Source organism: Erigeron canadensis, chromosome 1, assembly GCF_010389155.1.
Source record: "Erigeron canadensis isolate Cc75 chromosome 1, C_canadensis_v1, whole genome shotgun sequence".
In the NCBI taxonomy this organism is placed as follows: Eukaryota; Viridiplantae; Streptophyta; class Magnoliopsida; order Asterales; family Asteraceae; genus Erigeron; species Erigeron canadensis.
In genome coordinates, this window is record NC_057761.1 from 45,323,166 (window position 1) to 45,611,523 (window position 288,358).

Here is a 288,358-nt window from a genome sequence, read left to right on the forward strand (position 1 = left end):
TGTGTTAACAAAGTATAAAAAGACATTTCATAATATTTTATAGAAAAAATTAAAATTTATTTGTTTCATATGAAAGATTAGAAATTTTAAATAAGCATTAAGTGAGATTTTTTTTTTGTTGTTGTCAAATATGACATCATAAATGAAAGAAAAAACCTTTTAAAAAATGTGTGATCTTGACACATAATAATCTTTCTAAAAATACTTATAAAAAACAATCCTTCTTTATTATATATAATAATAAAATAATATAAAGAAAAGATTTTACTTGCTAAAATAATTATCAAAGTTCATACTAAAAAGTGTGAAATTTTAGTTCTACACACTTTTTTGTGTGGAGAAATTTATACACTTTTATATCTATATATTTTTACACATAAAAAAACGTGACAAAATTTTTAATTTGTTCACACTCATTAAAAGTGTGAACAAATGTAGTATTGTTTATAGTGCTTATTGCATTAACAAAACATAAAAAGACATTTCATGATATTATATTAAAAAGAATTTACTTTGTTTCTAATAAAAAAATAAATTTGTAGATATCATAATAAAATAAAACATTTTGAAAATATTTAATGGGCTATTTACTTTTTTGTGTGAAAAAATTTAGACACTTTTATTTCTATATATTTTTACACACAAAAAAGTGTGACAAAATTTATAATTTGGTCACACTCATTAAAAATGTGAACAAATGCAGTATTGTTTGTAGTGCATATTGCATTAACAAAACATAAAAAGACATTTCATGATATTATATTAAAAATATTTACTTTGTTTCTAATAAAAGAATAAATTTGTAGACATCATAAATAAAATAAAACATTTTGAAGATATTTAATGGACTATTTATCTTTAAAAAGATTATTAACTAAATATGACATAATAAATAGAATAAAAACATTTTAAAAAAGTTTGTTGACATGACACATCATAATTGTTTCTAAAAATAGTTTAAAAAATAATTAAGATATAATCTTTGTTTTCATGCAAACGCGGCTGGCATATAATTCCAAAATATAGATACAAATGCATAAAACCAAGACGAGTGATAGTGAAGTTTTCTGGCCAGAGTGCCAGACCATTCAATGCTCGAAAATTATTTGCCAAACACACCTGTGAAGAACAGAACTCTATGTTGCGAGTATCATCAACAAAATGACGGAATGTCCTGAGATGGATTATTGAACATGTTAAGAGAAGAATATCAAAGCCAGTTAGGAATTAAGGTGGAGACTAAGATTGTCGACATCTTAATGCGGAGTAGACTAAGGTAGTGTTTTTTTTCATTAAAAAATCGTAACTTAACCAAAAAGACTTAATCTATTAAGTCATCAATAATGTTTTTTTTTTTTTACTTAATAACCAAAAAATAATTGTAGTGACTTAATATGTACCGACATCATTTATTATTTCAGTCATTTTATCAATTCAGTTACTTAAATGATTATAAAAACAAATAGTCCTTAAAACTTAGATGGGAAGACAAACAATACTGAGCCCAGAGCCAGGAAGGCTTTACTTGACTGGGGACATAGATCAGGTCATCAGAATATATGGACATAAAGGACGTGAAGCCTTTTACTTTTAGGGTAAGACTTCCATGTACATTCTTTCTCCCTCTCATCGTCATACAATATTTGTTTTTCTCATATCTACACACACAATCACGCATATACACAAACACTAACACTTGCATACGACTTATTTTCTGACACACACTGTTACCGGAGGTCGCTCTAGAAGCACTCTCTATACCCCTCGGTAAACGTGGGCAAAAATGTCCGAACCCGAATCGAACCTGGTGAAACCCAGGTTTGACCGAAACCGGTTCGATTTTTGGAAAACCTAGCGGTTTGAAACTGGTTTGGGTTTTTGGATTTTTGGGTTTCCAGACAGGGTAAGAGACCGGGTTCAAACCGGTTCAGGTTGAGCAAAAGACTATAGCACTTCATTATAGTGATTAATCAAAAGACTCATGTCAAGAGTCTTGTAACTTAATATCACTTGTACCAAATCAACAACAGTATACGTCATGATGCATAGATAGGCTAGAACATATGTAGGGGTGCTACTAACAAATTACTAATTTTTCACACCTAATCCAAATGTGATTGGCACTTGATCACCTGTACCTCCTAGCTGCGTGCTTCTTGTTGGTATATTGCATATGTAGAAGTATATATATATTTTTTTCTACATTCCACATATACACACTAATAATTATCTAGGTAACTAGTGTCATTGTAGAAGTATACACAATAATGGACATCATGATTATGTACCAGTTGGCACATGTTTACTTACAATGAGGTTCGGTTCAACCATAATGGAAGGCTAACTTACAGCAAGCCTATCTTCAAGTTCTTTTCTGTACACCTGAATCAAACCACTTCCATCTGCCCCTTGAAGCTTCTCATTTAACAAGCTTTTGTATTCATCATCTCTATCTTCTAAGCCTCGCATCAGTTCAACCTGACCAATATAAGCATGATTTCAATTATCACAAAGATTGCGTGTTGCTTATAGAGCTGTTGCCCCATTTACTTATGAATAGGTCGCTTTGGATTGTATCTGATCTTAAACACATCAAATGTGTTCAGAGTTGCTCAAAGTGTATCTAATGCATACGACCTCCTCATTTTTTTGTCACAAACTAGAACATTAAATTTTATAAAAACTAGTATAACTAATGGAAGAATTTTTTTTTTGCAGATAACCCATACGGTCATACTAAAAATTGAGCAGTTTTTTCCAATTACCCAATCCACCCATTTTACCACCTTTATCTGTTAATTATGTAGAGATGAGTTCAATGCCACCAGTAGAACTTTTGTTCCATTCATACATAATGATTTTTGGAGACTGGTGAATGTAATTACCTGCTTTTGGAACTTGTCAAACTCATCAGAGCTCAAGGAACCATCACTGTTGGCATCAAGGAGCTGCATCATCTCCCGAGCATCATCACCTTGTGCACCAAGCTCTATCATCACTTCCGTTAGCTCCTCGATGCTAATCTTACCATCTCCATTTTTGTCTAGGAGACGGAATATACGATTTCTGCTGTCACTCCCATCACCTTTTGAATTTCTGGAAGTAAAATCTTTTAACCGCAATGCAGCATACTCAGCAGCAGCTATCATAATGGTCTTGAGCCGTTTTGCCTGTTCAACAGATATCAGGACATAATGGGTAAATAGGGGAAACAACTGACAACTTTGACTCATATACTTGGGTACCCAACCCAACCCGCAACAAGAGTTACTTGTTTTGACCCATTTTTCCGACTCTATATGTTCTCCTATGATGATAACCTATTAACCTTACATGTAAAATGCATTTAATGTGAGATAAGGAAACTTGCCTCTTCTGGATTAGTAAGACCACCTTTGTAAAATGCGTGTGAAGCTGTTCCATCAGACGCTTGAATATTCATCTCTGATGTCCTTATTTGTATCTCCATTAGAGGTCTAGTCCTGCCACTACCACTCACATCAACCGCCATGTGCAGACTCTTGTAACCATTAGCTTTAGGCCTTGCAATATAATCTTTAGATCTGCTGGGGACCTCTTTCCATAAAGATTGGATTACTGACCGTGCCCTATAACATGCTTTCTCCCCTTCATCTGATGTCTTTAATATCACTCGCAAACCTAAAATGTCATAGACCTCCTCCGGTTTACGCCCATCTCTCAGTAACTTCTTCATCGTGCTATAATGACTTTTATAACGGCCTTCAACTGAAATCTCATCCACCATATCTGCTAAAACGGGATCCGAATTTAACAATTGTAGCAGTTGTTCCTTGAGAACATCTATTATCGGCTTACTTCCTGTCTCGTGGCTCCTTAACCAGGTATTTACATAAAGATAAGAGTAAGGAAACAAGTACTGAAAAGAGAGATCTTCAAGTTCAAGGGATAATGAATTTGTCCCAACAGCATGTGCTAAAGGAGCATGGATTTTCATAACCTCGAGAGATACCATTTGCTGTTGGCTTCTTGGCAGGTACTCCAAATGTCTCATCATATCAAGCTTCAGAGCAAGATGAAGAATCAATGCCCTAACATCATAATACGTCAGACAGAATTTCCTAAGCGCAGAAGCAGTTTCCTCATCATAAGTGTCGACTTTGGATGCAATGTTGTTGACACGAAAACTCTCGTGCAATAAATGAGCCGTGCTAATACCTATACGATCCTTGACTTGGTACATGCTTATGCCGCCCGCGTCCACAACTTCTCTTAGTATCCCAGCAGAAATAACTTCAGCATCCATCTACACCAATAGGTCAACTTAAATAGTCTATAAATAGGTTACTCTAAGATCCAGCTCATCTATTAGATTATTAAACAGTTTGACAAAACCTGATGTTCCCCTAAATAAAAACTATAATCTTATCCGAACAAAATACCAAATTAATGAACTTAAACCCTTACTACTTCTAACAAATTAGTATTGAAAAAACTATATCAGGAAACAAATACATATATACATATGTGTATAATATATAACGAGAATTGAATTAATAACCTGGAGATCGGCGAGGAGGAGAGCAACGGAAAGGGCACGAGAGAGACGGGAGCGGCCATCGGGAGCAAGAGACAAAGTTTGCAAAATTGGAAGACAAAGTTTAAGGGTTTTAAAAAGCAGCCGAGAAGAAGTGGTGGAAAGTAAATGATGATTGTTGTTGTTGTTATTGTTCATTCGTTCGGTTAGTTCGTTAAATGTGCCAACTAACTCAACCACCATCTTCCCGCCACCACCAGCAGCTGCAGCCATTTGAAGTGAACAAGGAGTCTGAGGAACAGAAGCAGCAGAGAGACACATTTTGACTTTGAAAGTCAAACATTTTGATGATGTTCGGTTAGGAACAGAGAAGAAGGTGGAGAATGTTTTGAGGTGTGTTTTGGGAGAAGAAATGATGGTTGTTGGAGAAGGGGGTTGACACAAGACTTCCATTGAAGTCGGAAGTTGTGTGTGACTGTGTGTGTGTTTTTGGTCGGCCTTGATAATGGCGAAGACGAGGAGTTGGTTGGTTGATAAGGAAGCCACGTCAGCTAGTTTTATTTACCTATTTTTACTAACTAGAAAATTTTGGACCCCGCGTTGCTGGGTCTCAATTCCCTTGTTGAAACGGTTCGTTATTTTAGTATATATGCTGTGAATTTTTGACCGCTTAATTAGAAATAATTTTGTCATTAATATGTTTGTTTAAAAGTATACAAGAAACCAAAACGTAACCCGTAGTAGAAACCTGAACGGGATGTGATATGACAAAAATATCAATATATTAATTCAGAATTTAAGCGGATGCGATATAGCAAAATGCAAGTAGTGGTACGGGGTGTATCACAACAAGGTTGAATAACAAATAAAAAGTGTGAAAAAAACAAAAGAAGTAACCCGTAATAAAAAGATCCGAAAAGAAAAAACAAAACTAAAAAAATATATAAAAAAAGACGTAACAAATCCAAACAGGATGCAATGTGGCAAAATCCAAACTATAAGAAACGTATGATGTGTTACTTTATAACCGATGCCACATGTCAAGTTTTAATAAGCATGATTACTAATGATAACCATGCAAAAAAAAATTGAAAGAAAAAACTCCAAATGGGATCCGTAATGTCAGAATCTAAATAGTGATGTGGGGTATATGATGAACCAATAAAAGAGATCATATAAGGGGAAAAAAAGATATCAAAAAACCAAGAAAAACCGAAAGATAAATAACTTTAACGAAAATAGAAATAACAAAGGGGGAAAAATATTGAGTAAAAGTTTCCAATATATTAATTCATAACACAAAAGCCAAAAAACTATGATGAACACCAAGAAAAAACCCCAAACGGGATCAAAAATGGCAAAATCTAAATAGTGATGTGGGGTATACAATGAACCAATAGAAAGAAAACACAAAAGCAAAAAAAACTATGTAATAAACCAACAAAAACCGAAAGAAAAGTAACCTTAACGAGATCCGATATGGCAAAATCCGAAAAAACGCAGGGTATAGGTAGACCAATAGAAAGAAAACACAAAAGCAAAAAAAACTATGTAGGAAATCAAGAAAAACGGAAGGAAAAATAACCTTAACGGAATCCGATATGGCAAAATCTAGGAAAAAACGCGAGGTACAGGTGGACCAACAGAACAGCGTCACGTTGCACGTTACTGTTCATAAACATTGTCATTAATGAGATTACAATAACATGCCATAGGCCGTACCAGTTCTTACCCGACCCGGACCGACCAACTATGAACACTGCACCAATCAAATCACAACAACAACAACAACAACAACAACAGGACTCAATCCCTGCGCGGGGTATGGGGAGGTAAGCTGTAGACAGTCTTATCTCTACACAAAGGTAGAGAGACTGCTTCCATAGGGACCTCCGGCCACAAACGAGTGCAAGACGAAAAATGAGAAATGTTTAGAAAATCATACCTGTCTGCCGAGAATCTGAAAAAAAATTGCTTATAAAATTGTTAAAAAATATAATAATATTTTTACTTAGCACCATTTAAAATGGTTAATTATATTTGTACCACAAATTTTGATAAATCTACCATACAGTAAAACTTTCTAAACACATGTATAAGTTACTAATACAAATGTGTGGTAGATTTATGGTATGAATATCACTTCTCATTTTAAAATACTTTCACATAAACTACCCTTTTAATATTAATGATTAAATTAAAATATCAATCTTTTATCTTTTAAAATATCTCTATCAACCTTTTACATCAATTACTTTTACATGAATTATCTACACAAATCGAAGTCGCCTCTACCACCAATAGTCCACAAATCGACGTCGCCTCTACCACCAATAGTCATCCGTCGTTGTCACAACCGTCGCCGCATTGCATGGTACCGTGCTAGTAACATAAATATAGATATGATACTTACGATTATGGATTTGTGTACAATTGCACAAAGGTAATTCGCTAGAATTTTAATCCTTATAATAACTACCCCTTTAAACAGTCCCCGGTTCCAATTTTCACCAGATTTTGAGTGACCGACCCTTTCATTTTTCATTAGTTCTCAAACAAGCGAATATGGTCGGTCCCATTGAACCATCATAGTAGTCCATTTTATGATTTAAAACATCGATATAACATTGGAGATATGTTTCAAGTTCCTTATGTACCCGATGCCAAGACTCGAGCTTGTTAACCACAACTTAAGAAGGATGAGTATAAAACAAGTAATGTTGACTAACAGGCACTTTTTGTCCACAAAATTTTATGTTTTCATAAGTACTTGACACGTTAAATATGCTTACAAAACATTTATTCACTTCAAATATAATATGTTTTTCGATATTAAATTAAAAAGAATAGAAGGTAATAGGAAACCAAAATTACATTTCAGGCAACTTTCTACATGTTTGACCGGCAACCAATTTCCTCTTTTATCTTATTTCCTTATATATTTGTTTTAGGCTGTTTGAGGTAATACATAATATGAATAGAGCTCCACAAGTAAATGGGCTGAAATTGACACGTCTAAAGAATCATGGTTATGACTTATGAGCTTTTGGTACACTAGCCTAAAAATGACGACCCATCAAGCACAACTGTTTATATTCACCAGCAGAAACATCTCACAAATGTGCGATTTATTAGTTTTTAAAGTGGTGTTTAAGGGGGCTTAGAGGTGCCTTAATCTCCCTAGCCTCTTGTTTCTCATTAATACAGGTTTACAGAAATGAAAAAACATCAGGTAATTACCATTAGCTATCTTTCAAATATGTGAGCTGTCTTCAATGGCAGTTGATCGATCTTCAGGCAGAGGTTCAACTAGACATTTTGTGGGCTGATTTACAGTCTCCATCATTGAACAGTAGCAACCAACTATTTCTTGATCCAGCTTATAGTAGTACGGCATTTTCTCAAGAGGCTTCATATCCAGATCAATAAAAGATGCCTGATAAATATACTCGTATAAGATAAAAAGATCCATAAAAAAAGGGATAAGTACCTGGGAATGTAATGAACTATGCAGGAATGTTGTGTAATGAACTACTTGAATGTCTATTGTATATAATGAACTTTCAAATCTGGGTTATTGGATGAACCCGGTATATGTGGCAACCATATAAGCCGCCACTTGTAAGTTTTTGATTGGTCAGATACATCCAATAACCTGGATTTGAAAGTTCAACACATACACTAAACATCCAAGTAGTTCATTACACAACATAAACATTCGTACATAGTTCATTACATTCCAAGGTACTTATCCCAAAAAAAATCCTACTGAGAACATAAGATTGCAAATATAGCTCTAAAAAACCAATTCAAATATCAGATATTTTGCGACTACAACATATACCCGATCTGCAGAACTTTTTTTTTTTCTACACAACTAAGGTAAGTGCATAAGTTTTAGTGATCTTGTTCACACAGATATATGTGTAAAATGTAAATAATGTTTTACATCCATAGTGCATGAAAATAGATAGGCATGCCATGCTTTATAATCATAGAGAGAAACTATAATAACTTTGTCGCCCATTAGATGTAGAAATCATATTTCCCAATTTCCTCTCATTTTCTTCAGAGAGGAGGCTGATAAGTGATATCTACACTTGAAACTGCGAGTGTCAGAATTTAGATTTTTGCCTGTTTACAAAATACAGACATTTATTTCTACAATTATAAGCACGACATGACTTTTGAGATTTCTTTGTGCTTAAATTTGACTACAAACTTTAGACGTTTATGAGTGTGATCAACTACAAGAACATGCACATTTCTACAATAACTAATATGAACCCTGGCGCTTTAATCAACCGAACAAAAGTGAACTTGTAGGGCAAAAGGAACTTACCTTATAATCAAAACATTGGTTAGTTGATTCAAGGTATACGACCCCAAAAGGAGAATCTGGATCTCTTTTTCGTCTTGGACAAAAACTGATCATCAGACTCAAATCCTTGGCGGTTGAAGATATAAAAAAATCTCTCACAATCTGCAAGCTTTGATCAATAGGAATTGAATGTAGAGACTCATAACTACCAAAATCTTTGTCTTCACCTAATTCCTTACACACTACACATGGTTGAGACACTGCATCGTAATATGCATGAATAGCACCTTCTATATCATATACATCAAGCTTCTGAACTTTGAGAAGGCGGTCCATTATTCCAGATTCAGAAACAGCCTCAGCAACAAGCTGAAGAAAGTTACGAGTACGCATGCCATCATCAGCGTCAATGAAATCTTTGAGTGTATTTTCAAATGCTTGTGCAATTTGAATATCAGTATCATCAGCCTCACCACCCAAACTCCCTAATATAAGTGAACCATTTAAGAATACCCGGAAATTGTTCTGAGGGGTAAGAAAGAGGTCCTTGACTGATTTTAACACTCTTCCTTTCGACCCAGAAAACATATCCAAGGGGTCATATTCACTTATTTGAGGTACCTAATGTAATAGTCACCAATGAGATATATAAAACCAAAACAGAAACAGATATCAGCTACAGATAGTCAGATACATATCTAATTGAATTAATATCTTATATTCCAACCATCCCAAATGTATGATAACCAAATGCAAAATGAAGACACCTCCAGATAAATGTCATATAATAACTATTGAGATGTCAAAACAGGGAATTTGTAGCACGCGGTCATGTCTGGCTGACTCGCATTGGTGGAACTTTAATGCTTTAAATATGACTATTTTAAGGTTATCTTTTAAAAAAAAAAAAGAAAAACTATATACTTTTTTATTTATTTTATAAATTTCTTTAAATTATTAACATATTAATAAAAAAATTTAGGAGATTTGATGCATTATGAATACACTTAAGAGTGACCTGTTCAGCCCATAATATGTTTAATTAAATTAATGGGTATGCCTAATTAACCAGGTAGATGCAGAATTAAATAACGGCTTGTTTATCCATAAACAGATCTAATGCCACATCTAACTATGACTAATAACTTTCTTTCAATTATGTATCTTTATATTAGCATATGTCTGCATAAAAAGTTTACTTGTATTATGTTTCATCAATTAACTCATAAGACTTAGGGGCCATTTAGTTCCCAGAATGTATGAGAATTTGGTGAAATGGAATTTGAATTTTCTTCCTTTTCATGTTAGGTTAACATTACCAACAAGGAGTTGGCCTAATGGTAAGAGAAGCACTTGGCGACCTTAAGGTCCCAAGTTCGATCCCTACTTGGCACAAAAAAAACAACTCATTTAAAGTACCAGTTACCAATGAAGCCAAGACTCAAATGTGAAGTTCTAAAGAAGCGGGTTTGATCATTCGGGGTGCCCAGATCACGTGGGGATTAAGATGGAGGTATTGTACTGGCACCATATGGATCATACGGGGTGAGTTTGGGTATCCAATAGTGGTACCGGGGCTAGAATTCCACCCTATTACCCTTTTTTTAGGTTAAAATTAGAAATTCTAAATTCCATTCCACCATATTCCCAAACATTCTGGGAACCAAACAGCCCATTAGAGAATTGAGTTTATCTTTTGATTTTAGTCTCTTTTTTCTTCTTATTCTGTACTCCCATGAATTCATTGTCAGTAAGGTATATAGTCAACATAATCGGCAAAATATTACAACCTTTCTTTGATGAAATTTGAGGATCTGGTGCAGCTTGAAGCGGGATATTCTTTTCTTGGCTGAGTTTTCCTCCCTGATATATCTTGAAATTGGAAGAAATCCACACTTTGGCTGGCTTAGGTAGAACAGAATCAACAGATAGAAAGGGAATAATTAGTAGCAAGTCAATGAGAAGATATGTAACAAAGAGCTTAAAGAAGAGCACCATTACCTTTATCTCAACCGATATGCAAATTTCTTTTTCATGGACAGCTTTGACGGGGGAGTGGAAAAGCAGACATTAGTTTACAGAAGAATCAAATCAATATGTTTGTCATATCACAGATATGTGGTGCAATAACTAGCCAGGGCAAATGTGCAGCGTAGGCTGTTAGGTCAAACCTGGATCGGATAGCCATTGTTTGTGCCGGTCGAAACAGATTGGGTCAGATAATTTACTTCTTTTGTATAAACGGATTGTGTTAGATGTGATTGCAGAATGTAATTTATTAAAGGAATAATCAAACTTGGTAAATAAAGCTGATATAGTAATTAGTAAATGTATGCATTATAATAATACATTTTGGGTGACATACGACATTTGATGGGTTTCCCTTTTTAAGTGACATCTTTGGTCCATTATATATAAACCATAGCGTGAATCGAACAGTTCAGAAAGAAATTGGTCACATTTACGGCTTCTAGCAAAAACCAAAGCAAACTTCTAGTGTAAACCAAGCCAAACAACTATGTTTAGTTTTATAAATAATAGAGAATCTCAAGCTTTTAACACTGCCATCGATCTCCCTACCCTACTAAATGGGAGGCATATTTTTAGGTTGACTTTTCACAAGTTCGAATCGAAACTAAATGACTAAGGGCAGGTATTTACCATGGGGAAAAATTGAATGGTCAGACATGAGAATTGCTGAGTCACGCAGGTAATCAATCCTACCACTGTCCACTCGCCAAGAAGGTCGCTCAAGTAAAACATCATTATGTAGCGACTCTAGAAATTCCTTGCTCACCATAACACGAACCTGCCATGTTTGGGAAGGTTAAAAGAATGAGGTACTGTGTAATGGTCACACAGTTATTACAGATGATTATGATATAGAGCGAAAATTATCTGCAGAAGATGCATGACAACTTCTTATAATATCCACAAGAAAATCACTAGGGCTATCACATACACAGATCAAGAAAAATTTTAAAATTAATCAGAAGGTATAAGACATTATCTCAAAAAGATACCCCAGCATCAACATGTTGAGAGCCTAATAATGGACACATTACAAGCTGCGCATACATATGATTTGCGACATCCTTTGTTGGAGCAGATAAAAGCTCTCCTACATCTTTCCATATAAGGCACTCATGCTTGGATAACACTGAAGGAGCTTTCTCATATTCAGATGCATTCCGCTTAAGCTTTCGCACCCGTAACACTTTGCCAATCTACATACAATTATAAATCAAGTATGTGAACTAATAATAAATGGCCTAATATTTGCCAATTACACAATTAGAGGTGGCAAAATGGGTCACTCTGGTACAGGTTGAAAGTTGAAACAAGTCGGGTTAGGTACAAAGTAGTAACCTTTTTAAGATAACTATTGTATGGATATCCCCTCAACTTATATACAAACCCATAAACTTTTATTGATCTAAAATAAACCTGATTACACTCGCAAAATGTAGATAACCAGAAACGTTGACCAGTCAACAAAAGGCAATGCTGGAGCCTGGAGGCGATGTCCAGCTGCCTTAGCAGCCTGATAAGCAGAGTGTCCACCTATAGTCCTATACCAGAAAATGTGGCCCATATTCACAAAGTCCCCCACTTTAGTCTTTAGAAACCAACTAAACTAAACGCCTATGGGTTGGCCCCAAAGTTACAGCCAACTGGGAATAAATCGAATCTACTATATTCAATAAGCAATTACTCCGAACACTACATACAAAGAGCTAAAGTTTGCGACTATTCTACACAAGTATAATTAGTTTGAGATCCTTTTATCTTCTATTATGTATATACAATCATAAAATACAAATAAGCAAATGATAAGTAAAAGAAGGAAGGAAAGAAAGAAAGAATACAAAGTTGGGTGAGGATCCTTTGTAAGCAAGAACAATATTAAGACCTCCTTCTCCTCTATAAACCCAATCTCCTGCATCTTTTGCCTCTAAAACCATCCCCACCATCTTCCTGCACCAACACATACATATACATATATAGATATAAAACCCTTAAAAACAGAAAATACTCCATAGAGACAGTTGCTTACCTTTGAGAATGCAATCAAGGAAGTAAGAGCAAGAAAACACAGAAGAAGAAGAAGGGTTGAGTAAAGGTTTGAGACTTTTTTGAGTTGAATGAGGGACAGCAAGTGGGCGGTTGATTGAAAAAACAAGAACATGTTCGTCTTGTAAGAGATGGACAGAAACTTATTTTTGATTTTTTCATGCCACCTGGATTTTGCTTCCAACACCCTCCAAAAATAATACGAGTACTAACATTTGTCACAAATAAATTTTTACACTTTATTTACATTAAATCTTTTCCATATAAATTTTCACAAACACAATTTATATCAATTAAACCACTTTTATGCATTTTTTTTTCTCATGTTTAATTAAACCACCTCACATGATACTCACTTAGGTCTAGTTTGTTTAAAAGCTAATGGATTTAATAAAAAAAAAAATACTTAATCTGGTAAATTAATCAAAAAATTGTTTGTTTTTAACTTAATAAATAAAAAACAATTATGTTTCTTAATACATACAGATATTATTTAAATATTTGGTCACTTAATAGTTAAAAAAATAAAAATACATTTATATTTATAAAAACTATTTTGAATAAGTATGATTTGCAACTTAAGGTAAAAAAATTTAAGGTTAGATTAAAACACAGAATAATTTAGTAAAACATTTGGTGTATAGTAATGCTTAAAAAAAAGGGAAAAAAGATTGGTGTATATTAGATTAAGTTTTACTTAAAAGAAAAAAACTAATTGTTATCTATGTTTAGTATTAATATGAAAATAAAGATTAAAAAAAGTCATGTGATATACTTTATTGAAAACTTTGTGTATTAAAAAATATACTACTTTTAGAAGTTAATTTAAAATTACACTTTGTAAAGTACATCAAAATGTGAGGTCCCTTTTATTCACAAATTTCTTAGGATTGGAATCTTTATCTTCATCTCATTCATATTCTATTTATATAAAAGAATCAAATTTAAATTCAAATTCAAATTCTGTTTTGTAAATTGTTTGGTTAGAAATTCATAACAGTCCAAGGAATTTTTATTTGTGCCTCTTAACAGAATATATACTATTAGTTTGCTGTCTTGATAGAGGTATGCTATGATAGACTTTTGACTTAATTGCTTGTTAAAACTTAAATAGATAATTAAATATATTTTTGTACCAACATAACATATTACAATATTTTTTTATTTTTTAGGTGTGAATCATTTGCTCGCAACAATGGATCTAGCTTACATTGTCTTAACCGGGTTCGCGTTAGAAAGTCCTCTCACCCTCAATACATAATAGGAGGAAAAACCCTCAACTAAACTACCCGAAATCAAGACATTTAATAAGGATAAAACTACGTCTCATATGCGGGGCTCACAACTGCTTCACTGCAGGACTTTATTTGTGAAATTCTTTGAAATGTCTTTCTTACGTCTCAAACTCTAGCATGTAAAGTTGGTACTCAACAATTTAGCTATAATAAAAAGTATCATATTACAATTATTCATAATAATAATAATAAAAATATTAAAGTACAGATAAATAAAAAAAAATGTAATAAAATAGAATGAAGAAAGAAAAAAAAACCGGAAATTAACTTTCCAATATTATCCCTGTATAACTGAAATTAAATGACCAAAAAATAATATGAAGAAAAAAACCATAAGAAATGGCTAGATTTAACAAACGGATAACAACCTCATCCTAAACCCATACAATATTATTTTTGCAGAGCTTATATATGTTTCTCTGTTTTATGGATTGCTTCTGCTTCTTCATGGTACACACTTATTTTTTGTACCTTATGCATCAATATTTGTTATACTTCTGTTATGTACTTTATCTTTATTGTTGGTAGTAGCCAACAAATATTGTTCATAAGAAATTTGAGGTAGAATGTTTTGCAAGATTTTAATGTATGTGTTGTATTGGTTTTATGCAGTGAGTGAGGAAAGGAATTCATCTTCTTCAGGGGTGTATATACATTTGAATCATGCCAATTACTGGGTTGTGTATCTCTTGTGAACCATCTAAGCTACCTTTATTTCCATATGGTGCTGCTGGTTCCAACAACAAGTCTCCGAAATTTCGAGACCCCAAAAGCAACAAAAGGCAAGCTCCTTTATCGGTTTTACAATTTGATTCAATCTCTTATGTTTTGTACATGTTACAAGTTTATTCACCTCTAATAGTTTATCTGATTTCGTAATTATGTGGTTTGTGTAATGTAGGTTTGAAATACCAAACCCAAAACTAGATCCCCAACATTCAAAAACAGGTCTTCATCTACTTAAGGTGCTCCTTTTTCCGGTTATGATACACTTTTTATCGTAATTTAGATCACTGTATTGATGGTACTATAAATTGGAAACGATGTTACATAAGAAAGTAAGAAACCAACCAATACGGTTGTTATAGACGGTCCGTCTATAGTCAATTTGGTCTATTATAGACCTATTGGTCTATAATGTTAAAGGACATATAATGATTTATTACAATTATTTGGTCTTTTATAGACGGACCTTATCAGTCTATATAAGGATCAAGCCCCATACAATAGTCTGATACAATTATTATATCTAACAGTCTTTTGATATGTAAATTGTTTTCTGTTGACTCAGTCCAGCTCCAACAAGGCCTAGAGTCATGCTCAAATATAGATGAACTGAGGCAATATCATTCCCAGATTATAAGACTTGGCCTTTCGGAAGATAATGATGCCATGGGCCGGGTTATCAAGTTCTGTGCAATCTCAAGAAATGGTGATTTGAGTTATGCATTGAAGGTATTTGACAAAATGCCTCATCCGGACACCTTTATTTATAATACAATATTTAGGGGTTATGTGCAGTTTCAGCTCGCCAAAGAGTGCATAGATTTGTATTTACAAATGCTGCAAAGTTGTGTTTCGCCTAACAAGTTTAGTTTCCCTCCGGTCATAAGAGCTTGTACTTTTGACAATGCTATTCATGAAGGCAAGCAAGTACATGCTCAGATTTTGAAATTTGGTTATAGTTCAGATGGGTTTTCTCAAAACAATTTGATTTATATGTATGTGAGCTTTAAGAGTTTAGATGAAGCAAGAAAGGTCTTTGACAAGATGCCACACCCAGATGTTGTCTCGTGGACAACGTTAATTAGTGGTTATTCTCAGTTGGGATACATTGATGATGCTCGTAAAGTTTTTGATTTGATGCCAGAGAAAAACCCTGCTACCTGCAATGCAATGATAGCAGCGTATGTCCAAAGCAACCATTTCCATGAAGCGTTTATGTTGTTTGATGAAATGCGATCCAATCATATCAAATTAGACAAATTTGTGGCGGCTAGTATGTTATCAGCTTGTACAGGGCTAGGAGCATTGAAACAAGGGGAGTGGATACATGATAATATCAAGAAAAGTGGAATAGAAATCGACCCAAAACTTGCAACAACAATCATTGATATGTACTGCAAATGCGGTTCTCTTGAAAAGGCATTTGAAACATTCAATGGGTTACCGAGCAAAGGAGTTTCCTCATGGAATAGTATGATTGGGGGATTTGCAATGCACGGAAAAGGTGAGGCAGCCATTGATCTTTTCAAGAAAATGGAAAATGAGTCGGTACCTCCAGACTACATTACATTTGTCAACTTGCTAAGTGCATGTGCTCATTCAGGGTTAGTCAAAGAAGGTCAATACTATTTCCTATACATGGTCAAGGTTCATGGTATTTCGCCAGGAATGGAGCATTATGGATGCATGGTTGACTTACTTGGGCGGGCAGGAATGTTAGACGAAGCAATGAAGCTAATAAAAGATATGCCCATGAATCCGGATGTGGGTGTGATGGGTGCACTTCTCGGAGCATGTAAAATACATGGAAACATCGAGTTGGGAGAAAAAATAGGGAAAAAGGTCATTGAACTAGAACCTCATAATAGCGGGCGATATATATTACTAGCAAATATATATGCAGCCGCTGCTAAATGGGAAGAAGTAGCCAATGTTAGGAAGTTGATGAATGACCGGGGAGTGAAAAAAGCACCGGGCTTTTCACTAATTGAAATGGGAGGCAGTGTTAACGAGTTCATTGCAGGTGGGAGAGATCATCCAGAATCCAAAGACATATATGCAAAGGTTAACCAAATGTTGGAGAGTATCAAATTTATCGGTTATAAGCCAGATTCCGACAGTTTGTTGCAAGAAATTACCGAAGAGGAGATGGAAAACCCGTTGTTTTACCACAGTGAGAAACTAGCAATTGCATTTGGTTTGTTAAAAGCAAAACCAGGTGAAATTCTAAGAATCACCAAGAATTTGCGGGTGTGTAAAGACTGTCACGAGGCGAGTAAACTGATTTCAAAATTCTTCAGACAGGAAATTATCGTGAGAGACAGAAGTCGATTTCATCATTTTAAAGAAGGGGTTTGTTCTTGTAACGATTACTGGTGATTCTAGCTGGGACTAAATAGTTGTCAACTGTTCTGTACTAATAAATGTATAAATTAAACCAAAATTTTGAAAATATTAGGAGTCATGCGATTCATTTTTTCTATCACATTATCAGAGCTGGCGCCATGATTTTTGTTTGATGTATGTCTCCAGACTTTGCTACGATTCAATTATATCGAGCTGATGTTAATAACAAATTGTTTATCTAAAATGTCTAGAATATACTTTAGTACAAAAAATTGCCAGATATCAGCAAGTGTTGAGAGCTGCATAGTTCATCGAGGGCTGACTACTTCATCGAGGGCTACTCGGGGGCTGCATACTTCCTCGCAATCAGGGTCTGCCTTTGTTCCCTTTTAATTGATATATGCTAATGCTAAGTGTACATGCCATAATATCAGTTGAGAAAAACATACCATGCTCATACTACATTGATATATAACTTGAACAAAGTGTTGTAACCACTGAAAACTGAAGCTCCATTGATCTTTATCATCTGAAATGAGCTTGTGACAACTCTTAGAGCTTTAAATCTGAGTCGTACTTGAGCCTTGACTTAAAAAACACCTCCTGTGTCGTGGAAAATAGTAGCTCTTCGACTATAATCCCTCCTCAATCTTAAATCGGGTAAGAGATCATCATTTGGCCTCTCCAAGAACCAGAACGAGTACAAACTAATTTTTTTCCATGTAACCAAGAAACTTAGATGGAAAATGAAGGTTGCTTGATAGAACCATCAATCAATTATCATTGATAATGAGAATGCCTTTACAACTCATACAAATCGATTGACAAGATTGCGTGAGGATCAGATTTGATTATTAAAGCAAGAAACATGTTTGAACGAGATGCATCTCAATATTTGAAAAGGGAAGAAATTGACTACTAATATCTTGCACCTGCATTCAAACCTTTTACATCTTTAAGCTCTATTATCATGGCAATGGTTCTTGTGAATCTCCTAAACGAGACAGATGAAGATATGCATCCGTTCCTGCAAATACACAATAAATAATACACTTCAGTCTACCGGAAAAAGAAACCGTGGTGATTCATTACTGTTTATTGTAAACACTGTACATAAATGAAGTAAATAAACAAACAGAACATTCTGCATAACATGTACATGGCCCTATCCCCTTTTTGAAAGTTCGAAAGATAAGTGGTAGAAAAGTAGCAATAATGTTTATCTGGGCTTTGCCTAGAATCTTGATAACCATGCCAAATCATTCCACAATACATATTTCGCTCTTATGGGTTACTCAAGTTCAATCCAGACTTCTGGTGGCAAATCCAGCAAGGACATGACATCTCATCACATGATCATTGCAAATTACAACTAAAGGCTGTGAGTTTATCAATGGGTTGATTCAGGTTATGTTTTATCTCTAACGGGTCAAAGGGGTAAAACACAAAAAAGTTAGTGTTTAAATGGAAACAGGCCAACGGGGATATAGTCGCCAAAGTGTCATCTCAATACATAAAACCTCATAAACCCAGTACGTACTTACCTGTACCGAACACAGTTTGACCCAGCCAGAATGTAAGACCAAAGTCCTCAACCTGTTAATACAAGTCCTTTAGTAGTGGACTCATGATACCTCTTGATCATGGTTTTAAAATATTATTAGGTTATTAGGACAGTGACTTATAGGTTGGTGGAACTAATGCATCTCCTTTAGATATCATTATGTACTATAATATAATGGGGGAGTTATACATTTTCATAACAGTATTAAGTTATTTTTGCGAGTCCTCTGAGAGTCCTCAAGTCTGGGTTATGATATCTTAACAGGGTTTGTAAATGTTTTGGAGATCATTGGGTCTATCTGTTATTCATGATTCATGACTAAAATCCGTTAACTCTACTGACAAAATCAAGGGTCATATAGTTCCCGAGACATACCATTCTCATATAGTAGCAGTACATACTGTACATATGATATATCATTTAATCTAGAAACATGTTTATGCGAAGTTGACTATATATTTAATTGTTGACTTAAACTTCATGGGCAAATAATCAGGACAAGCAACATACAAATTTGGGCTGTTCTAAAAGTGGATAAAAATGAGGATCCATTACTTGCAACACCACAAAACAAAAGCTAGAATAGAAAACAGAGTTAATCATATGATAAGAGTTCGATTTTGTTTAAAATGATACATATTATTAATGTATAAATCCTGAAATATATTATTTCTTTTACTTGTTTGGTGCACACTAAAAGAATTGCGAGAGACATCCTAGTTGGCATGCCTATATAATCATCCACCAGCATATTGAATACAAACAGCCAAAAGTAAGCAAGTATATATACACACTCTGGTATTTCAGAATCTAAAATCCTAATATCCACCTGCGACCTGATAGCTATCCATATCCCTGTAACGTGTAACCATGACCCTCCAACGTCAAAACGGAAGTTTCAGAAGAGTTTTTTTTTAGACAAATGATCAGATTTTGATTGTAAGATAGGCACGATATTGGGATGTCTATGCTAAATGGTTCACACACAGCAAATAAGATACGACTTTTAAATGGGTCAATTCAGGTTAGATTTTATCTCTGAAGGGTAAAAAGAATTGACTTGGAAGAAAACCGGTCAAATGGATCGAAAGTCTCCTAAAGTGTAGTTGTAATGTACAAACGCTCCTAAATCCTTTTACTATTATTGAAATAATATAACTTTGGAAAAATATGTTTGACAAGCTAATTACTTATCTAAAATGTAGAAATTTGGCCAAAAAGTGAATCAACTCAACCCGATCCAACTCAACCTGTGTAAAACCTTACCAAAAACTTATTTGCCTTGACAAGCTACCCAAACCCTCACAATTTTTCAATCTTGCCACTTCTAATCATACATAATTACATATAGAATATGGTGAAAGTAGTCAATATGGAGTTCAACATACCATAGCCTTCCATGGAGATGATCTGCAGATCCCCTCCAAAATACCGAGCATACAATCGGCTTATAGGGAGCCCAAAACCATACCCTGCCATTGTTGCTATATCAGCAGTTCCAAGATCCGCACGCTCAACAATTGGATTTTTAGCAGTACTGTAGAGATATGTAAAAATTTTAGGGAGACCACTTCTTGCAATTCCACCCCCCTCATCAGAAACCTACACTACCACACACCCATTCTTCTTATTAGACGGCAGAAAGAATTGAATATAGATATAAAATACAAGATTAACTTGTAAAATCAAATCCAACATGCCTTGATTGTGACATCTTCCAGCCCGTCTGCAACTATTATTCGTATAGGAGGTGCAATTTTGTCTGAGTCCATAAACCGCTCCTCAACAGCACGTAATGAATTTTTAACTAACTCGAAGACCATCAGATGCAGGTGATTAGGGACATAACTGCCACAAGCATAAATGATCCAAAACATGTCTATGTAAATTTGATGAACACCAACCATGAAAATAGAGATTAAACTGCAGAGGTGGCAAGATGGATGGGTTGGCTGATGGGTCATTTTCTTTTTTTAGTAAGATAGATGATGGGTCATTATTAATATGGGTTGAAACAGACTGGATCAGGATGTATTGCAAAGTGTATACACTTCAGATCTGTTTTTAAGAAGCTATTCTAAATAACTAATTCATTACTTACAAGTACACAAAAGATATTGTTACACTTATAGTCGAAATAGTCGAATAAAAATGATTTAAGAGGTTGATGCATAAACAAATAGACTTGGGGCTACTTTCAACCTGTTCAGCCTGTAAAACCCATTTGATCCATTCCCTTGTTAGTTAAATATACCTTGTGACCCACTTGACCTATCTGGGACAAAAACACAGCCCAATTTGACCCATTCATAAGTTAATGGAACGAAACTGCCACCTCTAGTAAAGTATTAAGAGTTCTTGAGATAAATGCATAATAACTTACGGAAATGTAAAATCAGGATCACCATAGACATTTACTTCTGGTGCACTGCCATACTCACGTAAACATAGAGAGCGTGCATCCTCACTAGCATTTCTTGCCACCACTAACGGGGACATCTTTGTGTGTATATAACCAACTTGATCTGGTGGGGGATTTGGATCATGCATCGCCACATGCTGCCCTGAGAATTGAACAAGTTTGAACCATAAAAACCATTTTATCAACTATTATATGTACAGGTACGAGATACTGATTACAAGAGCACAATAAGGGTAACATTTAAACCATTTGCCCCAAAATGGGATGGTCTGTTTATGTATTATCCCCAAATGAGTAAGATAAGAAGTTTAGCTAAAAAGATGCTAAAAGTATACATAAAGCTTTTAACTTATTCTACTTATAAAGAAAATGATCTGTATTCTTATAATGTTCTCTGTAGTTTTTTGTAATCATATTGAATTAGTTGATTATTTATAAAATGAACAAAATGTGTTGCAGGCCAGCCAAACCCATCTGGTCCCAATGGACTTAACTATTACCTAATGTTGATCAAAACCCAATTTGACCCGTTAACCAACCCAACAAAGCTGCCCAATTTGCTACCTTTCTTGGTAAAACATATGGGGAAAAAAAAAGATTAGAGATGGATATACTGGCTATAAACGATGGCACTAACCAATTAGCATACGAATCCCAATTCTTGACATATAAAAACGATCTAAAAACTGGTGTATATCATCCAAGTCTTTGTAATCAAGTTTTGGGTCAAGATCTTTCTTCAACTGTTGCACTCCTAAAGCCATGGTAGGGACAACATTATTGTGTCTGACCTTGATTAGATTAATCATTTTTGTGAAGTCTTGCTCGTCATTCTTGTCCTTGATATCTGGAAAGGTTCTAAGGTCACGAAACGAGTCTAGGTACCAATCTCGCACCTTGTAAGTAACAAAAATATGGGATCAAGCATCCAAAAATCAGAGGTACCAACTGCTTTATAAGTAAAAATGAAAATATCACATCACAAAAAGACTAACCAAAATTCCTAAAAACCATCATTTGATTCACAATAAGCTAATGACCCAAACTATCAATACAGATACAAAACTACTGGTTATGTTTCTTTATACCAAAATCCTTGTATATTCTCATCAAACCATAATATCCTTACGGATTTATCTATATATATTTCCAAAAACACAAGCAGAATAAGAATACAAATGAGAGAAAAAGTATTATCCCAACATTCTTCCAAAAGTTAAGAGCATAAATTTTCAATTTGTCATATACCTACAAACATTCAATGCACTCATCCAAAAGGTTGGTTTTCTTGCAACCTCAACCGTGTCTCAAACCTAATCAAGCTCACACGATGGACAATTAACTGGTGTTTAACCAACTGACCAGCATCACTTAGAAACTTTTCTAATAAATCAAGTTCCTCCTTGATTCAACATAGCAATATCTCCCAAATGCCCCCTTCCCAAAATGAACTAACTTAAATTCAATTTTTTTAGAAAGACAAGTATCCACAATCCCACATACATCCACACACGTCTTAACGACATCTCCACCGTAACACTGAAATCCACAACCTCTTGGTTGACAGGTTACCTCAAATAATGTTAGTACCAAGTCATTTCGATAACACCCTTAAAGTAACCCAAAACAATGGATAACCCACCGATTATTGGTCTTCACCCGACCAGTCCCATAACCAACATAAGAAAGATAAATCACAAGACACAAGACCAGAATTTGAACATTCATGGCCTCCGAGTTTATACTGCATGTCACCTGGCTCACGAACAACTAACCCAAATCAAAAGCTAGTCCCCAAAAAATAAAAAATTAATTAAAATAAAATAAAATCCAGACATAACCCACTTCACAGATCAAGTAACTAAACAAACCCATTTCAAAAAAACAGCAAAAAAATCAATTAATAAAAAAAAGAAGCTTACTTTGAGAATAGCTGGTTTTTCAGACAAACCATAAGGAAGTGACTCAAGTTCAATGGCACGCCTAGCAATTCTAATGGGTAATTCTTTATGAAGAAATTGAGCAGCTAAAATAAGATTTCTGTCAGTAAATCTTGAACCAAATTCCAACATATAACGCAAACTAACACCTGTTTGTTTCATTGAACCCCATTTATGCACCTCATCTATCAGCCTTTTTGGGAATGAATCATATAGTTTCTTGGCAGCCATTATTTTTGTTGTTATTGTTCTGATTCTCAGCCACAAATGAGATATAAATACATTACATATATAATAATAATATGTATTCAGTTATTTTATTGTTTTTATCAGTGTAATAAAGGTGGGTTGTTTCATTGTCTGTGATGGGATATTGAGATAGATAGATTCACTACAGTCCACAGAAATGTGTAATGGAGTTTTCTGCTTTTCTTATTTTCCTAGGAGGAATATTCACTTAATTACTTATTTTCTTTTCTTTTTTTAATTCCCTCCTTTAGATTTAAAGAATGTGCAATTAGACCTTGTTAAATTACTAATTTAGGTTTTAGGACCACAGTGTCAACTAATTTATTCTTACCTTTTTTTTAAAAAGTGTCTACAAGTTCATTCTTACCTAAAAATTTGTCAAAATAAACTCGCAACTTTTATATGGAAAGAATAACATGTGAAGGATATAATTTTTGTAAAGATTGTTTATACTAGTATTCATATAGGATGTGTTTGGTATTGCGTTTTCAAAACAGATTTTACTTTTTGAAAATAGATTCTACGTTATCAAAACTGCGCTTTTATAATAGATAATCATTTTTCACTCAAACACATTTTTAGATTATTTGTGTTTTATAGACGTAATAGTCAAATAATCACTTCTAACCGTATCCCAAACATCCTGATAGATTAATATGATTTTAGATAGAATCGGTGTGTATACTAAGCTAGAGGAATGTCCAAGTTACTGTGATTGATGTATAGTAATTTGCAATTGATTAATATAAAAGAGAGGTGATATCCTCTTTCCGAAATGAAAAAAACCTCACAACTTTTCAATGGTATTACTATAAAGTTTAAACAAAAAAATTTGCATATCCAAGGATGGCAATGTGACAGGTCGGTGGGTAGCATCATATCCCCAACTAAAGCTGATTACGAAAATGTTACTCAAACCCTACTTTGTAGCCATTAGATATTTTATGAGGTAACAACGAAGAAATTTATTCAAAACTGTCGTAATACTCGATCCCTATTATTAAACCTAAAACCCATTAAGCTCATTCAAACCCAAACCTAATATAAAGTACACGTTAACTACTAGACCTCTTCACGATTAAGCTCGTCCAAACCCGATCCAAAAATTTTGGGTATTGGATTTCCCAGTCAAATATGTTTTTTTTTTTTTTTTTCTCTAGCTTATCAAACCCATTCTAACTTACTAGCCCGTTTTAACTACTAGTAAAAGTCCAATATAACTATATAACTACCAATGCCGGACATTTATAATCACAACTGGGTTGGAATTATTATTGGGCTTATTATAATAACTATTTACTTAAAAAATTGTAAATCAAGTTTCAGGCCCACTTTATTGGTGTTTTTTTTTCCCCCGTGAGCAAATGCAAATTGGTAAATTAGCTTTGAGGTGTCAAGTGTCGTAAAGTTTTAGCCTTAAGGTAGTCATTTCTATGGTAAGCAAGTCCAAGGAAGTATTCAAGTTCAAGAAAATTTCATTGCTGGTTTTGTGATTTCAATCATTTAAGTCAATTGTTATGTATGAAAAAAAAAAACTGACTATTTTAAAAAAAAAAAATTCCCGGAAAGGAACAAAAGCTATGAAGTTAAAGATAATACAGTAATGATATCCTACCATATATTGTCATGCTTTCAAATAGTAGTAAAAAACTTGGATAATACGTATGAACTACGTATTTTAATATTAAGCTAAAAAAAGTAGCCAGCCAATGAGAAATGGACGTACAGATGGATATCTAGTTTAGACTTTGGTTTTAAGCTAACGTAATCTTAAAACATCTGGTATGAATTATGGGAATTCTTAAGACTACCTGTAGCGATCACTAGTGACATTTGATCCAACGTCTTTTAATATTATATCATTAGTAATTACTATTATCATAAGTTTAACACATTACACATCTAATCTAATTAATCCATATTCCAACCATCTAGAAGAGTAGAAGAAAAAGAAAAATGAGATACCAACGGTTTTGGGCCAGTAATTTAAATCAGTGACGAAACTAGAACACTTGCAGGATGTGAAACTTACTCAGACATAAAATCTAACTTTGTTATATGCAATATATATGTGAGTAATTATAGGGGCCACGCGCGACGCCCTTTGATCATTTTAAAGATCATTCTTGATTGGAACTTATTGTAGTCATAGTTTTAATTATGATGTTATTAGTGTAATACAATCATTTTAAAGAACTAAGCCCAAATTTTATAATATAATACTTTGCGGGAAGTTGGAAAAGAATAGTTGTTAAGAGAATTTAAATATTAATGCTTGTGTTTCACAATACCTTTCTGGATATCTCCCCCACAACTCACATATCAAATGATTTCCATGTGATATCATTCCTTTCAACTTCGAAAAAGGCTCTTTTTTTCCTTCTCATTTTCAGCTCCTATATCTCTTGTAATTCAAGTTATTTCCTGGCTTCTTTCACATTTATAGATACCCTTTTCTGAGTTATTTAAAACCCATGAACAGAGTTTTGTAATTCTTGTATATTTCATATTGGTTAAAAGCACTCAAAAAAGATTTTCTTTGCATATTCAGGTAATTGTTTATACTAATGTGCTTTCTTTTATGTTACTATCATTGTTCATTACTATATCTCATATGTTCCATATATTTAGACCCATATATACATATATCAATTTTCATATTTGTTATATCACAACTCACAAATATTACGTGTGTTGATGATCTGTGTATGTAGCTTCCAAAGAGTTGACAATGGTTTTGTTTCAAGAATATTTCTAATTGCATGTTCTTTGATTTATTATTTGCAGGCTATCAAAGAATTGACTAACATTATTTCAAGTGTAATATCTTGTAGCATTTTCTGTTGTTCTCATAATGTTTTCATGTTATGGTTTCTGGAAGAAGAAATCCAAGAAAGAAAACAAGAGAATTACACTTAGCCAAAAAGTGAGTGTTTTATCAACTGAGATCAAAGACATAAGAGTTGATCATAATTCAGCTAATACTCTTAAAGGCCAAGATGATAAGTCCAATACTTTATGGGACAAATTCAGTGAAAAAGATAAGGATTCATACAAGATTTCAGAAAGAACGAGCGTTGAAAAGAATAATTTTGTTGATAATAGTAGTCGGTTAGAATCATTTAATCAAGAAGAGATGGATAATCTTTATAGATCATCTTCACACCCTATGAGTGGGACGTCTCCTTTATCTGGTTTGCCTGAGTTTTCTCATCTTGGTTGGGGTCATTGGTTTACGTTAAGGGATCTTGAAGTAGCCACAAACAAATTTTCCAAGGACAACATTATTGGTGAAGGTGGTTATGGAATAGTATATCGTGGTCATCTTGTTAATGGCTCTCAAGTGGCAGTCAAAAAAATACTCAACAATGTGTAAGTATGTCAATTTTGATTAGGCCTTTTCAATTTAGATAAGCTGAGTGGTTGATCATATTACTTTATTATGATTGAAATACAGAGGACAAGCAGAGAAGGAATTCAGGGTAGAAGTTGAAGCAATTGGTCATGTTCGGCACAAAAACTTAGTTAGGCTTCTTGGTTATTGTATCGAAGGAACACATAGGTAATCATCTTCTGTATTCTTTTTTAAAATACTATTGCGAAAGCTACATTATAACAAGGGTAGGTAATTTTCCTTGATAAAGACAATTTAATGCATTTTGATTAAACTTTGGTTGACTTCTCAAACTGTTTGATATGTTCAAGCTATTCCACCAGTTTTCTTTATATAAGCATTTGAGCTTGACCCGTCTTGGACAGAGTAGACAAAAAAATAGGTCAAGATGTTCTTCAATAGTTTCTATCTTTGAAACTAGATATATGTTTTGTTTCTAGGATGTTGGTTTATGAGTATGTGAACAATGGTAACTTAGAGCAATGGTTACATGGAGCTATGCGAGAGCATGGTTATCTTACTTGGGAAGCTCGCATGAAAGTTATCATGGGTACTGCTAAGGCGTAAGCAATCTATGTTATTTCTTGGGTCATATCTTCTATTTCTTATGTGTTAATTTCATCAATAGTCTTATGATACAATTGTTTGCAGGCTTTCATACTTGCACGAGGCTATTGAGCCAAAAGTGGTGCACCGAGATATCAAAGCTAGTAATATACTGATAGATGGTGAATTTAATGCTAAGCTATCTGACTTTGGACTGGCTAAGTTATTAGGTGCTGGGAAGAGTCATATTACAACCAGAGTAATGGGCACGTTTGGATACGTAGCTCCAGAATATGCAAACACAGGGCTTTTGAATGAAAAGAGCGATGTTTATAGTTTTGGAGTTTTGCTCTTGGAAGCAATCACGGGAAGGGATCCTGTAGATTATGGTCGTCCAGCAGAAGAGGTACATACGCATCGAACTTGGCAATTTTGATCCATTTTCTTATAAATGGTTGATTCAAGTTTATGTTTTTATATGTGACAAGTAGAAATCATAAAACAAAAGAGGGAGAAAAAAAGCTAAATGGAAATGAGTCAATCATGTCAATCCTTAGTTAAGAGTTACCTCGAGACGATGATCCATTTTTGGCTCATTGTAGCGGTCTAACTTAGCTTTGTCTATGGCCGGTTTTAGTCATTTCCCTGGCCACCCCTAAATTTTCCTAAGATAGGATTAGAACCTAAGACCTTTTGTGAGGAAACATGACTCGTTGCCACTAGCCCAACTTGGTGATGGTTGGTCTCTAAAACAAGTGTTGTTGATTGGAATTGCAGGTAAACCTGGTTGATTGGTTGAAAACTATGGTTGGAAATAGGCAGTCAGAAGAGGTTGTGGACCCTGACATTACTACGAAGCCATCTAGAAGTGCACTTAAACGGGCTCTTTTAACAGCTTTGAGGTGTGTGGATCCTCATTCAAACAAGAGACCAACCATGGGAGAAGTTGTTCGCATGCTTGAATCCGACGAGTACCAGTTAACTAGAGAGGTGACCTGTAAATTACATTATTATTAGTAAGCATATTTGATCCACTAGTTGTTTATGCAAAAATGACCCTTTTAGACCCTTAAAAGTTAAAACTAGGCCATTTTCTCTAGCTCATAACTTGTTGGCAAGCAGGTTAATTGGATATGTAAGTGTTTCTTGGTACTGACAATTAATTGGGAACAGGGGAAAAGACGGCTCAGGAGTCAAAGTAGTGTCGCCGAACCTGTGAACTCTGATGCCAAAAAGGTTATTGAATGAAAACTATCATTGGCGGGCTCTTGGACATAGACATACATGGACTCGTGTTATTCTATGAATGCAGTGGCTTTTCGTGTGCCATTGTGAGTTGAAGCTAGCAGAGGATGAACTACCATACGAAACAAAAGTAATTTTCATTGATTGTTTGTGATTTTAATTTTAGTGTAGATTTTGATGTACATACATACATATATATGGCCGGTGTGAATGTGATCAATAAATCAATACTACCTTTACCACAAATCTACCGTTGGGGTGTTGAAATGAGGATGTATAAAACTATCAATGTAGAGGTCATAAAGTTGATAGTTGGGTAATGTGTTAAGAGTATTTGTAACGGACTCGATGTGGACGACTGGACGGTGTGGAAGGCCACGAAGCCGGTGTCGATTCGGCAAGACACAATACCTTGGTGTGGTGGTGTATGCTGACATGCTCTAAAACATGTTATGCTTTTAGAGAAAGCCCTTGTGTCACACACTACTCGTCAATATACACGAAACCACAATTCAAAGTAGCTGACACAATTTTTTAGTTTAATAAAAAAAAAAAAAAATTGTAAAATTGTAAAATATGATTTGACTAAAAAAAAAATGTGAAAGAAAACCAATAAAATAAAATAAGGCTTATATATTACTCTATATCTAGAGGAGAAAATTCCGGTTGATAAATCTAGTAACACCAACAAAGAACTACACTTCATAAATAGCCTCATCGCCTCGGCTACTCTTGTTATATCATTCATTTCGGATCCGGAAACTAGATGAACTACTTTTTTACACAAGTAATAATGAATTAACTAACACATCAAAACTAATATGTCACACTTGTAAACTATTGCGACGTAATGTAATAAAATGGCACGTTTAACATATATATGTTTCTAGGGATTGATAAAGGGGGCTGTTGCTTGTAAGTTCCGTGCGTTTTTAATAATGTGTTAATAGTATTAAAAGCTAAGCAAGTATTGTTTATCTGAAATGAATGTTATGATGGCTACTCGCACTCTTGCATTTTTATTCGGTAGTTGGGCTAAGGTCCACTACGGCACTACAGTTTATTATAGTAGTTTATAGCCATACTTTATATTTACACGTTCCCCATTTATGTTACATGACAAATATTTCGTGCAAGTTATACGATAGTTGTTCTATCTTTATTGAAAGATTTGCAACCTGACATTTTCAATATAAGATGTTGTTTTACTTTCAATATAAACCAAAAAAGAAACAAAAGAAAGAAAAAAAAAATTCTTAAAAAAAAAAAAAAAAATCCTAAATAACAAAAGTGTGCCTGATATATAAGAATAACAAAACTACAAGGGTTACTTTTAGAACTAAGAAAATTGTTATTATCCTTATCTAAAAAAAACCCAGATATTTGCACACTAGTCTAAAAACCATCGCCGGTGGGCAAGAAGATGTCGTTATCAGCAGCAGCGCCGCCGTCATCGTCTCTGTCATTCTCATCTTCACTACTCTCATCCAACAACCACCGTCCTCTCCGACGCGACAACCACCGCCGCATAATAATAATAAATACACCAATAAGATGTGCAATGAGGTCAGTAGCAGAACCAAAAAAGAAGAAATTATGGAAACAAGGGGAGTACCCTGGTGACGTGTCAGTAAATGAAAGGAACAATAATAAAAGAAGAAGTCCGATTAAAAATATTAAAAAGAAAATGGACCGTAGAGATAATTTGAATCCGTGGGTTAGTACTGTTACTGAAGCTTTGTCTGACTCCATTGAAACCAAAAACTGGTTACGTGCCTTACAGGTAATTATATATATATATACATTTGTATTTGTATATATAGTTTAATAATGTTAGTTAATAAGTATTGACTACTTAAGTATGTAACATATAAGATTATTAGTATGAATATTGACAATGTGGATTAATGTTTTTGGATTTTTATTTTCTAAATAAGAAGTTTAGGGTTAGGGTGAAATTGATTCTACTTCTGAGTATAAGCATTGCCATAAGTGGCTAAAAATACCCCTGTACATTTTCGATAAGGTAACCTTTTTAGGTGAAAAGTTCAATTCTTTATGGTTGGTTTGATTGAAAGCAAAAGATGCATACATGTACAACTGTACGTACTCGTGCTTAAAACAAAAGTTAAAAGAAATTATTAAGCAATGTGAATGAAAAATTCTAAAAATCTGGAGTTGATAGAGTGCCCTATATACGAGTCTACTTGGTAGAACGGTTTTGATTTGCATATTAAGGGAGGTAGGTTTATAGGTTATTATTGTCATTTACCCGAAATGTGTCATTATTCTGTGTTTTCTTTTGGTATCATTTCGGACCAATTTGATACTTTTCCATTTAACTAAGCTTTGCTCAAGTTCTATACTGGCATTCCTGCAATTTCACCGTTGTTGCCTTCTTTAACTATGGAAGAGTTGTTTTGATGTTGAATCACTCCAAGTTGATATAATACCTGAATCAGATCTTCTGGTTTAGTACCTTGATCAATGTCTTTTTGCTCAAAATGAGATAATAGTACTAATACATGAACTTTTATTCTTCTATGAGTTCCTTGCACTTTCTGATCTGTTAGTGTTTGTTATTCTACTAATATTTCTCTTGTGCAACACAAGCCATCCAACCACTAGGTTATGCAGATAAATATATTTGACGTAGATCTCTGTTCAGAATCCGAATTTTTTTCCCTCTATGATAAAGGGTAATGGAGGGAACCCTAGCCCCGGTACCACAATTGGATACCCATCGACTCACCCCGTATGAGTCATATGATGCCGGTACAATACCTCCATCCTAATCCCCACATGATCTGGGCACCCCGAAGGATCAAACCCGCGTATTTAACTTCACATGTGGGTCTAGGCTTCATTGGTAACGGGTACCTTAAAGGAATTATTTTTTGTGCCAAGCGGGGATCAAACCTGGGACCTTAAGGTCATCAAGTGATTGCCTTACCACTAGGTTTCCCTCTATGATATGTTATTGAATTTTTGCATCTGAAGTGACTTCTAATATCTATGTCGTTATATAACTTCCATCAAACTATTCATCCTCAAAAGAATTTAACAGAGTATATGATTGTGTGAAAAGGGTATAGATTTATGTTTTTGGAACCTGTAGCCTGTAGGAATTAACAATGGTCAACTGGAACCAGAGGTGGCAAAGTAGGTGGGTTGGGTAATGGGTCAAATGAGTACCATCTGGCATCATTAGTGTGAGCTTTCGTTTAACCGAAACATTCTTTGTCCCAAGTCTATGAATTTTTCATGAATAATTGTTGTGTCAATTATGATTTACAAAGGTTATATTATGTTAACAAGCTTAAGCTCTCAGATAAAATGTTATTGGGGGAGTTTTTTTATGCATTAGAATATGCTCCGGGCATATTTTGACCCGCTTAACCGGCTCAACCCGTTTGACCCGTTTCTTAGTAAGCCATATCTTTTTTTATCTTACCCTTTTAATCCATTAGAGAAACAATATAATTCGTATTGACCATTGACGAGTTAATGGATCCAAATTGCCACATCTAATTGGAACAATTGAATATCATATATAGGTTTTTGAGATGCTGAAGGAACAGCCATTTTACCAACCAAAGCCAGGAACGTATATGAAACTCATTGTTCTACTCGGGAGGTCTGGACAACCCCAGCATGCTCGAAACCTTTTTAATATGATGATTGAAGAGGGACTGGAACCCACTGCCGAACTATATACTGCATTGCTGGCTGCGTACTGCAGAAGTAATATCATTGATGAGGCATTTAAAATACTTGACCAGATGAAGAGCATCCCTTTATGCCAACCAGATGTATATACGTATAGTATTCTGATCAAAGCTTGTGTAGATGCTGCTCGATTTGATCTGGTTGAAAACCTATATGAACAAATGGCTGAAAGGTCAATAACTCCAAATACAGTCACCCAAAATACAGTACTTGCTGGATATGGGAAGGCTGGGAAGTTTGATCTAATGGAAAAAGTGCTTCTTGGAATGCTTGATAGCAGTTCTTCCAAACCAGACGTATGGACGATGAACACGATTCTTGGCTTATTTGGCAACATGGGTCAGGTTGAAACTATGGAACGTTGGTATGAAAAGTTTAGAAATTTTGGAATTGAGCCGGAAACGAGAACATTCAACATTTTAATTGGTGCATATGGAAAGAAAAAGCTGTATGATAAAATGTCAACAGTTATGGAGTACATGAGAAAGCTCTCATTTCCATGGACGACATCCACCTACAATAATGTAATTGAGGCATTTTCGGATGTGGGGGATACAAAAAACATGGAGTACACCTTTGATCAAATGAGAGCAGAGGGTATGAGAGCGGATACCAAGACGTTTTGTTGCTTGATAAGAGGGTATGCAAATGGAGGTCTTTTTCATAAGGTAATAAGTATGGTGGAATTAGCAGGGAAACTGGAGATCCCGGAGAACACGTCCTTTCATAATGCAGTACTTTATGCTTGCGCAAAGGCAGATGATTTGTTGGAAATGGAGAGAGTTTACAAGAGAATGAAGGATAAGCAATGTAAGCCTGATGAAACAACCTTTTTCATTATGGTGGAAGCTTATAAAAAGGAAGACATGAACGACAAGGTCTACGATTTGGAACAAGAAAAAGAAATGGTGTTAAATCCCAATCGAGGGTTGGTTGTTTAGTCCAAGTTTAATCAGCAACCGAGAGTTTGTCTAAATGATTTTGGTAGGAGAAAAACTATTCTGAGAAATGAAATGAAGGGCCAAGACAGGTTAAAAAGATGAACAGGTATCTATGGCGGTACTTAAAACCCATGGGCAATTGGTATGATTCGAAGCACCAAAAGATGAGTATTTATCTGTAACTTTCAGGTAGACTACATGTTCGATAGTAGAGCTATGTGTTTTTTTATGTAAATAGTACGAGTTTTTTTTTTTTCTCTTATCAGAGCTATTTATCTTTTTTATAACATGTGAGCCTGTTTACATCTTAATCTAGTGATTAAGACGAGTCTTTGTTGTCGGATCAGATGTTTTAGCTGAATGACTGCCTACGATTAACCTTTTTCTTTATAATAGTTTGAAGATAGAATCTGAGTATTATCTTAATCTTTTGGAAGCCATCATCTTGCAATTAGTGTAGTTTTTATTCTGGTTACGTCATTTCCATATCTATCTCGTGGAGGATTTTGAACATCTCTAAGGGAATGTAGAAAAATATTTTCGTCTTTTCAATGGACCATATCGGTGTTTTGGTTGCGAGAGCTATTATATCAGTTCTGTTGCTGCAATTTGATGTTATTTGGTAGTAGTTATTTTATTTGATGTTTGATTTGACATGTTAAATGATAAAAAAAAAAATGTGAAAACTATCAAGGAGTATCAATCTTCCACGCATGAGACTCAGAAGTAATATATAGATAGAATGTGAAAGTCCCAACACCTAAGGTGGAATATTGATGTATATTGAACATGTATGTATGTAGCTTGGTCATCACTCAAAATATATACACTGACAATAACTCACACATGCCAGCATAGATAGTAGCTCGCATTTTATATGAACTCCCATGCCATGAAAGAACTTAGTCATCACTCAAAGTTGACACATGACATCTATAGCTAAAGTGATAATATATTATAAGATCATACACAATAGAAAATAAATTTATACTTTCAAAGTTTCAATACACCATTCCACATTACATAACATAATCATAGATGATTTTTTGGATGCTTGATGATGTAAAAAGCACAAGATTAGGTTTATAGCATCACAACTTTATTAGGGAATCCAATTCTAGATGTTGGATATAGTGGCAGTGAAAGATAAAATCTGGAATATAGCTTTTAATCTTTTCACATGAAAGTAATATTCCTAAAAGTTTAGATCAACGTAGTTCACTTAACTGCTTGCTGACTTGAAGCTTCATTCATAGAAGGAACATGGAAATAGAACACAGTAAAACATGTATGCATATATTGTTATATATCTAGAAAGCAAATGAAAACAAGATGAGCATATGTTTTATTATGATCTAATTAATCTTGATGAGGATTAACCCATTTGAGGTCCTTAACCACTTCCCATGTGAAATCAGGGTCCTCCCTACCAAAATGCCCATAAGCAGCAGTCTTCAAGAACCTACCATTACCACCCCTTTTCAAATCCAAGTCAATCGATATCATTCCAGGCCTAAAATCAAAGTTTTCCTTAACAATCGCCAAAATCTCCTTATCGTGTATCTTCCCTGTTCCATAAGTGTCCACAAAAACCGACAACGGGTCAGGGACACCAATAGCATAAGATACTTGAACAATAGCCCTCCTAGCCAGCCCACAAGCCACAATACTCTTAGCCGCTTGCCTTACAATGTAAGCCCCACTACGGTCCACCTTAGTTGGATCCTTTCCAGAAAAAGCCCCACCACCATGAGCACCCCATCCCCCATATGTATCCACAATGATCTTACGGCCAGTAAGCCCTGCATCACCATGAGGCCCACCTATCACAAAACGGCCCGATGGGTTCAAATGGAAAATAGTCTTCTCATCAAGGTAATTACCAGGAACCACAGGCTTAATCACATGTTCTTTAAGATCAGCTGCAATCTCATCATTTGTAACAGTCTCATCATGCTGAGTCGAAATGAGAATAGTATGGACCCGTAGTGGAACCATGGCTCCTTTATCGTTATGGTACTCGACCGTCACTTGGGTCTTGCCATCGGGCCTAAGCCACGTACAAGTCCCATCTTTACGAACTTGGGTCAAACGGGCTCCAAGTTTAGTAGCAAGGACATGACTAAGTGGCATAAGTTCAGGAGTCTCATCAGTAGCATAACCAAACATATGACCTTGGTCACCAGCCCCAATTTCTTCGGGCTTTTTAGTCAAATGACCATGCACACCTTGGGCAATATCAGGGCTTTGTTGCTCGATATTGACCAAAACCTTGCAGTTATCAGCATCTAGTCCCACATCATCAGAAACAAACCCGATCTTACGACAAGTGTCACGAACAATGGTTTCGTAATCGATATTAGCTTTGGTGGTGATTTCACCAAAAACCATAACCATGTTGGTTTTGGTGCAAGTTTCACAAGCAACTTTGCTTTCAGGGTCCTGTTCTAGACAGGCATCTAGAACCGCATCGGATATCTGGTCACAGAGCTTGTCTGGGTGTCCTTCGTTAACAGACTCTGATGTGAACAAAAATGTCTCCATTCTTAGCAAATTAACCTGCATATATGCCAATTAATTAAATAAGCACACTATTCAAAAGACAAAAGTATATTACTATATTAGCTATTACTAGATTTTATTTTATTTTTTTTCGAAAATAACATATTGATGATTTCACAAAATCACATTTTTAGAAGGAAGTTAAAGATGTAATCTAGCTATTATTATATTAGATGGTATGATACAATAATTGTTGCTAGAAAAACACATGCTCTAAACTTAGGTGTACGGAAACATCAATAGTTCATGGTTTTAACGTGCATAAAACAACTTGTACCTTTCATGTTAAAAGTCCATCCTTGATTTTCATGGTAAATGTACAAATAATTTATGCACTTTAAACACAGTCCTAAGGGTTAGGGTTGTATTTAGCAAACCACATAAAGTATTAACATCAACCAGCAAAATCTATACGTATCTAAAATAACTTTTAACTACATAAAATATCAAATCAAACATATAATACGAGTATATAGTTGTGGAATATAATACCTGATGACAAATTAAGGAGAGGAGGATGAAAATCTGTTTTGATGATTCACCCTCTTTCTTTTTAGGAAGTTATAACAGGAAACAAGTTTAAAAAATAGAGATGGAAGGGTTATATAGATATATAGATAGAATATTAATTAATGGAATCCCAATATCCTAGGATGGATGCTAGTCGTTGATTTACTTGTAGTTAGGGCGGTGTAGGAATATGAATATTTTTAGTTTATTTATTTGATCGTAAACAAAATGAAATATGGCTAACTTTTGCGTTTGATACTTTTCTTTTTGACACAAAATTAGAGAGAAGAAATGTACGCAAATTTACAAAAGTGAAATGTTGTGTCATAAAAACCATCTTTGAAGGTGTGTAATGTAATAGTACATGTCTTGAAGATAAACCCAAAAACTATAGAAATTTTTAGTGAGATATAATTTATGAGATAAGAATTGTAGTCTTTTATGAAGTGAACAATTAATAATATAGAGTGGTGATATTAGTACCATCAAAATTGATAAATTTACTATAGGGTATAAATTATATAGTATATTATATAAATATTTAATGCATAACTATGGTAAGTTTATTAATTTTTGTGGAACGAACATCAGTGTCTATAATATATGGGCCTATGGCAGCCTCCTGCAGCCTGCAAGAGTATACACCCAAATATAAAATTCCAGCCACTAATATTTTGTCGAATGATTGGCGCAACTATTTTGATTAGCAAAAGTAGTAATATTAAGAAGGGATTGATTATACAATTATGATGAAGTTCAAAAAGTTTGTGAACAAACAACTTTTCTTCTTTCTTCTTGATATTAGTTATAGATTATAGATTCGGTTAACAAGTGTGACCAACTAGGCACTCAGTTGTATATAAGTTTACCTTTTACTTGCATGGTATCATTTTTCTATAACTTTCTTTTCGATGGGGACAAGAATACAGAGTTAGCTGACGCATTCATGGATTGAGAGAAACGTGGAAATGACAAGAAAACTAGTAGGAATGAAAATCAGATGACATATCATTCCGGAAAACGTCAATTGATTTTCGGTTTGTAAATTGAATACAATTTGCATGGTTGGTGCATAACAGGTTAACGGTCAATATTTCTAACTTCGATAGATAGTCTTGCAATTTTTGGTCCACAAACGTTAAGACTCGAGATTAGAATTTTGACATATAATCTACATTTGGAGCCTGATTGTTAATTGTACGCAAAATAGGATTAGTACCTGATTTTGGGATTTGTAAAACGAATACAAATTTCATTACCCACGGTTCCTTGCTTGAACCACTAAATTTGAAATGCTTTCTTTTGCCTTAAATTTGGGATTTGAAATGGCAAGTTAGAATATATGCTTTGTAGTAAACAAAACTAAAAATCTTAAAGCATATACGTATATATAGTCGTCCAAAAACCTATGATTTTAACACAAGATTTCTGTGGTTCATATTCCCTTCTCATTTGAATTTTCACTTGCGTATTACATTCACATGGCTATTGATGAATCATGTTCACAGGCAAGTCTTGCCCAAGGTAAACTCTCTACCATCATTTTCTCTAATATGTAACATTTGGAACCTTAATATCCCAACAACTATACAATTTCGTATTTTTTCACATGAACTAAACAAAGTTTATCTGATAATATAATCGGTGTTTCCCATTTAAGTTGTCAATTATAAATGGTATTGAAATACTAAACCAGCTTACAAGTCTTACCCATCAAACAAACTCTTCAGAGTGCATCTTTCAATGCATGAACTTTTCAAAACTTGGTCTATGTTCTACTTCTAAAGTCAAATACCATACCTGTCGTAGTCGATTCTCTCCTGATGCTGATCATCGACAACTATGTTTAACATTTTTTCAAGTTGAATCCCAACCTCGCTATATGTTTCAGGGGTTTCCGTATCAACATCTGAGGCACCACCAGCTCACTACATCCTCTACGTTAAACAGTTTTCTTTACTCACAAAACAAAATGTCGAAAGATACGAATCAGGCGAATTTGAAGCTGGAGGCTACAAATGGTACCTTTTTTCCTGCTATATACCAAGATAGGGATTTGGGCATAGGATTAAGGTTATAACAGTTGTAACTTGCAGGAAGTTGGTGATTCACCCAAATGGCAACAAGAATAAGAATGCTGCAGATTTCTTGTCTGTATACTTGGCAATGGCAAGCCCAACTTCACTCCCACCTGGTTGGGAGGTTTATGCCACATTCAGAGTATTTCTACTTGACCAGAACAATGATAATTACTTGAAACTTGAAGGTAAGTACTATCTTTGTATATGTAAGCTTTAGAGTGTAGGAGGCAAGGTGAAGAGCTCAAGTGGATTTTGCAACAGTTTCAGTAAAATGGTGTTTTTTGTATGGGTCACATCAAGTTGGGACTTGGACATAATCCCAAACAATTCTTTTTCTAATATAGATATTTAATGTGTGAAAAACGACGACAATACTAAATAAACCCTTTTTCTAATAAAGGGATTTAATGTGTCTTATACATCTTGGATCATGACAACTCTGATTATAAGATATTCTGTTGCACGCAAATTAAGATCAAAATCTGTTCAATTTCTCACCCAGATACAATGAGTAACGGAAGACGTTTTCATCGGTTGAGAACTGAGTGGGGCTTTGACAAATTCATTAGCCTTAAAGAATTTAATGATCCTAGCAACGGATATCTTGTTGGAGATAACTGTGTGTTTGGAGCAGAGGTGTTTGTCTGTAAAGAGACAAGTAAAGGCAAAACAGAAAGTTTGTCAATGGTAAAAGATGCAGTTCCTTACAAACACATGTGGAAAATCAGCAACTACACAAAAGTAAACGCAGACTGTGAAAATTCCGACATATTTAATATCGGTGATCACAAATGGTAACAATGTGTTTGCATCAAAATTTCAGTAATATGCATCACTCCTTTATTTGTGCAAATTATCAGACAAATAACAAATTGATAAACTAAAAGCAAACAATCATGTAAATATGACCGTCTATAATCTATCCATCACTTAGGGTAACTAGCAAGAGCATTAGCATAACTGGATCTTATCTATTTAGGGATATACAAAATACTTGACATCACCAGATACTTGCATATGTGCAGGAAGATACAGCTATATCCTAATGGAAAAGGGGTTAGTGGTCACATATCTTTAAAACTGGCATTGGCTGATCCTGAAAATCTTCCCTATGGAACCAAGATACTTGCCGAATTTACACTTCGAATATTGGATCAGTTGAATAACAAGCCTTACTACGGGAAAGGTATATTTTGTGTATCCCATCAAGCACATTGATATTCAATACTAACACCTTGGATTTTAACAGTCACTATTATTTATATCACAAGCTCAATATCGGTCATAAATTTGCAGCTAGTTACTGGTTCAGTGCTTCAAAAGCAGAATGGGGATGGCATAGATTCGTTACACATGGCATATTCTTTCAGACCAACAGGGGGCTGTTGTACAAAGATGTTTGTTGTATAGAGGCAGAGGTAGCCATTCATGGAGAGACAACCATCTTTGGATAAGTGTGTTTATCTAAATCATTTCATTTGTAATCGTCCATTGTGAAAATAACTGAGTATATAACCAGAGTTCAAATGTTTATTCAAATCTATGAAACTCCAATTAAGTTACTTAGTGATTCTATAGCTCCATTCGATAATTTTCTCATTGTTTATATGTAACATCAATGACATGGGAATTATAATAAAATTGCATAACTGGAAGGCGGTATTGATGATCATCACTGAAGCATCTGTGTGTATGTGTATATGCATGCACAAATAGGTCTTACCTTTAGCTATTAAGATGCTTCTTGATGTATTGACTTTGTGTAACCAAGAGTTTTTAGCTTTTGGACCAGCTTCTTTTCAGCTTCTGCCTGGAAGTGCAAACAGACAATATTCATGATCCCAGGGAGCATTTAAACTGGGGTAGAACAACCCTTACCAAAAAAGGATCGCAGGGAGAAAAAAAGAGGGGGGGGGGGGGAGAGAACCTCAAGGATGGGGCTATCTTTCGGGATATTGCATGCCAACATTATAGGAACTCCAGTCTTCATAACTATCAAAAAGATTGCATGTCACTGATGTCAGGCCTTCGACCAAAACAAACTTATTTAATGATGGCTCTAATCTCATGGTAGACATAATAGGCGAGGAATCTGTGTGGAATTGTTTCTTTGAAAAAAAGAAGTTACGAATACCTAACAGGTGAATTCTTTTTGTCATTGTTTGGGATGGGTTGAATTGGAACAATAGTTAAAATTTTGAGCTTTTTAACATGGTGCAGTGTAGACTATAATCACAGAAATTTCATTATTTAAAAAAAAATCTGATTATTAATAAACTGATTTAGGAGGTCTTTTACATTAAAACTACACTTTGGGTAGCTCTCGACCCATTTGATCCGTCTCTTTTAAGCTGTTTATTCATTGACCTGTTAGGGATAAAACCCCTATCAACCCAATTATGAGCTAATAACTTTACATTTCCACCCCTATCATAGAGGCTTACCTATTCGACGCGCAATACCAGATCCCGTGTTATCACTGGTGTGACCAAGAAGAGAGCTTACACTGACTACATCGTTCTGGAAATAACCACCAATAGTCAAGGACTCGAAGTAACACAAAGATCACATAAATTAAAGATGCATAAGAAAATGGATAGATAAGCGAAAACTTACAGGTCTGGTGGGTGCAGCAGCATACAAATGTCCAAGTTTAGTAGAGTTACAACCAATCCATGCATATATCTACATTAAGTAAAGCACACGAATACGTCAGTTGTGATCCATAAGCAAAGAAATCAATTGTGTATTCTCCAGAGAAAAAACTTGAGGCGTCACAGTAGTCTCTTATTTGTTCCTATTGTCAGTTCCTATTGTTCTTCACAGCAACATATCTTTCAAAAGCTCTTCTTTTTAGTTATTGGCCGTAGCAATGTGAGCAGGCCGGCCCGGTATATTGTCCTAGATTTCATAATTTTTAAGGCTCTACAAAATATAAGATATTCAAGTTTCTATATATATCACTCATATAGTATGACACAGCCACTACCGGGCTTTTCAAATAAATATATAAGGTAATTAAAAAAAAAAAGGTAAGAGTGACCTGTTTGGGAAAACGAATGATCTGAAAATGAAGGGAAATATCATTGAAGACATGTGAGAAACAAGTGATGTGTAGATCACTTGAAAGGTCTAAATTGTTTAGATCATTCGTCATGATATCTGCAGCTGGTTGTTGCCCGGACATAATATATATCTATCGGTGTGGAATGGGGGGTTAGGGTTTATTTCTTCTCAACTTCAAACTCACCAGACGACCTTTTTGGAGTTGAGTTTCGGGGGGGTGTTGTATTGTTTTCTTATCTTACTACTGTAGTATTTTACACGGGCTTTATCACCCAATCAAAATAAATTCTATTTTCATTTTTTTTTTATTAGCTAATTAGTCTCAGGCAGATACAAAAAAAAAAAAAAATTAACATGTTTAACTTTTTATTATGTTAAACACTTTTATATTTATATTTTAAATAAATGATGTTAAGATTATAATTTGTTTAATAATTATAACGTATACATCACATGATCTATGTTAAAAATCTAATGAAAAGGTTATCCACGCAATACGACGGCAATGACGAGTGGCGTCGGTATTGATAACCTAACGATGTATTTATTAATTTAAAAACAGTTGATTTAATGGGGTAATGTAAAAGTAGTTAATTTCATATTCTAAACACAAAAGCCAAAAAACTATGATGAACACCAAGAAAAAACCCAAAACGGGATCCAAAATGGCAAAATCTAAATAGTGATGAGGGGTATACGATGAACCAATAGAAAGAAAACACAAAAGCAAAAAAACTATGTAATAAACCAACAAAAACCGAAAGAAAAATAACCTTAACGGGATCCGATATAGCAAAATCCGAAAAAACGCGGGGTATAGGTGGACTAATAGAAAGAAAACACAAAAGCAAAAAAAATTACGTAGGAAACCAAGAAAAACCGAACAAAAAATAACTTTAACGGAATCCGATATGGCAAAATCTGGGAAAAAACGCGTAATACAAGTGGACCAATAGAACAACGCCACGTGGCATGTGACACTGTTCATTGGTCTTGCCTTTAATGAGATTACAATATGATAAGTATATATATTAGGTGAAGATATTTAAATATTATCTTATATCTTAATATATTATAAGACAGTTGAACTAATGACTTATTAACCAATCAAATCGTTCGATTTTGTTAAATTGAATCTCGCTTATGTCATCGTGTAGATAAACTATAAATTAAAAATCCTAATAATCATTATCTAAATATATCATTATATTAGTATTTATATTAATTTGTAAAAAAAGTCTCATTAATTTACACTTTTTTGTTTTTCATTAATAATTTACACTTTTTAACCCTGAATACTTAATTTATATTTATTTTTAGCCATCAACTTGAGAGAATTTAATAAAATTTACAATCATTTAACTAATTAAAAAATTTCAACATATAAAATATTATATTCAAAAAATTATTTCAAAACCTAAGTACTTATTAACAAATATAAGATTACATTTTTATAAATTAAAAATAAAAATATTTAGTTTAATATTTAATATAAACACAATTTGAACTCTAGATACATATTCCAAACATAATAATAGATGACAATATACAATATCATTATCCTAAACACAATAGGATCCACAGAACATGAGACAATCACATAACAAAATACGATTTACAACAGATTGTTACTTGAATACTAAATCCAAATCAATATGAACTCCATTAAAGATTCATTATATCTTTCGGTCAAAAAAGTACATAGTTTTTTTCCTTTTATATATATATTTGCTTTGCGTATTAATGTTTAAAGTTACAGTTGTCACTCAAATCAAGAGTCTTAATTGTTATCAAAGAATATAAAAACAATTCTAACTATTATCTGATTATCATAAGACATGTGATTGAAAATAAGCCTATGCGTGGTATGGGCAGAATGACTACAACAAACAATTCCATCAATATGTCTCGGCTAATGATGACAGTGACGAACCTATGATTATTGTACTACAAGTTGCAAAATATAACACTTAGAACCATATATAATTCAAAATTACAAGCTTTTATGACTTAAATGTATGAAGATCTAATATTGATAATATCGTAAATCATGTGTCCAATGTTGGACACGGGTCTAAAATCTAGTTAGTTAATAAAAGAGAGAGGTAATATAAGTATTTCAAAAGCTAAAAGTTAAAAAATGAGAAAATGATGATTTGCTTTATAAAGGAGTATATATATATATATATATATATATATATATATATATAGGTTTTAAGTAAAACAAAACAAGTATTAAAGTAAAACAAATAAAACAATAGGTTTCTTTTCACTGAAAATCACTATGCATCATGAAAATCATCGTGTATCAATTGTTTGGTGAATCTTCGTACATCAATTTAACTATGATCTAAGGGTCAAGATCTTGTTCTATTTATTTTACTTTAATACTTATTTTGCAATACTCAACCCCTAAATATATAATTGAAAAATGTTAAACTTGCAAACTAATTACAGATAAAAAGTTACAAACACGTGTTATATTACATGTCACACGTGTTGTAAACTCTTATTTGTATAATGTTAGTAAACAAACCAATAATTACAACCGGAATACATTCGTTAAAAGTTAAATTGGTATATACCTAGCTAGCTAGCAATGTGTCAAAACAATGTTGGGGTAGGCATATAGTTAGTTTTCTATATGTGGTTTGAAATGGGCATACACCTGTTGTCAGATAAGTTCGTACGTTATCGGATTTAATATACAACCTAACACGTAATTAAGTCAAAATAGTAATCTTAATCTATTTCAGATAAAATATATCCTTCAATTCCCGCTACTCGATCTTAGCAAATTTGATTTCAATGTAATTTTTATACAGTAATTTTTAATGTAAGTTGATGTAAATAATTACATGTAAACTGAATTTCAACCTTTTAGTTTTTATCCAATATACTTTGGTAACTTTGGTTATGAAACAACTCATCAGAGAAGTATTCTGGAACTGTTCATCACCATGAGCATGCTCTACTAGTTCGATCTATGATCTTAACTTTTCTCCAACTTGATAAGGGTCTTGTCGACACAATAATACCAAACCAATCAAGCTTCGGTGATCTTTAGACTATGAATTCTAGCTAGTCATTTTTTAAATGAAAAGTAATGCCTCCGGGATTAAAACTAATTAATCTAGGACCGATAATCACTATTAAGACCCTTAGTGCGATTGTCCAATCTTAATCAAAAATCCAAAATAAAAGTTAGGTTCCAATATGTATATAGTGTGTCCTTAAAATCTTCCTTCCATTACTTTTTAATTATCATATTTCATTGTCTATGAGATCCTATTTCCCAACCTCACAAATATCCCCACCATAACCTCAGGACCCATAACCACTTGCAAATATAAATTAACATTATAGGTCACTCTTTGTTACGAGTATTTATAATTAAATGGTCATATTCTTTAAAGATATAAAGGCACGTCTATCTATCTTCCTTGATGTTTGGTTTCTATTGAAGAAGCTAGCTAGCTATATACAAGTATATATAATTTGATCAAGACTTAATTGTTTTTTTGATATATATAGTGAAAAATGAGTGTTCCTCAAACTCCAAGTATCAACTATCATCCATACTCCCATGCACTTCAAATTAGGGTATATCAAGCTTTCATATTCTCTATTCCAATCCTCTTCTCCATCATACTATTCCTTTTGTTCTACTTGTTCTACCTCAAAAGAAGAGCCTATGCTCTCTCTTCTGCTCCGCCGCTGCATCCGCCATCTACTTACCGTTATGCTACTTCTTTTCTCCCCATGGTAATTAACTAACTATTATCCATATATTTTTCTTATGGGTGTTGCTGAAAATAATCATCGAGCTTGAAGAGTTAATACAACAATATGCAATGTTTGGCCGGATAGTCATTTTGTTATAGCTCTATATATCTTATTTGTGACAAGGCTAAAAGAAAATCTGAAGTTTAATTGTAAATATATTCTTTGTTTTTGAAAGGAGAAATATAACAAGCTTGATGCATGTTTGAAAATACAAGTAACAAGAAATGAAATCATTGAAAGTTCAATTCATTTCCTTTATTCATTTGCTTGTAATATATCAATGTGATCATATTCCAAATTTAAATTATTTGCAGCCTCATGTAATGGGAGTGAAAGGAGGTCTTAAGGATAAGCTACCAAAGGTTGTGTTTGATGAAGTCTTAAAAGCGAAGGATTCAGTGTAAGCCAACTAATTACAAGTTTTTAATAACATACCTTCTCAATTTGCTAGATTTACAAGAAATTACTTAGTAACGTATATAGTTCATATGTCATATATGTGGTTAAACCAACTGGATTATTTCTCACCTTTGGTAGAAATTATAAGCAGTATCTCACTCTCTTGCTATCTATATTTCAATCTCCCACATACACTATGAAAGATGACATTGGGGGTCACTTTATTTTTTATGTCATATATGTAAATATTAAGTATATAAAATATATAGATCCTACAATACAACAATGCCCAATTTTATTACAAATGAAATATGGGCACTATATTTATTAGTACAAAATATGAGTAGTTATCAAATGACAAACATATATTGTTATTGTGGGTTTTTTGCGCATATGTAACTTATTCTTTTGGAACATGACATCTAAATATTGGCCTTTCCTTTTCTCAAAAGTGACCACGGAATTATGATCATAAAGATAGCAGAATCTAACATGACTATATGAGTGCCATTTATCTTTAGAGACATGCATTTATGCTCTCAATCACCATCATTATATCATTATATGAAGAAGAAAAAAAAAGCAACAAGAAATATATAAAATTAAAACCAATAGTGCACTTTTTAGACCATTCTATTCTATTTACACATATTTGATTACTTTGTTATTTTGTGTATCCCAATCTTTGAAAATTGAAATTAGTGGAACTTTGCAGGTATTTTCTTAGTGGGTGTATAGTTCATGATTATGTTTTTTATTACGGACTATTAAATTTTTGTTATTACTTTTTATTTTTTTAAAAGTTGCTTAGTTTTATTGTTTTATCATATCTACATACAAAGGGCCGGGTAAAATAAATGAATCCATATAAAAAGAGAATCCGGATCAACTGGTTACAACTTACAAGTCACACATATTGCATTTTAATTCATATATATGCGTGATCTCCAAAATCGTTATATCTAACTAAACACTACAACAACTTAACATCTTACTTTAATAAAATATATTTTACCGAAACATAATATTGTCTATTTATACACTAATTATGTTAACGTAAATTAAATGATTTATATATTTATAAGTGCAAAGAAATTAAAATCTTTAGACGCACCTAAAAATATAACTTTCTATATGTCTAGAATCGTAGAGATATATAAAACCTAAAAAATGTAAATAACATGTTATGTATGTATATATGTCCTTTGATCAGATGTTGTGTATGTCTTGGGGAATTTGAATTGAATGAAGAGTTGATACAAGTACCATCATGCAAACATGTTTTTCACAAGGAGTGTATTCACCATTGGCTTCAATCCAACTCCACTTGCCCACTTTGTAGATGCTGTGTCTTTTTAGCTGTTGGGCCCCTCTCAGGCCCACCATCAGCTCAGCCCACCACCATTCATTTCACTAGTGACCATGGCCCAGCAGCAACCCAAGATATAACATCTACAACAGACAGCACCACTAGCCCAACAACAACTACTATTGATTCTACAAATAGTAACAACAACTGTTCAAGAGTCTCCTCGACAAATACTACGGCCTCCCATGAAGATGACAACCACAACCACCACCACCATGTTGTATCTGATGGAATTTCTGTCGTTATACATGTTCAATCTCAATGACACCGGCCCACTATATCTATATATATCATCAAACTCATGATTAATTATTTTACTTTTGGAAGATCGAATTGAAATATGTATTGGATAAGTTACACCTTTTTTTTTTTTGTACTAATGAGTTTGATGATATATACCGTATCATGGGTTAACGCGGTTTATCTAGTGTGACGGACAAACTAAGTTTGAAAAAGATATATATTGGAGAATTAATTAGTAGACAAACTGTATTATCTTAGGTTATCATATCATGTGTCCAAATTCAATATTTCTGAGTCGAATAATGAAGAGATATCGAGCTGATTGTAGCTCTCTTAGATGATCTAAGTTCTTTGTAAGCTTGCAACCAAATAAGAACTTAGAGAAAGTGTACGAATTGTATCAATTAAGTTTTTGTAATGTTTGTCTTTGATTAATAGCGTCGTGATTTTTTTTGTAAAATAGCTTCATCATTCTGTAATGTAACAACTACTTTTGGATTTTCAATTATGTTTTAAGATGAAGTTATTTATTTAGTTATATAATTATACTATATATGTAACATTAATTTATATTAGGAAATGATCATGTTGTCGGTGTAAATTTGAAGTTAAAATTGTTTGATGGGATCAATTAAATTTTTTTGACTAAATATATAAAGAAACTATCGGTTAAATTTACGATGTAACAATATGTTAGTAATCATCGATAGAGAAAATGATCGATACAACTACAATTATACTGTATTTTATTTTTTAGAAAACTATTACTTGTCTAGTTGTCTTTTAAAATAAAGTCTCTTAAAATTTATTAAACATGAAAACAATGCTTTTGCAAGAATGATTTATTGTTATAATATTAAAACACTAAAAATTCAGACAAAGTGTAAAAGTTTAGTAAACATGAGTATAAAAAAAATACCAAATGTTAAGAATGTATTTAATATGAATAAACCACTTGGTTAAACCCCAGTGGCCAGAGGTGTTTCACTAAACCTATTATGCGGGGCTCCAGAGGAGTTTACTCAAAGGTCTTGAGTTCGAGCCTTGGTAGGTTCTCCTCGACGGTATTTTCCAATTAAAGAGATGGTATGGTGAGAAAGACTATTTAAGATCCGCTTAATGCGGGACCCTTTTGTTGTGCGATTAGCACACATCATATGTATCTGAGGTAAAATTTACTTGTAAAAAAAAATTTAATATGAATAAAAAAGTTATATATTTTATAATAAAAAATACGTTTTATGATAAGTGCAAAAAAAAAAAAAAAAAAAGTGTTGAACAAAGAAATTTTTTTTTAATTTATATTTTTATAACTCATTTGATTACTACTCTTCCCCTTACATGTCAGTATATCACCAAGTAAGTTTAAGAATTAAATAAGACGATGGATATTGACACAAAATTAACAAAACACGGAAGTAGGAAAAAGTAGGGTGTGTGTGGGTCCTACTTGCCATTCTTAGAAACATCGAACTAAAATTCCGGTGAACGGAATAAATCAACGACGAGACGACGGAAAGAGAGATGACACAAGCATACGGAGAAGCATGGTATTGGGACAAACGTTATGCAAAGGAATCAACAACCACTTTTGATTGGTATCAAAAATATGAATCTTTATCCCCTCTTTTACATCTTTACATCCCCACCTCCACCTCCACTCGCCGCCGTGTCCTTGTTGTTGGCTGCGGCAATTCCGGTACTATTTCTTGCAAAATATATATACTGTCTTTTTGTAATGTTTGTGTGATTGGATCAAGAATATATATTTTCTGGGTTTGTAATAAGTTGTGTAGAATTTGGACCCATTAAAAAATAAATATAAAGATTGAAATTGAAAGGACTTTATAGGTGCGTTTTAGCTACTGAAAACATCTTCAAATTTCCCATTATTTTATTCTTAGAAAGTTTTGAACTTTTAGTTGCAAATTTGGAAAATACAAGGAGTTTCCATTTCTGAGCTGAAAAATATTGAGAAAACTATAGGAATGAGTTTTTCAAGGGGTAATTATAAGTTGGAAAATAGAGCTTTCTGTTTTCAATGATTTACTTCTCATAGCTTTCTATAACCAAAAGCACCTATGCAATTCTAATGTTTTTGTGCCATTTCAATTGAAGAATTAGTTTGAGGTATTGACATATTGTTGGTTGAATGATTGTTCATTGAAATTTAGAAATTAGTATAAGGACGTTTGGGCTCCCCAATAGTTTCAAGATCATAAGTGACAAGGATTGCTACTAGTTGATTTGTGGTTATTGGAGGACTTTAGCCTTTAGATAAAAGTTTTTGTGCAGTTAAAAAGCATTTCGGCTCGTTTGATTCTACTCGGTTAGGAAAGCCTCTTGTACATAATCTTTGAAGATGAGATACATAATCTAACATTCGTCGAACGAGGTGGCAATATATGTGATCATAGTGAAGCTATTTGGGCAGTAGGGTATCTCACAACTGTTATTGTCGATGGACTAATTGGTGTTGTAGATAGTGTTTGAGTGGAGGCCATATTCATGTCAAGTTGTCAACGGATATGCTAGTTATCAATCTATAAAAGAAGAATAGAAAAGGAAGTTCATACTGTACTTTTACAAGAAAACTTGTTCTACTGTACGTAAAAGAGTATCACCCAAATAAGGAATTCAAAGGGTTAAGTAGATGCTGCTTGATAGTTAGTTCTCGTGTGTTGACATGGTAATCAACTAATTATCATGTATTTGCTCCAAATTTAGCACATACGTATAATGGTTGAAACTTGCTAGTTGTTTTATATTGTTTATTATTTCAAACTTCCCGTTTCTTCATAGTTTATGCTTCTTTCTTTCTTTCTTTTTTTTACACTTTACCCTTGTGTGTTGTTCTCACTATTAATGCACCATTTTTTATTATTTAATAATACATATATGTGTAGCATTTAGTGAAGGCATGAGCAAGGATGGTTATACAGATATCGTGAACATTGATATATCATCCGTTGTTATTGAAGCAATGCAAAAGAAATACTCGGATTCCCCTCATCTGAAATGTACCTTCTTCTTATAGTTGTCTTAATTGTGACCTACACTTTATTTATCTCGTCATTTAGCTTTGTTGTGGTGTCCTTGAATTTGGGCAGATATCGAAATGGATGTTAGGGATATGAAAGCTTTTGAAAACAATTCTTTTGATGCAGTTATTGACAAAGGTATCTTTCGAACTAGAGATTATGTGAATATTTGAGTGAAAGTATGGCAAGTTCTTTTCAAGTTTTAAAGTAATCATTATTAGAATATGTAATTATATAACATTCATATTTCATACATTTGCTTCTTTAATCAAAGGATCACAGTTTAATAAAGGATGATTTCTTGTTGTTCATTTTTTCCCCACAGACTTACTTTAACAACCAGATGATTGTCTTTTATCCTCCAATTTAACATCTTTCCATTCCTTTTGTTTCCCAGGAACCTTGGACTCTCTTTTGGTGAGTTTTCTTCTTTGTGCTAAACAAAAGTGCATCCAAAGTGATAGGCTGGGTCAGATGGCTTGGATGGGTTGGGTAACACATCAAAATGGCTTTAAGTCAACGAGGTTGTAGTGTGGGTCAAAAAGGTTTATCCGCCTTTCAGTTTAAGTTTATGAATAGTTAACGTATAAAATTTTATCATCAAGAACTGTATTTTATTCAATGGTAATCTTTTTTTATTATAATAATAAAAAATTCTTAAATTATATATATAGGAGGGGTCAGCACTTGAATGCACTTTGCGCAAGTTTCTTTTCATTCTAAGCAATTGCTTTAAAATTACCCATCTGGCTGTTAGACAAAAAGTATTACTCAAATCAACACATTTACCCATAGTCACATGGAACGCGGAACGAAAACGGGTACGCCGTTCGTAGGCCTCGAAAATCCGGTACGAGGGGGGGTAGGTTCATTCGGAACGCGAATTGGGTACGTGAAACGACGTACCCTTTTTGGTACGTAAATTTGGTACAAAACATATAAATAACTAACATATATAATATAGACTTATTCATACTAAAATCCAATAGTTGTTCATAATCAAATTTATAAAAAAAAATAAACCATAACTAATAGACCCTTGGTCTTTTTCTTTTTCCAGCAGGGTCATATGAAAACTGTATTACATAAACCATATAAGCCCACTTCTTTATCAACCAGCCTATTTGAAAATTGTATTTTATGGCCCAATATAAGCCCACTTATCAACCCTAATATATCTTTTCCCACTTTAAGTAAAAAGAAAGTACAGTACAGCCCGCTACTTTTCTGTTTTCTACTTCTGTCACTTTTCTCCCCCACCGGAAAAAAAAACGATTTCTCTTTGCCAGAACGTCGATTTCTATTAAAAGGTACGGCGAACCGAAGCTAAAAGGAACGCAAATTTCAACCTTGATACGTCAAATCAGGTACGCTTATTTTACCGTTTCGGATCGCGTTTCGCCTTCGTCCGGGACGATTTCGTACCGCGTTTCGGTGCGAGGTGTACAGTACGAGTACGAGAAACCCTGCTTCGTACCCGTTTCCTGTGACTATGCATTTACCCTTAAGTGGGCCGTAAATGTCAACACAAAGGCACGTGTTAAGGATCAATGACTAATGACAAGTCTTTTCTTCCAGTGTGGTCTCAATTCGAAACAAAATGCTGCCAAGATGCTTGAGGAGGTCGATAGGTAAAACAACTGTTATTTCTAATTGTTTAACACTTGAAGTTCCATTTTACACTTTATCCCCTTTCCTTTTTGATTTTTTGATATATTGAAGCAGTTGATAACAAACTATAGGGTCCTGAAGAAGGAGGGAGTGTATATTCTGGTAAGCTCATTACCAACGTAATGTTGCGATCATTAAAGCTTTCAGTCGATGCTCGGGGTGATGACCGTGATAATGTTGCAGATAACATATGGTATTCCAGCTTATCGAATATGTTTGCTAAAAGAATCTCACTCGTGGGCCATCAAGCTTCATGTGATAGGTGATCTAAATTTTCTTCTCTTCATATATCAATAGAGAGAGAGGGGGAGAGAGAGAGAGAGAGAGAGAGAGAGTTTTTTTTTGTCATTAAAAAAAAGATCCTCTCTAAGTTTAAATTTTGTTATTTCGTTTTGGACCATATAATGTGTATGGACGCAGATAAGTATCTGCCAGGAGAGAGTTCAAAAGGAGAGACATGGGAGCTGACTCGGCCCGTTCCATTGAATAGTGACGGAAGCCTGAAGGATGGTAGTCCTTTAGAGAACATGGATGTTCATTACATCTATGTCTGTACTAAGGTCAGTTGTTACCTTCTTACATCACCTTTACTTCATTCTGTAAGTAATTAGGTACTTTTAAACAAGGGGTGAACATTGAAAAATCAACACGGACAAACATTGTTCATGCCCATTTGAAACATATTTAAAGGTAGCGAGATGGAGGGTTGTGTGACAATTCAAATTGGAGTCGGGTTGAACCAGTCATTTTTAGTATGTCAAAACAAACTAGACTGGTTATGGGGACTAGGGCTGACATGCGAGTTAATTTTTCAACTTTTAAATTTTTTATTCATGATTAATGTGTTACTGGTAGTATAAAATAGAGTAGTTTTACACTTTTACGCATTAGAAGTGGAGTTTGGGTGTCTTTTAGCCAATTGACAAATCAACCCATTTAGAAATACATAACGGTCTAAGAAGTCACCTCTAACAGTAACGTTAATGGTTATGAATTCAGAGTGTTTTAATGGGAATGCAGGTGTGAAGAAAGAGACTGAGCTCAAGTATTTCTTGGTTTAGAAAGAGATCGTGTCTTTTGTCTGTAATAATGTTCGCTTAATAAGTTACACAACACTAGCTATATATGTAATTGTATACATGTAAGTTACACAATACTTAACTATATATGTAATGGTGTACATGTAAGTTACACAATACTCTTTCAAAAAAACTATACATGTAATTGTAATGATGGCCTTGGTGAATTGAAATGATTTGCTTTGATCCATGTTTGTTAGTGTGTGCGCGCGCGCGCGTATTCACGTATGTTTTATTTGTATGTAATATATATCTTCTGTAACCATCATTCTTAAATATTATGTGAGAAAGATTTTTCAAAACTGTCATTTGAGTGGTAATAAAGGTTCTTGAAAGAAAGAAGGAAAAAAGGGGCAAAAATAAATACATATCATATCATAGATTGAGAGAGGGGGGGGGGGGGGGGGGGGGGGGGGGGGAGAAAGTGTTTTAATGTGTTGTTGAAAGAGTATTGTAGATGATCCAGGATGGAGAAAGTGTTAGTGTTCTTGTTATTATCATTCTGATCAGTTACAAATCATATATAAATCAGATTTTGTTAAGTGGGAAACACCTGTTAACATTAGAAAGTTAACAACACATTAAAACAGATGTCACTTGCTGAACTAATGCAAGTGTTGTTCCAGGTGTTAAACCAGGAACAAAGGATCCCACTTAAGCCACAACCACTAACACTTGAGCCATCTCACATAGCCACAATTGAGCCATGTAAGCCATAACCGAGCCATACCGAACTAGTCAAAAATAAAGACGGCTCAATAGCGGCTCGCGGCGATGCGAGCGTGCTAAGTGCGCCACTAAAACGCCACATTACGCCTCATCGCCCCCAGTCCCGGTCTCGGGCACGTCGGGTGCTTCGCACCCTCCTAGCTCACTTGGGGTGTAGCCCCTTTATAAGGAATTATAATTCCTCCAACACTCCTCCTTATAAACATACTTAATGTTTATTCTTCTACCAATGTGGGACACACTCACATTAGTTAATTATTCTTTCAACTCTTTTTAACATATCTATTAACTTGGATATTCTATGTTATTACATAAAATTTCCAACAATCCCCCACATTAATAGATATGGTTATTAAAGATAAATTCCGACAGTCAAGTATTGCAGGATAAGTAGGTGTTACCCTTTGAACTTTCCTTTGTGAGTGCACTTAGTCTCCTAGCAGTTAGTAGAACTTGATGTCTTTGAACTAACTCCTTTTTACGTAGACGTTATTGCACATCACACAATACTTTCCCTAGTCTGGTTAATCCCTCACTTTCGTGTCCGTTATGGTCATGGAACACTATCCTGGTTCTGCGAGAGCTCTAGGAATTGCGCCCCCCACAATTCCATTCGAAGCGACCACACTTCTCTCTAACATAGGTGATTGCTCACAATCATTAAAATCTATAAGCTTAACCTCTATGATATCATTGATTTGATATAGGAATGGACTAGGAAAATTTGCAACTCACTTTATTGTGGTGGGTTCTCCCCCCACAGTGACTGTAAACTCCCTTTGATGTTTGGGATACTCCCCACAATGACCTCCTCTATTCGTACAATTAGGTTGTCCTATTGAACCTAGATCATGGGATCTCCATTTACATCTAGGTTAGGTTTTCCTTCGTACAAATTTACTCAATGGGCTTTAGTCCCATTCCTCTTGATGACTTATAAACTGCCTCACTACTTAAACCTTTAGTTAGCGGATCCGCAATGTTATCCTTTGACCTAACATAGTCAACAGTGATAACCCCTGTTGTGAGCAGTTGTCGTATACTATTATGCCTACGACGAATATGTCTTGACTTGCCATTATACATTGTATTTTGAGCTCTACCAATAGCCGATTGGCAATCACAATGTATACAAATAGCCGTTAATGGCTTTGGCCATCTTGGAACATATTCCAAGAAATGTCGTAGCCATTCTGCTTCTTCTCCAGCTTTATCTAATGCTATAAATTCAGATTCCATCGTAGATCTAGCAATTAGCGTTTGCTTGGACGATTTCCAAGTTATAGCTGCTCCTCCAAGAGTAAATACATATCCACTTGTGGATTTGGAATCTTTTATATCGGATATCCAATTAGCATCACTATATCCTTCCAATACAGCTGAATCTCGACCAAAATGCAGCCCATAATTCTTTGTATATCTCAAGTATCTTAGTAACCTAGTCATAGCCTTCCAATGTTCCAAACTAGGATTACTAGTATATCTACTTAGCCTACTAACAGCATAGGCTAAGTCAGGCCTAGTACTTGTCATGAGATACATTAAGCTGCCAATTACCCTTGAGTACTCCAATTGAGCAACACCTTCACCTCTATTTTTCGAGCGACTCTTGAGTCCTCGGGACTGAATTTCTCAAGGATCTTGTCCACATAGTGAGATTGACTTAACACTAGACCATCTTGGGTTCGAGTAATTTTCATTCCAAGAATGACATCTGCTAAACCCATATCCTTCATGTCAAATCTCGCCTTCAACATGTCTTTGGTAGATTTGATCATACTATCATCTCTACCCACAATGAGTATGTCATCGACATATAGACAAAGTATAACATATCCCTTAGATATGTCTTTGACATAAACACATTTATCACACTCATTAATCCTGAAACCATTGTCGAGCATGACGTGATCAAACTTTTGGTGCCATTGCTTTGGAGCTTGTTTCAATCCGTACAAAGACTTGACAAGTTTACAAACTTTGTCCTCCTGGCCAGGAGCGGAAAAACCCTCAGGTTGTTCCATATATATTTCTTCATCAAGCTCTCCATTGAGAAATGCGGTTTTTACATCCATTTGATGTATTTCCAAATTTCTCAATGCTGCAATCGCAAGCACCAATCTGATCGAAGTTACTCGAGTTACAGGCGCATATGTGTCAAAGTAATCAAGATCTTTCTTTTGTCTATATCCTTTGACCACAAGTCTTGCCTTGTACTTATCAATAGAGCCATCAGATTTCATCTTTTTCTTGAATATCCAACGATGTTCAAGTGGTTTACAACCATGTGGAAGACGAACTAATTCCCAAGTATGATTCTGCAAAATAGAATCAATTTCACTCTTAATAGCTTCTTTCCATTGAGGCGCTTCTTGTGAAGTAACCGCTTCATGATATGTTTGAGGTTCACTCATAACCATATAAGAAACAAAATCAGGCCCGAAAGATTTTTCAATCTTTTGCCTTTTGCTTCTTCGCGGTTCTACTTCTTCTTCCTTTGATTGTTCTTGATGATCATCTGGAACAATCTTATCAACCGGAGTTGATGTAGAAGCTTTTCCTCGATCCAAACGAGGAAACACATTTTCAAAAAACGAAGCATTTCTTGACTCAAGTATACTGTTTTTGTGTATTTCCGGGTTCTTAGACTCATGTACTAGAAACCGATATGCACTACTATGTTCAGCAAGATTTGAGGATTCACAATCGCTACCATGCTTAGCATATTCTATGAATACACAATCAACAGTTTTTGGTCCTATCTTTTGAACTTTAGGTGGTGGAACCACCACCTTTGCTAAACACCCCCACACTTTCAAGAACTTATAGGATGGTTTTCTATTAAACCATAACTCATAAGGTGTGACATCCTTTTTCTTGAAAGGTATCTTGTTCAAAAGATAGTTTGCCGATAAAACTGCATCTCCCCACATATCTTGTCCTAAGCCCGAGCTTATTAACATGGCATTCATCATCTCTTTAAGAGTTCGATTTTTCCTTTCAGCAATGCCATTTTGTTGTGGGGTATAAGGAGCTGTTTGCTCATGGATAATACCATTTTGAGCACAAATTTCAGCAAATGGAGAAACATATTCACCTCCTCTATCGCTCCTTAATCTTTTAATCTTTTTGTTGAGTTGATTCTCAACTTCATTTTTGTACAAGATAAACTTATCTATTGCTTCATTTTTGCTTTTTAGTAAGTATACATAGCAATATCTTGTACAATCATCAATAAATGTAATGAAATATTTGTTACCACCTCGAGTGGGAATCGATCTAAAATCACATACATCGGTATGGATTAAATCAAGTGGCTCGGTGTTTCGTTCAATAGATTTGAAAGATTTCGTGGTTTGTTTAGCTTCAACACAAGTTGGACATTTAGAATTAGAATCAATGTTAAAAGATGGTATACAATTTAACTTAATTAAACGACGCATTGAATTAAAATTCACATGTCCAAGACGATTATGCCAAATATTAGAAGACTCAATCAAATAAGCGGAAGTAGAAGCATTTCCATTCATTTGCTTAATAGGTACAACATTGAGCTTAAACATCCCATTAAGGGCATAACCTTGACCAACATACAAACCACGTTTAGTTAACACAAACTTATCACTTTCAAACACTAAACGAAACCCATTCTTGTTAAGCAACCAACCCGACACAAGACTCTTGCGCAATTCGGGAACATACAACACATTGGTTAACTTGAGCTCTCTCCCCGAAGTCCACTTGAGGATCACATCGCCTTCACCCTTGATATCGGCGGTGGCGGCATTTCCCATATACAACTTGTCTTCACCGGATATTTCTTTCAAGTTATGGAACATGGTCTTATCCGGACACACATGACGGGTTGCACCCGTATCAACCCACCATCCTTTGATTCCATCGGTGATAAGATTGACCTCTTCCAACTTAGCCGTGAGGTCAGAAATCATAGCAACAAGAGCCATGTTATCTTCGATCATATTTGCCCTTTCCTTCCTTGGATTCTTGCATTGATCAGCTCGGTGACCAGATTCACCACAATTGTAACACTTCCCTTTGAACAAACTAACCTTCTTCTTCACACCACCATTCTTTGGACTCAAATCCATCCTTTTTCCTTTGTTCTTCTTAATAGAACATTTCCCTTTACCCTTGAAATTACCTTTTCCTTTGGAACTTTGTCCATGTTCAACAAAGTTGGCCTTAGCAAGACCTTCAATATGACCACCATTTTGAGCACCTCTATTGTCTTCCTCAATTCGAAGACGAACAACAAGCTCTTCAATGGTCATTTGCTTTCGCTTATGCTTAAGGTAATTTTTAAAATCCAACCAACTTGGGGGCAACTTTTCAATCATGGAAGCAACTTGAAATGTTTCACCAAGAACCATTCCTTCTGATAAGATTTCACTGATTATGATTTGCAATTCTTCAACCTGTGCCATAACAGTTTTAGAGTCAACCATTTTAAACTCTAAAAACCTTGCAACTATGAACTTTTTAGTTCCGACATCTTCGGTTTTGTATTTCTTTTGCAAAGATTCCCATAAATCTTTTGCAGTCGTTATTTTGCAAAATACATTATACAGTGAATCAACTAGACCATTTAACACATAGTTTCGGCATAGATATTCAGAATGCTTCCAAGCATCAACAGCACTTACTGATTGAGCATCAATAGAACCTTCAGGAATTTGAGGTGCTGTTTCAGTTAGGAATCTCGCAAGATTCAAAGTGGTCAAATAGAACAACATCTTTTGTTGCCACATCTTGAAGTTGTTTCCAGAAAACTTTTCTGGTTTTTCACAGTGGTTGGCCATAGTTTGGGCAGCTTGGGTACCTACTAAAGGTCCCATGCTTGTAGAGACAGTAAGTCCTACAGATTGAGAAACATTTGCACCAACGGTGTTGGTGGTGGTAGAAGAAGTAGTTCCATTAGTAGAGGAGTTCATTTCAGTAGCCATTTCTGAAATAGAACAATCAAAGTTTTACTAAAAAACTTGCAGAAAGTAAGACTAATTTAAATGAATAACTTTACAGAAAAGTACATAATAAAGTTTTGGAAAAACATAATTCTGTAATTCGAATTAACAGAATGGTGAAGAAAAGAAAATCAGTTTTAAGATTGATAGAACACCATTCAAGAAAACAACAATATTATTGAAGATACATTCGAATTACAACAACAAAACTACAAGTAAAGAAAGTAGTACAAAACATTACAAGAAAACAAAATAAAGAATAAAACAGAAACAGAAAGAAAGGTAAAAACGGGCTGAGGATATGGTTAAACCAAGGTCCCTTAAAACTGATTTCGGGCCACCCAAGTGAACCCGACAGTTTCCCAGGGTACAACAGCCAAAGCAGTTAGTACTGCCAGAGTCAACCACAACCCAGAATTTACCTTCAAGGACTTCATGAAGAGGAGTGAAAGAGAAAGAGTATTGTAGATGATCAAGGATGGAGAAAGTGTTAGTGTTCTTGTTATTATCATTCTGATCAGTTACAAATCATATATAAATCAGATTTTGTTAAGTGGGAAACACCTGTTAACATTAGAAGGTTAACAACACATTAAAACAGATGTCACTTGCTGAACTAATGCAAGTGTTGTTCCAGGTGTTAAACCAGGAACAAAGGATCCCACTTATGCCACAACCACTAACACTTGAGCCATCTCACTTAGCCACAATTGAGCCATGTAAGCCATAACCGAGCCATACCGAACTAGTCAAAAATAAAGACGGCTCAATAGCGGCTCGCGGCGATGCGAGCGTGCTAAGTGCGCCACTAAAACGCCACATTACGCCTCATCGCCCACGGGCGCGGGCGCGTCGGGTGCTTCGCACCCTCCTAGCTCACTTGGGGTGTAGCCCCTTATAAGGAATTATAATTCCTCCAACACTCCTCTTTATAAACATACTTAATGTTTATTCTTCTACCAATGTAGGACACACTCACGTTAGTTAATTATTCTTTCAACTCTTTTTAACATATCTATTAACTTGGATATTTTATGTTATTACATAAAATTTCCAACAACTTTCCCTTCAAAAGCCGCTTTTGTCCATGCACTTCTGTAATTAATACCAAGAACATTTTAGCCTTTGTATGACAACAATTGATAGATGGATAAAAAAAAACCAATTAACTCTTAGATAATCAAAGTAGTAGTGCAGAAAAAGAGACATTGGTTATGGTTACCATTAAGATTTGTTATGTCGTCTTCCAGTGTGCTTCCAAATCTTTGTTTGACGCCGTTTTGTGAAGTTGTCTTGCATTTTACCATAGTCGAAGTGCACTCCTCGGCCGTCGGTCCCTTGCTTGCTACCAATGTTTTTGATATTATGCTTCCAGTAGGGTTCTCAACATCAACAACACGTACTTCATCGCCAAGTTTAGAACCAAAAGAAACGTGAAACTCGGCAAACACTGCTTTAGTGTTAATAACACTGATTCCAACAAGATAAGATAGTTACGTCTTTGGGGCCATAGAAATTCAAACGCATAATCAACAGAATCTCCGGTGTGGGTGCTCCTCAAGCATATAGTTAGGCAGCCACATTTATTACTGGCAGGGAGTAATGACAATGGCCCGCTCCAGCCATCGATACTACTCATGAGTTCATGATTAATATTTCGGTAGAAGACTGGTTCATGATCTTGAAGCGTTCTCCCGGAAAGTCCCTGTCCGATTTTCAAAGGATGCGTGTTGCAAGTATTAATTGTTTTAGATTGGAGTTAAAGTGTAAATTGGTGATGGAAAACCAAAAAGTGTAAATTAATTTAGATTAATATTAAAAAAATTAAACGATTAATAAGGAAAAAGGATTAGACTCAAGGAGGTGGATTAGGGGTGCCAAATGTACCCCCAACCTCCTCTTTTAGTTATTTATAGATAACGTCCAAAATATCCTCTGGTTTTTTTTCGGTAAAAGACTGTCACCCCTAGTTAGAATTTGTATTAATCACAAGAAAGCACAGGCAACATAGCTGAATGTCAGTTGACTTAAACATTTACATAGTAAATGCCCTCACGGGCCCCCACAAATATCTTTTTGCTTTGAGTTAATAATTGTTTTGTTTAACTCTTCTCCTTGTAAGACCATATAGGTATGAGTGATTATCCTAAATAAAAAAAAATGTAGAAAAAACAAAAACCAAAAAGAAAAACTGAAACCCAACTTCTTTTTAATAATAAAAAAAAACAAGTAAGAAAAGATTCTTTAAAAAGTTTCCCGGTTTGTATATAGTATCATATAAAAATAACTTTTCCTTATTGAAAAATGTCGGAGTGAGGCGTCACCCTCCGCTTTTCACTCGTCAGAACGCCTTGCACACTGGCCTCGGGGTCGTTTGGTTGGTTGGGAATGAGACGCGGTAATTTTCCATAAAAATCCAAACGTTACCTTGTGTCCCACTCCCCAATCATCACCATTTAATTACCAAAACATTTACGAGTACTTTTTGTTTAACTCTTATCCTCAAATTTCCTTTTTCTTCTTCTACAGTCTCCATTTGTTTAACTCTTATCCTCAAATTTCCTTTTTCTTCTTCTACAGTCTCCATTCTTCTTTCTTTTACATCTTCTTCTCCTCCGTTTGTTTTTATTACATCTTCTTCTACTTTACATCTTCTTCTTATCTATAGCAAATATGCATCCTTATTACAACCTAAACATTCATAATCCTTGCCCAAACACCACAAATCAACAGGATATCATCACCCAAACCTCCACCAAAATCAAAACTTTATCAACTATATCGGGAACACGCAAGTGTCGCCACCGGATTCATGCCATAGGCGACAACACCAATAATTTACTTTTTTTTCAGATACATAAAATATATACAGGCTTAATGTGAGATTCAAAATAAGGGTGAGAATTGTGAACACCACTATTTTCCCTTCTTTTTTTTGGGGGGGTGGTTTTTTAAAACCTATCCAAAAACAGAACTTCAAAAATTATTTTTTTTTTTAATAAAAAGTTATATGGATTATGTGTTGAAAACTAATGGGCGTTGTCCTCTGATCTGAAAGGGTTGTCACCGGGCGCATCTAGTTATGGTATGAATCTGATGGGCGTAACCCTTAGTCGTACAGGCTCCGCCCTTAAAGATGGTTTTTTTGTGGTTTTCACAATCCTCACCCTTGTTTTGGATACGATATACGAGTTTTTTAAGGCCTCATCCCAACCAAAAAATAGGAAAAGCCCCTTGATGACTAGATTACCGTATAATAAAATAAATGCCCCTATGAGGGGCTTTCTTTTAAGGCCCCATTCCTTATAGTCTCATAGTCTAGAGCATGTGAAATCTTTCTGCAAGCCGAACACTAGATGCTGACTTCTCAATCCCTTTGATTATGTCAGCTGTAGATCCCTACAAAACACCAACATTTATGTCTATCAATAGAAGGAAACTATGATATTTAAACAAAGAGAAGATATTTCAATATCGTACCTGACAAATGGAATTTACAGCTTGTCTCTGGGCTTTTGATTTTTCTTCGTATATCCAAACTTGATTTTTGCCAAAAATCGCTTCCTTTCCATTAAAGTTTCTACATAACTAATCAACAACAAAAATAGATGCTGATAAGTCCTTGGTACAGATATTGGTAAGGAATCAGACCATCCCTTTTGATAGAGGTGGCACTGTGGCAGTTTAAACCTACTCACTAAAGAATTATAAATGTGTTGCCTTGGGTTATATTTTACCTAAACGGGTCAAACAGGTAAATATAACAAGCAGAAAAAGTCAGACACATGTATTGTTAAAAATTAGTCTCCCAAATCATACTATTAAACAAAATCACTTATTTAATTGATATAATAGAAATGTTACAATCCAATTTGATGCGGTAATTATTCATAAGTTTTTCAAGAATTGGACGATAAGTGTTCCCGGTCAATTTCACCCATTTTGATGTGTTACCCAACCCATAGATTTTGCCACCTCTCGTCAAAACATTCCTTGTGCTTGCTCTAAACTCTATCCGAAACCATAGACAGTATATTATCTCACCCATTTTTACAGCACACTGCCACGGCTTTCTTAAGCCACAAAGAAACGCCAGGAAATGACCTTTTAAAGCTCTGAATATTTACACTAGCATCATCTGTACAACATTCCAGCTGGCCTGCAAGGAAACTTGCACCCATAGCATATAGAATGCCATAAACCAGTCTTTTTGTTTGATCTCGTTCTTTAGGGTACACTGAAGACTCTGTTTCCCCAGTCCATTTTGCAGTAATCATATTGAAGACATCACCGAGGGGATTTGTGAGGAGCTCAATTTGAGACAGGTCTTTAGACAAATGAGCCATTAATCTCAGTTCTATCGGAGAATAATCTGCAGTTAGGTGTGCCTTTCGACCCATCTACTTAAGAGCAGGCCATTCGGGCTATATTTTATCTCTAACAGTCAAACATGTAGAATAAATTAGAAAATATCTTAACAAACAGATGAAATCAGTCAAACATGTTTTAATGCATAAAGTGATAAAACCTTCTTAAATTATTTCATTCATAAATCAGAGCATCATTTCAATGATTAATATCTCTATTAGAAGGAAGAATGATTGATAAAAAAGAAAATATCTCTATTTCAATGATTAATACGATCACTCAAAAAAGAATAGGGATAATATCTCTATTAGAAGAAAGAATGATTGATAAAAAAGAAAAATAAATGATTAATAAAACTAACTAATAGTTTGATGAATAAGTTTCCTCGTCAATGTTTTTTGTCTTGAAACAGGGAATAAATTTCAATGAGTCTTGGTTTTTGCGTAGGTATGTAATTTTAAAAGTTCCCATATCTTTGTAATTTGCAGGATAAAATTCAAAGCTTGGAAATAAGGTACGATATTCTAAGATAAAAACTATTTCGATTCATTAGTGGTAGATTTAAAAAAAACTATATGTACATACTGCTACTAGATTAGAACTAACTAGACCATGACCATTACATATTCCCTACCTAACCCTAAAAGACCTTAGAAATACGAGCCTTCCTCGAGGATTTCATCGGCGAGACTGGCATTGACTTCAGGGAACTCCTTCTTCAAGGAAATCACCACAGATGTCAGGTAGGTAATCTTTTCCTTGGCCTTTATCAGTTCTTCATGAGCACTGTTGATTTCGGCATAGGTCTGAATGATTTCGCCTCTGAGAGTTTGAAGATCATCTCCCCATTTGCTGAGAAAAATATATTAGAAGGATAATCGCATAAATGTGGCGACGGTGATAGCGACGGTGATAGCGACAGGTGATGTTTGCGGCCACTATTGGTATTGATGACGCATCGAATGGTATAAACATAATTGAAGTAAAGATGATAGTAAAAGTATCTTATAAGATAAACGTTTAGTTATTTTCAGTGGCGGTACCACGTCCGATGCAATCCTACAAGTAATGTAAAGTTTTTAATTGACATATAAACTTTGTTAATGCCAACTTAAATAATTCCTTACTGTAAGTTTAAAATTCAGTTCTATAGTAGGACATTTATAATCTAATAAATAATTGGAAGATAAATAGCTCATTACCTTAAAATATGACATATATATGTTATCATCAACTATTTGAGGCGGTATATGCTGGAAAGTCGAATCCTTTGGCTTTATAACAGCACGTGCTAGACCATTGAAACATTTTCCTCTAGCTATTATCGCCTCTAAAACCTCATGAAATGCTCTGCTAATAGTCTCCCCCGACCTTTGAAAACGCTCACCAGTATCCCTATTCGATTTACCTAACGCAAGTGTATATAAGAATACCCCTAACTTTTCAACAGCTGACATTTTATCACTTGACTTCAATCCATATTTTGATACTAGTTCATCGCATAATTTCATAAATATATCTGGATGCATTCTAAATGCATTAACAGATCGAATAGGGTGACCGCTCAAAATTTCCTTTATCCAAAGTTCACTTGTTTGTAAAGATGTCATGCATGGCTCCTTATGCATATAATTATAAAAGTACCAAGCTGCTATCATTCTTTTAGTTCATGAAACCGTTAGCAAATATAAACAACAAAGTCTTTTTCTTTTCCTTCTTCTTTCAATATCCATGGTATCATATGCACCTATAACATTTTACAATTTATTAAAACACCAAAGAATTAAATCATATCCCATAATTTAATTAAACGCAAGGACAAGAAAAATAAAAGAGAAAACACAATCGATTTAGTACAAAGTCACTGGAATCAAAATAAAACACTAAAGTCAAAATACATCAAAGATTCAAATGAAGTTCACGTAACTGAAGACATAAACCATACTCTAATTTTGCTAAATGACAAAAGGCATAAAAAAAGATACTTCGATCAGTTTTCATATATATATATATATATATATATATATATATTGCAACCATTGCAGCCTACTAGCATCATTGGAAAGACTCGTGAAATTTTCTCTTTTTACCGCATCTTCAAATAAGCTAATTGCAAAGCACCATAACTCGTCTTTTGCCATTAACCCGTTGTTTACCATGCTCTCATTGACACTTATAGCTGCACCAACAGTAAAACTACTAGCTTGATTCACATGAGCAGCTTCATTATTGACACTAGGAGTTTGATTAACATTACGAATATCTGACGTAAGTATCTCTAGAATTTTTTCTTCAGTTGTTTCTTGTTTAGTCATATATTCTTTAAACTTGACAGCTCCCGATGACTCTCTCGATTTGCGTTTCATCTTAGCATGTTTGGATTTCCCATTCACTTTGCTAGACTTGTGAGGCTCTTTAGAACCCCCTGCATGATTTGGGTTACTTATAGGATTGTTTTCCGTCTCACTTAATAAAATTCGGAAGAATTCTTCTTGATGTTTTTCTAGATAATCTAAACGAGAGGCATAATTATCGTGTACTCCATCAATAATTTCATCTATATCGGTCGCTATATCCTCATCATTGTTTGGGTCCATCTATAAAGATCATATCAATTAAACAAAGCAAAAACGAAAATATGAGCCAAACAAATGATGGACATCTTTATAATGCGTTATTTAGTATAAACACTACTTTCGTCAGCCATACAGAAGAAGTGCTACATAACCTAAACAAGTTACTATTTCAACTAATATTCACAATGAATTAAAAAAATTCAAAAAGCATATCTCTACATCTAATTAAATGGAGCCATACTTAATACATAACCATGTAAAAAGCATCATAATATACATATATAACATGCCAATGAAATCGTTTTTTAATCTCAAGCACATTGCGCTACAACTTAGCATACCAATCAAGGCTATTTTTTATTATTAACAACAAAAAGCCATTAAACCCATAATAAAACATACATACTGCTACTATACGAGAATTCGATATATTACATATGAAATAATAAATATAAGGTTCACATTAATAGCATGCAACTCAGATATGAGAAGGGTGTACATACCGACTAGAATACACCAACGCAACTTCGGATTAATTTTTTAGGAAGAAAGATGTATGGAATAGTTTTGTTTATCATGCATAAAAACTGGGTATTGGGAGAAGAACGTGGGAAGTGGTTGAGGCTATTTGGGTAATTTAATTGATCAGGGGGTGGGGTTTTTTTTTTAACGCTCCTTACATAAGGATTTTTTTTTCCAAACGGGTTGGGGATTTTTGTTTAAAATAAAAAGCCCAAACCCTTTGCATCCAAACAAGGTTTTCTTTTATTGTTAGGAGTTTTTTTTTTCAAGGCTCAATCTCCTAACCCTTAAAAAACCTTTAAAATCCCTTTACCAAACATACCCTACGTCTTATAATATTTTCATGGTTATTACATGACTGTAAGATAAAGGACCAGATTTGCGACAAATATTTTAACGCCTGTCAAAAAAAATTATAAAAATAAATTGCAGCAGATTTCGTTAATTGCTTTCTGGCGGCCACTCACGCCCAACTTTGAAGACAATTGAACGCAATTATGGTGGACCTCACATTCCAATATGTCTCCATGGAATTAATTTGTTCAACCAATCATATAGTGACACATGGCCACATATCACAATATTGAATTGTTTTTAGTCACCTGCATTTTGAACCTTCGGCTTTCATTGACGACTTTGACCGAATTACTTTTGAGCAAGCCGTGATCCAACATATCCCACAGGAGCCCAGTTTCATTTATCTTTCTAATACTTTTGTTATGGGCCGAAGGAGAGGGGAGTCCATCTCACTAGGTTGGGAGACATTGAGACGAAAAAACCCTATATTCTTGAGGTGTTTGGTAGGAGGAGATCATAGAGGATGGAAATGTAATAGAGAATGGAAATAGTGAGAAAAAGAATGAGTATTTGGAAAGAGAATGAATTCCGTTGTTTGGTACACACAGAGAATGAATATACATAAAAAAAATTAAATAATAATGCATTTATTACATATAACATCTTGAAAAAAAAAATTTCCATTCTCATTCATTCTTTACAATTTGTAGAGAATTGGGAGAATGGAATTGATTCTCCCTTCTCCTTCTCATTCCCTTTTTTCAATGCAAACAAACAAGGGAAGTCTTTTCCATTCCCTTTCTCCCATTTCCATTCCATCATACCAAACACCCCCTTACCCTTTATTGAGAAGAATGGGGGCTGCAAAAAAAAAAAAAAGAAACAAATACGAATATGAATACGAGTAGCAGCAGTTTTAGTTTTAGACAACACTTTATAATTTTTATATTTTATCTCAAAATATCTTATCATCACACACCCATCATCTCTATCAAAAATCCATTTTAATCCATTATAATCAATATATCCACCTTATTATCTTCATCATCTAAATAAACCCCAAAACATAACTTTTCATCTTTCAAGATTTAATCATTGGAGTTGAAGATTTAGAGCCAAGGATTTGTGAAGATTGAAAAAGAAGATTCCACTTTCATCCACCATTTTTGATAAAGATTGGGTTGTAAACTTAACTCTTTTCATATTTATCTTAGTTTGTCATACATTAAATAATTATGTTATTTAATAACATGATTTGTGTTTATTTGGCTATCATGATTATGATTATGTAGGTTGTTTCGATGTTTGTCTAGGCTAGTATGAATCTTATTCGATAATGACTTGTTTAATAGATGGTTGATTGTTGGTTAATTGGTTTGGGAATTATTGATTTTTAGAGTCAAACTTTGATTAGTTAATGGTTAGGATTAGCATTGTGGGTGAATGTCATTTACAATTGACCGGTTGATTTGAATATATAATTGTTCTAGCAATTGTTTATTGCGGAATGCTTGTTTTGACTATGATTTCTCAAAGTTGTCCTTTTCAACTAATAGGATAACTAATAGGATGTGATACTATTATAAATGCAACCATTAAGTGTGTACACATACTAACACATACTATTGCGGTTGATTTGATTAAGAAAAGAGGACACTCACCTCGTGATTGAGTCAACCAAACATGATTCGTTTTTAAAAGATTATTTAGTAAAGTTGGGAATACTTGTGACCAGAAGACTTAATTTTGTTAAATCAAGTGAGTCCACATTTATTGTTTGTTGTCGAAAGATGACCGTCTATGTAGCAATGTAGATTTTGGCTTACGTCGCGCTCACGAGAAGTCAAGTAAATAATGAAAATGGGGAATACTTGTGACCGCAATATTTGTTTCCATTATTTGGTGATTTAGGTGTCTAAGTCCTTGCCGTAGATGACCGTCTAGGCAAGTGGGTTGGGTAACATCACACAATTTCTTAAGTAATGATCAATATCCCTGAGTTAAAATTGATCAACCGTTTTATATTTCTATATCTAAATCAACCATGGTTATTGTTGATTGAGTGGATTTCATCTAGACAAGCATTTGTGTTTGATATTGATATTGTTATTTTATTTACTTGCTTTTTATGTTTATTTCTTATTTGCATTTTAAAGTTTTTATTAGTTTAAAACCAACTAGGGGTGTTCACGGTCCAAGAACCGGACCGAACCGGGTGTTTATAGGACCGAATCGAAAACTGGGAATGCAAAAAACTAGAACCGAGGACCGGACCGATGTTCTCGGTCCGGTTCATGTTCGGTTTATAGTCGGGTTTGTCGGGTTGATAGGTTGGACCGAACCGAGTCATTTAGTATGAAAATCATAAGCTCAAGATGATGGACGACACCTAAAACATGTAACTTAGATGTATATTAAACTATTTGGACGTGAATGACTGAGTTCTCAACTATCGAACATGACATATTACATATACATTTACATAATGACATGAGTAGATTCATAAAGATAAACACATTCACAATTTACATTACATATTAGTCTTTCAAATCAAATTACACGAGTAGGTATATATAATATATATACACACATCTATACATGATGACATAATATTGACACACATGAATATTGAAGAATCGCTAATCGCATATTCACATACTACGTTAATAATGATAAAACGAAGGCTTACTGTTAGTCACTTAGTTGATCTTTCCTTTCGATGGCAATATTAAAGATTGTTTAGGGTTACTGGAAGTTTGAAACTTGGAGAAAAAGGCTATCAAAAAGTTTACGTATACAATGCTATGTGATAGCTAATAAAAAATAATTATATGTATGTTTCCTAAATAAGTGGAAGACATTTATACATGCTTTATTGTATTTATACTCGGTTCGGTCTAATTCTCAGTTTGTATACGGAACCGAACCGAGACCCGAAAAGGTAAAATATACGAAACCGTGGACCGGACCGTTACCTTCAGTTTGGTTCGGTTTTGGTTCAATATCGGTCCGGTTCTTCGGTTTTCTCGGTTTGGACCGCAATATGAACCCCCCTAAAACCAACTATTCAAACCTTCTTTCAGTTAACAAAATTCACGTTTCAAAATTAAAATTATTCACTTAAGTTTTCAATTCACCACCTCCTTATTTGACATCCGAGTTATACTTGCCATATATACTTGTGTATTTGGTCAAGTTTTAACTTTCCATTCATTCTATTTCATTTTCCACTCCCTTTTTATTGACCGTGACCCGTTGACTTTTCAACAACGTTTTCGGGCCTCGTCGACCATTAAAAATGCTAATGGGCCGGTAATATCTTTTGTTGGCTCATAATCCTTGTATTGTTTTGTCGAATACAATACGTATTCGCACCAATCCATTTCTTTGCTCTGAAAATCTGGTTCAAGTTTATATAGGATTTCCCGGTTGACACTGTTATTTAACATGGATGAAACGAGAGTCATCGCAATCAAAAGAAGAACATCCACTCAGAACATGAGATCGACATTAGTGAACGTTTCAGTTCTCTGTACAATATCGGAAACTTTCATCAACTTTTCACTATATTCTTTTCATTTTAGAGCAAGGTCACTTGTGTATTTTGCACCCTTATTACGTTGAATCTTTCTATTCCCCATGGGGAAGCTGAGCACTTCATGGACCGTCATTTTGTTAATCGGGAGGCTCCCGTGAGGTGTGTCATAGACCATTTTGTCGGTGTTCAGAAGTCTAACAATGCACATGGCAAAATCTCCGAGTATTGAGGTGATAGAGACATTTAAAAGACTACTAAACCCATATAAGAAACAATAGATTCCGTTTCTTCGGTCATCTTAGCCATTGCGCTAGATAACAAGCTTGGTGAGTTCCTTGAAGAAAAGTTAGCATGTACCATGTTTTTTCTGAAAATTGAGGACTTATAAATTTGTTCAACATAATTAATTTACTGTAAGACACTAATAAAAAATACCTCAGTTTTCATAAAAACATGACGATGCTGGCTTTTCTTGAAGGAGCTTACCTAGCATGTTATCTAACGCAATGGCTAAGATGACCAATGAACAGGAATCTATTCTATTGTTGACGATCTAAGGTTTAATAGTTTTTTAAACATTTCTATCACCTTAATACTCGAAGATTTTGCCATGTACATTGTTAGACTTCTAAATATTAACAAAATGGTCCTTGATACACCTAATGGGAGCATCCCAATTAACAAAATGGCGGTCAATGAAGTGCCCAGCTTCCCCATGGGGAATAGAAAGATTCAACGTAAGTCGGGTGCAAAATACACAAGTGACCTTGCTCTAAAATGTAATGAATGTAGTGAAAAGTCGTTGAAAGTTTCTGATATTGAACAAAGATTTGAAACGTTAATGTTGATCTCATGTTCCGAGTGGATGTTCTTGGTTTGATTGCGACACTCTAGTTTCATCATGTTAAGTAACACCATCAACCGGGAAATTCTTTATAAACTTGAACCACATTTTCAGAGCAAAGAAATGGATGGATTGGTGCGAATACATATCGTATTCGGTAAAACAACGCAAGGATTATGAGCCAACAAAATGTTTTACCAGCCCACTAACATTTTTAATGGTAATTAAGTTACGTTCTAACGGTGTATTTTTCTTTAATGAAGCTTTTGTATATTGATCGTGTTTCCCTTATCCTTGATCCTTTAATTTCAAGAAAGAGGCCAGTTCCGTATCAAGAAAAAGGTCGTGGATGTCATGGAGTTGAACAGAATGATATAATCAATGATGTGAATCATGTGACTCCACATCATTTGCAGTTTTATAAGGATGGAGGGGAGGAAAATCTCCGTTCTATGCCACCAATCAATGGTAATATTTCTAAATTTGTTTACTTTTTCTCTCGTATTTGGTAGTTAAACAGTCAGTTTGTTGGTTCAACAGTTGGTGGGCAAAAAACAATTTGACTTGGTCAAAATCCTTTTGTGGTTGAAGATGAGGCGAAGGAGACAAGTGATTTAGAAAAGGAGGAGGCAAAGGAGACAAGTGATTCGGAAGATTATCAATACTTCAATTCATGACACAAGCAATGTGAAACTTGTCTAATCTATGGCAGAACTTCATGGTAATATTTTTAAATTTTCTACAGTTGGTGTGCAAACAAAAAGGGGACCTAACATGGGACTTACTCTTCGCAAAGAAAGGGTCAATATTCTAAAATTTGTATTAATTTTATTAGTAAAATTATATTTGGTTTTTCTCACAGGTAGGGATGGCAAAAATACTCGTACCCGATGGGGAACCCGATACCCGCACCCGATTTGACTGGGGAATCTCCGAGTTGACCGGGGATGGGGACGGGTATGGGGATGTAAATCTAATCCCTGATGGAATTGGGGACGGGGATGGGAAACCGTAAATCCTCGATCCCCATACCCGAACCCGAAAATACTATATATATATTTATTAGAATCACTTTAAGTCCTTATCTATATTCTAGAAAGAAAATGTCAAAATACATTAGTTTATACATAGAAAGAAAATGTCAAAATACACATTCTCCTACGTATTTTTTATCAAGATAAATTCATGTTCATTCAAAAAAGGAATCCCCGATACCTGACGGGGATCCCCGATACCTGATGGGGACGAGTATGGGGATGTAATTTAATTCCCCGACGGGGATCGGGATTACAAGTGAAAATCGGGTACGGGGATGGGGATTAAGATCCCTGACAATCCCCGCCCATTGTCATCCCTACTCACAGGTCTTGGGTTCGACTTTTAAGAGTGACAAGTTTGTGGGTTTTTTCCCTGAATCACCTGTAACGGCTTATGGTCTACATCTCGTAGTCTATAGTACGTGCATGGCTTCACCATTATACGGTGAGGTGTTCCTGATGTTGAATACCGACTAACCGTTCAAAAAAAATATATTATATTTGGTTGTTGGTTAAGTAGTTGAAGATGATGAAGTTGGATCAAGTGGAGTTGCTTAACCACGAGCTATTGCAATAGCTATGCCCACCAGGAGGGGTGTTGGAGTCAGGAAACCGGTAGTTAGGTACAGTCTTTCAGGTAAACAGAACACTCCTAATCACCAATAGGGATGGCAACGGCCGGGTTTAGGTAATCCCGGACCTGGACCCGATTAAAAAAACATGTCCCATACCTGCCCTCATACCCAACTGATATCTGTTTACTTACTAACTGTTGGGTAACGGGTTTCTCCACGGGTAATCGGGGATGCATTAGAAATCAACAATTACATCTAAGCTTTCTCTAACTAGTCACTAGCGTACGTATTTGATAGTCTCACTGGACTTAACATTTTGATTTGTTAAGGATACTAAACAATATAGTCACTGAACTCTAATCTACCAGGTAACTCTAATCTACCAGGTATCTCTATGCAGCAAATTAAGTAGACAAAGCACTAATCAGTGCTTATGTAAAACAAAAGAAAAAAAGGAACTAAGATTATCATTATGAAAACTATTCTTATGCATTAATAGGTTGATACTATCTGTAATTGAAAATATAAATTTTATTTTACGGAATCTAATTTATACGGGTTTGGGGCGGAAGTTTCGGGTATACGAGACGGGTATGCGGGTTTACATCTAAAACCGTCCCTGGACCCATACCCGCATTAAAAAATTAAATCATTCCTATACCCGGTCCTAAACCCCGCCCCGAACACAGACCAAAAATATCGGGTTTCGGGTTTTTTGCTATCCCTAGTCACCAAGAGCCAAAACGGCATGCGAAAGGGCATGATGCTCGTCATAGCTAGTCTATGGTGTTGATATTGGAGATTTTGAAGATTGTACTCCGTAGTAGGTTTATGTAATCAGGCAATTTGCCTTAATATAATTTCTTTTGCTCTCATCATGTTGGTGGTGACCTGTGTACCTTGGAATAATTATGTATGCTATTTGAAAAACAGTTAATATTTTCATGATAGCTATTTATTCCTGGATATAAATCTGCTTAATGAGTATTTACACTTTCAAACTTTTTTGTTTAACGTGGGTATTGTTAGTTTTTATAATTACAATCACATACTAAGAAACTCTATGATATGTTTTAAAAATAAGTATATTTAGTACAGATAAAAAAATTTAAGTTGTTGTCAATTAGGATTTCATAAATGATCGTGGTTTGAACATGGTTACGATAATAAAGTTAGGTAACTAAAGTCTGTTGCATGTCATTGACCATTTGGCAACATAGATATTCAAACTATCAAAGACGTGGTGATGCCAGTTAAATAAGTGGCATCATATCAAGCAGCCACGTTTACCATCACATGACACGTGTCTCCAACTCCTCACTACATATTCCCCACTTCATATATACTCCCACATTCCTCAATCCAAACATTCAACATCCATCCATCAAGAAAATATATAATCAAACAAACAAAAATGCCTGGGCTTACAATAGGTGACTCACTTCCAAACCTGAAAGTCGACACAACTCATGGCCAAATAAAGCTTCATGACTATGTTGGTGATAACTTCACCATCATATTCTCGCACCCTGGTGACTTCACACCGGTTTGCACCACTGAGCTTGGTGCCATGGCTGCCTATGCTGACAAGTTTGCTCAAAGGGGTGTCAAGTTGTTGGGCTTGTCTTGTGATGATGTTCAGTCTCACAAGGAATGGATCAAAGATATTGAAGCCTATAACGTATGTCTATATTAACTTAATAGTAATATTTAATTAACTTAAAATGTACTAGAAAATGATGCATGATGAATTTTGTGGGTGTTGGTGTGTAGAATGGAAAAAAGGTAACATACCCAATTGCTGCTGATCCAGACAGAGAGATTATCAAACAGCTGAATATGGTTGATCCAGATGAGAAGGATTCTTGGGGAAATATTGTTCCATCTCGTGCTCTCCACATTGTCGGTCCTGACAAGAAGGTAATTTAATTAAATTAATTTTGGTGTATTTTTCTTTGTACCTTAATGAATTAAAAATGAGTTTGGTTTTGTATATATGTATAGATAAAGTTGAGCTTTTTATATCCGGCAAGCACGGGGAGGAACATGGATGAAGTGGTGAGGGCTTTGGACTCGTTGATCAAGGCTTCCAAGCACAAAATCGCGACACCCGCAAACTGGAAGGAAGGGGAAGCAGTCGTGATAGCTCCAAGTGTGTCGAATGAGGAAGCTAAGAAAATGTTCCCCAAAGGTTTTAAGACGGCCGATCTTCCATCTAACAAGGATTACCTGCGTTTCACTCATGTTTAATTAATTAACCCATCAGTTACTACTAGTACTTTACTTTGTCAAGATTAGATCTAGACGGTTACTAAGTTTAATTAAAACTCTACTACTTTCTATGTAGCGTTACTTTTGTGGTGTCCAGTACATTTGCTCTCTAATTAATATATATAATCCTTGAACTTTAATGTAGCTACTAGTGAATAAAATCGTAGACCAATATATACCGAAGTTGTGCCTTCTGATTTTTTGTGTAAATTATTTCTTAAAAGAACAAGTTAATAGTTGCACTACAAAGAAGCCTCATTGGCTATAGTGCCATACCAAACTCAATTTACCCACCGCAGGAAAGTCCTAGCTAGGTAAAATGTGATTAAATCAAAATGAGCGCAAGGTTGCGATGACAATTTTCGGTAAGTTTTGGCAAACTCAACAATCAATAAGAAAGTGGTTGAGTTTCATGTCAAAACTCACCAAAAATGAAGGTGTACCTGCCAAGCTACGTCATGGATCATTCGATTCTTAACTTTGCGAACATTTTTTTTTTATTATCATCGAATGTAAACCGGCAACTGTTCAACGATATTGTCACCGACACGAAAGAAAATTTTCGCCAATGCTACCGCTAAGTTAACACTACCGAGCTAATCACATACATGCAATTAACGACAATATTAAAAATATATATACTTTTAGATTCTAATTCCTTTAAATTCCAGTTTCTTTCACGAAATCCAATTCCCTCAAAAATTTCGGCTATACAAGTTATAAAACGACAATATTTCTCAAAATCGAAAACCTCCGATTAAAAAAAATTAGGTTTACGGAGAAATGACAATAATTGGCACTACTAAAAAAGAAAAGGTCACGTAACACTCTCCCAACGTTCACCAGAGACGACAATATTTTGCCAATATATATAACCGATGCAAGTTATCGATTAGAGCCAAAGGAGGAGGTGCAATGGAACCGAAGCCGATATTTACCAACGAAAAGAGCTGATACAAATTATCGATTGTTCTCTTGCCCATTGTAGCCAGAACACTCATTTTCTTGATCCATATTACAATATGGGATGCACATTACTTACTCTGAGGACATGATGTTTAAAGAAGTAATTTAATGTACGTGGCAAAATAAGAGGACACGGATCATGTATTAGAAAATGGTACCTGTTATTTTTTATATATATATATATTTTTAATTCTTATAACGTCACCATCTTCAATCTATGATTCAGGGTCAATATATCTTTGACTAATCTCCAGTAACGCTATTCATCATAGGTTTTTAAAGTAACAAAAATAAACCAAAGAGAGTTCTACAAGGAAATCAAATGACATACTATCTAGTAGCATGATATTAGACTATTATTAGTCATCAACCATTATATAGGGTTGAGGGTTTATATAGTATTCCCCATTATATATGTTGTTTCCCTTTATTATGTCTAAAGCTAATTCGGAAACTTTGGAATGGGAGTAAGCGTTTGGACATTTAAAAAAAAAAAGAGTGTCCGCGCGTTGTGACAGTGAGATGATGTGAGTGATAGGTCAAGTCATAGAGTATGATAGCCAAATGTCTTAGTTGTACGGGTTTCGTCTTCGGATTTAAAAATTGGTTGAAAATATATCGAATGAAAGAGCATAAAATTTTAAGAACAATCATACAATTTTTTATAATTTATCGATATATAATTTTTGAGATAAAAGATTTTGAATGAATTAAAGAAATAAAATGATTTATGAATAAGAGAGAAAAATTGAGTGATTGAGATTTGAGGAAGGAAAAAAAAATGAGTGGTTGAGATTTAAGGATATTATAAGTATATTAGGTAGAGATGTTTAAATTAGTGAATAAAAAGAGCAGTATATCAAATTATTAATTAAGATTTAAAAAAAGATCAAAATGATAAATACATAAAATAAAAATAAAAAATGGGTTTCGTTTGTTATATGTGACACATGATTGGAGTGAAGATGCACCAACAGTTATGATTAAAGATCGCGAAAAAAAGGCAATCAGTTGGCTAAAGTTATGAATCCCGTTCCCAAGATGATAGAATTTGCAAAAGAAGAAAACCATGAGCTTTTAGAGAATTACCATCAATGGTGTAGTGGTAAGGAATTTCAGGTTGAGTCCTATTGCTAAACATATTTTGAGGGATATTGCCTCAATTCCCATAGTCTATGCATTCGAAGTAAACTTTGAGCGACTTCCAACCCCTTTGGCCGATTTGGCTAATATTTCAGTTGACCCTTTTGACCTGTTACGTAACCTGAATCAATCCAATTCTAAATTGTCAACACTCATCCTTCAAACTTTGACCTTTTGTCTCTTTATATGAGTTTTTCATATACTATAATAATATTCTGTAACACAGTGACATTACAGCCCTTTTTATGTCAAATTTTTATTACTTACAGGCGTTTGATCATTTTGTTATTGGTTTTCCTTTATATAGGCAGGAATACTCTTGAGATTCATAGACTCGATTGGTTGGCACACTTATTAGTGATTATATGCATTTAATCCTTTCCAGGGTCAATTTTTTACTTAAGCAATTATTATCAACTCATTAAAAAAAAAACCGAAAAAGAAGCTGCTTCAAATTGTTCGAGGTACTTAACATATTTGCGTTTTACTTTCAGGATTAACAAGGTTCAATAGTTCTGGAACATTATGTAGCGCATTAGGACAATTATCAACAGATATGTTGCTTTACTGTACAAAAATATAAATGAAAAATTTTCAAGTGTTACTCATAACTATTACCTACCAATCCATGGGTATGAGGTTACCGCGTCAAGTATAAATTTCTAAAAGTTTTAATGATAGTATTTTCTGCTTAATTCTTGAGCAATGGGTTTCTTTCAAAGAAGTTAATAGGCCGCAGCTCGAATCCACTGGTGAGTGTTGCCATCACTGGAAAATCTTCCTGGCAGGGGCTGTGATGAAAGCCCACAGTGTACCACAAAACTATATCTTTGTTCATAATTGATCTGTTCCTGCAGTCACCGAAATTATACAAATATTAACTAAAGAAACTTGAGTTTAATTTAAGTATGAAATATTTATTAGAAAAAGAATAATAACCTATTGCTCCAAATGGCCAAGCCATCTTTTCCTGTACTCATGTCAGCATAAAATCCTGCAGCCCATCTCTCGGACTTGTTATAAGCAGTCACCCACACTTGATACTTGGTGTAGGAAGCACGCATCTGCGGGTAATCATCGTCCAATAGTAGAGAAACAGCTGGTTGTCCCGCCATCAACCGATAACCAACATCATTTCCCAACTTAGTCTTCTTATTTGGGTTCACGAGTAATAGCTCTGACGCTTCCAACCCAAGCTTCAGTCGTGCGTCATCTTCTGTTTTTGCAGTCTCTTTAACGACTCTCCAGTAGCTTTTCCTTGGAGAAGCTTTTGCTTTTTTGAGTTTTAGTTTTGCTTTGACAAAAGAATTGTTTTCGCCGTCAATATCAACATCAAGGTAGTATGTTATGAAATGATCATGGTTGTTCCCTATTCTGTTGCTTGCCACCAGAGGCCCATAAACTTCCTCTTTGATCTGGTCGGTTTTTGTGTATGTCGTAGTCTTCATTTCTAGAACACCGCTAAGTCCCACCTGCAAGATAAAGATGGTCTTATTCATCATGGTTAAATAGGAAAATGTAACATCCAAATCTTATAGATTTTTAGATTTCTCACCCCAACTTTTATAGATCCACTTTGTTTGAGTTCCCAGTCAAGAATGTAATCATAGTTTCCTACTGTTGCTACCATTCTGACTACCAGATTAACTTCTGGCTCGCCACTTGTTATCTATACAGACAAATATCGTGTTAATAGACTACTATGACTAAAGTAGAGGTGGAAATTTTGACCCATTTGGATTGATCTTAATGGGTCTCACGGGTCAGTTTTGAATAACTAGAAGGTAAATGGGTCACATGGGTCGGAAGTTGCTCAGATTGTGTATAATTAGTGCATAAACCCCATAAGTTTTCTTAATTGTTTTGACCCATTAGTTTTTCACATTAAAATTCAGAATTCTGTACAAAGATTTGCCCAGCACATCTAACCGGAACTTGTTTTTTGACATTTTACCCAACATGTCCAACCCTCCTAAAGCTTAGAAAGGTGGTGAACTTTACCACTTTTCCTGGAATACCAACTTCTGTATGTCTCCAAGCAATATCCCCAGCATACCTCTCGAAAATGCAGATTGCCCTGGGTACCTCTTGAGGTAGGCCATCTTCCCCAGCCATATATCCGTCAATATAAGCTGCATTACTTGGACAATCGGTCAAAGGCACAAGTGTTACAGCAGATCTACCAAAACCAAATTCACCAACATCTAAGAAAGTCCTATAGTACCATTCACTACTAGGATCCATATAGGGAACAAATGTTTCTGATACATGCCCTCTATACAGCACCCTGCGCCATTCACTTTTTTCAGCATCGAAGATTGATGCTGTTGATATGATTATTCCAGCCCGAGCATTAAATCCCAAATGAAATTTCCAGTTCTTCCACTTGATATTGTGGCCGTTTATGATAAATGATCTATTTGAATTGTTACAAGGGATAGGACTCGGCCTTTCACCAGAATGTTTGAAATCAGTACCCTCAGCTCCAGGTAAAGGAGCTTTTCCCCTATTTACGATTTTGCGAATTTTCATTGAATCAATGTCTACAAGAATGATTAAACCTTCAATAGGCCTTGAAAATACATTAGTTGTACCTTCACGATAGAAGCACGATAATTTTACAGCTCTTCTAGTGATGGCTTCTCCAAACCATCCTATAGTGAATGGAAAACATGTGATCTCTGACACGTTTAAGCCCCTTTGTGAAACCAAGTCTTTGAATTGAGAATTGTTAAAAGGCAATCTTGCTGCTTGAAGTAGCTCGTTGAATGTATATGGAGGGTAACCATCACCTTTATAAACATGATCTGATATAATGGAACTATTGGTCAACTCTACAATGATTTCATGGGTTTGACCGCCACCACGAATCACTACCTTTGCTCGACGATATGGAAAAGATTGGTTTTGTTTGTGGGACAATAACCATTGGAGAACGTCTCTTTTTTCAGGTTCATCAAGATCAACAAAATGAAAGTTGAGATTTGGAAGAGAGCCAAGGTGAGAAGTTGTAACAATATGTTGAATCTTGGATATTTCATTAGGATTCAGGGGATCCAAAGGGTGATGTTGGCTATTGAGAAATACAAACTGCAATGTAATTACTAGAATCATTATAAGACTATCCATGAATCTTTTCAAATGGGAAAGAGATGTTTTCAGTTTTTGGTTAACTGCAGCTGATAACTATAAAGGTGCTTCTGAATGGGTCAACTATGTGACAAGTTGTAGTTTACATCTTTTTTGTTGTTTGCTTTCTTTGTGAGCAAAGGTGAGTTGATATTGAGTTGTTTTTGCTTTCTCTGCATATTATAAGTTACAATCATTCTGGTTTAGCTTAAGGTATAAGCATATGCAGAAACAAATTGTGGGATATCATGATGAAGAAGATATACTATATAAATATAATCACTCAAATGTAACATTGCCAATTGTGACATCTGGGTGCCGTAACATGCTACAGACAACACTATAAAATAGTTGATTTCGATCTCTGACTTGTAACTTGCTAACGAGGCGCGAGATGTAAAGAAGACGAGATGGTTAAGCTTCTGATTACGGATTTGGTGAATCAAGAAACATGACCATGACCTTGTGGTCCAGTTGTTGGTTGGTTTGTTTAAGACCCATGCATTACCATGTGATGTTCATTTTAAGTGTTCCATCCTAATAAACTATTCTTCATAACAGGTGGGTATTGACAAGGGTGAGATTTAAAGATGAGTTTACATCCATGTTAAATATATTTTCAAAATAAATAATCAATTAGTGTTATACCGAGATAATAAACATCCTTTACTAATTAAAAAAGCCCTTACAAATTAAACATAATCCTCACAGCCTCTAGATCACATATTATTCAATGCAATACCTTTTCATTACATGTCACATATGTTAGATATAAATATATGTCGTTGAATTGTTATGTAGCAAATGTGGAAGGAGTATTAGTGAAAATAGGAATGAATGTATAAATACCCTAAGACCCTTTTATATGATAAAATCTAATTTGCAAAAATTAAAAATATAAAATAAATAATAATAATTAAAGAAGGAAAAATAGTATAGTGTTTGATGATAAGACAGGTTGAGATTAAATGAAGATTGTTCGATGATAACAAGTTTGTTTAATGTTTTAATGAGATTCAAACAACTAGTCAATGTTGAAGAGATTGTTTAATCAAGGAGGGGCAAGGGAGAACACGTGAATTGTGTAACTGATAAAAGGCGCCGAAATAATTAATTGATTGAGGGGGAGCAAGAATTAAAGAAGATTTCGTTCAAATGACAAGTTGCACTGAGATAGTTGTTTGTTTGAGGGAGAGCAAGAACTAGGTCAAAAGATAAAATGCTCCAAGATGATTGTTGATTCAAATAAAAGGTTGATCAAGAAATGAAGTTTCAAAGTCAAACCAAACGTACTTCAAAACCAAGCTTCCGCAATTTCAAAATACTTCATTCATTCGTTGAACCTTGGGGATAACCATTAGCATTGAGGTCAATCACCATCAATGAACCCCCAAAACCAACTTTCTTTTTTGACAAAATCAACCAAGCCTAACTGGTCACCTTCCATATAAATTCAAAGAATTTGAAGTCAAACCAAGCTTTCGCATTTTAAAAGAATCCCCGCAATTTCAAAAAAAATACAAAGAATTTAAAGATAACCAAGCTTCTGCATTTCGAATTCAAAGAAATTCAAGATTCTTCAAGCAACATCAAGTTGAAATCGACATTCAAAGTTCAAGATGTCGAAGCTCAAAAGGTAAAAGGATTTCAAAGATGCATTCAAATAATTCATGTTGCAAGAGAAGATCAAGTTTAAGAGATTCGTTTTCTACAAAGTTGTTGAGAATTCAAGAAAAGGTTGGTCGAAGACATTGAAGACAAAGCAAAAGTTTCAAAGTCAATTTAACATCATAAATTATTTTCTTAACAAAATGGACTCATCATGTTTAAATATTAAAGACGATTCATTATTTACAATTCAACACCAAGAGAGAAACTATTAAATATAAATATATATTATTGAATTGTAATTTAGTAAGTGTGGTCCCTTTCATATGTTAAAATCTAATTTGCAATATTCTCTTTCAACCTCCATCGTACACACACAAACCCACTTTACACACATCTAAATTCATCATTATATCCATTATCAAGCTCAAATCTATTGATTACCACATATATAGTTACTCTAGTTTTTTTTTTTTCCAAGAAGAAACTATAAAAAAAATGCATGATAAAAAATTACAAAAGTTAAAAATCAAACGACCCATCTATATAAATAGGGAAAAATACATAAAAAGGTAACCTATTTACATAAAATTCCTAAAAATGGGAACTATTTAGTTTTCGTCTATTTAAAGGATCCAGTTTTTATAAATTTTCTAATAAAGGGAATATCGTTAGTTTTTGACGTCAGGCCTCCGTTAAGTGCCACATCACCCTTCTTTTTGAACCCCCTGAACTTCTGAACCCCTTCCTGTTCCTCTGAAAATACAACAACCACGCCGGAAAAACTTTGACCTCCGATTACTCCCTCGTTCTTACGAATCAGGACCTGAAATCGGTTGCAACATGTTCAGAAATTAATTCCGTACAAAACCTGACCAAAAGTAAGTTCGATCTCCGTCGTTGGAAAACAAGACAACTCGCCGGAAAATTTCAAATCGCGATTACTCTTTTTCAAATTAGAACATGAAACCTGTTGCAATCTACTCTAAATTCAATCTCGAACAAATCCTAACTAATTTTACAGTCCAAAAACGTTGCCTGAAATTTCGACAGCTCGCCAGAAGAACGAAGAACACACTAATACTTGATTTCGAGGTCTGAAAATCAAAGTAATACTTTATGATCACAAAACCACAACGAATTCATATTCAATTTATCGATTTATGCACTTAATCACTCGAAACACAGAGGTGATAGAGTGGAATAAGGTGGAGATAGTGATGTAGTGGTGCCTGCCGGCAATTTTCCGGCAATTCCTCGGCGGCGGCCGGTGGTGGTGTGGCACTTAACAAGGGCTTGGTGTCAAAAACTAACGATGTTCCCTTTATTAGGAAATTTATGAAAACTAGATCATTTAAATAGAGGAAAATTAAATAGGTTACCCTTTTTAGGAATTTTAGGTAAATAGGTTATATTTTGATGTATTTTTCTCATATAAATACTACATGTCTTAATTTACTATCATTTAACAATGTTTAGTAGCGCTATGTAGCACCAGCTTACTTTACCGATTCATTGTTAAGTGAAAAAAACCCCTAAACAGATGGCTATGCAACAACTTACATGTAACTAATTTACTGCTTAAAATAAAAAGAGTAAATTAAATACACACCCTGACATAAGTTATTAATTAATAACAATTTAAAGTATACAATTTGAATGAAAATATATTTCGATAAAGCTCTTAGAAAGAAAAGACTTAAAATAGTTAGAATAAATAAATAGTAAGCATCCAATCCTATGCAGTGTTTTACAAGTTTTCAGTCTTAATATAAATCTTAAAAACCATTTAGATTCTATTAAGTATTAACTCTTCTTTAAATCTCCTTTTTTTTTATTTTGCTAAATGTCATAGAAGATTCTAAATAAATTCATGAATTAAACCCACGTCTAAATAAAACTAGTAAGTGGTTAAAATCTTTTTAATCATATGCGATTAAGTCAAAAGGTTCCCGCCATTATATACACATTTTGGCGCCACCATTTCCCCCAATTTTCACACAACAGTCAAAAACATAAACCCTGAAATAGCTAGGGTTCCAATTGATTCAATCACAATTATGGAATCAGCTGCGCAAGTTGCTCAGCTTCTCAATAACACTCTCAGCCCCGACGCCGATGTTCGTGGTCCCGCCACCGATGCTCTCGATCGCCTCTCTCTAACTCCTAATTTCCCGTTTGCCCTAATCTCTATCGCCATCGGTAATTATAACTCCTTATCTTGTATTTTTTTTAATTGAGTAGCTAAATTTTAACTTGAGCTATACATATATGATCTGTATGTAATATACATGTGGAAAAGTTTATTTATTCATGATATATTTTCTTAAGTAGTCGATAAAGTTAACCTGTAATTAACCGTTATTCAAAATCGTTTCCGGAGATTGATAGTAGCAGTTTTAATAGAATTTACAGAGCTGTTTAGTTGTAAGAATTTTGGAGCTCTTTTTAAGAAATATCAGAGAAATTTAATGTAACTGAAAGCTAGTATAATAATAGTGAATAAAAGAGTTCATTTAATGTGTTCTTCCATGAGATTTATGTAATTTATTACGAGAACGGTACCCGCGCGTTGCGGAGGCCTTCGAGTTAGTGGCGGTGAGATGGTGAGGTGATAGGTCATAGAGTGTGATTGGTCATAGGAGGTGATAGGTCATAGAGTGTGATAGCCAAATGCCTTAGCCGTTCGCCCTCGGATTTAAAAATTCGTCGAAAGTATATCGAATGACATCTCTATGAAAGAGCATGAAATTTTAAGAACACCCATATAATTTTTATAATTTATCGATGTATGGTTTTTGAGATAAAAGATTTTGAATGAATGGGAGGAATAAATGATTTATAGATGAGAGAGAAATAAAATAATTGGTTGAGATTTGAGGAGAGAGAAAAGGTGTTAGGTAAGTATAGAATTGATATATGGGCATTTTGGGAAAGTAAATGTTGAAACTTAAAATGTAAACAAGAGAGATCTGCTTTATAATATAGTATAGATAATTGACCAAATTTTTTGTTCTTAAATTGACTAGCATATGTTATTAAGTTGGAGTTATTACTTTAACGGTAACTGAGGATGAGAAAATGGTAGATATTTGATTGAATTAGTAACTAGACAGATACGTGGGTGATGCTGCGATGGTGGTAGCGGTCAGCGTCATGGTGGCGGTGGCGACGGCGAGTAATATGCTTTTTAAGGGTTATAGATAAATGGGTAAATAAGTTGGGACAGGTAATTGAATTTTATAATAATTGCAGGCGGGGGAAACCAAGGTCAAAGTATTGCTGCTGCAACGTATCTAAAGAACTTAACAAGGCGGAATACGATTGAAGAAGGGGGAGCCTCAAGATTCAGCAAGGAGTTTAAAGACGTGCTTGTCCGTTCTTTGCTTCAAGCAGAACCTGCAATCTTAAAAGTTTTGATTGAAGCGGTATGTGTACTTTTTGTTATAATTATCTTCTCACTTGGTCAGTTGTTGACACATTGTTGGTGCAGTTTCGTCCAGTTGTTGATGCAGAATTTGTGAAGAACAATTTATGGCCTGAACTGGTACCCGAGCTGAGATCAGTAATTCAAGACAGTGATCTGGTTAATACAAGTGGGAACTCTAGATGGAAGGCCGTCAATGCCCTTACAGTTCTCCAGGCTGTAATCAGACCATTCCAGGTGATTTGAAAAAATGTTAACAGTGTCTGTTTGTAATTTAATTTTTTGATGGATGTATTTGCCGTCTCCATTATCATATTTGGTAAAACTGACGTTGGAAAAGTAGTAGCCATGAAAGAGTTTCTTAATCATTGTGGACCTGAAAGCGGTGTGATATATTCTCCATTATATCAGATGTGGGGCCTACTTACACCCTATCTAGCTCTAATGATCCAATGCATTTCTGGCAGTACTTTTTGAATCCCAAATTAGCAAAGGAGCCGGTTCCTCCGCAGCTGCAGATAATTGCACAAGAAATCCTTGTACCTCTGGTTTCTGTATTTCATCAATTTGTGGAAGACCTGTGTATTCAAAATAAAGCTGGAAGGGATATCGAGAAGAACCTTCTTATATTGAGCAAGTGCCTTTATTATGCTGTAAGTGAAAAGTGATAGTGGAGATTACTATGACTAAGAGTTTTTGATATCTTCAAATGCTATATTCCTACATGTTACCAAGACCTTCGTATTCAAAATAGAAGCAAGCTGATACTTGTTATCATATGCAAGTGCATACATGTTCTCATGATAAAGTTTTTGTAGATGATCTTTATGTTTCATTTTCATATAACTTGTAAAAAGCATGTTATATCAAGATAAGTACACATTTGCTGATCTGGTATGAGACACAACTACCCCTCATGTTTAACGACACATGTTTAATATAATATTCAGCTTGAAATGCCTTGCAGTTCCAATTTTATATCATGCCTCTTTTACTATTGGAATTGCTTCTGGGTGTATTACTAATACCCAATTTTTGTAGGTGAGATCACATATGCCATCTGTCTTGGTCCCTCTACTTTCTTCTCTTTGCCAAGATTTGATTCGCATCCTTCACTCAATAAGATTTGAAGATTGTGGTTCTTCTGAAGATGGACACACACTGAGGTTGAAGACCGGGAAGAGAAGTTTGCTTATTTTCTGTGCCCTTATTACCCGACATAGGAAGTTCTCTGATAAGTAATGCACTAACATTGATCAAGTCTAATAAGTTGTATTTAAAGTTTCCATCACTATTCATATTTTTTCCATTTCTTTTCACAGACTCATGCCAGACATTATTAATGCAGTTGTGAAACTAGTCAAGCTTAAAACTGACTTCAGTGTAAGTTCTTATCTTTTAGCCACATTTTGTACAATGTTGAATGTGTTATATCTGAGTTATGATGTCTTTATGTACAGTCATATCTTTTTTTATTACCATGCTGTGTTACATGTGATCCTTTTTTTAGTTATTTGATCTTCTAATGCTATCTGTACTTTAACTCTATATCAGTCTTTATTATCGTAGCATATTGATTGATGTGTGATGTACAGACGCTGGATAGTTTAGCAGAGAGGATTGTGTATTTAGCTTTTGATGTTATATCACGACTCCTAGAAACAGGCCCTGTAAGTTTGACTCAGTGCATTAGCCAGTTAGACCATTAGTTATGTTGCTCGTCTTCATCTGACATCTGATATCACTATCTGGAAACAGGGATGGAGACTTGTTTCACCACACTTTTCATCTTTATTGGAGTCTGCAATTTTCCCAGCAATTATAATGAATGAAAAGGTTTGATATGTCACTTTTATGTTCATAACCTAGATGTAGATTGGAGTTTGCAAGTAAGCGTGGTGTCTACAGATAAATGATGTTTTTTCTTCTATTGGGAATATTTGGTTATAGGATATCACAGAGTGGGAAGAAGATTCAGATGAGTACATAAGAAAGAATCTCCCATCTGAATTGGTATACATTTGTTCTATTCAGATGAGTACATTTGTTCTATATCTGTAGATGATTCAATATCTTTGATTGTGTTGCTTTCTTCTGGCAGGAAGAAATTTCAGGATGGAGAGAGGATCTATTCACTCCAAGAAAAAGTGCATTAAACTTACTTGGTGTTATTTCAATATCAAAGGTCAGTTGTATCAGTATTTCCCCATCTTCATATTGTTAAATGTTTTAAATGAACGAAATCATGTCTGCAGGGCCCACGAGTTGTGGCTTCAGTGACATCCAAACGTAAAAAGGGTGAAAAGAACAACCTTAAAGGTCGGAGCTCTATGGGAGAGTTGTTGGTGCTCCCGTTTTTGTCCAAGTTTCCTATTCCATCTGATGTAAATACATCTTCAATGAAGACTACAATTGAGTAAGCTCACCAGTCCATTACTGATTCTTCCCATTAGTTAGGATCGGATTTAGGAAGATTGGATGTGAATCCAAACACTTGACAATGCTCATAAAAAAGTATTAAATATATGCAAAAGTAGATATGAAGATATACTGATAGAGTATGATTTCTTCCCAATTGTGATGTGTACAAAATAAAACTTAGCCATTCACATGTACAAATAGTGTCCTAAGTGTACAACTTTTATCAGGTAAACTAACTTTTATCTTTTTCCTTATCTGCATTTGTAATTACAGTACCCAATCCCGTCAAAAGGAGGGGTTTGGGGAGTTGCCTCTACCCGACGGTAAAGAGACTGCTTCCAGCTTCCCTGCATTTGCAACATCCTTTATTATACAAAAGTTGAATTTACATTGAATAGGGCAATTGGTTAATATTACATCATTTAGATTTTACTGTCACATGGGTTGGGGCTTAGTTCGGTATTATATATATGAAGAAGTTAGAAGTATCCAAATCACTTTATGTTGGTAGTACAAACACATCTTGCTAAAGTTAAAATCTGGAACACGTTTGAAAGATATCATGATAGGTATAATGTACATCTACTTCGACAACGTTTACATAAGAAGTAATTCTAAACTTTCATTCACTTTTTCTGTATCGCCCTTAACTTTATAGTTATTTCACTTGTGACAGTTATTATGGTGTTTTGATGGCATATGGAAGCCTCGTAGATGTAAGGTTCTCTGTCAAAACTGTTTTGTATCTACTTCAAAAGTTGGTAGTCATTACAAAGGCATCAATTTTGTGACACTGAAACATTTTGATGTACACCATCTAATTTCATATCTAAAATGTGTACTCAGTTTTTGAGGGAGCAGAAACCTGCATATACAACTACCCTTATTCGATCCCGGGTGCTACCATTGTACAATGCATCTTGTCATCCTTATTTGGTTGCTTCTGCTAACTGGATACTTGGAGAGCTTGTTTCCTGCATTCCTGAAGTGAGTTATATATAGCTTCTTTGTAGTTCTATATTCATTATTATGGTGTCAATTTGGGTTTTTTCTTTTCTTTTTCTTTTTTATCGCTGATGGTTCAAACAGGTAAAACGACCAGTCAAATAAGTTAACTGATTTGGAATGTGCTGATAGTGTATCCTTAATGCATAAAAACTTCTAGTTATTAAAATATAGTAATGGATTATTATTGTAGTAAATTGTAATAGCAATACACTTATATCTATCATATGTGGCACTAATTATTTAAAAAAACAATTATAGATTAAAAAAAAAGGTATTTTGGTCAATTCAACCCATACATATAATTAACTGTTTTTATCTATCACCAAACCTTCCCGCCCTCTCCATATTTACCACATCTATGCAGTATCTGTAGAAATTTCTTGAGGTTCTTCTCTATGATATATTCAGGAGATGAGCTCTGATGTCTATTCCTCCTTGCTAAAAGCCTTGATGATGGTTGACACTGAGGATATTTCATGCTATCCTGTACGAGTATCTGCTGCTGGTGCAATTGCTCAACTTGTTGAGGTATGTAGCTTGTGCAATATCTATTTCTGATTTTGTGATTGTGGGATTGTGTGTCCCTCCATATTATAATTCTTGTGTTGCCTTTGCTTTCTGCAGAATGACTTCTTCCCACCCGAGTGGTTACCAGTTCTTCAAATTGTAGTTGGTAAAATCAAAGAAAATAATGAAGAGACCTCTGTTATGTTTGAGCTTCTTAAAACATTGGTGGAGGCTGGAGGTGATAATGTTGCTTCTCATATCCCACATATTACTTCACTGCTAGCTGAAGATATTCTGAAGCATATCCCTTCTAGTCCTGAGCCATGGCCCCAAGTAAGGATACTGCTCTTAGTCCTTGATTGCATCATACTGGAGGAAATGTGTTTTGCATCCTTTGATACTAGTTGTATGTGTTACATGTTCCATTAACATAAACACAAGTATCTACTCCTCATTTTCACCAGTTCACAGGCATAACGTGTAGTAGAGGTGGCAATTCCTTTTTCTTTTTCTTTTTTTTCTTTTTTATCTTGGGTGGGTGACTGCGTGGTTGATTGCACGTCATTTCTTTTATAAACAGTTAGTGTGCTGAATTTGATGGCAATCAACAATATCTGCTCCTTAATAAATGTTTGATGAGATTTTAAGCGTGGAAAATTCACTTTAGTTAACTTATAGCCAGTTCAACCTGTAGCAAAGTTTTACTTTTACCTGCTTGACCCTTCAAAAATAACAATGTAACCTGAACCTGGCCTTTTATAATCAAATAGGTTGAAGTTGCCACCTTTAATTTATACTATATATGATAGTTTGGTTCAAGCTGATTTTGATGGCTGTAGTTAATGACTGCTTTAGCATGTAAACCCTCGACCCTTATTTGTTCTATACAGAATAGTTTAAGTAAGATGAAATGCTATTCCCTTATTCTATCTCGTTTAATTAGTGTGGCATCTTTTATATTCACTTGCAAGCAGATGATGAGAATTAGAAACTGTGAAGTTATCGATTCTGGTTCCATTGTAGGTGGTTGAGCGAGGTTTTGCAGCATTATCAGTTATGTCTCAGTGTTGGGAAGAATCTTTGGCCGAGGAGGCAGAAAATGATGTAACAAATACTGTTGTGGTTGCTGGGCGAGCCACCATTGCGAAAGCTTTTACAGATCTCCTGCAAGAGGCTTGGCTGAGACCTTCCGAAATGGTTGGTTCTAACAATTTCATGTAGTTTCTATTAATTCTATTAGAGGAAAATGGGTGACAGAATGGATAACAGGCCATAATGGATTTGGATCAAAGCTGGTAACCTTCTGATATGGGTCAAGTGGTTAGTGCCCGACAGATATATACCTAAAACACTGTATGTCAAACTTGTTATACTATTCTATAATTAGTCTGGTAAATTTGATTAGGGAAATTATTTTTAATGTTTTACTTTTGATCTTTTTGAATATAATGATTTAGGAGGTTTTCATAATAATAGAAATATAATTTTGGTGATTTACGACATTTAAGCCGTTTTTACCTATTTAATTCTGTTTCTCTAAACTACTGCTATACGCTTTTGACCTGTTTGCAACGTGAATTGTCAGAAAGGTGAAGATTCAGAATTGCCCCCTTCATGCTGCGTAGATGATTCATCAACATTACTGTCATTCATCATATCTGATGTTAATGAAAATGATGTGGTTAAAAAGCAAAAAGTCTCAAAACTCCTGCTAGTTTGGGCTGATCTGATATCAGATTGGCATGATTGGGAGGAAGAGGAGGATTCATCTATCTTCAATTGCATCAAAGAAGCCGTTTATCTCCACAAGAGGGTCAATTTGATGAACTTTGTTATCGGATCTGTAGGTCAACGTTCCATTATTGAAGGAATCTGTGGGTTTGTCAGCAATGCATTTTCACAGAGTCCATCTGCCATTTATAGAGCCTCTTCTTCTGTCCACTTAATCATACATCATTTGACTTGTTCACCCGAAGAACAACGTAGAATGCATGCAGTGACCACAGCTTTCAGCCAGTCAGCATTTTCTTGTTTCATGCAAAAACAGTCAAAACCTTCTCCTCTTTGGAAGCCACTGCTGCTTGCAATATCCTCATGTTATTTATGTTATCCTGAAATTGTTGAGAATGCATTGGAGGCGGATCAACATGAAGGCTTCAGACTCTGGGCCTTGGCACTATTCTCTATCTCTACAAGCAAGTTTGAACATGGTCTTTCAACAGAGTCTGAAATTAAGTTAACTGGTAACTAGAGTCTGAAATTAACTATATATGTTATTTTATTTCCTCCTAAAATTTTGCGTGTTTGTCTTTTATCTTTAAAGGTCACAATATCAAGACATACAATTGGCAATCCTAAGGCATACAATTTTTTGTGACTTGCCAGGCTGCCTGGCCATTTCATGGCATACAAAATTTTTTGTTTTAAACTGCCAGGCCAACATCACTTTCATTTTACCACCTTAATTGTTATTCGACCTTTGGCTATTGTCATTTGAAACTCCTCACTAACACTATGACAATGTTACAGTAATGACATTAGCAAAAGCAATGACTCGGCTGCTTATGGGGAATCAGAGTAGTGGGTTGTTGTGGGAGTGCTTTGCTGCATTAATGGAAGCATCTGTGCGGTTGAGAGAAGTTCAAGAGGAGGATGAAGATAATGATGAAAATGAAGAAGAGAACACTGATGATGATGACAATAATGACGAAGATGATGATGATGATGATGATGATGATGATGATGAGGTCTGTCTTCTTGGTTCATTTATATAACTTCCTTTTAAAACCTAACAGCTCACCTGTTGTTCTGAGATTGTATATATTTGCTTAATGTTTGGTAATTGCTAAACAACTATCGTTAGAGGTGGCAAGATGGGCAGGGTTGGGTTGGATAATAGGTCAAAACGGATCAGGTTGAAACTGGTTATTTTAAATTGGACCAACTTGTGCTGATTTTACCTGATGACACTTTTATGTTCGTTTTTAATTTGTTTCTTCTTTTTATAGTAAATAAACAATGTGTTAAATGTGGTTCCACAGATAATGTACTCTAATAACCTATATCATTGAATAAAACAGTATATGAGGCTGTCTGCATAAAGCTAACTTTTTCCTAATTGACTAGTTTGAGAAAAAACATCCCAAATCAACCAATGAAGTTATATGAAATTGCCACCTCTAGCTATATCATCCATCCTCAGGAAATAAATTGGCATCAACAGCATTCATAAGTTGTCTATAACTTGGTAGACCGGGTGAGAGAAGGGTGTAAGCTCTAAGAAATATAAAACTGTTCATGTCTTTGATTTCAAGTCATATTGTGTCTTGTCAAAAAAGGCTTCTTACTTCATTCATTATCTTTTTTAGGATTCAGATGATGATGTACATGAAGAAACTGAAGAAGAATTTTTAGAGAGATGTGCACAAGCGGCAATTGAGCTGGAAAATGGGACTGGTGTGGAAGAACTGGCCGAGGAAGATGAAGAGCAAGAAATTGAATTGGGTAACTATACTTTGATCATTTTAACTACTGAAACAACATTATTTATAATTTCTGAATAGACCTCAAAACCTCAAAGAGCCATTTTCACTCTCACAAACAAGATCTCAGTCCACAACCTGTGTTTTATAGGGGTGGCAATGGTACGGGTTACGGTTAGTGTGTTGCCGGGGCCATATATCTCAATTCAAACCCAAAATAATAATGTCGAAAGTAGAACCCAACCCACTTAATAAACAGGTTAGTTGTGTCAACCCGTTCAACCCATATTAAATCAAGACATACTTGATAGAAGTTTTAAGTTGAGATTTTTGGCATTTTGAATTCACAGCTTCACACAATAAGTAAATGACCCAATGGTAAACGGAAATGAAATATTTTGAAGATGCACAGTAAATGTTAAGATATAGATATAAGAAAACATAAAATAGTTATAATATTTGGAACTGAACTTTTAAAGTTTTAATGCATAATTATTTTATCTATAGATTTTGACAGGTTGGTGGGTTTTAGACGGATTACAAAGGTCAACCCAAACACAAGCCATATATCAAACATGTTATACGTGTTGACCAGTTTATGACCCAAGCCTCTATAGTTCCAACCCAATCCCACTTATTTCATGTCGTGTGTCGTTCCGGAAATTGCCACCCTCTAGTGTTTTATGAAGAATAGTGCTACATTCTTCTAAACTTCCTTCTAAAACTCTCCTTTGGCATTAGTCTAGCCACTTAAAAAAGGCTCACCTTCTATTTCCCTTGTATGGTCATGCAAAGTGTTCCTTGGGAGGTTTTACAAAGTGTACAGGCAATGTGGCAATCAAATGAATCTATATTGTCATGGAATGTACCTTTACATCAGCTCTAATAACTTAAAATGAGTAGTGCTTTGACAATGTTTTTATCATTTGATTTCATTACATTTTTGTGCTTCATCACAAGAATTTAACCATTTTTGATTTTTTTATATTTATTTGAATTTTGCCAATTTGTTGCACTATATCATGAGAATTCACCGATCTTGCCATTTATTAAAAGGACATTTGATTTATGTTTACTTATATGGAAATTCAAAATGTTATATATGAGGGTGGGGCTTATGTTAAAGTTCAGTTTAAAATTTCTTCATGAGGTCTAATTCTAGTGCTGAGGTGGGGCCTGAAATAAAACATACCGGCACCGAGTCTGTTGTCTCCAAGCTAGTTTACTTAATGAAATTTTTGTTTCATCCGAACTTAGATTATATCAGGCCACTTGGGTTCCGGATTGACCAAAATTACACAACCTACTCCTAAATGGGTTTTCAATATTTTTTTGTAAAAACAAATTGAATAAGTCTGACTTGACTTAAAATGGGAGTTCATCCTCGCTGAATGCCCGGGTTATATAAATCTTGTTATAATATTAAATGGGCACCACTTTATTGGCTTTCTATCAGATTTCCTGCTTATTTGATATATTGTCTATGCAGGTGAGCTGGATGAAGTTGATATCTTATGCATTGTGCAGTCATTGATAGAAAAGAATCACCATGTACTCTTGCAAGGACCCGAGTTGCCACAACAACTAGTTTCAAGCTTTATCGACGCCTTCCCTGAAAGTGCTTCATTCTTTAAGCAGTATCAGAGATAGGGTAATCTACAATGACGGATGATCATCTTTCCTCACCTTTTTTGTTATTTACCAGTTTTTTTATTTAAAAGAGGAAAGATTGTATGAGTGCTGTTAGTTTGAGATATCTGGTGATGATATTCTTAAAGTGTGATTTATTTTTGGGTATATGAGAGAGCCGTGTTTGTAATTTCTGTCTCTCATTCTGAACACATATTTGGGTTGAATGAACATATAGATTGGCCAAGAGCTCGTTTACATGGAGAGCCTGGTTTGCGGTCAATCTTAAGTTAGGATTGCACATCTTTGCAGATATTCTCATTTGTGTGCACAAATAAAGCATGAATAAGATGTCAAAGAGCCAGATTGTTTTGTTTCTTGTGTCACACTGACCACTTATATGTAAGTGGAAACCTTCCTTAAGCTAGTTGAAGTGCTTAAAATCCGTATATGGGCCTGGTCGAGAAACAAAGACGTAAAAGCGAAATTACAAAGAGTAAGATTGTCATTGTTGACAAAAGGATCTTGTATATGCTAATTTATATTTTGAGTCTTGCCACTTATTTTTGTAGTTTGTACTAAGAATTTGATCATTGGACAGTTGGACACTTTGTTGTGAAATGGTACCATATGTCTATATGAATCTCGGATCACCTTATTCACCATCTCTTCATCAGGTCCATCTAATGCTTTCATGTTGTTTGAGGTTATAGTATCGTTTCTGTTTACCCGTTTAATGCTAATTAAATAAAAATCAAACTTGTTTTAAGATCAAACTTTACATAAGTTACGTTGTTTTTAGTTAATGAGAAGCCAATTTACAAATATGCGTTTCAATTGACTGAAGCTTTAAGTAATAATTAGATGGTCATTATCTATTAACTTAATCTTGATATCAGACTTGTATCTTATAGTACAATATATGAGTCGTGTTTAGAACATCATAAGATAAATCAAGTAATTTTTTAAGACCTAACAATCTGTGCTAGGACACTAGGTATAACAAGAAGTTAGGTATAATAATATTAAACATCTTACCACCCAATGATTTTGATAATTCTTTGTTTGTTACATAATTATATAGACCTATCATGCTATGTCACTTTCGGTTTCATACTATTGTAGCAATACCCCAGACACAATGTAGTTATATAGGTAATTCATTGATGAATAATTTAAAGATTTCAAGTCTTTAAATAACTCTTTATGTGTATAAACTAGCTTGTATATATAGTGTGTACAATATAATTAAACTGGTTCACACAGAGAAGGTCTTAATTGGACGACTTTGCAGATAATCTTTTTTCTTTACATAATATTTTTAAAGACTTTTGACAGTTATATATAGGTTGTGGTTCTTCTATAATTATGTCAATCAGAGCTAGTTTCATAAATAAAGATGGCAGATTTCAGGCATTTTAGCCACGAACACAAGCTTACTTACTACAAAAACTTGCAAGGCAAAGAATACCACTGCGACGGATGTAAAATGCCTTGTAAGACGTCGCTATACTCGTGTGATGAAAAAGATTGTAAACATGTCCTTCACTTCCAATGCTACCACGCCACTCAATCTCTTTCCCATCCGTCTCACCGTGCCCATCTTCTGGTTTTATTACCTTACCCAACCTACTCCACTCATTCTTTCAAATGCGACTCTTGTGGTGAAAATGGTAAGGGTTTTAGTTTCAGCTGCTCCAACTGCAAATTCGATCTCCACGTACACTGTGCTTATAAAGGCCTCACGTCATCCTAATTAAACGTAATAATTGAATTTCGATTGAATATGGATGTTGATTGAATATCTGTGTTCTGTTCTGTATTACATTAGCTTGTTTTGAATGAGCCGTGTGACAATTTGTGTGTTTGTTATCTTTCTTTTCATTCCTTGTAAACTTAAAGTACATTCATTTTGGTTTTGTTGGGATAAGATTGTAATAAATAATATGTGCTGTATTTTCACCAATTATCTCGAATGAAATACTTTAACCAGTTTGATTACACTGGATTTTCGCACCCATTGTAAATAGAAATCGCTGTACAAGCTTGCAGCTTCAATCACCGGATTTGACTCACTATAACTACAAACCCATTGAAATCATTCTCTGGTCCAGAAAGAAAAAGAAAAATGATTTATCATGTTTACATGGGAGTTTTACAAAAAACTCCATTATGTAAAATATCTGCAATATACCACTTTAACACATGAAAAATATGGCACTATTCGTTAATCTGAAACATATATATGGAGACCAACATATTTTTACCCTAATTTTTTTTTTTTTTTTTTGAAAGGTGAATTTCACTTGAGAACTTCGTGTCGTGATTCGACAGTGGGAGGTTTAACATATGTTGTCTTAATCAGGTCCGCGTTAGAGAGCTCCCTCGAAGTAGAAATGTCTATTTCAAGTACCCGATGGGAAAAAACCCCCTACTAACCCGCCCGAAGGCACGACGATCAATAAGGGTAAACCTTGTCTCTTCAGACTTGAACCTGGATATACCCAAGCCAAGCCTTCATAGAAAGACTTCCAAATCTTGAACCTAAAACTTCTTGCTTGTAAGGCAAATGCTCAACCACTTAAGCTAACTAGGAAGTTTTTACCCTAATTAACTCTATACAATCGAGGAAAATAGTTAGGGAGACATATTAAATGACATGCCTAAAAACTTGGAAAGATATAACACAAACACATGGGGTTTTAGAATTTAGAGTGGATGGTATGACAAAAGGCAAGAAGTTGGGACCTAATGGCAGCTGCACGAATACCGCCCCGCGCCCCGCCCGTCTATTAGACACTTGTGGGTGGGGAGTGAATTAGGGACCATGGATGGTGCCTATTTTATCACCGTTCTTTTAATTTATTATCTTTTATTGTTTTTGGTTTTTTTAAATGGGAAAGTGATGAGATGAATAGACATACATTTTTTACGAGCATGGTATCCGTGCAATGCGGCGACGGTGGTGGGCAAGGCGGTCTAGTGGTGTCGGTGATTGTACTATTGGTGATGGTGGTGGTGTCAAGTTGTGTAGGTTGATGTAATTGTGATAGTTGAAATTTTTTTAGAGATAAAAGCTTAAAGTGTTAAATATTAAAATAAAAGTTTATAGTGTAAATTAATTGATTAATGGAAAGTTTGGTATTTTATAAACACTCTTTTCATAGTGAGTGTTTATTAAGAATAATTTAGTAATTCAGTATGTAACTATTTTGTAACTATTTCTAAAAATAGGGGGTGTGATAATTTTAATACAGAAATACAAGCATGGTACCCGCGCAATGCGGCGACGGTGGTGGGGAGGCGGTCTAGTGGTGTCGGTGATGGTACTATTGGTGGTGGTGGTGGTCTTAAGTGGTGTATATGTTGATGTAATTGTAATAGTGAAAACTTTTAGAAGATAAAGACTTAAAGTGTTAATTATTAAAATAAAAGTTTAGAGTGTACATTATAATTCATTATGGGCAAAACATAAAAAGTCAGGGACACTTATAATAATTCAAAGGTAAAATATTGTCTAAAATAAAAAAAAGGTATTTGCGGGAGTAATAAAGAAAAGATAGATAAGTGGGAAGGAATGCGCGTGTGAAGAGGAATAAGTGAATAACCCAATACTCCATCTACCTTATGGAGGTCAAAAGGGAAAACGATTTCATTCAAAGTAACATAAAATAAATGATGATGATGATGATAACCTAAAAAAAAAATGTCGGGATCGATCATCACAATGAAAAATCAACACAAAAGTTAATCACACGTGGCACGTTGGATTTAAGGACCCAAAAGAGAGAGATAATTTCTACCAAAGTAACATGACGGGAACTATAATAAAATGACACAAATTATATGATAAAAGATAATTTCTACGTCTAATTCTAGTTCTAATTAAACAAATCAGTCGTTCGTCTTAAAACTTAAATTTTAGATATACCAAGTTTACCTATGTAATCCTAATAATATTTTTTTAATACATTACTTACTCAAAACTATTAATTTCAAATGAATAAAATATCATTTAGATAATTCACAACATTCATATTCATATTCATATTTTAACTAAATATCATTCAAACATTAGCATCCACACTTAAATCTAGACGCAAGGGAATAGAAAAAAAAAAAGAGACTACAACAAAATCGTTTTGACCAAGTCATTAGCTGACTGCTGACATAATACAATCGTTTTCTTGGTTGCCTTGCATATTTACAATTTTATTTTTTTAACTTAGGAAATTTGATATTATTTATATTAGACTCAATCATCATTGAATTGCAGAAAGAAAGAAAGATCTTCAAAGGCATCATCTTCATCGTTGATGCCTATGGAAGGTAAAAAAGAATAAGATTTTTAATCATATTCTTTTATGTAAGGATAAGGTCTTTCTTGATATCAAAGCAATTGGATTCTTATGGTATAAAAGTAGATTAAAACAAAGAACTATTAGTTGGGAGGATTGGAATTGTTTTAATGTAACTTTTTTTTTTTGAACAACGAGTTAGTAGTTAGTAATTAGCGGTTAGCATTCGAGACACCACAGTTACATCCAATTGGGCAGTATGCGATGCACGAACCACGCATGCCTGGGATAAAACCCAGGACTCTCGAAATCCCTCCATAATAATCCACTCCTACAAATGTAGGAAGTGAGATTTGAACCCTGGTAGCTTTCCTCAAGGTCAAAGACTTTACCAATAGGCCACCAACCCATTCGTTTGTTTTAATGTAACTAGTCCTCTTTTGTAATTGTATCTTGCCACTTTGCAATCGAAGAGTAATGTTGTATTAATGTGAATGATTTATGCTTTTAAAAAAAATCATTGAATTGAAGAATGTAAGTCTTATTTGGAACGTAATCATTAATTCATTATTAATCAACATTTGATGTTCATGAAGTCTTGACAAAAGAGTTCTATATGACCTTGCACTTCATGTTAGGTATAACAAGAAATATAACATCGTTTTGATTGTTTTGATAGTTATTTATGTTGAGATTTTGACTTGGTGGTATCTTTAACATGAAAGTGTGAACTAGTACTGCTTTGGTTTTTTACCTTGAAGTATTTTATTAAAATCCGAGCCCTATTTCTTATATGGATGAATTATTATGGGGTTTTCAAAAGTCTTAAAATTAAAAAACAATCAAATTAAAGATACTAAAATTCATTTTGGCCTTCATTTAAATATTTGATAGAAACTTTATGTGTACCAAACTACCAACTTATGCACGTAGTGTGTACATTATAACATAAATACATAATCTTAGACGACTTTGTTTACTTAATATTATTGTGGGACTTTAAGAGTTATATATATAGCTTGTGTTTATATGCTATATCATCAATGTGACAAATAAGAGCTAGCTTCACAAATTAATTAAAGATGACTATGCACTTTAGCCATAAACACAAGCTTTATTACCACAAAATCTTGAAAGGTAAGAGCCTCACTTGTTACTGCTGTAATTATCCTATCTTAAACAACACTGAGGGCTACTCGTGCGATGAAGATGGTTGCAGTGTTTACCTTCACTTTCAGTGCTTCACCGCAGCACGGTCTCTTTCCCATCCGTCTCACCCTACTCACCTTCTAAACTTATTACCTTATCCGACCTACCCAAGCGCTCTCTTCAGGTGCGACTCTTGTAATGAAAATGGAACCGGTCTATGTTACTCCTGCCCCAACTGCAAATTTGATCTCCACGTCCACTGTGCTTATCGTGACCTCAAGCCTGACCTCAAATCTAAACCGGAAAGCAGCACACTCAAGTCTAAACCGCCTAACACCACTCCACAGGAACAGCTCCATCACACCAAAACAAAAGGGTAAATCACCTTGGGTACTCATGTGATTAAGGCCGCACACCATTCGCTATGCATGGATTCATGTTCTCTTTTTGATTTACTCGTGTGACGTTTGTTTTAGTTATCCATCGTATTTGTTTCTAGTAAATTTAAGCTGGTTTTGTTGGAATAAAGTCTATATATCGTAAACAATGTATTCGTTTAAGCTTAACATGCTACTTATATATATGCATCCACAGATAAAATGTATATATAGTTTAAGCTTATTAACTTAAACATGCTAATCATATATATGAACCAAAAAATATTAACATCAATACAGAAATTAAGCCCTGATACGACCGTTAACTACTACTTCAACAAAAGTAATACACTAATTCAATCAGTAAGCAGCTTTTTCACAAGATGAAAGAAATGTAAATTAAAACAACATGAACCCTCAGATTATTATCATTTACATATAAAATGTATATATATGTATAGTCAAAAAATAAACGTCGACTTTCATATATATAAATCTATATAGAACAGACTTGGGTCTAATGTTTCTTACTAGCAATATTGTTGGAAAGCCAATCCAGACCTTCATACAGACCTTCCCCGGTAGTTGCACATGTGCTCTGTATATACCTGATTCACATCAATAGTAATACCTTTATTATTTTAGCAATAACTTAGTTTTGAGTAACACGATTTAAGAGATTATATGTGTTACCCGTCCATCTCCTCTTATGCTAGTTAATTTCTATTTAACGCATTCAAATTAAGTATTAAAAATTAAACGTTATGACAAGGTACTTCTCAACACGGTATGTTAATTAGTCTTATGTGCATTCTTTTAACTAAGAAGATCCTTTATTTAAGTTCGCTATAGGCCCCCCCAAAAAAATTAGCCCTGCGCATCCTAATTCAACGTATTCATAAGTAACTTGATCAAATATGCTATAATTACTTGGTTTATAAAACTGGATCAGATCAATCCATCCATTAACAGTCCTGTTTAGAACTACAGAACCACATCTCCTTCACCTTAGGACAATATATGACTTTATTTCCAGGGCACCCTATCTATTTCTGAACAAAATAAGTAGCAATCTGCTTTTATTTTGATTTTTTTGATAAGTAAAAATGGCTAGCATTTGCCAGTGTGTTAGATAATTACCAGTGTCGTTGTCGAAGAGAATGCAAGCCAAGCTTATCCGTGATCTCAGCAGCGTTCATTGCATTTGGAAGATCTTGTTTATTTGCAAATACAAGCAATACTGCATCTTTCAATTCATCCTATATAACATCATAACAGAACCATTGTTTACATTTACATTTGGTCACCAAAAGCTACAAAATTAACAGTAGTCACTAGACTCACAATAATAAGTAAAAAAAAGAAAAAACGAAAAGAAACATAGAATACACCTCACTAAGCATCCGGTGTAGCTCATCTTTAGCCTCTAACACACGATCCCGATCGTTGCTATCCACCACAAATATAAGACCTTGTGTGTTCTGAAAGTAGTGCCTCCACAAAGGTCGAATCTGTAATTAAACAGCTAAAACCAATCAGCATATATCGATATGCAACAAATCCAGTAGTTTTCGACATATTATATCAGAGTACTTGTATGATTTGAATTTGATCTCAAAAATGTCTCTTTGAAGTTAAGTGATGCTCATATGGATATAAATGTGTATGTCTGCGCACTAGGCTGGAACAGGTTAAGAGGGATTTGGGTCAAAACATGTCACTTTCTATGATGGGTGGATATTGGTCGGATCACATTGACCACCAAACACTACTTTGTCCATCTCTTTATATGCTTAAAGAAAACTAACTAGTTGAACAACAACATGAGTATTACCGCTGCAATATCATGATGTTTATATGATGCCTTATGTCCATACAGGTATATTAATGTTGCCATTTTTATGCCAATCAACTATTGTAAATGGATTTCTAAGGTGCTAATCAAAGAATCAATATATTAATTTCTTGTTTATTATAATACCTGTCACACCCCACCTTAGGCGGAATCGTAAGATATGACGAAAAAACATAACATAGCACATGGGATTTATAATAGAGTTTTACTAAATGAAATCCAAAGAAATGTAATTCCCACAGCGGGATAAGTCTTAGGCAAAATGCCCAAATACATAGCAATGATGTAGCAATTAGCAAATAGATATCAATGTTTAGATGCAAACTAGAAACCCATGAGGGATCTCGCTATTGGTCTCACTAAGTCCTTATTCTCTAGCTCCTCAAACGTTGTTATTACCTGAAAATGAATGCTCGAGAATGTCAACATAATGTTGGTGAGTTCGTAGGTTTAAAGTAATACAAATGAATTTGCTGTGCATGATATAGGAAGTTTGGACAATAGTGTAAATATAAACATGTAGTAGCATGTATGCATACCAAATACCGATCAATGTCATCATAGTTTTCCAACAACACAATCACATCACTACTTGCCAACATCTCAATCACACACTGTAATACCAACAACTACCAGCTGGAGTATATAGTTGGTCGATAGATTTCAAATAGTCTTCAATAGATATCAACAGACATCTATTGCGTCATAGAATCAACACAAACAAGCTAGCATACACATTTCATAATTACACGTATTTGTCCAAGAAAACAAACAAGTTTTGGCACAATTAGTACAGAAATGAAAAGTGTTTTGAGCATCATTTTCCCCCAAATAAATAAAATAAAAAGGGGCCACGAAACTCACCTCAATCAGCAAGCAGTTGTGTAAAGTCCAAAAGATCACTAGAATCTACACAACATATACATGTACAAGTTACAATTATGGACATGGTCAATGACCGTCCATTGTAACCCGCATTTGATGATATACATATATGGCTACTTTCAAAATATTCACAACTGATTTGTCATGTATTATTAAGTTACAAGTCACATAACTTAATATAGTGCATTTGTTTTAATGATATACCATTGGTTTCTACAAGTTCATATTCACTGAAATTTTTGGTAACTTTATCTATTTTTTATTAGGATGAAACGAACAATTCAAGCTTTCAAATCTTAAACACTGTAACCTTAGAGTGTTATATACTTACATAAATTTTTTCTTAATTTATTTCACACGTTAACTATTTTTTTAAAATTCCATAATCACAGACTAGTCTGAAAATTCACTATTTGCGCGCAGAAAAGTTTTATAAATGTTAAGGGCCTTCGAAGCTTAAAAAAAAACCCAAATTTTTACCGTACACTCTTAACATCTTAAAAATGTTTCTGGAAAAAAAATAATCTTCCAGTTCATAAAATCGACCAAGATATGACTATTTGAAGTCGACCTAAATCTGTTCGGAAAACTTAGCTTTGCGCAGTTTTGTTATAAAATTCGTTTGACAACCTTAAACTTCATATTTTGACACGAAACCACTTCTACCAGAAAGTAGACTTCCTGAACATAATTTTAGACACCAAAAACGTGACTTAACCATCTTTCATGACCAAGATACGACCTTTTCAAGTTGGCAAACCAAATCTGTCCAGATTCTGAAATAACTCAAACTTATTGTTTTAAAGACTACTACAAATAAATATTTATATATATACTTTCAAATCTTCCAACACCTATATACATATGTTATTATGATTTCCATGTCTTCATAATTAGAGTTCTTATATTATATAAATTGTTACACCACAAATAATACGTAAACTTTTAATATTAATATGATTTATACTTCAAACTCTTGATTTAACCTTAAAAAAAACCTTTCATTCATTATTATAAATTTTGCCATAATATAGATTCATCAAATAGGTTACTTAAAATAAAAGATCGATATTAAGATAAATTTATATATATGAAAAGAAAAGATAAGTAATTTACCCCAAGATTTGACGATCACTCCTTAGACACCTTGACAAAATAACATAAAATATAATCTATAAGGATTTTATTATTAATTGTAATTTAAATCAAAATTTCATAAGAATTATAAATAATCTTACCAAATATTTGCTTACAATAATGATTAAAATATTTGATCTTGTGATGGAGCTTTGTTTGTTGCTCCACGGCAAAAAAAATAAAATCAAAGGGTTTTGGTTTCATTTAGGGTATTTGATTTATATTTGATATAGAGATAAGTGTTTGAGTTTGAATATAATTAGACTATATTATTATTATAAATTGAGTTAATATGGGATTCTAAATCCCTTGCTTCTGGCCGACCTTTTAGTTGTATTCCCACTTGTTATATAGTTTAATTTGTATTTCATAAGAAGACTCGATTGTTCCATAGATTTGTTTAATGTAGTTATTCTTATTATTATTGTAACATAGTTCATCACTTATATTCAAGGCTATTTAATGACGTTACTACTACCATTATCTTAGATTATTTAGGATTGTGATGATGGGATGGTCATCCCTCTTGACCGAACTGATAACTAACAAGTAGATTGTTATAGGCTTTCATTACAACTTAACTAACTCATAAATTGTCATGGTTCAACTTGTCAGCTTATAACTCCGAATAGCCAATGAGTAGTGTTACTGCTAAAAAAATGAATATAACAACTACGCGTCTAAATATTACGGGATTAGTTATAGTCATCTATGTTTAGGAAGATCAAATGTCTAAATCCTAAACTATCGAAATCCAAGTGATAAAAGTCACATATTGGAATAATCACAACATCTCCACGCTTGTTATACTATGTACGCACATTAACTAGTCAAGAAATTAGGCATACAAGTTAGAAACTATTATAAAATAATTGATTTTGGTGACGGATGTCACAATTACAAATTTACCTTATCCTGACCACCGACATCCCATACAGTGAAGCTGATGTTCTTGTACTCGACAGTCTCCACATTGAATCCTGCCACAGTATATATGATTCTGTTTAATTCCATTCACCCATTCGGTCCCAATTAACTTTTCAAGTTAAAAACACAACACACGCTAAAACGATTGTGTGATGAAAGACCTGTTATACTCATATGCTAAGAATGTCAATAAAAGAATATGTAATCGAAGTTCAAGAAAGTGATTTGCTTAAACAAGACATTACAAACTAACTAATTTATCTGCTTATGGTAGTTAAGAACCTATATAGTTAATCAGATTACTAGTTACATGATGCATCACATTATTTCTTCCACTTTGTTTCAAGATGTTATAATTTGCAATCAATACCTCACATATGTAATTGCAGGGAAAAGGAAACTAGCAATATGATTTTATAGCTAAAAGGAAATAATGTATACCAATAGTAGGAATAGTAGTGACAACTTCCCCCAATTTGAGCTTGTACAAAATTGTGGTTTTACCAGCCGCATCTAGACCAACCATCAGAATGCGCATCTCCTTCTTGGTAAACAAGCGCTTAAATAGCTTGGTGAACGACAGACCCATCTTAAGATCTAGTAACCAAATAAAATTCATAGGCAGGCATTCGTTAGCAATCTATCTATGCAAGTGACTTGAAATTAAGCACGGCGTACGTTGATGAAACTAAAAGTGCCTCTGAATCATTCATAATTTGATAAACTAAAGGTGGAAATTCTCATTCATAGACTGAATAATCAAAAATAGTAGTAGATCATACAAAGGTATAACAATAGAAACCCAATTAGGCCTAATCTTGTTAAGAGGCTTAAACCAGCTAGTATGACCTATAAGGCCCTTACATACTAATCTAAGAGACGTTACCTACTATAAGTCTATAATTAGTTTTTTTTTTTTTTTTTTTAAACGAGTTAGTAGTTAGTAGTTTGTTTTACTACATTGATAACCGAAGGTAATATATATTTATAAGGCAAAAGTAATTATAGTTCGTTACAATTTTATTCGAGTACACTACGAGACTTATATATATATTTGTATCCATGCAACGATGCAAACACGTACGAGATAGCTTATATATCGTCTTAATTAACACCAAAAACACAAAAAACTTTATCTGGAAAGAAAGATATCGACGTGACATGACAAATGCCTATATAACAAAGATATATGTGACAAATTCATCAAATAATAATCATTTAACAAACAAAAGTATGCATGATTTATCAAACAATGCAAATTAAACAAATGCGCCCATATATTATTGATCCAAAATGAAGGATGATAAATTTTGGCATTAATAAAAAAATATAACAATGCTAAATATATGTATAAATGGTATAGGACTCACGATCTGCCGAAGATTTGAAAATTTGACGAAGAATGGTTGCGAATTTTGAATTACCCTCACGATTTTTTGTTGGAGAACTTTGGAAATTTTACAAGAGAGAAGATGAAACCAGCCTGATGAAAAATAAAAATAAAAGTCAGGATTATAGAAAATAAACGTATAATTAGTTAGACGTTAACTTTTGGGCAGTTTTAATTAATTTAATTACTCAATTTAACTTGTATCTTACAATAACTAAATGATGTCCGCCAATATGCGAGGATGAGAATAGACAACATGCGACAACGTCGTGACGAATAAATAAATTTATCATCAATATTATATACTATAAATAACACTTTATTTTTAGAAATATTAAAAAAATGTAATATTTTTACTTAACATTCTTTAAAATATTTTTATCTACATTACCCTTTAATTTGAATAATTTATATGGAAAATGATTAATCCTCATAACCAAATAACTTAATAATCTTTCTAATCATGAGATGGGGACACATGAAAACATCAGGGGACAAGATTTAGAAAGAGAATTAATGGATACCACATGTCAACTTCTTAATGTATTAGAAGGATTATTAGGCTATTTGGTTAGGAGGATGTGTCATTTTTCTAATTATATTATACTATCAATCATTTATCTTTAAAAATATATTCATTAACTTTTAATAATAATACGAGTAATAAATTAAATAATTAAAAGAAAATTAAAGTCTAAAACAGTGAGGGAGGATTTTTTGTGTTTGATTAGAGATCCATGTGGACACGGGTCGGTAATATTTGGGGGCAGTAAAAGACCTACCGGCCCAAAAACATCATCCCCAATAATAGTTACTGTCGACCAGGGCGGGATTGGTATATAGCTCCTGACCGATCTCTTTGATTTTTTCTGGTACGTTTTCTTAGTCGCCAACATTTTTGTGTCTATCTTCATTCTTTATTATTATTATTATTATTATTATTATTATTATTATTATTGCTTATAATAATAACCTGTAATTTTGTATCTGTTAAATTCCATTCATGATAAATACAGACACACAGATGTAACCTAATTATAGTTTTTTCAATACTTGACTGTAGCTCATCACATCATATTTTGTTATCTGGGAAGTGATTTGACAACAACTAATACTAGAATACTCTACAATAGTTATTGTTGTTGTGTACTGCAACAAGTTGTTTTGTTAAGTTAACTATATTATACGCCAATGTGGGGGTAGAGGCTCTTACCTCTTGGGGTCTAACACCAGAGGCGTATTTAGGAGCAATGTAGTTTTAAGAGATTTGCCGTTCAAAAAAAAAAGGTACACTAGTGTTGGTGTTTGTGAGTGTGTAATTTTCAAGTGATTGAAAATTATTGATTTTTTCCCTGCAAAATAAAGCTAAAATGCACCTGATAGCTTTATGCAGACCTACGAGTTCATAACACACGTTTTTTATTTTTTCCAGTCAGCATCATACACAAGGTTAAAATGGCAACTATGTATCATTCAGTCTGTACATTCATAACAGTTATCGGTCTGCTTTCTTTCAGAAGTAGGTTCATACAAAGCCTTTGAATCTTTCGCGTCTTTGAATTATTCAGCGCTAAATCATTCTGTCTTATCAAACAGCCCTTAACGCCACACACAAACTCACAAGTATCATGCTGTTCCGGCGTGCAATTCCGCCACTCCTTTCTCATGCCGCCACTCGCCATCATTTCTCCACCGCTATGAGCCTTAAATCTCTCTCAAAAATACCTCATAGATCCAGAGCCAAAGCCATCCAACAAGCTCAGGAAGCCCTAACAGACTACCTTCATGCCGTCAGAACTATACCATACACATTTGCTGAGAATATCAGCAAATACTCAGTCGTCTCTCTGTCTGCCACTATTTCTAAAGTAAAGTTCTCCACATCGGAATTTCCAAAATCTTTGCAGAGGCTCTTTAGGTACCACCCGGTAAATGAATTTGAGTTATTTTTTGAAAGCATTGGCATTGATGTTGATGAACTTGATGGGGTTTTGCCTGCGCATAAATTCTTTTTATCACAAGATTTAGATACGTTTAATGCTGCTTGCACCCTTTATGGTTTTGGGTTTCCTTGGAATAAGTTGGGAATTTTGTACAAAGAAGAAAAGACGATTTTTGATAAGGGCCCAAGTGAACTAAAGGAAATATGGAGCAAGTATAAAGATTGTGGGTTAACTAGTTCATCTTTAGTTGGAATATGCCTGGTTTTTCCTCATGTATTATTAAATGGGGATAGCGCATTGGTTAATGATTTGAAACGGGTTATTTTAGATTTCGATTTGAGTAAGGACATGGTAGGTGACGTAGATTCATGGATTGATATTTGCAAAAAGATTCGGTTGTTTTACAATTTGGGTTGCGAGAAAGATGACATATTTGACATGATTGGTAGAAATAAAACTATTTTGGCTTGTTATTCAGAAGAATTTTTATCCGAGAAAGTCGAGTATTTTTGTGGATTTGATGTTACAAAAGAAGAAGTTGTGTCATTACTTCTTTTGGAAAATGAGATTTTTGAATATGATTTAAAGACTCCGGTGTTTTGTGTCATGAGATTGCTAAGACACTTTGGGATGGATGAAAACCATTTGGTTTTAATTACTAAGAAGTACCCCTATGTTTTTGGTAAAAACAGATTGGCTAATCTGCCTCATGTGATGAGAGCATTAAATGTTAATCGATGGTTCTTTGATAAGCTAAAATACGGGGGGTTTCAGCTGTTTAAAAGTTATCAAATCATTAATTCTGATCAAGGTATTGATAAAGACTTTGCTGACAGCATACTGAGAATCCAATCTTCTAGATTGTCTGTTCACACTTTCGGGAAATTGCAGTTCCTGCACAGTATTGGGTACGGAGAGAATGGCTTGACTATAAAAGTGTTGAAACTTGTTCACGGGACGAGTAGTCAGTTAAAGGAGCGTTTTCTTTGCTTACTTCATAATGGAGTTGAATTTTCAAAGCTCTGTAAAATGATTAGTATTTCACCAAAAATATTAAATCAACAATCAGAAAGTCTTGAAAGGAAAGTGAGGTTTCTTTGCGAAGATATTGATCCCTCTTTGAATTATCTTGACGGGTTTCCAGCTTATTTGTGCTTTGACTTGGAGAAAAGAATAAGGCCCAGATACAGATTTCATACATGGCTTATGGAAATGGGTTTGTGTGAAAGAAAATATTCACTGTCTAGTATGATTTCGACTAGTGAGGGAACCTTTATAGATCGCGTTTATAGAATTCATCCCGCTGCTCCAAAAATATATCTTGAAATATTTTTGAAAAGATTATGATAGATTTCAAGAAACTTAATAATGTGGCGATATGGTTTTGTAAGCAGAGAGTTCTTCTCATAATGGCGGATTCAAGTTTTCAGACCAAGGTATGCGCTAGTTGAAAAGCATTTCTCTTTCCAGGCATATGGCCATGATAATTAACTTTTGGTCTATAGATATTTTATTTATATTGCAATATATTTGTTTTAGTTAATGTTGGCTTCCATGTAGGTCTGACCCTGGACTTCCATGACTTCGGATTGGAGCAACAGTAGTCAACTGCTTAGGGTGGAGACCCGTGGAAGTGGTCTTTTTGTGAATACTATTTGCTACAGCTACACTCAGTATGGCAAGTACACAATTTTAGTTTATTTGCACCAGTATGACAGTAGTTGTAGGTAATCCTTTTTGGTGGTCTTTTTTTTGCCCCCTGAAGATTTTCAATTTCCAATCCTTGTATTAGATGAACATTGAACCAAGCTTACGTTGTAATTTTCTATCCTCGTTAGCTCTTTTAACAGTATACTCCTTCGATTTGTACTTTTCTATCTGATTTTTACATTATTCTTGAATTTGAAAGTATGGTCAATTACTCAATTGTCCTGGCAATTGAATTTTGGATATGTATATATCTACCAAAACGAGTTAAAACAAGCAACCGAAGTGCAAACCAAAAACATGTTTTAAAAATTGTGACCAGCCTATTTTTTGGTTATATAGTTGTAGGTCAATACTACTGAAGAGTCATTTTTGTCATGATATTACTGAAGAATCATTTTTGTATGGAAGCTTGTTTATATTTTAAGTGTCCTTTGCCTTTTCAGTTTTCAGGTCTGCATTGTGCAAAGTTAGTCATTGCTGAGAAACATCAGGGGAGTTCTTCTGGTTTTTTGCATTTAGATTACTGAAGTCCATGTGAAATTGGACCGGCCTGGCTTATTTGATGCAGTTAAAGGTCCATCTTGTGACAGGGTTTCCGGGAGCTTTTTGGGGTTTTTGGTGTTTAATGTTCAGTATAGAACTTTGTTTGAATGTAAATTTTGAAAGAAAACTTCATCCTCAAAACGCTCTTAAATAAAAAGCTAGTGAAATGTTTTAGCAACATATCAAGATTCCTTTGATATATAACATATATGTGTGTGTTGTTCAGAAATTGCTAGTGATTTGATATATTGGGAATTCAAGTTTGTTTGTTTGGCCCTTTCAGAAATTACTTGGATCTTCCAGCATGACTGGGATTTTAAGTTGCTATTCAAATAGCCTGCAATCTATCTATCACTACACTAGACGGTGTCAAAATATGAAGCAATCGTGATGTCACCTAAATGATAATAATTGTCTAAGAGGAAGGGTTGAGCTACCTATATTTTGTGATCAAATTAGAAACTTAGCTTTTCACGTTGCCATAGATTTTCCGGAAATCGGCTTTGCCCAAGTTGTAATGACATTTCATCCCTGTCGATGAAGAATGTTTTGAAAGCAGCCTAAAAGCCTTGGTGGGTTAGCTTCTCTTTCCTTGACTTTAGAGAGGAATGGTTTCCAATGAACTACACTCTTTACCTGTTCTTGGGGCTCAAACAAAGCAACATGTTTCTGTTTTTGATCAAAGTTCTTTTGATCAAAATAATACTACTATTCCAAAATTAGTACGAGTAATTCTTAGCAGATACATCAAACTTTCTGTAGTATCCGAATGATATGTTTTTTATTCCAGAAACCAAGTTGTTATAAGTTCGTACAACACACTATCATTTTAACTTCTAAGAGAAAATACCCAATCTACGAAATATCTTTTTATTTTGATGGTCATCCATACGAGACTTACATAATGCTACAAATAGCAAATGTATAGCTCATGAATAACATGATGAATCATATATGTCCTTTAAGGTGTTACAGTGAAGTTGAAGCCACTGCAGGAGGTTCCTCGAGGTATGAGTGAAGAGCTGAACCCCAACTTCTGATTCACCAAATCGAAAAACAAGAAATTATTTTCCATCTGAAACGTCCCAATAACGACTGCATCTTTGACACTAGAACCACCATCGACAAATGCAAGACATGATGCGCCATTCCCAGAATTCTTCATCAAGTTGTCTTTCGATATTGTCCATATCTTGCCACTTTCTGTTTCAAAATCAATACTCGGAACAGATCCAACCGCGGAAGCTTTTAGACATAGACTAAAAGGTTTAACAGCAGTAACACTAGGAATGTTTTTAACAGCCTTTGAAAAACTAGAAGTAAGAGACTTATAAATATCACTTCTAAGTATGGTATAAGGCACAACCGTACTAAGCTTCACTGAAATACTTTTTGTGATAATTGATGTCCCTTTGATTAAGATTCGGTTTACTTTGATATAATATCCAAGGGACTTAGAATTCTTTCTAATCATAGGAGTATAAGAAAGAATGCTTCTAAGATCCACATTTGGCAAAGATGTAAAATGGAAAGGCCCGTCGCCTAAAAATGTAACCCCTGTGGATGATGAGGAGCCGGGCAGACAAAGTGCGAATTTAGCAGCTTGGTTGCGATTATAAACTTGACGCGGAAAACCCAACGAAGACCATGAAAAGGATGCAATTCCACTAACATTTTGAGGAAAAGACTTTAACAATGAGTTGGGTGCACATGACAACACAAACTCGGTCCCAAATGGATATCTTGGAAACTCACTAGGATTTCGGCCATTGGTTGTGTATATTGTGACCAAATCAGTGGTTAGTTGTGATATTTTGCAAGTTTTTGAGATGGGATTGAAAGGAGTGGCTGCACAAATTCGGCAACTATATTTGGATGTGATATTCTTAGTAGAAGGGCATGTAGGATTTAGATAAGATTGTGCTTCTTTGCACAAAATGTTGTCACATGGTAAAGGAAATCTGCATCCTTCTTCTAAGCCACAAACAACCGGAATGTGACGAATAACGCAGTTTTTCCAAGTGAAAGGAGCATCAAGGTCAATGAGGTAAAACAGACTGCCATCCCATTGTGGAAACCGAAATGACCAAGAAATCTTGGGAAGAGATGTTGTGGCATCCTTCAATATCGGTATCACTGAGGTATTGAAATCGGTTGATTGAGATTTTATGACATGATCATGAGAAAAACACACCGCTAGAAAGACAAGTACTTTTATTACGGGGAGATGCATGTTGTTTTTCTTCTGTTAGATAGAATTATAGAAAAGACAAAGTTTAATTTGTATGTTGATGTGTTGGCTTAATTTTATTTTCGAGAAATAGATGTATTTATTTATAGACATAAAAAGTGTATCAAACCATGTGCAATACAATGTCGATAATGGTCAAGAAAGATGGCTAGCTAGACATAATGAGTGGAAGAAGAAGTGCCCACATGGTATTCTATATTACTCATTAAATTTAATGTGTTTCAGTCGATAACAGTTTACACTTTACACCATGTATTATGATCAGCGGTCCATTTGTATTGGTATATGGGCAATTGAGCATTCAAGAGTCATCTGCTCTATATTTAATTATTTATCGCATCTAGATATATACTAGAAAAATAATGATACATTATATTTGACCAGTACATGGTAAAGAATGATATATACTCCAATGTATTTGATGTATAGTTTGACTTTGTCAAGATCCTTATTTGACTGAATATGCCCTCGGAATGTGAGCCAAAGACCATAAGCAGTTGGGATACATGCGTAAAATATAAACGAAGTATAGATTGGAATAGCTGGGTATCCTTTTGATTTTGATCGTTTATATGTAAAGTTCTGTTTGCTTTTGACCACCTTAAATTTGAGGTTGGTCTCTTAATGAAAGTTGATGTAAAAAGAGCTAATTCACTCATCCCACATATTTGTCAAACATAAGGCTCTAGACATGTATCAATATATAACATTTTGACATACTTGATTGCTGGGCTTTTTAATACGTGCCTTTTGACCTAGGTGGGCTACTGCATACTGGTCAGTGGTGTCACCTTTTTCCTTTTATACTCATATTATAAATTCAACATCTTAAATGTGGCAACAAAATCCTCATAAAAAATCACGGGATATCTTAGTTACGTCAAGCATAATATAGTCAAAAATACTTTGTATAAGTATTTACCCGACATTGCACCCTTCCAAACAGCACAAAGGCTTAGTTTTAGCTGGCTAGCACACCAACATTGAGGATCCTTCCCAATTAATGATAACTTCATCTAATCTATAGTGTTCAATTATATAATATTCAAACTAAGCAACTTTTTAATCTACTAATATTAATCTTTTTTTATTAGAACTATTATTCAGGAATATTAATTCTTAGCAATATTCAATCGTTTTATTCTATACGAGAGTAAGTATTCACGTGTTGCGGCGATGAGATGGTGTGGCGATAGCTAGGTCATAGAATGTGATATGTCATAAAGTGCGATAGCTCATAGGAGTTGATATGTCATAGAGTATGATAGTCAAATGTCTTAGCCATACTGGCTCCGTCCTCAGATTTAAAAATTCGTTGAAAGTCTATCGAATGATCTCTCTAATGAAAGAGCATGAAGTTTTAAGAACAACCATATAACTTTTATAATTTATGATTTTTGAGATAAAGGTTTTTGAATGCATTTAGATGAATAAAATGATTTATGGAAAAGAGTGAAAAGAATGAGTGGTTGAAATTTGAGAAAAGATATAAAAATTAGTGGTTGAAAGTTGAAAAAATTTAGAGGAAATAAATGTTTTATAAATGTAGTAGAGATAAAGATATAGGGAAATGCTAAATACAGCCCTTTTAACGTGCATAAAAAAAACTTGTACCTTCCATATTAAAAGTCCGCCCCATGATTTTCAGGTAAATATACAAATAATTTATGCACCTTAAACACAGCCCTAAGGGTTGTATTTAGCAAACCCCAAAGATATAAATAACTTATTATATACAATAAACTTTACAATAACAAAAGTGAACGACCGATTAACCAATCTTGATAAATGTATTAATCGAGAATATCACTAACACAAAATTAGTAGGAAAGTATTCACATTGTTACCCCAACATCTAAATACAAATGACAAAAACCTAGCATAGCGTTCCACATATTAAGGAGTTAAGGACATCTGTCTCGTCTTAAAGGACCAGAACCCTCAACAAGACCATGCTTAAAATCGATACATTTTTAACCCCTTTTTGAGCAATATGTTGCTCTTTGTAGTAGAAAAATTCCTTCTAAATCCAAGCATTTGGATTTTTCAACCGATTACTTCCATTTTTCATGATGCTCAAAAGTTGCATATTTGTATGATGCAAAGCGGCACGAAACACGTATACAAGGAACACAAGAACAAAATGACAATACAATTACACAGCCAGCCTTAAGGGCAATTTCAATTACAGAATCCCAAAGAACATTCAATCATTCATTGTACACTGTCGAATACTAAACAGAAGTCAACATATATTCATTCCCAACATAACATAGGAAAAAAAAAAGTCTCAACTCGAAACAAACTAACAGTAGGGATGATCCAACTCCTGCTTATGCCTGATTCATAGAAAAAAAGCTACATCAGATAATGATCATGATTTATATTTCCTTCTGCTAAGCATACAAAAACAATTGGGACAGCACATAATATGAGAGCACAAAGTGCATACAGATTCAATATGTAAATCAAAACATAAAGTATCATAATTTATTATATTAACAAGTTACCTTGTTTGCGATATTGTTGGAAAGCCAATCCAGTCCCTCGTATAGACCTTCCCCAGAGGTGGCACATGTGCTCTGGATGTACCTGTCAAATAGAACTTTTATTATAACAGATATTCATGGGCCTTGTGTAGGTTCATGTACGTAGGTTTTTAATATGTAAATTACCAGTGTCGTTGTCGGAGAGAATGAAGGCCAAGCTTATCGGTGATTTCAGCAGCATTCATCGCATTCGGAAGATCTTGCTTGTTGGCAAACACAAGTAGCACTGCATCTCTTAGTTCATCCTATAACACCCATAAACTAATTAGAAACGACGAGGTCCAACTAAAACTTTATCTCCGTCTACAAATATAGATATCATTAAGACGCTGATAGAAACAATACCTCATTAAGCATCCGGTGCAGCTCGTCTCTAGCCTCCACCACACGATCACGATCGTTGCTATCAACCACAAAGATAAGCCCTTGTGTGTTTTGAAAGTAGTGTCTCCACAATGGTCGGATCTGAAAACCATAAAAACTAATCAATTTCAGATTTATATGATAATTTTCTGAATAAGTGGTAATGTTGGTAGATAATATTCCATCATTCACAGAACATACAAGCGCTGTAAATACAGCATTTTGCCAAGACCTTGTTTCGACATAATATAATATAAAAACAGGGTTTATGAGATGTGTAATGACTCGCATGATTGAAATATAAAGATGCTTTTCCGTTACTGGATGCGAGTATAATTGTCCTTATAAATGATGATCTTACCTTGTCTTGACCCCCAACATCCCAAACAGTAAAGCTGATGTTCTTGTACTCAACAGTCTCGACATTAAAGCCTGCCATTCATTAATACTCAAATTATTATAAAAAGAAGAAATTAAACAGGCATTATTAAAAAGAAACATAATGTTATATTATAGTGTTTGAGATGCAAAATTGTTAGACTTTATAAATCTGCTACACACAATGCTGTTACCACCTAAAACAATTCTAAGATTCCATGCTGATGGAATATAAAATTTTTGAGTGTAAATTATCTCGCACTGGAGATCTTTAGATTGCATACAATTATAATAAGTACGACATCATCATCAATATTATTTCAAAGAGAGAAGCCCTAGATAAAGTACCAGAAGCATGTTCCGTTTAGTAAACTGGCACATCGATGGTTTTACAGTACAAGACAAGAAAGCTGGGGGCCTGGGGCTCTGCAAGTCAATAGTTTATGGGTACGAAATAAGAAAACATGACAAGTCCTTAGTCTAAGGGGCAGTTTGATTCGCAGAATGTTTTTGAAGGAATTGGAATTTGCTAAAGGAATTGGAATTTGAAGGAATTGGAATCTGAAAGTTTTAATATTTGTGTAGTGTTTGGTTGACAGAATTCAATGGAATTCTGTTAAAGAAATTCGAATATAAATTATATCAAATGACAAAATTGCCCTTTTGTTACATTTTTATGTTTTTTATTCAATAAGATGTTAACTCTTCATCTAAATAATAATAATAAATAATAATTTTAATAGTAATAATAATAATAAATATATATACACATAGATGATAGATAACGAAGCATAACCACACACAGCAGGACAACACCATGTTCTGTGTTCACCAAAAAATAATTATCTTCTCCGACCCTTTATTCAGCACCACACAACTCCATGTTCGATACCCCTTATCAATTTCTCAAGCGACTTTATTCATCACGATCTAACATACTCAAACAATAAACAGTCTGCGTCGGCGGTAGTTGTTCTCTGGTGAGCATCAACAGTGGTGGTTGTTACTCCGGTAACCAACGGGCGGTGGTGGCTACTGTTTCTCCGGTAAGCAGCGACGGTGGCTACTGTTCCTCCGGTAAGCGACAACGGTGGTGGCTATTATTAAAGCAGCGATAGTGGTGGCTACTGTTATTCCGGTAAGCTATTGTTACTTCCTTTCATTAATATGGAGAAAAAAAGAAGGAATCAGGCTAGAAAATTGTTGTAATGTTTCATTATAGAGAAGGGCTTTTTGGTCAAATAGTTGAATTCCATGGGACTTAAAGACATTCCATCACTGTATTGAAGGAATTACAAATTCTTTGTTTTAAGGAATTTGATGGAATGTTGTAAATTCCAATTCCATCATTTTTCTCAACCAAACGGGATCAAGGATGGAATTCACATTCCAATTCCTATGAATTCCAATGAATTCCACGAACCAAACACCCCCTAAAGATATTTGATCAAGCAAGATTTACAGGCTTTACTACTTCTTTTCCATTGTGTGTATAAAGAGTGACATTTCCATGACAGGAAAAACATCATGCAAAGAAAGTTAAAAGTTCAGAAATTAGGATAGACTATGGATTCGAACCATAGGACATGGTTTCATAAAACCACACGATTTTCCCGATCTAAATCAAGCAGGTTTTACATGAAAGTTTATTTACAGTTTAATTATAGAAGCATTGACATACCAATAGTTGGAATTGTGGTTACAATCTCTCCCAACTTGAGCTTGTACAAGATTGTTGTTTTACCAGCTGCATCGAGACCAACCATCAAAATACGCATCTCTCTCTTAGCAAACAAACGGCTAAAAAGCTTGGTAAACGACAAACCCATCTTAATACCTGGCAAATAAACAAACAATATATTATAAAGATGGAGTCATTTAACCAGTCAGATGATTCATTTCAAAATGAAAAAAAACAAGAAAATATCCAAAAGCTCTAACTCCAAGAACGTGAGAGTCTGATTACACTATATACAATATAAATGGACAGCTTTGGTTGATCTGTATATATTGTGTGTGTATATATATAACTTATCTATATATGTTCTCAAAACTAAAACTGTAAAAATGACCTATATGGCTATATGGTATGCTCATCAATCAACATCAAACTACTTGCTATAAAAAAAACTAAGCAGATTACAATACTTAGCATACAAGTAGTAAACACAAAAAATAAAGATCCACTTTTTTAAACTTTGAAAAGTTGATATTTTTTAGCACCACGGCCCTCATTTGAACATCAAAAACTGATGAAATACAAAACAAGTCGATTGAATCATGTAACTTGAGCAGCTCTATTGAATCAAACACCACAAATACGAATCAATAACAATCATTATTATTTACATACACACACGTATATATATAGATCATATACATACAATAAAGATATTAGCAGCGAAAATTAAATAATTCAATAATTAACAGATCCGATCTCATATATATACAATGATTTGAAATTAGGTTTTCACTATTCAACAAACGCTTATGAAGACATAGTTAATATATCATATAGGGAGAAAGAAAGAAGACTAACGATCGGTTGACGGTTGAAGAGAGCGACGGAGATCGGTTGTAAATGAAGAAACCTATCGACCACCGACCAAATCAGTTAGCAAACGAGAGAAAGAGCGCGTCAGATATTTATATATCGGGAGTGTGTGTGTGTGTGTGATGCAGGGAGAGCGTTGATTGTATTTATGAGATTTGAGATCCCGGTGACTGACGGACGTTTATGCACCGTCTAATTTCTTTTCTATTTCGAATATTTGCTCTCAAGTTAATTGCAGATCTGGTCCTTCATTTTTTTTGTTTTTTTTTCCAACTAACTAGTTGATAAACTCAAAAAGTCTCTCCTTTTTATTTACGAAGTATTATTTTAGGCATCTCCAACTAAAATACCTATAATATATACTTAAAATACTTATAATACTTTTAATGAAATTAATTTACAACATATACACTTAAAAACTACGAGTAATATAACTACATTACTCTTTTTACATCAATAACCTACAAGCCACCAACACCAATTGTCACAACACGCAAATACTTTTTTAGTGATCATATTAAACGGGATTTGTAAATTGATTTGTGAACAAGTCCGAAAGGATGTATCTATACTATATTATAAAGCAGATTTTCCTTAGATTTTTAACATTGAACTTGAAATTTTCAATATTGATTTTAAGTACTTCCCCAAAATGCCCCTCTTATTTATTCTATATTTATCTAAAATAACTATAATATTCTTTCTCTCTTTTCAAATCTTAACCAATCATCTTTTTTCTCTCTCATCCATAAATCATTTATTCCTCCAATTCATTCAAAATCTTTTACCTTAAAAACCGTACATCGATAAATTATAAAAATTGTATGGGTGTTCTTAAAATTTCATGCTCTTTCATTAGAGATGTCATTCGATATACTTTCGACAAATTTTTAAATCCGATGGCGGAGCCCGTACGGCTAAGACATTTGACTATCATACTCTATGACATATCAACTCTTATAACCTATCATACTCTATGACCTAGGTATCACCCCACCATCTCACCGTCACAACGCACGGGTACTTGCTCTCGTAGTATATAAAACAGGGAAAAATCATACCTTTGTTGTAAGGTAGATAACAAAAGGACTAAAGATAGAAGATTCTACAATTGTTAAGGTTTAAAAGTAAACTGTTGTCTAGGCAGGCAGTCATCCACTTTGAAAAATAGACGATTCGACATTAAATAACTACGCGTAGATGCAAAGCATATAGGAAGTTACGAAGTGGTGGTGACCGACTTGTATGTGCATGATTCTCTTCTAGAGGCTAAACATTTTTTAATGGAAACAAATTTTATTAAGTAGTAATCTGTCGATTATTGGGGTTCGATTATTGCCGATCCTCCATGTTAAGACTCTCAAAAATTAAAAAAAAACGCCGCTGCCGGGGATCGAACCCGGGTCACCCGCGTGACAGGCGGGAATACTTACCACTATACTACAACGACATTTTGTTAGTAAGAGACCAATGGTAAAATATAATCTATTATACTTAAAATTTTTGACATCTTTTTCTAAATCAATTGATTTTTACTACATTCAAATGGGTGTAAAGCTATTAATCTCTAATCTTCATCATTATCAAGGATATGGATAGGAGTAGATGATATTAGTGGTCATGGTTTTAATAGGAAATTCTGTAATTATATATTTGTTTGAAATCAAATTATTGGTATTATATTTGTATATAAATAAAATTGAAAAGATTATAAGAGTTTCTTTTAACTATTTTGTAATGAAAACTGATCAAGTCTATCATGTAAATTTCTATTACATGAGAATGATGAACGTTTACATAATATGTAACAATTTTATTTTCTTACTAACATCTTTTTTTTTTAATTCGTTGTTGATGAAGATAAATAGCTAAAACAATTATAAGAGAAAAAAATAAAGCTATATTTGTAGTTTTGCACCATTTGTTATTCCTTCTGATTTCTTAGAACTAAAAGAATTCCATTTAAACATCTCATTGCTTTAGTTGAAAGATTTTGTTGGAATTTGTTGGTAGTGCTAAAAAATGGTCTTGATCCTGTTTTGAAGAATATATTTGTCTAAGGTTCGTATTGTAATTATTAGATAAATTATGGAGTTAATTAAGTTGTAGACTTGTAGTTAGTTAGATAAGTTAATTAGAGGCGTATATAGTATATATACAACGGGATTGAGTATTGTAAAACAAGTATTTAAGTAAAACAAATAAAATAAGATCTTGACCCTTAGATCATGATTAAATTGATGCACGAAGATTCACGGAACAATTGATGCACGATGATTTTCATGATACACGGTGATTTTCAGTGGAAAAAAATATATTGTTTTACGTATTTTACTTTAATACTTGTTTTATTTTACCAAAAACATATATACAACATATGTAGTAAGCACATGTAGTAGTTCATTCTATACTCATTTTCCATATCAATTAGAAATATATTTTCTCCAAATTTATATCTTCATCATGTTTTGGTTACGACCTAAGAAGTTAACAAATCAACCGTATGCTATGATCTATATGCATGATAACATAGTACATTATATATCGTTCTTAAAACCTAAACAAAGAAACTCATAAACCTCCTTGAGAAGACCAACTTTGGCCGTTGTAATTTAGGAGAGTGAGCTTAACTTTGTTTCAATTCATTCAACTTCATCCGCCCATTTCCTCATCAATTTTGTTTGTGTAGTTGTAGATTATATAATTTGCAATTAATTGTTTCCATCAATTAAATTGACTTGACTTTTCTTACACCTTTGTTTGCTTCCAATAAAAAGTAACGGTGTAAGTACTTTTGTTTGGTCTCAAGAAACGGTCAAAAATTTTTTTTTTAAAAAAAACAACAATTTACAAATAATGTATCGTTCAATAAACTTAATTAGAAACTTAGTTCGTTAGTTAATTACATACAAACATCTACATATAATTCAGTGAACACGGACGATCACCCCACTTTGCCCATGCCTAGACGGGTCCCGCATAAGCTAGAGAAAAATGCTCTGAATATGAAATATGAGTAAGCTCCTTAACATAAACTATGGCTCACAATGACGCCATAACACTTTTATATAAAAGTAAGATAGCAAACACAAATTAACATACTGAATCGTCAATTAAACTTTGATAATCAAGATTTTAATTACATGAAGCTTTGATTTTATTTTCATTCGCACGTACATATAGGCCGCTAACGTTGCATTAGCCATAATTATTTGAAATTAGATAAAGTAGGTTCAACAATTAATCAATCACGAGACTTAACGATGAAATTCTGACGAGTGATAGGGTTTAAAACGACTGGAGGTCCAGCCACCCGAGGCCATGCATTTTTCATCCTCTCTGTTTCCTCTGCCCATTCCTTGCTCATTGTTTTTGGAGTTGTACCTATACATATATTCAGAATATATATTCAGAATATGCAGATTTTTGCTATTCAATTCATATTTTTGCTATCCAGTTATATATGCAATTATACATATATAACTGGAACAAACGACATGCTGAAATCACATCGCACTAACATGACAATGCCGATCAAAACTAATTATAAATTTACAGTAATAACAATCGACCCTAGAACAATATTAGACCAAAGATGAATTGAATCTTAGAAGATTACAATATGATGAGTGTTTTGCCTTACTAAACTCATAACCATTGTTATGATTTAATTTATCGATAATCTATAAATAGAAACTTAAACAAGTAGAAACATAAAACTTTCCAAAATATTACGAACAAGTGTTGAATCTATATGATCCATTTTCTGTCATTCCATATATAAAATGAAATTTACATGTATTATTAAATTAAATGATGCAATGTATATAAGTAGAATTTACAATATGGATCACATACCTCCAAATAGCTTATTACTTGAAATGATATGGTCCATTGTGAACCCAAATGCAGTAGCTGCTATGGATGCAACAATTATCTTGGACATCTTCGTTCCAGGTTAACTGAAAAATCACATTAACCACAAATAATCTTGGTATCAATATCATATCGCTTATATGTCGTATCAGTTATTTTAAATGAAAACGATATAAAGCTTATGATCTCACACCTATTGTAAGAAATGTTACTATTTAGATGCAAAAAACAGATCGAATAGTAATTATTATAAATCAGAAATCGAACTCACCAAATGGTTGTAGAAAGGAAATTAAAAGAAAGTTTCTTTTGATCGTGTTCAGGTGAACTGATCTAAATTTAGACAAAAATATAATAATTTGTATTTGTGTAAATATAGAAGTTACGCTAAATGTATTTGTACATTTGTTGTTCCGAACATAAACTATGACTACGAAATTGTCAAAATTCGCCACAACAAACTTCCTTATTACTCTCCCTAATCTACCTAAGGTGACAGTTTGGTTTTTAGTTTTTTTTGTGAACCAAATTTTTACTAATGATTTTAAAGTTTTTTTCTATATATATATCTAAATTTTGCCCTCTTTAAATTTGTTTTCTAGGAATTTTTTTAATTTTGCATCCTCTTAATATTTTTTTTAGTATTGTCCCTGTTTTAAAATGTTTATCTTTCATAATAAACCCCCTTACGGAAAGACATTTAAAGTGGGTATTTATTTTTATCTTTTATTCTTGTATATATATATATATATATATATTTTCAATGTATAATAAATAGTTATGTGTTATGGGATAAATAATTGGAGAAAGCATAAATAAAACATGCAATACCTATCTTAAGTAAAATATGTGTATTTCAGGTTGAGATTATGTAAAATTCAGAAAGGGTTATGTATGTTTATCAAGTTCAAATGTTTCATTTGTAACTTTTTTTAACATGACAAATATTTAAGATAGGTAAAATCATGTAGTATAGATCATTTTCCCTAAATTATTAATTATACACTGATTACTCTGTATTATATTATAAAAAAAAAAATTCAAAAAGAAGTACAAATAAAAGACCCAAAAATAAACCTTTTATAGATTTGGCAAGAAAAGTAGAGACAAAGGATAGATGTATAAGACTATATGACCCTGTTCAAACACAAACAAAAGAGAGACAGTTGAACACTTGAAGTAGAAGCAAGTAGTAGCAACACGAAGCTGACATCTACTTTCTAAATTATCCAAAGATTCATTTGAAGCTACTCACTTTCACCCTCAAACCCCAGATCCAAGGTTACCATTTTTTATTTTCCTTCACAAATTTCACTTATTCCCTTTTCATTTTAGAAAGCCCCTTTTCAAGTTTCCTTTATATAAGAATCTTGAACACCATAAAGTTTGCATCTTGATCACTTCTTGTATGTTTTTGTGTCTCTTTTTGATAACCCTTTTGGATCCTATATCATATAAATGCTGTGTAAAATGGGCTTCTTTTTCTTTAATTTGTACCTTTTTTGGAATATTTAGAATTGAGTTATCAACCATTGAAGATGATACTTCTTCTTCCCACTTATGATTCTCCTTAACTAGTATACCTTTGTAGTGTATTTTTGTTATTTTAGGCATTTAAGTTATATTCATATGCAAGTTAGGTCTACGAAAATCATAATCTTTCGTTTTAGTTTGTGAGAATTTTAGGCATTTCACTAATAATCAAAATACTTGCATTGAGTTGGAGTTTTTTTTTGTCATAGTTGAATCACCACCAATGTGGTCTAGTGATTAGGCGTCCTAATGTCCTCGCAGAGGTCACCTCCCTAGAAAACACCTTGGGGATGGCAGACATAAGGTTAGGAAACGGTCAAGGGGATATTCCAGATAGGCCGTGTACATCCGAGTAAAAAAAAAAAAATCACCCTTCCTGAGTAACATGAATAGAGATAACCTCCTCCGTTTACCCGTTTTCTGTCAATACCTATAGTTTTACCTTCGCCAAGTACAAATTCTCTGAATTTCATTTTTAACATCACATATTTGAACTATATTATATATGATCTTTTGTTTTGAACTTCAAGCAATCTTTTTGTTACAGGAACCTTACATTTCAAGTGATTCAAGATAGTGAGATACATTCAGCCATATTAGTATGTTACATTTTTAGAAATCTGATTTATGAAACTTCGAAGCAAATAGGGAATTAATGAACTATGAAGAAGTGGACCGGGGGTGTATTAATCATAGGACTTGCTTGTATATTACTTGTTAGTTATAGCTTTATTCAAAAGCAACCACAAAAGCAATCTACATATGAATTCTTTCACCCAAATGAAAAAATCACCAATCTTAACAGCTCCATACAAACAAGAGATGAAAAGTTACAAACTTCTTTTAGAAGACCGCACCTAGTTAATGTTGACGGACTTAATTATTTATTTAACTCGACTCACTTGCCTAAAGAAGAGGAAGGAAAGCCGTTTTTGGCATGGGGGCAAATGCGGCTTCTACTCTCTAGATCAGATTCTTTACCGGAAACAGCTCAAGGAATTAAAGAAGCAGCTGTTGCATGGAAAGAATTAAAGTCCGAAATTGATGAAAAACGAGCCTCTAAGTTTGTTCATAAAGATGAAAGAAATTGTAGTTATTCGGTTAGTGCAGTTAATAGTAGTACTTTGTTTTCTACCAATGGCTCAGTTATTCTTGAGATACCTTGTGGCCTAGTTGGAGATTCTTCCATTACGATCATTGCTATTCCTGATGGGAATCAAGATGGGTTTGGGATCGAATTTGTGGGGTCAGAAGGGAAAGATGATCCTGACCCACCCGTGATTTTGCAGTACAATGTGGTTTTACCAAGAGATAACTTCACAAAAGAGCCAGTTATTGTTCAAAATGCATGGACCGATGGATCTGGATGGGGTAAAGAGGAAAGATGTCCCAATCATGGGTCTCCAAACAACGCACTAGGTATTCGATATCATGAAATGTGGTTAGAGGGTTTATGTTCTTTCTTACTGTCCCTTCCCCTACAGCATTACTTCTTTTTCAACATCTTATCGAGTTAAATTATGTTGCTCGTTCTCCTAACTACTACTTATTGATGCTACCAGTTCTGGTTACATGTGGCAAAACGGTTGGGACAGACAAACTGGGTAAGGGTAATTTATTTACTGACCAGAATTTCCTAATGGGTCAGGTTGACCCAAAAACTCCAAACTTCTTAACCTCTTATAAGAAATGTATTGAATGTAATTATAGATGTTTTATTATATCAATAGTGTCTAATTTGTTAAAGGGATTCACACATTAAAAATAAGACTTCGGCCGCATCTTATTAGCTATTTTTGTTTCACCTGCTAGTAGTAACATCACACGAATCAACCCATTAATAAGTTTTGCCACCACTACTTCTTGTATACCTCGTGAAATTTTGTGTGACGTCACTTTCTTTGTTCCTTACTTCTTTTGGGAATGTTTGATACTTTATCTGCTACCTTCTACTTGAACTTGCTTCAATATGGTTTTTTGGTTAGTTAAAATTTTATTCATACACTTGTAGTAAACTCCATTCTTGTATTTCAGTTGATGGGCTTGTAAAGTGTAACGTGGAACTTACCAGAAGTTCAATGGAAGAAAGCTCAAAATCTAAACATCTTAGTGCTAACAAATCAACCAATGGTTCAGATTTAAATGACCATAATCATGTGAGTTCCAACTTCCCTTTTTTGGATGGCAGTTTGTTTGCTGCCACGATTTGGGTAGGTGAAGAGGGCTTTCACGCCACTATAAATGGAAGGCATGAAACTTCTTTCACGTATAGAGAGGTAAGGTATGATGACTTTCAAACTGTAACTAATTTTCTTATTTTCAGATTGTTTTTAGATTAGATTTACTGTTTTGTTATATGATTGGTGTTACATACGTGATAGATCTCTGAAAAGGTTCGCTGCATGTAGCACGGGAATCGGACCATATAGTAACTTATGTGACACTCCTGCTAACACAAATTAAATTTCTATATTCATTCCATAATCTGCATCAGTAACCACAGGTTGCAAATTTTGTCAAATGGTGTTTTATTCAGATTTGTGTATGAAGATGGGTTTTGAATCTTTTTTGATGTTGTAGAAATAGGTAAACCACATTCCTAAAATGAACATTCATCTAAATCAGTTCTGCATTTCTAAATTGCGGATTGAGTTTTCCAAATTCATTCCCACTAAGCAATAAGCTTGTCAGGTAAATGGGAGTTTTGTGGAAAACTGCATTTGTAGAATGCGTATTAGGAGTCATCACATCCCATTTTCACATGTCCCAATGCTGGTTATTCAAAAATCAAAATTAAGTAACCATTTTCATCATTCACATACAAACACCTTGTGAGAGTGTTATATCTAATTTCAACCCCTTTTCTACTTATGCAGAAACTTGAACCATGGTTGGTAAGCAGGATTAGAATGAAAGGTGGTTTGCATATCATATCTGCATTGGCTAAAGGCTTACCTGTGTCTGAAGATCTTGACATGACTATGGATCTTGATGACCTTAAAGCTCCAGTGATACCTAACAAAAGCAAGAGGCTTGTACTATTGATTGGGGTTTTCTCTTCGGGAAATAATTTTGAGCGCCGTATGGCGTTGAGGAGATCTTGGATGAAATATGAGGCTGTTCGTGCTGGGGTGGTTGCTGTTCGTTTTTTCATCGGTCTTGTAAGTGATACAATTTCATGTCTACTGGTCGTAATCATATATTACAACATACTTATGTACATTTTCTTTCTAAATGTCGAAACCATTTGAGCCGTTTCCTTACAAGCTAATGTGTGTCTTATTTTACATTCTAACCTATCTACACGTCAGAGATAAAAGAGAATCCCCTCTTTAATAAGTGTGTGTAGAAATTGTTAAAAAACTTATAAATGCCGGCATTAAAGAAGAATCGTATCTTCCTTCAGTGTAGTTAGTTCAGTTTTCTTTGCTTTTCTTAAATGTACATTTTATTTTTTTACAAAGTTACAATTATTATGATCCCTTACCAAAATCATGTAAGCATTACTTTACTAATGGATCAAAAGCTTATCAAGAAGGAAATTTGGATAGTTTAATGGATAGTGATGCCTTTTTCTGGAAATGAAAGAAGTGTATCTTTACATCTCGACACCTGTTCTTTTCTCTATTTATACTATCTGTACTTACTAATATGGTTGTTGAATATTCCTGAAAATAAATATAAAATTAATATCAACTTTAATCTGCAATCGGATTGATACGAACCCATCCCATAATAGGCTCGCATCATGCCATAAGCTAAGTGTAGAACTCACTCCCAAAAGCTAGCTCAAAGGAGGAGGGGACACCTAGGCTTATAAACCACCAACCAATCCCATACTTGGCCGGTTTGGGATCATATCACAGATCGACTAGCATTTGAGCTTTCTTCACCTTGGAGTTAAAGATAATTGTCGAAAATACTTCCATTTTATTTATCAAGTGTATACCAAAGAATCCAATGGATAATCTTTAACTTCTGATCCTTTCCCGTGTGAAATTTTCTATTGCAGCACAAGAACAAGCAAGTCAATTTTGAGTTGTGGAGAGAAGCTCAAGCTTATCAAGATGTTCAGTTGATGCCCTTTGTTGATTATTACAGTCTGCTGACTTTAAAAACAATAGCAATTTGCATTATGGGGGTATGTAATTTTGTACACCAAAAGTGGAACCAGAAGAAAAAAAAGTGAAATGGGGGGGGGGGGGGGGGGGGGGGATTTATGAATTAATTTTCTGCAGATAGCAGTTATTTTTCAGTTTCTTACTACAACCTTAAAATATCTCTATTGGCTACCAAGAGGAAAGTCGGGTTTGCATGACTTTGGGGGGAGGGGGTCCTTTCCTTGCCGTTGATAAAATGGCTTCTTTCGTGACTCAAACCTGTAGGATGGACCTATGTGGTCCACTGGATATGCATAGAAAAAAAATTATGTTTTTTTTGGACATTCCTTGAATCATTTTCTCACTCCCTTATTCTGGTAATGTTGCAGACGAAAATCTTGCCGGCAAAATACATAATGAAGACGGACGATGATGCTTTTGTGAGAGTGGATGAAATTCTTGCTAGTCTCAAGACAAAGAATCCCGACGGGCTTTTGTATGGTATGGTATCCCTTGATTCTAAACCACAAAGGGACAAAGATAACAAATGGTATATTAGTACTGAGGTATTATTCCTATGTTGTATGGATGTCCTTACGAGTACATTTTTTCATATATATATTTTATAGATGTGTTGTTTGGGCAGGAATGGCCACATGATTCATACCCACCATGGGCACACGGTCCAGGCTACGTGATTTCCAGAGATATAGCTAAGTTTATCGTCCGAGGCCACCATGAAAGAAACCTGAAGGTGAGATTTTCTGATTTCTATAGCTTTGAACAATTTGGTAATATGAAATATATCTATAATATGAAAGTGTCAAACATACATAGTGCCATAGTGGACTCTTGTAATTAGTGAAAGTGATACGCATTGCATGGATCAAGGTGTGATATTGACTAAACTACCCCTCTCGTCTTCAGCTTTTCAAACTAGAGGATGTCGCTATGGGTATTTGGATCGAACAGTTCAAGAAACATGTTCGTGAAGTCCAGTACCATAATGATGAACGGTTTCACAACGCAGGGTGTGAGCCGAATTACATACTTGCCCATTACCAGAATCCGAGAATGGTTTTGTGTTTGTGGGAGAAGTTACAGAACGAACACAAGCCTGACTGCTGTGATTGACTTATGTAAACACACATTGTGTACAATTTTGTTGTAGCATTTCAATATGACAATTTCATTATGTCATTGCTGTTAAATAACGTGTTGTTGTATTCATTTTTATGTTGTGCATTACGCATGAGCGGTAGTACATCTAACAATCATGTTGACTCGTGTCAGTTTTCATGTTTCATATCACCTTTGTTGTTAATAGCCACAAATTCTAACTGCTCGAGCTTGGCTCAACTCCCTTGGTTTCATCATAGGTGATCTTTACGTTTTGCTTCGTTTGCGCAACTTTTATTTGATCACTAGAGGTGAAAAAGTGGCCTAGTCCCTAAACCATTGTGAGCTTGTCCCAGAAATGAGTGGTTCTTCAAGGCGTCGGTTTTAAGCTACAGTGATCCTTAGCAGGTGTTATAGTTTCGCATTAGAACATAGGTGGTCCCAACCACTAAAGACCAGTTGACTCCTGATTCAGACATGGTCCAAGCTTTATAGATATAAAGCATCCCCCCAAATTTATACACAACATATTTCTAGTTTCTTATCAAATTGAGTATTATTATAAGGTCTAAATGGAACTTCAATCTGAGATGAAGACTGACGCAGATGGTTAACAAAGCTTAGTCGTGTTAGATTTGTATTCACTTAACTTAAGCTTATGATATATATGTGGGTTGTCAACTTTTTGTGGTCTCTAAATCCTAACCTCCAATTATACCTTTATTTCTCAATCAAATTCTCAAAACATTTCAGCCATTTATTTTCTGTTACTATTTTACTAATTGTAATATTGTAATGCAATTCTAAGCTCTAAAATTGTTTTCAATATTAAGAACCTTTTCAATGTACCATTTTGTTAATTATATACCTTTTCAGAAATATTTGGCAGAAAAATATATCATTAATATTTTTAAAATCGTAATTTAACTTGCATATAGAAAGTATATCATTTTTCTTATATTTATATGGGTAGTTGACTTTGGCAACAAATATTATAGTGTTCACTTGAACTACTGTAAAGGCGTAAAGCAAATACATAAAAATGTATTGGCCGACAATCAAAAGTCAAGTACTTTTATCATTATTATCGTTTGAGTGTATCTACCATCCATTCGAATCTTCCAACACAAAGTTAGTTGATCTTTTATTTCTTTATTTAACAATTGATTTATATACCACATATTTATATCTAGCCTATACTAGTACTAAAAAAATTGTAAAAGATTATTATCATATTGTACTTGTCATTCAACTAGTTTAAATAGAGTATTTCAGTACTTCTTATTCTACATCTAGTTTGTAATTCTCTGATTCGAATCAATAAATAATTAAACATTTTGTCATTTCATTCCACTTTTAAAAAAATTACATAGGAATAGAAGGCAAACATGCATATAAGCTACGTCGCTAACCCCTTTTTGTATGGAAAAACCAAGATGTTTAAAAACTACATTCATGTATCTTGGCATCATAACGTTAGTGTGCATGACCCGTTGGACCCTACTAAGTAGTTCAACCGCTTCAGGTGCGAGAAACCCAAATGTATCAAATGCAAATGGTCTACATACGTGTTGATTATCAAGACACGCTTTCTCATATTTGGCTACTTTGCATGAAACAACTTTTAAAACAGTATGACCCTCCGTGAATATACCACAACTTAAGCACGAATGCATGTTTTCCTCTCATCCATCCAACAACCAAAATGTCAGTTGGTCTGAAGGTTACATATTGATTAGGGGATGAACTACATTGGAATTAGGTTTAACTGGGGCTACGGGTTCGCTAAATTCATATAACTCAAGTTTTTCGAAAAATGATGTATTTTTTGTTCGTGCTACGGTTTAGTTAAACATGGGATACCGGTAAATGTAACCCACTTTAAACTTTTGAAACAATTTTCTATCAATAAAACTTAGAAAGATGTATCTATACAACTAAATGATAAAGAAAAACTAGTAGAATTGAAATTCATTAGAAATAGCTAAAAATTCTTTAAAATAAATGCTAAAATTCGTAACAATTTAGTCGTTATTGTTGTTAGCGTTACTTTATGTCGATACAAGGCTAGTGGAAAAAAATTGTGGTACGAGTCATTTTCGATTCTGGTTCCGCCACTGATATTGATCCGAGTGTGTTGTGCTTAAATCGTTATATATCATCATTCATATATCTTGACTGTGTTTGTAAAACAGTTTAAACTAGTTTTTTTTAAAATTGAAAATCGGATTAATAGTTATATTCTTGTAAAAACATTCTTGTCTTCTGGTAAACGTATATTTGTTTATATCTTTAAGGACCAACAATACAAATGTTAGAATAATTTAACTAAGGACTTAGCGTGGATACAGTTAATTGCATCATTTTTTGATGCAGTCATCAAAAAAATTAAAAGGGCTATTTTTATAATATATCAATTATTTAAATGATATGTGTGCAACTACATCCAAGTCAACTACATATTCGATTTTCACTTTTTAATTAATTATAAGCTATCATTTTATTTTTGTGGCAGATTGCGCCTCTCCTGAACTATGTTTTTTTTTTTTTTTTTTTATCGAATCACTCAAAGTCTTGGATAATTAGTTGAAGATTCTTATCAATGATTTGTCATAATAATTGTTAAACTGGTAGCTTCCTGAAAGGAGTAGAACTTTTTTGAAGATGCATTGAAATAACTTTGTTAGAATAATAATGGGGCTTTTGTCATCATCCAACTATGGTTGATGATGAGGCAAAGTACCAATTGACATCGTGAAACTATTATTAATTCTTAAATAAAAATAGCTAAATATAAATATTATCTACAAGTATATATGTGTCGCACTCGCGCATGCTGATAACAGAAAGTCACTCTTGTAAACTCTTATAAAACCAAGAGGATTAACTAGTCAATAGTTGTTTGGGATCTTGATCTTCAATATATGAATTCAAAATAAAATAAAAATGTCAAACCAGGTTAAAATCGAATTTTTAAAAGTAACATACTACAGTATGGTGTTTTGACTTTTGATTTTATGGTTTGAATTAGGACCAAATTGGTTGTAGAATTTGGTTTATGATTTAATTTGGGGATTGTTAATTTTCAAATTAAAGAAATTAAAAATAAAATTCAATTTAATATATATATATATATATATAGGTTTTAGGTAAAATAAAACAAGTATTAAAGTAAAACAAATAAAACAATAGGTTTCTTTTCACTGAAATCACTGTGCATCATGAAAATCATCGTGCATCAGTTGGCTTCGTGAATCTTCGTGCATCGATTTAACCATGATCTAAAGGTCAAGATCTTGTCTTATTTGTTTTACTTTAATATTTGTTTTACTATACCTAATCCCTATATATATATATATATATATATATAGAGAGAGAGAGAGAGAGAAAGTCTTTATTTTGAGAACCTCTAATTTTGTAAGAATCATAGGAACCATTTAGGGCCATTAGATTTAATTAATCAACGGTTATAATGATGAATGGCAATTGTGTAATTTGTCATAAACTAATAAACGGGAGAATTGGTGTAAAACGGCTGGAAGGATGTGAATGTCAACTCACAAATAGTTTTTAGAAAATTAAAAATACTACGAGTAGTAATTTGTTTCTAGTCATTAATTACGTAACAAAGGGTTTGACACATCATCATATATTTACTCATAACCGGCTTCTGACATAAATCAGTTTAAACTTAAAAGGAATTTAAATTGATGACAAACTAATCCAATGTTTTAGAGGATAAACTGAAAATGTATATGAAATTATGAATGAATTAATACAATACTTTTTTTGGTTTTTGTCTTAGTCTTACGTATCTCTCTGAAAGAGTATCATTTTTTATTATACTAAAGCACAGTTGCTCTAATAATTTATCGACCAATCACAGCTCTCGATTTCTTAATTTTGACTTTTGTTTTCAATTTTGACTTTAATTTACACTTTTTTGTTTTCCATCACAAATTTACACTTTTAACCCGATAATTTTAATATAATAAACAAACATAATAATAGCTAATATATATCCAATAGAATAATAGCTAATATTTATCCAATAAAATAATAACTAATATATATCCAACTTATATTTTTTACCCGATAACTTTAATATAATAAACAAATACAATAATAACTAATATATATCTGATAGAATAATAGCTAATATTTATCCAATAAAATAATAACTAATACATATCCAATAATATGTTCTATCATATATATATATAATTAATTAATTAAAAATAAATTTAATTTAATGCAAATATATTAAGATTTTAATAGTAATTGAATAATTAATTTTACAATGTTATTTAAATTGGTTTCTATCTACAAAGCCCGGTTTTCATACACGAACAATTGTACATTGCAGTATCTCGAGTTAAGTCAATAAGGGGTTTTAAGGTGTTAATATGTGACAAAGATGAAAAAACAAAAAACACTACAACAAATTTGGTCTATAAAGAAGTCTTTCAAATGATGAAAGAGAGTATATCCTTCCAATGTTCTTTTATCATATTAATTTTCTTTCTATTATCTTAACATTCTTGGCATTAGAATTGAACACTTGGTATCCACTTAAATCTTCAACTTTGAACTTATAAGCTTTTATGAGTTACATGTATTAATATCTAATATTAATAATGTCGTAAGTTTCGTGTTCAGTATTGGACACGGGGCTAAAATCTAGTACCTTAACTATAGCGACTTCAATATTTAATGTTTGCCAAAATAGCTCCATAGATTAATTAACTTTAAACAAATTATGCGTTGTATCAAATTGATCCACAAAAGCAAGTAAATGCTTGTCTTGGCAGTTAATCTGATTTCATACAATGAGATTTTAATAACGACGATATATGTCTAAATAGTTTAAAGCATAACAAAATTTACATATCCAAGGTAGTCAAATGGTAAACACATATATTGTTATTGGTTTATGTTTAAGTTCAAACTTACCTAAGTTCAGATTAAAGAAACATAAAAATGTATATAGCAATAACCAAACCTACTGGTTCGTTTTAATGGTCTTTATTGTGAAATCAACGGCTTCTTCCTAATAGGTTTTGACTTTCACCACCATAAGTAATTCATAAAAATTAATTATTTGCATATGACATTTAGATTAATTATTAAAAAATTAATTATGGTTGGTTTTTTTCTACTTATTAATAATATTTTTATTAAAATGTATACAAATTAAATGTCTAACTCTTTTACAAAAGAAATCAAATGAAGTCGGATGTTAAGGCTCCATGCTTTATATCTCGTAATTTAAAGTACTTGTAAGATTTCATCATTGTATAATGATTTCAAATATTGACTAATGGTTAAAAAAAAAAGGACGAACTGACTAATGCACCTAAAGTTTTACACATAGGTTATAGGATTCCGACTTTGATGTTGACATTTATATTGAATTGACAAATATTTATTTGAAACAATGTAGTCTACTTTGAGTGATACTAACAATTGTATATTGAATTGATATTATACAAAACATGTTCTTAAAAAAAAATCTTTTACAAAATATCTACATGTAATTATGACATAAGAATCCATCATATTTATTACGAGTATTATTTATTTATTTGTTAATAAATAAAAAAATAAAAACAATAAATGGAAAACAAAATAAAATTGTGGGGGGAGTCAATACACGCACCCGCGTTAATAACAAAGACTGAAAGACCAGAGTATAAAAAACCCTAATTACCCCCCTTCACACACAATTTCCAATCCAACTCTTGCCAAAATTCTCTCTCAAAAAACAATTTCCATAATCCATCCCATAATAAAAGTTTTAATCATAATCCTAATTCTAACACAATTCTATATCTGAAACCGATTACCAGATCCTTTTTTATTATTACAAACAAAATTCATTCTTCTCTTAAAAAAAAACTCGAATTAATTGAAAGAAAAAGATGGTTGCAGAAGCAGTAGAGATTATGTGTGAAAAAAGCACTACGACTATATGTTCTGTTCAATTCAATATTTCTGTTCCTAAATCCGACGTCGTTTCACCTGATTCCGCTTCCCTTTCTATTGATCTCCTTTCTCATCAGGTATATTTTATTTCCTAACCCTATTTCCCCCCCTTAAATTAGGGTTTTTTTACTTTTAATTTTCTCATTGCTTGTTATTAGTTCATCTTTTTATTGTGAAATTAGGGTTTTTTTTTAGTGTTAGTTGAAATTGGAATTTACTCGAGCTCGTTAAGATTAGTACTAAGTACCAATTATGATCTAAATATTAATTATTATTACTCATGAATTAAATTTCCAATATTTCTGCACCTTTTAAGTTTTGGGGTTTTTGTTTTTGAGGTCGAAAGTAAGTTATTTATGATAAAGATGTAATTTTTATTCTTTTTAAAAAAAATTAAGTTCCTTTTGTGCAGTAAATGTTTGGAATGAAAGAGGAAATACATCAAAATCAGGCTTTCAGATAGTTAATGTTTTGTTTAGGGTTTTTTTACGATGCGGGCTATTAAAGTGTGTCAGGGGATATAGATATGTACTAGATTTTAGTTGTGTGTATATGCAAGGGAGGTTAAATTAAATTTTATTGAATGTTATTAATGATTTTAAGAACATATTGATCAAAAATGGTAGTTAGCTTGTAGTTCTGACAATTAATGGAACAGCGCACGATTAGAATTTATAAATAAAAGCATGAGGTTAGATGGTTAATGTATTTAATCTTCCTTCGCCCAACAAAGCCAGGTAACTTTCCGTGATTGTGAATATTATATTCAGTTATATGTTGAGCCTGTATACTGTGAGGATAAGGGTGTGACAATTAAGATTGATGTATTATTTTCAAGATTTGAATTGAGGTTAGTGTGATAGATTACGAAAGATATGCTGTATATATGAAGAGTAGGAATTTAGAAGTACCTGAAGAAAAATAAGGCAGCATGGATATACTTATATTAAACACGTCTATATCTTAGACAAGAAAAGTTTAGTATGTTGCTTGATTTTGGTTCAAGTGTTCGACTATTTAAGTCATACCTATCTCTGGTTTATGCTCTAGTTTGTTCATCATATTAGGATATCAGATAACTCTCACTTACTGAATTTTTTTTATGTGATCTGCTGATCTTTACGAAATAAATTCCATATGCAAGTCAAGTTTGGAGAACATTAGGTGGCGTAAAATATAGAGGGGCATGGGTTTAGCTAGTCGTGTATAGTCCAACTGTCTATGCTAGGCTCATATTGCAACTGAAGTAAGCTGGTAATCTGAATTATGACCCAAACAGTTATCTTAGTACCTTTCTTTTCTTGGATACATGCTTGTTACTTTATTGAATGTGAAGTCTGTTTTTCTGTTAGTTTCTGTTGTTGGGTTAAAATAGGTTACTACTGGTGTATTAGGTTGTATGGTTGAAAAGTATGTTGTATTTTAAATATTCTAGCACTCCATCTAGTATTAAGTTAACTTCTTCTGATTATGGATTAACCCTTTTATCTTTCTTTGTGTATTACAGACTGTGAGCTGTACCTTGGTGGATTCTTCTTCAACAAAGTTCAGTCCTAGCATTCGGTCTGGGAGTCATACAGACATTGGACCTCGTAGATCTAATGAAGACGAACACATTCGAATTGATGATTTATCTAAGCAGCTGGGTGCCCTTTACCAGTGGCCACTTCCAAGTTCATTCTATGCTGTTTTTGATGGTCACGGAGGCTCTGAAGCCGCATCCTTTCTTAAAGATCATGCCATGAAGTTATTCTTCATGGATTCTGATTTGCCACAATCTTCAGATATTGACGACTTATTCCTACAGGAGTTAATAGATTCTCATTGCAAAGCGTTTTTACTGGCTGACCAAGCTTTGGCTGATGAATGTAGCATCAGTGATTATTGCGGGACTACAGCTTTAACTGCTCTGATTCTCGGTAAACATTTATTGATAGCAAATGCTGGTGACTGCCGAGCAGTTCTTTGTAGGAATGGTCTGGCAATACAAATGTCAGAAGATCATAGGCCAAGCTACTTGGAGGAAAAGACAAGGGTTGAGGCTTTAGGTGGTTTTATCGAGGATGGCTACCTCAACGGCGAACTGGCAGTTACTCGAGCCCTGGGAGACTGGTACATGAAATCACCAATTGGATCTGAATCCCCTCTCACTGCTAAACCGGATGTGAAGCAAATGGTTTTGACCGAAGATGACGAGTTTTTGATTATCGGGTGTGATGGGATTTGGGATGTGATGTCAAATCAAGAAGCGGTTGGCCTTGTCAGACGTCAGCTGAGACTATATGATGACCCTAGTCAATGCGCTAGAGAGCTTGTTAATCAGGCTTTACATCGTGACACATGTGACAATCTTACTGCCATTGTTGTTTGCTTATCGTCATCAGGGCGTGAAGTGGGTCGTCAAAGACCGAGGTTTAGATGCAACATGACAGAAGAAGCCCGAGAAAGACTTCGAAATCTGCTGGAAGGCAACTAAATATAGGAATAGGATTTTCATTTAAACCTCTGTTTTATGGCTGCTTCAGGCGAGAATTAGAAAAAGCAGCCTTCAGTTTTGTAGTAGGAAAGCACCTTTGATTCTGGATTTATATTATTGTGTTTGTTGAATTGTGATGATCTTTTTAGTTATTTCTGATTTATATGTTTTCTTTGTCAACAGAATAAACAATGATTCTTGTGCATATCAAATATTATCTGTGAATATCATTCATTAATTTCATGTCAAATAACATGTTTACATTAATTAACTTTTAATAATACATGCTGTTATTTAGGACTAAGTTAAGATTAACAACAATGGTTGGTTCTATTTATACTACAGATGTTAAATATATTTCAAATTTTTTTATTCTTACATTTAATATTTTAATTGAATTTATTGTAATATTAATTAGGCAAAGTAAAACAAACTTAATTGAAACATAATTTTAATTTATTATTATAAATTAAAAAATTAACATAATAATAAATGGTTATATAAAAAAGATATAAATATGAAATTAACTTTGTAACATAACATCCTCATAACTTTCCACTTTCTTTATTACACAACTAACATGGAAACCCCATAATTTTCTTTATTACAGTTTAAACACGGGAGCCAGATAATCGTCACCTTCAACCTTAAGTCATGTCTTTGAAAAAATACTTTGTTTTTTAAAATAAATTAGTTAAATGTGAATTGTCATGTTTTTAAATCAGCAGATTTTTTTTTATGCGGTAATTTAAAAGAAAAAAAGGAGTTAACCAGATAACCAAATCAAATTAACCAACTAATATAACTGATTTAAAATAACACGAGAACAAGTACTCGCGCGTTGCAGCGGTGAGATGGTGGGGTGATAGGTCATAGGTCAAAGAGAGTCATAGCCAAATGTCTTAGCCGTACGGGCTCTGTCCTCAGATTTAAAAATTCGTCGAAAGTATATCGAATGACAACTCTAATTAAAGAGCACGAAATTTTATGAACACTCATGCAATTTTTATAATTTATCGATGTACGGTTTTTGAGATAAAAGATTTTAAATGATTTGGAGAAATAAATAATGTATGGAGGAGAGAGAAAGAATATGATTGGTTGATATTTGAGGGGAGAGAAAAGGGTAATATAGTTATTTTAGATAAATATAGAATAGATAGCAGGGGCATTTTGAAAAAGTAAATGTTAAAATTTAAAATAACATAATTAGCATACAAACTGAAGGTTCGGTTTATATTTATGGTTGATCGAAGTGAGTGGTTTGGTTATGGTATATATGACAGGATGAATTATTTATGTTCCATTATATATACGGAGTATTATACTAGTCCTAATACTCGTATAATGTACGGTAGACATATAGATCGTATCATAAATAATTCGAATATGTCTCATACATGATTTGTGAGTATGAAATAAATTGTGATTAAAGTAAACCGATGATCGAATTTAAGTTATAATAAACAGTAATGATAAATATAATATTGTTTAGTTAATGTTTTGGATTTACCTTAAGGTTTACGATCACATCAAGATTGGAACTTGTAAGCATAGTGGATAACGGCAAATAACTTTGTGATTTCCGATCATAAACTCAAATTTTTTAAGTCTTCATGTTATTAACTTATTATAAGTAATAGGAGTTGAAGAATTGAGAAAAAAAGAGACAATTTTATTAATGAGAAAACGATCGATGAAATAAAGTTATAATGTGTTTTGTATGTATAAAGTAAGAGTTAGAGTTTAATTATAATTTAAATAAGGAAATTGAATCTATATGCAATTAAAAATGTTAATTTAATAAAATAAATAAATTAAAAAAACTTGTGTCGGTCAAAGATTACGCCACGTATCGTTTCAAGAACATCTCAATTATATTTAAGTTTATTGGTAGATAGTTTAGTTGCCGAATATTTATAATAACTCTTAAATATTTCTGTTAAGAAAACGGATATTTAATCCAAAATTATTTTAATTAAAAACCATGCAAACAAAATATTCGATTTTACTTTGGCTTTAAGTCATAACAAAATAAAACCAAACCAAACCATGCAAACGTGGATATTGATTAGTTGATTTTTCCAGCAAAAAATCATTTGATGTTCTAGAAGCTAGAGTTTTATTATTAGGTCATGTCATGGATGGATATATTTTAGTCGGTTCGCCTTGTGGCACAAGTATTGGCAAAAGTGGACACACGCGGTATGGTTATGACCAAAAGGTTATTTTAGTGGCACAATCAACACGTGTATATCACTTTGGTAGTACTAGATAGAGACATTCTACTTTCCGCGATGTGAACGAATTACCATTACAAAAATTTATTTTAATTATATATAATCATTTGTAAGATGTTCCTAACTAGTTGAAACACATGGCACATACATACCTTTTATTAACTATTATATGTCCGCGATACGGTGTGTAATGATTGCGGTGTTATCAATGGCAACGGGTAGTGGCGATGGTGGTGACAGCGACACTATTGTGATTATTAATGTAAAAGTAATTATATGAAATAAGTATTAAGAGTTAAGAGTTGATTTTGTAAATTAATTTCATCAATGATATTATAATTATTTTAAGTGGATATTATATATCTTTCAAGTGAAATTTTTTAATATAATTATTAAATAATGATAAAGGAATTAAAAAAGAACAAAAGGAGCCCCGCGCGGGCCCCACTTTTTCGAGCTGCATTCGTGTCCGCAGGTCGCGCGTTGGTTCAGAGAATTTTGACCCAGAAACCCGTTTTCTGCCCCCCCCCCCTGCGCGCGGGTAGGAGTCAGAGTAAAACACAACACAAGATCTTGACATAGCTTAGAAACCTCCACTTATAAACTAGTAAAAGTTTATATCCCACACCAATGTGGGACAAAGCTTTTCCAACTCCAACTTATGCACCAAACACACAACTTTGAGACTCGATATCTCATTCACCTTTAACCCAATTTGGACGCATCTTAGTTTGTTACGTAGCCTTGGCCAGAGACTACAAAACCTACTAAACGGTTCGCAATATATGTCACACGACTATATATTTATTGATGTCCAAAGTGGTGGAAAAATGCACTTTTTCCCAACATTAATGACTTAATTGAAAAAATTAAAAGAAGATAAATGTTGTATAACATAATATAGATAGATAAAATTATATTTTACTCAAAGACTAGGGAAGTTGCATAAGCTTTTAGATCCATGATGACACATATGTTATGATTCTTGTATTAAGTCCCTTGCAATGTATATCTCATACTATTTTATAGAAATTATCAGAATCTTTCTTCTAATACTTTTCAACAATCTCTCTCATAAAAATATTCCCATACATAATAATCATTCTATCCTTAATGAATTAATTGATAATCTCTCTTTTATTCACTAATTTAAACATTTTCACTTAAAATACTTATAATACCCTTAATGAAATAATTTACAACACAAACCCATCAACTCCTAAAATAACTATACTACCCCTTTTACATTAATTATTGTTACAATAATAACCACAACGCCGCCACCACTATTATCCGCCACCGCCACCGCCACCACCACACCATCGCATTGCGCGAGTAAAATGCTAGTCGAGGCTTATAATTGCATTGCAATATTAAGAGTTAGATTATCTGTTTATAATAACTTTTGGCGCGATCAATAATATGACTTTTTTATGCTGTATCTCAGTTTTGAATAATCAATCAAATAATCCGGACACAAGGATGTATCATATAAAGGTAGGAAAATATGTTTCTTAATAGCATTCGAGTATAACTAGTAAAACCTTTAATAAGTAACACTCTAGTTTTGTTAATTATTATCTACAACCGAATCCAAAAAAAATATTTTAAAATATTAAAACAAAACAAAAAAAACATGGGACATGAGTGGGAACTAGGTTTTCATTTAGGTACGTGACGGATCGATAGACGTGTCACGGTTACCTCGTACTTTCACTTTAATAATCCTAGTTACACTACATTATAATATGATTTAAAAATCTTTGGATTCGTGTCATAGTTCCACTGCTTTAGCAATTAAGCTTAAACAAATACTACTACGAAATTAAATACGTAACAAAGTTGTTGAAAATGACGAATCGGTAACATAACAATGGCATGTTTGATAATTCTAGCGTTTTTCTATGACAATTGCAACCAAACTATTGTTTGAAAATTTAAACTTATGTGTGTTTATAGACTAAATAAAAACCAAATTTCTTAGGTGAGTATCAAAGAGGAATTTCTTAAATAATTTGCCACGTGACTTTTGACAATATGATTTTTTTTGAAGTTTTATTCGAGGTCGCACCTAAAAAAACCTCAACCAGATATTTGTTATTTTAAAAAGTCGAACCCGATAAATGTAAGCCACGAAATTTTGTTCATAGTCCGCAAACATTTGCAGTTAACCTTTATGGATTAAAGACAATTAATTAGTTCATTACTTGTCTATACTTCTATATCTATACTACTCTATAAAACAAACTATTTTTCCCCTAAGTAATTAAAATTTTGAAATAACCATATTATACCTCTTCTTTATTCACTAATTTAAACATCTTCATATATTTATCTATAATACCCTCATGAAATAAATTATAACATAGACACCCCAAACCTTAAGGAACCATGTTAACCCTCTTACATTAAGTAATTTATATTCACCACCATGCCACCACCACCGTCACTGCCGCACATCACGTCCATCACTGCCGCCGTCGCCCCAGCTTCATCGCTACCACCGTCACCGTCGCATCGCGCAAGCACCCGTCTAGTTATTATACATGCTACGGTTAAATAAAATTTAACATACTTATGGTGATCAACTATTATAGATTCCATTATTGATTAAAATATAATCAACTAATTATGGTGTAGTTAGTAAACTCCTTTCTGAATATACTAATTAAACTTCTTTAAACGACTGTAAATCTCGGTAGCATTTAGTAGCGACTTTATTTTCTCATACAATGAAATGATTATTACGCCTTACAACTTTTTAAATAGCACAATAGTTGTCATTTTACTTTTTACCTTTCATTCCTTGATTTGTTAACATTATTAACCAATAAATATAAATTTAAAGCAAGATCAGAATTTAAAACCTTAAATACAATATGTCTTATACTTATTGAAAACTGAAAAGTCCATTTTTACATGAGTCTATTATAAACTAGTTATGAGATATGGATTATTTCAGAATCAGAAATCACTACCATTATCACTAATTATTTACTATCAGCTGAGAGATAATAGTAGAGTTTACTGATTGCAATACACACCTGGTTAATTTGCAATGCATAATTGCACATTCCATCGAGATTCCTTCTCAAAATGAAGTACTGTAACATGGGCGGATGGGCCTGAAATGGTCACAAGTCAAGCCCATAATTATTTTAACATCTTCGTAACTTACTAACTTTAGTTACTACTACATTTTAATATGATGATTTTGTTAATCGTTATATTTTGGGAAAATTAAACTTCTCAGCCTTGAAGTTGACATGATTTGTAACTTTTATCTCTAAAGGGAAAAAAATAATAAGAACATCTTAAATTTAGCAGTTTTAGCAATTTTTTTCCCATGACTAACATCGTTAAATTTTCTTCATTAAAGTTGTATTTTCAACTTTTATCACCTTTTTTTCTCTTTCTTCTTTTCGTCCCACTAAACAATAACTGTATTTTTCACATATAAAACCTCATTTGATCTCAATTCTCTAACAATATCTATATATACAAGATATGCTAATAATTATCATTACATCTCTTATTATTATCATTTATCAGGAAAAAAAAAAGATGTTTTCCTGGTGAATAGATGTCATCGACAAAATGAGAGCTCCAACCACTACCATCCGTCATCCACCATTCGAAACCCTTAATCGGAAACACCATCACCAAATCTGTATATAACCGGAGGGCGAAGGCACCACCACCAGTTCTCTTTAGAATAGCAGGAACTTCCACAATCCCATAAATGTTGACACCACCATCACTAAATCCGATCATCTCCCTTCCCTTGCCACCAACAAACATCACTTTAATGCTAGATACATATTTGATTCATTAATAGTTAGGACATATTTTTCCTTTTATTTTTTTCTTTGATTTATTGATTAATTTTAATGCAAATTTGGGGTCCCGACCCCCACCTCCACCCCCACCCCCAATACATATTCATCGATCTTAGGCTGCTAATTTTGCTAGGAAGAAAAGAATAAAGAAAGAAAAAAGCTGATAAGAAATTGACAAAAATACCCTCAATTTAATAGAGGAAATCTAAGGACGTTAGTGCGGGGACAAAAAATACAATAATTGTCGACTTTAAATTTTTGCTATTTTTTCATTTTATAGATGAGAATTGAAATCTTGCCAACTTCGAGAACGAAAATTGTAATTTTCCCGTATTAAGAAGTTATAGTTTTTTCCAATCTAAAATGTAAGATGTATGTAGTATAATTGGTATATTTTTATGATTGTATTGTATACAAGATACCTAACCATAAAACTATCCAATTAATGCTTATAAATAAAATGTATTAAGTGTCTTAAGTTGTCTATATTCATTTATAATAAATTTAAAGATTGAAAGTAAATTGTATATTATATATTAATTAAATTTTGCATATATAGATATTTAGATGAAAAAATAAGATGATAATTTAGTCATTCAAATATAAAAGTTGAGACCATATTAAATAATTTATAAATTATATTATTGAGTACTTATAACATAAGCTATAAAATTTTAGTAGGTTATTTGCACAATTGTGATTTATGAATATCAAAAATCATAGTTATGATTACAACGACGAGATGTGAAATATGAATGGCTATTGGTGGTAGCAACGATGACGAGATATAAATAATATTTGTTTAATTTTTTCATGAAAAGATAAATAATATAAGTACATTAAACAATAAAAATAAATGATGTAATGTTTAAAATTTTTCAAAGTTTTAAGACATATATTGAAAAGATTATTACCTGTGAATGCAACTAACTATAATCAAATGTCTATGTTATGTAAGGATCGCGTAAAATGTCTATGCGGTTTAATCAACCTACAAAATATGTCTAAGTAATATTAGCTACAGGCTGAACAGGTCAAAATATTTACGTGACACCGCTGGCTCATCTATTTAATCAAATATGGTTGTTGACTTGGAAAAAAATTACTTATATGACCCTACTGACTTATCGCCATCTTCACCACCCAATTCATTATATATATATATATATATATATATATATATAGGGTAAAGTTATTTTGAGAACCCTTTTTTTTGCGAGAACCTTTGAAAACTTTTCAAATCAAGTCCAACCAATGATTATTCTTTACATGAAAATTATTTTTTTATTGCTTTCTGAATAACTTATGTATAATTTTGAAGTTTATAATTGTAACATCCCGAACTTTTAATTAACGGTTGACTTGAGTCGTTGAGTCAACACAACGTGTCCGTTAAGTTTCTAAGAGATTTAATGCTTATGTGTGATTAATGTGCATTATGTGTAAGGTTTTAAAGCCTTAATTATTCATGTGTTAATGTGTTTAAGATGATTAAATGTGATTAAAGTGTTAGTAAGTATTCCCGTTAAGTCGTTTAAGCCTTAGATGTGAAGATGTAAAGTTGAGGGGCTTAAGTGTAAGCTTTATAAAGGTTGGTCCAACTAATTAGGGTTCCTTTAGCCCTAATCATAAACAAAAATATTAGTTGTTGTCCTCTCCAAACTGTTCCTCCTCCTCTCCATTCGATTCCTTTGCAAAAGCCTTCAAAACGTGTGATTTCGGGTGTATTTGATCAAGCCTTTTGCATCCTTCTTGTAATCTACAGGTAGTAAAGGTATAACAAAATTGATTGTATATCATTTATATCATATAATCAGATCCATAACTGATCTAGGTCATGAGAGGATCAATAAATGTCTTAAACAAGTGTTTTGATCGATTCGGTAACCTAAAACGTTTGTTATTGAGATGCAAATCAATTAAGGGTTAATCAATGATTTCATTGCATCATTATGATCTTAAAATGATGAATTTTGAGGTACAAGAGTCGTTCATAAGGTTTGGGGTCGTTTGGGATGTGTTTGGTTAGGTTTTGGAGTTGTTTTTCACGTCTGGTCGTCGTAACTCCCGTTACGGTTGTGTAACTCCCGTTAGCTGGGTAATTGCGATAACACCTCCACGGTAAATCCCGTTACAAATTTTCATAACTCCCGTTAGGTGCGTAACTCCCGTTAGGGACTGATTTTTGTTAACATTCTTAAACGACCATAACTTTTGAACCGTAACTCCGTTTTTGACGAATAAGCTATCCACGAAATCGTGGGAGAGTCTATTTTCCAATGGTAATATCACTTAAAGATGAATGAAACCTAAAAGTGCTCAGATGGTTAATATAGTGAGCGAAGGTCAAGTTTTGTCGAGTTTAGTGAACTCTAATCTAATGGTCGGATCTTTGTTGAGTCAAGCATTGACATGGGTCAAGTATTTAAAGCTTGGTTATGATCATAAGTAAGAAGGTGATTAGATTGTTAATAATCATTTAATGATTATAGGTAGTCGGGAACACATGAAAGACACTTTAAAGTTGCTTATTGATCGTTGTGCTCGTCATCAGGTAAGATACACTACTTTAACACGCTGAGGGTTCAACAAAAACATAGTTTTCATATAATAACATCCCAAATGGTATCTTGTTTGCTTATGGGTATTCGGGATTATACGGGAGGTGATATGGGCTATGTAGATGTAAAAAGTCTGAAATGCTACCCCAATGATACGTATTGCTATGAGATGTTATGTATGCTTAATAGATGATATGATATGAAATGATGTACGATCTAAGATGATAAATGTTATGCAATGTTGTAATGATATACGATATGCAATGCTATATGACGATGTACGTGATGTAACAATGTATGCGATGTGATGATATGAAATGAAATGCTATGAAATGTGATGTATGATGATGATATGTGAAATGTGCATGATTACATGGCTTGTTCATCTAGTTCACTAGACTTATTAAGTTGCCATGACACATGCACGTTTAAGGGCCCAAACGTAAAAGATGTATATGTGATGATTGTTTAGGTTGTGTAAACACCTAAACTATATGTGATGTGAAATCGAGCTCGTAAATTTGATGTGAAAGTGTTAAACTTAACCCATACTTGCCCTAGCCCGGTTAAGTGCGTTGATGTGGTTGCTTGGGTGGCTCCTTGCAACATGGTACAACGTGAAGAGTAATACGGGAGGTCTTACCAGCCCCATTGTCATTGAACATACGGATTACTCCTGGATTGGCTTGCCATTCCTTAACGACATTGATGTACTACTGAATGGTGGTTCATCTAGTCAGATGCGACTTATGTCACACTTAACAAGATGCATATGTTATATGAGATGCGTGACTTTTGTCACAATTATAAAGATGTTCAAATGTGATATGTGATGATGCAAAAGATGACTAGGCACATTTAGGATGACCCATCCTAATATGAATGATGTTGATGATATGATATGTAAGTGTGATGATATGTGCCTTAACGACTTAATATGACTTCTATATAATGTTTTAAATGGACAAACGTTTTATAAATTATGTGTTATCTTACTTAGCTAATTCGTTAGCTAACACTTGCTCTTTTAAATGTGTTGTGCCCTCAGATCCAACAATAGTGAGCAGGTAGATGTGAGAAGATGTGAGACATGGGTAGATGATCTTGAAGCTGGCTATAGTTTACCCATAGTGGTTGCTCGCTTTATACATTTGCCTTATGTTTAAATAATAATGTCGTGTATTGTTATTGTATTCGGTTGTTTAATGTTGGGCAACCGATGGATTTCCATTTAGACTTATTTTGATGATATGGCTAGTAACACCATTTAATGAATACACCAAACAGATTTTACTGGTTTGGACTTTTAAAGTTAATTCCGCTTCTTTTAACGCCGTTAGGCAAAAGTTTTTGGAAATCCCTATTTTTAAATGTTGGTGTTACAATAATTGTTTGGAGGCATGGATTATCATCCGTTATACAATTATGTGGAGATTTAGATTCTTGATCACATGTGCACGAATATTGCTATGATCACATGTATGCAAGTCGATCACATGTAATCATAGCAATATTTGTGCACATGTGATCAAGAATTCAAATCTCCACATAATTGTATAACGGATGGTATACATGCCTCCAAACAATTATAAACTTCAAAATTACACATAAGTTTTTCAGAAAACAATCAAAAAACAATTTTCATGTAAAAAATAATCATCGGTTGGGCTTGATTTGAAAAGTTCTCAAAAGTTCTCGCAAAAAAAAAGGTTCTCAAAATAACTTTTCACTATATATATATATATATATATATATATATATATATATATATCATCAAAGAAATTCAATACTCAAAGTCTCAAACCCTCACATTTGTTTTCACTTTTAATGCTCTTAAATGCAACTTCTATCTCCGCAATCGTCCCACAATAAAATTACATCAAGGATTGAGAAAACGCACCATACTAAAAACAAAAGGGGGCATTAAATATGTCTTGCTATATGTTTCTCTACTGATTATTTCTCCGTTAACCGGAGATACTTGCCATAAAGTTTTTCCGACAAATATGGTGGTGTCGGAGCTCCGATCAGTGGTAATGTTAATGATGATAATGGATTCCTTCATGGATCATATCTGATGACATTAGTTGGTAACAAAAATATTGGGTTATGTATAATAGATCCAATATAATTTGGGTTTTTGGGTAAAATAGAAGATAGGTAAATTTGTTGTATTCTGTGGGCTGTAACAGTTTGGGGTGTAGCGGTGGTTGTGTAGAGATGCTTCGTTGACGGTATTCACATTTTTGACGAGATTTTTAAGATCTCTGACAAAGCCAACAACAAAATAGATCAAAATGAAAATGAGATTTTTGTAGCCTCTTCACTATATTTCCCAAATGAGAAATAATAGTTTCATACGTTTTCTGGTGGTAGGAAACTGGAAATGATGATACATATTTATACTTGTATCTATTTTATTATAGAGTATAATTCATTACAAATTAATGAGTCGAACACTCCATGTAAGCTTAAATGAATAAGTGATAACCATGTTAGATTTTTAAAATTAATAAAAATTCAGTGGTAACCTGTAACCTTTTTAACAAGTCACCCATTACATTTTTCGGACAAAATCAGTAGTTAATTACATAAAATAAATATTTTACATGATCATTACATAACAGAGTTACACTCAGAGTTTTATATGCTAAAAGTAAAAAAACCCTCAAATCTTTTAAACAATTATTCTAATTCTATTTTCTTTAGTATCAATGGAGTAAATTATAATGATTATTATGGTTTCTAATGAAATAAATAAGCAGTCAAAATACACATACGAAAAAGTCAAAAATTACACAAGATTGAATACCTCTATTTTTCCAAATAATAATGTTTTGCATATCATTTTAGTTGTTCTTTTTCTGCTTAAGTTTATTTTTTATAATTAACAATTAAGCAAATCAATCAATAATACATACATACATACAACAGCAACACACTTTCATCTCAAATTCGATACCTAATAAAAACAGAACCTTGATTTAAAAAAACAAAAAAAATGGCGATGGCGAATTTGGTAAGAAGGAAGACATCAGATGTAATCAGGTATTCATTTTCATTATCAAATACTAGTTTTTCTAGAGGCTTCACATCATCGTCGGGATCTGATGAAAACGACGTCGTTGTGATCGGCGGCGGTCCTGGTGGTTATGTGGCGGCTATCAAGGCCGCTCAGTTAGGGTTCAAAACTACCTGTATTGAGAAACGTGGTGCGTTAGGTGGTACTTGCCTCAACGTCGGTTGTATTCCGTCTAAGGTATCACTCACTCTATATCTATTTATCAATCCATCTGTATGTATCTATTTATCTGTATCTATATGTTGTTACTTTTATGTTTTTCCTTTAAAAAAAAAAATAAAACAGAAATATATATTTGAGTTTTTTTTTTTTTTTGTCTGTAGCTAGGGTTTGGATCTAGTGATTGAATATGAATATATGAATTTATATGTGATCTGATATGCTGCTTTGACTTAACTTTAATATGTTATATAACTAAACGGATAAACGGAGGGCGAGTCGGATGTACATGGTTTTCCTGACTACCCCAAGATGTTGACCTTTGAAGGTTTAAACCCGATACCTCTTGTGAGAACATCAGTACGCCTGACCACTAGGTTTAATATACTGTTTATCGTAAATCTGTATGTATATGTATATATATGCGTGTGTGTGATCATGGATATGAGACTTGTAAAGTTAGCACCTTGCAACATAAGCATACTCTAAGATAAGTAATCTACTATTAAGTGCTTGTTTTGGTGGTGAAAGTAGCAAATTTTGTTTGTAAGTATAACCTTAAAGTTTATATCTCAAAAGAGCTCAAGAATCAGTGTGAGTTGAAAATATGCAATTTGCAATCCCAAACACACTGCGTTGATCGCTGTATATATGGCAGGAGTTGTGCTCACTTTACCATCCTAATGTATTGAATCACATTTTTTGACGGTTTATTCGAAGGTTCTAGTAACCTAGTTTTCTGCAATGTTGTGGTGCTTATATGATTCCTATTTTATGTATTGATATTAGTCCATTAGTGATCTGCGTTATGCAGTCCCAAAGTGGTCAAATATACCAATTGAGGGCCAGCTTTTGTGAATGGCGGTGTTCTTAGAGGAAAAAATTTTGTTGCGAATTTTTTTTTTTAAATTTACAAGTGGCTTTGTTGAGTTTATACAATCAGATCAAATTTCGTCTAAAATTGATAGCAGCAACCTTTAGTTCCAATCCATGACAGGCATAATCTTAGGTTTAAAAGTTTCACATCCGGATCTTGTAATAGTGCAAAACACTGTTAAAAGGTATTTTATGGATAGCTAAATGTGTAATGTATGTCACCTTGAAGAGCAGTGATCTTATTGATACTAAAAACATGGTTTCAGGTGGCTGAAATGTTTTTCATATTCATCTACTTTTACTTCCAATGCCTCATTTATAAGTTGCTTAACATGAACTTATCTTGATCATCTGTAAAATTAATTTTTAGGCGCTTCTTCATTCAACTCACATGTACCATGAGGCCAAAACTACCTTTGCTAAGCATGGTGTTAAGTTTGATAATGTTACTGTTGATCTTGCTGAAATGATGGGCCAAAAAGACAAAGCCGTGTCGACTCTTACGAAAGGTATTGAAGGCCTATTTAAGAAAAACAAAGTAACATATGTAAAGGGATACGGGAAGTTTCTTTCACCTTCAGAAGTTTCCGTTGACAACATTGACGGTGGCACCACCGTAGTGAAAGGAAAAAACATCATAATTGCCACTGGGTCTGATGTCAAAGGACTACCCGGGATCACGATTGATGAAAAGAGAATTGTTTCATCTACCGGAGCTTTAGCTTTGACAGAAATCCCTAAAAAGTTGATTGTCATTGGGGCGGGTTACATAGGCTTGGAAATGGGGTCAGTGTGGGCTCGTCTTGGCTCAGATGTTACAGTTGTAGAGTTTGCACCTAATATTGTTCCGGCAATGGATGGTGAGATCAGAAAGCAATTCCAGCGGTCTCTAGAGAAACAAAAAATGAAGTTCATGCTCAAAACAAAAGTGGTAGCAGTTGACACTTCATCCGACATTATCAAGTTAACCATTGAACCATCAGCTGGTGGTGATCAATCCGTGCTTGAGGCTGATGTTGTTCTTGTTTCAGCTGGCCGAAACCCATATACATCTGGACTTGGTTTGGAGAATATCGGTGTGGAGACCGACAAAATCGGTCGAATCCCAGTAGATGGTAGGTTCACGACAAATGTAAAGGGTGTTTTCGCCATTGGTGATGTTATTCCTGGGCCTATGTTGGCTCACAAAGCTGAAGAAGATGCTGTTGCGTGTGTGGAGTTCATTGCTGGCAAGGAAGGGCACGTAGACTATGATAAGGTGCCTGGTGTTGTTTACACACATCCTGAGGTGGCATATGTTGGAAAAACAGAGGAGCAGGTTAAGGAGCTTGGAATTTCTTACAGTGTAGGAAAATTTCCCATGTTGGGAAACAGTAGGGCTAAGTCGATTGATGATGCTGAAGGGATGGTGAAGATAATAGCCGAAAAAGAGACAGATAAGGTGATTGGTGTGCACATTATGTGCTCAAATGCCGGTGAGCTTATTCATGAAGCTGCTTTAGCGTTAACTTATGATGCATCAAGTGAGGATATTGCACGCACGTGTCATGCTCACCCTACATTGAGCGAGGCTGTGAAAGAGGCCGCCATGGCAACTTATGACAAGGCCATTCACATATAGGAAGTGCATGGTACGTATTATGTGTTTGTACCTGCTTTTTTCTGATGTTTTGTTTGAGGAATTTGGAATGATAGATGGAAAGGTCTTATAAAACATTTTGAGCACTACGTGACTTAAAGTGGTTGAACATAATTTGATTTGGATGTTGGATTCAACTTCTAGTCAATCAACAGATTTGCTTGAACTTGTTTTTGATTTGCTTAATAATAGTGTAAGAGGATGTCCCTTTTGATACATTTGTGCAAATTTCTGAGGGTGTGAAGTGCACCTATGCAAGTATATTCATTGACATCTTATACTTCCCCTCATAATCATATCGGCTCTGATATCATGTTTATTGCTTAAATCGATTTAGTTAAATACATGTTTGATATCTTGAACAGAATAAACAGTGTGATCTTATGCTGAAATAATAAATCTCTGAATAGTTATTTGAAGTTTTTCCCTTGGTTCTGTTCCTTCTATGTGGATTTTGCAAGATGTGTAGTGGTGATGGTTGTGTCGTGCAGTTCGAGAGGATGAATGTCTTAAAGATTGTACAGGGCTTTTGATAGTTCATGCTTCTCTTTTTATTTTTTTTACAAAAATAAGGTTTCAAATATCTTTCTCAAAAAAGTCTCTGAATAATTAAGTATAAATATATGTATTATGTATAATAATTTAGTGTCATTTACACTATTCAACTACTGTTGCAAATCTGCTTATGTCAAAAACTTTATTCGACTCCCACTAACACAGTGCGGTGCAACCAAAAGCTACAGCCGATACTCGACAACAGGCAATGTAACTCTAGGTTGTCGCTACAACCAATTTTGCCAATGATGCTGATAATAGGGAGGAGTGTAATGCACCAAACCTGAAACCTAGTTGAGACATGACCAAGCCTGACCCGAACCAACCCGCTTTAGAAGCTAACAATTTGGTTTTCGGCTCATAAGTTTACCACATGTTCAGGCTCAGTCCGGTCAGGGCCAAAAACCAGAAACCTATCTCTTTTCTGTCCGAATGAAAATTGAAAAAGAAAGGATTTTCCCACGCCTTGACAAACAGACTAAACATATGATTTGACATTAAAGCTCTACTATTTACACCTAAAAATCGCCACATGAGCAAACTAACAGCATTGCCTCAGGCATTAAAATTCCTACCACTACTTGAAATACATTGCAATATGACACTCGCAACTTACCAACTAGTGGGAGGAATTGGCACACACCAACATTAGACAAGAATTCCAATGCACCCCGTCTTTAGTCTCGAGAAGAATTGAAGATGGCAGTCTTTGATGGCGGGATGCATATAATTACTTGTGTATACGTACTCCAAGATGCTCTCGTTCGCTAATCAAGCGAGATCTTACACTCGCTGGTTAAAAGTATCCGCTTCTTTTTCTCGATCATGATTCTTTTTTATTTCTTTTGTTTTGGACAAGGGAAATGCACAATGTCATTGTCAGAGTACTTAATAATGCATCACAAATGAAAGTTCTGCAACAGTATGATACACTACATTTCTAACAAGGAATGTGATTAGTTCAATATGATTATTTTTCATACCTTGGGTCTTATGATTCTCAACTTTAATGTTACCTCAGATTTTCTTCTTGTAATCTTTCCCTCTTTTGTTACCTCAATTTCTCAGGTATGAGTTAATAGTAGGAGTTGTGTTATACCATCTTGCTAAACCTTTTAATTAGAACGTCAGTTATGAATTTATGATTAAAAAAAATTGTTTTTCATCATCAGTCCACCGGACCGGGGTAAGTGGTCAACCGTGTCGGCACACACAGCGTGGTTGTTCAGTTTGATGTATTAACGTAACTATCATTTTGGTGTTGTGTTATATGAACCGAACTTAAATACATGAGACTGATTAGTTATTTAATAACATTTAAAATTTTATATATTTGTATTTGGAAATCATTGAATGAATGAAGAAGATTACATGATATGATATGAATAATAATGAGTGGTTGAATATTTTTATTACAAAAATAAAGAAATCCTTGACAACACCCAAACACTATTTATATATGATGAAAACGGACAAACTACAGAGATAAAAGCTCAGTGGCTTCGAAAATTCTCATATTCATATTCCAGTCTTCTTCTTCTTTTTTTTTTTGAAAAAAGAAAAATGGCGATGGCAAATATAGCAACAAGGAAGGCCAAAAACATCTTAAACATATCATCAGATGCACTGAGGTACTGCTATTCCTTCTCATTATCATCATCCTCTACCACTAGTTTTTCTAGAGGCTTCGCATCCTCTTCAGGATCTGATGAAAACGACGTCGTCGTCATCGGCGGCGGTCCCGGTGGTTACGTGGCGGCCATCAAAGCCGCTCAGCTAGGGCTCAAAACTACCTGTATTGAAAAACGTGGTGCCTTAGGTGGTACCTGCCTCAACGTTGGCTGTATTCCTTCCAAGGTACTGCTCGCTCTATTATTATATATGTTTCTGATTTTTCATTTATTTATTTTATTATAAGAAATTAATTAATTGCTGTGTCTGTGTCTGTGATTATTATTAATTATGGTTAACTGAAGGTTATTTTCTATTAATAATTTTCAAACAGTAACAAGTGTAGGTATTTTGTTATGTGAAAACGACATTATGTCTCATTTAATTAGGTTGGTTTATTTGTTTGTGGTTGTATCAAGTCACTAATTCTCCGTCCATATGTATATAAACATATACGAGAGAAAGGTACCCGTCCGTTGCCACGTTGATGGAGGTGGCGATGTAATGGGCTAATGGCGGCGGCCGTGGTGGCAGTTGCGCCGGTGAGTAATGGAAGTTATTAATGTAATGTGGCTACGATGTATGGTACATCATGCATTAGAATGTGTACATTGTTGAAACTTAAAATCAATATTGAAATTTTAAGTTCAATGTTGAAAATCAAAAGTAAATTTGCTTTATAATATAGTATAGATATAGATATAGATATACTCTGTGTATGTGTATGTGCTTGTGTCAGACAGAAGGAAGGTTTATTTAGGTAGCTAGGAAATATGAAAAATGTAGAAAGTACATTTGCTGCTTCAGTTTCAGACGATTGTTGATCGAGCATGTGTAACTGCTGGTTGTGTATTCTGCATTTTGAGATTTTAAGATTATATATCTTGTTTCTGCCAAACTGATTCTCATGCTCATAATGACAACTTACACAAACCTTTTGTATTATAAAAGAGCATTAGTACAATTGTAACTATGGCTGTGATGACATTTTATTTGAAGTACTGAATGCCTTCTCCTGTAAAGATCTGTTTTATCATTCCAGAATTAGCTTATATATACATGTTCTCTTTTGTTGAATAGTTTCTTTGAAATCGTTATTAGTAAGTTACTTATTCTGACATATTTCCTTTTACCAAAATATTTGGTTGATGTTCAGGCACTTCTCCATTCTTCTCACATGTACCATGAGGCCAAAACTAGTTTTGCTAAGCATGGTGTGACCTTTGATAACGTTGATATCGATGTTGCTGCCATGATGGGCCAAAAAAATAAAGCCGTGTCGACTCTCACCAAAGGTATCGAAGGCCTTTTCAAGAAAAACAAAGTGACTTATGTCAAGGGCTACGGGAAGTTCCTCTCTCCCTCTGAAGTTTCTGTTGACACCATTGACGGTGGCACCACCGTTGTGAAAGGCAAAAACATCATCATTGCCACTGGATCTGATGTCAAAGGACTACCCGGGATTACAATTGATGAGAAGAGGATTGTATCATCAACTGGAGCTTTAGCTCTGACAGAAGTCCCCAAGAAGCTGGTTGTTATCGGGGCAGGCTACATAGGCTTGGAGATGGGGTCAGTCTGGGGCCGTCTTGGCTCAGAAGTCACGGTTGTTGAATTCGCACCCGACATCGTCCCGTCAATGGATGGTGAGATCCGCAAGCAATTTCAAAGGTCACTCGAGAAGCAAAAGATGAAGTTCATGCTCAAAACAAAAGTGGTAGCAGTTGACACTTCAACCGACATTGTGAAATTGACCCTCGAACCATCAGCCGGTGGTGAACAGACTATACTTGAGGCAGATGTTGTTCTTGTCTCTGCAGGTCGAACCCCGTTTACATCTGGGCTCGGTTTGGAGAACATTGGTGTAGAAACTGACAAAATTGGCCGAATCCCAGTAGATGGAAGGTTTACTACAAATGTAAAGGGTGTTTTCGCCATCGGTGATGTCATTCCGGGGCCTATGTTGGCCCACAAGGCTGAAGAAGATGGTGTTGCATGTGTGGAATACATTGCAGGCAAAGAAGGGCATGTAGACTATGATAAGGTACCTGGTGTTTGTTACACACATCCTGAGGTGGCTTCTGTGGGAAAGACAGAAGAGCAAGTGAAGCAGCTTGGGATTGCATACAGAGTCGGGAAGTTTCCGATGTTGGGAAACAGTCGAGCTAAGTCAATTGATGACGCGGAAGGATTAGTGAAGATTATAGCCGAAAAGGAGACGGATAAGATAATCGGTGTTCACATTATGTGTTCAAATGCGGGTGAGCTCATCCATGAGGCTGCTTTAGCCTTAACTTATGGTGCATCAAGTGAGGATATTGCCCGCACATGCCACGCGCATCCTACATTGAGCGAGGCCGTGAAGGAGGCTGCCATGGCTACCTATGATAAGGCGATTCATATATAGACCTTAAGGGATGTCATTTGTTTATTCGATTTTTGTTTCCCATTTGAATGTTGGATCCAAGTTCAACAAAACACATCAACTTGGTTTAACTGATTTTTTATATGCTTAATTGCTTAATAAACAACTTAAGTCTCTGCTTTAATCCCGTTGCTTTCATAATCGCAAAGATAAAATATTTGTGAAAGCTACTTCATGAGTGATGGGTCTATTTATTAATTATTACGGGACAGCTCATTATCTTATAGTAATTAATTTGTAAACTTTTAACAACCACCTTTTACATCAAGACAAAACAAACTGAAACGATGCTTGAATGATCATCGATTATAAGATATACAAATCTAATGTAACAAATTAGATACAGAAAGAATACATTTGCGGTTGCAAATAACCAAAATTCAACTCACTAAATTGCATTATATTAGAAGTACACGGATAGCTTCGTATCTATTCTATCCTGTACAATCTTACACTGCTCTAGCAATCTGCTTAACCTCCTCTCACTCTCCCTATCCTTCTTGCTCTCATTCTCCACATAAATCTTCCTTATTTCCTCTTCTGCTTCATCATCTCTACTAACCACCATTTCATCGTCTTCAGAGCGATCACAAACTACTGCTGTACTCATTTCCTTGTAAGTTGATTCCCGTCCTAAATCAGGCATGATGGGCGTGCAGCAGCTAACTTCTATCATTTCATCCAGAGATGGTGATATCAGCTGATACGATGTATCAAGACTTTCCGAAGCAAATTGAGACCGGATATCTTTTTGTTCCAAGATATACGCCGTTGAAATCTCACTATTAGATAAACTGATTAACTGCCAATTTAACACACGCCGGAATATCATGAGCCACTTTGGAGCTAGGTAATACATTGAACCATGTAGCTCGAGTCCCACACAACTTTGGATCAAAGCTGATGTTTCTTTTTGTGCCAAGGGCAATCCCATTAAAGGACTCAAGTAGCTGACCAGGAAGTGCTCGAGTACTTGTTTCTGGTTGTTGATATTGATCCCCGTCAGAGAACGATTACAACACCAAGATATGTCATTTGGAATAGAGGGTAATTTACAATTTCTTAATGCTTGTGTTAAAGGCCCAATTCTTGTAGCTGAACTCCATCCTAAACGAGGCAAATGAGATTCCAAAATTTGATAATCAGGCCCATTCAGTAATGAGATCTCAGGACAAGGCCAACAAATAGGATTTGACTTTGCAGCTTGAACGATATCTTTGATTGAGTCATCCACAGCATCGTTGATAACCACGATGCATTGTTCTGGGCTTATGTTATGAGCATCGAACTGCACAAATTGTAGGTGATTAAGAACTAATTCACGTGTTTTTACACAGTGAACAACGGGTTGTACTGGACTGTGACTCGCCAGCCACTCTAGCCCTTTTCTTAGAAATTCATCACTGAAAAAACCATCTAACGAAACAACTGAAAAGCAGATGATCTTTGATTTATCAACTTCATTGAGCCCCAAATTTTCAACTATGGTTGAGGGATCTGAGACACTTAAGATCAGAAGCGGCAAACATGACCCACAAGGTATCAATGATACAAGGTTAAAAAGCTGAAGCTTTTGGGCTTCCCACGATATCCCTTCAGATGCTAAGAACATGACAGCACTTGTACCCAAAACTGTTTCTTCAGCTAAACTATCAAATTCTATGTTGCGTACCACTGACAAATAGTAAGTCCAATCACCGGCTGATTTTCCATAATCCAATTTCTTCCATATTGACAGATTTTGCGAAGATGCTACTATATCATCACTATTACCAATATTTTCGGGCATAAGCTTATACCGAAGCCATGAGCCGAGATCCAAATCAGAAACTTTGGCCCTGGTTTCCAAGTCGAGAGACCAAAATAATAACTTCCAGCAAACACATTTGGGATATTGGTAACGTTGACCAAGAATAGGTGCTACCACATTGGAAACATGAACTGTCGACCACAATTGTTCTTGTTTCTCGTATCTTTCACACATTGCACGGTCAATATTGAAGTCCAGAGGAACTTTTGATAGCTTCATAGAAAAATAAAAATGAAATGAGAAGCATTATACCCCATGAAGCAAAATTGTTATTCGAAACTCACTGTACTGAGAATGAACTAAGAAGCATAAACACACCTCTTTATAGTGCCACATTGGCAATCCTAACGAAAGTGAGCTCAATGCAGCATTTGCTGCCAGTAGTTTTTTAATACGTAAATCCTTCTTTGTGGAAGCGCGTCGTCTCCAAAGCCTAAATAAAGAAAATATAAGATCAACCAAAATGTAGCGCATCTAAAAATTTAAGGCTGATAGAGATCACAACGTCGACTTTGTTAGTTAATAATGGTCGATCGCTCTAACTGCAGATAAAATGATTATATAGTTTGAACAAAACAGGTAATGTGGGTTAAAAGGCGTCCCATGTTAATTATTATTACTAATTACTAAAGCAGAATCTTTCTTTAATCATTGTATTCAAAGAATTTTCATTATCATTGAGATAAATGAAATCCTACTTATTTATAATTAAAGTCCACAATTTTGGGCAATAAGTGTTTTGCATTAAGCCAACCCAGCCTGTTTTCACCCGTATCACCAGTTTTTGACTGTTACCCAAGCCACCCATTTGTGCCCCTAGATCAATATAACAAACTGGCACCTCAGTATCAGCTTAAGTTTTGCCTCAGCAACTTCTTCATTTATAGAGGCATCGAGTTCAATTTCATTTGGCACTTCTTCAATCGCATTTTCAGGTTCTTTAGGTTCTAGATCCTCAAGAAAATCGGGCTGGACCAGTGAATCTTCAACAGGAAAATCCATCTGTACATCTGGCAATGTTTCTACTGTAAATTTTCTAGGTGAAGCTACTTGAGATGCTGCAGATATGTTTGATTGGTCCTGCTTCTCAAAAGAGTTCCTAAACTTCATATCAAAACCAGGATTCACAACACTCGCGGTGACAACCTTTGGAGATTTAAAAGAATTGATATTTTTAAAGATGTCCCGAGGTGAACGGCTTGCAACTTCTATGTGACGCTGATCTTCATCCCATGAGTCAACTACCGGTGGAGTAAAAACTGATTGCACTTTAGTTTCGTTTTTAACAATTTCATCTCCAACATCTGCCATGTGGCTATCCATGGGTTTGACAAAAGCCGGAGTCTTTTCACGAAGAGCAGGTGACTCTTCTTGCATAGGAGGCATCCGGAATTGAACCCCTTTTGGATCCTCAGCTGGGAAGGATGTTATCGGAGAAGATAAAACATCCTCAACAACAGTTGTTGATCTCTTCATATGAACAAGTTTTGAGCATTTCAAGGGATATTCACTATCTCCATTCAGAAACTGTCGCTCCTTTACCATATATGGCTCATCAAAATCCTTTATAGAGAATCCATGATATTCCAAAAGGTCTTCCAAGTTTTCGTCCTAGATACAGCAATAAAGAAACAATGTAAAAAAATCAAACATCCTTTATAAAGAATTAGAATGGATGAGGCAACTTCGATCCATTTACTTATAAACGAGTCTAGTACAGATAAAATATAACTTTTTTTCGAGAAAAATTACAGTTGGGTGGAAAAGAAAAGAGCCAGGCGGGTTGAGAGTAAAAAGTGTAACTTTATGCAAGTGTAACTTTTATACACAAAAGCTCCCAAATCAATTTATTTAAAAAATTGTTTCTAAAAAGTTTCAAATAAAAAGTGTTGCTAGTCAACATGGTCCATTCGCCAACCCAACTGGCCCACCTATTTTTTCCACTGCTAACAAGAGAGAAATCAGAAAACCTAGACACATTACCTCCATTCCAAGCCACTTGGCAACCTGGGATAGTGGTATGCCTTGGTTAGTCTGCAGGCCACTATGAAGAGAGGCAAGGGCCAGAGTCCGTAACTGGTAAGATGATAATCACAAATGAGTCATGACATGTATAAGCCTTGCCTTGAGTATATAGAATAATTCATATAAACAATTCAACTGTGTCAAAGTCAAATACAGATAATCACGCTAAAGTTACACGAACAAAAAAAGCAAGTATTACCACAAAAAAAATATTATTATCGTAAAATTAATCTATTATATTACACACTACAATATAATACTCGAGAAAATTAATAAGAAAGCAAAAGACTAGACCTTGCCAAAGTGAGCATGCATCAAGCATGCTTGAAGATAGCTAGCCTTTCTAACTAAACGAAAGAAAGCTATAAAATTACTAGTTCTGCAGGCTCTGGAACAACAAAATGAGAAAAAGTTAATGACAATATCGCTGACAATACTAAACGATTTACTAATGAATCAGTCAATTTGGGTTGTCGGTTATCTCGTATAGATATAAGCGACCAACAATAAAGGTAGTTAAAAAGTAAATGTCCCCATGGGTCAAACAGATTGAATCAAGTCAGAAGTCTATTTTGATTGCATAACACCTCGTAATATATTTTAAACCAAAGATTTAGATTCATATATTGTAATTGTAATGTTTTTGTAAGTGTAACTTATCACATTTTTAAATATATAAAAAATTTAGGAAATAAAAAAAAAAGATTTTGCAGGTCAACACAACCCAGCCCGTCCATCTCAATACATTCTAAAAATGACTGTGACAACCCATGCCTGCTTTGACCTGTTACAAGCCAAACCTGCTTTGACCTGTTATCTAACCCACCCATGATGTGGACGTGTGGTAACTACTTAGAAAATTATATACTTCATAAGAGACTATACAACCTAGCTACATTACGAGCAAACAGCACTTCTGCAGCTTGTCGAATCCCCGGTGTCATCTTTGCAAGATCGAGTGAGAGCTCTGACGGTTCAACCTACCATCATTATCCATTTGTCAGAAGACCAAGGACAAAAATCTAGTAGTATCATCTATCATGTTGACAAGTGACTTACTTTATAACCTGGATGTTTATCCAATTTGAGAAGGGCATAATAACCTCTAAATTCTCTTTCTGTAGGCACCTTTATTCCCTTCTTTCTGTGATCATCATACAACTGGAACAACTCAACAGATGTTTTGTTCATCTGTTCAATATTAAGATGTGCATCGAATCCCTCTGAAAAACCTTCTCCTTTCGTATATTGGCATAATTCATGCATAGCTATAATATGAAGCCGTATCTGACACCAACAAGTTAATGATTAATAGATCACTTCAGAAACAGGAATCGGAGTATCAAAATTCAGACCGTTTTCACCAAAATCATAGAGTAGAAGGATGGACTGAATAGTATATGTAGAGGTGGCAATATGGGTGTGTCAAGAGGATTGAGTGATGAGTCATAGCAAGTAGATAATTGTCGGGAGACAAGTAAAGATATCTTCTAGCGTATTAAAGATGATTACAGAAATTATATTACTTCCACAATAATCTAACCTCTGAACTAATCAACTAAATGAGTTAGGAAGCTACACGTTAAAAGTACAACTTAGAAAGATAAACATAACCCAGATTGCCCCCATCCAAAAGTAAATATGTTGGAATCTTCATTGATAACACTATGGTCTTTAGTGCTTAAGCATCCTACAAAGTAATGAGTAGGTTGTAACATAATATGATGCCACCAAACTTGCACAATGTAGCGATTTATAATAGGACATTATAATATTATTACTTTGGAAACTAGTAGATAATACAAGATATAGATTAGTTGTTAGAAATAGATACAAAGTATATCTTCGATTAACAAGCATAATGATGTTTGAGATGTCAATTAAGAGCTGGATACTTGTAAACAAATCCAAAATGGACTGCATTGTATCCCAATCAAGTCCAGTGGGTCACATCCAAATACTAAAGAGGGAACAAGTCAAATGAGTCCAACAGAATGAAATTCACTCCAAGTCAATTTTATATGCATGGAGCCTTCTTAATCAGATTATTATTGTAATAACCAAAATAGTCATACAACCCTCTTAGTCATAACCAAAGCAATAGTTGTTTGTAATAAAAAATTAGAATGTAGACAAAAAGGTGTATGTGGGACCTGTTGGTCACCCAACATGAACCAACTCATCTAGACCCATGCCTAGAATGACCCTTTTTGATCCCTGCTAACATTTTGCTGTTACACAATTCTTCAACTCAGCCCATTTTACCACCTCTAATGTTATATAAAGGTGAATTGTCCAAATGGAGTAACAGTAGATTCTAAAATGAGAACAAACCATTTGCTCCAGCATAGTAATAGCCCCTAGATTAAATATATGCTGCATCCTGAGGTCCATCCTGACAGCCCTCATCCTGTCCCACAAGAAGTTGTATAAACCCAGAAATCTATCATCATAGGGTTGGTCCAGCAAGCTCAAAAGATAGTCCATCGTCTTCTGCAGGATTTCCATCGGGCGTATCAGTGCAGCTTCCCTCTCAGCTGTCCTAGTGTACTGTAAATTGTACAGAAAATGTCTTGATCCTTAAATCTTTTCAACAATAGAACAGTAAAACATAAGTCATCTAAAACAGACCTGGCGCTTACCTTCTTAACTGCAAGGGATCCAGTTGTCTGGTTCCTATCCCCATCCAGACGTTCATATTGATCAAGATCTCCTTTCCTCTCTCGCTCTGCTCTTTCTTGCTCTACAAGCAACAAAAAGTTAGTTCAAGATTGTTAAAAAGTAAAAATGACGATATGACATAGGTGTGCGGGTTGGTTATTGGGTCAACATGTGTTTGACTCAAAGAATTTGATTTTTGGTGCTGGTGAAACTGATTGCATAGGCCCATAACGCTTTTTAAAAAGTTTTGAATTAATTACAAATGATTAATGTATCAGATGAAATTAGAAAACTGTAACATTATAATAAAGAATCCAGCTTAATTAATAAATTCATTTAAGAGGTGTTAAAAATTAAGTATTAACTTCCGGTGACTTCAACTTGTTTGGATCTTTCTAAGCTACTTATTAAATCTAAGCCACTTGACCCATAACAGATAAACTGTAATCTGAATACCAGTCAAATTGACACCTCTATTGTAAATTTGTAATGCATATACACTAAGCATGCAATACTCCAGAGTCCAGCAAGGACTGTTGTCGGGCCTATTATAGAAAAAAGATAAAAGAATAAACAAGTGACTGAAACATCAAGCCACAAAAGATCTAATTTTTCACAAGGGTAAAATGGGTACCATAAAATCACTAAGAACTTACTAAGAAAATGGTAATATGGGTACCACAAAAGGATCGGTAAGAACTTACTAAGAAAACAAACAGACTTTGAATACCAAATTTTGTTCCTTCTCATAAAGGTGATCCGTTTGATGACAAAACAAATACCGAAAAATATCACCTTGAACTATTTGTTTGGTAAAATTTAGCTAAACTAAAAAAGAATCATTTGTGCCCTTTTAAGAACCTATAGATGAAAAACTGAACCATCAAATGGCTTCCCCAATGCATAGATAACTATGAGTCTATGAAGCCTAATAGCCCTTGCACCATGCATTAATATTTGTTCTTCCTTCCCATAATTCCAAAAAAATAAATAATAGGTCATTAAAAATATGTAGCTCCCTATAAATACATGCAGTTCAAATTATGTTGTTATAAAACAATGTACCTGGACACATATCAGGACAGTATCCAACTATAGCATTTGATGAATCTTGATCTTCACCGTCATTTTGTAAGTTGCTATTACGTAAATGACCCGTCATATCTGAAGCTTCCCCCATTAACTTTCTTTTGTCTGTGCCTAAATGATCAACCTGTTGTGATTTTTGGTTTCTGTTACCAGTCTCGCTTGGTTCAGGTTGGCTAAGTTCATCTTTAAAGCGGGCCATTCTCTTTGCTTTGGCTTGCAATTCTCTGCAGTATTATTGAAATTATTTTTTTTTAATGAATGAAACATGCATGTAGAGTGTTTATATGTTAATTCAGTAGGTCGATATAGAGTTGGCAATTTCTAACCGTTTACTTAGAGCCTGTTATGTTGAGGATTTAGGAAAGAGAAAATAGGAACGGAAATGAAGAATGTAATTGGTCTATCGATAGGTATTTTGAAATTAAAACTCAGATCCGCAAGATAAGAAATTTGTCATTCCTGCCTATGGGTGGGTTTAGTAGTTGATTCCCTATTTCATCAGGTGATATTTTACCTCTTAAGCGTCAAATGGGGTAGTATCAATGAATTAGCTTTAACTGAAACATGTGAAACATTTCTTATAGCAGATCTTTGAAAGGAAAGCTACAATAACAATAACTTCATTATCTATCTTCATATGATTGGTCAATATCATTTTTAACACATGTTTTTGTAAGTGTAGCTTTTCTCTATATGTAATGCATCTTCTAAATCAGTTTAACAAGTGAAGTAGATTGTTGTTGAAATTTTAAGTTTTGTAATAACAATTAGGCAAAGTATTCCGGGTCAACCCAGCCAAAACTGTACCCACACACTATCCGTTTTGACCGATTAACCTGAATCCATTTTCCTGGCCCACCCATTTTACCACCTACAGGCAATAGCATACCTTTCAGTGTCATCTAGCACAGAAGAGCTGTCATTTCCCTGCATCCCTGGATCAGTTGATGTTGTAAAAGGTAACCTACTTCGTTTTAGAACGGAGGAATTGATTGGATTGTTTACAGGTGCGTTTGGTCTATCAAACTTGGCATATGGAGGATGCCAAACATGGCTTTGTGGACCAGTATGACTATTGGGCCTTGTACTTGATCTCGGAGGTGATACAGAAGGCCTAGACAAAAAAAAAACACAGAAAAAAAAATGCTCAAAACCAAAAAGAACCAAATTATAATATGTCAATATCAAAGGTGACATGCCAAAGGCAAAACCCTGGGAACTTGGTAGAGCAACAATACCCTAGAGCCTTCTGAAATGACAATATCCCTGATTCTATTACGAAATAATGTCAGGAACTTCTAGAAACAACAAATAGCCTTTGAACTTTACAAAAATATAATCCGCCAAGAGTCGATAGCATCATACCTTTCAGTGTCATCAAGTACAGAGCTGTGATTTCCCTGCAACCCTGGATCAGTTGATGTCGTAAAAGGTAACCTGGTCCCTTTTAGAACAGGGAAATTGATTGGATTGGTTGCAGGTACTTCGGGTTCATCAAGATCGGCATATGATACAGAAGGCCTATACACCCACAAAAAGAGCAAAATAAGTGTTCAAAAACTAAAAGAACATCCAAACTACAATATCGAGTATGACATTCCAAAGGCAAAAACCCTGGTAACTCGTTAGAACAACACCACCCTTGAGCCTTCTGGAATGCAGAATATCTCCTGGTTCTAGAACAGAAAGACTAAATAATCCTGGAACTTTTAGAAACAACAGTTGACCTTTGAACTTTCCAAAAATGATAAAATACGCCGTCCGACATTTAGAGTTAATGAGCAACCCCTCAACTTTCACAGAGTGAACATAAGGTTATGCACCTAGTGCATGAAATCATGGGAATAAAATGTCAACAGCAATGTATCAATATCTATTCACCAGCAGCCAACACATAAGACTTATACCAGAAGAAAAAGTTCATAGGCGCATGCAGGGACGTAGTATCATCGAGCTTGAAAGTTAACTCTACCTTCTAGTTTCTCTTGAAGGACCAGAACCTTCTCCAGGATTGTTTCTTTGCGAAAAATGAGGATATTTGGTTCTTTGGGCAACAGAGTGGCTGCAAGTATATAAACAACATAACTCAATACACATCAAAGCTTAAAGAATTGTGGGGTGCTCATTATGGTTTTTGGTTCCTGTTTTCAAGGAGTATTACTGTATTGCAATCTCTGGCGTCTCATTAGTTTTCAGTAGATTGTTCCTTTGATGTAGAAAAAACATGAAGTTGACATAATTTAGAAAAGTATTTCAATTTCAACCAAAAATGTACCAACAAACTACCCACTTTGACCCAAAACTGTTTGTCTGACCAACTTCTAGTCAATAGCATCATACCTTTCGGTGTTATCAAGTACAGAGCTTCCATTCCCACGCAACCCTGGATCAGTTGATGATGTGAAAGGCAGCCTAGTCCTTTTTGGAACTGGAAAATCACTTGGATTGGTTACAGGTGCTTTGCTTTTAAAAGGATCAGTAGATGGTCGATGCCAAGCATTACTTTGTGAACCACCTTGACTAGTGGGCCTTGTACTTAACCTGGGAGGAGAAAAAGAAGGCCTGGACAAAGAAATAAGAAAAGGAAAATGTTCAAAAACCGAATAATCATCCGAACTAAAGTATTGAATATGAAATGCCAAAGGCAAAATGGAATGACAGAAGACAGAGAATCCCCATATTATAAAAATAACAAAAGTAATTACCCACAAAAACTTTTAGAAATAACAGATGGTTTTTAAACTTCCAAAAAATGATAAAATACGCCGCCAGACCATTATGATAAAAATTATACAATTAACAATAAAAGAAATTTTAAAATAAAAACCCTCAAATCTCACAGAATGAACATGGGATCATGCACCTAATGAATAGCATCACGGTTTGTGAAAATCTACACCAAGTAACCAATGGATCAAAATATATTCAATAACACCTAATTCTTTGAAATAAAGCTAGTAAAAAAGTTTGTACAGGTATATGCATGGACGGCAGATAAGCGACCTTGGACGTTAAACTTACCTCTTAGTTTCACTCGAAAGACCAAAACCTTGTCCTGGATTATTTATTTAATTTAAAGGAGAAGATTTAGTTGTCCGAGAAACAGAGTGGCTGCAAGTATGTAATAAGCATAAACCAAAATCTAGGGACTGATTAGTTAGAGAAAAATGAGGCACTTATCTTGAAAGGTTATCTAAAAACCTTGAAAAACATAAAAACATGTACGGATTTTATAACTAAATTTTACAGTTCATAACTTCCTTGCCTTCTCTAACATGGAAAATTAAAATAAATGCACATGTTTTCAAAATTTTCATTAGATTGCCTGAGATACCAAAAAAAAAAACACCCTAATTTTCTAAAAATAGATGAGAGATTAGAGAATAGTTACTGTAACTAAATGCACCCTTACCAGCTGGATAACTTTCTAACATAAAAACAACAAAAAGAATATTAACTAGTTATACTTTTATAAAAAAAAAAAAAAAAAGTAACTTGCCTCCCTACAGCAGTTGTTGAGTTTTGCAGAGCATCTTTATACGTAGATAGTATAGGTGGCGATCTTGTCCTTTTCAAATCCTGAACTTGGTTTATCGGAGGAAAATCAGTTTCCCGATTATGTGATGGAAAAACGGGCGCTCCTACAGGATTTTGATGACCTTCATGCTTTACGGAAGAACCATTGAACCTAGACGATACAATGATGAAGTATATATCATTTGTGACTTCTTAGATACACTATAATTAATCATATCATATCACTAAACCGACTGATTGGCTAGTTCTCATTTTTAAAAGTTTCTTACGAAAACAGTAATAGTATTCATCCGAATGCAGTATTTGCAACTTACTTACTCTTTTACGGGGCAGTAATATAATCACACTAACATGAATTACTAAAGTACGATACTAAATCAAAAGGAATAATCTTTAGATGGCTATTCTACCAGGACGACTGTGGTTGGGACGAAGCGTGCAAACCGAACAAAGGCTGTGGCTTTCCGGAAGCAGTACCGGGACCTTGGTTCTTGTTAAAATCATAAGCCCACATATCTCTTTGAATTCCAATTCCAATTGATCACAAATATGAATATGAAACCTAATTTTAGTAACAGTTTGAGAAAGATATTGATAGTAATAGTAATTAATAGATAAAAACAAACCTGCAAACTAGTAATTAGGGTTTCTGACTGACGTCTATTGATAAAAAAAAAAATGGATTGAATTTGGGGGGAAATGTGTGTATATATCGAAAGGGGGTGATTATTGAAGAAAGAAAAACCCTAAAATGATAAAAATCAGTTTCGAAAGGAGCTCTGATTTTGGAGGGGAAGCAGAAGCAACATAATTTTGTTTGATATGTTTTTGAATTTGAAGGAATGCTTTTATTCTGGCTTGTGGTTAACTGAAAACCTTTAACTACTCAAATTTAGGTTAATGACACTATATATAAATCTGGTAAATAATTTTTGGATGGTTTAGACTTTAGAGGGTGTTTTTTTTAACATTAATTAGAGGGTGTTTATGACTGAATTTTGAATTAATTATCTTATTATTTCGTTTAGATAATCAAAATAATGAAAAAATGTGTTTAAAATAAGTGATTATTTACATAGTTTTAAAAAAGCAAGTTGGACAGGTTTTAACGCATAATCAATTTTATATACGAAATACCAAACACCCTTTAGAAATTTGAAAAGACTATTTATATATGTCAAAAGTTAGAGGGTTATATATAACATATTATATTATTTCAAAAAATTTAAAGTATTGTCTTTATGTTTCCTTCATTATAAAGACTATGTTTTCAAATCATAAAAAATAAAAGTAATATCGTTGGTTTTGAGTATTAAACTTTCACCCACCATGGCATTACACTTCATTAAAAAACTCTATCACGTTTTAATTTATTTGGAACTAGTTAATTAAACCCGGGTTAAACCCGGGTTTTTGAAGTTAAATCAGCAATTTTGTTCAGATCTATTTAAATATTGTGCTAGCAAAATATGAGGGCTTGCCATTTTATTTTTTTTCTAAAAATAGTTTTTGAAAACAATTTTGTTTTATTAATATAAGAGATTTATTGTTTTTTATTGTTACATATTATATTGAATGGATTTTTTATATATATATTTCAAAGAAATGAATGAAAGTTGGTTTATTTTATCTAACATTCCTTGTGATATATGACCGGTTTGTAATGAGCTATCTGAAACTACCATCACTGGTTGTTTCCATGTTATGCCTTTGGTTATTTGGTAAAGGGGGTGATATTTATACAACAAAATTTAGTCATTTACAACAAAGATATAAATTGTATTACGCAGTGTACAACTGTATTAAGCATGATTTGTTTTAGATTGTTAAAATTTGTTGTAACAATATCACTTCCATTTAGTAAATGGTTAGCCCTTTATGCAACATCCCTCCTATATATGTTTTATCTATTTTAGACTCATTGAAACTTGACTTAACTACCCGATTAAGTCCTATCACGCATGCATCTATTTTGGGAAATTGTTTAAATATTTAGAAACCCAAAATATAATTTTCTTTAACAAATACAATTGTAATTTATGAACTCAAAAAATTATCAAGGGTGATGATCAGGTTTTTATCTATATCTATAAATTATATATATGTATGGCTACCATAGCCAAGAGAAAAAAATCATTTGAAGAGTAGATCTTAACCATCTAAATTCACAATCAAATTTAATCTTGACCATTTAAACTCAAAGTCAAACTATTTTACCTAAACAAGTCAAACTCTATATTCCATGTTAGTAATCCATCAAATGTTCGTAATTTCGTATGGTATTTATTCAAGTTCAAACTAAGCAGGTCAAACTTTTAATCATAATAATTGTGGTTTGTAATTTGACAGCTATTTTGTACCTAAAACAAATATATACTTTTACAATCCAATATACCATAAATAAAATACACAGCTATTTTGAATTATACATTCAAAAATATCACACCATATTCCTTAAAGTGATGTACTGTACCTAATACATACTAGCCTTGTACCCGCGCGATGGGGCGGGACATAGGAAAAAAACGCTGATTAAGTAGTTGTACCGTGTTATTACATGAATGTATGATTTAACTCAAGTGTTTCTTACCACCGTTATTATTTTAGAGTGAGCGTTTTTTATGTTGATTGATTATTAAATTCGGTAACGCATGTGTGTTTTTTTGGTATATTATGTGAGCAACTTAAGGAAAGGGACACGCGTAAGGTTTTTGTAAGGGTATTTTTGGAATTCCAGGAATAAAGTGTTTTATGGTAATATAGATTAAAAGGGTAAATTGGAGATTTTAAAAGTAGAGTGTTAAATTTTAGGGAGGGTAGTTTGTTTATATAGATAAAAAAGTCAAAATATTTAATTAATAAAAAATTCTTACAAATATTAAGAAGATTTTACTATACCATTATAAATAAAAAACTCATTTCAATATATCAAAATTTTCAAACAAGATGAAGAAGTAATATATATTCATATCTCCCCATGTTTTCTCCATATTCATATTATTTCATTCAATGCAAAATATGTGTATGCATTTTCTCTTTATATGTTACATTACTCTATATTACTACTTAATGTTAACTAATAGTTGTTTTTTATTTTTATTTTATAGGTTATTGAAGCTGCCGATCACTTCAAAATGTGTATATGTATTTGCTCTCGATATCTTCTTTTTCTAATATAGTAAATATTTACTTATTAATACGTTTATTTTAAAAAGTACATAACTCTGTTAATCTCATTATGTTTTGCAGGATAAATGATTGGAATTCGCTTTTAGATGATGATATTGAAAAAAAAAAATGTTATTCCTTTGACTAATGAGCCTCAAAAAATCTATATTCATGTAATCTTAAGGAACAAGACCCAAGTGAAACTCAAGAGCACTACCAGACTTCGATTAATAGATAAAAGATTAATCAAATATCTTTTGATGTTTTCTAATAAGGTGTATTACTCTTTTAGTCTATATTTGTGAAATAAATCTTTCAAGCCTTTTTATTGTTAACGGATTTAAGTTTTGATGTCTTAAAATCTTAATTTGTTATATATCAATGGTTTTTGTTTCATTTATTTTGTATATGTTATTTATTTTGTAGCCTCCTATATGTTAGATTTTGAATTTGTTAAACCTTTTGAGAATTAGTGCAAAACTATTGTTATTTACGCTATTGTTAGAAGATGCATATTAGATATAAAAAGAAATCCGCACTAACATTTACAAAAAAAAAAGTCAAAATTCCAATATATAAATTGCTAAAAGTTGCCCTCTAAAGCAAAACTTTACGTTATCATATCAAAAAGTTACTTTCTGACTATCTTGCCAAAACTGTTTTCAGGTTTAAATCTTTTTAAATTTTATTATTTTCGAGGGATTCAAGTTTTGATGCTTTAACATCTTAATTTGTTATGTTTCAATATTCGTTGTTTCACTAACTTTGAATATGTATGGTTTCTTTTGTAGCCTCCTTTAATTACAAGGACACATTTAATTAAGATATTCATTTGTTAAACAAAGGAAAATCCAAACACTAATATTAGACATTAATTAATCATTTAATAAAAACTCATGACTAATTGTATCATACCTAAGATATCCATTGTCATTTAAAATTTAAAATAAAATAAAATCGACATTTATAGCACAAAATACTTAATTATACCACAAATACGTGCAAAGATTCACTATTATAAGGTGAGGTTTATCTGATGTCACATTCCGACTGAATGTTAAAAAAAATATATATAATACCACAAAATTTAGACAAACAAAATTACAAAATTCATGCTAGATTTATTAACAAATTAGCATTTGCATTGAAAAATTGTCAAATTTACAATATTGAATGCAAAAAAAAGTCAAATTACGTTAACAATAGTTACTAACTTATAAGATTTGGTACTAAAAGGTAATATACTTCACCTATTTGACAACATGGAGATACGGGATCACAAAACCTGGCTGGATTCTTTCCCATTCGACTAAAACAAGCAGTTGAAACTTAGAAAGCATTTTTGTTTCTTTTATGTTCGAAGGGTAGCAAATGTAAAGGTTAATTAGAGCTGTTAGTTTCTAACTAATCAGGTCATATCCGACCAAAACCGATTAAAGCTATTGCTTTTGTTAATTCATTATATATTTATATGATGAACATTATATCTTTATAATCGCACAATGCAACAGCGGTGATGCAAGCGACCGATAGCAACGGTGATAGTGGTAGCCATATGGTTATTAGTGTAAACGTAATTGGTATACATGATAGTAGCACCGTAATTATTTTATGGGTTAAGGGATGTATGTATTTATTAATGGTATTATAGGTATATTATGTGAAAATTTTAAGTTAATGAATAAAGAATAAGGGTAATTTAGGTATTATAAGTATATTAGGTGGGAAAATTTAGGTAAATGAATAAAAGTAAAGGTAATTAGGTATTTTAAAGACTGAAAGTTAAAAAATGAGATAAATAATTTGTTTTATATAGTAGTAAAAAGCAAAAGTAAAAATATACCTATTATTTATAACCCGGTCAACGACCGGGTATAGTCTAGTATCAAATGTCATCACCCGCACGTCGTTTTATATTTGTTCTAAGGCTTTCAAAAATAATTATCGAGAGAAAAAGAAAATGGTAAGTAGGATAAAATCTTACTTGTCATATGAAGTTATTGTTGACGTCACATTTAAAATGATATGGTTACGACAAAAAAAAAAATGACCATTAGTCTATTACTATAATAAAATAAATCTTTTTTTTTTACTGTATTATCTATTAATGCCTTAGAGCACCGTAATGAGATAAAGTGTGGACAATGTGGAAGATGGGACATCGACTACATGGTGTGGTACTAATGCCAACGTCCTTTTGGTGTGGAAGGTCCAACGTCGATGGGTTGACGTCAAAGAATAAGTGGGGTGATTGGTTGTCGTTTTATTTTCTTTAATATATTGTTTCTTCCTTATTTATCTTTTTGATGTATTCGTTTAAAGAAGGTGGAGTACATATATATACTAGTGCTATAACCGAACATAGTCTTGAACGCGGGTAATTAATTATAACATACCAATCGTTACCATTAGACAAAAAAATGTTGGAGTGTGATCATTTTATTATAAATCGCATGTCCGAGAATAATTTAAGCCTACAGGGTCACACGAAATGACACGGTAACTCGATAATATTAATTGATATATTAAAGTAATATATTGATTAATTTGATCACGAAATGATTAATTAAACATAATTAAAGGGTTAGTTATATTTAATTGATTAAAGAGGATGATTAAAATGTGAAAATCAAAAAATGGACTTGGATCTAAAGTCCATGATGGGGGACGGCCACTTAGAGGCTTGTTTAAGCCTTTATGTTGTTTATTTTCCATGCTAAGATTAACCTAATTAAGCCTTATAAATAGAGGCTTAATTCTTGGTTTTTCACACACTTTTTTCACATAAGTTTTTCTCTCCTTTTTCTTCCTTTCTCTTTGAAGTGGCCGAAATTCCCTTTCTTTAGGGTGTTTCGACTTTGAAGTGTAAGGTTCAAGCAAAAGGTTTGTTTGGTTTGTGATCGGGTACAAGCATACGTTATTTGGGGTGTTTAGTGTGCGATCGTAGAGGGGTTTTGCTTTAAACCCTAAGCATTAATAATAATCTTATTATTATTATCTTTATTGGAGCTTGCATAAGGTACACAACTCAATTATAGTCTTTGTTAATTAATTTGATTGCATATATGTTTCGATTTATTCCGTTGCGCGTACTCGTGATTATGTAAGATTATATGCTTATATTCTAACAAAAAACACATCGTTAAACAATACAGTAAATACACCATTAAAACATAGAACTTTGATCAAAATATAAACTTGTAATGTTATTGGAAGTTAAAAATAAGAAGCTAAAAACCTTGATTATGAATATTAAAATAGACTAAAGTTGTATCACATGAATCGGTAAACATAAAACTTTAATTGTTAAAATAAAAGGTTTTAAAAGGATTTATTGGTTAAAGTGTGAGATGAAAATATTACCATCATAAATAAAATGAAAAATAAAAAACCCAATAAATTAAGATAATATCTACACAACACGCTAATTTAAACAATAAAATTAGAAAAGAAAAAAAAAACTAAGCAAGCAGACAAACTGCTCATTTAGCTGCCAACGAGCCTGCTTCATTATTCACTTGAATTTTGTTTATATAGTATATAATATAATATGTTACATATTGATATTGATATGATATATGTTGAATAAGATGAAATATGAGAATGACTTCAATAAGTGTGAATAATATGAGGTGTATAAATATAATAATTACTCGTATATATGATATGATATACTCGTATAATCGTATATTGAAAAAGATGGAGTATGAAAGCATCTCTAATGGTATAGGTTTTTTCTAAAAATTTTTTTAATAGAAAAACTTTAACTCCAATAATAAAAGCTTGATAATAATTTGAAAATAGCTTGAAATTCTTTAAATTACAATTATATATGTATGAGAGAGAGTGTAATGACTTGAAATTTTTCAATTTTTTTGAAAAAAAATTATCTCATTAATATTTTTTTGATTTTAATATGGTGACTTTTAAGTTTGTAATGTTTGTTTGATGAATTTAAAGTAATGTATTTAAATGCTCCAATCGTGGTATATGACGGGTTCGGGTCAACCCGAATACCCAACATCGTCATTCTTCATACCTTATCTCACTGCATACAAACATAATCCCCACAAACAAAACCCATTCATCAATCTTCCACACACGCACATAAACACTCCCATGGCTTCCTTGGCACAACAAATAGGCGGTCTAAGATGCCCATCACTCTCAACAACACATCTATCAAGAAAACCAACCTCATTCCTGACCAGCCAATCAGTGAAAAGAAACCATCATCAGACAATAATAAAAGCAGCATCTGTCATATCAAATGCACAAACAAGAGAAAGAGAGAAACTTAAAGAATTGTTTGAAGAAGCTTATGAAAGATGCAGAACTGCTCCTTATGAAGGTGTTGCCTTTACCCTTGAAGATTTTCATTCTGCTATTGAAAAGTTTGATTATAATTCTGAAATTGGCTCTAAGGTATTCCCCCATTTCTGTCCTTTTCTTTCTTTTTTCTTAAATATACTATGTTGTTTTATTAGAATATGTTTTTCTTTGTTGTTATTTGTGTAGTATATGTTGATAAAGTCTTGATCTTTTAGCAAGAAAATAATCATAAAGTGGTTGTTACTTATTAATTAGCCCCTAAAAGATTGATGTAGTTAATTAAACTATGTTGTAGGTGAAAGGAATTGTTTTTCAAGTAGACGCGAAAGGGGCGTATGTTGACATTACAGCAAAATCCTCGGCATTTTTACCGGTTAGGGAGGCGAGTATTCATGCCATAAATCATGTAGAAGAGGCAGGCATAGTCCCCGGAATGCGTGATGAGTTTGTTATTATTGGTGAAAATGAATATGATGATAGCTTAATCTTGAGCTCACGCCAAATTCAGTATGACCTCGCGTGGGAGAGATGTCGGCAGCTACAAGCTGAAGATGTGGTGCTTAAGGGCAAGGTAAGTAATCGTAGTAGGGCATGGTAACTTTAAGTTATTTGACTATATTTTTGATGTTTCTTATGTGAATATTTTTCTAACTCTTTCTACTTGTTTGTGAAGGTTGTTGGTGCCAACAAAGGTGGAGTTGTGGCGATTGTTGAGGGACTTCGTGGATTCGTTCCATTTTCACAAATTTCGTCGGTTGGTTTCTATAACCTGGATCATCTATGTTTTGCTTGCAAATTTTAAAAGACCCATCCTAATCTGTAAATGGTGGAACCAAATTTTGTAGTTTCTATGTGACATTCTCGACATAGTAGAGACTAAATAACATGAATTGACCCATTTATATGCTGCACAAATTTAATAGTAACCATATTATGTGAACATAATATATAACCACGAACATAGTAATTACTCATGCAGTATTTAAGCGGAAATGGTAACATTTGTATACTAGGTGGATAGGCTCTTTTTTATGTTTTGATATTTTTCATTATATATGTTCGGATGGAACAATTTCTCTATTAATTTCATGAAGTCAAAAATATACTTGCAAGGTTAATGTTTAAAGTAATTTTCAGACTTCAAGTGCCGAAGAGCTTCTTGAGCAGGAAATTCCATTAAAGTTTGTGGAGGTAGACGAAGAACAATCAAGACTCATTTTGAGCAACCGCAAGGCCAGGGCCGATAGCCAGGCACAGCTTGGTATCGGTTCTGTTGTCACTGGTGTTGTGCAGAGCTTGAAACCGTATGGTGCATTCATTGACATCGGTGGAGTCAATGGGCTTCTCCATGTTAGTCAGATCAGCCATGATCGTGTCTCTGACATTGCAACTGTTCTTCAACCTGGTGATACTCTCAAGGTATGATCTAGAGGTGTAATATATTTAATAATGTTTGTTTATCAATAATTATAGTTTTGCATTAAATGATTAGGTTTTATCTATGCGTTAGAAAGAAAATACTTTTGGTAACTTTTGACCCATTTGATTTGTTTTCTTTAAGCTATAAATGTTTTTTTTTTTTTTTTTTCTGTTAGAGATCAAGCATAACCCAATTCAATCCATTTATGAATTATGAGTAAATGGCCAAAGTTATCACCTCTAATCTTATTTATAGTAGTCTGAAAGTGGCTAGACATCTTTGAACTCTTTGAACTCTTTAAAGAACTCATGGTGTGCAGGTTATGGTATTGAGTCACGATCGCGAGAGGGGCCGAGTTAGTCTGTCTACTAAGAAACTTGAGCCGACTCCTGGAGACATGATTCGCAACCCGAAGTTAGTTTTTGAGAAGGTAATCGTTATCATTTATCTTCAATAAATAATAAAACGCCATAGTGTTGCAGTTTATTGATATTTCTCCTTAACCTGGTTCCATTAGGGCTTTAAATAGTTCTTTTTAGTTGTAACGCCGACATTGAACTATCTATGCTCAGTCATATTACTTAACTGAACTGATCTGAACAGCTTTATTGTAAACCAACGGTTTAGGTTATATATGATGTTCCATATATAATTTCTTTAGAAATCAGTGATTATAATAGAACAAAAATCTGTTTAAACTTAAACCTTGTAAAATAACATTAGACATTATGATCGTGTAAATGATTTGTGTTGGTTAGGTTTTGGTCAGAAAACCATATATTCAACCAGTCAGTTTTGATTTGGTTTTGTCAGCTCCACAATTTACATAGTTCGTCTAATTGTCTGTGAATTTTTGTTTTATACTGACGTGTCATGTCTTTACGTATCTCTTTACAGGCAGAGGAGATGGCAATGACCTTCAGGCAGAGAATTGCTCAAGCAGAAGCCATGGCTCGTGCTGACATGCTTAGATTCTCACCTGAGGTATTATGATTATTTTTTTTTCAACACCTTGTTTAACAATGGTGGTAGGTTTACTTGTTAAGTTGAAAAAATGAATGGGTTGAGTATAAGTTCAAATTGGGCTCTTTGGTACAGGTCAAAACAAGTCACCTTAGTCACTAGTCAGCCCAAAATACCTTATATCCAATTTTTACTTTTCAATAAATACTTATTTTGTGCAAATGATGATTACAAATTAGTTATAATCTTTGTATATTTAGTGAATAATATGTTTCAGGAGGTTTTATGCTTTAAAATACACTTTGAAAGATGTTTTATCCATCTCATTTTTAGATATGTTTAAATTCGACCCTTTAGAGATAAAAACATATCCTGAATCTGAATCGATCACTCGTAGGTGAATGAGTCGAAGTGCCCACCCCCATTAGACTGAGCTATAAAGTAGAAATGTTAACCGGTAATTATTTTTGCAGAGTGGATTGACTTTGAACTCAGACGGGACCTTAGGTCCACTTAGCTCGGACTTGCCCGCAGAGGGTTTGGATTTGAATGAGATCCCTTTGGCTGAAGATTAATGAAAAACTTTCACATCCGCTGCATTTATCGTTTTGTTGTTTGTTGTAGTTATTGTAGAGTGATTATTATGGTTCCCCATGGAAGCTGCGAAGCAATTTCACATTTTGATAATGTAAATTTATCTGTTCTGCGATATAATGTGGGCTATACCTTCGTGCATTCAACCCGATATTTTTCAGTCTCCTAGATCTTCATGTGTTGACTGCTATGTTATCATCGTATAAATTTTATGTCTTTCAATTCTGCAGTCGGAAGATCTTAAGACCATCTTTTAACCTTTTTTCACTTTATACTTATTATTATTTTTTTTGTCACATCTGGTGTATAGGAGAGGGAAGGGGTAACTTGGTTATTCCCACCACTCTCACCTGGCGAAGAAAAGGGAGATGTGTGACATTCATTGCCTGGAGGAGGGGGTGAGAGAATTCGTTTTGTTGTTGTAGTAGGAGGAAGGTTATGCATTTGGACCTATATCCTCTTCTCAACACCTTCGCATGTTTTTCTTTTTACCCTTTCATCTTTAAATTTAATATTTTGCAAACTATAATCAATTAAAATAAAAGAAAACAAAAACAAATATAGCATATAAGGCCGATGAGGTTAATCAGTTAATGGTCCATTATTTGACATTAGAGTATTTCACAAGGGTTCGAGACTCACTTTTTAAATCTATAAAGGTATATTAGATTATTGGGGTGTTTTAGAATTTTGAGTTTTATCTCTTTCATTTGTAATCTGAGACTATCACGGACGACAGACTATTAACTATTTTTCTTCTTACACAACTATCACGGACATTGAATGCAGTGGGCTCGAAACTTTCAGTTGTATATCGTTGCTAAAATATTTAATACACATTACAACGTGTGCATTAACATGATACAATTTTACTATAATTTGAATTAAAAAATACTCTTATTCATTTGCTTAATTAATCAGTCAGCCCGGATGGTGAAAGACACTCTCGATTTTACCAAGGTTTTGAGTTCGAACATTGGGGACGGTAAGCCTTCGGGTTTTTCCGTTCGAATACTTGTAACGACTTTTGGTCAACATCTCGTTTGTCTACGGTATGTGTAAGGATTCACCATTATACGATGAGGTCTTCTTGATGTCATATCCCGACTGAATGTTCGGAAAAATATATATACATATATATGTACCTCCATTTCAAAAAATAAAATAAAATATATCTCTCCTTTATAAAAATTATAGGCCCCTCATTTTAGAAATAATTACAAAAAAATTACATTGAAAATGACCTAATTGTCCTTAATGAAACCTTTTTGATGAAATTAGTTGTTAAAAATCAATCAATTTGTTTCTAATGAACTAATTTACATCATAAACAATTATAATTTGCTCCTAATGAACTAGTTTATATCATAAACAATTATCTTACTAATTTATACTCTAAGCCTTTTTCCTATTAAAATATTTCAACCTACACCACTCAACACTGTCACCGCCATAAACATCCGTGGCCCACATAAATAGAGCGTCATCATGACCATCTACGCCCCTCGCTAGTACATATATAGTTGTTTTAACCAATCAATTATTATTGTTGTCTGTCCTATAATTAAAGATAGAGGTTGACTGTACTATTAATAACCTTTTTTAGGCCTAAAATTCTCTCATAATTATTTTAGGTGTTCTATAATTTTTTTTATATATAGTTTTCTTGTTAAATATATAGTTTTATTTAAAACTCTATCATAAAATTTTTTTTTATAAAAACAAATATGTTTAAATTTTAAAAACGGATACAATATTTAAAACCCTCTCAAAAGTTATTATATATTAACCTAACTTTTTTATTAATCATTTCAATCATATAATTTATATCATTCCTATCTTCTAAAAAAAATATTTGTATCACTTTAGTTTGATTTTTGGTATTTTATTCATGTTTGTTCATTTTATGACATTGAATTGTTATGGTTGGGAGTTCACGTTCTCATCATCTTTAGTAAAATCAAGGCCACCACGAAGACATTCATAAACAACTCTACCGTAGTTTTTAGCGGATAACCCCAATTTAGGTTTAATAGTTCAGCCCAACAGGGAACGACCATACTTGTTCAATTTATCTCTCTTAACTTGGATGCCGTGAGGCGGACCTTGAAAAGTTTTAACATACGCAGTAGGGATTCGCAAATCTTCCAGACGTAGAGCACGCAGGGCTTTAAACCCAAATACATTACCTACGATGGAAGTAAACATGTTAGTAACAGAACCTTCTTAAAAAAGATCTAATGGGTCTTTTAATTTATTTTGTTGTCAATTGGAGGTTGATTATGTATGATAGATCTTCACCTAATGATTAGTATATTATGCATTATTCTTTTAATTCTTTGCTTATTTTGATTGTTTTAAGTTTTTATCTAATGTAAGGGTTTTTTTTTTTTTGTTAAGTCACTTATTTTGTTATTTATTATTTTGATAGTTTTCTTTAATACATATACTAGACTAGATTTTAGACTCGTGTCAAATACACGGGTTTATTAAATTGTCAATATAAAAAAATAATATATGCAAGAAAAAATACTTATAGGTTAAAATCTTAATCTTATCTTAATCTTGATATATACGAAAAGACAACTGACCTAACCTCAATTGACCAATCACAATTTTTCAATTTTTTAAAAATTAATTAAATCAACACATGTCTAAATTAATTTACATTTTTTTTTTCATCACTAATTTACACTTTTTAATTCAATTCAAAATAATTAATATAATTTACACTTTTTGGCTTTTATCATTAATTTACACTTTTAACCCATTCTAAAAATAATTAATATTTTATTGCATAATATCTTTCTAATAACAAAATATAACTATAAGTTAGAGAGGTTACAACATTTTGATTAATACAAATTAATATATATCAATCAATATTTTATTTTATGTTGTTGATTTTAATCAAACTAATTATAATATTTTTTGTTATTAATAATTGTAATCAAACTATAATTAGGATAACCATCGTTGTTATTAGTAATTGTAATCAACCTATAATTAAGATAATTATTGTTGTTATTAGTAATGTAATCAAACTATAACTAGGATAATCATTGTTGTTATTAATAATTGAAATGAAACTATATCTAGGATACAAAAACTTCTATTTAACATTCAACATTACATTTTAATATCTTAATCTTTTTTTTTTTTAAATAAAATTTTTTTCTATATACAAATTCTTGTATTAATAATGTTGTAAAACCCGTGTATTTAATACGGGTATAAAAAATTGAGATACAAATATAGATACTTAAAAATACTTAAGACTAATCCCTACATTATATAAATCTCACTTCAAAATTTGTTAGTTATTGCCCATGTGGCATGCTTAAAAATGCAAGAAAGCCCAAAAATCATCTAAATATTGCTCCTTGGAAGGTCTACGGATTAGTTATTTTATAAGAAGTTCAAATTTTTGAAAACGGATTAGTTATGCTTTATACAAGTTCAAATTTTCGAAAATTTGAATATGTAACCGTTCGTGTATTACTTGTGGCGGTTACTTCCTTGGAAGGTCTACAGATTAGTTACTTTTATAAGAAGTTCAAATTTTCGAAAACATATTAGTTATGCTTTCAAGAAGTTCAAATTTTGAAAAATTTGAATATGTAACCGTTTGTGTATTGTTTGTGGCGGTTACTTCCTTGCATGTCTATGTCTATATAAGGCCACTTCCATTCAGTTTTAAGGCATTTTAAAACGTAAACACATAACAGATCAATTTTAGCATGGCTTCACTAAACCATGTTTCAATTAGAAATTTGCGTCCAAATAATAAGCCATGTACGATAACGGTTAGAATTTGCGGCTATGGAAGCAACCTCTATACGGAGATGTTAATAACATAGGTAGTATTGAGATGATCCTGATGGACGAACATGTAAGTATTCATTGTTTGTGAATTTTTCTTTTTTGATTAGATTACTTTTTAACATAACTTTCTTTCGAATTTATAACTAGCTTTTTAACATTCTAATGTATAAACATTTTCATTTTGACAGTTTGATAAAGTGGTTGTTGTTGCAACAATCGGTTTTATTCCAACCGACCAGTTATGGTATTCAATGGAATGTGTGAACTGTTCTCAAGAAGTTAAGTCGACCGATCTCTATATGGATGCAGTCGACATTATTGATGCTTTAAGGGACAACAAAATGTGGATTTGTTGTTCATGTAACAAGGAAATAGTTCTTATCAATCCTAGGTATATATTTATATTTCATATTAAAACTCTATAATCATTAAGTTGTGTGGTAAAATTGTATCTCTATTTTTTTTTTGGTAGGTTTAATGTGCAAGTTAGGATTGTAGATGCCACTGGTGCTATTGGAGTTAAAGTGAATGATCAACAAATTTCAAATCTTATACAAAAAACAGCTTATCAAATTTGTGATGAAAATTATGAGGTATATATGGTTTATTTTGGTGCTAAATAAGACTTTTCTATGCATTTTAAGTCATTAATTTTTTTTAAAATGGTCATTAGTTGTAATAGGAGTACATTTACTTCACTACATGCATGCTTGAACTGGTGTTAAAGAAATTATTTAAGGTTATTGTGCATCCACGTGGGTCTATATATCAAAGTGGGGGAAAATTCATAATACCTATCACATCCAGGTAACCAACATAATTCTTCTTATATGCACCTACTATGGGCAATCCATTTTATAATTTCTCTCCAGCGTGCAATGTACGCGTTTTAAGCCCTCGTGTATCATTAATAAATTCCAGGATATATCTAGCATTCTTCTTCTTTAAATTAATCAACTCATAAGAATATTTTTATTATGTCCAACTCAGTTATATTTATTCATTGATACAATCTTAAAATAAAGTTTAAGAAAAATTATTTAGGGTTGTCCGTGCATCGCACGGGTCTAAACACTAGTTTTGTTTATATTCTAAATCTATCAAATTGATTGATTTGCACCCTTTAGGGACTTCAACGTAAAGAGACCGCCCTACGTGAAGAATGGTGGTGACTTTTTCCACATCATCAAATCAAATCTTTTTATATTTTCATTCTGGAAAAAGGTGAAATATATAAAACCTTTTTAGTTCCTTCGTTCCTTCCACCTGACGAAAATAAAATCCTAAATTACATACATACAAACACACATAAAAATACAAAAAACCTATACATACGTATAAACCCTTTTTCCAATTTTTATTTCTCCCCATCTCTCTCTCAAATCAATTTGCCTTTCAATTGTTAGGCTTTTTTATCAATTCTTAATACAGTATTTACTTGATTATTTGTAATTAGGGTTTAAATTGAACTTGATTAAAGAGGATTTTAGTTTTAGTTAATTAGGATCAGGGTTAGAGAATAGATAATGTTCTTCAGCGGCGATCCGTCGAACCGAAAACGAGTAGATTTAGGTGGGCGTAGTTCAAAAGAAAGAGATAGAAAGAAGCTTCTGGAACAAACTAGGTTAGAAAGAGAGCAAAGATCATGGCTACGTCAGCAGAAAGCTGCTGCTCTTGTTATTCAGGTCCCTTTTTCCTCTGCCTGCTTCATACTATCGCAATTATACTGTCCTTATATATATATATATATATAGAGCTTTTTGGGCTGATTATGACATGACATAGTTTAGCTATCGATTGAGAAAGCGATAGGACACTTTGTATTGCTCAACGTTATATGCGACTAAGGTTATAGGGAGTCGTTACATTACGCGTTTACAAGCTAAATTATGCCTTGTTATATATATAGCCTTATACAATGGGAATCGATTCATACACCATCACTATGGCTTTAGTATGTGTTAAAAGATTGTACAATGTGGTGCATCAAGTAGTTGTTGTGGTGCTTGAATCATATTTCTTATCTAATGTGTGGGTTACTAAATGTCTCGAAAGGAAAAGTTTGATAGTTTCTTGAGATTTAAAGAAGAAAAATAGGGAGAAGTACCTTTGTTTATGTTCTGTGATTCTCTCACCTCGTTACAAGAAATTGTAAGATTGGATAATAATAATTTGGTTTGTTTTTTTTGTATGGAAGCTAAATCTGTCAATTGATTAATAGTTAGAAATGAATATGAATCAACAAATTGCTTTATATAGGAAATTAAAGGAGAAGGGTTCATTTTATGCAGGGTAGCATGTTTGTCGGTTGTGTAAAATATTTGATACTTTGTGTAAATATTTTATCACCAATGTTTTCAGAAACGTCCCGGACGTTGAACCTAGCAAGCGATAAATATGATGTTTGTAGAGATGGTTAGCCGCACAGTTGTTAATTCGGAGGATCTGAGTTTGCATCTAGCAAGTGGCGGCCATTTTAAAAATATTTTTGCCGCTAAAATGGCTATATATAAATATATAATCTATATGGAATAATAGTCAAAACACACCTTTGGTGTGTTGGTCTAGTGCCCAATCTTTCTTCCCGCAGGCACAGAGTTCTAATCTCACCAAATAACAGTGATTTATCCTTTTTTTTATTGGTTTGAACCGGACGGATTGGAGAAAACCGGCCGGCCCTCCGGTTCACGGTTGGACCAGCTGGCTCGGTCCAGTTTTTATAACACTGCATATCACCTTCAGTCACCCACATGCGACATGTGCTTATATATACCATTATACTGCAATAGTTGTTGCATCCGTGTTTAGAGAATAGGTTGTGATTCTTCCAAACGATACGATCTTGAGTGGTTCATGGTTGCGTTGCATTTTTGAATTATTTGCTAAAGTCTTGTAATATCAACAACCATTTCTTGAACTTGGTCAACTCATTGATTTGACATGCTTTTTTTGTTTTGTTTTTCTTGATGAGAGTTATTACTTTAATCGTCGTCATTATTATATGTTATCATTATTATTTATTATTAATATAATAATTATCATTATTTTTATTATTTTCTTTTTGATTAACTTTCACAGCTTGCTTTATATTATACATGGGTTCGTGGCTTGGCCTATACTATCTGAATTAGACTAATGCCTAAGCCCTTTTTTGCAGAAATGCTTTAGAGGAAGAGTGGCGGTGAAAGCAGAGCGTAGTAAGGCACGAGAGCGGTTTTATTCTACTTATGGAAGAAACTGTGAAAGAGTAGGCAGGTACTGATCGACCCATTTACTTATAGATGGGTTAATATTTGCTGTGCTATATTACTAACTTGTTAAAGGATAAACCTTAAATATAAGCTAATACAGGAACGAAAAGGCATCCAAATTTTGTCTGATGAAAAAAAATCTATATTCTTAATTTAAAAGTTAGATACTTTGATTATTAATGTAATAATATAACTTCTGTAATTTTTATTTGACATGCTAAATGTCCAATAATTAGCTGGAGAAAGGGTTTTTGACTTTCTTGTCACCCCTTCTCGACCTGTTCTTAAGGTTTACCTGTTTTGTCCGTCATTGTACCTGTCTATCTTGCAACCTTGAATTTGGGGTTAGCTTGCTGATTTTTTGTGGCCTTCTAACCCTTTTCTACCTGTCAATGTCAGGCATTGCTTTGAACCAGATTCAGATTTTCTTCAGGAACTGCTATATTTCTTCAGTCCACGGAACGCTTCGGACTTGTCCATTCTTGTGAAGACATGCGATTTTATTTTGAAGTTCGAAAAAGATGGTGGTTGTTTTATACATCTTATATACAGAATTCTCATTGCTATGTATCCATTCATAAAACTTCTTAGCTTTTAAATGGGAAATTATTTTATTTGGTATTCACAGTTTTTGTTATGTGGCAGGGGATGTTTTGAAGCTCTTTGGTACCCCAGATTCTTCGTCTAAGCATGCTCTTGTGAGTTACAGGGTTAAGAAACTAGCTTACGCCTGTATCCAGGCTGTACATCATAATAGGTTTGTTTGCTATGCGATATAGATTATATTTGAAATGCTTTAGGAAGGGACTAAATGGGCAAATGTTAAGTATTTCTTCATTTCCGTGAAATAATATATTCTTATATTTGTATTTGTTCTTTGTAATAGATATCAGTTCAAGGGCCAGCTTTTATCAACTTCTTTGGACTTGAACGCCCCGACGAATATCCTGTTGAAAGCAGCAAAATTGTTGATGGATCAGCTTCCGTGGGGTTGTAAGGTAGTCGGCTATCTTTTGCAACAAAACATATATAGGATTTTCCGGGAGATCATTGTCACAGGGAAGATGTACTTTCAAACCAACAAGAAGAAGGTATATTCTCAAACTTCTTTTCTCTGTTAATCATACATTTTAATTTCTACCACAGGATGGCAAAATGGTGGTCAGACAGGTTGATTAATTGGTCTAAACAAGGGGGCATCCGGGCATTGCTTGGGTTGGATTGACCCACAAATATTATATTTCTCTTTCCTAATTCAGTTTTATTATAAACAGTATAGTTATCTTGACTATATTAATATACTACGATTCTATCATAGTTACCTAAATCGTGGTACGCTCTGGGACGGGTACGCGATTTGGGTACGCAATTTGCTAGAGGCGACAAATTCGGTATGGAGGGGGTGGGTTCCTTTTGTTTTGTACAAAGCGATGTAGTGTACCATGGATTCCGGTTTGGTGTACCAAAAGTCGAAACATAATTAAACCAAATTTTATTAGAATTATTATAAATCTTTATAACAGGGACATAACATTGCAAAATCCAATTAAATTTACACATGTATAGGAATAAATGTAAAAGTAATTTTATAATAAATAAGCTACTTACTAAAAAATGACCGTGAAAGTTGGAAATCCAGTGTTCCATCCGGGGGGGGGGGGGGGGGGGGGGGAGTCAAGGGACGCCAAACCTGCATAGTTTTCCTTCTTAAAAAACGATTGGAAGACGGTGATTAGATTATGGATAGACAAATCGTGCTTGGTTCGCCTTACCCGTACAATTGAGATTTGATTTCGAATTTGGTTTGCCTTATCGTATTGTTATTATAGTATCAAATAGAATTGATTAAATATAACTGTAAAAGCTACTGTATTAATCGACTGATATAATTTATTTGTATATAGTGATTCAAGAACCTGCAAACTTTTAAGCACACTTTTAATAGCTTGTGGCTTATTCTATTTTTGTTCTAGTTATTGAAGTTTCCAATTTCATCCGTTAGAGTCCAATTATGATCCAAATTTTGTAGTTTGGGATTGCCACCTATATGGCTATACCTTGTCACTGTAATATTTTTTGTTGTTGGACTATTTCTCCTCAGATGTCGGTTCTGTTGTTTTGTAGGAAAGTTCTAAACCCGACAGTCATGTTAGAAAAGGGTATTTGGAGATGATTCTTGAGCTAGTCATTGGACATACTAGGCAAGGAGATTGTATATGCCCAGATATCGAGCTACAATGGAGTTTCACTTCTCAAATTCTAACAATTCCTTTTGTGTGGCAGATTTTTCCTTCCCTAAAGAAGGTATCAATTCTTTAATAGTATCCACTAGTCTAAACTCATCACATTAGAATGCCACAAGGGCAAATCTGCTCCCAATGTTACACTTGATGGTCGCTTCTAGGGGTGAGCTCGGTACCATACCGAATTCGCCCAAACTAAAGTGTGGCGCACCGTGCACTATTAAAAGGCACGGCACCCATTCAACGCAAATCTGACTATCAACTGAACTTGCTTCATGCAGTTTAAACTTATCTGTTTTACATGTTTGTGCTGATATACTGTGACTGCATTATAAATATGTAATAGCGCGAGGAATACCAATTCCCAATCAATCTTTTCTCAGATCAGTAAGATGGGACTTGGGAGTTTTGTCTTAGGCCCATGGGTATATGTATGTTTGCATGTGTATATTGACGTATATGCATGTATATATTCACGTATATGTATGTATTTGAGACTTTGAGCACAATTACACAGATGAACATGATAAGTACATTCATATCCATGTATATATGTATGACATCACCAATATACGTTGAGCTATAATGTTGCAGTAATACTGGTTCTTATCAGTACCGGTTAATGCTGGTTCCGGTATTTACCCAAAATCCAAATCGATACTGATACCAGTTGTGTTCGGTCTGGATGGTTGGTACTGGCACGGTACCATTATTTGGCAAAAAATTGCTCATCTCTAGTTCATGTTTCGATTATGCCTTTCTAAAATGTTATCTGAATCAGATTCTAACGTTTGAAGAGATTCTTTAGCTGACTATCTGATCATTTCGGTGTCAAATAATTAGCTTCATATTAGTTCTTACATTACTGATCGTTTTTTTGAACAGATGAATTTTATTATTTAACTGGTTGAAAAGATATTAACCAGGAAAACAACAATTACATCTAAAGAAATGGATTTATAATCCACTCGTCCCAAGCATACGAGATCATTTTAACCTAATCTAGAACACATTTTGGAAACAAAAATCTTCTTTGAGTCAGTGTATATCAGTTTTTCAAATAATCTGATTTTGAAAACGACAACACCACTAGTTTTTGATTAATTACTTAATTCACCTCCTACCAGTAGAAGCACCTATCAGTTTTATATGATAGATTAAATAATCGAGCATCACATAATCACTTTTAAAACACTTATTTAACTTTCACTTCATTATACACATGGTTGCTTCATATAGTAGGACAGTACCAGTTTGCATTACCTTAAAGATCCTGGATTTATCTTTGTTTTGCCGTTATCTAGTCTGCTCATACTCCAATCTAATTGCAAATACTGTTTCTATGTCAAGATTTATGTTTTGCAGGGATCATGTCAGCATTATCTCCGTAAAATGGCGACATGTACTCAAAGTTTTGATAAGGTATTACCTGCTGACATATCAGCTGAATACCCTGGTTATGCTTGTCTTCTTGGTAATCTACTAGAAGCGGTTGGAGTTGCTTTGGCTAATCCTGCATGTCAACGTGATATGGTAAGCAGTTCTTATTCTCTAAACTTGAATTGAGGCCATGAATTTTTATGTTTTGGAGCTACGTTATCTTTTTAATGACTTTGACGTATCAAAGAAATCATTGGATTATCATCATAGTCATCATGATCACTGCCACCGACATTATTATTCTATAACGGGACCCACCGACATTTATGTCTTAGGTTCAAACCGACTCTCTTCCTGGGAAGCTTCACCAGCTGCTCATTGCCTGTGTGTTGGTTCTTGGGTAAAGGGTCGCGTGGGTTTCGAAGGACCTCTGGGTTAAGGGTTGCTGGATGAACCAAACTTTGTGCTAGATCATTATTATTATGTATAAGTATAATGCTTTCCAATTATTCCTGTTCATTGTTCAGGCCATAGACTTTGCTACGATTGCAACATTGTTGTTGGAAGTACTTCCTCCTATCCAATCATCAACTACAGAAAGTAGAGAAGAAAGTATGTTCTCCAAATATATTGTTTTTAGTTTAAATATACTTATTGTCAGGTTTATATTATCTATATACACCCTCTGTTTTACATGATAAATAAATCACCCTCTCATTTCAACAAATTGCTGTACTACAGATTCAATAATAGGGGACGACGATATGATTATCGATGATGCTCTAGCAGTAGTACCTCTCAGTAAGGAATTGGAAAAGCAGATTTTAAAAGCTATAGATCCCCGCTTTCTTTTGCAACTGGTATGTTATGACAGTGTACACCTGGGTAGAATTTCTAACCCATTTGTATGTGAACATGTTGCTTTAGGTTGTATTCTGTTGGTAAGGGGTCAAGTGAAGTGACTAGTGGGTTGAATGGTTAAACATTAACTCATTGATATGCTCACAGTGTCCTATCTTCTTATTTAAAAAACTTATTATTGTTAGAGTGATATAGGTTTTTGTAGTCATATATAATACGGGCTCATTAATTATTTACATATTTATTTAAAAATGGACATATAATCATTGACGGGTTGGGCCTACCTAAGCAGACCAGTTTGGCTGTTGCTCAAACTCACCCTTCTAGCCATTTCTATTCTATACCCCGTACACTTTTGTGTGCACGAAATTGTGTTAATTCTTAATGGTTTGTACTCGCCAAGCAGACAAATGTTTTGTTTGGAGGCTCTTCGTCTGTCGCTGATTCAAACAAAGATAAAATAAATGATAATGAAGCAGCAGCTGTTGGTGCAGCTTGCTCTTTTCTTCACATGACTTTTACCACTTTGCCCCTTGAGGGTATCATGACATATCTAGCGTATAGAATGGAGTTGGTATCTGTACTCTGGAATTTCATGAAACGATGTGATCAGAATTTAAGTTGGTCTTCCTTGTCTGCTGCATCTCGGTACCTGCCTGGCGATGCATATGGTTGGCTGCTACCTTTGGCAGTTTTCTGCCCTGTTTACAAGTAGGCATCTCTTTATAACCTCACAACTGTCTAAGTTACTCTAGTAGTTCAAGCTGAAGATGCATATACCTTCATATCAGGCATATGCTTATGATCGTGGACAATGAAGAGTTCTATGAGCAGGAAAGACCATTGTCACTCAGTGACATTAGAGTATTAATTGGTATCTTGAGACAGGTACTTTTCTGTTACCATTCAAAGTGGTACTTTTTACATTTTAGTTCCTATCCAATATTTAATTTTGGTTGCTTGCCTCTTTGTCTAGGCTCTGTGGCAGATCCTTTGGCTAAATCCAGTGGCACCAATGGAATTTTCTACAAATACTGTTTCCATAAAGAAGAATCGTGTAGAATTTGTTCAATATAGGGTTAGTGTTGTGGCTTCTGAACTTCTTTCTCAGGTATGAAAATACATTGGATGCTATTGTTTGATCATGATTAACGATGTTGAGGAGAGGTGGCAATGTCGTCCGTTTACATACAAATGAGCCGACCTGGTTTATGTATTGTGTTTAGATGGGTCAAGCTGGTCAAGTGGGGTGAAAGTCAGCAAAAATGTATTCTTATGCATAGTCTTCTGAATGACCTTTAAAAAATTTATTATCGTAATAATACACATTTGTATTTATATTTGATCGATCAGCTTTCTACAATATTCACAAAAAAGGAAAACAAGTGTTTGCTTGTGTGTCTGACACTCTGACACCACTTACTAGAAACTTCTTTGTTTGATCCATGACTTGATTTATACATTTTCCACCCATAATCTTTTCGGACATTGTTTTGTATTTTGATTTGTGATTTGTGCAAATCTACAATCACAGTTGCAAGATTGGAATAATAGAAGGGAGTTTGCAAATCCAAGTATCTTTCATGCTGATGGTGTGAATGATCACTTCATTTCGCAGGTAATAACAGTTTTTTTGCTTCACCTATAATTTTCGTAAGTTTGATCTTGTGACTTAGAATATACTTCCCCGCAGGCAATGATTGAAAACACAAGGGCATATGACATACTGAAACAAGCTCCTTTTCTGGTGCCATTTACTAGCAGAGTTAAATTGTTCACTGTAAGTTCCATTTTGGTGTATACTGGTGTCAAAGCGCAGTTCATAGTACAACTGCTGAATCAATCTTAGTTTCATATTGGTGTTTACTGGTGTCGTCCATAATACACTTGCTGAATCAATCTATTTTTTGTTTTCTTGTATTTATATTTGCTAATTTACACTCTTTTGTTGAACTCTACAGTCACAGCTTGCTGCGATAAAGGAAGGAACTGGGTCTCATGCCATGTCTAATAGAAGCACTTTTAAGATAAGACGAGATCGTATACTAGAAGATGCTTTTAATCAGTTGAGCACATTAGCAGACAAGGATCTTCGTGGAGTGGTACTGTTATATATAACATATGCTTTAAAACAGAAACTGAAGGCTAGAGGTGGCAATTAACCTTCTAAATGACTCTTTTCTAAAGATTGAAATATTTACCCTGATGCTCCATGCAGCTAAAGACTAGTCCCTTGGGATGCCATTTGACTAACATTAATAACTCTCCCATCACTCTCACTTCCCATGAGTACCTTTACACCCACTCTTAAAGACTTAGTATGTCTTAGAAATATTGCTTGTGATCCTATATGATACAATATTTATTTTGTTTGCAAATAAAATACCAGAAAAGAAACGGCAGTGCGCTTACATTAACCCAATCAATGTGTCACAAGCTGCTCTAAAAACTGACCTATTATGACTTAAACCAACTTGACCTGTTACCTAAACTGCATACCACCTCTAGTGTAGGCTATCATATTTTTCTATATTGTTTCTTTATCGTGTGCATAATTATTCTTTTACCTTCTTGTGTAGATTCGGGTTACTTTTGTCAATGAATTTGGAGTGGAAGAGGCTGGTATTGATGGTGGTGGGATTTTTAAAGACTTCATGGAGAACATTACTCGGGCAGCTTTTGATACGCAATATGGGCTATTTAAGGTTGTGAAATTTTTCTTGAAACATAATTTCTTTAACATATAAAATCTTGAGAATATCATCTCATTTCTGAGAAACTGAAATCTTAATGGTTTCTTGCAATACATAGGAGACAATCGATCACCTACTCTACCCCAATCCTGGATCTGGAATGATACATGAACAACATTTGCAGTTGTTTCATTTCCTTGGAATTATTCTCGGAAAGGTATGAATATAACATGCGGGTCACTAGTATCTGTATGCCTTCATTGATGTTGGTCTCCATAACAATTATACCCCGATGATGAATTACTCTCTTCCTGTTGTAGGCAATGTTTGAAGGGATTCTCGTTGATATACCATTTGCAACCTTTTTTTTGAGCAAGCTAAAGCAAAAGTAAGTTCAAAATGCTTCATTATTTTCACTCAAAAATTACTATTCTAATGAGCATTTCCCTTTCAGGCATAACTATTTGAATGATTTACCTTCTTTGGATCCCGAATTGTATCGCCACCTTATCTTTCTTAAGGTTTAATGCTTTTCTATCCACAACCGCATCCTTTCGTTCGACTTCTGTATTTTATCATAATATTTGAGTTTTTGTAACCATTTTCTGGCTCTTATCTGCAGCATTATGAGGGTGACTTGGCAGAGTTAGAGTTGTACTTTGTAATTGTTAACAATGAGTTTGGGGAGCAAACATCAGAAGAGCTGGTCCCAGGTGGAAAGGACATACGTGTTGTAAATAGCAATGTTATCCAGTTTATTCATCTTGTTGCCAATCACCGTCTCAATACCCAGGTTTTTTTCCTTCCCTCTTTTTGATGTTCTGTCCATCATTGTGTTTTATGACTTCATAACATTATGCATATTCTGCTTTCAGATACGTCAGCAAAGTTCTTATTTTTTGAGGGGATTTCAACAGCTTATACAGAAAGACTGGATTGACATGTTTAATGAGCATGAACTCCAGGTTCGGACATTTCTTACTTTTTGTTTCCTGCAATAGGGACACTTAGGCATTCCGTGTTTTGTATGGTCTCTCTATGCAAGTTTTCACTCTATTGATTTGAGCTTCATTTTTACTGTTTTTGTGCAGCTTTTGATATCAGGCTCAGTTGATAATTTCGATGTGGATGATCTTCGGTCCAACACAAATTATGCTGGTGGCTATCATCGTGTAAGCTGACAACATACGTGTAATCTGGGTTTCACAATTTATGTTGCATGTTCATTTTTCTTTTGCTACTGAATTATACGTATAATTTATCATTACAGGAGCATTATGTAATTGACATGTTTTGGGAGATTCTCAAGAACTTTTCCTTGGAAAATCAACACAAGTTTTTGAAGTAAGATTCACTTTTTTGACGTCACTCTCTCTCTCTCTCTCTCTATATATATATATATATATATTATATGCGTGTGTGTGCGCATGTTTGTATATATGTATGTATGTGTATACACACATACACCATATACTCATTTAAAATTGCGGCATAAAAAAAATACGTTGTTAGGTTTGTGACTGGATGTTCAAGAGGGCCTTTGCTAGGATTCAAGAACTTGGAACCTTTATTTTGTATACAACGGTATAATCTGTTCCTTCTGTGCTTTACCATGTGAAAGTATTGTAATTTTCTGTGTTTAATTTGTTATCTTGTTTTTTGATTACTTATGTTCTCACATGAAGAGCTGCTGGTAGTGCCTCTGAAGAAGCTCTTGACCGGTTGCCAACATCAGCCACTTGTATGAACCTGTTAAAGCTTCCTCCGTATAGAAGGTTTGTCACTGTTTTGTAATTTTATAATATAGCCTGCTACAGTAAATTCTTATTTTATTTTGCGGGAAGGTATTTGAGATGTTTGAAAAATAATGAATTCTGATTCCTGGAATCCTGGCACATATCATCATAGAGAGTAGAGGTGGCAGTTTTGACCCGTTATTTATGAAAGGCTCAATTTGACTAGTTTTATATCTCAAATGGGTCAAAGAAGTAGTATGCTTAAAACTTAAAAGGGTAGCAATGCAAATGAGTTATTCAAACTTGCATGAAAATGTCCTTTTTTGGTTATCATATATCATGGTGCTCCACTGCTCCGACCTTTAGCCTGACTGCATTTATGAAGTCTTGTTCCACCGCCACTCGAACTCACTGTATAAAGATCTCTCTGAAGGGAAATTGGCGCGACATCACTCGAAGTAAACACACCAGGAGGGTTTTGAACCCGAGACTTCCCCTTCTTTAGTGACACATAGACTGATAACTAATATGGTCACACCAATGCATTTTATACCAATAATCCTGCTTTTGTTTACACATTTAATCCATTTATCCTTTGTTAAAGTTTTACTATGTGGGCAAAAGATATTATTGGGTAAATCCAACTCTTTATGAAACAGTTGATTTCAAATTTCTGCTTTGTACTCATGTTACTTTTTTTGTGAATTAAATACTTACACTTGAACATGTCATGGTGGTGCAGTAAAGAGCAAATGGAGCAGAAGTTGTTGTATGCTATTAATGCAGAAGCGGGGTTTGATTTAAGTTGAACATAGCTTCATCATCCAACATGTGGCAACAAGCATGTTTAAAGTGTAGTGTGCTAATCAAAGAGTTTTGTCAAAAGGGAAGCAAAGACCCATAGTAACAGAAGGTAGATATGTTGCACCCTCAAAGAGCATGGCGGATTTGTACATAAAGTGGTTGCTGGATTGCAGCTACAACGTATACCATTTGTTTGCCAAAAATGGACCGAAGACTCATTTGATAGTAGCCTAAGTTTGTATAATGCTATTTTATCTGGCGAAAAGGGGAGGCTTTGGTTTGTTGATAAAATGTATTTCGTTTTTCTGAATCCAAGCTCCCAACCTTGGGCTACTAGTAATCAAACCTTTTTTAGCCTTTTTTTTTCCTGCATTCGGTTCATGTGGAATTCAGTCTTTTTGTGTGTACCTGAACATAACAATTGCCACGGTGACTGTCAGTCTACCACCGAAAGTCAATGTATTTCGTTGCGTTTAAAGTTATATGACACGTGATAGAAGTCGGCTCATATGTGCTGGCTCAAAAAAGAATAACAAAAGATGAGTGTGCCTAAAGTATGTCTTTATAATGCCAGAATGATTGATGTATGTGTCACTTCCTCCATTTTGATCTTTTTTTTTTTATAGGTGAATGACTTTTACATTCGGTAAACGTATTATACCAAAAAAGCACTGAAAGTTTGAAACACATAAGGTGCGAGTGAATTTCATATCCCAACCTGTTTCAGGCAGTAAAGTAAAATGCCACTTGTGTAATGTTTTGTTTATAATTTAATCTCTCAGACTCTTGTTGAATGTAATTTAGCCCTTTAAAGATCACTAAAGCCATTGTAATTTTAAAAATTGTACCTGAGATTTTTTGTTTTCACTAAACCCATTGTAATTTTAAAAATTGTATCTGACAATCTCAGCGGGCGATTGTTGTAAAAAAGAAGGTTTGTTGGTTAATATGTGATCTTTTTTTTTTTTAATAACGGCCAAAGTAAAAGCTTTACCAAGTTAGGGTAGGATAGTTTATCTTACAGTAACCTAGAAGTTTGGGGATTAAATCATTTGAAAAAAAGAGTTGTCGAAGGTTAAAAAATTTAACTATTACCAACCTCGAAGTGTTCCATGTCCAAATAATATCAAAAGCATGCAATGCATGATGACAGATAATAGATAATATGTATGTTTCTGGGTAGCTGGAGATGAGGCCCTAAACACAAAGACAAAAAAATATGAAAGCCTTAAAAGAAGTATAAATAGTTGCCTATTTATTTCCTTTAGGATTAGACCAATTCTATCAATAATTCAGATTTTCTATTTAAATTTTAATATGGTTTTGTTCAAATATAAAACATGGTGTTGTGTGTGTGTGTGTTTTAATATGGAGTTTTACTAATGCATTTTGTGGCATTTATGTTCAACACTTTTTTACTATGAAATTTATTCATCCTTGCTAGATCAATTGATCTCTATGTGTGAGCCAATAAATAAAGTTTATCAAACATTTGTTACGTTTTTGTGTTTTATGTCAAACAAGAAAATCACCATGGTTTCGAAGATTACTAATGGGGTATTTTTAAATTTGGGTGCCTAAAAAGGAATAAGCCTTAGTGCAAATTTGCATAGCTTCGTTTGGATTCATTTTTTGGTTCCACATTTTAAGGTTGAGCCTACAACTATTTATTTTGTTTATGTCTGACTTCAAGATGAATCGTCTAGGTTTAATGGCTATGACCTAATGTAATGTCTACATAAAACATGAAAGGACGTCATATTTGCATTTGGAAAGTAGAGAAGCTTCTTGGTTCCTGTAGACTGTAATCATATGCTTTCTTTCTTCTTCTTGTATAATAACTTTGATTTGATCTATGTAAACGCATTATTGTGAATGGGAAGTGGCTAAAGTTTGACCCACATAACATGATATCAAGAAAAAAGAAAATTCAAAAGCTTGGACTTTGATATACATATATAGAGTTGGATTGGATGTTTCATTAACTTGAGGCAGTTTTTTTCTTGTTGCCCAAAAGAGGAAATGTTATTGACTTGATGGTTTGACCAGCATTTTGCAACTTGGAATAATGGAGTTGCCATGGAAATAGTTTTGAATTTTACTTTCTATAACTAAATTAAACTTAAATTAATAGTATAAGTTGTTGGACTTCCACTTCCACTATGTCAATTAGGTTTTGTTGCAAATACAATTTCAATTCTTGGATTGTTTTCAATGTTTAAGGTAGACTTCTCTTTTGAACAAGGGTTTTAAGTTATCCTTTTCTAATGGTTCCACCTAGCTAGGTTTTACTTCAATTCATTTTTGTAAATTCTCAAAGTTCCTTTCATTCTTGTTAGTTTTGGTAAGGAAAATATTATTGATATAACATATTAATAATGGCATGGAAATAATTAACTTATGCTAGTATTTGAGTAAAAAGAGGACTAATGTTGTTCTTTTGTTTCTCGAGTGTTACCTATAATATATCTTCATTGAACATTGTGTGATGAATAGTTTATCATGGAGAATTACGAAAACATTTGCTTGTGTAATAAGTATCTAAGTTGTCATTGTTGATTTAATACTAAAATATAGTTTTATTAAACCTGTTTTGTGATTGATTTTTAAACTTATAAAATGTGGGAATTTTTTTTTTTAAATATAGACATTATTATATTATTACTCTGTATTAAATGGAAGTTAGTTTTGAAGTAAACTTAAAAAGGAGTCACACTAATCTCCATTTAGAGAGACCAAAATAGAAGAGAAGCACAAAGACAAAATGATATAGAAGTAAAAGAAATCTACTTAAAAGCTAGTAAACCATTGGGCCTGGTTGACCTTTTGGGTCGGAGGCAACAAAGTCCAACTATGTATTCGGTTTTCTATGTGTTTTACTTTCTACTATTTTATTAATTAATGTGAGTACACACTTGTGTAACCATATTAATCCTTTTTGTATCATCGGGATTTTATGAGAAATTATCTTCAACAAATACTTCGTTATGGGTATATAGCATTTTTCTTTTTGTTAAATAGCAAATTAGTAGTTAGTAATTAACATTCGAAACATCACAGTAATATCCCATTGACAATCTTTTTTATTATTTTTTTTTTCCAGAAACAATCATATGGATATTCAGTTAAATTGTATACATCTTGGTCAAAACTCAAAAGCTTGCCTTTTCAATATAAATCGAAAAGCAAATTGTAATTCTATGTTTACTATCATCGTACAAAACTTTGTATAATTAGTACATATCAATTAATTTAGTAGCCCTTTAGACCCTCTTAAAAGGAGCTTGAACAGAGTTGATTTTTACAAGGTTAGTTTTATGCATTTCAAATTGAAATATATGTTTTGAATAACAAACTTTGGGTCACTAAATATTTAGGATAAAAGTACGTTAGGTGATAATTTAGAAACTAATTCGTATTAGCTAAAGAAAAATAATACTACAACTAACTTAACCTACTTCTAATTTAATTTAAATATGACTTAATATATTATTTATTTTGACTACTACAAACCTAGAAATTTTGTATAACTTTTTTTTTTTTTAATCACTTTTCAGTACAGTTAAACTAATAGTAATGTCTTTAAGAACCATGCTAAGCGATTAAAGCGTTAAGGGTAGATCAGCGTAATGTCCATACTATGAATTAATGATAATGATTTTTTATGTTGTAAGAAATGTATATAATATAAGTAGACATTAATTTGCTCAAAAATCTAACTGAACGAGATGTATTATAAATTCTATTCATAATCTAATTGAACTAAGTAGTTAGTACTATCTTATCTTATCTTATTCACAATATATAGGAGCTAGTAAAATCACGGGTGAGTTAACCATTTTTAATTAGAGCGATTAAATATTCAGTCCCATCAGGTTGACTTAACACTATTTCTTCCTTCATATTTCGATATATATGGTAAATAATGTGGTAGTAGCTATTAAATATTGTATCGTTACAATAATTGATTTTAAAAATTGACGAATGTATTAAAAGTACACGTTATGCAGCTTATGCTGTATCAAATTTGTTAGTGATCGATATTTTACTCTAGATTGTTTTTGTCACCTCAAGATTGAAATTGAAAAATTGGATCAGATTAGGGATGACAAAAATACCTGTACCCGATGGAAATCCGATACCCGAACCCGATTTAACGGGGAAATCCCCGAATTGCCCGGGGATGGGACGGGACGGGTATGGGGATGTTATTCTATTCCCCGATGGAGATGAGGACGGGGATGGAAAACCGTAAATCTCTGATCTCCATACCTGAACCCGAAATTACTATATATATTTATTTGAGTTACTTTAAGTTTCTACACATGTTAGAATTATTTTAGGTTTAGAGTATTTTATTTAATACTTTTTATATGTTATATTTTATTTATCAATTATTTAACATATATATTAGTTTACATATAAAAAGAAAAGGTCGAATTATACGTTCTACTATTTTTTTTTTTAGAACGACAATATATTAAAATAAAAGGCCACCAGCAAATACTAGAGAGCCCAAAAATACAAGAGTACAAATAAATTACAAATATACGCCTCAAAGAACACGACAAAACTACGGAACAAGAAGAGGGCAATTAAGCCATTCAACCCAAGAAATTCGTTTCTTTTTGCATCTACACGAATACCACATATAAGACTGGGTAACAATGAGATCAAACAGGAACTCCTTGCGATTCTTCCCGTTGTTGAAAACCTCTTCGTTTCTATATTTCCATATCGACCACCATACACAATATATTATAGCCTCAATAATATCTTTCTTATCCTTGGATACATGCATGTTATCAATATAAATGATGATATCAGTAGGCCCTTGCAAAGGAATAGGCGCAATTTGAAGCCATTTAGTAACTAAACTCCATAATCTTGAAGCAACCGCACATTGGTCCAAAAATATGATTGCAAGTTTCCATAGAGTTTCCACATAATGGACAAAGAGAAGATGGAATATCCACCCCTTTATTAACCAAATTAATACGGGTGGGAATTCTATTTATGAGGATTCTCCATACAAGAACATTGACCTTTTATCTTATGTTACGATAAATTTATGTTTATTCAAAAAAGATATACCCCGATACCCGATGGGGACGGGTATGGAGATGTAATTTATATCCCCGACGGAGATGGGGATTACAAGTGGGAACCGGGGATGGGGATGGGGATCAAGATTTCCGACAATACCCGCCTCGTTATCATCCCTAATCCAAATCGAGTGATACTTTATAATTTCTATCCATTTGCTTTATGTCCAATACTAATCGAGTGATACTTTATAAAAAGTTTATAATTTAACACTTGCATGGTATCTGCGCAATGCGACGGTGTTTGTGGCGGCGATGGTGAGGTGGTGGGACGACTGTTAGTGGTAAAAAGGGCTTCAAGTGGTGTAAGACAATTGATGTAAATAGTTAATGGAGATATTTTAAAAGATAAATAAGTGATAGTATAATATAATCATTAAGAGTATTTTATATATTTTTCCCTATGTAACTTTCAACATAAATTTTTTTTTTTTTTAAGCTAGTATAGATGAGTTTTTTTCCCCTTCAAGAATGGGGTAATTAATTGAACTTTTCTCAAACAAGGGGTAATTAATTTTACGCACTTATGCCATTGGTGTCCAGTCCAGCTGGTCAACCCAAGGTCTTAAGTTTAATAATAAGGGATGGCAAGTCTTGAGGATTTTCTTTCTAAATATTAGTAACGACCCATGATCAATATCGTGTTGTCTAGGGTATGTGCAAGTCTTCGCTATTGTATAGTAAGGTTTCTCTATAATTGTATTCCGACTAAATGTTCGGAGATAAAAAATACCTAAAATGGATAATCCATTAAATTATTTGTTAAAAGAGGTATTTCTATAATTTAACATGAGTTTTTTTTTTCTTCATGAATAAGCTAATTAACTGTACTTTTCTCAAAATAAGGGGTAAATTATATTTACTCACCTAAAAATGGGTTATTAATAAAGATATTTGTCAAAAAGAGTTATTTCTATTTTCGTTCAAATTCAAAATTCGCGTTTGTAGACATAAATTATCATTAACCACGTGACTATACCATATTACCACCAATATTAGAAGCTAAACATATAAAATAGTTATGAACTAGATTATAACCCGTGTGAAACGCGGAGATAACTTATAAAAATATTACATTGATACGTATAAAAAGGTAGTACAATGGTATTAAAAAGCAATACTTAAAATCTATTTAGAGAAAAAATTAATATTTATTTTGCTAATGTGTAGTTGATGTATAAAACTCATACATTTTTCATATCATGATAATGACTGTATGTCAAAATATACCCGATGAGCTCATTCAAATGATTCACATTAAACTATAATAACCATATTTTCAACCTTGATCATATATCATCAAGTATATATTTATACTTCATCACATAAGGTTAATTTAAAGTATAATCCAATACAAAATTATTTGTTATAAATTATTTGTAAGAAAATCAATTATGAAAATTAAACTATAATGTAAGATGGATCATAATATCACTTGATATAAATCAGGAAACTCTACATATAAATGCTAATACTTTTTGAAACAATTACTATTTGATAACAAATCAAGAAAAAATAAACTTTTTTTTATACTCATATTTAATCCATACGAAAATTTATAGGAAAATCAAATATGAAATCTAAATAAAATTTTTTTTTAAAAAAAAGACAGATAATACATGTTATATGAGATTGATAGTAACAAAAGAATTAGACATATTAATTTTAATATAGTTAGATAAGTAGATATTAACATTAATTATTATATGTATTGTTGGAGCATTTTATGTGTAGTTGAAGGACTAAAATTATACTCGTATTTGATTGAAAGTTGAGTCAAAAATGATGTCATCATTTTGATTTGAGGTGGATAAAAAAAAAGGAGAAAATTTAATAAAGAGTCTAGATTACTTCTTTTTTGATTTAAAATTTCTGTTTTAATATTGATTAGAGATTATGATCAAATTTGTGCCCAAGATCAATCTATAAAACGAAAACAACACATGTAATTAAAAAATTATCTTTTGAAGCCAAAACTTTTATAAATTTATAATTTAAATTTATACATATTATATCATCAGTTTACATAAAGAACAAATGTGTAAATTTGGCCATCAGCGCGCCTTCATACAATTATTGACTTTGTTTGTTGAATACAGAACCCCTTATAATTAACCAAACTACTACCCATAAAATTATGTGCATGGTTAACGAAAACTAATATCATATATCAAATGGTTGCAATTTTCAAGTTTGAAGCTTCCATTGTTGACAAGCAACATCAGTCAACCAGAAGATGTTAATAATTTGGACTTCATAGACTATATTTTTATTGTTATATATGGGCTTTGTAACCTATAAAACAAAAGTAGAGTGGATTATCTTGCTTAATTAATTGTAGTGTTCTCTTTCAAAGTAACTATAAAATATTATTTTACATTAATGCTTTATTCTTATGTTGACAATGAAAGTAATTGAATATTGTAATTTGACAGCTTTTGAATATGGTTATGCTTATTACACGTTGAAATATTTGAAAAACTACACGCTTGAAATTAGTTAAGATAGAAATAAGAAACCAAATAGTATTGTATTACATTATGGAAGTTTGTTAACCAATAGTCCATTCACACTATACGGTAGCTCAAATTTATTTTTAATTTGAAAGATGACTAATACTACATGTTAACTTTAATTTTAAGGATTCTGATTATTAAACTTCTTATTTATATGGTTTTTTTTTTTTAAGTTTAATAATCTGACTATAATGGTAGCTATAGCAGTACATGTTATCTTTCGAATAAATTGTTTTATAACACTTAGCACTACAATAATTGAGTTGTAGTTTACGAAATGATGCTTTTCAGCCTTTCATACCGATAACCGATGAATCTAGCTTGTTTGTACCTTCGGACCTTCCTACCCTCTTCATCGCTAATTAAAGTATTATGTTATATGCATGTATATATAAATATAATAATAATACAGGTTAAAATTTCGATTGTACAGAATAAAAGTAACGAGTAAAGTGTAGAATCACAAAAGAAACATTCAGATCTATAGGTTCAATAATTTAACCTCACATAACTATATTCTTTCGAGTTTACAAACATTCTAGAATGTTTTTAGTCATGTTATTGAAATTTAACATGGCAACACCAAATAAACTATTGAAACCATATCATCAACCACGACAAAATTTACCAAAACATGTTAAAAAATGAACGGTGACCGCCAACTTTTGTAAATCAACGATTAATGCACGAGTCGAAAGCTCGTAATAATACTAATAAATGGTTAATTAGCTTCTTTCAACCCCATTTGGCGCTTGCCAATTCATGTCAATTAAAAAACAAAAAACGATATCATGACATGTTAAAATGCAATACCTATGGAATGTGCCACTCTAATGTCAATATCTATACTCCTATATAAAAATTATTATACCCCTATTTTAAAAATCATTACATACGAAATTACTAAATTACCCTTAATAAACACCCAATATGGAAAGAGCTTTTATAAAATGCCAAATTTGCCCTTAATGATTTTAATTTACACTTTAAACCTTTATTTTAATAATTAACACTTTAAACCCTTATTTTTTAAAAAATTTTCACTATCATAGTTACATCAACCTACACCACTTAACACCGCCACCACCACCAATAATACCATCACCGACACCACTAGACCGTCTTCCCAACCACCACTGCAGCATTACGCGAGTATCATGCTTATAAATATAATACTGTATGATAACTTTGACAGTTTTAAAAAACCACAGTTGCACATAATGCATTGGATCTAATATATTTAATTAATCCAATGTGTATTTAATTCACAATATTACAAGGACACAGTATATATCAAAAGAAGTGTCGAGAGCACAAATTTGACTTCGATTACGTTCTCTTTTTGAAACCGAATTTATACTAATAGATAATTATTAAGCAGACATTCAAGCTACTACAATATAATAATGGCTATAGCTTATATTTTAATAATAGTTCGAGTTATAAAGTTAATCAGATTATTCACTTATAAAGAAAATTAGTGTTAAACTAATTATACTAATTGTTAAAGGTAGAAACAAATGTCTACATATGTAATGTATATATATATATATATATTTGATACTAATGTATATGCATATATATTAGTCCTAATACCCGTACGATGTACGATAGCTATATAGATTGTATCATAAAGAAATTCGAACATGTCTCATACATGATTCGTGAGCATTAAATAAATTAAGCTTTAAGTAATCGATAATCGAAACTAAATTATAATAAACAATAATGATAAATATAATGTGTTTAGTTAAAGTTTTAGGTTTACCAAAAACTTATAAAATCACGTCAAAATTGAAACTTTTAAGCATAGTGGATCACAGTAAATAGTCATGTGATTTCGAATTGTAAACTCAAAATTTTGAAGTATTCATGTTAATAATTTATTATAAATGATATAATTAATAGATATTGAAAATTTGAGAAAGAAAAAGAAACAATTTATTGATCAGAAAACAATGAATCAAATAAAGTTATAATGTCTTTTGTACTAATAAGCCAAAAGTTAAAGTTTAACTCTAAGTCTAATAAGGAAATTGAATTTATATACAATTAAAAAAGCTAATTTAATTTAATAAATAAATTAAAAAGATACGTATCAATCAAGAATTATGTCACGTGTCATTTCAATAATATCTCAATCTATTTTAGTTTATTGGTAAATACAATACTTACTTTTGCATAAGAGATTAAGAGCAATATTATTATCTTCAAATTTGATTGAAAGATTTGCTTTTAAATTAAATATAACCCATGAGTTATGATCCGTAAAATTGTAAATTAAAATAATGAATATTGATATTTTATCTAACTAAAATTAAAACCATAGATAATGTTCATTACATTTAATTTTATCCTTAAGGTGCAAAGAATAATATACTCATATAATAAAATAGTACTCGTAATAATAATAATTTAGGTTCTGGAGGCTAGCTGTTGTTTAAGTTAATATTTAAACGTGATTATGCCATGTCTTTAACAAACCTCATGTCCCCTATAAATCCTAGCACTGCGCTTTTATTTTGTTCTTGTTGAGTTCATATTAGACATAATTAAACGTACTTTTTCTTTTTGTAATCTTTGTTGTAGTTATTAAATGAATAGCTTTATTATTATTATTATTATTATTATTATTATTATTATTATTATTATTATTATTATTATTATTATTATTATTAAAAGTAGACTTTAGACCAGGATAATAAACACATCCTTAATTAGTAATAAAATATTACATTTTATAACATCATAAACATTAATATTTTGTTATGACCTTTATATGAATTATTAAATTATAATACTTATTCATCACCCGTTAATAATTACAATGTGTTAAATGTTTTTTCTCTCCCACTATATTTACCTTGTCACATGTCTCTCATTTTTATTCTCGGAGGCTTATCAATTATGTTCTTTAAATAAATGGTAAATTTTGTTATATATAATATAACATATAAGATAAGCTTTCGATACAAATTTCTCCAAGTAGAGAACTTATTTGGACTTCGTTTATCAACATTTTCAAAAACGAGCATAATACCCGCGCGTTGCGGCAAAATTTTGTTTTAGGAGTGACAATTTGTTATAAGGATAGATATGGTGATTTAATGTATAGTGTGTGGATGGGCATTTTGGGAACCATAAAAATGCTGAAATGGGCCTTTTGAGAAGAAAAAAAAATATATAGTTAATTTCTTAAGACATAGCATAAATAAAAAACTCAAAATGTTTTATAAAGGAGTAAAGATTAATCAGAAAGGATATCGTTAATTTCATCTAATAAATATTCGTTAATCTTTTTTTAAATGCCTATAAATTGCGCAGGTCCAAGCTTAGTTAATTAATTATTTTAAAACTAGATCCTCCTACCTTCAGTCCAGTTTGAAACCGCCCCAGCAACGAACACCTTTTTACTGCAAGGCTTTGCTCCCCCCCTTCCACTAGAATCGGGTCGGAAGAATTCCAACGTTGTTTAACATGTCAGTAAAAAAATTCACGTAGATTGCTAATTAGTTGGATCTAAAAATCCATCCACGACCTAAGAACTCTTCTAAGAGACTCAAAATTGTTCCTTCGAACACGCATAGATGTTTTAATAATGTTTTACAACTATGGATGACACCACATAAAATTTTCAAAAACGCATAAAAGACTTCCCGGATGGTGGATGGGTTTTGAATGGATGAGGATATTCTAAAGTTACTTTCAACTACTAGTAAATTTGGAAACATCTTGACCTTTGGATTAAAATTAAATGTCAAGATTCAATTATCATCTTTGAATCTTGACCCTGATTTAATCTTAACTTAAGTGTTAGGATCACAAACTTTACCAATAAAGTTTTAGATAACTTTAGAGGATTCTCGTCCGTTTTGAATCCCATACAAGAGTCGATGTGTAACTTTTAATAACCTATCAAACCACATTTGAATTTGAAAAAAAGTAAAAGTAACTCCCAATGCCGTCTTTCACGGGTTTTGGGTCTCAATACCGTATTCGACGGTGTATGGGGGAGGTTGATATGTAGACAGTCTTACCCCTACCAAAGGTAGAGAGGCTGCTTCCAGGTTTTATCATAGGTAGAAAAAGGACCTCCAGCCTTGCTGGGCATGAGGATCGAACCCATGACCTCTGTTTCGAGAGGCATGAGCTCCAACCACTAATCCAACTCAGTTGGTTCACATTTGAATTTGACGGATGGTTAAAAAATAAATCTAACGATTATTTTTAATTACTAATCGACTATTCATATTGACTTTTAATAGATGAAGTCCAAATACGTTTAGCTTTTAAAGGATTTAAGTAAAACGTTATTTTTACATAACTTCCTTTTATTTTACAATATATATAAAAATTAGCTACATGTATTTAAGGTTGTAGCTAATGTGTATAAAATATTTGTATACTTATTATAAATTTCATGGTAAGTTGTTGATATGAAAAGTAATTTTTTTTTATACACGTTAATTATAACAGTTAGAGTTGTTTTTAACATATATATATATATTATATGAAAACTTGTTTGTTCAAGTCTGAGATACCAGATTACCAACCGAACTAAATGTTGTTTTCAGGGTTTTTATTTTTCTAGTATACGATGATAATTAAAGAATGAAAACAATATATTCTTCTCAAACATCAAAAGATGTTCTTTTCAATCCAAAACATCATGAGGAATATTACACTTCCATACTATTAAAGGCAAGGCTAATAAGATCGAGGGCTATAAAATGTTCTCCTCTTCCAATTAAACAGCACAACTTCTTAATTATATATCTATTTTTACACTGTAGTATTACATAATTATAGTAATAGGTATGACCCTTGAGCAGTCGTGCTTCTGGAGTTATGGGGATGGAATTGAAAAGAAAAGTCATTTTACGAAGCATAGACCTTTTTTCTTTTTTTTTTATATATGTTTGCTCATAGCTAGGTACCATTGAACCTGGACCAGTGCACATCAATTTATTGAATCAAAAGCTATTATTCTCTATCTTAATATATATAATCTGTCATGTATTTTTCTTTTTGTCAATATTATCCGATCAATCAAATCCTATACGTCGCTATTAACATTTTAGTCACAACAGTGATCACGTATCCATTAATCTATAGCCAAGGTCATTATGACATTTGCAAATGGCTGCTTAATTATACATACATATAACACCATATCTCTTTATACCAACACCCACGTTTTCTTTAATAGTGTTATCACCGATTATTATTTGACCATTTGATGTAGATGTGACATATCGACAAATCTTTGAATTTTTAGAGTGATTATTCAAGATTTATACAGAGCTATTTGTGGAATAAATATGTGTAAAACAAGTGGAACACTGGTCCCCTCCTTCCAAGTGTCATAGAGCAATGAATTTGGCCCTTAGTTATCACTAAATTTGGTAACCTTTTCTCCAATTCCATTTCCTTTTTTCTTTGCATCTTCGTACCTCGGTCACATTTGCAACACTAAAACGTAACCTTCAACTGTTTAATTATAATAATTCCGCCTTAATCATTAACCCGTGACGTGTTAGAGTTATGATAATCATGGTAAAAATAATCCAACTATACACGTATAAATGCAACGAAAATGACATAATCTGCAAGAAGAATCGAAGAGTACTACGATGTGATGATTGAAAGTTGATCGATTAATGCCAATTAACATAACCCTGGCTAGCTACTTAAGTAGAATTAAGAATGATAGATGATTATTACTATTCAAACTAGATAATGTACAACACCCAATTGTTTTAATTATGACTAGAATGCGTTACAATTCTTCAAATGCACATGTGTTGCCCGCATGAGAGCCCTAATTGGAATTCAACTATATATATATTTTTTCTAAATAGGACCGCCTCAAATTGAAGAACTTCTTTTGAATTCTACTATATATTCAAATTCTTCTCCTAAATAAACAGACTGCATGACTACTTCCACTCACTACTTTGGACACCTTCTTTTTAATATCACCATGATATATATATATATGGTTTCCTAATGCGAGAAATATCTTGTATCTTTTCAATGTTTTTATGCGGATATATATCATTTGACTCATTTCTTACCAGTATGGTATATGTGTTACTGTTCATAATTGAGATGCGAAGATTGATTGACATAATCAATAATTAACAATATATTATAATATAATGTTAGTACAAAACTATAAATAGTATCTCTTTGTCTAGTTTCTTTGTTTTAGAGGAGAGGAGAATATGTTTGTCTCATACTATATATATAAAACTCTTTTCAAGTTACATATGCAATTATGCATGTTGTGATTTAAGTATACCTTTTCTTAGTACTATATGCGACCAGAGCTAGCTAGCTATAAATCACAAGTAATTATCAAGAGATAGAGTCTTGACAACTTAATTATGTACGCTTCATATATGTACAGTGGATGAGCTATGTGGTGGCTAAGAGTGGACATGACAACCCCACAATATCCATAAAACTTTATATTTTTAGTACTATTTTTATGTATTATTTTAGTTTTAAGGTAATTAGCAACTCCAAACTCGTATACTTGAATTTTGTTATTCAGTCAGAATAAAATTCGTGACTCCCCCTGTATATGTATGTACGTGATGATGCACTAAAGTATCTATTAATCCTTGATGTATGAACGTTCAAATTAAATAGTAAAATATACACTCCAAGTATACATATTTTTGTAGTATACCGAAATTAGTTCTCTCTATATCTTATCGACTTATCATATCAAATAAACAGTAAATCATGAGACGGCCAGAGCAAACAACCAGGACTTCATCTAGAAATCTACTAGTTAAAACTATACACCATTAAGGGATCGAGTGTAAACAGTATTTTAATTTTCAAGGCATCCAAAATATCGGGTCATAATTATTGAGGTGAGTACGAATTAAAAATATGTAAAAGCATATATCCACGTAGAGGAATATGTCTGCATCAATCTTTTGTCGTTGGTATGAACTCTTTGATGGAGATTTGGAATTGGAGGGTCCCAATTGAGTTAGTAACTCACTGAACCATCAAATCAAATATCATTAATTTAACTATATTACTCAATTATAAACCCTAGTGGCGCTCACATCCGCTAATTAAAGTAATTTAAACAATGCCAAAAATTCTTCCTTCTTTTGAGTTGTTTTTATCCATTTGTGTAATTACAATATTACTTTACAAGTTATCAAAGTAGAGACAATTTGAAAAGTCGAGCAAAGCTTTTATCAATTGAAGCATAGTACCTGAAAGAGTTAACAATACAAGGTTAGCCCACTTGGTATAAGTTTATGTCTCTAAAAACCGGAAAAGTACAAGGGAGAAACGTTGCCAATCGGGAAATTTTATCAAGACTAGCTTGATTAAGATAATTTTTTTTAAGTTGTCATGAGAATTGCTATTTGTATGGCTTAGAAGACACGAGATCGATTTTTCGGAGTTCTTGAACATCCTCAGCAACTTACTAGATGATTTCAAACTTTTCGCTTTTCTTTTGGATATTTTATATATAGTAGTCTATGTAATCTTTTAGTGTCTTGCTAGACTTGGAATAACAAAAGTCATTAAAAAAATATATGTTACACATTAAATGCTATTGTAAATTATGGAGCAGCCGACTTTTGTCTCTTAAGGTTACGACCAAAGATACACATGAAAGAGCAAATCTTTCAGGGCATTTATGTAGATTCAAACTCAACGTGGGCGTATCAAAGTTAAAGTATTAGTCATTTATCCGCTCTATCTAAAAAAAACAGAGAGTAAAAACCAAAGTACAATCTTTGTTAATAGTGTACTTTAAATCTATTTAGTGTACTTGAATTTGCTTTAAGAAAAACATGGACCAAAAAATATAATTCTTATGGATCCATCTTTATCTTTTATCTTTTTAATTTATGCCCATATTGTTTTTAAGTTTTTAGTTCGACGTAGATGAATTGGATCTGTCGGCATAAATTTGTTACATTAGATTAATAGATTTAAGCATTCACGTTTCGTTAAATCGTAGTATCTCAAATAACGGCTGCTTTCATCTGAATAAAACGTATAAAAAAATAACTTAAAAGAAATAGTGGCAACGAACATAAGATCCAGCAAGTTGCGGAGTTGGAAACCAACATAGTTACGTATGCTTAAACGAAAAATGGAAACCATTAGAACCAGCCATTATGGGGAACACTACTCCATTTTTTAAGCCTTTTTAATCATACTTTAATCTCATAAGCGTGCGTCTAATAAATCATACATGAGTTAATTCCTTTCATCTAATCATCATCATCATTTCATTTAATTTATATATAATTTCTTTTTGTTAATTACTCGTATTTGACATGGTCAAATAACGTTTTTCATGAGAATTAAACCTAGCTATAAATATTAATTAGTTAAGCAGAATAACACACAAATTGTGGGCGTCGATCAAATAGTTACATAGATTAATTCTAATATGTGCAACTAGAATAAATATAATTATCAACGTATGTATGTTTTGTTTGTCTATTTATGTTTATGCTCATATGTACGTTGTGCCCTTATTTTTTTTTTTAACATAGATTATTTACAACACACATGTTATAGCATATTAAGCAATGAAATACATTTTTTTACAATGTTCATGTTTTTGAACGTGCCAGTCTCTTGATACAATAACAAGTGTACCCAATCCAACTATTTAAGATATATGACAGTTTTACCTCTATATCCAAGAATACCTGAGGGTAGAGATCAAGATTAGTTTGTCCATAAAAGATATATGTAGGTTGATGATACACACGATCAAGTTAATGAAGAAGAGTTTACGATTATAAATATTATAAATCAGAGAAAGAAGTTAATAAGGCAATAATAATCACAACCCAACAGGTTCAATTAAATATGTTAAGCCTAAGTAAGTTGCTTTGGCGGCCTGTTTGGTTCATACTTAGATTTAAACAAATATATCTGTCACGTGGGAATCGAATGCATATTTGAAGTTTTGAATGTTCTGTTCTTTTAATTTGTGCTCTGTTTATATACATATATTTGGCACTTTTGTACGAGTATTTCTTTTCTTTTGGAATAAAAAGAGTAATTAATTATTGATAAGAATAGTATTCTAAACATTAATTGTCATTATTATTTATATAAATCGAACACAGACGAACGTCATACTTGAAGAATATTAATATCAGTTCTGTATTATATAAATATACATACGTGCCTTCTTAAAATAGCTTCTTCTTGTCTTCAAATTACAGCGGCTATGGTATACTTTTATGTAAACCATCACATATCCATCGATGTATATATACACGTGATATTTAGCATACACATACAACTATACATTGATAATATCATGTGGTATGTAATACTTGTACTGTGGGATAAGTTAATCAAGTTATATGGTAACAATAAATTTCATAGAAAGTAGGACCAGTTTTTTTAAGGCCATTCGCTATACCTCAATTTATCAAAAAGATATACGACTAGTAATTTACATAGAAATAGAATGCAAACGGGCAACAAGTTGCGCTGCCACCCCTTTTGACCAATATCACTTACCATAAACATGTACTCATACTATGTTAATATGTATATAAACCCAGTATGTATGATTATATTGCATTATGAGTTAAATGAAAGAAGATAAGTTCATCGATCTAGCTGGATATATATATATATATATATATATATATATATATATATATATATATATATTCGTATTTCAACATTCATTCAATAAATGATCGATTATCTTAGAAAATAAGGGCTTTTTTAATTTCAAAGTGATTCGTAGTCGAACAAGGAAGTCAACAAAGTTGTTTGTGAAACTGGCTACGCCAAATGCCAAACGTTGAGAGCTCCGGCCTTTGGATTAATTAGCGATGTGTGCATACTTCATACTCGTAATTAATTGTTTTTGAAACCTGGCTTATAAAATTATGTATATTTTTATTTTTTTTATGTTTTAGCTAATGTTTATTTGTGTGTCTTTGAGGTTTGTTATAGATCGGGTTTGCCAAAGTTGGTATTTCCATGTGTACGTACTTTTTGTTAATTATAGATCGTGGATCGATCTGGGTCTCAGCCTTCGTATATATTTTGGCATATTCAGCCGGGCTTAATTCACAAGTCCGGCCGGATATTACCGGTTCTACTACATATACAAGTGTTGACTTACCTCTAGGCTTGTTCTGCAAAACTAAAACAATTTTTTTTCAAACAACGACTGATCTTCACCAAATTAATACTGCATGATGTGTCAAGAGACTTAATTCACAAGTCCGGCCTGATGTTACCGGCCTACCGTTTGTATGCTAACTCTCCGGTTACTAATATCTTGCTAGAATCGATTTTATAACGAATGAAACTCCACTGATGTTGGTATAGAAAAAAAAAAGAAGGTAATTTCTAATAAGGCTAGCTAGCTGCTCATGATCCAGGTTTTTACATGAAGATATTTGAATTGAAGAACTTGACCACTGTGCACATACACTGTAATAAAATTAAAATTAATGAAGATCGTAAGTTATATAAAAGCTTGTTGTCTATGAGTTTATCAAATTAGCAAATTAAGTTCGTCAAGTACAAATTAAGCAAAACTCAGCTTTACCTTCTCCACTCTAATTAATGTGGTTTTCTAGGTAGTTCCTATATGAAAAACTGTTTCCTCGTCTGCGAAGCCTCAACATTCGAAGAAGAAAAACATTTAATTACACAAATCATGAAACTACTTCTCATTATCAATTATTCACAAATTATATCAGCAAATTAGATTTCATCCAGCTTTAAGAAATCATGTACGTTGACTAAGACAATAAGTCATAGAAAACCTGATAAATCAAGCTTTTCGAAAAGATGAGGTTTCACAATTTGTAACAAATATAAACAAACGAAACATATATAAATTAACATAACTACTAATTGAATGTTAAAATTATAAAAAGAAATAAAAAATCTTAGGCTCTCGAACATAATGAACAAATTAAACGGAAACTATCCTCCTACTTGTTCATTTAATTAAACAAACGAACTTTTTATTAAACTGTTTATTTACTGTTCATTTGACATTTTGTTCATTTACAACAGTAACTATTCTCGTGTAGAATTAAATCTTATATGAATCTAAACAAATTGAAGCTTAAACTAATGTAGGTGGTGGAAGTTTTAGATTTTTGACTTTTGACTATTGAATTTTGGAGTTTAAGTCTTAGAAGAAAAGGATATTGGATGTGTGGTGGGACACTGGTTAAAAGAGAAATTGTTCTATGCTTATCTTTTTCTTTGCTAAACAGTACTCTCTCCCTTAGTCTCCTTTTGGGGAGTAAACGGGCTACAAAATCTCTAGTATTAGTAAAAACAAATCTCTACTTTTGGTAAAATCACGAACTTATGTATGTAAAATCGTCAAATTCATTAAATAAAATCTCTTAGTATATGTAAGTTAATTTCCAAAATAATAACGGAACAAATAGAGAACTTTATTGAATTGAGAGAGTACTATTTTTGATTTGGATGATTCGTCGTATTTACCATACCAATTGATCATAGATCAACCGGTGCCGTCACCAAGTGATCACATGCATATACTGATAAAAACTACAAGTCATAGGTTCAAATCTTGCTAAATGCAAGAAGATATATAAGCTATATCTTGTAAACCATGTGTGAGATTGGTGAGTCAACGGACATAAGTTCTATAAGTGCGATGTGCGCTTTGGGTACCAAGACGGTACATGGGATATCCATTTACCTTTTTTCAGTCACATTAATTAACAATATTTGCTTGTATTGTATAATAATACAATTTCCAGTGAAATGAATTCAATCATGCTTGCATTGATAAATGATAATATATCTTCAGTAATTTTATTAGATATAAACTTATTAATTGTTGCATGTAGTCATCAACAGATCGAAGACACTAGAATTGTTAAGATGTCAATTCCTTGTAATTAATGATACCAACGATCCACACCACGAAAGAAGTCAATTGATTCATTCATATATGCTTTTCTAGCTTCTAACTTCCTTTTCAACCTTCCTTTATTCCCTTTTATGCTATTAGTAATCTTCAAATCTCAATCTTTGAACTCTTATTCTTGTGAGTCAACGTGGCAATAGTAAACATAAATGTCCTCGTAATGTGGCTTGCGCAATAGTTGATGATATCACCTTTGAAACGAAGATTGTACCTTCGTACCTCAGCTCCGAATTATTTTTTTATAACCCACGTCGATTTCCAAGACGGTGCCATGCCTTCGTCCCTACAAAGCGTTGCTAGTGTACATGAATTGAACTAGGAATTGAATTTCAATTAAAACTATGTGCAGATTGTTGATTAGGGGACGGCTAGGCAAAAGGTGTTTTTTTGAAGTATTTAAGTATAAGTTGAAAAGATATGGTTCAAGAACTTGTGGAGGTTTTTATCTGAATTCGATCAATTCTACCGATGGAATCGTGAAAACTTGAAATTCTAACTGGTGAATTTAAGATTTTTAGTTCAGACAGACTGCCATTTATGCTAAACTATAGTTTCACCGATAAATTTGAGCAAACTTAAACAAGTTTATTGGCAGTTACATTTTTTCGAGATTACTTGGCAAATGGTAGAATATTGGATTAATAGTGTAAAGTGAAATAGTTAGTGGGTTCTAGACAAGTTCTGTCATTAGAGTGTTTTAGGGGATTATTCCTTAGGCTGACGTGATGTTAATAGAGACTAGTATTTGAAGTATGAGTGAGGGCCCTGTAAAAGCTCTTAGAATTCTCACAACGCCCATGACTAGTAAACTAGGAAAGGTATCTATTTTTCTCACATCGACCACCAATGAATATTTCATAATTTAGTTGTTATGTACTTATATTTTTTGGTTTTATAGTTGTATGATTTTTGTGAATAACAAAATATCCTTCATTGGCCATTGGGTATAGTTTTTTTCCTGAATGACCTTTTAACAAATGGGAACTCTCAGGATAGAAGACAAAATCACTATTTTCTTTTTGGTAGAAAAAGTAGAAATAAACATTAATTCTTGGGACCTACCGTCCTTTTTTTTAATATAATTTCTCACTTTTGCAACACAAATCCATCGAAGCCAAGAAAGTCAAAGTGTCAAACTCCCAAGGCCGACTTTATCAACTACATCACCCCACACGTGTTCTTACTCTAAACTCAATTTAGTATTATTAAATTCTATGTCATTGTACATTTGTTTTATTAGTTTAGCTTTATACAACATTCTTTTCTAAAAATGGTACAATTAAAAACATCCATATATATTTTGTTCACACTTAATTGTTGGTGTTATTTAAAATGATCGAAAATGCTGGCATCATAATTATAATTTAGATATTGTGAACTCGATATATAACAATTAATTAAATCTCGATAAATAATATATTATTTTGTTTGTTTAAGCTTTAAAAGTCTATTCACTACTATGATCCCACCCCCCCACAAACCCACCCACAACTTTACTATTGCGGCTCTCTTTCTCTCTCTCTCACACATACACAAATTTCTTAAGTTACGCCTCCTCCTATATAAACCTTGTTATCTCTTTGTATTAAGCCAAAAACACAGCCGAATCTAGATATAACTTCTCTCTACATCTATATATCTCTCTCTCTGCTCGATCAATATATACGCACACCAAATTAAAAACACAAACAAAGTTGGAATTGAAAAGAGGAGTAGTATTATCAAATGAATAACAACAATAGCAATTGTATGGAAATGAGTGGAAGCGAAGATGATGATCAGATGAACATGATGGAAGACCTTAGAAGAGGGCCATGGACGGTTGAAGAAGATTTCACTCTCATCAATTACATCGCTCATCATGGTGAAGGCCGATGGAATTCTCTTGCTCGTTGTGCCGGTACGAATTAATTGAAAGCTTTGTGATTTTCTCATATTTATTTATATTTGAAAGTTTCTTTGGTTTGTTTTTCTAAAATGAAAAAAAGTGAAGTGAATTGACTGTTTCATAAAGTTTTTGGAAAAGGAATGATAACAATGAAGTGCTTATTAGGGTATCATGAACGTCTATATAACTTTACCAATACTTTATCTTTTTTCTTTTATTTGGTACATTTTTATTGAAAATGGTATTGTTGTTTGAACAGGACTCAAAAGGACCGGCAAAAGTTGCCGATTAAGGTGGTTGAATTATTTACGTCCCGATGTTCGTCGTGGAAATATTACTCTTGAAGAACAACTCTTGATTCTTGAACTCCATTCTCGTTGGGGCAATAGGTATATATGTGTAACCTTTTTCTAGCTTTTGATCACAGATTTTTTGTAAAATGAGTTATACGTCCTTTGTTTATTTTTTTTACAATATACGAGAGCACAAATATAATTATACGGAGTAATAACTAATTGTGATGATTTTGATATATAGGTGGTCGAAAATAGCACAACACTTGCCAGGAAGAACAGATAACGAGATAAAGAATTACTGGAGAACACGAGTTCAAAAGCATGCAAAACAATTAAAATGTGACGTGAATAGCAAGCAATTTAAGGATACCATGAGGTATCTATGGATGCCACGGCTCGTCGAGAGAATTCAAGCAGCTGCCACCACCACCACCACCACCGGTGGCGGATCCAGCTCCTCAACCACCTCGACAACAACAACCAATTCATACCCACTAAACCCAAGCAACAACATGGAGAGCAACAATAATAGTATTGTGACAAGCCAATTAGTATTGCCACAAGGCAATAATAACAATAATTGTTCATCAAATAATTATGGGAACAATAATACACAAATGATCACTCCAAGCAGCTACACAACTACAGATAATTCTAGCAACACCGCGGTGTCACCTGTCTCTGACTTAACCGAATGTTACTATCCAGCTGCAAATCAAAGCCAGAATCATCAAGACTTCTTTCAACACAATAATAATAATAATTCGATTAGTAGCGGATTTAACAACGACACGCTTATTAGCCCCTCGGCTTGTTACTATAATCAAGGTATGGATTTTCAAGGCTATGTAGAGCAAAACAACCACCAATGGAGCAATGGAGGTGATGATTTCTCAGACAACTTGTGGAACGTTGAGGATATTTGGTATCTAAAACAGCAATTCAACATGTGAAAAATTAGATAACCATATAAAAAAAATATATATATATATATATATATATATTACATTTATGTATACATTATATATAATTATTATTGGCTTATAAAGCTTACCAATACTAGTGAGATACACGTTTCTAATTTGTGATGAAAACAAATTGCATGCTTTTTAATTGTTTTTTTGTTTTTTCGGGTGGGGTTAAATTTGTAATTGTACGTGTTAATCTAATACATTTGTTACAGATGAATTTTAATTAGTTTTATTACAGTTTCTTCTTAATTCCTCTTTTCCGTAGGGAGCTAGCTAGCTTATTTATTTGGTTTTAATCAATGTTTTCACAATGTTTTTTTACTTTTTACTTTTATGTTTTTATGGATAGATATATATATAGCAAAAATTCATAATCTGTTATGTATATTAATTTGATATCAGTGTAATATTGGATTTTAGACTTTATATGATGTTAGAATAAACAGAACCTGCATGATACTGCTTATAGAATCAAAATTAAAAAAACCTGACAGGAAACCATGATTGGAGGTGATGAAGGAGGTGTTGTGTCATCATATATAGTGATTAATTACAGAATTTGTTACACTAATCAAGATTAGAGTGGTGGATGTCTCCATTATATCTATATCTATATCTTTTTATTTTATATATATACCAGATAGTAACCGATCAATATGCCATATTCTAAGCTAATTTCTTATCCAAAGTGTTTTTTTTATCATATATAGCAGCAAATCTAGCAAAACATAGAAATTTATCTTAAGCTTAATTAGAAAATGTAATTATTTAATTGAATATGCCCATGTGTTGAATATATGATCTAAAATACAATTAAACTTCATAGAATTTAAGCCGACTTATTCTTGTATACTACTAGCTAGCTTGTATTAGTATCAATTAACTATTAACTAGTTGTTAAATTCTCTATAATAAAGTCATAATGGCATTTTCGGAACCTAGTGCATAGGGAATGAACTTAACAAATGCTTTTAAAAAAAATGACAAGTGAGCCCCATGGTCCATGACCTACATCGAGATTTCTTTCTTTTATTTATTTTTTTCTTTTTATGTTCTAGAAACTTTTTTCATTAAATGTTTTTTGTTACAAGGTCATAATATTGTTTCATGTTAAAAAGAGGGAATCCACAAGTTGTCACGATACGATTAGTACTTCTCATTTAGATTAAAATTAAAATTATATCCGCACAATGCGACGGCGGTGGAGGTAGGGTGATGGTGGAGGTGGTGGTGGTGACAGTGGTGGGGGCGGAAGTGGGGACGATGATGTGGGTGACGATGGTTGTGAATATAAAAGTAATTGATGTTAAATGTAATATTGTAGTTATTTTAAGTGTTTGGGATCTATACTATAAATTATTTCATTAAGGATATTATAAGTATATTAGATGGAGATCTTCAAATTAGTGAATAAAGGAGAATGGTATTTTTGGTTTTTGAAAAGTATAAAGTTTAAGGGGAAAAAAAGTGGTTTGTTTTGTTAGATATATAGTATAGATAAAATGATTATAACAATAAAAAGAAATGTTTGATAAAATTAAGGATTTATGGAGTATAATAATAATAATAATAATAATAATAATGATAATGATAATAATAATAATGATAATAATAATAATAATAATATATGAGTACTAATTCATCCAATATACTTATATTTATTTAAAGAGATAAACAATTCTATAATAATAAATCATATTAGATTTTGATGTAAAGAATGCTAACATAATGTTTGTATAATTGTGAACGAGTTTGTTGTTTGAGGATAATCTGCGAATGAAAAATATCAGACATGCATTGTGATATCATTATTGAAATTGGTTATAAATAGTGTCTTTGCCACACAAAAAAATGACTTATTTAGCCTTTTAATTTATTTATTTTAATTGAATTAGCTTTTTTAATTGTATAAATATTCAATTTGCTTATTAGATTTAGAATTAAACTCTAAGTATTAGTTTATTAATACAAAAGACATTATAACCTTATTTGATTGATCGTTTTCTCATTAATAAATTAAATCTTTTACTTTTTTAATTTTTCAACTCCTATTATTTATATATTAGTTATAACAAGTTATTAACATGAAACTTCAAAAATTTGAGTTTACGATCCAAAATCAAAAGGTTATTTGTCGTCATCCATTATGCTTACAAGTTCCGATTTTGATGTAATTCTAAAAATTTAAAATAAATCCAAAAATATAACTAAACATATATTATATTTATCATTATTGTTTATTATAATTTAACTTCAATCATCAGTTTACCATTAACCACAATTTATTTTATACCCACAAATCATGTATGAGGCATATTCAAATTTCTTTATGATACAATCTATATATCTACCGTATACCGTACTGATATTGAAACTATTAAATGAATAATTTGTGATAAATATTCAAGGAAGGGAAAGAAAAATAGCATTTTAGCTTCACACACAGCGTCCATGAGATGACTTCCAGTGCGATCTCCTCATACTCAGGCGTCGCCTCAAATCCCATTTATAAACTCTACGCGAAAATTTTCATTGGATCTCGAGAATAGCGATGGCTATTCATTTTAACGGAACAAAACTAACACCCATTAGAAGAGGACAAACGGTGACACAAAATATAATACAAAGACGATCGCTCATAGAGAAAAAAACAAAAAAACATGAGAATCAAACAGTACAAGAGAAGTAGAGAACTAGCTATTGGGAGGATTTTTGACATTTACTTCAAAGTATTTTAACACTCGTATGTAATTATATTTTGCACGTACTCATAGGTTAATTGTCAAATATATTATCAAAAATTTTGGATCGAAATCTAATAAAAGAAAAATAAAAAAGTTGATTTAAATTTAAAATTTGAATAATCACACATAAATACATTTCATGATATCATAAATTCCTAAGTTGTGGTTTTCTTTTTTAAAGAAACGATGACAAAAGAAGATTTATTTACTCATATGTGATTTGCATATGAAAACGTAGGGAGAAAAATTAACAAAGTTGAATAAAAACACGACCATGGGATCAAAATCTACCACCGCAAGAATGTTTTTATCGATTTGGGATGGATCATGTAAAAATATAAATCGTAGGGAAAACTTTTATAACTTACTCTAATTTATGTCATTAAAATATTGGCAATGATTTAACTGACGTGGCATGTTGATATTCGTCTAATCTTAAAGCCATTTGTTTGATGTACTATGATCTTATCATGCTCTCCGCATGCCACGTGACAACAATTGTATCCCCTCGTGTGAACCCATTTACAAAATCATTAAAGAAATTCCTTCTTTAACACCAACCTCTATATTATTATTATTATATATTTTTCAGAAAATGGTTAATTATTCTAACAAAATAGTCTAAAAATCTTCATAATTATTAGATGATGATATGTAAAAAAATCAAGGGGCAATATAAAAAAAGAGAATTAGTGGATAACACATTTCACATTCATAATGTTTTAGGAGAATTTTTAGGCTAATTTAGGAGATTGATCATTTTCCATATTTTTTTCTAAAGAAAATGATAAATCTTTTTAAAGAATAACCTAAAAGTTCTCTTAAAACTATAAGAATATAACATGTGTTATCCACTAATTCTCTTTCCTAATCTTACCTCTTGATTTTTTTCACATGTCATCATCTCATAATTTGAAGAATATTTAGTTAAGAGCATTAATTATTTTTCTTTTTCTAAATATGAAAGTTTGCTTTAATACCGTGTTTAACTACGAAGTATTGTAGTTTATTTGTAAAGATTCATATAAACATATACGTTTAACCAATGTGTTATATCCCGCATTCTATAAGCATTTAGATTCCAAACTACGTGTATATATAAATATATATACTATATAGGTGCTCGCACATTGTAGTGGTATCATTTAAAAAACGATAATTAATTGTGGAGATGATGGGTATCGAAGGTGATGGTCGGGGTGTCGGTGATGATGGACACTGTCACACTGGAAAGTGATAATATGAAAGAAATGGAGACAAAGAAGTGGTGTGAAGTGAATGTGTGTTACTTAATTTAGAGTTAGGGGTAATTTGAGGGTTTATAAAAAGTGCTTAAAGTTTTACACCTTATTTTCTTTATAAGGGTTTATAGATAGATATATTATGAATAATTAAAATACTTTACTATTATTCATGTTATCATGGTGTTTTTCAAAAAGTAGGTGGTGTTCACATTGAAAGGTATTTCCTCATAATAATCATTTTATTTTAATTTTTTGTTAATTACTATCTGAAAATATATTATGGCTAATGGTTGTAAATTGTAATAATTTTGTCTTGAAGTATTTTAATGTTATATACTTATAATTATAATATACATATAGGGATGATAATATAAGGCTGTTAGGTACCTAAGTTTAGGTGTGGAACACTCACATATTATTTTTTAATTCATAAAATTCATGGGGCCCAAACATTTATTCATTAATCAAGAAATATTAAAAATTTGTATGTGAGGTGTGGTGCGGACAACCTTTTATATATATATATATATGAGCCTTATTTTGAAAACATAATTTTTTGTAAGAACTTTAAAAACTCTTACATTATGTATTGGATCGCATGTTTTTTTTGTTCATTCACATGTGAAACGTTATGAAAATACATTTTGTAGAAGAAAGTTTTTTTCAAAACCTTATATATACTCATTTGTTAACATGTGAACGAAAACGTGAATATATTCATTCACAAGTTCACCATAGGTTTTTTTGAAGTTTTTTAAAAAAGTTTTGTCTACAACATACTTTTTATATCATTTTACATGTGAATGAACAAAAAAAATATGATCCAATACATAATTTGAAAGTTCTCATGGTTCTTACAAAAAAAAATGATTATCAAAATAAAGAAAATCTATATATATATGGAAAAGAGTGAAAAGTGAATATAAGGTTATCTGCACCTAAGCTTAGGTGTGGAACCCTTCACATACAAATTTTTTAATATTTCTTGATTAATGAATAAATGTTTGGGCCCCATGAATTTTATGGATTAAAAAAACAATATGTGAGTGTTCCACACATAAGCTTAGGTACCTAATAGCTTTATATTTCCATTCCCCTATATATACTCCTTATTATAACAAACTAACCCCCATTTTATAAAAAAATTAAATTTCTTTTAGTTATTTCTAGAAGGGAGGTGATTTGTATACCACTAAGTTTTAACGATACTCCACCAAATATGTTTTATTGAGTTGAGTTGTATATACAATACTGTAAAACACATTTAATAGTGTATTGCCAAAACTTGGTGGTATACATATCGCTTTCTTTTCTGAAATACCCTTAATCACTTTAACACAACATGCACACATCAAACACATAATCACATCTCTTTTTTTCACACATACACACACATCAACAACAGCAGCATCGTCCATCATCACCGACGGTACGTCACCGCCACCGCCACATCGCCGTCATTACATCACCACTGCTACCGCCACTATTACACTGTTGCATTGTGCAGATTCCCTCCCAGTTAATGTTACCTTCTTTAATAAAGGAAATGGATTTGAATAGTAGCTATTTTGTCTCTATCTGCATTTTAAGCATAAATTCAATATATGTCAAAATTTACTTAAAGCATGAGTTTAGTTTGGTGGTAAAGCCCCTACCTTTCATGGTAGAGGTCTATGGTTCGACTCCCCCCTCCAATTTTTTTCACCAACATAATTTTCATATATAACCTTGGAGTTTTATATTTACACATATTGATAGTTATACTCTTGTCCTTTTTTATTTCATTTGATTTTATATGAAACTAATTTAAGTAACTTGATTTTATTTATACCAAACCATTTTTATAAAAAAAAAAAATTGAAGTTTTTGGTTTTAGATTTTGCTTGTGGGGTTTTCTCAACAATTATTTTCTATTTTTTTGTGGGGTTTACTCAACAATTATTTTCTATTTTTTTGTGTAATAGTATGATTTTTAACATTTTGTTTTCTATAAAAAAAATTTAAAATAATATCTTTTATTATTTTTTGTAAATTTTTTATATTAATTTGTTTACATATATTATGTTGATTCTTTTTGTTTTCTATTAACTTTTGAGTTTATTTTATCAATATTTTTTCTTTCTTATTTTTTGAGTGACATAAACATGATGGAGTATCGGTACATTGCCACTTGTCATACCATGTAAAAAGGCCGTAAGCATACTACATTAAACAAACATATGGTCTTAAATGGAGTAGCAACGTTTGAATGTGTTGTGTCATTGCCCTTAAAATAAATATATCTGCGCTTATATTTTTTCTTTCGAGGTTTTTTTAAACATTGCGTTTCAAGAAATTATTAATATGAAAGTAAACATACTTAAGATGTTGTGTTTGTGGTATTGCAGTTAAAAAAAAAAACGTGAAAAAACGAGAAATACGGCCCCGCAATGAGGGGCTTGAACTACCTCGTTAAATAATATTATACTTCGCAGATATGACCCGTGGTTGATTTCTTATTGCCTCTCATGACATTTTAGGTAGTTTGTGAAATAAAATTTGTAAAAGAGGTCATGGTCCATATATTGTCAATTGCTTAATAATTGAAGAAGGCCATCAAAACCTTAAAACGATAGAAATTCTTTGTTTGTTGTCGTATCTTGCAAAACCACAAATAGAAATAGTGGTGTTTGAAGTTCAATCACTTTTCTAATTACATGGATCAATAAAAACCTTTTTTTTTGTTGGCATACTGAAACGACATTTTAATTGCAAATCAGCCAGGGATGTTGCTTCTCAAAGAGGTTTAGTACGGTAAGTAACTTGTTTATCGAGATCAATCGTTGCTTCTTGTCAAGCACCTCACGAATGAGTAGCTCTTTTCGTCTATACACATAATAGTAAAATCATGGCGTCTTCATTTTTATCCGTGAACCAAACCAATTAAAGCTAGGCAAAAACGTTTTAATTAAGTAGTTGTTAAATCAAAGATATCATCATAATATCGAGATCAAAATTCGTAAGATCGTTATTTTCATTACAAGTGGACATTTAATTCTAGACAAAAAATTGTTGATAGGTTTCGAATTTATGCAATTTTGATGACGACTTACACTAGTTTATATTTATTGACCTATGTTTTTATTTTCTGGTCGTGTGCGAAAGAAATGTAGTGGAGGGCAATGTTGGAATTTAAAAGTCAAAGCTGAACATGTGATGGAATAATGAGTAGCGAATGACAGAGAGGTGGCGGAGCGTGACTCGTAGAAGTGGTCCTACTTCAACAGAGACAATAAAGCCCTTATAAATTATTATTTTTTTTATTTTCTTACCTTTTCTTATATATTTGTATGTTTGTCTTGTTGTTTCTCACTACTTGTTCGAGTTACGTATTATTTTGCTACTTTTATGTTGTTTAATATGCCCAATATGGTTGCTTTCGTATTTGTATTGTCAAACATGTTTCTAAGATATCGGTAGGACGCATGAGTGATAAACGTTCGACCCGCATAGTAGCCGGACCCAGCAGACAGGTATTTCTTCTATTCAAATTCTCGGCAGACAGGTATGATTTTCTAAACATTTCTCATCTTCCGTCTTGCACTCCTTTGTGGCCGGAGGTCCCTATGGAAGCGGTCTCTCTATCTTTGTGTAGAGGTAAGACTGTCTACAGCTTACCTCCCCCATACCCCGCACAGGGATTGGGTCCTGTTGTTGTTGTTGTCCCTTTTCTTAAATTTTGTTTTAAGGTGGATTTCGCTTGAAACAGGTCTAGCATGTGCTATTTTAAATTTTAATCATGTTTCCGCTAGAAAATTTATTCGGTGTAGAATTGTCCATTTGAAATACCGAAATGGAGAAAACCTCATACTAATCCGGTCGAATACACGACGGTTAATAATGATAAACTCTGTCATCCTCATACTTGAACTTTGATATACCCAAAATCAAGCCCTCATAGAAAGAATTACTATATTCATCTCAAGACATGAACACAAAACCTCTTATTTAATATATACTAAAAAGTGTATGCATAAGACAATTGCTTTAAGAAACTAAAGTACACTAAAAGTGTTATATAGTAGATATATAGTTAGTTATTTTATTATAATTATAGTTATACAAAAATATAAATTTATAATAATGTTTCTTCACATTAAAATTTATCAAATCACGCAAGTTTCATTTTTCTATAAATAAAGGATGGATTATATGTATTTTATATCGTCTAGTGAAAATTTATTTACAATTAAGTTAAATGCAAAATTACTTGTATGATCTTTTCTAGTTGGCTTTAAGAAAGTTTTCTTTCATTCAAACCGTCGTATCATTAATATAGAAAATTGATAATCCTATTGTAGTTTTTAACAATCTACCACTATTATGCGTTATATATTTATATTGCATGTTATATCAGTTGTACAGTGTGGTATATTACTAAATTAGTAGTACTTTACATTATAGTTCAGTGATTGAGCATCAACTTTATATGTTAGGGGTCTCGAGTTTGAGACATAAGAAAGACATTTAAAGGTTGAGTCCTGCAGAGGGGGCAATATTTTACCCAATTAAATGTCGTGCCTTCAGGGGGTTTAATTGGGGGTTTCTCCTCCTACTAGGTATTGAGGGTGAGGGGCTCTCTAGTGCGGACCCGTTTAATACAATGTAAGTTAGATCTTCTGTTACATTTGACGATTAATGAACAAAACACGATTTTGAACAGAGGGTTACTTCAATACTAAATCCAAATCAATATGAACTTTATTCAAGATTTATTTTATCTCTCAATCAAGAAGGTACATAATTTTCTCCTTTTTTATATATTAGTTTTGCGTATTAATGTTTAAAATTACAATTGTCACTCAAATCAAGAGTCCTAATTGTTATCAAATAATATAAAAACAATTCTAATTGTTATCAATTTATTATAGAACATGTGATTGATAATAAACCTATGCGTGTTATGAGTCCGCATCTTGATCAAATACATATACTTGGATGTCAACTACAGAATCACAAGTATGTTTATATTTTAATTCTTAAATATTTTTCATAATAATATCACATTATGAGTACAACTGGTTTCAGAATATTCTATAATAAAGAAATTATTATATATAACATGTGATTTGTGTAATGATTACGACAAACATATCAATCAATATGTCTAGGCTAATAATGACAGTAACAACTATGATTATTGTACTACAACTTGCAAAATATAACACTTAAAACCATATTTCTACAAATCTATAATTTATACAAAATTATAATTTATGACTTAAATGTATGAAGATTTAATATTGATAATATCGTAAATTCCGTGTTCAGTGTTGGACACAGGTCTAAAATCTAGTATTAAACTAATTTTATCAGCATATTTTGTATTGTATTAATAATTAAAATGAAAATAAACAAAATCCTTATCCTTCTCACTATATTAACTTATACACACAACAAACTTCTCACTTGATCCATATATATCCAATTTCGTATAAATTATTTCAAACCAATTTTCAGAACAATGAAACATGAAATATGGTGCACATATATGCTCTATATCAACATCTTGAAATCTAATTTCTTATGATTAAATTGTTGATTTGTTCATCATGTATGATTCTTTTATAATGTCATTATGTTATGGAGATTTTTATCAAATGCAAGCTTATATAATTATTCTTCACACATGGTTTCTTTTTAGTTGTTTTTAAAAGCCCACTAAATGTTTGTTAAATTGTCAAGTTCTATATAATCATAGTCCAATATAAAAATATACGAGTTATATGCTTGCGTAATGTGGCGATTTACGGTGGCGGTGGCGGTGGCGGATGGCGGCGGTGGTGACGATAGGTAGGTACGGTGGTGTCGGCAACGGTGGAAGTGACGGGTGGTGGGCCCAACAATGATGGTGAATATAAAAATAATTGATGACTCACGTGTTGTTCGTGTATAAGATCACGATTTCCGATTACAATCTTAATTTCAAATATACAGGTATTAGTATAGTGTTCTATTTGCTATTTATGAATTTATCCATGTATGAAGGCGTAACTTCTATTGTGAGACGTGTTATCAAAATTGAAATGTTATCATCATAATCTATGTAGCACCGAAACAGATACAGCAAAGGTGCACATGAACGATACGGGAACGGGGAACGACAAAACTAAAATATTTTGGATATGGATACGGCAAATATACGGCAATAAAAAATAAAAATATATTGATTCTATATAAAGAGAGACTTGAGACTTTGAGAGATTATGTATAATTATATATGTATAATTTTATAATATATGCTTGATGGTGACCGGTTATCACGGATTAAATTTTTACTAATCAATTTTGGAATAGATTAAGCCTAAAAAAAAGGGGTTGAAGGAAGGGACCTTGCCCCCGGTATCTCTTCGCTTGGATACCCACCTATACCACCCCGTAAGGCTTTGGGTGCTGGTGAAACACCTCCACTTAATTCCCACAAGATATGGGCATCCCCAAGGATCGAACCCTCGTCATTTAAGACTTCCCCTCTGAGCCCTAAGCATCATGGGTGACGAGTACTACTGGGCTATTGCCACATTGGTAAAAAGCCTGATGGTAATCTCAATTGTATAATGTAGTTGGTTTGTGTTTGGAGTATGCATAGTCACAAGATGACAGTCGTTTTGGAATAGAAAAAGCTCACTGAACCCTGATATTAATTAGATACGGTATGGAAGCTTCACATAAACGTTTCGATATATATAGAAACTTCAAGGAAATGTTTCGTACCTGTTTCATACGAGTTTCGGTTCCCATGAAGTTTCCGAAACGGGTACACCTACCTGTTTGGAGTTTCAGTGCATCATAGATCATAATTGTTGTTATAGTTATAATAAATTATCATAATACTACCCGGGTATCACCCCGGTGCTTAAGCTAGTATATATATATATATATATATATATATATATATATATATATATATATATGTGGGACCCTTATTTTGAGAACCAATTTTTTTGTAAGAACTCCTAAATTTCATATTGGATTACATGTTTATTTTTGTTTATTCACATGTGAAACGTCAGAAAAACATATGTTGTAGGAGAAGTTTTTTTTTCCTAAACTTTATATATAGTCGTTTAACACATGTGAACAAAAATCGTGAACAAATTCATTCACAAATCCATAAAAGGCTATTTTGAAGGTTTCTTAAAAAAGTTTCTTCTACAATATACATTTTTATATTATTTCACATGTGAATGAACAAAAAAAACATGTGAACAAATACATATTTTAAGAGTTCTCATGATTTTTAAAAAAAATGATTATCAAAATAAGGAAACTCTCTCTCTTTATATATATATATAGGGTGAGTATTGTAAAACAAGTATTAAAGTAATACAAATAAGATAAGATATTGACCTTTTGATCATGATTAACCTGATACACAAAGATTCACGAAGCAATTGATGCATGATGGTCTTAATTGAAGAGAAACCTATTGTTTTATTTAAATAATTGTTTTATTATACCTAAAACTATATATATATATATATATATATATATATATATATATATATATATATATATATATATATATATAGGGTGACTATCAAATGAGAATGAAATTAAAATGAGAACAAATGAGAACACTTAAAAACTACATTTTGATGCATTAAAAGTCCATAAAACAGTGCTTAACTAATTATCATTATTTAAGTGTTTAACAACACATTGATCCGTCAAAATCGAAAAAATCACGTTTTTTGTTGGATGCATCATTTTGATGAATATGCATCCAAGATGGATGCACAAAACAAAAAACGTGCTTTTTTCGATTTTGACGGATCAATGTGTTGTTAAACACCTAAATAATGATAATTAGTTAAGCACTATGTTAGTTTTATGGACTTTTAATGCATCAAAATGATGTTTTTAAGTGTTTTCACCGTTCTTATTTTAAAAGTGTTCTCACTGGAGTGTTACCATATATATATATATATATAGGGTGACACTAAAATGAGAACCAACTTAAAATGAGAACAAATGAGAACACTTAAAAACTACATTTGATGCATTAAAAGTCCATAAAACTGACATAGTGCATAATTACTTATCATCATTTAAATGTTTAACAACACATGGATCCGTCAAAATCGGGGGAAAAATGTGATTTTTTCGATTTTGAAGGATCAATGTGTTGTTAAACACTTAAATAATGATAATTTGTCATGCACTATGTTAGTTTTATGGACTTTTAATGCATCAAAATGATATTTTTAAGTGTTCTCACTGTTCTTATTTTTAAGAGTGTTCTCACAAGAGTGTTACCATATATATATATATATATATATATATATATATATATATATATATATATATAAAAGTTCTATCAAGGGTGGTGGAAAAAAACAACGCATTCTTTACGCTTTATCGATATGTACTTAATAGTGTTAATTAGGGTACTTAATGAGGTTAATCTATATCTATCTATATAAAATTAAAAGTTCTATCATTATTAGGGTACTTAATATTAAGGTACTTAATAAGGGTTATTTAGTGTAGTTAATTACTTTTCTTTACTATTATCTATCTATATCTATATTAACTAATGTACAATAATGCATGTATATTTGTGGTTTTGTGTATTACATTATCTAATTTCCATTCATATTTGTGATGATAATATATAAGTTTATTAAATCTATATCTATATCTCTCTATATATATATCTATATAAAAGTTCTATGATGGTGGTGAAAAAATTAGCGCATTCTTGACGATTTATCAATGAATAATTAATAAGGTTAATTACTAGGGTTAATTATTTTTGTTTACTATCTATATATTATTATTATCTTATTATATCTAGAAGTTCAATGACGGTGGTAGAGAAATTAGCGCATTCTTGACGCTCTATGGATGTGTGTACTTAATAGATTTAATTAGGGTACTTAATAAGGTTAATTATCCATATATATTTATAAAAAGTGAGTTTTTGAATCAATACTAAATCTAAATAATCTCTCTTATTAATGATTTTAATACCTCTGGTGTTAATGCTAATCGACCTGTTAATGCTTTCAATAGTAATCGATGCCATATTTTGTATTTGTTGATATATCTATAATATGTATTTATTTATTTATTTTTCAATGACTGAATTGAATGTTTTGTGAGTGTTTCAACTTCCATGTATATATGATATCATTTAAATAGTTTAATCAATGCTTTAATTGAAATTCGGTTTTCTAATTAGGGTTGAAGGTTAAAGATTAGATACTACATGATGCACGTATGGAAATAGCTTTTATGATATATTAATTCAAGAATATGTAAGTGTTTGAAACGGTTTTGGATTGATAAACGAAGAACCAAAGAATTATTGAAAGTGCCAATGTGATTAATGGTAACCTGAAAGCAATTGTAGTATTAAATTTAAATTAGTTTCATAATTTTGATTTTTACTCTTTATCTTCATCAATTCTTTTCCTTTTTTTTCTTTTTTTGTCTTACATTTATCTTCATCTGTTTCGTGATTTCCCTTGATGATGATGTTACTAAAACCTGTTAAATTAGAGGAGAAAGCTTCTATGTTAATAAGATGATTAAAGTCATGTATAATTGACGGTTTACTTCTAATAGTGGTTTTGTTCACATAAAGTGGCTAATTTTCGTAAAATCGCTTAGGTGAAGTTGCGGGTTTGTGAATATGTTATTCTTAGTTTAATGTTTTGCCTTTTTATATTTATAAAGACGAATCTTTTATAATTTTATTGATTTTCTTTAAGATAGTTTGTTTTTTTTACCTGGGTTAATATTCCCGGGGTTTGTGATATTATATATTGTTTTGTAGGTTTTCAAGTTCGTATGATGATGATGATGAAGATTGAATTCACTAACTTTTCTATTTGTCTTTGTTTACACTGGAACAGTGGAGTAACAAGACAAATTGGGTTTGGGTAAAATACCTTAAAGAAAGATGGATAATGATGATCAACCTAAATATGCTTATGCATTTTTTAATAAAAACCAAAAGGGAACCTAATTCTGATAATGTTGTTTAGACTTCACCTTTGATCCGTATTTGCAGGTGGTAAGAACATGGAGGATGATACTGCCTTATGACTTAGATGTTGATTTATCGTATATTCATGGAAAGGGATATATGAAGAAAAATTAATCGAGTCATGGTTCATTCACCCTTTTAGTTACTTTCTTATGTACAATTTATATTAACGTGCCCAATATTTTAGAAGGTTGTAGCGGAGCGTTGAAACAATGAAACATTTTACCTGTTACAGAAAACACAAAAGTTGGTAAGAAAAAATTGATATAAATAACTAAGGACAAAATTTTGAAAAAACTTCAAAGTTTGAGAGCCAGAACAAAAACCAATGAAAATATTACAAACGTACAAAACAATCCGTGAAGCCCGGCCGTGCAACGCACGGGGCTTTCACTCTAGTATATATATATTACTAAATAGTACTATGGACTCTCATTAATATATTCTAGCACATATTAAACTAACGATTTATATTAATTAGTACTTAACACCAAATTAAAGCGTTTAGTTATATTTATTCTAAATTGTTGGTTGTTATATTGAAGATCATGCTAATCTTTCTACATCTCATGAAACAAATGATGGAGATGCTTGAAATTGTGACATTGGCTTAACTGTAATATTGAGCCATTGAACATAATAAGACTAATAGGAGTAGAATATCCGGGGAATGTCCCTCCACCATTCAGAACGCGACACGTGTCCTATACTAATCATATGAGGCATTCCTCCCATTCCTCTGGGGTGGAGTAATGCCCTCAAGGCATTTCCTTTTTTTAAATAATTGTATATATGTATATTTTGATATGTATATATATTATTTTTAACTAGTTATGTATAGATATATGATTAAAGTTTATAAATAAAAGCTACTAAAAATTGATACGTCTTAATACAATACATACTAAAATTACTAAAAAATAAAACGTCTTAATATTTAAACTAACAGTACTAAATAAAACATGGAGGAACGAAAAGGAGAAAAGTAAACATACTAAAACTATTGAAATCCATACTCGACACGAATTCTAGCCTGATCCTCTAGCAAAGCTAGTCGGTTTTCCGGCGGGACAGTAGACACGTCCCTAAACAATAAGTCCATATCTCTGCTTCGTTGTTTTTTCGACTTAAGTTCAAGCTTCTTCAATAAGTCCATATCCTTGCCAACTTCTTGCAAACTCCGCATCTCCATTGCTATGTTATACGCCTCCACATCCACCGACGCCGCAGCCTTCCCCTTCCGTGAACCCCCCCCCCCCCCGGCCGGCTTTTTTTGTCGTATCCCTCCCAACCGGACGACCCAACCTAGACAGTTCTGGTTGCGGTTCCCCCTCATCAGTATCATTAAGGTCGAATGCAACCCTCGTAGACGACCCCACACTTTGTTGACCCGAACTTTTCTGATGTTGTCTTCGACAGTTTTGAACTCGGCTCACCAGGACTACTCATCGCCTCCCAACTCTTAATAACCTCCCACTTCGAACTTCTCCTCAAACACTACCATTCTTTCAAAAACTTAAAAATCGGAAACTGAGCATTGTATTCACTAACAGCATTACTAATCAAATCCTCTTGGCTACTACCACTTTGATAACCCGAACCGCTAAGCCTAGTTATAATACCATTAAACATAGTGACACTAGTCCTAATTTTCCGCCACTTCCCCTGTAATGATTCAATACCCCGGTAAGTCGGTCTCTTCAAGATTTTGTGATATCCTTCCTGAATCTTCAACCAAAAGGTCCGAGCCTTTTGATAATTTGCTACAAAAAACAAATACACAAAATATATATATATATATATAGATATAGATATGTGATGATGTTATACCGCATTTTGGGTCCTCAGATACATCGACCCAAGATCGACATAACGTCAAACTTTCCTCTTCCGACCAGTTAACTTGAGATGCGGTTATCTTCGGGGCCTCGGTTTGTTTTTTCCGATGTTTTCTTTTCTCTTTTTGCGGAGACGAAACACTAACTTCGGGTTGTGTCTCCTAAACCTCCTCCACATCTTCATAAAAGGAGCTCGATGCCGGTGGTGTATTGACCATCCGTTGTGAGTCTTAAAAACAAACACATAAACGAAAAATATATCAAGATTTATATATACACACATATATATACATATATCCGAAAAATATATATATAAAAAATATATATTTATATATAAAACAGAAAATATATATGTATATATATAAAATCGAAAAAAAAAATTTATATATATATTTATAACCGAAAATATATATGTATATATGAATAAAACCAAAAATTACCAAACATGGCGCCGGGTGTTTGAGCGAAACCCGGCGGAGAAGGTCCAAAACCGATGTTATCTTGTCGAATCCACGGGGTTCTATGTCCAGGGGGAGTCATCGGTGATCCAATGTTCATTGTACCAAGTGATTGAATAAAATCCGGATTATTGTGAAGATTCAGGCCATCGAAGTTGTGTTGCAGGGGTGTTCTTTGATTGTTATCCGCGTTTTGATTGGTGAAAAGGTTCAAACCCCACTGATTGGGAAATATTTTCGGTTGATTTGGATGAAAAAGGTGTGATTTTTTGAAGAAGAATAGAGGGAGGGATGGAGAAGAAAGGGTGTAAAAATATATATGTGTTGTGTGTGTTTTGTATATATTTTAGAAAAGGAAATGAGTAAAAAAAAAAGAAATCGGAAGTGGACGGATGGATGATGTCCCCGAGGTCAAACCTCACTAAATTTCAATTAAATGGACGCGTTCAAAATGCAACGGGGCTCGTTTTTTACCATTCGGAACGCCCCCGTGGCTGAAGTGGGGCGTTCCGCACGAGTTTTTTTTGTGGGAACGAGCTACTCCCAATAGTCTAAACATCCTTATTTTTGCTCACTTTTTGGGCTTGGCCCAGCATGCGTATTTCAAAACTTTGTTATATATGTACACCATTATAGCATTATAAGATTGTAAGATCTCCTTTTACGAAAGACACATTTAAAATTGGGATATACTACGTAGGGGTTGAGTATTGTAAAACAAGTATTAAAGTAAAAACAAATAAGACAAGATCTTGATCCTTAGATCATGGTTAAATTGAGGCACGATGATTCACAAACCAATTGATGTACGATGATTTTCATGATGCACAGTGATTTTTAGTGAAAAGAAACCCATTTTTTTTATTTGTTTTACTTTAATACTTGTTTTATTTTACCTAAAACTATATTATTTAAATTGTTATTTGTGAAAAGATTGACTAAGAGAGGTTTAATAAGATGTAAAATGTTATTGAAAATGATTCAGATAATTATCTATATTATAGATTCGGTAAAAGTTGACAAATGATTTAAGTTGGAGGACAAACATACACTCCTTGCTTACTCGGACACTACCTAAATGAATATCTTGAAACTATTCAGATTGACTAAGAGAGGTTTAATAAGATGTAAAATGTTATTGAAAATGATTCATATAAATACTTATATTATAGATTCGGTAAAAGTTGACAAATGATTTAAGTTGGAGGACAAACATACACTCAGGCACAGCTCCAACATGGGAGCATTGGGGGCAATTGCCCCCACCCTAATTTTTTCACAATGTAATATTTTTTATTTAAAACTATATTTGGAAATTTGCCAACACCAAAAAAAGAAAAGAAAAAAGAAAATACACACACATTTCAAATGTCAATTTTTATATGATAGTAGCTATGAGTAGATAATCTCCATTCTCTTTCTCCATACATCTTTTCTTCTTCAACGGGTAATACTTTCATTTTATTGATCTAAATAAAATTATCCATATATATTTTCCCTAATTATTAGAGTTTCTTATTTTCTTTTGGTTTGGATTGAAAGGTGAAAGTGTGATGATAGATTGGAAGGGCCGAATGGGGGTTTTGTTTTGGGGAATCTCACACTAGACAACATATTATTGTTATCTTGCATTGATTTAATATGAAGATGAGTCGATACAGTATAGCATTATATGGGTCGTCTAAGTTTAGTGAATACTTCGTGCTTTTGGTTATATGACGAAGTTGTGGTTGGTTCTTTGTGTTGTCTTCTAGGTTTGCATATTGGTTGTAATTAGATGGTTATTATTTTGCCGGTATAAAAATTTATCGGAATTTGATCGTTATATTCAAAAATTATTTTTACCTATATAATGTTTTAAATTTGCCCCCTTACGGTAAAATTTCTGGCTCCATCCCTGCATACACTCCTTGCTTACTCGGACACTACCTAAATGAATATCTTGAAACTATTCACATGTCCGCACGACACAGTGATATGGTGGTAGTGGTGGCGGTAACGACAGGTGGTGGTGGAAGTTGTGGTGGCGACAACCAACGACGATGGCGGTATCGGTGTGATTATTATTGTAAAATTAATTGATGTAAAAGGAGGTATTGTTGTTATTTTAAGAATTGGCGGATATATGTTGTAAAAAATTCCATTAATGGTATTATAAATATATTAGATAAAATCCTTCGAATTAATAAATAAAATAGAGAAATATTTTGGATAGATAAAACTTAAATGTGAGTCGAATTCTTTTATAAGATAGTTTAGATAAAAACTATTTTATGACTACGCAAGTTTTTCACCGGGACCACTTTTACCACTTATTCTCATTTCTTTTGTTTATTGCCTGCAATGTTAAACAAAGCTCTTATGGCTTCAATTAATGTGCATAGAAAATTTGTACATTTTTATATTAAAAGTTCATTCACTGAATTTTATGGTAAATGTACAACTAATTAATGTACAACTATTTCATGTCATTTTATTTATTGGCTTCGAATATTCTTTTTGTTTTGAGAATATAAATATCGGCCCAATTATTGTAACAATTATTTAAAACGAAAAAAATACAAAGAAGCACACTATAACCATCCTATCAACCAGATTACATATTTCAAAACCGAATTTAGCATCGATAACAATCACAATCTTTTAAATCATGTAGTGTCTAGTTTTTTTTTTAAGGCAATTTTAACCAGAGAATTTTCTGTACCTTCAACCCCATCCTCATGGAAAATTCCTTTGAGATTAGAACTCCAATACTCGAACCTGAGACTCACCCTCGGGGTTCACATAGTGGATTTAGAAATACCCTTGGCCACTGGAGTTGTAGCGTCTGGTTTTAGTTTGTGTATAAACACGTTTAAACTTAAAAAGCTATGTTTAAATATCAAAAAATAAAAATAAAAAATGTTTATACTTAATAATATTATAAACATGCATACAAAAAGCAAAAATTGTCTTCAAATAAATGCAAATAATGTAATGGAGAGAATCCTAGCCCAAATATCACAGTTGGATAGAACCATGATATTTTGAAAAAGTCGAAATTATGTGAACTATATTAATTACATAATTATCAAATCTTACTATTGTCTGGGTAAAGTTTTACCCAATTAACTTGTTTTCTTTAAACTTCTTCAATAATTATTCATATAAATGTAGAAATGAAATTTGAACCATCTCAAGGTCAAAATGAACAACCAACCTTATTGGATACATATATTCAATTTAATCATACAAATGAAAACTAATAAACTGTAAAGACTTTTAAATAAAATGTTTATGACCGATTGAAATCGGTAAGACAAGTTATGTGGAAATCTATTATTTACATCAAATTTTCGTTAAAAAAAAGTCTTATGTTAAATACTCTAAGCTTAAATTGTGCAATTAAAAAACTTATCAATTTAATTGATACATTGAATTTTCATGTCAATTTTTTTTAAGTATAATTTAACGAAATTTGGATTAGGAACTGGTATGAGACCGGTCTTATCTTTTATCGTTCTTGGTACCAATAGTATCGGTTTGGGACGGTATTGGTATGAGACCGAGACGGTACTGTGAAATCCTATATTTTACGGGATTTCCTAGTATCGTCCCGGCCCCAATTTCGTAAACCACCTAAAACGAATACCGAATATGTTGTTTATGGGATTTAGGACCACTTTTCAGTACTTGGATCGGTATAGTATCGAGATTCGATATTTTTTGCTTATCCTTAATTTAGATCACTGATGGAGCACTGGTCCAACCCATCATTTCCATACCAACACTCCAAATGTAAGAAACCGACTATAAGACGGAATACTCTCTGACCCGATAAGAAAAACTTTTATTAATTTGTTTCATGTTAGACTTGATCCATAAGCTCCTCATCATCCAGATAAAGATTTAATATAAACATTTTAATATTTTCCTTGCTTATTAAAGCTACTTTTATTCTATGTATATATCCGTACCCCAAAATTATCCAATTAAATTAACAGGAAACAGAGACCGTACCAAGCTTTGAATCATGAAAGATTGATCTCGCTGTATTTACTTTATTGATACATTGTTGGATGATTTATATATTTTTTTAATAGATGGTATTGATTCTTTATATTGTTTATTTAGGTTAGATTCGTTTCTCGATTATTGATACTTCATTTCACCATATTATAATTCGTAAGAGCATGTTTTCAGCATAAGTGACACCAATTAAATAATAATTTTACTCGATCATGGTGCACAGCCAATCCACATAATGGGGATTGTTTCGAACAAACGCAACCTAAACATCCACACTTACCTCGCAACAAATTAAACTGGTGGTATGGAATCGACTAAAAGTGGGTTTTCTATGATGGCTTATATCATTTTCTTTAATCAGTTTTATTGCATAGATTTCATCAATTTTTTAAAAAATACTACCAACAAATACTATGTTACTTTATCATCACTTCAATTCGTTCTATTTTTATTATTTTCTAATCATTTAAAACCAAAAAATATAAAATAAATTAATGATATGGCTTGATTGGGAACCCACAACCTTCGTCTCTACCTCGTCACTAATACGAGGAATATAACTAATTTTCAAACCGACGAGAGCTTGACTAATAAAGCAAAGTGACGTACCCTCTCATAACCATAAATGAACATAACAATCAGTAAGACTTGTTAAATTCAAATTGATTAGTAACTTTTTTATTAACACAATATTAATGTCATCTTTTTATGGTAAAAAGAACATTAGTTGTCTTTTTTAGGCAATTTACTTTTTCGCTATTTGTAAGTATTGTGTTGGAATTTTGATTTGACTCACAATCTGTATACTTAGGTCAAGAGGAGTGAAGCCTTCTCCAACCAATGGAGGCCGCAAAACGCCACGAAGATGCCGGCTACACCGCCCTCGGAGTGTTCTCGACCAAAAAAAGTTTCCCCTTCCATCGGATTTAAGATGACCCTCTTTCTCCTCTAATTTAGAACCAACGACTCTTTTGAGGGGGTAAATATATACGTACATGTATATATGTATATGTATATTATATATATACATACATACCCAACAAAGATATAAAAAAATCCAACTAGTAAGAAATCTTTTGGCAATTAAGAAAGTGCAAAAAGATGGTCAAATGGGTAAGGATAAGGCTAAAGGGGGAGAGAGACCAAATAGTACTAGTTTTATTTATTTGTTAGTATTACTAGGGTTAAATGAATCATAATGTAACTAGCAAGTTTCTTATAATTCGTATAACTTTAATTAGTTACATTATGCTGCACTTAGCCTTTATTATCATTATTACTTATTTTTATTTTAAAACCTTATATTTTCATGTTTATTAAACCTTATGCTTTCATATTTTATTATCATTATTATTTAAACTCATGTGTTATTTTATGTTTTATTAGGTTATTATTCATGTTTTATTTATATTTTATTAAGTTTTTATATATTTATATTATATATTGTCATTTAATATCTATACTATTTAATAAAACAAATCACCTTTCTTTTCCTTAAACTTTCTATTTTTGAAAACTAAAAATACCATCTCCTTTATTCACTAATTTAAATATCTGCATCTAATATACCTATAATACCCTTAACGAAAAAATTTAAAATATAAATTCCTCAACACTTAAAATGACTACACTAACACCTTTAAAATCAATTATTTTTATATTTACCATCATCACCGCCCCCACCGTCGTCCTCAGTGCCGCCCTCGCCATCGTCACCACCACCGCACCTGTCATTACTACCTCACTGCCGCTGCATTGCACGAGCAAAGTTAGAAAATAAGAAAAATAATGAGGCTTTCAACAGAAACCTCATTTCAATGAAAATATAGAAAATCCTTAATTTGATGAGTGATTAAGCGTCACATATCAATATATCATAATTAAGATGCCTCAAATAAAGATTTTCATTATAAAGACTCACTCCATTTGTCGTTACTGCTATTTGGAGGGTTAGCAAATGAATATGTGTTATGAAAGATTGTCATGGGAGAGGAAAAGTTATGAAAATTACTTTATCCTCTTCGCAATTTTAGTATACTTTTAGCAATTCCATTGGTATGGAGTAGGTACAAATTAAATTAATGTCTGAGCGTACACATCGTACAAGCAACATTAGTTAAAACAAACTAACTTGACCTTTCTTGAAAACTAATTGAACAATATTGATGTCGACTATGAAAATTAACATTGATCGATTCTAATAAATGATGGATATGCAACTATATAATCACTCACAGATTGGTAAGATAACACGTCTTTTCACAAGATATATTGCTTAGGGGGTGCCTGGTTGGGGTTTTGGGGTAAGGAATGGCAAAGGGAATGAATACTAGTGCTTGTAGGGGTAAGCAAAGGTAATCAATACTTAGGAGTGGGTAATGGAGCATTACCCAATAAATTGAGGGGTAAGGTAATGATTACTCACAAATTTCTTCTTCACCCTTTCTTTCTTCTTTTTCTGCCGGACTTGCTGGAATCCACCACTAGCCACTGCCACTGCCACCCGACATCACCTCCGGCAGCCACCGTCATCCGACATCACCTCCGGCAGCCACCGTCATCCGACATCACCTCCAACAGCCTCCACCACTCAAAAACGTATGTATATATATGTGTGTGTGTGTGTGTGTGTGTATGGTGGCCGGAGACATCACCATCGGACTTCACCTCCACCAACCGCCATTCGGTGGGTGGTGGTTGTTAAAGATATGTATCATTAGAGAAGAAGAGGGAGATGAGATATGGTGATGGTGGTCGGAGACAACTTCGGTGGGTGGTGGTGGTGGTTGAAAATATGTATATTATTAGAGAGAGAGAGAGAGAAGGAGAGAGAGAGGGGGAGGGGAAGGAGATGATATGCAATAAAGTTAAATATGGGTGCTTTATGTTTTGATTTTTTTTTTATATATTATTATAATACTCCACCTTATAATGATAGTATTCCCTTTCCCTTTCCCCTTTGTGAACCAAGCACCCCTTTAATTAACATTAACTAATTATATACAAAATTAGATAGTCGGTTTTAAGCCTTTTTCTTATAGAGTATGTGACATGGAAAGATCATTAATTAAACAACCCTTAATCACTTACGTGAAGGATCAATGCTGAAAATTACATGGTCCTAATCATCAGTTGCTACAACCGTATGATCTGTCAATTGTCAGTTTTGAGTCTAGTAACAGTAACCACAGCTTAGAAAAACATGAGTTGTTTAATTAATTAATCTAACTTAGCACTAACAAATCCTTTTACATATGCAATTTTTGGTAAGAAGTTATTCCCAATCCGTAACAAGAACTAGAAATTTGCATAATAGCCTTCCAGATTAGTAGTTTGTCCTTTAGTTTGCTTTATTCATTTATTTATTATTATTAAAACGTCAATCCATTAAAATTATGTCATAGAAAAATACATTAAAACGTCAATCCATTAATATATTTTAAATCAAGAATTATATAAAGCAATCAAACATATTTTAGTTATATTTGAACATGAAAGACTGAACGAATTAAACTATAACATGAGATAGATGTCATATAAAACAACTATTTACACAAGGTATTATACAAAAAGTTAATTTTCTAATAAATTAATTGAAAAGTCTATATTAAGGAGTTATAAAATTTAAGTTATGAGACGAAGGTTCAACCCTCGGATGATTTTTGTGAGTTTTTCCTGAGACGTCAAACTGCATTAGCCAGAACACGGTTAAGACTCTTGCAAATATCTTGTAATGGCCCTCAATCTTATAAATGTATTTTAAAAGTTAAGTGATAAATGATGTAAATAATAAGTGCATATTGGTCATTTCTTATATCCAAAAGATGTAACTTTCATAATGATCTACACTTTTTATTCACACACAGTGGTATAGAAGTAGAGATTGTTTTATTACTATTTTTAACAGGATTAAAATATACTCTGTCTATTACAAAATTATTATTTTACACAACAATCACACACTTTAAAAGTAAAATACATTGTTGGACTTAACCATTTTTTTTTTTTTTGCAATTTTTTTTTAATATTAGCCCTCATTCCAAAATGTTTTATTCAACCCAATTTAAAATAAATTTTAGCTTACTGTTTTTTTGAAATTCCGGATTCATTATTGAAAATTTCAATCGTTGCACATTGTGTCAATAATACTTGGAATTGCCCTACAAATTATATTGAAATAGAAAATGATTAATGTGCCTAAAAAATAGGCCTAAAAATATGTCTAATAAGGAGAGATTGACACATGATAAATTCATTAGTAAAAATTATAAAATAAAAGATGTGGAATCCATGTGTCAAAACTAGAATGTATTAAGCATACTTTAAGCACATTATTAAACATATTTATCATTATCCTATTGAAATATAGTTAGCATAAAAATATTTGTTGATGAACCATGTACTGATTGTAAAATGTTGTATTAGACCCCTAGAAACTTAAGTCGCTTACAGTAATCATTACTTTATATGTTAAACATCATGTAAGCATGTACTCCATATGTGATATGTGTAAATATATAATTTATCAATTTTACATATATTTTTAGCGTGTTATCCATGATCCTAGAAATGTGATAGAGGTTTACCTCCAGGGATGAAGCCATGTGGTGATGGAGTTGGTCATGCATGCTACATCCTATAAAAGTTAACGGTAATATTTATTTTGTCTTTTTTTTTTTTAAATAAGTAAATTTTGATCAACTCAAAATATTTGACGCTTGTTTTCATTTGAGTTATTTGTTACCTGAATCAATATCCTGACTTCGTCAATGTATCACTACGTACATTTTTAATCTAGTTTCTCATTCCATGAAGCTTTTTGGCAATTTTATTTAAATTTTTATACGTATGGTTACAATTTTCTCATGTTTATATATGTTAATTTATATAAGGGGGAAAGGAATATGAGGCGGTTAGGCACCCAAGTTGGGTGAAAAACTACTGGGGGCCATGTATTTATTTAAAATATTAAAATATTAGTATGTGAGGGGTTTTTCACCAAAGTTAGGTGCATAACAGCCTCATACTCACTTTTCCCTTTATATAATCAAGGATGTGTTTTAATGATTTTTGCCATGTACATTATATATAGACTTATTACTATTTTGGGTAGGTTTTTATAGCTTCGGTTCGATGGTGGCATTCATGCTATTTTTAGATAAGGTTATGAATGACTAGCTTGATGTTAACTACTTGAGAGAGATAGGTTCATGAACAACAACTCCCAAATTCTTTGGAGCAAATTAATTCATCTAAGGAAATATAATCTAGACCATTAAAAATATAATGAACACATTTCTTTATTTGCCTTTTTTAAACTTCCACGAAAAGTCTTGGCCGCCTCATATATCATCATATTTATACTATTTATATAAACAAATTATTCTCTAAAAATTTAACACTCTACATTTAAAATCTTTAATTTACCCTTTTAATTTATACTACTATCAAACACTTCATCCCTGAAATTCCAAAACTACCCTTAAAAAAAATCTCTTCCCTTTCTTTCCCTGAAGTTGCTCACATAGTATACCAAAATAACACACATGCGTTACTGAATTTAATAATCAATCAACATAAAAAAACGTTCGCTCTAAAACAACAACGGCGGTTTACACTTTCAGCCGGACTAAGAAACACTTGAGTTGAATCATACATTCAGGTAATAACACGGTACCGCTACTTAACCAGCGTTTTTTTCCAATACCCCGCTGCATCGCGCAGGTACAAGGCTAGTTTCACTAAATGCGTTAGTAATTTGTATGTTTAACTTACGAGTTTAGTTCATTAAGATAGTCATAAAAGTCCCCTTGTTTCTGTTGTTTGTTCATCCTAGCTGTCATATATGAAAACTAACCAATTGTTTTACTTTGTGCCCACATAACAAAAATTGATAAAATAAATAGTAGATTTTTGGATACATTAGTGATTTATGATTAAGGATACGCATTAGTAAGGTCATTTGTGGTTTTGCGGTATGTATTAGTTGCTAAGATGCATAAATGACTATTCACATTATCTGACTCAGCCCATACCTCATAAACACATGTCGATAAGAATTAGAAACTTGAGGAAGTCACCTACGCTAAGAACGAATATTAATGTCCATTTGTTCTTCTTTGTTACTCAACTAGTTTTATAGAATTCACAACGTTTTACTTCCTTCAATTCCTACATGGCTACATATATATAATTTAACTTAAATGTATGTACTTTAAAACAAAATTCTTTTTAGATAACCATATTAACCAATGAACAACTTGATTAGGTTCGTTAATTGTAACAGGAAAATATTATTCCGATAACACAAAAAATGCAATGTCCAAATAAAAAATCAGAGAATACCACGAACTAACTATTACGTACTATACAATTAATTCATTACAAAAATTTTATAAATAACCCATTGACAAAAACATTTTCAAAATTGAGTGAAGTCGAGTTTGCCAAATCCAATATCATTTAAGTCCGATTTTTTCTTAAACTCGGTTTGGCAATCCTAGGTATTGACTTTCCTAGGTGAACTTATGTTCACCATCGTTCCTTCAATCACTATATTCACTAAACTTAGGCCCGTCTCATGGATTTGAGAAGCCAAGTTTGATAACTATGAAAATAGGCCCTTAAAGGTTCACCATACACATTGAATGTGGCGTAAATTATTTTTGAACAGAGTTCTCTTAGCAAGTTAGCAGTACTGAAAACAAACGTATTAATTGGATCGTTATTTTTTTTTTTGAACGGCTATTCAACAATAGTCAACACAATTAGTAAATTATATGTAATTAATTTGATAAATAAATTGAAAGTATAATAAAACTTTAGGGCCCGTCGGTTGTAGAAAATACTTTTTAGTTTTTCATTTCTAATTTTCTAAAAGATGAAAAGAGCTTTTATTTTCTAGAAAACAAATAAAAATTTTGGAAACGCGATCTAATTAAAAAATTAGATTACATGTTAGAGATGTGAGGCGAGGGAGGAAATAGAAAATGGAAAACAAGAAAAAGATTTTTTCAAGTATTTTATTGAAAAGTGGAAAACATTGTTTTTGTTTCTTGGAAAACATTCTTAGAAAACTTTGATTGAAACGCATTTTCTGTTTTTCTTGTTTTTCGTAGAAAACAAAATGAAAAACAAGGGTTGTTTTCTAGAACCAAACGCGTCCTTATATTTTGGTTTTCAGACAGAGAAGAATGATTTGTTAATTTGTCGAGAAGAAAAATAGAAAACGTTTCCCTTCATCTTTTGCATATATACATAACACATGAATGATTAATAGCTTGGGCTGGTGATTTGGTGGCTTTAAAGTTAAACTGCACGTATGCTGAATTGGACTTGAAATGAAGTAAGACATAATAAGATAATAACTTGGATATTGATAAAATGGGCTAAGAGAAATAAATTAAATTGGGCTAACATATTGACATAACTGTTACGTCCGACTGCTTGGTATATAAGTAGTTGGGCTCAAAAAATGGTGCCACCATAATAGAGGTGTCAAAACCAGTTAACCGGTTTCAGTTAGTTAATTTAGTAACCGTAATCGGTTTTTTTTTTAAAAAAAATTAACCGGTTCCGGTTAACCGGTACCGGTTAATAACCGGTTAATCCATGAAAATTATGAAACTGATGGAACCGATTTCGGTTTATAAAAACCAGTTAACCGAAATGGTTAACCTATTTCAGTTAACCGATATTCTTTAACAAACAGAAACTTGCAGATTTTTGTATGTTAAACCTGTAGATTTACTATGGCATATTCAAGAGAAACACACATAACAGAACTTGCAGAGTTGCAGATTAAGCAAAACAGAACTAATTAAGCAAAACAGAACTAATTAAGCAAAACAGAACAGAACAGAAGTACAGAACCAGAAAACAGAACAGAACAATTTTACTATGGCATATTCAAGAGAAACACACATAACAGAACTTGCAGAGTTGCAGATTAAGCAAAACAGAACTAATTAAGCAAAACAGAACATAACAGATTTACAGAACCAGAAAACAGAACAGAACAATTTTACTATGGCATATTCAAGGGAAACACACATAACAGAACTTGCAGAGTTGCAGATTAAGCAAAACAGAACTAATTAAGCAAAACAGAACTAATTAAGCAAAACAGAACTAATTAAGCAAAACAGAACAGAACAGATTTACAGAACCGAAAAGAACATAACAGAACTGAACAAAACAGATCAACAGAAACAGAAAACAGAAAAGAACAGTTTTAGTAGCATCAGTTTTAGCAGAAACAGAAAAGAACAGTTTTAGTAGCATCAACAGAACTGAACAGAACAGAAAACAGGACTGAACAGAACATATCAAACTGGAACAGAACAGAAAACAGGAACAGTTTTTGTTTCCTTGTGGTTGCTAGGATATTCACCACACTTAATTCACTTGTTGTGGAAGCACCAACCTCACTAGAATCGTGAGCACTAGAGGTAGCCATGTGTATTATTTGTGGGTTTGTTTGTTAGGTTTAATTATTTGATCGACTGATTATTGAAAGAAACCAAGAATTGGGGATTCGATTGATTCGGTGGGAGTGTGGGACTGATCGATCGAATTTGATTTCGATTGATTGGGGTTTGTATACTGGCCTACTGGGGATTCGATTGATTCGGTGGGAGTGTGGGACTGATCGATCGATTATATTGTGTACCTGGTTATTGATTTCGATTGATTGGGGTTTGTATACTGGGGATTCGATTGATTCGGTGGGAGTGTGGGACTGGGAGCAGGGAGCCTGGTTATTGATTTCGAAATATAAATTATATTGTGTACCCCATAACCGGTTAACCGGTTTAATCCCAAAAAATTAATCGGTTTGTGGTTAACCGATTATTAATCGGTTAATGATTTCGAAAATCCTAATCGACTTGTAACTGGCGGTTTTTAAAAACCTATAATCGATTAGTATGATATCGGTTACTAACCGGTTACGGTTATAGGTTAATTTTCAAATCAGTTCGATTAACTGGTTTTTCCGTGCACCTCTACACCATAAAGGTTTCTTTCTTTTCTTTTCTTTTTGTGTGTGTGTGTGGTTGAGTAGTCTGCTAAGCGCCTAAGCCCCAATCAATGTATGGTCGTTTTAATTTACACACATGTAAACAACAGTTGCAAAATTTCATCATGGTCATTAGACTACCAACTCAATGTTCGTAGTCAAATCAAAAATCTTGTAACGTCTCTCTTGTTCCAAAATGGTGGTGGAGATATCGTAACGAAATAAATGCACCAAATGCACTATAGTGCAAGATCATTATATCAATTCATGGCATTGTTGGTCGTCTTGACCACAATATTAGCATCCCCTACACAACCGTACAGATCATTCGATTAACATGTGATTTTCATAAAGTGAACATGAACCTCCCTACTCTATTCAAGAAACTAGTAGGTAAAATGGTGTCTCCACTAGTTTTGACATGAATATCTGGTTGGCGCTTTATGCTATGTTCTTGAGTCCATCTTTTTAAGAAAAGAAAAGAAGAGATATGATCAGAAGAGATAAGATTTGATCTTTCCAAATCACCCTAATTATGGGAGGAAGATTTTTTAAACAAAAACAAATAAAACTTCCTTCCAAATCATTTCAATTCAGTTCTTTTCTAACTTAAAAAAAAAAAACTCAAGAACCCAACTTGTTTTAAAATCACTTGGATTTTTTTCTTTTCTCCTTTCACAAAAACTCAAGAACATAGTGTTAAAGTTTTAACAATCTTAAACTCCAAATGCCACTGTCTTTGACATTTGGCTCTAAACTAGCCAAATTAGTAGTTCTTGGACCCCCTAACTGGGCTTTAAGAATATCATCGAAACGTGGGCCTGAGGAAGCCCAACTAGATGAACTCAATGCCCTCTTGGACTCTTGGTTGGGTGGACTTGGTCTTCTTGATTCACATGAGAAATTGGTGTTTAAAGTTTAAACCTTATGCCAAGTTGCCAACACAGAGATTAATGTGAGCATTGAGGAAATTGATTATTGAACATCTGATTGCTCTTATGGTTAACAGTAGCAACCTAAATTCCAGTGGCTTTAACAAAAGCCACAAAAAACAAAATCATACCCTTCGACAACTATGTGATGCTTTCAATTAGTTTTAATTGTTTTGATCAACGTTAATACTATAATATTAAGCAATTTCAAATACTATTTTTAGTAGTGGAGAATCAATTTGAGAGAATTGTCTAGACAAATAACTTGGAATGGTTAGGAACATGAACCTTAATCTCATATAAACTATCCAAACTGGGAAGGAATGGTGTCTAGATATCTAAATCACAAAAAGACAAAAAGAGAGAGAGATAAAGAGAGTTGGCTATTCCCCCAAATCTATGTCCCGATTGAACACAAATAGTGGTGCCGATCTATCCTAAGTACCCAATTCCTTACTCGATGACCACTCCACTCCTCTTAATTAGAGTATTACTCATGTTTACAATAATAATAATAAAAAAAACTCTTTTTATTTCCGTTATAAAATATACATTTAGTTTGTCATATTAATGTATTTTCCTGTTAAAAAAATAATACAACTTTGTATTTTGAGATATTTATTTATACTTTTGAACAAATAATTTGAGATACAGAATGACCAAATATAAACTGCATTAGATCCAATTGGAATGTGCGAAAGACATAACGCGTGTGTGGATAATGTTGAAGGAGACAGATTTTGAAGCACCTCATTTAACACGCCTCATTTTCTCGATGTTGATTATTTTTCCCCCCGCACACTAAAATCTTCATTGAAATTGTCCATAATTTTCTTTATGATGTGAAGATTCAATTAGCATTAGTATTTTACGGTAAAATATCATATATAATTAAATATAATGACAAAAGGAAGAGGAAGCTGTATTGTCACCATGGTTCGAAAAATCAAAGTTTAAAAAGTTTGAAAACATAAAACTTATTCCTACACTGGAATTATTTGTAATGCACGAAATGATTAATTTGAGCAACTTATTTAGACAAGACGTTAAAAACAATTAACCTAAAAGCAATTTAATTGATTGAGTTATAAAAATATCTGATTACATTACTAGTTAGTAGTTACCTAATTAATTGTGTATATGCATCAAAGACTATTATATATGCTTTCGTGTATACCCATCAAAGATTTTTGTATGAATAACTCAAATAACAAAATACTATATTTAGTAGATAAGATATATGGACATTTCCGTTTTCTTCTTTTTTTTTTTTTTTTTAATTTAAAGCCATATATCTCTTTATATTGTGTATTTATTGTATAGACATTTGTTACCCTTCTAAAAAACACCTTTTCCTTTAGCAAAATAAAATTCAATTCAATGACAAAATACGTAGTATATATTTCCATTAAAAAGAAAAGCCACATCAGCATATACTTTATCTAAAAACTCGAAAACAAAAAATATGAAAATGACAACAAAACAATACAAAAATAGAAATAAAAATAGGAAAACACGTGCAAGGACACAATAGTAAATCACTAAAACAATTCCAAAACTATCGTGTCCAGTCCACCAACCCAGAATTTCATGGAACCTTTCTTCCCCCTCCTCTATATATACATGCTTTCACAACAATTACTTTTTCAAATCAAACACAAACTCAAGATCACTTTTTTGTAAGTCATATTTTCATTTCTGTCTCATATTTTAAATTAATATCTATTTATCTATATCTATATATAATTTGTATCTGTATATACACACACACACACAACACAATAATTAACCTCCTGTTGATTCAATCTTTTTATAGATTCAACAGATCTAGGGATTCATTGTAGATCTATTTTTATTATTTTGAAAGATATAGATATAATAGATATATTTATAATGGCTAGTTGTAGCTGTATTGGAATATCGACAATTAAGCCAACAACTTATAGTAGGATGATTCTAATTGGTTATAAAAGATCTTCTATTTTCGGTTTTCGAATACCTGATAGCTCACCGGCGATTAATTCGTCGAAATCGAGATTTAAGCTGCATAGATATAGAGGGATACATAGTTGTTGTAGTAGTATTTACAATAGTGGTGGTAAGGTTTTAGGGTTTAGAAACGTAGTTGATTCGAATCGGAAGGGTTTTTGTGGTTCCGGTTCGAATTATAATAGATTCAGTAGGCTTGTATCTAAAGTAGCCTCGGATTATAGGAGTCATTCAACGTCGGTTGAGTCACACGTTAAGGATACTAGTTGGGAAAAGATTTACATTCAAGGGGGTTTGAATGTGAAACCTTTAGTGATTGATAAGGTGGATAAGAAAGAGGGAAATCAAGAGAAAGTGTTGGATGATAGTCTTTTGGGTGTAAATGTTGAGACTAGAGCGAGAAATGAACTTTCTGAGATTGAGAAAGAGGCTTGGACATTGCTTAGAGGGTCGATTGTGGATTATTGTGGCAGTCCAGTTGGAACGGTTGCTGCGGCTGATCCTGCTGATAAGCTGCCGTTGAACTATGATCAGGTGTTTATTCGGGATTTTGTTCCTTCGGCGCTTGCTTTCTTGCTTAATGGAGAAGGAGAGATTGTCAAGAACTTCTTGCTGCATACTCTCCGATTGCAGGTAGTTTTCACACATTTAATTAAATGTTTACGTTTCTCTCAAGTGTCATAGTATCTTGTACTATGTTCAGCTGTATTGTTTTGAAGAGTGCTTTATGAAATAAAGAGCCCATTACGTTACACTATTTTCTGACATTCCCCAAGATCATTTTGTAGCATTTCTCCTGCATTATGTAGTTCAGTAGATGAACCTTTGTTCTCCATATTGATTTAACGCACAAAATGAGAATGTGAAATGTCTCAACATTTAGGAGCAAAACTTCTAGTATCTAAACTAGCTTAAACCTTCTTAATTAACGGATCTGAATCATCGGGTTGTATTTTTATAACATGTAGTTATGCTAAGTTTATGATATGACAAGTAATATAGAACTTCTGTTAGCTGGAAACGTATGCTTTCTTAGTTGAAAAATCTGTTAAGTTTCTTCCCTGTTCTATTGTTGACAGAGTTGGGAAAAGACAGTTGATTGCCACAGCCCCGGGCAAGGGTTGATGCCAGCTAGCTTTAAAGTCCGAAGTGTGCCGCTTGATGGAAAACCTGGGGAATATGAGGATGTTTTGGATCCTGATTTTGGTGAATCAGCAATTGGGCGTGTTGCCCCTGTTGATTCTGGTAAGATACTATCATACTACATACTATAGCACTATACAATTAGATCAGTTTCTACGATGTGAATTTTGTAATAATTTGTTAAGCATTTTGCTGGCACAGTTCTTGTGTGCCCTGGTTATGTTTTCAGTACAACATTCAAGCTGACTCTAACGTCTTGATCAGGTTTATGGTGGATTATACTATTAAGAGCCTATGGAAAGATCACGGGCGACTACTCTTTGCAAGAGAGGGTGGATGTCCAAACAGGAATAAGATTGATACTCAAATTGTGCTTGACTGATGGGTTTGACATGTTTCCCACTCTTTTGGTGACCGATGGCTCCTGCATGATTGATAGAAGGATGGGTATTCATGGCCATCCTCTTGAAATTCAAGTAAGTTATCTTTTAAGGAACCTGATAATTGTGTATATGGTTGTATCTCATAAATATGAAATGTGACACATTCTGTAGTGGGCTGTTGTTGCATAATTTTTTACATTGAAATGCTCTTCATGGTACTTAAATAACTGTTTCTGGTTACATACTCAAATGAAAAGAGTTAACAGTCATGATGAAGCTCTCACGTCATATCAAATGCATGATATGTGCCAGTTATAATAAAGTATTGAATAATTTAAGATAAGAGGATGTTGAATAGAGCAACTTGATTCGAGAAATTATTGATTATCTAGTTCATTAATTATGATTTATGTTTAATAATCGAAACAAACATGGGCATGATAAATATTTACATTCAAGTATGTAATCCAAAAATTGAGTAGAAGTACAATTATGTTTTCTTGTATCTTGCTAACTGCCTTTCTATCAAGATTCCCGTTCCTGTCATTTATGGGAGTCAAAAAACCTTCTATCCTCCAAAGTCTAAACACCTTCGACTAGAATATAGGGTTTTATCAAAACGGATCATTTTTAAAAGATTTATTCTATCCGTCACTCATTATTCGCCAGTTTCTATTGTACTACATTCAGAAACATCGAACTTTTTGTGTGATAGAGGAGTTTTGTTCGTTTCATTTCATTTAATGTAGTTAAGTTCTATCTCTATTTTTTTTTATCTTCTCCTTTCAGTATTAGGGTGCGTTTGTCTTTCCAGACATAAAATGTCTCGTGTCTTATGTCGTATGAAGATCTTAGTACAATCTTAGACGCTTGTTTTTTTCCCACTCAAACGATCATCAATGGAAATCCAGATCAACTATAATCAACCTAAAAGCAACCAAAATCAGATTTATAATCGACCTAGTTAGATTCAAAAGGACCAAAACATAACAAGATCTAGGAACAAAGAAGAAAATTGAAAATCAGATCTAGAATTAAAGAAGGAAAAACAAATCTGGTGGTTGGCCACGCCTGGCTGGAAGTGGTTCTGTGGTGGTTGGCAGCGACTGCGGCTGACCAGATCTGGTGATCTGGTGGTGAGTCATCTTTATTTCTTCGCACGCCAATTAATGAGTTTACATATTTACTTTCTGTTGCACCATATAAATGGACCAACATGTAGAAAATGTTTCGAGGGTTCACGTAGTGTAATCAGATCTGTAATAATAAGATTTCATCGGCGCTGTACAAAAAAAAAAAAATTCATTGGCAACTCCCCCCCCCCCCCCCCCCCCCCCCCAATTAAAACGAAAAAGTCTTGATTTTGGGATGTCTTATCAAGTTACCTATGTACCTGTGGTCGCTGTACAAATATTTTGATGCTAACTTGGTTTTGGTTCAATTGATTTTCTTGCCCTGTTATTATTGATGGAGTAGTCCAAACAATTAAATAATTTCATGTACTTCACTTAAATATGTGTCCATTTAAAGCTTACAACTGTGTTTGGATTATTGTTGGTTCTATTGCTTCGAGATCTATCATAATAATATTGCTGCTTTTCTTGTCCTTCCGGACTCGCTTATCCAATGTAGCTGTTACAGCTCAACTGTTTATGGTTAAGTTAAGCTGTTTTTTCTTGCTTCCTTAATAAAGGTTTGCTTGTATGATATAAGTAAACCTTTATTAAGGTGGCAGGGTTGCCAGCTTGCGTCATGTTGAAACAGGATGGACCAGGTTGGATTGACCCACTAACATATCTATAAACCTTCCATGGAGTACTAACATATTATAGGCAACCTTTCATAGAGAATTCTCACATTTAATTTTGTCATAGTATATGCCCCATCAATTTCCTAATGAAATCTTCTGTATCCAGGCCCTATTCTACTCGGCTCTACGCTGCTCACGAGAGATGGTCACCGTCAATGATGCAACAAAAGATCTTATGGCAGCCATCAACAACCGTCTGAGTGCCCTCTCTTTTCACATTCGTGAATACTATTGGGTTGACATGAAAAAGGTCAATGAAATCTACCGTTATAAGACAGAGGAATACTCTACTGATGCCATCAACAAATTCAACATTTATCCAGAACAGATTCCATCTTGGTTGGTAGACTGGTTTCCTGAATCTGGTGGCTATCTTATTGGCAACTTACAACCAGCTCACATGGATTTTAGGTTCTTCACCCTTGGGAATCTGTGGTCCATTGTTTCCTCATTGGGAACACCTAAACAGAATGATGGGATATTGAACCTGATTGAAGAGAAATGGGACGACCTTGTAGCAAACATGCCTCTCAAGATCTGCTATCCTGCACTTGAGTACGAAGAATGGCGTATAATTACAGGAAGTGATCCTAAGAACACGTGAGTCTATATGATGCCTTATTTGACTTCATTTGATATACATTATCAGTTAAAAAGTCATAGTGGGTGGGTTGGGTAACCAGTCAAAGTGGGTAACTTTTTTTAAGTGTCAAGTTAGTTGACCAGAAACATCTTCTGTCCATAAAATTGATGTTATATATAACTGATTGGCATGTCAAATATGTTTATGGAAGATGATTATTTTGTTCTATTGAGTGATGTAGGACGCTTTGTGCATAAAAAATACACTGTTAGTGACATTCGACCCGTTTATTTATAAGCTAGTATTTTATTTAACTACTTGACCAGCTAGTTAATATAAGTATAGTTTTTCTTCATAAGTAAATGGGTTGAAAGTTGTACCTTCATTAACAATGCACCAAAAATACTCAAAAAGCGAGACCGATCGATATTAAAAAGCCGTCTCTATTTTGGTTTTTGGCTTAGTTTCCAAACATTTGATATTTGGTTAGGAATGACATTTGTGTATTGATACTGACTTGAGTGCCTTTATTTTGTAGTCCCTGGTCATATCACAATGGAGGATCTTGGCCTACACTCCTTTGGCAGGTAATCTTTTAGTTGATTCAGTTACAAAAATGATATCAATAGTTTTAAAGCTCATAACAATGGTCGATGGATCACCATTATATCAATCATTTCAGTTGTTTGAATTAAGCTGCTTAAAGACATTTCTGTGTTCTTAGCCATGATATTTCTTGTGATGCCGGGAGTTTAACTCAATGGGAAGTCTTCACTTTCAGGTGGACAGCTAAAGCTTCCACAAAACTGACCCGGGTCTTATTTGGAGTATGTAGATACTAGAGGTAGTTAAAGGGTGGTTGGGTTCGGATTGAATTGAAACATTTTTGGGAAGTATTTTAAAACTTGTTTTTTATTGAAACGGCATTTTAAAACTTATTGTGAATGATTAGTGTCGAGTCAAAGTTCAAAACTTATATTATTCATTAATAATCTTTTTTTTTTTTTTTTGTTTCAACAAAGGTATCCTCCAAGTGTTATTATAACAGTACATGTTATAGATAAATAACCTGAATAAATTATGCATTTCTTAATCACATGCACAACTCGAGTCATTTGCTTGGGTCATTGACAACAATCTTAAATCTTGGTTCCTTGTTATCTCAGTTCACACTTGCTTGTATCAAGATGAAGAGACCAGGACTTGCAAGAAAAGCAATTGCTTTAGCTGAGAAGAGACTCTCTTCAGATAAATGGCCCGAATATTATGATACAAGATTTGGAAGATTCATCGGGAAACAATCACGGCTGTATCAAACATGGACAATTGCTGGCTTCCTTACCTCGAAGAAGTTACTGGAGAACCCTGAGTTGGCATCAAAGTTGTTTTGGGAAGAGGATTTTGAACTTCTCGAGAACTGTGTGTGTGGTCTCGGAAAGCACGGAAGAAAGAAATGCTCTAGATCTGCTGCAAGATCTCAAATTGTACCTTAGAAACAATCTCACTTGATCCAATTTACTTAACAGAATAAAGATTAGTGGTCCAATATTGAGATGAACTTTATTTAACTCAAGGACAGACTGACTTGACTTGTCAATTGAATGTTATTAATTATTAATGCAATGCTAGTTTTCTTACTGTAATTTTATAAATGTATTTTTTAATTACAACTGATTGAATAATGAAAGAGGCTGCTATTGGGAACAACTCTCATATCTCTTGGATTGGCACTGTATCAAAAATTCTTGGTCCACGTACGTGAACAAGCATTAATCCCAGTTTTAGGGAGATTCACAAGCCAGTGGATAACCGATAACTAGAACATTTTACATAGTTTTTTAGATTACTCTACAAAACGTTAATGATAAACTAATCCAAAACAATGTACAACGCCAAACATATGTTGTACGTACAGGTACAGTCAGTTCAACAACGTTGTTCGGGATTTGCAAAATTTGTTTTGGAAAAGAAAGGATTTATGGTCCTCTTTTCTTTTCCCCATGTAACCTTCTTGGCATCAACGATCAGGCAATCCTGAAATGATCAAGCCTGTTTACACCAAGACGATGAGCATAGGTATGTGACTTGTATTCTGCCCAAGTGAATGCTCTATAAAGCGGCTCATCTTGCTTGAGTAGTTCAGGTGGGCAAGTGATTAGTGCTTCTGGTGGAGGCGCACCAAAGTAGACCATGGACAATCTAGACCGGTCAGGTAATGTGTTAGCCATTGCTCGATGTCTCACACTTGTAAACCTTCCGTTGGTCATAGCCTAGGATTAGAAGAGTGATTAGTAAACAACATGGCAATGTATAAGATTTGAATTGTGTTGGCTAAGGGTCTTTGTTCATGTGTATAATGTATTTAATCAAAATATCAAATCATGAATAATTCAACAAAAGTTTATTTGTGCTGTTCTTACTTTGAAAAAGAATAAATAAATTTTATACAAGTGCCATGACACAATCACACAAACAAGTTATTTGAAAAATAAGGAAATGAATAATTGGATGGAAAAGTGGGAAGGAAAAGAAGGGAAGCAAAGCAAGGCTAACCTGCAAGACATCACCAATATTGACACAGAAGGCATGTGGGTCAGGAGAAACAGGGACCCAGACGCCATTTCCCAAAGATATCTGAAGGCCACCCACACCGTTGGATCTAAGGAGAGTCAAGATCTGAGGGTCAGAGTGTTCTCCAAAGCCAATGGTGCTGCTGCCACGTTGGAAGGAGTGTGACGTGTCACTGAGATGTGGATAGTGATTTAGCCTCAAGAGAGAGTCACTGTCAAAGCTTCTGACCAGATTGCTGAAGAATGAGAGTGGGACACCACCCCCTATACCTTTGGCTATCAATTCCAATATCTCACATGCCAACTCCTTCACACCTTCCACATAACTACTCACTGCACAACTGTACGTTCCACATATAAATCACACACACACACACACAAGTTTGTGCTTTCTTGTCAAATTAATTTACTTCATCCTCCATCAATGTTTACCATCCAAAGTTCACATTCACAAGATAATCACACAAGTAGGATGTTTTATCATATATTCACAATACACATAGAAGCAAAATGTATTAGCTGGTCTATTGAAGTTTTAAAAAGTTTGAAATTACATGAAGCTTTAAAATCATATTTAAACATTCGTCCTTGGTTCTATGACTATTAGAAAGTCCAATCATACATTTAACACACAACTACTAGAAAGGTCAAAAATAAAATGAAACATCTATAATAGAGAGATCAATAATATTATGCGAAGAATAACAAGTAAAGAACGAATATCGCATGTCAAATCTATGTGAAATTAACTATCATTATAGATTTTATTTTTATGTGCTGAAAATAAATAGGGTTTTGCTAAACGAAACTTTAAGGACTTTTGTTAAGGTGCATTAATTAGGTGTACAGTTACCATAAAAATTAAGGGGTAAACTTTTAATATGAAAATGTACGACATTTTTATACACGTTAACTGAAGCCCTAATTTTCCAAATAAATAAAGAAAAAAAAAGAGCCATTTGTAGGTTTGCAGTTAGGTAGTTGAGTGAAAGGCAAACACAATGCACACCTATTTCTGATTCTGACATTTTTGCTCACTATTTTCCAACCTTTTCTGCTTTTTCCCGTAACTCTTCCCTTTCCTTTTATGGTATAACCAAGTAACCATTCCATTTACCATTTCTAGATTTCCTTTCTTTCTTTTACTAGATTTTTTTAACCATAAAAAATATATAATCATAATCAATCAAATATATAAAGAGATATACGCTTCTTTTAAGTGTGCAAAGTACCTGTCAGCTTTACAATGTTTTTTGGTTGGTTATATCTTAGTAGATTTCTTCAAATACATAGAATTGCAAGGAGTTTTTTTAATTGTTCGATCTAGACGAGCTATGAACTTTTTAAACACGTTGTATTTGGGTGACCTATTGAAAGATTTAACCGTAAAAGTCATCTACTCTAGTGAATTTCCAAAAGCTTATGGGTTGCTAAAAGTATAAGTGGTTAAGGAAAAAAATAGAGACAAAATTACCCAAAATTGCCAGAAAATAATACTTAGACCCGATAGATGAACCAGTCTATTTAAGCACACTATATATCTGTACAAATTTTGCAAGTTATGTGTATACAGGGGACAATAAAAAAGTTCGTGGTGCAGTAATGTTTTTTGAGTTAAAGATTTTAATACATCCAAACCACTTGAGAAACGCAAAATCATCCATTTTCTAATCTTACCTCATTATCATTATTTTTTCTACATATTCCGGTGATGAATGAGTATATAAAAACATAAATGACACATTGCATTTGCGTTGTACCAAATTAAAATCACAAACACCACATAAATAAGCATTCTGTGTTAAACTTGAATATTAAGTAAACTTATTATAATAGAAAACTAATTCATAGTATAAGTTAGTGTACCCGCGCTTTTTACCACAGAAAATGTTTTTTACACAACAAAGTTTTAGATACGAATAATATATAATAGTATTAGTTTAATGTAAATATACGTCAAATGTTCAAACCTAAATTTTAAAAAAAATGCAAATGAACAGAGTAATTCTAAAAATAACGTATAAGAACAATGAAAATTATACAATAATATATATGAAAAACATAAATTAAAACAATAACTATGTTATTATAAATAATGACACTATGACGACGTTGATATAATATGGTGTTTTGTTTTTAATGTTACATGAACGTAAAACATAAAATGATGAAAATTACTATATATATATATATATATATATATATAGTGAAACATTTGATAAATATTTTATGTACCTTTACATTTTTGACATCATCACACATATTTCACATATAAACACACACACAAAAAAAAGTGTATAGATGTCCAAAGACATCCTTGGTTAAGGATTACGCTTTATTGATAAAATTATCTAATGATATCTTTAATTATGCCGTACGTTGGAAATCTTTTATACATAGGGAAGAGATTTCTCAATGAACGTTTATCCATAATTATGTATTTTTTATTACACAGTATACAATCTGATAATGTAAGATTTGATTGTGAAAAATGATAAATCAACGTAAAAGTAGTCTAATAATCTTAAAACATGACATTTGTTATTTACTTATATTTTATCTATTGATTTATACACATGTTATGATTAAATTATTAAAAAGATAATTAGACTATTTAAAAAAAAATCTATCATTCCTTTTTGTTATGAACAGATAAAAGTTGGTGTGAATTTATTCAACCGTATACATAAGGAGTAATAAGTTAATGATCATCTATATCGATATACCACAAAATAATAAAAAGAATAATCCCTACATTGAAAGTTATATGTAAGAAAATCATATCTTAACTACTCTCTACAAGAAAACTCTTCACACACCAACTCTTTCTCACTATCTCTTCCTTTCTTGCATTTGCACCTTATTATTGGTATCTTTGTTACAACACACGGGTATCATGCTAGTATTTTTAATATTATAATAATAAGTGGGAGTAAATATGTAAAGTAGGAGCGTTCGTAGACTCGTAGTGTCGTACCAAGAAAAGAAAACCTAGAAGGCTATTGGATGAGAAGACCACAAGCCACCTCCCATGTGATCGCTACTGCTGTGTTTCAACTATACACTCCCTATCCAATACTTTACTTCCCACTTTTCGCCTATTTATTTCTTTATAATTTCTTTATTTTTGTATATAATATTATCAATTCACTTGTGTATAATTATATCAATCTTAATATTTTATTTTAGCTTAAGATAGTTGACTAACGTTTCATAAATCAAATATCCCACATTGGTCTAGTCAGAATAATATTACGAAATACTTTTTATACATAAATTAAAAACCATAATTCGCTTTAATAAAATGTATGCAACAATCATTACACTTTTAAGATTTCTAATGCACAATTATTTTAGTATAGCATTGGTAGGGTTGCTTTTATGTTTTCGCTTCGTTGTACATAATAATATTTGCTTAGAACTTAATTTATTTTTGTATAAAAAGGGAACATAAAGTTTAAAAATAAGTAAACAAGAAGATATTTATTTTATTTGGTTTCTATATTAAGAAATTTTGGATAATTAATTGGTTATTATTAGTATAAAGTTATGGGATATTACCTTAATTAGTTTATTTGACTTACGTAAGTGATCAACTTCCAAAACAATATTATTTTATTTTAAAAACGTTATACATTACTCTAACCATGAATTCTAATTTCATGTAAAAATATTACCTTTTTAAATTTTTCCTTTGATTATTTTTGAATTTGTGAGCCAGAAATAAAATAGTTAAGTCAAATTATTGATCATTAGTTAACAAAGCAGAAAATATATCTATAACCCTTTATAAAACACTAGCATTGTATTCACGCGATGCAACAGAGCATAGGAAAAAAACGCTGGTTTATTGGCGGCACTCGCGCGATTACCGGATCACCGTACCTATGGCTATGTGTGTTTTAGACGGCGGAGACGACAACGGTTTTGGGGGGCGGTAGCCGATGGCTATGTGTGTTTTAGAGGGACCGGAGGCGGTTCTGAGAGGATATGTGTGTGTGTTTTGTTTTAGGGGATGTATGGGTGTGTTTTTTTGGTATAATAAGGGAGACAAATTGGGCGTAATTTTTTTTAAGGATATTTTTGATATTTCTGGATTAAAGTGTTTGGTGTTAGTGTAAATTAAAAGGGTAAATAGAGAATTTAAAGATAGAGTGTTTAATTTGAAGAGGGGTAGTTTGTTTATATAAGGAGTATAAATATTGAATTCTCTTATTTTAAAAAATTCAGCCCTTTTTTATACCCAAAATACCTTTACTTCTTAATCTTAATTCCCTTATAAATTTAATCTATTCTTATATACTATCTAAAAAAAACTCTCTCTTTAAATGTTACATGAGAAAGTTATCTAAAATAACATTAATGATTATTACACTGTCAATCTTTTATCTTTTAAAATATCTTCGATCATTAACCTTTTAAATCAATTACTTTTACATCAAATATTTACACCACTTGGCACCATCTCCACCACCAACAGTCGCTCTCACCACCACACCGTCGTCGCCACGATCACCGCCGCATTGTGCGGGTACCGTGCTAGTTTATATAAACTAAGATAAATTATCAATAAGATGCTGCTTAAATACGCAAGTCATCAGGTATTCAAAGAATCAAAGATATTAATTTATGGACATATACATGAAGAAGTTTCTGCATAAACAAAACTTTCATAAAGATCGTGGTGTTTGTTTTGAATTTAATTTAATGGGAAAATGACTCAAGCTAAGCTAATAAGTCGATGTAGTTAATTTAGACTTTATAAGAAAAAATGACTTAATCTAAAACAAGCAACATATACTATATTTATTTGCATATAGACATGTAACCAGAACAAAATTTTATGAATAATATACGTGTTAATTAACAGAATGAAAAATACTCCACCTTATTATGATATATACTTGGTACATTATTATGTACTTACGGTTGTACGTGTTTTTAATATATATAAAACCAATTAATATGGTACAACATTACATCATATCGGCCCAAAAAGAAACTATGTTGAGTTCAAAATTGATTTCATTATTTAAGTTATATGATGTTCTTAATCATCATGTTGTCTTTTTTTTTTAAATCTTGTATACGTGACATGTAAAAATACAAGTCATTGATAAAAGAAAACCAACTCCTAATTAAAGCTAACATATATAGAAAGATTTAGTAATTAAGTACTGTAGTATATTATTGTAATTTCAATCTTTTGGTTTGATGCTATCCATGCATAACTATATATACATTATAATATAAGGAAACAAAATAAATGTCATATATATTTTCAGCATGATAGTTATGAGAATGAAAATATACATAGTAAATGGAGTTATTAATTAATATATAAATATATATATATACCTGAATTTAGAATTATTAATGATATTGAAATGATCTTGCTGATTAGCTTGAAGAAGAAGATATTCAAGCTCTCCTGTGTCACCACCAAGACCAATGTTCTTGCAACCATAACCAAATGGGTTAGCGGATCCGACCCGTTTCTTTTCGGGTAATGGTTTATCAAAGAACTCAAAGCTTTCATGTTCCATATTTTGTATAATGTGATTAGGGACACCATGGTTAATCACCTTAAAAAAACCATATTCTTCACAAGCCTTTACAATGAGCTTAGCCACTTTAGACTTTTTATCCGAAAGATCGATAACCGGTATCTCCACTTCTCGGATCTTTTCGATCCGAATTGGATTCATTTGAGTTGCTACAACCATTTTTTTATATATATGGTACGTACGTAGTAGTTATGGACTTATGGGGGTGTGTGATCAAATTCAAGAAAGAAAGAAAGTTTGGAGGTATGAAGGCAAGAAAGAACAAGAAAAAAAGGAGAGATATATATAGAGATATATTAGGAAAGGGAAGAATTAATATATATAATCTATAATTAATATGGGGAATTGTTGGAGTATTTATAATCACTTCTTTTTTTTTTCCTGGTATTCACACAGGTTTTATTTGACTCGATGAATAAGGTCATATGACTGCATAACTTTTTGTATATATACAGGAGACATATATATAGAGAGAGAGACCGACTCTATTTTTAGGTCGATATTGGTGTGTTTTCTCAAACAATAACCAATTTGCTAGACAAATGTATATATAACTATATAAGTAGTGACATAGTGCCATTAGTTAAGGTATATTGAAGAACTAGACGAATACTCGGCGGCGGAGTTTTGGTGGTGGGCGGCGGCGACTTGTCGTGGCAACGACGGCGAGTAAGATAGATAATTGATGTAAAATAATTCATGTGATTTAAGGAGTTAATGAAGGTAATTTAGTTATTAAAAGATGTATGTTATAAATGCTTTAAAAGATTAAGAGATTCTAAAAATATAATATCTAGTTTGTATTATAAGGAGTATAGATGACACGTTTTGTTCGGAAACATTTTGTTGACAATGTAACGTTAGATCTCTTTCATCACAACTTTATTATTCCAATGACCATAACATTACACCCGTCCCTTGTATTCTAAACTTATATAGGCTACAATATATGGTATTCATATTATTATTCAAGGATGCATGAACATATATTATGAATTAATTATATAAGTGTGGAAAAAGAATTAATAGTGTTGAATTTATCGATTTGTATTTCAAGTTCAAGGGGTAATAGTATAATTAATATGTTAATATGTTGAGGGATGGATATATATATAAAACTGTTAGGTACTTAAGCTTATTTATGAAGCACTCACATACATATTAATTTTTTAATTCATAAAATTTTTGGGGTCCAACCATTAATCGTTAAACAATATTAAAAAATTTAGTATGTTAAGGGTTACACAACTAAGCTGAAAGAACCCGACTCGATAAACCGAAAATGTAAGTTTTTTTTTTATATATATATATAAAAAACTCCCCACTGCGCTGCAGTGGAAATCCTCGGAACAAAAAGAGAAGAAGTCCCACTGCGCCGCAGTGGGTTTGCACTCTCCCACTGCGCCGCAGTGGGAGGAACTGAAAATAAGGACGAGGAATCCCACTGCGCCGAAGTGGGCTACCTGATCAGCAACCCTAATCCATTTTTGACACTTGAACCATCTTGCAATCCTTACCATGACTCAATGAACTTCAAAGCTACATTCTGAAAATTTCTAACAGCATTATAAACACATTTTGACTATCACACAACAATAGTTAGTTTCAAAACCCATGAACACCACCAAACGGGTCATTTACCTAAATTGACACAATTTTTGTCCAAATTTCAACTTCACAACTTTATAACAGTTTTACACCTGCTCATTTACATAATTCGACAAGAAATAGGACCATTACACCAAAACGTACCAAGAGCCAAAGGAGAGGGACAACTAGGTAACTACACCAAAAGATCGTCATCCATCCAAGAATGACCTAAATACCTTCACGAACTTCCAAAATTTACTTCAAGCTCTACTTCAATTTTCTTCAATTCAACAACACTAGTTCATTCTTTCGGAACTACCTATAAAAGTGTAAACAACTAAAATATAAGCAAAGGCTTAGTGAATATGTTTGCATACATTTACAAATACAAAAGAAGGCAAGTGCAAAGACTTTCACATGTAACCTATGACACCGTCGTGTCACATTTACATGCTCACTTTGCACACTATCAAATACATATATGGATCCATATAAGCTAAACAACATAATCATGATCATCTATCGGGGTTCTTAGGCCACCGGAGGTTCTTAGGCCTCATTCGATCAACTATCGGGGTTCTTAGGCCTTATAAATAATGCCCCACATGGGCTAAACGCCAAATCAATTACCATGCTTGGAACATTCACATCTCATAGTAATTGACCCAATGTATACACAAAGGTATGCAAGTATACTTACCTCCTCCGAAACAAAGACAACAAAGCAAAACAATAATGCTCAACAAGCTCAACCTATGATCATATCATAAAATGCATAAGCTTTCACTTACAATTTGACTAGCTTAATCTAGTCATACACAATTACTAGCCTTTTCCAAACCCAAAACCCAACCCATTTGTCATTGAGTTACTTTCATTCGTACAATAACATTAGGTAGCTCATTCTACCATTTTCATCATTATTTCAATAACTAGAAAAACTCATCTTTTCTCATAAACCCAAATTATCACAAGAACTTATCAATTTCATAATCAAACACATTATATAACTCAATGACAACTAGGTTAACTAAGGAATTGAGAAAAAATTAAACACAATCCAATTTCTAGCAAAACCCCAAATTTGGGTTCCTTCATGAACCCTAATTTCAAAAGAAAAGATAAAGCTAAATTGGGGAAATTCCTTACTTCAACAAAGAAGACAATTACTTAGGGTTTTCAATACACAATTTCTTCCCCTTTTTCCTCTTAAATTTTCGGCCACCTCCACCACAAATCCACAAACCCTAACTTTTTAATCTTGTTTGATAAGAGTTGTTAATGATGATTATTATTTTGATTTCTACCTTGGGCTTGGAAGATTAAACTTTGATTTAGTGAAAAAAAGAAGAATGCATGAAGTGAAGAAGAAAAAGAAGAATAATGAGTGAAGTGGTTAATTCCCGATAACTCTTCCGGTAAGTCCAAACGGTATGCAACCTTGCCAACTTTAGCCAAAATTTTGAACGGACCAATAAAACGAGGACTTAACTTTCCACGCTTTCAGAACCGTAAAACACCTTTCCATGGGGAAACTTTCAACAAAACACGATCGCCAATATTGAATTCAATTGGCCTTCTTCGTTTATCCGCATAAGACTTTTGTCGGTCTTGAGCCGCTTTCAATCTTTCCTTGATCACATCTATCTTCTCGATGGTTTTTAAGACCACTTCCGTACCACCTATTTCTCTTTGACCCACTTCTCCCCAACAAATTGGAGATCGACACTTTCTTACATACAACATTTCATACGGTGGCATTTGAATACTAGAATGGTAGCTATTGTTGTATGAGAATTCTACCAAAGGCAAGTGAAGATCCCAAGTGCCTCCAAAATCGATTATACATGCCCGAAGCATGTCCTCCAGGGTTTGGATGGTTCTCTCACTTTGACCATCTGTTTGTGGGTGATAAGCGAGTCTCAACTAAGGTTTAAGTCTAAGCACTCTCCAATCGAGGGTAAACCTAAATCCCTTAAACCTTGGCTCTGATACCAACTTGAAAGGACCCGACTCGATAAACCGAAAATGTAAGATTTTTTTTTATATATATATAACCCACTGCGCCGCAGTGGGTCGAGAACTCCCCACAGCGCCGCAGTGGAAATCCTTGGAACAAAAAGAGAAGAAGTCCCACTGCGCCGCAGTGGGTTTGACACTCTCCCACTGCGCCGCAGTGGGAGGAACTGAAAATAAGGACGAGGAATCCCACTGCGCCGCAGTGGGCTACCTGATCAGCAACCCTAATCCATTTTTGACTCTTGAACCATCTTGCAATCCTTACCATTACTCAATGAACTTCAAAGCTACAATCTGAAAGTTTCTAACAACATTACAAACACATTTTGACTATCACATAGCTTAAGCTACCGAAATTTGGAATGATCTTCCCCTAAGATTCCCCACTTGTTTAGCCAACTTTCTTTCATTTGCTTTCCTTGCTTTGGCTTGCCTCTCTTCCTTCGTCAACAATGGGCAAACACTCTTCATGTGTCCTTCATTGAAGCACTTGAAACATACGGTCGGCTTTCTAGGGGAGAACTTACAATCTTGGCTAATGTGACCCGGTTGGCCACAATTGAAGCATCCCTTCTTAGATGGAGACAAACAAACTCCGGAATGATGTTTCCCACAATTGTTGCAAGTGGGAATGTTTCTTTTATTAGAGCTACCCCCGAACTTCCACTAGGCCGGAACTTCTTGTTTGGAGAGTTTCTTTGTTCCACCTTCCTTTTCGAGGATTCATCATCCAGCATGCCTTGTTCCACCTCATGAGCCACATCAACCAATTGAGTGAAAGATTCAATTTTAAGTAGGGTAATCTTCTCCCGAATACTTTTGCGAAGCTTTGATAAAAATGCTCCTTCAACAACCGGTCATTCTTCAAATATTCCGGACAAAATTGAGCTTTGTCCAGAAATTGTACCCGAAACTCATTAACATTCAAAGTACCTTGTGAGTCATTCATAAACTCGCTCCTAAGCCTAGTCACATCGGCTTCTGATCGAAACACTTTAAAGAAGGCCACTTTGAAATCAGCCCATTCCATACCCACCGTTGCATCCTCACCCTTCTTAACAATCTCCCCATCCCACCATAGCTTAGCTCTATCACACAACATGCTTGACCCATACAAGGTCTTGTCTTCCGATGGAGTTTTAGTGATGCGAAAAGCTCCTTCAATCTCATTCACCCATCTTGTGCTCACAATCGGGTCAGGATCCCCATTGTATTTAGGTGGGTTAGCAATGGTGAAGCTCTTAAGGTCATAAGGCTTCTCACTCTTCGGCTTTGGTCGTTCATCGACATCTTGTGTTTTCGGTACCTTATCTTTCGGAAACCGTTTGTCAAACTCTACTTGTACCGCCGAGGCAACTTCTTCTCTTATCTTGAGGGCGATAGTATCACTCATCGCGCCCTCAAGTGTCTCATTTAACTTATTGACGATAAATGGAGAGAAATTCTCCAATGCCTTCCCGATTTGCTCGCTTATGAAGTCACGACTTAAATCCTCAATCAATACACTCTTATTCTTGTCGTGACTCGAACCATCTTCATCTTGAGATGAAGCCATACTACACAATTCGAAAAGCTCATCAATAACGTATATCATTCACTATTTAGTCTCTAATACCCCCAAACCTTCATGTCCGATCATCTCCGTATTTAGCAAGTTTAATTTAAAACATAATAGCTTATGATCGATAATAGGCCGACTCTATTATTATCATAAACTATTTCATTTTAAACCAATCTTACGAAACACGCCAACTCTCAAACATGAATCATCCAAAACCTAAGGTCAACGTCAAATTTTCCTATGGTTCAAGTCTAGGCATCTTAACCTAAAGATCGCATACCTAAATCCCTTGAACCTTGGCTTTAATACCAAAAATGTAAGGACCCAGACCTTTTAAATCAAAATCGAATAATATTTTTTTATGTACCCTACTACGGCGCACTGAGGCAATACACACCCACTGCGGCGCAGTGGAAACCCACAGCCTAATTTGACCATAAGCCCACTGCGGCGCAGTGGGACTACCTGCAGAAAACTTTTTGTTCAAAATCAACTTTCCTGCACCTTAACAAAATGGTTTCAACCAAAATGCCATTTCACTTCAAATCCTTTCATAAACTAAACCAAACTTGTTCATGACATATAAAACACCATTACAAAAGACTTGTCATCTATACAAGCTTTACAATCACGTTGTTCAACAAGTGGGTCGGATGCCCAACTTTTTTAATTATTTTTTTATTCTTATAAAACCTATCTATCCCTCCTTATCTTGAGAAAGTCAGAAAAAGCCAAAGAAATAAGAAAAGGAAATCCCGTTCAAAATCAGAAGGAAAAGAGAAAAAACTGGACGGGAACGCCCCTTAGGGCCCAGAGAGGGCGTTCCGAGGCGTTACGCACGAAAAAAGATAGAGGGAACGGGCTATTCCTCACGGTCTTAGGATTGGAGGGTTATGGGAATGCCCCTCCTCCAGTCGTTGCACGACACGTGTCCAAGACTAATCATAAGGGGCATTCCCCACATTCCCTTGGCGTGGAGGAATGTCCCCAAGGCATTCCTTTTCTTTTTTTTTAATAGATAATTATGTATATAAATAAAAAAAAAAAGAAAAGAAAAAACGGAAACCAAAGTTTGACCCATTAGATGCCAAGCCAAACGGACGCATTCGTTTTCAGATGGGGCTTGATTTTTAATGGGGCGGAACGCCCCCCGGGGCCGAGAGAGGGCGTTCCGGGGCGTTACGCAAGAATAAAAAGATACGGAACGGACTATTCCTCACGGTCTTAGGAGTGGAGGGTTATGGGAATGCCCATCCTCCACTCGTTGCACGACACGTGTCCAAGACTAATCATAAGGGGCATTCCCCACATTCCTTTGGGGTGGAGGAATGCCCCAAGACATTCTTTTTTTTTAATAAATAATTGTGTATATAAATCAAAAAAAGAAAAAAAACGGAAACCAAAGTTTGACCCACTAGATGCCAAGCCAAACGGACGCGTTCGTTTTTAGACGGGGCTTGATTTTTAATGGGTCGGAACGCCCCACGGGGGCGAGAGAAGGCGTTCCGGGGTGTTACGCATGAAAAAAGAGAGACGAAATGGGCTATTTCTCACGGTCTTATGTGTGTGATATATAGTCAAAAGGTTATATTACATGTTTTTCTTCTATTTTGTTTTTTTTGTTTCTTTTGAACATAATATGTTACTCACAAGTTAAATCAAAAGGTATTCACAAGACGTAGCAAATTACACTTATATCCCTTGCATTAAAATAATTATAAATTCAAGACAACATTTTTGTTCAAACAACCTTCACCACCATCCATAGTTAACATTGAAAATAACCTTTATCATTACATTAGGGAAAGAAAATTATTTTCAGATGGACCTCTTAGTCGATTTATAAAGAATGATAATTGAACCCTTAAATTCTATATTTAAAATCAAAAAAATTTCATTCCATCAAATCCTATTTGTTTGGTAAATGTAAATGTAACACCCAAATTTAAAAGATATCACACTGAATTTTTAACTCCAAACTTAACATTATAGTTTAGTGTGAGTACTATGAGTATTTCTAAAAATGTCCTTTTAATAACAAATTTAATGTTACGCTTAGTGCTAATGCTGGAGATGTCCCAAGTTAGGGTTTGCAAAATAATACAAATATGAACGAAACCCTTAGATATATATAGGTTTTTCTAAATGGTTAAATATGTCTATTTAACGAAACCTATTTTCATTTTTTCTTCAATAATAATAACTAGCCTTGAACCGTTTGTTCTTTTAACCATTAGATATATATATTCCTTAGTAAAGGAGCAATCCCTATCGCAAAGCCTTTTAAATTTTTACTCTTTTATTACTTAACTAGATTATTGTCTCGCATAATACGCGGGTAAATATATTTTTCATACTTATATATATCTAAAATATTATTTTCTTAATTAATAGTCAACAAATTAAAATATTCAATTTCACTTTATTAACAATTGTTTTTTTGACCTTGATAATTTCACTACTACAAAACTGGAAAATACCGACGGATTTTTCCAACGGAAAAGTCTGTCGGAAATTTCCGACCGATTACCGACGAAGTTCCGACGGCTTATCATTTAATCAACATATTGGAAAATTCACGACAGATTACCGACAGAATACCGATGAATACAAATTCTGTCGGAAATATGTCGGAATTTACCGACAGATTGTAAACCGTCCGTCGGAAATCCGTCGGAAATATAATTGTTTTAGAAAAGTTAAGTTTTTAGATATAAATCTGTCGGAAATCTGTCGCAATTTACCGACGGGTTTTAACAGTACGTCGGAATATTCCGTCGGAAGTGGATTTCCTACGCTTTTATTCCGACGACCCGTTTCTGTCGGAAATCCGTCGGAATATTCCATTTTTGTAGTAGTTTCACAAACATTTATTGTGTTGCTCATTAAGTCTTATTGATTAAATAAATTATTCAATGCTTTAGTTATTGCTTATCCATGTCATCACAAATATATCGATGTCATTCGGATTTTCAGGTCATATCATAAAAAGTATCACACATGACACATTCTTTAGATGGTGCAAAGGCATACAACCGTCTAAACCGAGTTGCGAGATTGCCACCATGAAGCCAATGATCATTCCAAAATCTTGTCTTATTTTCACTTCCAACTGTTCTTTAATAACATCTTAAAGGGATAACAATCGAATGTGCCTCAGAGAATGAAGACATATATTTGCCCATATATTATTACCATTTGTTTTACACAGGAAAATGGACTCAGAACCATGAATCACATTGATGATTTTAAATCTAAAGTAAATTCAGATTTTGAACCACATGTCATATCCATTTGTTCATATCAATGCTAAATTAAGAGTATCTAGACCACCAAAACCTAAATCACCCATTTTTTTACCTGACGATTGCCTTCCAGTAGATCCATTACATTTCATTTTCCGAGTTTGACCCCCCTTCCCCTCCTCCCTTACCCCTTCTATCAAAAAATAAAAAATGAAGTTGTGATCTTTATCAATTCAAATAGAGAAAAATGATATATCTTAAATACTTTGAATTGCCGAGTTAGAATTCATCATAGACAGCGCATTAGTATTGAGTATAGATTTTGTTCTATAATAACTTTGCAAAATTTATGAAATATAACTATGGATGGAGTCCCCACTCCAATTTTGGTACAATGTAAACTTTTTTAAGGGTATTTTTATAATTTTGTTCCTACAAAATATTAATAATATAAAGAATACATATAAACATTGACTTTGTTGTCATATGCCTCTTCTTTAGAAGTACATCACTTGGTTGGAAACATTATTTTTGAGATAAACCCCACTGTTGGTAGAGTAAAAAATTTAAATAGAATAGAAAAAAAAAAGGTTGGAAAAAGGTTTTTTCTTTGTTTAGGTAAATGTACATTACATTGATAATATAGTTGTATGTAAAAACGTTATATTTTTTTTTCAAATTCCTTTATAATAGTAATCACAATAGTCATGCATATTTAGAAGCTAAATTATATATCATTAATTTCGATAATTTATTTTATGTTGTTTAATAGAGCGCAAACTTTTCCGTCACCACATGCTCCAAAATTGCAGATCAATGTTAAAAGTTGACGTTCCCAAAGTTGTCATTCACCTAAGCTAAATTCGGTCTTCTCAACACTGTCGTTGATAATTTCTAAACCTGACATTATTATTATTATATATATTGTAGATACGACGACATTATTAATATTCAATTTTTTTATGGTTTAAAATATAGCTTACTATTTGTATTAATAGAAAATTGATCTATATATTTTATATGAAACATATCTTAGATATTTCAAATTAAAATATTTATTTTTTCATTTGATATTAACTATTATTTTATTGGATAAGATATAAGATAGATAGTATTATTTTATTATTAGGATATATATTAGCTCTTAATCTATTGAATATATTATATTAAAATTATTGGATAAAAAGTATAAATTTTTTATGAAAAATCAAAAAGTGTAAATTAAATATAAAGGGGTTTTTTTGTATAGTTATAAAAAGTATAAGTATTAATATTATCATTTAATAAAGATGAAATAACTAAACTTGATCTAATGGTTATTAATCAAAGATGGAATCCATCCAGGGGTTATATAAAACATTTAATGAGAACTATGATTTTTGCTTATATATCAAATTAAAAACATTTAATTATTATTTTGATTTAAGAGTTATAATTTATAGTTTGAACTCATCTAATGGTCTGTATTTCTACGTAAAAATATTTAAGACCATGTTACAAATTTTGACACCTTATCATTAAAAGTATCGTGACAATTATACAACGACACTATATTAAAAAAAGGGATTCGCTAACTAGTGTAATTATTATTATTTCCATGGTAAGTACTAAAAGTAAGCTAATTCCTAATTTAAGTATATCATTCCTTTAATGCTAATTGTCGTATCATTTTTTTAATTTATTGTTATTATTTATGGTATAGAAAGAAAGTCGCCTCTATATAGAGTATTATATTTATTTACGGATTAATGGTTTAAAAGGATTTTTTTTTTGTATAATCATATAAAGTGAAAGTATTAATATCGTCATTTAAAAAAGATGAAATAATTAAATTTATCTAATGGTTCTAAATCTAAGTTGGAGTTCATCTAAGGGTTCCGTTTGTTTAAGAATGAATTTAGGACCTTATTATATATATATATATATATATATATATATATATATATATTGGTAGATCATATCTATATTTTTATCTCTACCTAAATACTTATAATCATTTTAATAAAATAATTTACAACATAAAAATCTCTCAATTAACAAAATAACTACATTATTTTCTTTTATATCAATTGTTTTTACATTAATAACCATACAATCACCGTCGGTACCGCAGTCACCACAACCTCCACCATCCCCTTCGTTAGACCGTTATCACCCATTGTCGGCGCCACTACACCATCGTCGTCACTACTCACTGATCCACTATCCCATCACTGCTACTACCATTACCGTAGTATCATGAGGATATACATTTACTTATTGTAAAACATGGGAGTAGTACCTATTTCCAATGTTATTATTATTTTCTTTTCTTTTAGGACGGCTGTTTCTTATGTTATCTACAAACCAAAAGTGACCCAAACAACACTATAAATAGTGGAGTACATAAAAATGGGACGAGCGAGAATGATGGATGGAAGACTTGGGGGGCAAGTACAAATGTACAGCTATGAATTAATTGTCTCAAAAAGAAGCTTTTGACCTTTATAATGTTGTTGACCAAATCTTGTGGGTTTAATCTCATTTTAATCATTAACTAATCAACTACTTTTTGACTAATCCTCTCCCTAATTACCTTTTTTGACTATTTACTTCTCGTGTTTGAGATCTTGAATTTGCTCTTGTTTTCCACAAAAAGAACAACTTTACTTACAAATCGTAATTTGGTAATCTTAACTAAACCATTTTATAATAAGTTAAATGGGGTACAATGTTTCCCTCTCCTGAATTTTTTTTTTTTTAGGTTTTATTAATGACAGTCTTTAAGGCTGTTAGTAAAAATTATTTGAGTGCATTAAAATTTTATACCTTGTCATGTAAAAATTCAGGGGAGTAATTTTTTATGTCTAAAGTACTATTTTTTATGCGTGTAATAAAGTATTAATGACAACCATTAGGGCTATCATTATCATTTTCCGTTTTTTTTTCTTTTTTTGAAAAGTATAAGTCATTGTATATGTTCACTCTACTCCGCAATTACGGAGTAACAAAGATTACAAAAGGTCACGTTACATTAAAAGAATTTCAATCCTCCTAACTAATCATCCATTTTTTTAAACGATTTTTGTACCACACAAAACCAATCGTCTTAGCTTCCATAAACACCTTTTCAACACTAACAGAGATTTGATCAAAAATTTTCTCGTTTCCCTCCCCTGATATCGATAGATTATAACAATCATTCAACTTAATCTTAATTTTTCTTCAAATCATAAACTCACATACATTTGACATATTTTTGTCAAACTCATTTCTCCAATAAAACTGGCATACTCCTAATAATGAAGACAAAGAAAGAATACATCTTATTGTACGTATGTTTAAGCTATATATAAGAATACACTTAAAACAATTCCATCTTAATTATTTTGTTGGTGTGTATTCTAATGTCATTTAGTTTTTTTTTTTTACACTAGCTAGTTTGTTATATATACCTCTAAATTAATAAAAATTATTTTTTCCAGTTATGCTACAACTTTCAGAACGATCAGCTACAGCTTACTATTAAACTTCATACACTATATACCATCATGGTCATCTTGCAAATGATTCTCGATCATCACTAAACTTATGATAGTAAAAAAAAGGTTTAACAATTTTATGGATGCATTCTCAGCGACTCCGTTGTTATTGACAAAATACCCAAGTTGGTAGTATTTTTTTTTAAGCAAATTTATAGCTGGGATTTGTCTTGGTAGTTATTAGCTAGCATCAATCAATTCCCCAACTTGGTTGGTTCATTTTTAGAGTCAACAACCTATTCTGATGTTATGATGTAAAGATAAAGAAAATATATCTATCTATGATAATCACAATTGCTTTTAAATATTAGATCCAATAATCCACTATGGCTTAATAACTAAATAGATATTGCTAATTACAACCATATGGACATAATTAGTTTTATTTTGTGTTTAAGATTTAACCTAGACATTTAATACCCTATTATATGTCTTCAGCCAAAGATTGATCATGGGTTGAAACCTTTGAAATGCATAATAAGAAATCCTTGATAATGAGGTGTGGCATGAAAATTTTCTTTAGCATTTAACTCGTTTTTTCCAGAATGGTAGTGAGACTTCTACCACTAGTCATGCTCTCGGATTGAATGTACTGGTGACGTGGTCGTTCTCTACCGGACGATAAAGAAACAATGCCACTAAATTCAATCACCACTTTTATTCAAAACAAATAATAGTTTTATTTTATCATAAAATTGAAGGGGTGAATTTTCAATTAAAAAAAAAAAAGTAAATTACATTTTTCGTCCTTCAAGTTGGCACGTTTTTCACTTTTCGTCCCTTAAGTGAAAAAATTACAACTTTGACCTTAAAGTTGATAGATTTTTTTAATCATCGTCCCTCGCCAAACGTCGTTAAGTTTTACGCGTTAAGTCGAACACGTGCAACACACGTGAGGGACTGAAACTGCAACAAAATTACAAGTTCAGGGACGAAAACTAAAATTTACTTTTCTGTTGTCATCATCTTCTTCTTCTCCGGCTCATTTTCGTCGGAAAACTTAAAATGCCGATATCTCACTCGTTTCTTCGAATTAGACCATGAAACCACCACCAAACTTCTCAAAACTAATTTCTGCACGAATCCTAACAAAAAAAAAAAATCTTAAAATGTCGATATTTCAAGAAATGTAAATGAAAAACATCGTAAATGAAATAGTAACCAAGACCCAGTTGACCAAAAAAATCAACAAACTAGCATGGAACTTGTACGAAATGACAACTTTGAGTGCGAATAACTTATAACCGCAACGAGATCCAATGAATCGGTTGTCACACCCGAATTATTTGTACTTCAATCTACTAATCTAACTATAGTAACAACTTAATAACCTTAACGATTGACCAGTAAACTATATCAAAAACATTGCGATGAAACTAACATCTAACTAAATCGCCAAAAATGAAAGATAACGACTCGCTATGAAACTTAACACAATACTAGATGAATCAATAATAAACTTGTAACAACTTTCAGAATGAGATGCCGACGTAAGGATTTCACGAACAACGGATTTAAAGTTTCTATACAAAATATAGAACAAGAGCTATAATCAACCAAATGGCGAACTGTAAATTGGTTTGAACTTCTATTACATAAACTAAGAATCAGGTGACGATGATCGGAATTTTTCATCTGAGATATTTGAGTTGCAGGGGATTGTCAGGCCGTTTGGTCCTTTCGTCCCTTTTTGCTTCCTCTTTATATATATTTCTAATTTTTCGATCTTATGTCTTTGTCTCATTGACAAAAACCGAACCCATATGAAGGTCTCTCCCCATTTTGTACTTTTCTTTTTTGGTGCAGAGCTTATGGAATAATAAATGAGGCACACCATTGGTGTCTTAGTGAGCACGTACACCTAATCCAACATGGACTTATTTGAGAAAACAGAAATATTGCATTATTGAAACAAGCTAAATCGTAAATAAATATTGCTCAAAATCCATGTTATGGGTATTTTGAGTTTTCCGGCAAGTGTTGAATCTGAAATCTTTTGGTTAGGATTCGTGCGAAAATTAACTTTGAGAAGTTTGATGGTGGTTTCGTGGTCTAATTCGAAGAAACGAGTGAGATATCAGCATTTTAAGTTTTCCGGCGAATTTTTGACGAAAGTCAGCCGGAGAAGAAGAAGATGATGACAACAGAAAAGTAAATTTCAGTTTTCGTCCCTGAACTTGTCATTTTTTCCAGTTTCAGTCCCTCACGTGTGTTGCACGTGTCCGTCTTAACGGCTGAAACTTAACGACGTTGGCGAGGGACGATGATTGAAAAAATCTGTCAACTTTAAGGTCAAAATTAAATTTTTCCACTTAAGGGACGAAAAGTGAAAAACGTGTCAACTTCAAGGACGAAAAGTGTAATTTATTAAAAAAAAAAAAAGTACTCATAACTTTCTATGCATGTTAGTTACAACACTAACAGACTGGTTGTGGTCAACATTTTGATTTTAAATAAAAAGATATAATTCAAAAAAGAAAAAAATATTGATATGATGTGATATGTGTTGCCCTAGCTAGTTCAATATAAGATCGTACTAATTATTATTATTGTATATATAAAAATATAAACAACCATGGTACCCGTGCAATGCGGCGGCGGTGATAGGGTTGAGTGGCTAGTGGTGTTGGTGACGGTATTATTGGTGGTGACGGTGTCAAAGTGATGTAAATTGATGTAAAGGTGATAGTGAAATATTTTAGAAGGTAAAGACTTAAAATATTAATTATTAAAATAAGGTTCTAAAGTATAAATTTATTCATTAAGGTCAAATTTGGTAATCTCTAATAGCCGTTTCCATCAAGTGTGTTTATTAACTATATTAAGGGTAATTTAATACTTTTACATCTGACTATTTTATAACTCTTATTTAAAATTTGGGGTTTTGATAATAATTATTATAAAGGAATATAGATATAACCATCGTAGTAATTTAAGATATCGTAATATCCTTATTAAACCATCTAGTTACTCTTAAATTATATTATACTACTCGTATATATTAAAGCCCATCGTTATAAATAGTAACTCACCTGCGTGGCGAGTTACTATTTGTCCACGTCACGGCTCGTACAACTATTCGGATTTTGTAATATCGCATCCCTTCGGATTTTTTATTACGTGTTACTTTTTGTTTTCTTCACACTTTTTTTTCCCTTTGAATCATTCAACCTTTTTGTGGCACGCCCCGTAACAGTACTTGCATTTTGCTACATCGCATCTGCTTGAATTCCGAACTATTATATTGATGTTTTTGTCATATCACTTTCCGTTGGGGTTTCTACTACGTACTACTTTTTGGTTTTTTGCACACATTTTTTTTAACAATGAGTCGGTATTCGACATCAGGTGATACCTCACTGTATAATGGTGAAGTTTTGCACGTATTCTAGACTATAATTTGTAAACTATAAGTTGTTACAGGTGGTGGAGCCTTGCACGTACACTAAATAAACATATTCATAACAGAATTATTATTAATTAAGTAGTTGAAGGTTAAAGAGAAACATACTAAATAATGTAACCACTTCAATAAAACAACAATGGAGACCTTGCGGGGTTCAAAAATTTTTTAGTTATTATTATTGTATATAAATATATGCATCCACTTTTAGAAATAATTGGTCCGTTGACTGCATACAGGGTCGTGATTCCCATGCACTTTATTACTATTCACACTTCGATATTCACATCAACCTGTTTCTTGAGTTTGTTACTTAAACATTAAATTAGAATAAAAACATAGAATAAGCTTATGGGGTATCAAATGATTGATCAAGTCTATAATACTTGAATAATGCTCGTATGATCAGAGATGTAATTGGATAATTGACAAAAAGGCCTTATAGTTAATATTGTATTGAGGGCAATGATAGAGATTAGATCAACCAAAATTCTTAGAGATTCATATATATTTGTTTATATTAGATGGTTGCCCGCGCGTTGCGACGGCTAAACAATGATGATTTTGAGGATTTATGGTTGCGGTGATTGATGACGATGGGTGGTTATGGTGAAATATGTGTGTTTGTGTGTGTGTTTAGGTGGGCAGTAGAGAAGAAAGAGGAAAATGAGGAGCGTTTAACGTTTTGTTTATGTACATGATATTTTGGGTAAAAAAAGTTTTAAATTAAGAACTCCCAGTTTATATTATAAGGGATATAGATATATCCGTCTATCAATTATCAAATGTGATGTTGCACTATTTACAGAGGCAAAATAATTAAGTTATCATTTCTTCTTTTTATGTTTTTAACTCTCAAAGTTTAGTAACTTTTTAGTTTTGTTTCACATATTGCATTATTATCTTATTTTGAAGCCTAAACTCATTATCCTCCCTTCAGTTTTATTGTTTCATTATTATATGATGCACTTTTATCAAACGGCCGACTTTTCTTTTTCTAATTCGCAGGGCCGGTTCTAAGGGATTTTGGGTCAAGGATAAGCGTGAAGAAAGGTCGTCCCCAACAACCAATTCGACCTTGGGACCCAAAAACCAAAATATGCTTATTCAAAATATAAACACAATATATAATATATTCTTCATTAAAATTTAAGCCCACTGAAAACACGGACCTCGTGCGATCGTCCATTTTGCCCTATGTCTAAGCCCTCATGCTTATTCGATCAAAAGTCCAAAAAGCCCAAACTAATAGCAAAACACTAGCGATCATCATTTACAACACATGGAATATCAATACCAATATCAGATTATGTAAGTTTGCAGTGCTATATTTCTTCATTTCTAAAGAAACAGTTGTGAATTCCAAAATAGATGAAAATCCAAGTTAATAATATTATTGGTGGACTTAATTTCTTCCTGGAAAAATGTACTCGAGGATTGAAAGCATGTTTTCTAGCAACATTTGGTCAAGGTCACATGACATTACACGATTGGTGCATATATTATTCTTCTTCCGTTAGAATACAATTTTACGTCAATGATATGTTTTATAAACGTGTCATCTCTATAATTTTCGGAAAGACATTATAGACCTGGGACAGGATGACCTTATTTGTTTAGTTCTAAGAATGAGATTTAGAGAATCGTTTCATTTCACACACACACAACTTAGACATAAAGTGTCATTTCTTACAACAAGATATATGATCTTTAGTAAGTTAAAAAAACAGGGTCCTCAACCTTAAACTCTTTTGATGTTTACACTTGTTGATGGATAACAAGTAGCAACTATCAAGTACTTATCCCTTTTTAAAAGGGTCAAATTACTTTCGAACTGTTTGGCATGTTAGTGGACCACATTACAGACCTTGTTTGTGGCCCAAGTGTCCTTGAAAGAAACTAGTAGACCAAAGATCATATAAAAATTTGGGAAAATGTGATAATTATTTATCATAATCTTTGATCCATGATCTATCATAATGTATAAAAACTGATAGCAGCTCGTACATGTCAAAGATGTATAGATCTATTAAAACGTGTGGTATTTATTAAAAAGGGTCCTATTTTCACTCTTTAATTGAGACGATTCCGAATGAGACATCTCTCAATTGGGGACTCCAGTCTCCATGGGCAATTGGGGCGACCCTGGAGGCAATTGGGCCAACTCTATTTCTAGCCTGGGTGGAATTAGAACACCACTTTGACAAAACGTGTGGCATGAATACCTATTCATCTATTTATCTTTTATCACCACCCATTTGGGATATATGGGGCATGACTATATGAACAGTGTTATGTAGGACAATTATCAGCACCGTACCTACTACTGACTAAAAAAATAAGTGGGTAATGCACCATCTATGTGGATGATTTGCAACCACGTTTTGATAAGATTTAAACTTCTATATAAACTAGTGATAAAATAAGTAAGCCCCAGAAAAAGATTTCAACTTCAATGTATGCACAACTGCACAAGGCTTAGTAGTTGACATTTTGGGCTCGAAAAGATTAGTGGATTGTAAACAGACCAAAAGGAAGTGGGCCTAATAACATACAGCTTGGGTCCTTAGGAATTAGGATAGTATCTATGCCACGAATAAATTATACTCGTAAAGTCGTAAGTGGTAAATGTTAATTTGTTCATATAAACAACTAAACGAGTTCAATATTCCCCAAAAGAGTAATAATACGTCTGCCTAACATATGTGCCTAATAATATGTCCTATTCAATTTATTTGTTGCATTATACATTTTCTCCTACTTAATCCTCATCAATGATTTTGTTATGTGTCTACTCCTTGTTAACCACAGTTTTAAGCATACTATTTGGACACATCAAAAATTTACCTATCCAAATCGTCTTCCACTTGCATATCTGGAATGGATGTCAAGAGTCGTGCATCAGGTACTTGGCATTCTATATTGAAACTTGTCCATGACTTGCACATTTCAGGAACAATTCCGGTGACTACAATTAAAAGAAAAATCGGTAATGGGATGGATACTTCATGTTGGCATAATATTTGGTTGAACGACTCTCCCCTCACAATTCAATATCCCCATCTTTATGCGCTAGAGACACAAAAGAATATCAAGTTAGGCGAAACTTGGAATGGTGTAGTTGCACATTGGAGATGGCGTCGAAATATAAGGTGAGGTATTGAAGAATTGCAAATTAACCACCTTTCTGATCTCATTAGGCAGGTGACGATCAATGGAGGTGGTATCTTGACGGTATGTCCGAGTTCTCTGTTAAGGGGTTGCGATCTCATATTGATCAGGTTTCTTTACCTTCCCATTATTTGGCTACTTGCTGGAATAATACTGTACCAAAGAAAATTAATATTCATGCATGGAGGGTGATTAAAGATCATATTCCTACTCGGTTTAATCTATGGTTTAGGGGGTACACCATAACTCACTGGTTTGTCCTAGTTGCGGGAATGACATTGAAACAACATTCCATATTGTTTCGGATTGTTATTTTGCTAAGAAGGTGTGGAGCTCTATTTGTAAGTGGCTTGACATGGACCTTCCTCTTCATTTTGATCCTGTCGACTTTCTTCACTTTGTGGAAAACATGAATAAGACGAAGATGGTTAAGGATATTGTGCTAACCATCACCTTTACCGTTTGGTGGGAGCTTTGGAAGTTTAGAAATGATGCTATTTTTAATCCGTATAAGAAAAGGGATTTTGTGCTCGTTAATGCCATCATCAACTTCTCTTACTTGTGGTTTCGATATAGACAAGCAAAGACTAGCATCAGTTGGGACGAGTGGATTAAAAATCCAACTCTAATATTCTAGTTTTCTTGATTGTTCGTGTTATTTTGTTTGTCGAGTTTTAATTTTACTAGTTTATTCTCATTAGCTGCTAGTTTTTCCCTGTTCTTGTTTGGGATTGCATCAATTAGATTTATTCTCTTGTATCTTGGCCTCTAGTATCATGCTAGTTGGTCGTGTTCTATTTAACATATATATAGCATATAGGATAGAGATCAAATGAGAAGGGAGAGAAGGTTCGTTTTTTATTTTTTTAAACTTGTTTTCTTGACTTTTATTCTTTTTTTCACATTTTTTTCTCTCTTAATTAACTTATTCCATATAAAAACTTTAAAAAAGTTTTTAAAACTATTTTTTTTCAAAGGGCATAGCCCGTAAGCTATAGGCGAAGCCTTTCGGCTTATGGCGGAGCCATAATAGCTAAGGGCGAAGTCCGTTAGGTAGATCACTCCATCACCGATTACCCCTCTATGACCTATCACTCCTACCAGTTACCCCTTATTAATATCCTTAAGGGCGAAGCCCGTACTGTACCCTTACATGTATAACTCACTAACTCGGGTTAGAAATTTTTTATTTTTAAAATTTTTTTTATGGATTGAATTAATTAAAAAAAAGAATAAGAAAAGTGAAAAAAAGAATAAAAGTCAAAAAAGCAAGCTAAAAAAAATAAAAAAACGAATCTTCTCTCCCTTCTCTCCTTAAGAACCTTCTCTCTAGATCTCTACCCTATATATATGTATATATATATATATATATTCTGCCGTTAAAAAAAATTCATATTTTAGTAGGTTCTGAATCCAAATATTACAATTCTTTAAGCATTAATATTTGCTACTTGAAATCAGTAGGCTTTTTACTTTTACCAGCAAGCCCAAAAGATTCGCAACAAAAAGCTCAACATGAAATATAAACTAACGCTTATCTATTAGTCAGCCCAAACAGTAGCTCAAGAAATTGATTTAAGTTAATCCAACAATATATGTTTGATGAATTGATTTAAGTTAATCCAACAATACATGTTTGATTGAAGTTAGTCAAACAAAATATTAAATAAGAGTTATTTAAGTTTTTTTTTCTCCTACATATTTGCTTGATTTTTCTCCACAGTTTAAATAGTGTGTAAAGTGTAAACCTGGATATAAACGTTGTGTACATTCGGTCACAATTACCATTAGCCGATTTCGTATGTATCGAATGAAGTTTCACAGTAGTATTCAAGTAATCAAGTTCATGTCATTATTTCACCTTGGATTTAGTTCATTGCTGTACACCACCTCCACCATAATCATTTTCCTCATCAAATGTATTGTTTGTACTCATAATTTTATTTTACTCTCCAACAATTTTAGCTTTGTTATAGGTTTAGTATCACAGGGTTGTGAAACTACCTCCCTGTACTAATTTAGTTTTATTGTGCACGTGATTTTTTCTAGGAAGTTCATCACACAAAATATACTAACAATGCAAGATGTATTTGTCTGAAAAAAAAAATATTATGCAAAATAAACTTTTTCTAAAGTAATATTACATAAAATAAATAATATGTAATATTAAAGAGTGGAGGCGAAATCAGCAAAACTCAGAGGTGAATTCACAGGTGATTTTTGCTCAGCTTCGTGATGTGGAACAACAAATCTTGGCTGGTTCTGACTTAGATTTGACTAGCTAGGTTGAGATCTTCCTTACTGATTAAAGTAAAATCTCACGAAAATACGATTAATCGGGACTTATTTCAGAAAGCCAAGTTGAAATGGGCCGTGGAGGGAGATGAAAATACAAAATATTTTCACAATGTAAATTGGAGGCGCAGACTTATGAGTATTCGAGGTGTGAAGGTTGATGGTCGTTGGGTAGATTCACCAAAAGAAATTAAAGAGGTTTTCTTGTCCCATTTTACATCCAAGTTCCATAAATTCAATGGTCTTGACTTTCATTTGGAACATAATAACTTTAAAAAATTGTCCGTTGAGCAGAAAGTAAAGATCGAAGAGCCGGTTATGATTGAGGAAATACGAAGAGCAGTGTGGGAGTGTGGGTGTGACAAATCCCCCAGACCAGATGGTTTCTCTTTTGGGTTTGTCAAGCATTTTTGGGAGGATCTTAAAGATGATATTTTTGATTTTGTGTCCGAATTCTTTACAAGGGCAGCTTTACCAAAAGGTTGTAACTCTTCTTTTATAACCGTGATTCCTAAAGTTGATAGTCCTATGCTCGTTTCAGATTATCTCCCTATAAGTCTTATTGGCATGCAATTTAATATTATTGCAAAGGTTCTTGCAAATCTTTTATCTCAGGGGATTGAGTGAGTGGTGAGTAAAGAACAATCTGTGTACATTAAAGGCCGCCAGATTTTAGATGGCCCCTTGATCTTTAACGAAGTGGCTGAGTGGTATAGCAAGAGAAAAAAGAAACTGTTACTTTTTAAAATTGACTTTGCCAAAGCTTATGATTCGATTTCTTGGACGTATTTGCTTGAGGTCCTCCGGGTGTTGGGATTTGGTCAAAAATGGATTGGGTGAATTGAAGCTTCTCTTACTTCGGCTCAGTCATCTATCTTGGTGAATGGCAGTCCGACCTATGAATTTCCTATAGAACGTGATTTGCACCAGGGTGATCCTTTGGCCCCTTTGCTTTTCATACTAGTGATGGAGGGTCTACATGTTGTTGTGGAGAAACTTGTTGGAGCTGGTTTATTCCAAGGTGCACAAATTGGTACTATGGCAATCTCACATGTATTTTATGCGGACGATGTGATACTTTTGGGCGAGTGGTCAGAATCCAACCTTTCAACTATACGTGAGGCCTTGAAGTTTTTTTACTATGTCTCGGGTCTCAAAGTTAATTTCCAAATATCTTATCCTTTTGGAATTGGCAGGGTGCAATCCTGGGTCATTTCCTTTCAAATATATTGGTGTCCCCGTTGGTGGAAAGATGTCTCGGCTAAAAGAATGGGATCCGGTAGTGAATAAATTCAAAAAAAGACTGTCCAACTGAATGCTAAGATGTTGTCTATTGGGGGTCGGCATACACTCGTTACGGTGTCCTTGGGACATTAGGTACTTATTTTCTCTCTCTTTTTCTCATGTCGAAGAAGATAAATGACATCCTTGAATCATTAAGATCAAAGTTCTTTTGGAGTGGAACGAATGAGAAAAACAAGATAGAATTGGTCAATTGGAAATCAACCTTGGCAGATAGAGATACTCGCGGGTTGGGCATCGGTATTCTCCAGGCTATTAATTATGCCCTTATTTACAAATGGAGGTGGCGGGCTTTGAGCAATCTAAACTCCTTGTGGGTTTCCATTATCACTGCCACACATGGGAAAGAGACATTTACTTCTTCTATAGCTAAAAGGAATGAAGTATGGTGTAACACCCCGCCTTACCACAACACAATATTGTCCGCTTTGCCCGCAGGCTCACGGCTTTGTTTCTGGTTGCTCGGGCAAACTTCCCAGTAGGGTCACCCAATTGGCATTGCTGCCGCCTGAGCACGCTTAACTGTGGAGTTCTCCTCTCATCCACAGCCAATGCGCACAAAACGCGTTGTGTTATGTAAGACCATTGATCCCCGTTGTATGTTAAGATGTATGCTTTCACACCCTCTCAACACAACTCAACGTCCTCGTTGAGTAATGCAAGTGCCATACATTCCTGACATCCCAAGGGTTGCTCTGATACCACTTGTAACACCCCGCCTTGCCACAACACAATATTGTCCGCTTTGCCCGCAGGCTCACAACTTTGTTTCTGGTTGCTCGGGCAAACTTCCCAATAGGATCACCCAATTGGCATTACTGCCGCCCGAGCACTCTTAACTGTAGAGTTATCCTCTCATCCACAGCCAATACGCCCAAAACGCGTTGTGTTATGTAAGACCATTGATGTCACTTATAGCCAGGATCCCCTTGTATGTTAGTGATATATGCTTTCACACCCCCTCAACACCACTCAACGTCCTCGTTGAGTCATGCAAGTGCGCCATACACTCCCAACAATCCCAAGGGTGTGTGAAAGCATACATCTTAACATACAAGGGGATCAATGGTCTTACATAACACAACGCGTTTTGGGCGCATTGGCTGTAGATGAAAGGAGAACTCCACAGTTAAGCATGCTCGGGCGACAGCAATGCCAATTGGGCGACCCTACTGGAAGTTTGCTCGAGCAACCAGAAACAAAGCCGTGAGCCTGCGGGCAAAGCGGACAATATTGTGTTGTGGTAAGGCGGGGTGTTACATATGGTCACGAATATGTATTGTGTTTCAACTGGTCCACTTGAAGTACCAGGTCCCAAATAATGTGATTAATAGTGCTCGGGATGGAAGTAACACTAAGTTATTGACAGAGATTTGGTCTGGGAACAGCAATCTGGCAAGTTGGTTCTCAAGACTGTTCATGCTAGAACAAGATAAAACCTGTGTCGTGTCTCAACGCATACAAGGGGGTACTTTCTCGTGGAATTGGAGGAGACATATTTGCTCAGGTGTTGAAACCACGCAACTACAGGAACTGGAAGTATGTATTGCACATATTACTTTACATAATCGTCTTGACAGCTGGGTGTGGAATTTGCAAGGTTCTGATATCTTCACTGTAAAAAGCCTTAGACACTTTTTAGACTTGTAGTTTCTACCAAATGTTCTTACCGACAACGTGTGGAACAAATTTGTCCCGAAGAAGGTGAATGTATTTTCTTGGCGCTTATTAAAGGATCTGCTCGCCACACGTTTTAGTCTTAGCTCTCGTGGTGTTGATATTCACTCTCATGGCTGCCCTTTTTGCTCGGAGGGTGTGGATATTGTGTTATATGTCTTTACAGAGTGTCCCTTTTTGGCAATGTTAGAATACTTATGGCCTTTTGGTTGAGAGTATAAATACCTGGTGGTTGCCCCAACGAAATCATATCGTGGATTATATCCTTGCAAAAACCGAGTCGTGAGAAAGAAGTGATCCAAGCTAGTTGTTTTGTTTGGTGGTGAGTGTTTTGGAAACATCAAAATTGTGTGTTTTTTAAAGCATTGCGCCCGAGTACTTACGAAGTTTTTAGTTCAATAGTCTCGCTCTCCTTTCTTTGATTATCAAAACGTTCTAAACTTTTTAGTTTCTCGTGGACTGTTTGGCTAGAAAGTCCAAGTCTTTGGCATCTTGCCAAATAATATTTAAGTACACTAGTAATGTATTTGTTTAACTTTTTTGGATTATGATGTTAGAAAAATGAGTTTTACACTTTTCAAACCAAACACATGTTTTTAGACTTACATCATTTTCAATGAAGCTTTTTGTAAAAAAAAAATTATAAAGCTTTTTATTATTTTATAAAGCTTTTACACAAAGTTTAAATCATCGATGATGTCAGGTGGTTTACACGGGTTTCTTGGTTTATTATATTGATATTGGAGCTTACTTTTAATATTTTTATTTTTATCAGTAATATATTCTTAATATCGAGCATGAAAGATTTAACTTTTACAACTTTTATCATGAGAAAGTTTGAAGTTCATACCTTTGACTGTGTAGTAGTGGATAATCAGTCATACTTTTGTTAGAGGTATCGGAATGAGTGATTTGAGTAAAAGTCACCCCATAATTTGTGTGCACAAAGAGGTTAAAGGGCATGTTAATATGTTACCTAAAGTTGATCAACAATGGCCCCAAGTGTTAAGTTGGTATTTCTTGCTCATTTTCATCCAAACGTACGTCATGCTCATCGATTCAAACTTATAGTGTCCCTAACAATTCATAAGTTGGTTTGGTAAAAATTATGATAAAACGAAAGTTATTATGAGAACTTTTCTATTTACGACCGTGAGAATTGTAAAATTATGTATTAGATCATATATGAATGACTTTATTCATAAGCGAAATATATACGAACCAAAAAAAGTTTGTTAAGAACATGTAAAATTATGTATAACTCAGTTAGTTTATATATGAACGAATTTGTTCACGTATAACATTCACATATGAACACGTTAAGTTATCAAGTTAATTTATAATTAAGTTTTTACACTTTTTTCAATTTAACTAGTTTTTATGAACCTTTTTCAATTATGATTGTTGCAAAGTTAGCAAGATAATGGAAATTGCAAAATGATCGACACAAGAATCCAACTGTTTAAGGTGAGGCACCATCTAAGAAGAAGATTGAAATTATGTTTCTACTTATATTTCAAGTTCATGGGCTCATGGCCGGGTTGGAGCAACTTCTATGTTGGAGGGGAGCAATATATACTATTTGTCTCACCAAATTATCATAATTCATTCATCTGTATATCATTGACAAAGAAATTATAAATTAATTTATAAAGAGTACATGTACAATCATCGAACCTTCAAAATTATTAAAAAGTTAATATATAATCGTTTATAAGTTTCATTAAAATTTAATTATTTGCTAGGTTACCCCATCGGGGCAAGTAGAATAGTTTCGGCGATAAAACAAAAAATAAAATCTTGACTTAAAGATTGCCCACTGGTATATGTCATCATTTTTTTCTTGTTTTGACAAAGAATTGGAAATGGTTTTGGGCAAGCCACCATCATTTTGTTGGTGAAGCAAAGGCAACTTTTTATGTCCTTTATGTTAAAAAGTGTTGACTAGTTACAAAGTTTACGCATATCAGTTTGATTAATTTAGACCAAATTTTCATTAGCAATACTGGTGCTAATTGCCTTATAATTAGGCCACTCGATTGTCTTGTAAAACAGAATTCTAATACTCCGTAACATAATGCACATTTGAAGTATCAAGAATTCATATAGATTTTGCTAATAACATGTTTATAGACACTTTTTAACATGCATATAAAATTGTACTTATTTAATGTTTTTTATATGTAAGGTATCATCTTTTATAAACAGTTTATTTATTTATTTATTTGAGATATATATTCAAGATTTTGAAAATGTTATTTGATATATGTAACAATATTAGACTTTTGAAATTTATTATAATTCTTTTATAAACTAGCTACATTTTATTAAAGATTTTTCTAAAAAAATTCCAACCGCTAACCCCATAGTCACCGGAAAATTGTAATTCGTATTTCTGTTGGTTAGGGTTTGTGCGGATTTTAATTTCGAGTGTTTTGGTACAAATTTCGAGTTTTAATTCGAAGAGACGAGTGAGAAAATGTCGATTTTGAGTTTTCCAGCGA

General features: G+C 33.3%; 29 protein-coding genes and 1 non-coding gene across 36 annotated transcripts; 17 read left to right on the forward strand and 13 right to left on the reverse strand.

Annotated features, from left to right (window-relative positions):
• Positions 1-1,966: 1,966 nt before the first annotated feature.
• Positions 1,967-5,014, reverse strand: LOC122597723 (probable GTP diphosphokinase CRSH, chloroplastic). The gene is made up of 4 exons (XM_043770291.1): positions 4,541-5,014; positions 3,371-4,285; positions 2,886-3,170; positions 1,967-2,478 (listed from the first exon to the last, which is right to left on the reverse strand). The coding sequence occupies exons 1-4, from the start codon at positions 4,967-4,969 to the stop codon at positions 2,341-2,343; spliced, it is 1,767 nt and encodes a 588-aa protein (XP_043626226.1). The 5' UTR covers positions 4,970-5,014; the 3' UTR covers positions 1,967-2,340.
• Positions 5,015-7,627: 2,613 nt separating this feature from the next.
• LOC122585126 (inositol-pentakisphosphate 2-kinase-like) lies at positions 7,628-13,033 on the reverse strand. Its single transcript, XM_043757226.1, has 8 exons — positions 12,895-13,033; positions 12,707-12,815; positions 11,861-12,064; positions 11,499-11,646; positions 10,839-10,879; positions 10,628-10,738; positions 8,859-9,458; positions 7,628-7,952 (listed from the first exon to the last, which is right to left on the reverse strand). The coding sequence occupies exons 2-8, from the start codon at positions 12,809-12,811 to the stop codon at positions 7,770-7,772; spliced, it is 1,392 nt and encodes a 463-aa protein (XP_043613161.1). The 5' UTR covers positions 12,812-12,815; positions 12,895-13,033; the 3' UTR covers positions 7,628-7,769.
• A 1,520-nt stretch (positions 13,034-14,553) lies between these two features.
• Positions 14,554-17,417, forward strand: LOC122596710 (pentatricopeptide repeat-containing protein At5g66520-like). 3 transcript variants are annotated; one of them, XM_043769335.1, is made up of 4 exons: positions 14,554-14,656; positions 14,819-14,988; positions 15,108-15,171; positions 15,503-17,417. In XM_043769335.1, the coding sequence occupies exons 2-4, from the start codon at positions 14,870-14,872 to the stop codon at positions 17,309-17,311; spliced, it is 1,992 nt and encodes a 663-aa protein (XP_043625270.1). In that variant the 5' UTR covers positions 14,554-14,656; positions 14,819-14,869; the 3' UTR covers positions 17,312-17,417. The 3 variants fall into 3 exon arrangements, with proteins under 3 accessions (XP_043625270.1, XP_043625278.1, XP_043625285.1); XM_043769343.1 differs by having other exon boundaries at positions 15,108-15,154; positions 15,498-17,417; XM_043769350.1 differs by lacking the exons at positions 14,554-14,656; positions 14,819-14,988 and having other exon boundaries at positions 15,106-15,171; positions 15,498-17,417.
• Positions 17,418-18,018: 601 nt separating this feature from the next.
• On the reverse strand, positions 18,019-23,564 carry LOC122596733 (pyruvate dehydrogenase (acetyl-transferring) kinase, mitochondrial). Its single transcript, XM_043769362.1, has 6 exons — positions 23,187-23,564; positions 21,902-22,160; positions 21,226-21,406; positions 20,543-20,690; positions 20,231-20,444; positions 18,019-18,305 (listed from the first exon to the last, which is right to left on the reverse strand). Exons 1-6 carry the CDS (start codon positions 23,433-23,435, stop codon positions 18,247-18,249), a joined length of 1,110 nt encoding a protein of 369 aa, XP_043625297.1. The 5' UTR covers positions 23,436-23,564; the 3' UTR covers positions 18,019-18,246.
• Positions 23,565-26,280: 2,716 nt separating this feature from the next.
• LOC122581766 (probable receptor-like protein kinase At5g18500) lies at positions 26,281-28,884 on the forward strand. The gene is made up of 6 exons (XM_043754045.1): positions 26,281-26,825; positions 26,911-27,015; positions 27,288-27,410; positions 27,499-27,799; positions 28,171-28,383; positions 28,567-28,884. Exons 1-6 carry the CDS (start codon positions 26,308-26,310, stop codon positions 28,639-28,641), a joined length of 1,335 nt encoding a protein of 444 aa, XP_043609980.1. The 5' UTR covers positions 26,281-26,307; the 3' UTR covers positions 28,642-28,884.
• Positions 28,885-29,933: 1,049 nt separating this feature from the next.
• LOC122578522 (pentatricopeptide repeat-containing protein At3g06430, chloroplastic) lies at positions 29,934-33,744 on the forward strand. Its single transcript, XM_043750501.1, has 2 exons — positions 29,934-30,421; positions 32,196-33,744. The coding sequence occupies exons 1-2, from the start codon at positions 30,062-30,064 to the stop codon at positions 33,306-33,308; spliced, it is 1,473 nt and encodes a 490-aa protein (XP_043606436.1). The 5' UTR covers positions 29,934-30,061; the 3' UTR covers positions 33,309-33,744.
• An 836-nt stretch (positions 33,745-34,580) lies between these two features.
• Positions 34,581-36,457, reverse strand: LOC122578533 (S-adenosylmethionine synthase 5). Its single transcript, XM_043750513.1, has 2 exons — positions 36,363-36,457; positions 34,581-35,867 (listed from the first exon to the last, which is right to left on the reverse strand). The coding sequence occupies exon 2, from the start codon at positions 35,850-35,852 to the stop codon at positions 34,668-34,670; it is 1,185 nt and encodes a 394-aa protein (XP_043606448.1). The 5' UTR covers positions 35,853-35,867; positions 36,363-36,457; the 3' UTR covers positions 34,581-34,667.
• A 1,359-nt stretch (positions 36,458-37,816) lies between these two features.
• On the forward strand, positions 37,817-40,023 carry LOC122578551. Its single transcript, XM_043750534.1, has 6 exons — positions 37,817-37,904; positions 38,272-38,401; positions 38,477-38,650; positions 38,974-39,255; positions 39,487-39,647; positions 39,758-40,023. The coding sequence occupies exons 1-6, from the start codon at positions 37,862-37,864 to the stop codon at positions 39,913-39,915; spliced, it is 948 nt and encodes a 315-aa protein (XP_043606469.1). The 5' UTR covers positions 37,817-37,861; the 3' UTR covers positions 39,916-40,023.
• On the reverse strand, positions 38,816-41,752 carry LOC122578542 (proteasome assembly chaperone 4). Its single transcript, XM_043750523.1, has 6 exons — positions 41,505-41,752; positions 41,078-41,146; positions 40,906-40,981; positions 40,389-40,453; positions 40,185-40,271; positions 38,816-39,105 (listed from the first exon to the last, which is right to left on the reverse strand). The coding sequence occupies exons 1-5, from the start codon at positions 41,646-41,648 to the stop codon at positions 40,194-40,196; spliced, it is 432 nt and encodes a 143-aa protein (XP_043606458.1). The 5' UTR covers positions 41,649-41,752; the 3' UTR covers positions 38,816-39,105; positions 40,185-40,193.
• A 3,208-nt stretch (positions 41,753-44,960) lies between these two features.
• On the forward strand, positions 44,961-47,784 carry LOC122584799 (probable E3 ubiquitin-protein ligase RHA4A). Its single transcript, XM_043756863.1, has 3 exons — positions 44,961-45,292; positions 45,628-45,713; positions 46,926-47,784. Exons 1-3 carry the CDS (start codon positions 45,068-45,070, stop codon positions 47,344-47,346), a joined length of 732 nt encoding a protein of 243 aa, XP_043612798.1. The 5' UTR covers positions 44,961-45,067; the 3' UTR covers positions 47,347-47,784.
• Positions 47,785-48,696: 912 nt separating this feature from the next.
• Positions 48,697-53,303, forward strand: LOC122608149 (eEF1A lysine and N-terminal methyltransferase). The gene is made up of 9 exons (XM_043781244.1): positions 48,697-49,023; positions 50,231-50,344; positions 50,435-50,503; positions 50,763-50,782; positions 51,944-51,996; positions 52,108-52,138; positions 52,220-52,298; positions 52,457-52,596; positions 53,057-53,303. Exons 1-9 carry the CDS (start codon positions 48,849-48,851, stop codon positions 53,060-53,062), a joined length of 687 nt encoding a protein of 228 aa, XP_043637179.1. The 5' UTR covers positions 48,697-48,848; the 3' UTR covers positions 53,063-53,303.
• Positions 53,304-73,997: 20,694 nt separating this feature from the next.
• LOC122586097 (1-Cys peroxiredoxin PER1) lies at positions 73,998-74,833 on the forward strand. The gene is made up of 3 exons (XM_043758204.1): positions 73,998-74,264; positions 74,357-74,503; positions 74,588-74,833. Exons 1-3 carry the CDS (start codon positions 73,998-74,000, stop codon positions 74,831-74,833), a joined length of 660 nt encoding a protein of 219 aa, XP_043614139.1.
• A 2,643-nt stretch (positions 74,834-77,476) lies between these two features.
• Positions 77,477-80,092, reverse strand: LOC122585778 (primary amine oxidase 1). Its single transcript, XM_043757902.1, has 4 exons — positions 78,965-80,092; positions 78,519-78,632; positions 77,903-78,435; positions 77,477-77,814 (listed from the first exon to the last, which is right to left on the reverse strand). The coding sequence occupies exons 1-4, from the start codon at positions 80,090-80,092 to the stop codon at positions 77,655-77,657; spliced, it is 1,935 nt and encodes a 644-aa protein (XP_043613837.1). The 3' UTR covers positions 77,477-77,654.
• Positions 80,093-83,712: 3,620 nt separating this feature from the next.
• Positions 83,713-94,547, forward strand: LOC122580382 (importin beta-like SAD2 homolog). The gene is made up of 20 exons (XM_043752656.1): positions 83,713-83,902; positions 84,956-85,128; positions 85,194-85,364; positions 85,595-85,780; positions 86,169-86,365; positions 86,450-86,510; positions 86,723-86,797; positions 86,886-86,963; positions 87,078-87,140; positions 87,229-87,312; positions 87,383-87,543; positions 88,225-88,264; positions 88,395-88,535; positions 88,965-89,084; positions 89,181-89,396; positions 90,087-90,260; positions 90,649-91,306; positions 91,593-91,810; positions 92,432-92,567; positions 94,035-94,547. Exons 1-20 carry the CDS (start codon positions 83,761-83,763, stop codon positions 94,193-94,195), a joined length of 3,255 nt encoding a protein of 1,084 aa, XP_043608591.1. The 5' UTR covers positions 83,713-83,760; the 3' UTR covers positions 94,196-94,547.
• A 5,823-nt stretch (positions 94,548-100,370) lies between these two features.
• On the reverse strand, positions 100,371-111,053 carry LOC122580360 (ADP-ribosylation factor-like). The gene is made up of 7 exons (XM_043752637.1): positions 110,826-111,053; positions 106,173-106,285; positions 105,244-105,399; positions 104,785-104,855; positions 101,390-101,509; positions 101,139-101,257; positions 100,371-100,606 (listed from the first exon to the last, which is right to left on the reverse strand). The coding sequence occupies exons 3-7, from the start codon at positions 105,389-105,391 to the stop codon at positions 100,516-100,518; spliced, it is 549 nt and encodes a 182-aa protein (XP_043608572.1). The 5' UTR covers positions 105,392-105,399; positions 106,173-106,285; positions 110,826-111,053; the 3' UTR covers positions 100,371-100,515.
• On the forward strand, positions 106,977-110,568 carry LOC122580333 (transcription termination factor MTEF18, mitochondrial). Of its 2 annotated transcripts, XM_043752614.1 has the most exons (4): positions 106,977-107,064; positions 107,625-109,571; positions 109,696-109,808; positions 110,289-110,568. In XM_043752614.1, exon 2 carries the CDS (start codon positions 107,821-107,823, stop codon positions 109,480-109,482), a length of 1,662 nt encoding a protein of 553 aa, XP_043608549.1. In that variant the 5' UTR covers positions 106,977-107,064; positions 107,625-107,820; the 3' UTR covers positions 109,483-109,571; positions 109,696-109,808; positions 110,289-110,568. The 2 variants fall into 2 exon arrangements, with proteins under 2 accessions (XP_043608549.1, XP_043608543.1); XM_043752608.1 differs by having other exon boundaries at positions 109,696-110,568.
• Positions 111,054-111,150: 97 nt separating the features above from the next.
• LOC122580350 (chitinase CLP-like) lies at positions 111,151-112,700 on the reverse strand. Its single transcript, XM_043752624.1, has one exon. The coding sequence runs from the start codon at positions 112,619-112,621 to the stop codon at positions 111,350-111,352; it is 1,272 nt and encodes a 423-aa protein (XP_043608559.1). The 5' UTR covers positions 112,622-112,700; the 3' UTR covers positions 111,151-111,349.
• Positions 112,701-114,774: 2,074 nt separating this feature from the next.
• On the reverse strand, positions 114,775-118,614 carry LOC122580371 (ADP-ribosylation factor). The gene is made up of 7 exons (XM_043752647.1): positions 118,469-118,614; positions 117,611-117,766; positions 115,913-115,983; positions 115,534-115,653; positions 115,315-115,433; positions 115,150-115,231; positions 114,775-114,978 (listed from the first exon to the last, which is right to left on the reverse strand). Exons 2-7 carry the CDS (start codon positions 117,756-117,758, stop codon positions 114,973-114,975), a joined length of 546 nt encoding a protein of 181 aa, XP_043608582.1. The 5' UTR covers positions 117,759-117,766; positions 118,469-118,614; the 3' UTR covers positions 114,775-114,972.
• A 1,247-nt stretch (positions 118,615-119,861) lies between these two features.
• On the reverse strand, positions 119,862-119,933 carry TRNAD-GUC. The gene has a single exon. It is a non-coding gene; the product is annotated as a tRNA-Asp (tRNA).
• A 1,663-nt stretch (positions 119,934-121,596) lies between these two features.
• LOC122585085 lies at positions 121,597-122,711 on the reverse strand. The gene is made up of 3 exons (XM_043757182.1): positions 122,631-122,711; positions 122,342-122,445; positions 121,597-121,867 (listed from the first exon to the last, which is right to left on the reverse strand). The coding sequence occupies exons 2-3, from the start codon at positions 122,427-122,429 to the stop codon at positions 121,728-121,730; spliced, it is 228 nt and encodes a 75-aa protein (XP_043613117.1). The 5' UTR covers positions 122,430-122,445; positions 122,631-122,711; the 3' UTR covers positions 121,597-121,727.
• A 773-nt stretch (positions 122,712-123,484) lies between these two features.
• LOC122585731 (hydroxyproline O-galactosyltransferase GALT3) lies at positions 123,485-129,318 on the forward strand. 2 transcript variants are annotated; one of them, XR_006321771.1, is made up of 8 exons: positions 123,485-123,640; positions 124,440-125,311; positions 125,927-126,168; positions 126,769-127,053; positions 127,905-128,033; positions 128,382-128,542; positions 128,639-128,746; positions 128,920-129,012. XR_006321771.1 is itself a non-coding variant. In XM_043757856.1 (8 exons), the coding sequence occupies exons 2-8, from the start codon at positions 124,555-124,557 to the stop codon at positions 129,124-129,126; spliced, it is 1,905 nt and encodes a 634-aa protein (XP_043613791.1). In that variant the 5' UTR covers positions 123,492-123,640; positions 124,440-124,554; the 3' UTR covers positions 129,127-129,318. The 2 variants fall into 2 exon arrangements, 1 of the variants encoding a protein (XP_043613791.1); XM_043757856.1 differs by having other exon boundaries at positions 123,492-123,640; positions 128,382-128,558; positions 128,920-129,318.
• A 5,536-nt stretch (positions 129,319-134,854) lies between these two features.
• Positions 134,855-137,737, forward strand: LOC122608864 (probable protein phosphatase 2C 49). The gene is made up of 2 exons (XM_043781941.1): positions 134,855-135,173; positions 136,604-137,737. Exons 1-2 carry the CDS (start codon positions 135,033-135,035, stop codon positions 137,570-137,572), a joined length of 1,110 nt encoding a protein of 369 aa, XP_043637876.1. The 5' UTR covers positions 134,855-135,032; the 3' UTR covers positions 137,573-137,737.
• An 11,364-nt stretch (positions 137,738-149,101) lies between these two features.
• On the forward strand, positions 149,102-152,186 carry LOC122602394 (dihydrolipoyl dehydrogenase, mitochondrial-like). Its single transcript, XM_043775087.1, has 2 exons — positions 149,102-149,471; positions 150,700-152,186. Exons 1-2 carry the CDS (start codon positions 149,214-149,216, stop codon positions 151,948-151,950), a joined length of 1,509 nt encoding a protein of 502 aa, XP_043631022.1. The 5' UTR covers positions 149,102-149,213; the 3' UTR covers positions 151,951-152,186.
• Positions 152,187-154,030: 1,844 nt separating this feature from the next.
• Positions 154,031-156,743, forward strand: LOC122610755 (dihydrolipoyl dehydrogenase, mitochondrial-like). The gene is made up of 2 exons (XM_043783717.1): positions 154,031-154,380; positions 155,351-156,743. The coding sequence occupies exons 1-2, from the start codon at positions 154,087-154,089 to the stop codon at positions 156,599-156,601; spliced, it is 1,545 nt and encodes a 514-aa protein (XP_043639652.1). The 5' UTR covers positions 154,031-154,086; the 3' UTR covers positions 156,602-156,743.
• Positions 156,744-156,896: 153 nt separating this feature from the next.
• LOC122610764 (SAC3 family protein B) lies at positions 156,897-168,598 on the reverse strand. Of its 2 annotated transcripts, XM_043783725.1 has the most exons (17): positions 168,368-168,598; positions 168,152-168,259; positions 167,704-167,892; positions 166,545-166,766; positions 166,177-166,266; positions 165,570-165,725; positions 165,094-165,318; positions 164,181-164,428; positions 163,097-163,197; positions 162,789-163,004; positions 161,514-161,741; positions 161,343-161,434; positions 160,749-160,842; positions 160,413-160,505; positions 159,271-160,040; positions 158,748-158,862; positions 156,897-158,642 (listed from the first exon to the last, which is right to left on the reverse strand). In XM_043783725.1, the coding sequence occupies exons 2-17, from the start codon at positions 168,253-168,255 to the stop codon at positions 157,023-157,025; spliced, it is 4,563 nt and encodes a 1,520-aa protein (XP_043639660.1). In that variant the 5' UTR covers positions 168,256-168,259; positions 168,368-168,598; the 3' UTR covers positions 156,897-157,022. The 2 variants fall into 2 exon arrangements, with proteins under 2 accessions (XP_043639660.1, XP_043639664.1); XM_043783729.1 differs by lacking the exon at positions 165,094-165,318.
• A 6,364-nt stretch (positions 168,599-174,962) lies between these two features.
• Positions 174,963-178,335, forward strand: LOC122611088 (30S ribosomal protein S1, chloroplastic). The gene is made up of 7 exons (XM_043784053.1): positions 174,963-175,334; positions 175,537-175,812; positions 175,915-175,995; positions 176,379-176,660; positions 176,981-177,091; positions 177,559-177,645; positions 178,098-178,335. The coding sequence occupies exons 1-7, from the start codon at positions 175,029-175,031 to the stop codon at positions 178,197-178,199; spliced, it is 1,245 nt and encodes a 414-aa protein (XP_043639988.1). The 5' UTR covers positions 174,963-175,028; the 3' UTR covers positions 178,200-178,335.
• A 4,994-nt stretch (positions 178,336-183,329) lies between these two features.
• On the forward strand, positions 183,330-195,598 carry LOC122605128 (E3 ubiquitin-protein ligase UPL6). 2 transcript variants are annotated; one of them, XM_043778012.1, is made up of 26 exons: positions 183,330-183,728; positions 185,201-185,298; positions 185,694-185,821; positions 185,940-186,051; positions 186,181-186,385; positions 187,419-187,598; positions 188,888-189,070; positions 189,445-189,529; positions 189,659-189,777; positions 190,185-190,489; positions 190,570-190,666; positions 190,755-190,889; positions 191,313-191,396; positions 191,472-191,558; positions 191,740-191,880; positions 192,358-192,483; positions 192,590-192,688; positions 192,792-192,859; positions 192,926-192,992; positions 193,094-193,264; positions 193,347-193,436; positions 193,563-193,643; positions 193,742-193,815; positions 193,984-194,055; positions 194,157-194,246; positions 194,950-195,598. In XM_043778012.1, the coding sequence occupies exons 1-26, from the start codon at positions 183,570-183,572 to the stop codon at positions 195,014-195,016; spliced, it is 3,123 nt and encodes a 1,040-aa protein (XP_043633947.1). In that variant the 5' UTR covers positions 183,330-183,569; the 3' UTR covers positions 195,017-195,598. The 2 variants fall into 2 exon arrangements, with proteins under 2 accessions (XP_043633947.1, XP_043633953.1); XM_043778018.1 differs by having other exon boundaries at positions 185,694-185,818.
• Positions 195,599-216,160: 20,562 nt separating this feature from the next.
• Positions 216,161-217,756, forward strand: LOC122608820 (transcription factor MYB78). Its single transcript, XM_043781905.1, has 3 exons — positions 216,161-216,491; positions 216,739-216,868; positions 217,017-217,756. The coding sequence occupies exons 1-3, from the start codon at positions 216,317-216,319 to the stop codon at positions 217,726-217,728; spliced, it is 1,017 nt and encodes a 338-aa protein (XP_043637840.1). The 5' UTR covers positions 216,161-216,316; the 3' UTR covers positions 217,729-217,756.
• Positions 217,757-249,697: 31,941 nt separating this feature from the next.
• On the forward strand, positions 249,698-255,576 carry LOC122598029 (alkaline/neutral invertase A, mitochondrial-like). Its single transcript, XM_043770637.1, has 6 exons — positions 249,698-250,647; positions 251,094-251,259; positions 251,422-251,633; positions 253,457-253,950; positions 254,472-254,520; positions 255,100-255,576. The coding sequence occupies exons 1-6, from the start codon at positions 249,919-249,921 to the stop codon at positions 255,424-255,426; spliced, it is 1,977 nt and encodes a 658-aa protein (XP_043626572.1). The 5' UTR covers positions 249,698-249,918; the 3' UTR covers positions 255,427-255,576.
• Positions 255,577-255,880: 304 nt separating this feature from the next.
• Positions 255,881-262,229, reverse strand: LOC122585956 (gibberellin 2-beta-dioxygenase 2-like). The gene is made up of 3 exons (XM_043758072.1): positions 261,862-262,229; positions 256,487-256,844; positions 255,881-256,203 (listed from the first exon to the last, which is right to left on the reverse strand). Exons 1-3 carry the CDS (start codon positions 262,227-262,229, stop codon positions 255,958-255,960), a joined length of 972 nt encoding a protein of 323 aa, XP_043614007.1. The 3' UTR covers positions 255,881-255,957.
• Positions 262,230-288,358: the final 26,129 nt, after the last annotated feature.

What these genes read in the sequence shown, in the direction of transcription:
- LOC122581766 (XM_043754045.1), top strand. Translation starts at nt 26,308, where the DNA reads ATGTTTTCATGTTATGGTTTCTGGAAGAAGAAATCCAAGAAAGAAAAC. An exon ending in TGTATCGAAGGAACACATAG is followed by an intron (nt 27,016 to 27,287) that starts GTAATCATCTTC and finishes TTTTGTTTCTAG; the next exon opens with GATGTTGGTTTATGAGTATG. An exon ending in ATGGTCGTCCAGCAGAAGAG is followed by an intron (nt 27,800 to 28,170) that starts GTACATACGCAT and finishes TTGGAATTGCAG; the next exon opens with GTAAACCTGGTTGATTGGTT.
- LOC122605128 (XM_043778012.1), top strand. Translation starts at nt 183,570, where the DNA reads ATGTTCTTCAGCGGCGATCCGTCGAACCGAAAACGAGTAGATTTAGGT. An exon ending in AACTGTGAAAGAGTAGGCAG is followed by an intron (nt 185,299 to 185,693) that starts GTACTGATCGAC and finishes TGTCAATGTCAG; the next exon opens with GCATTGCTTTGAACCAGATT. An exon ending in TTGGAATTATTCTCGGAAAG is followed by an intron (nt 192,689 to 192,791) that starts GTATGAATATAA and finishes TTCCTGTTGTAG; the next exon opens with GCAATGTTTGAAGGGATTCT.
- LOC122610764 (XM_043783725.1), bottom strand. Translation starts at nt 168,255, where the DNA reads ATGTGGGCTTATGATTTTAACAAGAACCAAGGTCCCGGTACTGCTTCC. An exon ending in GTACTTGATAACACCGAAAG is followed by an intron (nt 166,267 to 166,544) that starts GTATGATGCTAT and finishes ATATACTTGCAG; the next exon opens with CCACTCTGTTGCCCAAAGAA. An exon ending in GTGCTAGATGACACTGAAAG is followed by an intron (nt 164,429 to 165,093) that starts GTATGCTATTGC and finishes ATAATACTGCAG; the next exon opens with AGAATTGCAAGCCAAAGCAA.
- LOC122580360 (XM_043752637.1), bottom strand. Translation starts at nt 105,391, where the DNA reads ATGGGTCTGTCGTTCACCAAGCTATTTAAGCGCTTGTTTACCAAGAAG. An exon ending in ATGTCGGTGGTCAGGATAAG is followed by an intron (nt 101,510 to 104,784) that starts GTAAATTTGTAA and finishes GTTTAATTACAG; the next exon opens with ATTCGACCTTTGTGGAGGCA. An exon ending in TCTCTTCGACAACGACACTG is followed by an intron (nt 100,607 to 101,138) that starts GTAATTATCTAA and finishes GATGTGAATCAG; the next exon opens with GTATATACAGAGCACATGTG.
- LOC122608864 (XM_043781941.1), top strand. Translation starts at nt 135,033, where the DNA reads ATGGTTGCAGAAGCAGTAGAGATTATGTGTGAAAAAAGCACTACGACT. An exon ending in TTGATCTCCTTTCTCATCAG is followed by an intron (nt 135,174 to 136,603) that starts GTATATTTTATT and finishes TGTGTATTACAG; the next exon opens with ACTGTGAGCTGTACCTTGGT.
- LOC122608149 (XM_043781244.1), top strand. Translation starts at nt 48,849, where the DNA reads ATGACACAAGCATACGGAGAAGCATGGTATTGGGACAAACGTTATGCA. An exon ending in TGATGCAGTTATTGACAAAG is followed by an intron (nt 50,504 to 50,762) that starts GTATCTTTCGAA and finishes TTTGTTTCCCAG; the next exon opens with GAACCTTGGACTCTCTTTTG. An exon ending in GAACCTTGGACTCTCTTTTG is followed by an intron (nt 50,783 to 51,943) that starts GTGAGTTTTCTT and finishes CTTTTCTTCCAG; the next exon opens with TGTGGTCTCAATTCGAAACA.
- LOC122608820 (XM_043781905.1), top strand. Translation starts at nt 216,317, where the DNA reads ATGAATAACAACAATAGCAATTGTATGGAAATGAGTGGAAGCGAAGAT. An exon ending in TTCTCTTGCTCGTTGTGCCG is followed by an intron (nt 216,492 to 216,738) that starts GTACGAATTAAT and finishes TTGTTTGAACAG; the next exon opens with GACTCAAAAGGACCGGCAAA. An exon ending in CATTCTCGTTGGGGCAATAG is followed by an intron (nt 216,869 to 217,016) that starts GTATATATGTGT and finishes TTTGATATATAG; the next exon opens with GTGGTCGAAAATAGCACAAC.
- LOC122611088 (XM_043784053.1), top strand. Translation starts at nt 175,029, where the DNA reads ATGGCTTCCTTGGCACAACAAATAGGCGGTCTAAGATGCCCATCACTC. An exon ending in CATTTTCACAAATTTCGTCG is followed by an intron (nt 175,996 to 176,378) that starts GTTGGTTTCTAT and finishes AGTAATTTTCAG; the next exon opens with ACTTCAAGTGCCGAAGAGCT. An exon ending in TGCTTAGATTCTCACCTGAG is followed by an intron (nt 177,646 to 178,097) that starts GTATTATGATTA and finishes TTATTTTTGCAG; the next exon opens with AGTGGATTGACTTTGAACTC.
- LOC122598029 (XM_043770637.1), top strand. Translation starts at nt 249,919, where the DNA reads ATGGCTAGTTGTAGCTGTATTGGAATATCGACAATTAAGCCAACAACT. An exon ending in GCCATCCTCTTGAAATTCAA is followed by an intron (nt 251,634 to 253,456) that starts GTAAGTTATCTT and finishes TTCTGTATCCAG; the next exon opens with GCCCTATTCTACTCGGCTCT. An exon ending in GGCCTACACTCCTTTGGCAG is followed by an intron (nt 254,521 to 255,099) that starts GTAATCTTTTAG and finishes TTGTTATCTCAG; the next exon opens with TTCACACTTGCTTGTATCAA.
- LOC122610755 (XM_043783717.1), top strand. Translation starts at nt 154,087, where the DNA reads ATGGCGATGGCAAATATAGCAACAAGGAAGGCCAAAAACATCTTAAAC. An exon ending in TTGGCTGTATTCCTTCCAAG is followed by an intron (nt 154,381 to 155,350) that starts GTACTGCTCGCT and finishes GTTGATGTTCAG; the next exon opens with GCACTTCTCCATTCTTCTCA.
- LOC122596733 (XM_043769362.1), bottom strand. Translation starts at nt 23,435, where the DNA reads ATGGCTGCCAAGAAACTATATGATTCATTCCCAAAAAGGCTGATAGAT. An exon ending in GATCCTGATTTTACATTTCC is followed by an intron (nt 20,691 to 21,225) that starts GTAAGTTATTAT and finishes TGCTTGTGGCAG; the next exon opens with TTATGTCCCTAATCACCTGC. An exon ending in CATCTCCATGGAAGGCTATG is followed by an intron (nt 18,306 to 20,230) that starts GTATGTTGAACT and finishes GTGTATTTGCAG; the next exon opens with GAACGGATGCATATCTTCAT.
- LOC122580333 (XM_043752608.1), top strand. Translation starts at nt 107,821, where the DNA reads ATGCTGTTCCGGCGTGCAATTCCGCCACTCCTTTCTCATGCCGCCACT.
- LOC122602394 (XM_043775087.1), top strand. Translation starts at nt 149,214, where the DNA reads ATGGCGATGGCGAATTTGGTAAGAAGGAAGACATCAGATGTAATCAGG. An exon ending in TCGGTTGTATTCCGTCTAAG is followed by an intron (nt 149,472 to 150,699) that starts GTATCACTCACT and finishes ATTAATTTTTAG; the next exon opens with GCGCTTCTTCATTCAACTCA.
- LOC122578551 (XM_043750534.1), top strand. Translation starts at nt 37,862, where the DNA reads ATGGCTATTGATGAATCATGTTCACAGGCAAGTCTTGCCCAAG. An exon ending in TACTTGAAACTTGAAGGTAA is followed by an intron (nt 38,651 to 38,973) that starts GTACTATCTTTG and finishes AGATACAATGAG; the next exon opens with TAACGGAAGACGTTTTCATC. An exon ending in CAAGCCTTACTACGGGAAAG is followed by an intron (nt 39,648 to 39,757) that starts GTATATTTTGTG and finishes ATAAATTTGCAG; the next exon opens with CTAGTTACTGGTTCAGTGCT.
- LOC122585731 (XM_043757856.1), top strand. Translation starts at nt 124,555, where the DNA reads ATGAAGAAGTGGACCGGGGGTGTATTAATCATAGGACTTGCTTGTATA. An exon ending in TTCGTTTTTTCATCGGTCTT is followed by an intron (nt 127,054 to 127,904) that starts GTAAGTGATACA and finishes TTTCTATTGCAG; the next exon opens with CACAAGAACAAGCAAGTCAA. An exon ending in TAGCAATTTGCATTATGGGG is followed by an intron (nt 128,034 to 128,381) that starts GTATGTAATTTT and finishes GTAATGTTGCAG; the next exon opens with ACGAAAATCTTGCCGGCAAA.
- LOC122585778 (XM_043757902.1), bottom strand. Translation starts at nt 80,092, where the DNA reads ATGGATAGTCTTATAATGATTCTAGTAATTACATTGCAGTTTGTATTT. An exon ending in TTGGTATTCCAGGAAAAGTG is followed by an intron (nt 78,633 to 78,964) that starts GTAAAGTTCACC and finishes TTGTCTGTATAG; the next exon opens with ATAACAAGTGGCGAGCCAGA. An exon ending in GTGGATCTATAAAAGTTGGG is followed by an intron (nt 78,436 to 78,518) that starts GTGAGAAATCTA and finishes TTTATCTTGCAG; the next exon opens with GTGGGACTTAGCGGTGTTCT.
- LOC122580350 (XM_043752624.1), bottom strand. Translation starts at nt 112,621, where the DNA reads ATGCATCTCCCCGTAATAAAAGTACTTGTCTTTCTAGCGGTGTGTTTT.
- LOC122578533 (XM_043750513.1), bottom strand. Translation starts at nt 35,852, where the DNA reads ATGGAGACATTTTTGTTCACATCAGAGTCTGTTAACGAAGGACACCCA.
- LOC122585126 (XM_043757226.1), bottom strand. Translation starts at nt 12,811, where the DNA reads ATGGTGGGGATGGTTTTAGAGGCAAAAGATGCAGGAGATTGGGTTTAT. An exon ending in CTCAACATGTTGATGCTGGG is followed by an intron (nt 11,647 to 11,860) that starts GTATCTTTTTGA and finishes CAAACATGGCAG; the next exon opens with GTTCGTGTTATGGTGAGCAA. An exon ending in GCATATCGGTTGAGATAAAG is followed by an intron (nt 10,739 to 10,838) that starts GTAATGGTGCTC and finishes TACCTAAGCCAG; the next exon opens with CCAAAGTGTGGATTTCTTCC.
- LOC122578542 (XM_043750523.1), bottom strand. Translation starts at nt 41,648, where the DNA reads ATGTCCGGGCAACAACCAGCTGCAGATATCATGACGAATGATCTAAAC. An exon ending in TGGTATTGCGCGTCGAATAG is followed by an intron (nt 40,454 to 40,905) that starts GTAAGCCTCTAT and finishes TCTTTTTGATAG; the next exon opens with TTATGAAGACTGGAGTTCCT. An exon ending in AAGATAGCCCCATCCTTGAG is followed by an intron (nt 40,272 to 40,388) that starts GTTCTCTCCCCC and finishes TTGCACTTCCAG; the next exon opens with GCAGAAGCTGAAAAGAAGCT.
- LOC122597723 (XM_043770291.1), bottom strand. Translation starts at nt 4,969, where the DNA reads ATGGAAGTCTTGTGTCAACCCCCTTCTCCAACAACCATCATTTCTTCT. An exon ending in TCCTCCTCGCCGATCTCCAG is followed by an intron (nt 4,286 to 4,540) that starts GTTATTAATTCA and finishes CTATTGGTGTAG; the next exon opens with ATGGATGCTGAAGTTATTTC. An exon ending in GTCTTACTAATCCAGAAGAG is followed by an intron (nt 3,171 to 3,370) that starts GCAAGTTTCCTT and finishes TCTGTTGAACAG; the next exon opens with GCAAAACGGCTCAAGACCAT.
- LOC122585085 (XM_043757182.1), bottom strand. Translation starts at nt 122,429, where the DNA reads ATGTCCAAGATAATTGTTGCATCCATAGCAGCTACTGCATTTGGGTTC. An exon ending in AAGTAATAAGCTATTTGGAG is followed by an intron (nt 121,868 to 122,341) that starts GTATGTGATCCA and finishes ATATATGTATAG; the next exon opens with GTACAACTCCAAAAACAATG.
- LOC122578522 (XM_043750501.1), top strand. Translation starts at nt 30,062, where the DNA reads ATGTCGTTATCAGCAGCAGCGCCGCCGTCATCGTCTCTGTCATTCTCA. An exon ending in ACTGGTTACGTGCCTTACAG is followed by an intron (nt 30,422 to 32,195) that starts GTAATTATATAT and finishes TATCATATATAG; the next exon opens with GTTTTTGAGATGCTGAAGGA.
- LOC122586097 (XM_043758204.1), top strand. Translation starts at nt 73,998, where the DNA reads ATGCCTGGGCTTACAATAGGTGACTCACTTCCAAACCTGAAAGTCGAC. An exon ending in AAGATATTGAAGCCTATAAC is followed by an intron (nt 74,265 to 74,356) that starts GTATGTCTATAT and finishes GTTGGTGTGTAG; the next exon opens with AATGGAAAAAAGGTAACATA. An exon ending in TTGTCGGTCCTGACAAGAAG is followed by an intron (nt 74,504 to 74,587) that starts GTAATTTAATTA and finishes ATATATGTATAG; the next exon opens with ATAAAGTTGAGCTTTTTATA.
- LOC122580371 (XM_043752647.1), bottom strand. Translation starts at nt 117,758, where the DNA reads ATGGGTTTGTCGTTTACCAAGCTTTTTAGCCGTTTGTTTGCTAAGAGA. An exon ending in ATGTTGGGGGTCAAGACAAG is followed by an intron (nt 115,654 to 115,912) that starts GTAAGATCATCA and finishes TATGGTTTTCAG; the next exon opens with ATCCGACCATTGTGGAGACA. An exon ending in TCTCTCCGACAACGACACTG is followed by an intron (nt 115,232 to 115,314) that starts GTAATTTACATA and finishes TCTATTTGACAG; the next exon opens with GTACATCCAGAGCACATGTG.
- LOC122584799 (XM_043756863.1), top strand. Translation starts at nt 45,068, where the DNA reads ATGAGTGTTCCTCAAACTCCAAGTATCAACTATCATCCATACTCCCAT. An exon ending in CTACTTCTTTTCTCCCCATG is followed by an intron (nt 45,293 to 45,627) that starts GTAATTAACTAA and finishes AATTATTTGCAG; the next exon opens with CCTCATGTAATGGGAGTGAA. An exon ending in TTAAAAGCGAAGGATTCAGT is followed by an intron (nt 45,714 to 46,925) that starts GTAAGCCAACTA and finishes TCCTTTGATCAG; the next exon opens with ATGTTGTGTATGTCTTGGGG.
- LOC122596710 (XM_043769335.1), top strand. Translation starts at nt 14,870, where the DNA reads ATGCCAATTACTGGGTTGTGTATCTCTTGTGAACCATCTAAGCTACCT. An exon ending in GACCCCAAAAGCAACAAAAG is followed by an intron (nt 14,989 to 15,107) that starts GCAAGCTCCTTT and finishes TGTGTAATGTAG; the next exon opens with GTTTGAAATACCAAACCCAA. An exon ending in CAGGTCTTCATCTACTTAAG is followed by an intron (nt 15,172 to 15,502) that starts GTGCTCCTTTTT and finishes GACTCAGTCCAG; the next exon opens with CTCCAACAAGGCCTAGAGTC.
- LOC122585956 (XM_043758072.1), bottom strand. Translation starts at nt 262,229, where the DNA reads ATGGTTGTAGCAACTCAAATGAATCCAATTCGGATCGAAAAGATCCGA. An exon ending in ATTAATAATTCTAAATTCAG is followed by an intron (nt 256,845 to 261,861) that starts GTATATATATAT and finishes TGGAACGTACAG; the next exon opens with TTGTGCAGTGAGTAGTTATG. An exon ending in ATATTGGTGATGTCTTGCAG is followed by an intron (nt 256,204 to 256,486) that starts GTTAGCCTTGCT and finishes TTCTAATCCTAG; the next exon opens with GCTATGACCAACGGAAGGTT.
- LOC122580382 (XM_043752656.1), top strand. Translation starts at nt 83,761, where the DNA reads ATGGAATCAGCTGCGCAAGTTGCTCAGCTTCTCAATAACACTCTCAGC. An exon ending in AGAATCTCCCATCTGAATTG is followed by an intron (nt 87,141 to 87,228) that starts GTATACATTTGT and finishes TTCTTCTGGCAG; the next exon opens with GAAGAAATTTCAGGATGGAG. An exon ending in CATATGGAAGCCTCGTAGAT is followed by an intron (nt 88,265 to 88,394) that starts GTAAGGTTCTCT and finishes ATGTGTACTCAG; the next exon opens with TTTTTGAGGGAGCAGAAACC.